At 42.9% G+C, this 288358-nt stretch overlaps 1 protein-coding gene across 3 annotated transcripts; it reads left to right on the top strand.

Annotated features, from left to right (window-relative positions):
• Window positions 1-66616: 66616 nt before the first annotated feature.
• Window positions 66617-283604, top strand: runx1 (RUNX family transcription factor 1). 3 transcript variants are annotated; one of them, XM_041211254.1, is made up of 8 exons: window positions 66617-66798; window positions 66979-67080; window positions 234337-234581; window positions 235249-235405; window positions 236722-236826; window positions 255989-256210; window positions 274773-274934; window positions 280802-283604. In XM_041211254.1, exons 2-8 carry the CDS (start codon window positions 67023-67025, stop codon window positions 281308-281310), a joined length of 1458 nt encoding a protein of 485 aa, XP_041067188.1. In that variant the 5' UTR covers window positions 66617-66798; window positions 66979-67022; the 3' UTR covers window positions 281311-283604. The 3 variants fall into 3 exon arrangements, with proteins under 3 accessions (XP_041067188.1, XP_041067189.1, XP_041067190.1); XM_041211255.1 differs by having other exon boundaries at window positions 66618-66798; window positions 256019-256210; XM_041211256.1 differs by lacking the exon at window positions 255989-256210 and having other exon boundaries at window positions 66618-66798.
• Window positions 283605-288358: the final 4754 nt, after the last annotated feature.

The following is a 288358-nucleotide window of genomic DNA, read 5'->3' as shown; positions in this document are numbered from 1 at the left end:
AACCACCTCCAATGCAACTACATCCTTCCTCAAGTAAGGGGACCAAAGCTGTGCACAGTACTCCAGGTGCGGTCTCACCAATTCCTTGTCCAGTTGCAACAACACTTCCCTATTTTTATACTCTATTCCTTTAGCAATAAATGCCAAAATTCCATTTGCCTTCCCTATTACCTTCTGTACCTGCATACTAGCTTTCAGCGATTCATGCAGGAGGACACCCAGATCCCTCTGCACTGAAGCATTCTGAAGTTTCTCTCCATTTAAATAATAAGTCGCTTTTTTATTCTTCCAACCAAAATGGATAACCTCACACTTATCCAATTTAAACTACATCTGCCAAATGTTGGCCCATTCACCTAACCTGTCCATAGCCTTTTGTAAATTTCTTATTTCTTCATTGTAACTTACTTTCCCACCTATTTTGGTGTCAACTGCAAATTTAGCTATAGTAACTTCTATCCCTGAATCCAAGTCATTAATATAGATTGTAAATAGCTGGGGCCCAAGGACCGAGCCCTGTGGCACCCCATAAGAAATTAGAGAGTTCTCATGAACAACACAAAAATGCCAGAAACTGTCTATAAAACAGCTCCAAACCACTCACAGCTGAACTCCTAGCCACTCACCTTTGCATCTGCCTGTGGGCCTTTTATCCCGACCTGGATGTAGAAACCATGAAAAACGTGAAGGCCGCCTAGCCGAGCAGCCCGTCTGCCAAGCGTAACTGCACACGGGCCACTTGAAACCGCAGTCAATTGCCCTCTAAATGATCTCAATTGCACCTGTAATTGTTAGCGGGCGTGCTTCCAACTTCCACATGCGCCCACTGACCGAAATATCGCAACGCCCTCCTACTGTCATTGCTCCCCATTTCATAAATGATCGGGGCCACCGCACACCCACTCATCGAGCACAAAATTCTGGCCAGACTCTCTAGCACATGACAGCTTATATCACAGGCATCAAACCCTGTCCAAACAATGTTTACAGGTAAGAAAACGCTATGCCAGTTTTTACACTCTGTTTGATAAACCTGATTGAACTTTCACTCTGGCAGCAGTGTCAGTGTATAATGATTATTTTACAAATAACAGTTACTGCGTTTTATAGCAGAAATTGTCACTCGTTCCATGTCTGTTCAGAAAGCTTCGGCTCTGCCAGAAAATTTCTCCCCCTCCCTCCATTCTATTCCAACCGGAACTTTTACCCTAGGTGCAGTTTTCACCTGCATGGGCAGGATTTGAGTTTGGCGATCGCCCGCGATTGGTGGGTCCGGGAGCAGCTGTGGAACGGACTGCCAACTGCGATCGGCTCCCGACGATTTCACGCTGGCTGGCTAATTAACAGGCAGCCAACGTGAAAGACTCGGCGTTGCCAGGGTGGGGGCAGAAGGAGGGCAAGCGCTGAAGTCAGCGCCGGCGTGGAGGGAGCGAAGAAGAAAAGCTCCCTGAAGGCAGAGAGCAGCCTCAGGGAGCTGCAGAATTCAAAAGTAACGAATAAAGATTTTAAAATGCTGAAAAAAATGTTCATGCATCAGAATCAGTCACCTGAACAAGTGGGCGATGAAGATTCTGCCCAGTTTTTTTCAATTAATATCGGAAACCTCATCCCGCCCTTTGATGAGGTTTCCTCAGAAAGGCGATTGCCGCCTGTCCGATTCGCCCACCCACCAACCGTAATGTTGGACGGGCAACGAAAAATCTCCGGCAATTACAGTGTTAATGACCTTAATGGGCTTTTTAATTGTCAGTGGGCACGCTGCCAACTCTCGCGCGCATTGCCGACCGAAATATCACGTGGGTGCGCGATGATGTCGGGACACTTGCCCGAAGCCATCGTGGACTATTTCACGTTTGAGCGGTTCGGGCACGCACCCACCCACTCAGTGAAAAATTCTGCCCCGTATGTCAGAACACCAAGGTCCCACCCTGGTAGGCAAGTGTGTCTAAGCAAGAGGCCAACTGAAAAGGGTAACAATGGTGGCACTGGACAAGCGGTCACTGCCAGGACTAAACTTGTTTCCAGTGCAATCTTCCCTAGTTTTGAAATATTATTTTCCCCAGTTTTGGCAAGCAGGATTATCCAAAGCAATTTATACTACCTGCGAATTATGACTTTAAATTCCCCAATTTTCTATCTTTCCTCTGCTGGAGGCACCAAACTACCTCAGGGGAATAGTTCCAGAGCTTCTGACCATTCTTCAGCACCTCACTCAATTAAGTTATTCATTATAACTCAGTTCAGAGGTGTGCATTCAACTTTGGGGGGGCATTCCAGCTGGTACAATCCTAGTCGTTACCGAATGTCCCCTTACCTTTCCAATGAGTGCCACTGATAGGAGCAGGAACAGGTAGAATCAGGTTATTGGACACCAATTGCAGATTGAGTTTGAAACCTTCAAGTTGCGTGTGATTCAGCACCATGTTGCTGTTACCAAATGAGCCTATATAGGACAGTTCCTCTACACAACATTTAAAAATGTTGTTCTTTTAGAAAATATTGCCTTTAATAGGTTTGTAAAAAGGAAAATATGCAGTCATTTGATTACAGTTGCAAAGTACCACATCAAACATGTCTCCACTAAAAAATTAAGTTGACATTGAGGCAGTGATTTTGTGATATTCCACTGATGAGCTTGTGCATCTAGCATGATGGAGCGGCCCACTGAACCTTGCAATAGAAGCCCCCAGCCTCTGTTCTGAACAGGCCAGAGACACAGCAACAGCTTCTCCAGAAACATTGGCTTATAACACACTTGGCTAGAGATCAGAAAATCCCATATGCAGTCAGCTCTTAAAGGGACAGGGTTCATCATACAAAGGGAAAGTTATGGTGATGACAGAAAAGCTTACTATTTGTTCACAGTATCACTGCTGACAAAATGTAAGCCAACACTCCAATGCGGTACTAAGTATCTCACACTTATATGGCCCTTGATTTGGTCTCCCCTACATTTTCTGCATATCTACCATAAATATTTAAATAAGAACTCTATCAGGGCACCCTTCAACCTTTCCTTTTCTAGATCAAATCGACATAATCTATTCAATCTGTCCTGATGGGTATAACCTGTTTGTTATGCTATCATTTGAGTAAATCTTTTTGACTCTCTCTCCAATGCTTCTATATCCTTTATATAACATGAAGAGCAGAATTGTGCTTTAAAGTTTAGTTATCCGATAAACAGCCATGAAGCCTTCATTGTTATAGTGTTATCCTGTATTAATTTGGAGACGATGGAGTGGCTGGACAGCTCTTAGAAGAGCGATGCTGTGCTAGAACATAAGAAATAGTTGCAGGACTAGCCGTATGCTGCCTGGAGCTTACTCTGTCATTTAATGGCTAATCTTCTACATTAACTCTCCAACCAATGAGAAACAAACTCTCAGCATCTACCTTATCAGAATCCTCCAAAAATTATATGTTTCAATGAGATCCCTCCTTGTCCTTCTAAACTGCAGAGAATGTTGCACTCCAGAGTCCATTGTACTCAATCTCTTCTCACAGGGAAAGCCTCATATCTTCCTCATCTGCAGATGATGATCCCACTAAGGAACTTTCTAAAACAAAAACAGAATTACCTGGAAAAACTCAGCAGGTCTGGCAGCATCGGCGGAGAAGAAAAGAGTTGACGTTTTGAGTCCTCATGACCCCTCAACAGAACTAGGTGAATCCAAGGAGAGGGGTGAAATAAGAACCTAGGCCTGGACACCTCAGCATCTGCTGCCACCTTCACCCTTTAGCAGGGAGTGTGCACTGCCAGGGGTGCCATCTTTTAGGTGAGATATTAAATTTAGCCCTATGCACCCTCTTAAGTAGACATAAAAGGTCCCACAGGCCTATTTTGCCAAAGAGTAGGGAGTTCTCCACAAATGTCCTGGAAGAAATTTATCCCTCAAGCAAGGTTACTAAAAACCATTATCTGACCATAGTCACGTTGATGTTTGTGGGAGCTTGCTGTGCACAAATTCCACAGCACAATGCAAAAGTACTTCATTGGCTAAAAGGTTCTTTGAGACGTCCTGAAGTTGTGATAAATACAATTCCTTCTTTCTACTTTCTTGCTCCTTTTGATGTTGAAAAGGTCGAATTCCTGCTGCACAAAAGGAAAGGCATTAACAAACCCTGTTAGGTGCTAAGCATCACATGCAGTCTAAGCGGAGATGTGAATTGAATGAAGCAATCTCTTTGACCAGATCAACACAGTCATCCAGGTTCCTTGGCAGTGAAATTTGTCCCTGATACTCGTACAAGACAGGCGATAGTGAATCAGCAGCTTGAAAAGCAAATCAGATGGAGGGGTGGGAGGGGGGTGTTAAAAGGGGCTGCTGATTTGCTATCGCCCCTTTTACACTATCATCCATGACACTCTTTCATTGTGCCTAAGCTGTATGACAAACTCTGCTAAAGGGTGAAGGTGGCAGCAGATGCTGAGGCGCTCAGGCCAAGGTTAGGAGGTTCCTTAGTGGGATCATCATCCGTAGGTGAGGAGGATACAAGGGTTTCCCTGTGAGAAGAGATTGAGTACAATGGACTCTGGAGTGCAACATTCTCTGCAGTTTAGAAGGACAAAGAGGGATCTCATTGAAACATATAATTTTTGGAGGATTTTGATAAGTTAGATGCTGAGAGTTTGTTTCTCATTGGTTGGAGAGTTAATGTAGAAGATTAGCCATTAACTGACAGAGTAAGCTCCAGGCAGCATACGGCTAGTCCTGCAACTATTTCTTATGTCCTAGCACAGCATCGCTCTTCTAAAAGCTGTCCAGCCACTCCATCGTCTCCAAATTAATACAGGATAACACTATAACAATGAAGGCATCATAGCTGTTAATCGGATAACTAAACTTTAAAGCACAATTCTGTTCTTCATGTTATATAAAGGATATAGAAGCATTGGAGAGAGAGTCAAAAAGATTTACTCAAATAATAGCATAACAATGAGGTATACCCATCAGCGAAGATTGGATAGATTAAGTCTATTTGCTCTACAAAAAAGGTTGAAGGGTGCCTTGATAGAGGTTTTAAAGATTACAAAAAATATTTAGGGTAGATGTGAAGAAAATGTAGGGGAGACCAAAATAAGTATGAGCTAGCCATGAATAAAGGAGAACCAGAGAGCGATTAACAAGTGGATGGTGCTATCACAAAGAATAGCATCAATGTATTTAAAAGAAAAATAAATAAACACACGAGGGAGAAAGGAGCAGAAGGTTATGCTGATAGCATTGGAAGGAGAGGGATGGGAGGAGGCTTATGTGAAATGTAAACAGCGGCATTGAACCCAATACCCTGATTCTGTGCTGGAAATACTACACAGTTCAACATTAAAAAAAGTCTAAAAGCAGATGCAGTCCATGCTGCCAAACAAATTTTATTCAACAGCCAACATCTCATTATGTTAGCCTTAAAGGGAAGCTTGATGCAGCATCCAGGTTGAGCTGAAACAAAACAAAATGAAGACTTCAGCTGCACTTTGATGCCACCTGAAGATTCTGACTAGGACTTGGTGTCCTAATTCCTTGTGGGAAGTTTCGGCAATGCTGCCATCTAGTTGTTGGTCAGTCCACGCAGGTGATGGTGAGGTGGCAACAATCATTTAACAAAGCATCGGCAAACGTTTCTTTTCCATGACATTCTGTTGCCTGCTGCAGGAATATCCAGAACAGACAGACAGATCACTGTGTGAGTGAGCTGAGCCTCACATGGATGAACTGGCACTGAGTCAGTGTGTTAGACACTGAGTCAACATGCTGAGTCAGCACGGACATCTGTCTGCTCAGCCTGGCCATGCGAGACTGGATGGCACCATGGATCTGCTCCAACCCATCCTCAATGGTCTCACGCACCTGTTGCAGGCTGTTTGGAAGAGATCTCTCAGCACTCACTATGTTGCAGTTTAAGTAACTCCAGGGGCACAACGTGGGTGCTGTCATCATTCTGATTCTAAACCTTAAGGATCTGCCAGCAATGAAACTCCGGCAGCTAAACCTTCAGTTATAACTCCTCGCACCTGACGTGAATGAGGCGTTCAGAGGCGGGGTTTAAACTATCGGCAATATGACACTCACTGGAGTCACACCACGCACTACACCATTTAGACCGGCACATTTTATGCAAGGGCCTCACTGATAATCAAAAGTCAGGTTGACGACGGAATTCAAACCCTGCTAAAGCCTTGACTGGCAACAGCGCATTAATGGGTGGTGCCGCCGAAACCAGCCACCGAGGATCGGCAGGGCGAGGAGAAGGCCAAGAAGGTAAAATGATCTTACAGTCATAGAAAGTGTATGGCACAGAAAGAGGTCACTGGGCCCGTTATGTCTACACCAGCCCGAGAAACGAGCCTTCCAGCCAAGTCCCATCGCAGTATTTAGCCCATAGCCCTGCAGGTTATGGCACTTGAGGTTATATTTTTTAAATGTTTCTTTGGGGGTGACGAGGTGCAGGAACCCTCCATTGGACCCCATACATCAAATTTGAGGGGGATAAGTCATGTGATGAAATCTCCAGGAATACATTTAATCACAGTTGGCAAATTTTGAGTACATCAAAAAATATATTTTTTTTGTCATTTCCTTTGAATGTTTCTCTTTACCAAATATAAAAATATTGAACATGGGGAAAAACAGATGGCTGTTTGGTGGATAATCAAGCATCATCCAATTGGATAATGAGTCTTTTTGCTTTCCAATAGGAAGGCAGTGTGCTCCAAGGATGGATGTGTCGCCCAACTAATGGCTGGGGGGGAGGGGGCCACAAGTCATGTGAGAGGCAACCCTACTCCCACCTGCCAGCCGGATTCAGGAAGAAATTGGGCCTGATGTGTTTAATTGAGGCCTGAGAGTTAAAATGGCTCAGGTCTCACGTTCCTCTTTGTTCCTGTCCCAGCAAATAAAAGACTCAGGGACAAATGGGCAGGTGTTACCCGTCATGTGGTGAGATTTCTTTTCCCCTCTGGAAAGCTTTAGAAGTGGGTTTCACATAAATGCACTTTTTTTTTCTGAATTGGAGAGCTGCCCAAGATCAAAATAAATGTAAAACACACTTGATTTTCAGTGTTCTCTTCATTGTGTAAAAGAGCCAAACGCAATTTGATCATGGTGCATTTTGTTTTTGATTCCAAGCTAAAATGCATGCTTAAGCCCCAGAGAAAATCATGATAGGCTGACCTAGTGCAATTTTCCAGCCTGTGCTTGGATGTGAATTTTTCCCTGTTGCTCCTGAACTGGAGCGTCATTACTGCTGACAGCCATAGCAAAGGTCCTACACTTCTACAGGGCTTGAGCAGTCAGAGAGATCAGTGGTGTATCTAAACAGAGGAGTTGGGGCAGGATATCTACGCTGCGATCAAAGATAATTCTCCTCCAAAAAAGTGGAAGATTGTTCACGATTTGGACATCTGATCCCACATCATACCAGTCCTAAAGTGAACAAGGTAATGGGATTCGAGAATAAAATAATACCCTAAATTTTAAAATTCTTGTCCTCATGTTCCAATCTCTCCATGGCTTTGCCTCTACCCATCTCTATCCTTCTTGAGCCCTGCAACCCTCCAGAACTCTACGCTCCTCCAAATGGCCTCTTGTGCTTCCCCCACTTCCTTCATCCCACCATTGCTGCCCAAACCTTCAGCCATCTCAGTCAAAGCTCTGTAACTCCCTCCCCAGACTTCTTTGCCCACCCCCCGCACCCCCATCACCACCCCACCCCCCCCAACACCTCCCCCCACCTCCCATTTCTCTGCTCCTTTTAGATGCTAATTAAAACTTACCTCTTCGGCCAACTCTTTGGTCATGTGTTCTGAGGTCTACTTCTTTGGCTCAGCTTTTTTTTCCATCTGATTATGCGCCTGTGAAGCACCTTGGTACATTTTACCATGTCAAAGGTGCTATATAAATGCAAGTTATCATTGTTGCAATGCTTGTACCTCCTCATGATGCCAATACAATGTTTGTGGGGGAGTTTAAACAGGGCCGGAATGGAAAAATCAGCATTCTGCAGTGAACCAGAAAAGTAAGGTATTTGAATTCTATTTGTGTTGTCTCTGCGCTTGTTTGGGGAAAGTGTTGTCTTCAATGTTGTTACTGTTCTTAGAATTCCCAATTTTACAGCTCACAGGTACATTTACAACAGCAAAGTGCAATTATTATTGTACGTGTTGTCACTGTAAACCAATCATGATGAAAGGTTAAACATCATGTGATCCATGTAAAATCACTGATCTGCATCCCTGGTTTCATAATGCTTTTACTGCTGTGCAATAAAACGCAGCAAAACGATAAATGTAAAGTTCCCATAGTGAACTCAGCAGCAACTGTCTCCTATACACCAATAAATGCTCAGAGTTTTGATCCCTATGTTTGCTCAGTGTGGTGGAGTCTTTATTGCCTGTACAATTGGGCATTCCCCAATTTATTATTTCACTATTCCAAAAACAAAGCTTAGAAGAATTCTGTAAGATTTAAAGAAACGCGGGGGAGAATTTTAACAAAGCGACATAGGGTGTCCTCAGACCGGGAAAAGCGCCACATAAACATAAATCATTCTTTCTTTCTTACATTACAAGCAACGGCACTTTTCTGACTGTAAAGTGCTTTGGGACATCCTGAGCTCTTGAAAGGCACTGGCCTGAGTTTTAGCCTCGGGGTTGCGCCCATGGTTTGGCGCAGACGGAAGTGAACGTAAAACCAGCACCCGTCCAAGATGGTGCTACAAACGTGATTTTACGCCAATTAACAGGCAGCCAGCCAGTGTGAAACGCGCGCTGAGAACAGCTCAGAACCGCCATTGGGGTGGGAAGAGGGCAGGCGCCAACGTAAGCGCGGGAGCTCTGTGAGCGCTTCCACTGAGCTCCCTGAAGGCAGACAGCTGCCTCAGGCAGCTGCAGGCCGACAAAAAATAAAATAAAACACAAAAATGGTGACAAAAATGTCCATGCATGCAGCACAGTCAAGCACCTGACAGCATACCTCATTAAAAAAAACACAGTCCCCAGATATTTCTTTTTATCTCCGATGAGATTTGAGCAAAAATGTAAAGCCTGCCTGGCCAATTGGCTCGTCCGCCAACCGTAAGGTTGAACGTGGCACTAAAACCCGCCGACAATTGCGCCCTTGGGCTTCCTTGCCTGTTTCATTGTCGCCGTAGCGCTTCTGAATTCCGCGCGTGCCTGCCGAGCGAAACATCGCGCGAGTGCCCGATGGTGTCGGGACGCTCGCCCGGCGTCATCCTGTGCGATCTTATGCCCATTTGGGTCTGGCGCGCACCCGACCTTGGCACGCAGAATCCTGGCCACTGGGCAGAATCGTCCCAGATTAGCACTGAGTGCGGTGGTGGGCGTGAGAAAAGGCATTTCACCCGCCGGCCGCAATGGCAGGTTTTCACGCCGTAACGTGATGTCCCTGGCGCGTCCCGCCTCATTAATAATGCATTCAGGGGAAACACTCCGGGTCGCTGGAGGGCAGGCTTGGATTTGCCAAACACGTCATGACTCCAGTGCTTCCTCACTCCAGGCGCCATATTTAAAGTGCACCAGCGCTCGTGCCTACTTCATATCTACAGACCATGACCGCTCCAGGCGACAGGTGGTCCTGAAAACAAAGAAGATGGCAGCCCCGAAATTTAGTGACGCCTCTCTGGGGCGCCCACTGGGCACAACGAAAGCCTGCCATGATGTCCTCTAACCCCGCTCTGGCTGCAGGAGGTCAACCAGAGTCACCCATCTGGCCTGGGAGGCATTGGCAGCAGCGGTCAGTGCCACTGGAGCACACAGCAGGTAAGCCAGTGCAGGAAGAGGATGAATCCTCTCACCCGCTCCGCAGGGTAAGTCAGCCACCTCAACACTCCCAAACCCATCACACATCTACAGGGATCTCACAACTCAAGGGACAACAACGCTAACTCTCTCACTCACCCTCACATCTCCATCAGGCTCATATCCTCTGGAGCTCACGCCCTCATCCTGTCCATGGCTCCGCTCACCAAACAAACATTCCAGGCAGTGCCATGTGTCCTGCTCACACTCCCTCCATCTGTTTTCAAGCAGGAATAGCTGGCTCACAACAGCGGGTGGAGGTCCTAGACCAGGGGTGGAGTGGCCCACATTAGGCCCCTCACACACTTTGAGGATTGTGTCATCATGCTGACTGGTGAAGACGTGAACTACGCCTGTGGTGACGGTGAGATCACTGGTGAGCATCCACGTGAGGATCCTGCACCACATCAGAGCTCTCTCAATACAAATGTGAATGCTCTCTGGCCTGCTTATGATTCTGTTGCCATGCACTCTTTACCTTTACTTTGGTTCACAGGGAGCTCTGCCAAGCGACCAACGCTCTCAGCCAGCCAGTCCCTCAGCTCCATCCACATCCTCACCTCCAGCCAAGGGGACACCTTCTGCAATGAAGAGCTGGAAATAAGCAGCCTGGAAGACCTGTCACAGCGCTTACCCACACCCTCCACCAGTGCAGAGGCACACACCTCGGTAGGACTTAGATCTAGAGCAGGCTCACGTTCACAATCTGGTGGTCACCACACGGACACATGTCCGCAGCAGGAGGAGGCAGGTTCAGCCGAGCTCCCTGGCACTCGGAGGACTGCTGAGGAAGAGGCAGCTGTGAGGTCCAAGTCAGATGACAAACCTCTGGATTTGTCCTTCCAACTTAACATGGTGAATCAACAGAAGGTGGGGGAACATCACACAGAGCTGTTGGAAGACCTCAACAGAGAGGCACACGAGCCAGAGGAGTGCATCTGCCTGCTCGCTGATGAAGTGGTGCCCACATGTGCATTTATGGAGGTCTCCATGGGGAGGATGGCTGACACCATGGAGACCCTGGTCCAACAGAATGCGGAGATGTGTGCAGACCTGCACTCCATCGCGGTAGCCATTGGTGAGTTCCAGCAGTAGCAGCGCAAGAGGGAAACGGGCACTGCGATGTCCCTCCAGGTTCGCCTTGCCCTCAAGGAGTCAGGCCGGGGCCCTCAGGCACCTAAAGGGAGCAGCACCTGGACACCCCTGGGTCATCCACTCAGGGGTCTCAGAAGCTATCATGCCCTCCAAGTCCCCTTTGCCTGTAACTCCTTCAACCTCATCCTCTGTCACAGCAGACGGAGCTGTTGACCCACAGGAGGACAGCCAAAGCAAGCCAGGGCCCCCAAGGCCTCAGCTCTCCAAAGGATGCACAATGAAGTTATCAGAGGCAACAGGGCCAACCATTGCACAGGCTGTCTCCACCCCTGCTACAGATGTCAGGGCAGCATCTAGAAGAAGTGATAGGCCTAGAAAAATTAAGAAATCCTGATCACAAATGATTGCGTAGATGAGCACATCTTGTCATTTTATAATCTGAAAATATATTCACTTTCACTGAATAATGTGTAATGTTGACAGTCTTTACTAGTCTTCCCACTGCACCCCCCGAAACTAGCAGTTCCGCTGCGCGCAGCCAGACCACGCTGATTCTGGAGAGAGAAGTGTGTGTGTGCTTGTGGAAGAGCCTTTTGGAGCCTTGTGCAGGCACTGTCCCATGCACTCTGAGCTGACCTGCATCTCCACCCACCATGACGCACTCCCATGTAGCACCTATGCCCGTCCAACACAAGGCTCCGCTCACTTTCAATTTTGACAACCATGGTTGTGATCTATTATTTCATAAGCTCCCCCGTCCTTTCCCCTCCCCACGTCATCCATGTCCTTTTCCCCACCACTGTTGGCAACCCTGGCATCACCTCCCACCTCCCCTCTGTCACCCACCAACACGAACACTTGTTGTTCCATGACGTCCAGGTGAATTTGCACGGTCCTTACCTTCCTGAGAATTCCACCCCCATCCACACTGAGGTCCCCGGCCTCCACCTTCCCACCTCCAGGGTCCGTGTCTGCCTCCAACAAACACCCTCGCTGTCCCTTCTGTAGCTAGCAAAGCACCCCCACCCTCCCACCCTACCGGCTCCCTCTGAACCCTCTCACAATCACCATTCTCTCCTACCACACCCACCCTCAGTTTGCTCCCCAGGAGGCAGTCATGGACTCCACAGACCCCTCCCTTGCACAATCACCTGGACATTCTCCTCCTTACTCCCTCCTCCCCCCCGACCCCCAACAAAATCCCCCTGACACCTTTGCTTCCCCTCCTGCCCATCCTCACCCCACCCCACCTGATCCCGGTACACCTTCCTCTCCCAGTCACAGCTGGACCTTCCTCTCCCCCATCTCCAGCTTCACAGGTCACGTGTATCAGCTGATGGCCAAGACCGTGATGTTCTGAAGCAGGCCTGAAGCATCAACAGAGACCTCCCACCTTCCAAGAGCTGCTTTGCGGTGGAGCCATCCATCCAGGATTCACCCAGCATGCAAGGCATGTGTTCCTCCAGGATCTGGTAGCTGTAGGGCTCCAGCGTCATCTTCTCCTTAGATGTCCGCAACCTGAGCAAGGCCCGAATGGTAAGTCCTGACTTCTGCACGTCACACTTGTCCAGATGTGCTCTGGGCTGGCGTGTTTTCCAGCTAGCGTAACGGTAAATCTGGCATGGTGGGTACAATTCCGGTTGGGCCTTTCTTTACATCCCATTATCGGGATGCAAATCGGGTTCATGCCGGCCTTCAGCGGGATTCGCATTCCACCATGGCGGACACCATCGGATGATCCCGAAGTGATGTCACAGATCAGCCAGCGTGAAACTGATTTCTGCCCCTCACGGCAAATTCCCCCACCGCCCCCCACACTGGCCGGCATGACACCCGCCGCCAATGGGACTGGATAATTCTGCCAACTATATAAATATAAGCTGTTTCTGTATTTCTAAAGGTAAGCCTTCCTTTTTCCCTTTCTCAACATGTCTACATTGAGTGTTAGCTGTGCCTCAGCTGGTAGCACCCTTACCTCTGGGTCCGAGTCCCACTCCAGGGCTTGAGCACAAAAAGCAAGGCTGACACTCCAATGCAGTAGGAGAGCTGCAGCGCCAGAGGTACTGTCTTCTGGATGAGACGTTAAACTGAGGCCCTGCTTGGATGGATGTACAAGCTAGGTCCCATGGCACTGTATGGAAGACAAGTAGGGGAGTTACCTTGGCTGATATTTATCCCTCGATCAGCATCACAAAAAGGGACTATCTAGTCAATTCGTATTGCTATTTGTGGGAATTTGCTGTGTGCATAGTGGCTGCTTTGTTCCTACAATTCTACAGCAACGACATTTCAAAAAGTATCCCATTGGCTGTAAAGTGCTGGCGATTGTGAAAAGCACTATATAAATGCAAGTCTTGGTTTCAAAAACAAAAAGCCAATTGCAAAGTTTTCTGCCTATAGCTGTCAACTCTTTCAAGTCAGGTGAACAGTGCCCCTTGTTATTAGCAAAAGGCAAGGTACGGAGTACACAACACTAAGGGCAATGTGAATGCAGTCGCTGCTGCATCACTAAGCACATTCCAGCTGATCAACTGCTGCTACATGGCAGTGGCGCAGAGAAAAAAGAAAAGGCATGCAATTATATGCCACCTCGGTAAGTCTCAAAGCACTTTACAGCCAATGAAGTACTTTTGAACTACGGTTGCGGTCGTGATGTCGGCAAAATGTGGCAGTCAGTTTCCTCACATAAGCTGCAACCAGGCATGTTGTAGGGATTTATTTTGCATGTAATCCAAGGTACATTTGAACTGGGGATGATTTATGCTGACAGTGGGTGCCCAATATGGGAAAATGTTTCATTTAGTACTCAACTTGTAGTACAAAACAAAAGGAAAGGATAAAAAACTACTACTCAGACATTCCATATCCTTGCCAGATTTGTGAGTTCAGGAATGTCTCCTTTTAGCTGATCTCTGCTTCGGTTGCTGATGCTGTGCATCATACACCCCAGACTGGAAAAGAGCAGCAATAGATTTCTTGGCTTTCAGTGAACGGCAATGTTGCATAATGGTGGCGCATCAATATTGTATGGTCAAAGGTTACATTCTCAGCTTGTCAAGCTAGTGGAAACAATTGTTAAAGTTGTGTTCTGGTTTCTCCTTTTAATGCACCATTGGCACTAAGTAACCACGCAGGAATACGGGCAACACTGTTCCTATAGAACACTAGTAAGTACTCACGCACATTTTGCTGCCAGCAAAGGTTTTACTTGCGCCAAACAAAATGGTCTCTACTCCTCAGACTCTATGCTGTTCAACCAGTAGAGTCAGCAATTTGATAATAGTCGCCACTACCTAGGAAATCTTTAACTATAACCATTCTACGCAAAGATTTTGCATGCATCCCGATGCAAACAAAATTGTTAGGTGGTAACACACCACAAATGTCTGCAACTAGGGCCATTTATGCTTGTCATATATCCACAATTGCAAATGATGCTGAACAGGTTCCCAGTTAAAATGATCTGTGAGGAATCTGAATATAAAGATCATCGTCCTGAAATGTTTCCGGCCTTTTTTCCTCTCTCTACATTTGCTGCCTGACCTGCTGAGTGTTTGCTGTATTCTCTGTTCCTAACTGAAATTCCCAGCATTCACAGTATTTTGCTTTTGCTTCGGTGTTTGAGTGACCCTACATCGCTAGGTCCATTCTAAGGTTTGGTTTCGATGATACTGCCTCATCCTTATCCCTTCTGAAACTCCTTAAAAAAAAGAAAAAATGGCTTATTTAAAAATGCTAGATCAGTGTACCCACACTCCAGACCTTTCCAGGTCTGCCTCAGTGTTGCCATTGGGTCTAGGGTGGCAACTGATGTGATAGCGAGTCATTTTACTTAGATGTGAACGTAGATTCTGTAGAATGAAAAGGGCATCCTGTGGCTGGTAGGTCAGTGGTAAGGGGTCGCTAATTTAAAATTTTCCAAAGAGACTGAGACAAGAGGTTCGAGAAATTTCTTCACACAGTGGGTTGTTGGAGCAAGTGTGTGAAATGCCCATCGGCTGATCAACATCTCAGAGAGATTGGGTTGTTATTTGTCTTGGGGTGATACAAAACCTTGAACCTAATAGAACTGAATATCAGCTGGGATAAGTAATGGGATAGGATAGTGTCTGCTTTCTATCTCCCTGCCCCCTCAACTCACACAGACACCAGGCTGAATTTCAGCAGCATAAAAGACAAGTTAAGACCAATTTTAACTCAGGACCAGAATCAGGGGTGCATGAGGCTCATAGTTGGTGATGAACCATCAAACTACAGGATTCTGCAGCCTGGGTGAATTTAACTCCCAGACCTCATTTAAATCCTCTCCTCACAGATTCTCACTTGAAACCAAAGGAAATGAGGTCAAGCTCAGTGACGGGTGGGACCATGAAATCACATGGCTGCCTGTTATCATTGGGGGAAACGGTTCTCTGGAAGGTAAGTCAGCCAGGAGGGAACCTCAAACTGACCGCAGCTGGGGAAGGTGTTGGGTTAGTTGGGGAAGGGCCCAGGGCAGAGGAGTCCCAAACTTCCCCTGTTGCACAGGAAGGAGCACTCCTGCATTATCCCTGTGTTCGCTGGCCTACCCTGGCTCCCAGCCCAACACCTCAGTTTAAAATTTTCATCCTTACTTTCAAAACCTTCCATGGCCTAACTCCTCCCTACTTCTGTAATCTCCTCTAGGCCCATAACTATCTGAGGTGCCTGTGCTCCTTGAATTCGGGCCTCTTGAGCATCTTTGATTTTAATCACTCTGTCATTGGTCATCGTGCCTTCAGCTGTCTAGGCCCTAAGCTCAGGAATTCCCTCACTAAACATCTCCAGATCTCCATTTCTCTTTCCTCTTTAAAGACATTGATTAAAAACCTACCTTTTGAACAAGCTTTTGATCATCTATCATGAAGTCTCCTTCTATAACTCAGGTGTCCAAAATGTCTTTTTTTTTATTAATAAAGCTCTTGTGAAGGGGTTGGGACTATTTTCTGCGTTAAAGGTCTATACAAATGCAAGTTGTTGTTGCTGAGACACAATGGAAGATTTCAAAAATATAACACTCATTTTTAGGCCCGTATTTTACCATCAGCTTACACTGACAGTTTGGAAACTGAATCTCGCACCTCTGTGTTAAAATTATGTTGGATTCTGGTTTATGTCATTCTGATATAAGGGTCTTTCGCATACAGGGTTAATGTGGGACTGAGTACACCCGCAAAATGATGTAAGAAGGCACATGAGTCAGACCTCGGGTCAGTGTGGTGCTGATCAGAGACATGTGAAGACTTAGGCACGGAGATTGCTCCCTGCCTGTACCCTTTACTGTATATATGTAAACATTTACAAGTAGTTAATAAAAGCTTGCTGTTAGCCGATTGAAGACTACAAAGATTTCTTTAAGAGGCACCATTCTGTAACCAAAACCCTCCCAACAGTCATCAGATCCTGACATCTCAGTCCAGTTCCTGCCTGCCCACAGTAGGGATCCTGCTTGCTCCTAAATTAAAATGGGAGGGCTTGGGAATGCATACCTGAAAGCAGCAGCTTCCACCCAGACAGCGCTTTAATCCCAGGTTCCCCCTGCCCCAACCCCCTTACCCCTTCCATTCCCCCACTCCCTGCGCCTACAATTCATACTGGGTTGGCTGGATTAAAATAGGGTTCCTTGATATTCGTGTGATCCTACAACACAACTCAGTTCTACAGCTTGGCTCCAATGATCCTGCCGCACCCTTATTATCCCTTCTGGAATTACTTAACACGAAAATTGTTTATTTCAAACACATGCATTTCCACAGGGAGTGATTGAGGCGGAGACCATTGCATCGTTTAAGTGAAAATTGAATAAATATTTGAAGCAGAACGAAGGTAAGGGTAGTGGGATTAGATTTAGGTTGCTCTAGCAAAGAGAAGCACAGGCATAATTTACTCAGTGACCTCTTTCTGTGTTGTGGACATCTACTTTTCCACACACCTAATGCACAGCTGCTTGCAAGTATACAAACCAGGCCAAAAAGTATGTTTTTAAAAAGTTGTTTATATATACTTTAACCTCACTTCTGTGTCTTATGATAGAGGACTACAACTAATTAAGTGCTATTTAAGTATTGGATGTGGCTCAGTTAGTAACACACTTACTACACTTGGAAGGTTGGGGGTTCAAGACTCCCCCTGGAGACTAGAGCACAAAATAAAGGCTGACATTCCAGTGCTGTACTTAGCACTGCATTATTTCAGGTGCTATATCTCAAGTGATGACCACTGCCCTCTCAGGTGGGATGTAAAAGATCCCATGGCACTATTCAAAGAGCAGTGGAGGTCTCCTCAAGTCCTGGCCAATACTTATCCTCAAACAAAATCATTAAAATAGATTAGCTGGATGTTATCACATTTCCGTTGGTGGGACCTGTCTGTGCACAAATTGGAAGCTAAATTTCGTACATTGCAACAATAACTAGCCATCAAAAGTACCTCACTAGCCGTAAAGTGCTTTGGGATGTCCTGAGGTTGTGAAAGGCATTATGTCAATCCAAGGCTTTTCATTTTAAGGCCTTGTGGTGATCCCTTTTTCAGTAGCAAGGGAAGCATCAGCACTCAAATAAAAGCAAAATACTGCAGATGCTGGAAATCTGGAAATAAAAACAGAAAATGTTGGAAATACAGATACGATACCCAAAATCAGGCTGTCCAAAAACCAGAAATTTTTATTGTAGAGAACTTTACTGTTTGAGTCACTACACACTAGCTTGGTTTGCTTGAATAAGTTTGGCCAAACTTGAACAGGAGCAGCCATGCTTTCAGGCTGGTAACTGACATGAGGTCATACCTTAGCTTATCTTGAGGGTATCTTCAAGCATAATGTCCACAGAGGAAACAATAAATCAATTTGAGTAACCAGACATTTTTGAAATGGTGTGCTGGTCAGGCACTGTCCAGGTTGGACATCCAAAATCCGGGAAAATGAAATTCCGGCCCCGCGTATGCGGATTATGGACACCATACCTGTACTCAGTAGGGCAGGCAGCACCTGTGGAGAGAAACAAAGTTAATGCTTCAGGTTGATGCTGACCCTTCATCCAAACTCAAACCATGATTTAAGACTGAAAGATGACCCTAGCTGATTCACCTGAATCAATAATCAGACTTATCATCAATCTCTGACCAGCTGCTGAAATGTCTACCCATATCCTGTTGAACTCCTGCAGCCAGATTCGTCGCTCAAGTGATTATATTCACGAAAACGTGATGTGCGTCGCTATGGCAGCATGCCTTTCCTCTTTACTTGACGTGTTTATAAACGCAGGAAAGTGTGACAGCCCTGGTGTGACAAAAGCTACAGGTGCATAATGTTAAGCTGACTTTTGTAGAAATTATAACTTAGAAATCACTGCTAATCATATCATCTGAACAATGATTCGCATGCTATCAATTTTAAGGTTCTCATCCTTGTTTTCAAATCCCTCCATGACTTCCCTCTCTCGATCACACCTGTATCAGCACATATGCTGCCGAATGTTTTATCCATGCCTCTGCTACCTATAAACTTGACAATTCCATCACTCTCTTAATAATGGTATTTTATTCAAGAAACATGCTTGCATCCCAAAGTGTTAGGAACTAGAGATAGTTTAAGTAAGTTATTTGTATTTGTGGGTGTTAGGAATGAGTTTTAGGCTTACATTTAAGTTTAATTTGTGTTTCTGTATTAGTGTGTTTGGAAAGGGGGAACTTGAGTTATAGTTTCACTTTAAAAGATGCCTGCATTCCAGTGAGGTTTTATGACTCTTGAAGGAAACACAAGGCAGAAAAACTCTGAGCCGTTGCCTAGCAACAGGAGGTCCACACAGAGACAGGGAGAAACAAGAAGCAGTTTGAGTTCAGTTGGTGATTATGCTTTAAGGTGGGGGAAGCAGTTTAAGTCTATCTAGCTGGACATACTAGCAGATTGCTGAAGAAAGAAAGTCTAAAAATCTTAGGTGAGTTGCTCTAAAGTTAAAGTAATAGTGAATGTCGAGTGAGTTCTGGACCTCAAGGGAGATACCAAGTTGTCAGCAGTCTACCGGGAGAGGGAACTGCAGGGAGCAGGTCTGAAAGGAAAAGGGGAAAAGTCCCAAGAAGCTGCAGCCCAACCAGTTGTGGCCACCAAAAGGGTAATCTCTTAACAGGAGGCAACTGGTCCAAATTGTGGGCCAATAAACTGGCAAGACAAATGAAGGCCTGCAACTCACTGGACATATGCTGATGAGACTCAGTCAGTCCAATTTTGGCTAAGCCTTAGCCTGTCTCCTGGTATCACATGTTTGCCGACCATTTCAAGCTGGAAAACGGCCCATACACCCAAATAAAGTTGTCAAATTCCTCAACAATCCAGGCAGCCAACTATTGGGATCTTTCAATTCTTTATTCCTCAAAATTGTCCAGAGGTATGTTGTCATATACCACCAATGGAACAAGAATGATGTTACCAGGTCACTATATTCTCAAGTCTGATTCAATCGACTGGGAACTAAAGAGTGGCTGTTTTAATGCAGACCTGCTCAGTATCTAGTTCTGTCAGCCAGATTCCTTTGAGATGACATATCCTGCAATCTCTTCCCTCCTCTCACCTATGAGTGGAGTTCCATCAATTAAACAGAAAGGTTGGAACAACATTATCAGCCCATGGTGTCATTCTCTCCCCTATATAAGTTATTATTCATCTAGCTTTGGGTTGGATTGGTTGCTTGTTGAGGCATCCAACCAGAAATTTTGAAACTATGAACCTGAGGGGGTGGCATAGGAGAGAGTTTGATCATGAATGAGTGTGTGGATTTGGAAACAGATAGGGGTGTAGCAGTAATTTGTCTAATGGCATTTCCCCAAACCTCACGGTCTTCCATTTTCTTCTTCAGTTGCTTGTAGCAGTCTGTCATTTTCAATTTCAAATTGCCCAATAGCACTATTCTCTTTCTCCCTCTTGGTCTACATTCCTCTAATCTTTCTTCAGTCACCTCCTTCAGCAAGTTCTCATGCCTTAGAATATGGCCAATCACAACTTGTTGCCTTTTTTGATGATAGGCACATCCTCCAGCCATCCTTGAGATCATCTTCATTGCTCTTGTGTGCTCTCCAGCTGACCCCCTCCACCCTTCCCCACAGCCACATTTCACAACTTTCTGGTCTTTGGATCTCGACTTTTCTCAAGGTCTACATTTCGGCCACATACAGCAAGACACTCCAAATCACCGTCTGGATAATTCTGCTCTTAGGATCTCTACTCATTCCTATGGTGAGCAACTCTGTTTAGAGAATGCATTCTTCGCCATTGCTATTCTAGCCCCGGTTTCTTTATGGGTTGGAGGGGTTTTAACGCCATGAAATTGACAGTGCATTGAGGAGCCAGCTCCAAGTTGTCAATTTCTCAGTTTCAGTCCAGTGTGTCAGCCTGCTGATGAACATTATCCTCAGGAAAGGGGCTGGGGTTGGTGGTGGCTGGCAGTTAACTTAAGTTAATTGCTCAGTTAGAATAATATTGGCACTGATTTTAAGTTTAACATGTGACCCATGAGCTGCCTGGCCTTCCTGAAACTCACCTGTGAAGTCAAGGTGAGGAAACAGCAACAACTGAGGGAGGAGCCAATCAATCTCAGGAAATGTGACACTATGTACTCAATAGTCACAGCTGTTTTCTGTTGGAGGAGTTTTCTATTCTGAAGTCTAAGTTCGGTGGCGGTGGCGGAACTTGAAGTGATTTCCGCTAGAGGGTGGGACAGCTGAACAGGAGCCAATCTCCCTGGAGACTCTCCTCCACACCATTCAGAAGAGGCAGGAGGTGCTGTTTCCCTAGATGGCAGAAGGGGGCCCTCCGCTCTGGCCATGGTGGCCTGGTTGGAGGTCGCAGCTGAGGTTAGTGTCCATGGGGCCCAGTGCAGGGACGCCCAGCAGTACAGCAAGGGGATGAATGATCTGCTGCACTCTGCCAGGGTCAGTGACACCATCTACTCACTGCAAACTGACATTCATAAGGGTCTCAGGCAGTGTAAGTGTGCGAGTGCACAGGGATGTCAAACAGGAGTTTGGGTTGCAGCAGCAGATGGGACATCAGCACTGAATCTGTGCCAGCCACTTCATGCTCTTGATCTCATATCAGTTTCAGGACATTCTGCTTCTTAATCACTTACTGGGATGGGCTCAGCAGTAGCCATAGGCCTGCATGCTCCTGAACTGATCATGCAATCATCATGCATGGAATGACACTCCTGCCTTTTTGCAGGAGAAGAATGCCTGTACTCCTAGACCGGAGGCGGCATTTTGGACATTTGAGTCCTCACCTGAGATAACTGGATGTGTAGTCACTCCCTCCTGTCAATCATGGCTCATGTGACATACCGAGGTTAATCTGTGGGGCAGGGCTTTTCAGGTGAGAGATCTGGTCAAGAATGCAAGTACGAAAAAGTCTCTGTAATAAAGTTTAACAACTTCTTGACGAAACCTGCTCCATTGAGTCATCACATTTGGCGACGGGGGTAAAATTAACTCCGACTCTGTAGCTCGCCCTGTTACCGTGAGTAAATTGAATTTTTAAAAAAGCTGTTTGGAAGAATTGACCCATATGATGCTCATGGTGAAGGTTGGAGTCAGTATGTAGAGCGCCTTGGATTTTACTTTGTAGCAAATGAAATAACCACCGAAGAAAAGCAGAAAGCGATCCTCTTAAGTGTATGCGACAGTAAAACATTCGTAACCTGACTGCCCCTAGCACACCCAATTCCAAGTCATATAGCGAATTAGTGGGCCTAGTGAAAACATGCTTCCAGCCAAAGCCATCCATGATAATGCAGCCCTTTAAATTCAATTCAAGAGTCCTGGCCGCAGGAGAGTCCATCGCAACCGATATAGCGAACCTCAAGCAGTTGACAGAATACTGCGACTTCAGAAACGTTTTAAACAATATGCTGCAGGACTGATTGGAGTGGCATGTGGAGTCAAGGATGACACCATTCAGCACCAATTGCTTGCTCAGGCCGATATCAGTTTTAAACGCGCCCTAGAAATCTCCCTCACCCTTGAAAGTGCTGCGAAAGACTAGCAGGCTTTGCAACACAAAGGTAATGGCTCCGTACTTTACATTGGGTGGGAACCTGCCGCTGAGCCAGACCTGCAGAATTAAAGTGTGATTCAACGGCCACTGTGATAAACATTAAGAAGCCTAACAGAAGCGCTTCATCATTGATTTCGAAACAGAATTGTTATCGATGTGGAGGTGACCATGGGGAAGATACCTATAAATTCAAAGAGGCAGAATATCATCACTGTCATAAGAGGGGTCACGTGGTTAGGCGATACCGGACAAAGTTGAAGCAGTCTGCAAAACAACAAACAAACGTGATAGAAGCAGCGGGTACAGCAAATGCTGAAGCTGCTGCTCCTGATGTTTACTCCTTATCTAATGTCATTGCGAAGTGAATGAGAAGCCACTGACAATGGATACAGGTGCCTCAACTACAGTGGGAGAGCGCACTTTCAGGTATTTCAATGAAGGAAGAGAGCCAATAAACTTGGAGCGGACAACCACCAAATTAGGAACTTACACTGGAGAATCTGTTCAAGTAAAGGGCATCGCCACTGTCGCAGTCTCTTACAAGCGACAGGCAGCCCAACTGCCTGTGATAATAGAGAAAGGAGAGGGGCCCAGTCTTTTAGGTCAGCATTGGCTACAGGAGATCAAATTCGACTGGTCTAGGATATTTCACCTAAAAACAGATGGAATCACAGAACTTCTAAGGAAATAGAGCATGATTTTTCAGGATGAATTAGGGAAGTTAGAAGGTATGCACACCAAGATACATGTTGATCCTCAGGCAACACCATGTTTCTTTAAGGCCAGACCTGTGCCTTATACATTGAAAGAAAAGGTGGATGCCTGTGCAGGTTAGAAAAGCTGGGCATCATCTAAACTGTCCAATTTTGGAGTGGGCCACACCCATAGTTCCAGTGGTTAAGCCTGACCACACCATACGCATCTGTGGAGACTATAAATTGGCTGTAAATAAGGCAGCAAAGCTAGATAAGTACCCCATTCCAAGGATAGACAGTTTATATGCCAAGCTGGCTGGAGGCAAATGCTACATGAAATTGGATATGAGCGACGCTACCAACAATTAGAACAGGATAGCACGTCAAGAGAATACTTGACTATTAACACAAGGGTCTCTAACAGTACACTCATCTACCCTTTGGAGTCTCATCAGCATGCGCTAATTTGCAGACAACAATGAAGAATCTTTTGTAAGGACTTGCACAAGTCGTAGTATATTTGGATGATGTTCTCATCACTGTGTCAACCGAGACTGAACACTTGGCCAACCTGGAGGAGGTGCTAAGAAGGTTCATGGAAGCCGACATATGGTTAAAGAAGGAAAAATGCACATTTCAAGCGCCAGAAGTCACTAATCGTGGTCACAGGGTGAACACCATGGGTTTGCATCCAGTAAAAGATAAATTTCAGGCAATAAAAGATACATCATCACCATCCAATGCAACTGAACTCAAGTCCTTCCTGGGTACGATCAACTACTATAGCCATTTCTTAGCCAACCTGTCAATTGTATTGGCTCCATTACACTCGCTGGTAAAAGAGAACCACTATTGGTCATGGGGCTTACAACAGGAAGAAGCCTTTGCGAAAGCAAAGAAATTGCAGCATGTGTCATGTTTATTGGTACATTACGACAGATCGAAAGAGCTGGTATTAACATGTGATGTCTCTCCTTACGGTGTAGGAACCTTGTTATCACATAAAATGGAACATGGATCAGAAAGGTCCATTGGCTAGGTCTCAAGAGCCCTTTCCAAGGTAAGAAGAACTGTTCTGTTAGGAAAGGGATTATCAGTAGTATTCGGTGTAAAATAGTTTCACCAGTACCTACAAGGGCAACATTTTACTATTGCTTCTGACCATAAACCATTAACGAGGTTATTCATCCAGGATAAGACTAATAGCATCAGCAAGAATACAATGTTGGGCTGTGATATTATCTGTGTATGGCTATACTTTTATGTACCGCCCTGGCCTACACATCGCAAATGCAGATGCACTCAGTTGTCTCTCATTACCAGATAGTATTGTAAGTACTCCCATTCCAAAAGAGTTATTATTATTGAATATCTTAGATTCTTCACCTGTGTGTGCAAACCAAATTAGAAATTGGATGAACAGAGATCCAATATTGCTGTAAGTCAAAGGCTTTGTTTTGCTAGATGGCCAAACTGCTCGTATCTGAAGAATTGAGACCATTCCATGTCAGAAACACGGAATTAAGCAGTCAAGTTGGAATTGTGTGATGGGGTTCAAGAGTTTTGTCCCATCACAAGGCAGAGAGCAACTCTTGACAGAACTTCACAGGCATATCAAAGATGAAAATGCTTGCTCAAAGCTATGTCTGTGGGCAGGCATTGACAGTGACTTTGAAAGCATGATTAAGCACTGTCCCCACTGTCAGCCACAATAGAAGTTGCCTGTTTCAGCTCCACTGCATCCATGGGAGTGGCCTGGTTGACCCTGGACTCAACTACATATCGATTATGTAGGACCATTTTTAGGTAACATGTTTTTGTTAATTGTAGATGCATATTCAAAATGGCTGGATGTGTACGAAGTGACATCGCCAACGTTGAACGCAACTATCGAGAAGCTACGTCACTGTTTCAGCATTCATGGCTTTCCTGAGATTGCCATTTCTGCTAATGGTACAGCCCTTACCAGCACCAAGTTTCAGGAATTTATGGATCTGAATGGAATCAGACATAATAAAACAGCCCCTTGGCATCCCTCATCGAATGATCTAGCTGAAAGGGCAGTATAAACTTTAAGTCTGGTGTAAAAAAACTATCAGAAAGCAGGAATCTTGACTTTCCCAGTTTCTCTTCAGTTATTGTACAACACCACATTCGACCAGGGGATCACGCTTGCTGTTTGCAAATTTAGAGGGGAAGGTGCAGAACCAGAGTAATCAGAAATTTAAACATGACACACACAGTAAAGCTTGTACATTCAGTGTAGGTAACACAGTTTACATGAGAAATTACAGCATTGGACACTGCTGGGGTTTGGGAGTCATTGGGCGGAATCATCCCAGATGTGCACTAAGTTCAGTAGCAAGCAGGTAAAACGCTGGCCTCAATGATGGGTTTTCACGCCGCATCATCCCAAACGTGCCCCATTAGTTAGGCATTCCCAGGAAACACGCCATTTCGATGGCGGGCAGGCTCTCATTTGCCTGTCACACCATCACCTCACCACTTCATCAAGCCAAGGGCCATACTTAAAGTCCAGCCGCGCGCACACCTCTCAGTGCTTCCAGACCACGACTACCATAAGGAGGATGTCCACGAGAGACAAAAAGACTGCAGCCCCCAGGTTTAGTGACACTTCACTAGAATGCCTTTTGGACACCATGGAGGCCTGCTGTGATGTCCTCTACCCCCGCTCTGGCCACAGGACAGGCAGCGGCATGACCAACCAGGCTTCGGAAGAGATGGCAGGGGTGGTCAGTGCCAATGCTGCACAGAAGAGATTGGCCATCCAATGCAGAAAGAGGATGGATGATCTCACCCATGCAGCCAGGGTTTAGCAACCATCTCATTACTCTAAACTCACACATTGAAGCCCATCACACATTCACTGGCATCTCACTCACTGCCAGCTCAAGGGACATCACCACCCATTCTCACTCATGTGTTCATCTGGCGTCATCTCCTCTGGAGACTCCCTCCTCAGACCTCACCATCTTGAGGTCACTGCACAGATCAACATGTGCCCCACACACACCCTGGGATACCCTTCTTCCCCAATACAGGCCTCATCCTGCAGCCCTCGCCTGAGGCCACATCTCCCCCTTTACCAAGCAAGCCCTAGCCCTGCAGCCATTGAAAAGCCACCCACACATGGCTGGTCTGGTAGGTAGATACCTGCCCGTGAGCCCCCCTAAAAGTGATGTGGTGTTGTCTGTGAAGCCTGGCGCTGATGGCTGCAAGTGTTGCCCGAAGCAAGGTAGGCAGACAAGCCTCGAAGTGCAGCCCACCAAGTGCACGTTACTTATGTGCTGCTGTGAAACATATCGGCATGTTTTCCAACCAACGTGGACGGATGATCCAGCAGGGGGTAAGATTCCACCGGGTAGGCCTAATAGTGTTTTGCTGATGTGTTACAATGAGGTTCCCAATGTCAGATGGTGGAGAACACAGCCTGTCATTGGCGGGCTGAATGGACAATTGCGAACTGGTTTCACGCCATTGGGAAACCAATCATGCCATATTATCCACTCACACCCCCGAACACACCCAGGAACGGAAAACCCCAGCCATTGTTTCATAGATTGGCTTATTGTCTTTCCAAGTACAAACGGGGTATATAGTCGTCCATAAGTACGTGGCTCACATCTGTACCAGAGCGACATTCCAACAATTAACTGATCAACCATTATGATTAGCGTTGAACCGTTAACTTCTGAGGTGTGCGATCGACCTAGAGCAGACATTCCAGAATTTTCAGAAGAGTTTCCGAGTCCTGAGCTGCCCAGTTCCGATGATGTGTCTCAAAGTGCAACTCCAGATGCTGCCGATCCTGTTCAGGAACCTCCAGTGGTAGAGCTACACTGCTCTAGCCGTACAAGAAGAGCACCTCAGAGGCTTGATTTATAATCTGCTGAAATTGTCTTTGTTTGTTGGATATTTAAACGTTTTTCTGTAAAGAGTAATTGTAAAAAATTAAAGGGGGAGGAAACATGGTGACTGAATGTATAGCCACTCCCTCCTGTCAATCACAGGTCATGTGATGTAATGTAAGGGTTTCGGCCAGTGAGCCCTCGGGGGGAGGCTGTGCCAATGAGAGCTCTGGTCGAGCTTGCAAGCACTGAAAATGTCTCCATAATAAAGTTTAACTGTTTCTGGATGAAACCAGTCTGCTCCATAGAGTAGGATCATCCTCCACCATTTCCGCCAACTCCAGCATGATGCCACCACCAAACACATCTTCCCTTCACCCCCCTTATCGGCATTCCGTAGGGATCGCTCCCTCTGGGACACCCTGGTCCACTCCTCCATCACCCCCTACTCATCAACCCCCTCCTATGGCACCACCCCATGCCCACGCAAAAAATGCAATACCTGCCCCTTCACTTCCTCTCTCCTCACCGTCCAAGGACCCAAACACTCCTTTCAAGTGAAGCAGCATTTCACTTGCATTTCCCCCAACTTAGTCTACTGCATCCGTTGCTCCCAATGTGGTCTCCTCTACATTGGAGAGACCAGACGTAAACTGGGCGACCGCTTTGCAGAACACCTGCGGTCTGTCCGCAAGAATGACCCAAACCTCCCTGTCGCTTGCCATTTCAACACTCCACCCTGCTCTCTTGCCCACATGTCTGTCCTTGGCTTGCTGCATTGTTCCAGTGAAGCCCAACGCAAACTGGAGGAACAACACCTCATCTTCCGACTAGGGACTTTACAGCCTTCTGGACTGAATATTGAATTCAACAACTTTAGGTCGTAAGCTCCCTCCCCTATCCCCACCCCCTTTCTGTATCCCCCTTCCCCTTTTTTTTTCCAATAAATTATAAAGATTTTCCTTTTCCCACCTATTTCCATTATATAAAAAAAAACCCACTAGAGCTATACCTTGAGTGCCCTACCATCCATTCTTAATTAACACATTCGTTTAGATAATATCACCAACTTTAATTTTAACACCTATGTGTTCTATTGTGCTATTGTCGTTGACATCTTTTGATGATCTGCTTCTATCACTGCTTGTTTGTCCCTACAACCACACCCCCCCACCCCCCCCTTCACCTCTTTGTCTCTCTATCTCTCCGCCCCCCCACACACACACCTTAAACCAGCTTATATTTCAACTCTTTCTTGGACTCGAACTCAAGTTCTGTCGAAGGGTCATGAGGACTCGAAACATCAACTCTTTTCTTCTCCGCCGATGCTGCCAGACCTGCTGAGTTTTTCCAGGTAATTCTGTTTTTGTTTTGGATTTCCAGCATCCGCAGTTTTTTTGTTTTTATTTTTGCTCCATAGAGTCATCACATCACCCCTTTCGAGGAGCAAGCTGCCCAGATATCTGGGGAGGAGCAGGACCGTGCCTGTGCTGAGGGTGAGATAGGACTCCCCCAGGAAGCCAGTGAGAATGCTTCCAATCTGCAGTTCTCAGCTGCGCACACTGAGCGAGAGATTTATTTAATTAAGGAGCCTGCTTAGTCAATCACCAAATCTTTCTTTTCTCTATTCCAGGTACCAGTAAAGAAAGGGGGCTGGGGTGGGTGGGTCACCAACCCAGACCAGCCACAGCCCCAGCCAAAACCCCACCTCTGAGGAGGGTTCCTCAGAATCCTCAGAGGATGCACCATCACAGAGTTCACCCACATGCAGATACACACACCTCGGTACCTCGGAGTGGAGTAAGATCAGGGTCACAATCTGGTGAACATATCACTGACACAGGATTTGAGTGGTGCGTGTGCAGTTGCCTGAAGCCTTTGTCGGATCTCACGTGGAAACTTGCATGGCCTGTTCATCTCCTTACCAAGGGTGGGAGTGGACCTTGCATAAAGGGTTTGCAACCAAAGTTCCTCAGGCATCATTGAAGGATCGGCGTTTTAGTGCTCGAGGAGAGAGACTAGAATGGGCCTGTGCGCTGGACCATGCCAAGGATTGTGAGGCAATCCAGGTGAAGCATCAGCAGGTCTAACAAGGCTCTGCAGGGTCCACGCAGGAAAGAGGTTTACCTTGGCTGGAGTGCCCATAATGACAGATCACAGTCTCACATTAATGCTGAGGCCATCTAGCTCATAGGAGTCTCCGCAAATCTCAGCAAAACATAGTGCAGGGGAGGTACTCTCAGTGTTTGGACTCCAAAGTTACACAGAAACATTCTCAGCAGGATAAAGGTATCAAGGGATATGGGTTTACTTTGGGTGGGTGGCAATGGTGGGGGGTGTGGGGGGTGGGAGGAGGGCAGGAACACGATCTTCCCTCATCAATCTGCATGGAAGAGCGATCTCGAGGGGCCAAACGGTACTCTCATGCTGCTGCTCCCTGTGAACCCATCTATCTGGTTCTGCCTGAAGGAGCTCTCTGCCAGTTCAGCCCCCGCCAACCTTTGGGTGCAGGTGTGAGGGTGACATGGGTACCTCCCTGCCAAGGTTAGATTTGATATTGCTTCCAAGTTGCCTTGCACACGGACTTTGGGAGAGCATGGGAAATAACCCAATCCTACCTACAAGTGCCCGAGGACACAGGAGAACGGAGCAGCTTTGCAGGTTCTAATGCGCAGATTTAGCCACAGGACTCTGCAGTTTCGCATCGTTTGGCCCACACGAAGGATTAAACCACCAGCAGGGCAGAAGGCAACTAGTGCAATTTAATTCAGCTATCATTAATCAGGACACATTAGAGCAAAGTATAGCGCCTGTAACCAAAAAGGAGCTGGGGCCTTTCAGCCGGCGGAAGGTAGAAAACTAAAAAGTTAAAGGAATGTGCTGGCAGCTTACTGGAATCTGGAATGCTTGGAATCTGGTGGTTAACAGACTGGCACGGGCCTGTCTGCTGCTATGGCCTCTTTATGTGGCCCCTATCGACAGCCTGGCCCTTGTCCGCTCCATCCCCTTCACCATGCTCATCATTGGGGGAGACATCTCAGCCCTTCATGTCTCCCTCAGGCAAGAAATCCCTCCTTTGTAACGTGAGGTTGTGCAGGGCGCTGCAGACAGTGATGACCTGGGGTACTCTCTGTGGTGAGTATTGTACAGTCATGCCTGAGCAGTCCAAACATCTGAGCCTCACCTTTAGTAGGCCTATTGTTTGCTCAGTCATGGAACTTGTGAAGGCCTGTGTGATATTGTACCTATCCTCAGCAGCACTCTGCGAACAACTGGTGTCATCTGCCGGGTTTTCTGGGGATATCCCTTGTACCCAAGGAACCAGCCCTGCAAACACTGAGGTCCTTCAAAAACCTGTGGCACGTGGGAATGGTTTGAATGTAGGCATCATGAGGGCTCCCTGAGAACCAAGCACAAACAAGAGGAATTTGCCTTCTGTGATCACATATGAGCTGCATCTTCAAAGAGTGGAAAGCTTTTCTTGATGAATGCGACTAGCTGTTGCCAGGGAGCTCTCATGGCCACATGTCTGCAGTCAATAGCACCCAGCATTTGTGGGGAAACCTGAGATTGCTGCAAATCCCAACGCTCTTGCATTCCTCTCCTCTCTGATGCCCTTGAACCTCCGCCATTACCCTGGACTCTTTTACAACCCAGCTCCCCGTGCCTGCCCTCCCCTCCGAGCTGACACCTGTTACCGTATCCATGCCCACCCTGACCCTTATCCTTCCCATTAGCTGAGCCACCTGTGTAGTCTGCCTCCGTGACCCTTCCATGAAATCTTAACCCACCAGGTTATCCCCCTGGCCAGCCACCTTGCCACACTCCACTCGCCTGTCTGACTGTGACTCTGACTCCCTCCTCTGCCTAGTGCCTTCAGTTCAACCCCTAGGACCCCACCACCAAAGGACCGACCCCACCTTCTAGCACCAACTCTCTCCAACCACCTTTGCCCACAAACTCCTCTCCTCAGCCAGCCACAGAACCCCCAGATCCAACAAGAAAAGGCCTTCCCTCCATCCAACGTCACTGCACCCTCGCATTCCATCGCTGCCTCCCCTCTTTTGCCGGACACTCCCTCCTCTTGCTCCGACAGTCTCCCCACCCCTCCCTGGACACTCCCCACCTTCCCTGGACAGTCTCCCCTACTTCCTGGACACTGCCCCCCCTTCCCCAGACAGACTGCCCCTTCCACCCTTTGCCTGCCACCCATTTCTAGCCTTCACACAGCTTTTGCTACCAGCACTTGATATGAGTCAAGTTTTGAACAGTCCCCAGGAAGGTGAAAGCAGAGTCTACTGACCTCCAAGTCATGGAGGTTGTGAAGCTCGCCAGGTGCACGCCACTTATATACAGTGATAAAGATGAACATATTAATTTCTGACTGGTGGGAACTTAATTTGAAGGGGATCTTATTGCAGCGAGGTGGCCTTTTAATGAACATGCACGCTCATACATGCAAAAGGCTTTCCCAACATTGTTTATTGGGAAGTTTGACCCGCCTTTCAAGTCCTAAGAACAGAATTCCAACAGTGAATCCCAATGTCAGGAAGCTGATTTTTGGCATCACGCCAAATTAAGTTCCGTCACCCGCCAAACTTCTCACTGCTGGCGGGACCGGGAGAATCTGCTCAGTGAATGGGAGAGGGTTCGTTCACAGTCCTTTTGCTGAGAGGTTACTTTTGAGGTTTCATTTACACTTTGGAGGTTTGCTCTATCAGAGCAGGATCTTTGCCACTTCCGCTGCCTGAGATTAGATCTTAGGTGAGACCAAGGTGACTAGCAGCAGCCTCCTGGTCACAAGACTGCAAAGGACTGAAAGTAGTAGTGGAGAGCTGCAGCTTGGAGGAGGCCTTGCTTGCAAGACAGTGTCAACAGGCAGAGGATAAGCTTCCTCAAGATGCCTGAACACCAGTGTCTCAGGAGGCTCAGGGTGTCACATCAGATGGTGTCAGACATTTTCAGCTTGTTGGAACAAGGCCTACTGCCAATTGGACCTGGTGACCACACGTTAGGCGTGGTCCTCATCGTCACGACCACCCTCAACCTTTCTGCCTCTGGGTCCTTCCAGGGCTCTGCTGGTGCCATTTGCAGGATCTCACGGTTGGCGACCTATAAACGCATAAGACAGGTGACTGATAGCTTGTTTCACAGGGTGATTTATCATGTCAGCTTTTCCTATGAATGAGTGGGCACTTGGGTTTGTATCTCTGGCTGGCTTCCCATAGGTGCAGATGTCACCAACTGCCTACATGGGCTGAATCTTACCTATGTCGGGCGAGAATGGAGCCGATCGCCGAGCGCGATTGGCTGCATGCCGCTTTTTACGTGGGTGGGCCAATTAAGGCTCGCCCAGCATAATATGTGTTCCGTAATGCTCAGCGCTACCTGTGCGGGCAGGTGGAGGAGGGAGAGTCGGGGCCTGCGCTCTTTTGTGCATGCGCGTGAAAGAGCACAGCAATCTCCCTGCGGCACGGAGCTGCCTCAGGGACATTAATTACATAATGAAACTTTTTTATAAATAAAGTGAAAAATTATTTAGACCTGTCCCCTTACGTGACATTGTCCCATGAGCTGGGACATGTTTGTCAATTTAGCAAACTTTATTTATTTGTTTTTTGAAACCTTCAGGAAACCTCATCCCGCCCATGGTTGAGGTTTCCTGAAAAATGCAAAGGCCGCTTGGGTTCTTCGCCTGCCCGCCAACCTTAAGGTTGAACAGCAGTGTTGTCAACGACTTTAATTGCTTTCTTAATGGCTTTAATAGGCCATTGACAGTTCAGCAGGTGTTCAGCCGCCTCCGGTACGTGCTTGCCGAACGCAATATCAAAATGACATTGGGACACACGCCTGACGTTATCACATGTCATTTTATGCGTCGGCATGTCAGGCACGCCCCCACACACTGGCAGTAATATTCTGTCCCACTCTATCCTGCACTCTATCAGACACCACCCCAGCCACCATCACTACTCCCAGTTAATATTGAGGACTGAAAGCCTGAATTCAATGTTTTATGCATCTGAGTCTTTTTTTTATTCTTTCATGGGGTGTGGGCATCATTGGCATAGCCAGCATTTGTTGCCCATCCCTAATTGCCCTTGAATTGAATGGCTTGCCAGGCTGTTTCAGAGGGCAGTTAAGAATCAATCACATTGGTGTGGGTCTGGGGTCACATGTAAGAACAGCAGACTTCCTTCTCTAAAGGGCATTGAAGCAGATGGATTTTTAATCGATGGCTTTCATGGTCACCATTACTGAGACTAGCTTTCAATTACAGATTTATTAACTCAATTTAAATTCCCCAGAGATAAAAACAAAAAAACTGCAGATGCTGGAAATCCAAAACAAAAACAGAATTACCTGGAAAAACTCAGCAGGTCTGGCAGCATCGGCGGAGAAGAAAAGAGTTGACGTTTCGAGTCCTCATGACCCTTCGACAGAACTTGAGTTCGAGTCCAAGAAAGAGTTGAAATATAAGCTGGTTTAAGGTATGTGGGGGGGCGGAGAGAGAGAGAGAGAGAAGTTGGGATCCGACTAGGCACTTTACAGCCTTCCGGACTGAATATTGAATTCAACAACTTTAGGTCTTGAGCTCCCTCCTCCATCCCCACCCCCTTTCTGTTTCCCCCTTCCTTTTTTTTCCAATAAATTATATAGATTTTTCTTTTCCCACCTAGTTCCATTATTTTTAAAGCTTTTATGCTCCCTCCACCCCCACTAGAGCTATACCTTGAGTGCCCTACCATCCATTCTTAATTAGCACATTCGTTTAGATAATATCACCAACTTTAACACCTATGTGTTCTTTTGTTCTATTGTTGTTGACATCTTCTGATGATCTGCTTCTATCACTGCTTGTTTGTCCCTACAACCACACACCCCCCCCAACTTCTCTCTCTCTCTATCTCCGCCCCCCACCCCCCGACCTTAAACCAGCTTATATTTCAACTCTTTCTTGGACTCGAACTCAAGTTCTGTCGAAGGGTCATGAGGACTCGAAACGACAACTCTTTTCTTCTCCGCCGATGCTGCCAGACCTGCTGAGTTTTTCCAGGTAATTCTGTTTTTGTTTTAAATTCCCCAGGCTGCTGTGGTGGGATTGGAACCTATGTCCCTAGAGCATTAGCCTGGGCCTCTAGGTTATTGGTTTAGTGATATTACCACTACACCACCATCTCCCAAATGACAGAGGGACATTGCTGGAGGGTTTCCTGATTCTGCATTTCCAGCCAACAATGTTCCCTCCATTTATAGTGAATGGACAGGGAATCATGAGCTGACAAGCACATACAATTGGAAAACTCAGTTCCTTCGTTCCGACTGTTATTGAGGTGTCAAAGAATTTTCACGATCAGAAAAGCTTAAAATCAGAGCCAAAGCGATGTTCTCACCCCCTACCTGAACCCTGGTCTGTCCCTTTCACGGTTTGAGAATTGGCTAAAGGTGCAACAATGATATCTTCCATGATTGATACTCAAGCCTTAAAAAGTAGCTCAAAATCATTGCTGAATTGAGTTTTGCAGATTCAGAATGGCCTCTGCCTGCATTTCAAAAGTAATTCATTCAGCAAGGGATGATTTGAAGATTAATTCTTGATCACATTGAGTCAAAAAACGGCTACTGGAGGGTTTTTCCCATTTGCCGCTGTAACTTTGCCAGATAATCGGTGATAACCTGGGATACAAATGTAAACTTGGTTTACACCAAACATGCACTGAAGATTTGATAGCTGATTGAGAATCTTCTTGCCAACGTTATTTAATGATCACAAGAATGTTATACCCTACAAGGTGTTAATTTGCTGATAAGTGGAACTTGTGTTTACCTGGTCTGTCCCTTTAAGTGCATAAAGCATAATTGCTGTAAATAGACATGTTGCTGTTGCTGAAGGACATTTGACTCTAAATTAGTGGCTGCTTGTAAATCCACGGCTCCTCATAGTACTCCTGCATGCTGAATGACATTTGGAGCAATTGTTATGTGAGCAAAGACACCACAACAGCAGGAGCATTCCAAGCCATTTGATGCCTCACACAAAGAATTAATCATGAGCTGGACGAGTATAGGGCCAAAATATTGAAGAATATATCAGAAAAACTCTCTCGCCTTCTTCAGAAGGGCTGAGCAAATCTGACAAATCAGCACTCCCTCAGCACCATGCTGAAGTATCAAGCCTAGAGTCAGTCCTCAAATCCAGCTGTGGGGCTTGAACCCATAACCTTTCAATTCAAAAGTAAAAGTGCAACTAAATGAACCAAGCTATCACATCTTGCAATTAGTCTCTCATTCTTTTATTTATTCATTCAAATGCTGTGAGTACTGTTGACAGGGCCAGCATTTATTACCCATCGCTAATTGCTCTTAAGAAGGTGGTGGTGAGCCATCTTCTTGAACTGCTGCAGGCTATGTGGTAACAGCTTTTCATAGCGGTTTTGACTGAATGACAACTAGGCCATTTCTGGGGGCAGTTAAGAATTAACCACATTGCTGTGGATCTGGAGCCACAAGCTGGGTAAGGACATTAGATCTCATCCCCCAAACAATATTAGCGAACTAGGCTTTTTTTAACGACAATCTATTTGTTTCGTTGACATAATTAGCAATACCAGCTTTTTGTTCCAGTTTAATTTAATTAACTGAATTTAAATCCCCCAGCTGTTATGGTGGGATTTGAACTCACACCTACCAGATTATTAGTCCAGGTCTACTGCTAGACCAATACGATACCTGGACCCACCATTTAGTGAACTCAAACTTTTAGGAGCCACATTTTTAACTGCCTCATGCATTTCTCATCATTGTTACATTATTATTTTTGTTGTGAGTGTGGCATCCTTTTCCCTTTCTCCCCACTCCTCCTTCCCATTTCCTCGATCTCAGGATGCGTATTCAGGTTGGAGCATTCAGACCTAGATGCTGGAGTTTGATGCATACAAGTTACTTTAAGGGTAACATTTTTTGAATACTCACTTCCCTTTGAACCCTCTCTACTTATTGCCAAAGGAAACCTGTAGCTCACAGTGACATGGTGTTTTTTTTTTCTTTGCGGCTTTAGTAGTAATATTGTGAAACAGGCAGAAACAGGAAAATAGTATGGCCGGTTTGTCAGAGAGCAGCAGGCATCTGAAGAAAGATAGTCTTGGCTGGATACAACTTTAGATATGATGTTTTCCCCAATCAAATTAGAATGGTTCAATTAATCTAGATTGGGATTATTTTTCAGTTTTGCTATTGATTAATCTAATTTGATCAATTTTTATTGCTTCATAGGATATGGGCGTCACTGGCAAGGCCAGCATTTGTTGCTCATCTCGAATTGCCCTTCTTCATGTTGATCCACCTTCTTGAGCCACTGCAGAGCATTTTTTTTTTGAAAATGGGAAGGTTCCCAAGCAACAAGGCAACACATTTTATGGGCGTTGCCATTGACTGTGCCACAGGCTGATCCCCCCCACGATTCCTCACGACAGGTTGTCAGTCTCGGGCAAAGCGTCAGAAAGAAAAATCCAAGTGGAGTCTGAGTGCTTTGCCTCTGAAAAAGAGGGCGAAAAGAAAGTGGAAGTTACCCTGGGATGGTGCCAGAGATGAGGGGCTTCAGTTATGTGGAGAGACTGGAGGAGCTGGGATTGAGTTTAAATGGAGACGATTAAAGGGCGGTTTAATAGCAGTTTTCAAAACCATGAGGGATCTCGATAGAGTAATAGTGAGGAACTGTTGCCACCGGCAGGATGGATGGTAGCCAGAAAAAACATTGAAGGTGACAAACAACAGAATCAGAAGAGTGAGGAGGAGGTTATTTTTCTAAGCAAGGGGTTGTTATGATTTGGAATGAACACTGCCAGAATAGGTGGTGGAAGCAGATTCAATAGTAATTTTCAAACGGGAATTGCATAAATACTTGAAGAGAAAAGGATTGGCAGGGCTACAGGGTAGGAGACTGGAACTGATGGGTGGCTCCTTTAAAGAGCCAATACGGGCACAATGAGCCAAATGGCCTCCTTCTGTGTTGTATGATTCTAGAACCATTCTTGAACAGCCAGATAGAGGCCAACATTTTGCAGGCCTTTGTGCAAACATTAAACCAAAGCCCTTCTGAAGACGGTCAGAGAGTTTTCCTGATATCTTATGCAGCATTTGCCCTTAACATCGCCCTCGAAAGACTGCCAATAAAAGCACACGACTTGGCATCTGAATTGGGGAAGAGCATGCAGCATGTGCATGAAGGAGAGGCGCAAGAATCGTAAAAATTAATTTAAAAAAGGAAGATAACCAGACAATAATGAGAAGCTTCTGAGAAGCAGATGGGTCGTGAAGCAAATGTAAACAGCATGAAACGCCTTCCTGCAGACTCACCAATCAAAGTGCAACATCTATGAACGGGCTATTGGCAAATAATGTTATGACAATCTGCAAAGATCTATCAGAGGGCCGCCAGTAGATTAAAACATGCAGCAACTGTATAACATTACTATGGCTCTGAATCGCAGGCCACCCTTTGCAATGAGATCGCAGCCTCAAGGGTGGTCTTATACCCTTGGCTTTGTGCTGAGGGATAAACAACATATGACGAACCTGTAAGTCAGGGCCCTGCTCAGAGTCGCTCCCAAAAACTGAACTTAAGTAGTGGAAACTGGTGGGAGTGGATGGGCAGTGTGTGGAATTCTGAGATGAAAGTTCACAATGGTTCTGATTACCTACAGTGTGTCTGACACATTGTGTTCCTACATGAAAGGGGCAGGGGTGGTGGGAGTTTGAAGGGTTTTTGGAGCCTTATGTTAACAGTTTGTTGCTCGTGGGTTGCACAGCCATTGCTGTCATATGCCTCTGAAAGCTATCTGTTCCCGTGAAACTTGATCCCTCTGTTTTCCTGTCTGTTCATTTTATGTTTGTGGCTGAAATTAATCCAAAAAAACTACGAGGCTTTGCTGCAGCTGCTGGGCTCATTTTTTTTTTTATATGAAGTTGTGCAATGCAAGATAAATGAAGGGAAACGACTAAGCAAAATTTTCTGCTCATCCATCCCCCACTACCCAACCTTTTCCCTTTCCTTCGCTGGGTTACATCATCAGATTCGGCCATCAATCTCAGGAGCAATTCAGCAAACCACCCAGGGGGACAATGGGTAAAAATGATCCCTGTGGCAAGTCCCCTACAGTTAGCTTTGGGTGTTAATGCTAGCATAATTTTGAATATATCTGTTTACATATATGCATGTATTTTATTTTTATTTAACCTGCTAGATGTCGTGCCTACTTTCCCACTGCACTTAGGCAGCAAGCTGCAGGCAGCAACACACTGGGATTCCTGGCACGTCTTCATGTTGTGACACACACATGTCTTCTTTGTGGCATGAGAATGCAGTAATTTGCGGGTTTCCTTCCTTCACTATTTCCACTTGAAGGCTTTTGCATGTTATTTTCTGATGGAAAGATTTATTTGCTCTGAGGTGAGGGGAAACAGCACAAAAGCCTTTCTGCTGTGATATACTGTCGCAGCTCGACTCCAGCTCGGATGGCAGTTAACGTTAGCGGAAGGATGGCTTCGCTCACGACTCCCCAAGATAGGGAGAGTCTAATGTACATCCCCGCGCAAAGTAGTGAATGCAAAAGGGAGAATGTTGTGGGTTAATCACCCCCCTCCCTCACCCCATTTTGAAACCACCAGTTAAAAAGAAAAGTCTTGCATTTTGTTGGATAATACTCTTGTGATGTACCTCGGGACATTTTCAAAAGGTTAAAGGCACCAAATAAATATAACTTTTGGCGGCCCATAATAACAGGCCGTGAGCTACCATTTTATTCAGTTATCCTGATTCTGATGGGTGTAAATCAGCAAAGCTTTTATTCTGGTTTTGCTAATGCAGCCACAAAAGATCCATTCCAACAATTGCAGGAGGGTTAGGAAAAGCTAATAGTCAATGGGCAGAATTTTCTGCCTCTCGGGCGGGCTGTGCAGGAGAGGGCACGAGTGGGCACTGACCCGATCCGGTCCGCGCTGCCAATTAAGGCCCACCCAGTGTGAAACACGGCTCCCAAAGAGAATGGGAGTGAGAGGGCGGCGGCGGGACTGCTATGACTGTCAGGTCCAATGGCGACCTGGCGGCCTGTTTAAAAGTGCTCCCGCAGAATCGCATGACCAGCAGAATGGCTCCCCAGAGCACTGCTGGTGAGCAGGCCAGGCAGGAGGGTAGGGCAGGGGGCCACTCTGCCCCTCGTTTCTCAGCCTTGCTGCCCTCCTCGATGGCGGGAGGTCCTCGTTCCAAGGGACGGGAGGAGGAAGCCCCTCCAGATTACCAAACATTCCTGGGAGGAGGTGGCAGAGGTGGTGAGCTCCCACGACATGGTGCGGCGCACCTGGATCCAGTGCCTCAAATGCTTTAATGATCTTTTGCGCTCGGGAAGGGTGAGTACCATGTTGCCATTGGTCAGTGAACCCAGCAGGTAGGCTTTCCCCCTTGGCCACCAACCCCCCCAACTCTGAGTGCAGCTACTGCATTGAATCATTGATGATGTGTGTCCTTCGCTGGGTGAGCCAGCTGATATTGCCCATGCTGAGGTCACCCTGAGAGGGTAGTGAAGAGATGGGTTCTGCCTCCGCAGCATGTGGTACATTGACACCCACAGTTCTGTTTTGGGGGCAACCTGGAGGAGCTGCACCTAGGCGCAGTGCTGGAACTCTAGGACATGTCAAAGTCAGGGTGATGACATGTTGGGAAGAGAGCTTCAAGGTGGCGTGGCATCGATCCAGCTGCTGCCCTTTGCATTCCACATGTTTGCGTAGGCCTGGCATCTTTGTGTAAGTGTTCAGCAGCTGCAGGGTGAGAAGGTACTGGAGCCCTGCAATGTCCCACTCTGGTTGGGATGGGCCATCTGCGAAGTGAATCCAAGTACAAGTAGCACTAGTCAATGCTCTTCTCTCCTTTTCAGGAGAAGAATGCACATAATGCAGCCGGCAGGTGAGGGTTGGCGGAGGGCTGACCCAGCTGGCCATCATTCCCAGGTTTGAGCAGGAGGCACTCAATCTGGAGAGGCGCCATGTGCCCAGGTCCACCAGTGTCGGTGAGGCTGGGGTGCCATGGCCAGGTATGTTTGACCAGCACTGAGGTCACCATTGTTCTCCCAACAGCCATGGCAGCGCTGAATGATCAGTGATTGAAGTTTGCAACATGGCTTGACCGTTGCTTATGGAAGGATGAGCGCATAATGATCCGGGGGACAGGGATACACATTGACACTGTCTCTAGGTTAACTGATCTAATGTCCTTGTTCTTCCTTTCAGCATCAGTGGAGCAGGGCGGGTGGGGGGGGCAAGGCACAGGGGCCCCCTCTCACACCTGAGGGGCCTGAAGTCTCACCTGTGTCACACCATCTCTGCCAGGCAGGCACCAGCGCAGATACTGGCACCTCGATGGGAATTAGACCATCAGCTAGTGTCCTGGGGCACAGCAGCGAGGGCACTTCACAGTCACTGGAGGAGCTGGTGGAGACAGAGAGTGCCCGTGGCGCCAGCAGTCGGAGGACTGCAGGGGACCAGGCACATGCTCAGTCAGTGCCTGATGATATGTCTCTGGAGTCATCCATGAGGCAGCAAATGCTAGACATCCAGCAGGGTGTGTGGGAGCATCTGGCGGAGATACATGAGGTTATGCTTGGCTTGGTCTCCAGTGGTGGAGGAATCCATATGGACTATCACCAATGCAATGAGCCTTATGGCCGAGCGCCATGCATCCTCCATGGAAAGAGTGGCGACTCTCGTGGAGAGGCTCCTCCAGGAGACCAGTCAGGGCTTCCTGGGGATGTGCCCGGACCAGCAAGCCCTCACATTGGCATTGACCTCAGCTGGTCAGTGCCAGTGTGGGAGATGGTTTGAGCACCAAGTTTCCCAGCTCAGTGCCCATCCACCTAGAGTGAGCAGGGAGGTCCGAAGCGACTTCACATCGGTGCAGCAGCGGCCTGTCATCTCTGTGGGCTCCTCTCAGTGCTCTCCGGATGAGGGCAGCAGCTCCTCTGCCCCTCTGCCAGTGACTGTTGCATCCGGTGAGGCTGCAGCGACTGGGGAGATGCCAGCTATGGAACTGGCTGCTCCCTCCCAGGCGGGGCCAGCACTGGCTCCACGGGCCAGAGGACGGCCGCCAAGATCATTGAGGCCAACAGGACAGCAGAGTCAGCAGGCTGGCTCAGATGCCACTCCCAGCGAGGGGTCAGCACCTAGAAGTACCCGAAAGTGTAAATTTAAGGCACATTAGGCACACCACGGGTTTCTCACTGGTGCTTTTGTGTTGCCTTGAAATGAGGTCATGATTAGCTTGTGTGTCCTTTAACACCTTTGTCATTTTGTTTACTTAAGATCATTTTGTTATATCATTAAATTTATATATGTGACTATGGCTGAGGGCGAGTCTTTTCCTCTGCAGGTGGATGGTTACCCATGATGCTATGAGTGGGTTGTGTCACATTGAGCTTTATTGACTTGGCCCGTAGTTAATGTCCCTATCCAGGCAGATTTAGCACTCAGGTATTGAGTATGGGGCCTGCAGCACAGGCTTTTTTTGGAGGTCCATCTGTGGTATTCTAGCTGAAGGTTCTTTGGATTAAAGTCTCCCGGGTGTTCCTGCCTCCCTGGAGGATGCCTGGGTCAGCCTCTACCCCCTCAGCATTTCCATGTGTGTGCTCATCCTCGGACTCACTGCTGGACTCATCATGTGCAGCCGCAGCCATTGCATCTACATCTTCGTCTTCCACAGCATCATCCCTTTCCAGCGCAAGATTGTGGAGGGCACAGCGTGCAACCACTATCAGCGACACACGATCTGGGGGGTACTGGAGTGCACCCCCTTAATGGTCCAGGCATCGAAAGCACATCTTGAGAAGACCGATGTCTCTCTCCACCACAGCCCTTGTGGAGGCGGGGCTCCTACTGTGCCGCTGTTCAGCTTCTGTTCTTGGATGACGGAGAGGCATCATGAGCCACCTTCTGAGGGGATAGCCTTTGTCACCCAGCAGCCAGCCATCCAGCCGGACCAGAGCACTGAAGAGCCCCGGAACCTGGGATTGTCTGAGGATGTAGGCGTCGTGGGAGCTGCCTGGGTACCTTGCACAGACTTGTAGAATCTGCATCCTGTGATCACACATTATCTGCACGTTCATGGAATGGAAGCCCTTCCTGTTGTCGAAGGCACCGGGCTCACCTGCTGGTGCCTTGATGGCCACAGGTGTGCAGCCTATTGCACCCTGGACAAGGGGGAAGCCAGCAATGGCCATGAAGCCTCTGGCTCACTATGTCTGACTTGCCTGGTCGCAGCGGAATAGAGCATCTGTCACCTGCTTGACACAAGTGTGGACAGCTGATTGGGAGACACCACAAAGATCACCCACCGAGCCCTGGAAAGAGCCGGAGGCATAGAAGTTGAGGACAGCTGTGGGCTTCAGAGCCACTGGCATGGGGTGTCCACCCACATAGTTAGCAGAGATCTCAAGGCCAGTCATCTGACAGAGAGAATTGACTGTCTTCCTTGAGAGACAGAGCCTCCTTTGGCACTGCACCTCAGACATATTGAGGTAGCTGCTTCGCTGTCTGTATACCCTGGCAGCAGGATAGTGGCACCTTCTGCAGCCCCTTCTGCCTTGGACTTCCTGTTGGTCCTGCACCCCTTGTGCCTTCACCTCTCTTCCCAAAGGTGGCTCCCCTGGAGGCTGAATGTGCACTCCTGGCCTCCTCCCCCTTCTAGCCCTCCCTTCCTCTTCAGCGGAGGTGCCTCCAGTGGAGAGCACAACTCCCATTCCCAGGCTAAGGGAAGGCTCCCTAAAACCTGCAGGCCCCAAAAAGGACCTTCACTGCAGAGTGCTGACCTGACAGTTGTGAGTCCAGACCAAGCAGCTGGTATGAGTTTTGAAGTATTTCTGCTCATACAGGCAAGCATCAGTAACTTTCAAAAATAAAAATCTGACTGAGCACATTCACGACCCCATTGACCCCTCTTATCCCGCCCGTTGATGAGGTTTATACAAATGTGTCCTACCCGACTGCCCGCTGCGACCATGCGCCGACCTGAAGATTGCACGGACCCCGACAAATTGGCATCAATTTGTGCCTCAAGGGCCTTAAGTGGCCCATTAATTAATGGCAGGTGCGCATCAGAGAACATCGCGCTCCCGCCCACCAAAATATCGTGATGGCACACGGTGACATCAGGATGCTTGCCCAACGTCACCGCACGGTATTTTACACACAGCTTGCGGGGCCTGACCCCACACGCCAACAGGAAAATTCTGGCCTATGTGTCATTATCTTTCTCAAATGTTGATCTAACGTCTCAGCTAAGAATGCCACAATTGCCCTTTTCACTGTTAACTCTGACCAATATTTGTGAGGCAACTGCAAAAAAGAGGTTAACTTCACCCCCTGTCTTTTTGTTTGGCACAATTCTCATTGACCTCTCCCCATATGCCAAGTCTGGTATTGTTGTCAAAAGGCTGCAGGAAATGCCAATTTAGTGTGAATCAACATGATGTACCATGTGTTTTTAAGGTAAGCACTGGCAGCCTTAAGCTCCACCACCACCCACCATCTCCCCCTACCCCATTTCCTTCACAATCAGGTCTTTGAATGTAGAAGATTCTTCATCAGTGATTAGGGTAAAGCAGCATATCATTCCCATGCACCAGATCACAATGAGTGATAGACAGAGGATAGCTAACCCTCTGGTTAAGGCTAAAGTATTGTTGGATAGTACGGGAATTGTTGCTTTATGTGCCTGCATGCCACTTTAATGCAAAGGTGCTCAGCAGAGCAAGGGTTAATGTGGGACTGGAGACTAGTACTGCCCATGGTATGGCGCATAGAGTCACATGGTAATAGACTAGGAGAACAGTTTCAAAAGAACATTCTGAACCAGCCTGCACAGAGGTAACAGTACCATGCCTGATCATACCTTGGATCTGTAAATAGTTAAGGGTTAACAATAAATGGTTCATGTTTAAGTAATCAAATCTCAAGATCCCATCGTTGAGATACCTCCGTGCACTGTATTACAACAGGAATGGCAGGATCTGAAATAGCAAAGAAAAAATGTAAAACAAAATTGGAAAAGAATCTGCTCGAGATAAAGGTTTTTTTTAAAAAGTTTGGAATATGGGCCTGAATTTCAGCCAGGAGTCTTCTGTGCAGGGGCGCTGCTGCTGTGAGATTGGGATACCTGGTAGAATGGGCTTTCCTGCAAGCCCTACGGAATTTAATTGGTTTAAAGTTTCCACGCACAGCAGCCTGATTGACAGGCTGGAGGCCTCTCGAGCAGGAAGCCTGCTTCAGAGGGCCGAAACCTATGAGAGCAGATGGGTTCATTGGGGCTGTGAGAGGGATCACTGGGAGGGAGCCCAGATTGTTGGGGGTGGGTGGGTGGAATCATTCTGGGCTGCAGGGTTAGTGGTTTCACAGCCATGGGGGTGGGTGCCCCATGGAAGTCCAGTGAGTCCTAACCATGGAAAGAGGGTCTGATGGTGGTCTTGGGGTGAGTCGCAAATGTGGGGAAGGGGTCTGATCGGAGTCAGGGGAGGGAACAGACAGATCAGGGTTGGAGATGGGGTCGTTTACTGAGTAGCTTGTCAGGCCTGGAAGAAACAGTCCTGTTCCTCCTAGCCCACAATCAGTACTGCAATGGGACTTAGCACACGCAGTGTCAGCCCTTCTTGACTCCTTTAAGCTGCGGAGTTCACCAAGGCCTGGGAATCATGGCTGCCTTTGGCTGAAAATAGAATAACTGCTAAAATGAAGGCAGACAGCTGCATTATAATATGTAAATCTCCAGCCCATTTCCTGTGAGCTGATTGGTTGCTTGTGCATCATCCCACCCCTGTTAAAACCGGACATGGGCAATTTGAGGTGGATTCCATTCCTGTTTGCATTTTAGCTTTTCACGTGACCCCAACTCACACATGTTTGAGAGTTCAGGTTCAGCCCATAATGCCTTTCCTGTGGTCAAAACATCATTCCACAGCTAATGAAGCAGGTAGCTGAGCCAGTAAAAGGTGGACATTTTCTTGTGTTTTTAGCAGGCTTGGTGTGTAGGAGCAGCACAGAAAAATTGAAGCGCAGGAATTCACGTGGAAGCTTCCAGATTCCTGTTCCGGGGGGAGGGGGGGAGGTGGGGGCAGCTTATTTAACTGGAAATGGGCACTTGGGGGGGCAGGACAAGGGGGCCAGTGCTCTAGACAGGACGAGACGCCCTTCCTGCATGAGCTTGAGGGCCAGCATAGACCACTCTGTAGAGGGGTTTCCCCTTCACCCCACTGCCCCCACCCCAACCCCCCACAGTGGTGACCTGGCTACAGAAGCCATTTTCTAATTGAAGATTTTTCAAAAGTTGGAGAAAGGGCACCTCCATACTGAAGAACTCACTCTCTTACTTACCTTTCATCGAAGGCTGCTATTCCTCTCAAGCTGGGAAGCCTCTAGTTCCAGTGCCACCACCATCCCCTGACCCCGCGCACCCCCACCCTCATCAAATTTGAAAGACTAACCACCACCCTTAATTGAACAGAGAATCTGTCTCCGCGAAAAACCCAATAGTGATTAATTCCCCCTGGGGGCACATTCAGGGCCCAAAAACAATCCCGACTTCTGTGTCCCGCCCCAGAGGGGAAATCTAGCCCAGTGTGTCTGTCATTAGAAGCTCCTCAGCTTCTTCATCATTCAGTATTCAGCCCTCTCTGACCTGTTCAGGAAAGAAAATCGGGTCCACTGATGGGTTCTGGATGGGCAGATGACCCTCAATAAGAGTGTCCCACTACAGCAACTGAGGCACACTACAAGGAGATATAAATTGGAGTTTGGCGATTGGAAACTTGAGAGCGTGCTTTCACTGGCTGGACAAATCAGGACAGGATCTGCTCTAGGCAGATTCAGAATAATGATAGCCTTCTGTGTCCTTCATAGCTTTGCCATTCAGGAAGGGTGGTGCCTTGCCAAGGCTGAAGAGGAGGCCCTGGTCCTAATGGACCCAAAATTGCATGGAGCAAATCATCAGGATGACACACATTGACATTCTGGCTGCTACAAGGGTTGCCTTCCTCTCCCTCCCAGAACTATGATAGGGTCCCTCTTGTCCTCACTTATCACCCCATCAGCCTCCGTGTTCAAAGGGTCATCCTCCGCCATTTCCGCCAACTCAAGCATGATGCTACCACCAAACACATCTTCCCTTCCCCCACCCTGGTGGCTTTCTGCAGGGATCATTCCCTCTGGGACACCCTGGTCCACTCCTCCATCAATCCCTACACCACAACCCCCTCCCACGGTACCTTCCCATGCAACCACAGAAGCTGCAACACCTGCCCCTTTACTTCCCCCCTCCTCACTGTCCAAGGACCCAAACACTCCTTTCAAGTGAAGCAACACTTCAGTTGCACTTCCCTCAATTTAGTCTACTGCATTCGCTGCTCCCAATGCAATTTCCTCTACATTGGAGAGACCAAACGCAGACTGGGTGACCGCTTTGCAGAACATCTTTGGTCTGTCCACAAGCATGACCCAAACCTCCCTGTCGCTTGCCATTTCAACACACCACCCTGCTCTTATGCCCACATGTCCGTCCTTGGCCTACTGTAATGTTCCAGTGAAGCTCAACTCAAACTGGAGGAACAGCACCTCATCTTCCGACTAGGCACTTTACAGCCTCCCGGACTTAATATTGAGTTCAACAATTTCAGATCATGAACTCTCTCCTCCATCCCCACCCCCTTTCTGATCCCCCTTTTTCCAGTAATTTATAATTTTTTTACAAATATATTTTTCTTTTCCCTCCTATTTTTAAATTTATTTCGATCTATTGTTTCATCTCCACCTTTTAGCCCATTTCGATCCCTTCCCCCGACCTCACCCCCAATAGGGCCATCTGCCACTAGCCTGTCCTGCTTGCCACCCTTAATGTCCCCATCAGCACATCCTTCAGATAATATCGCCACCGTCAACACCCCTTTGTCCTTTTGTCTATAACACCTCTGGCAGTCTCTTCCTGGCCTCCACCTATCACTGGCCCCCTATCGAGCTCCTCCTGTCCCACCCCCCTCTACCAGCTTATAGTTCATCTCATTTCTATATTTTTTAGTTCTGATGAAGGATCATACGGACTCGAAACATCAACTGTGTCCCTCTCCGCAGATGCTGTCAGACCTGCTGAGTTTTTCCGAGAATTTTTGTTTTTGTTCTAGGTTTCCAGCATCCGCAGTATTTTGCTTTCATCAAAGTATAGATCCTTTGAGAAGTCTGTTCATCCATCTTACCTTCTCATCCACTTGAAAGTGAAGAGGTGTCCTCAGTCTATCACCCAGCCTATCACATGGCAACACTTCAGAGATCTTTTCCCTGACATGACTTTGCCAATAATCATGATCCTATTAAAGGAGGTAGACCTTAATTTTGTGCAATAGTATACAGCAGGTAATAGTGAGTCAGCAGCTCAATTTACATCCCATCTGACTTTTATTTCCATTGAAGTCAACAGATATAAAAATTGGAAGAGATGTACAATGTGGTGCCAACTTGCTATCAGTCATTTTACACTATCAGACTAAACTGAAATCTATCCTAATAAATCAGCACCAGATGAGTGAACACTTTTCCTTTGTGGCTGTAATCTCCATGAATAAAAAGGTGCCCAAGCTTGAAGGCATTAGATCTCAGGAGTGTATGTTTCCTGCCTTCAGTCTTATTGAGGAGGGTTTGGAGGGCTGAACAAGCAGAGTTGTGCATTCTTCACTGGCTTGGTGCCATCTTTTACGTCCACCTGAGCCGCAGGCAAGAACTCGGCTTAACATATTCAAAAGGCAGCACCTCCAGCAATGCATCACTGCCCAAGATGTCACTGAAGTGTCAGCCTAGACAATGTGCTCCTGGAGCAGGACCTAGAATGCACAGGCTGAGTCAAAAGTAATAGTGCTACCACTGAGCACAGGCTGGCACTTACTCACACTTAGATACCAAGCCTGTCTGTCCAGAAACTCTAATTATGCTTTTTGTGCGTGTATTTTTTTTAGCACAGTGTGGTTTTAAAATATTCTTATTGGGAGCAGTGCACAATTGGAGTGAAGGTTTGTCTTTTTCACATTTCATCTTCTGAAACCATAAGTGTGGGTTTAGAGTTGAAGCCTGTACTCAAGCCTTTCGGAACACTTATGAAACCCAGCGTGACCCCTCACCCCTGACCTTGTGAACCTTCCCCACCCTAGCCCCAAAACACACAAGATAAATCAAGAGTTAGTGGTTAGGTGACACGAGGACAAGGCTTTAAAAGCATGTGGATTGCAAAGGGAAGGAGGTAAGGAGATCCAGAGTTTCCTCATGTTGGGAAAGATTGTTAGAGCTGGAAGTGATTTTAACACGGGGATATGCTTTAACTGTACATTGCAAGATAAAAATGTCTTTCTGTTAAAAGGGTGAATGATGGAACTGTACTCATTAGCACTGATTTACAGAAGGGGATTTTCTCTGTATTAAATCCACATGCTTACAGAAAAACCTCAGATATTACAGCTTTGTACAGTCAGCCTGTGGGGACGCTTAATCCTTAATTACATCATTTGGTCAACCCCACTAATAGCCATAATTAGGAAGTAAACACAGACTTTTTAACCACAAATACTTTCTAAAGTTTTAAACAGGTTTACCAAGCTCTTCTCTCAATATCCTCTGGTGAATAGTAATTCATTATTTTCACAGCAATGCCAGATACACTTTTTCTTCTTTGATATATTTGCAACACAGATTGTGCTTTATATTGTTTATATATTGAAATGTCAATCTTTTTTACATACCTCATTTTAAACCCAACTACACAATCCTTTACTGTGATGAAGAACCTCTCATTGTTTTCAGTGTCTAACAAACTTGAACATTGGAGAGGGTTGATAAGGGTAGTGCAGATGATATTCTGCATATTGACTTTCAAAAGGCTTTTAATAAGATGTCACATAGACTTGTTAGGAAAATTGAAGTGCATGGGATTAAAAGGCAGTGGCAACATGGAAACAAAATTAGCTTAAAGACAGAATGCAGAGTAGTGGTGAATGGCTGTCTGTTGAAAGTGAAGGGAAGTATAGAGTGATGTTCCTCAGGTGTCAGTGTTAGGACCACTGCTCTTTTAAAATTACTTTGATGGCTTGAACTTACGTATAGGGTGGCACAATTTCAAAGATTGCAGATGGCATAAAGATTGGAAATGTAGTAAGCAATGGGGAGGATGGTAACAGTCTTCAGGAGAATGTGGACAGACTGGTGAAATGGGCAGATGTATGGAAGATTATATTTAATGCAGAGAAATGTGAAGGATGATTTTGGAAGGAAAATGAGGAGAGGCAATTTAAGTAAAATCGAGTAATTTTGAAAGCGGGGTTAATAGAGAAAGATCCGGGGTACACATATGCAACCATTTGAACATGGCAAGGCGTGTTAATAAAGATGTGAAAGTAGCATGGAGGTCCCTTGGCTTAATAAATAGAGGCCTAGAGTGCAAAAGCAAGGAGGTTATAGTGAATCTTTATGAATCACTGGATAGGCCCAGCTAGAGTATTTTATCTATTCTATGAATTCTGGGCACTTACCTTACCAGAATTATATCAGGGATGAGTGATTTTAGTTGTGTGGAGAGAGTTAAGAAGCTGAGATTCTTCTCCTTAGAACAGAGAAGGTCAAGGGGAAATTTAATAGGGGAGTTCAAAATTATGAGGGATTTTGATAAATAGGAAGAATCTGTCCTCATCGGCAAGCAATTCAGTATGCAGGGCCTTGGAGGTGGGTCAGGGGAGTGGGACCAGTTGGATAGCTTTTTCAAAGAGCCAGCACAGACATGAAGGACAAAATGGCTTCATCCCGTGTGATATGATTCTATGATTCATGGCCGTTGTTCTCTGTTCATCCTGCACCACATGAGGACGGGAAGAGAACCCGCTTTCATGACTCATAAGAAATGAAGTAGAGCCAGAATCTCTTCCAAAACTTTGATATCCTTCCTACAGTGAGGTGCTGAGAATTGGACACAACATTCTAGCTGAGGGCTAACCAATGATTCATAAAGGTTCACCATAACTTGCTTTTGTACTCTGTGCCTCTATTTATGAAACCAAGGATCAAATATTACCTCCATTCCTAATACATGACCTTTGCTCCTGACCTTCTCCAATGACCTGACAGACCCTAAGCTCACAGAAGTTTTTGAACTTTCTTTCTTCACAGGTGCTTCTATTTCACAGTATGTATCCTTAGTTCCCACCTGTCATTTCTGTTTCTTTTTGTTCTGCATTGCCCAGGCTGGCACCTTTTAGCCAAGGGCATGGTCTGATATGCCAATGTTTGCTTTGTGATCCAACCCTAAGGATATCCCCTGGAACTTGTTTCTGTACGATTTCCTCCTCTTTATCTCCAATTTCACTTCCCCTCACCCATGCTGAGCAACACGGCCATCCCACATGGAACCTCTCTACGTGAGCCATCTCAGATAAAATACTAAGCATAGCTTAATAGTCCATCGCACTACACCATGAAAGGGACTGTACATACAAGCCTGTAACACATGGATCTTAGAGATATTTACACTGCTCAAACCTGAGGTAGCTGAGCTGGTATCTGCATTTTGCTTAGTTCTTCAAGTGTGAAAGGCCCAAACTCTATAGCAGTACACATTTCACTGAACTATGATGTTCTCACAAATTAATTCAGTACTGAAACACCCCTCATGGCAGGTTCCAGTTATCAAGGAAGGCCAAAAAAAATTGCTGTGGCTGGCTATCAAACAATTAATTAGACTTACCCTTGTCCGTTTAACGTTGATAATATTTTGCCCTGCAAATTGCTGAAAGTGTAAGATGGAAAAAGCACTTCACTCCCTGCAGGGCATGTGTGAATTGGATGATGGGGCAAGCAGCTGTGAATTGCCTTAACCAATCAGATTGAAGCATGTTGAATTTAACAACACAGTGATTGAGAAGAAAGTGTAAGTTAGAGTGGGAAATTCAATGTCAAATAAGGTACAAAAGATAAATAGGAAGGGGAAGAAAGATTAATTCATGAAAGAGTAAGAAAAAAATCAGAAAGAATGTGATTGTTACCTTTTTTTATATCATTATACTCTCCAACAACAATTAAAACCTGAAAGAATGAAACTCCATACTTACAATAATCAGTTTTAGTGCCAGAGAGGACAACTGGCAATAATTAAAATTTATTATTTTGTTAAAAAAGGTACTTGGATTGAAAGGATTTGACTTAACTCTCTGTGGTGAATTAATTCCCATCTACTATATGCAAGCACAAGAATTTCATGCGACTCAAAGCATTTGAAAGCGGAGACATGCGGTAAGATATTGTTTTTGTGAAGCTAGTGATGGAGTGAAACTTCTGTCAGCAACATTTCTATTTCCATGTTGAATCAAACATTTGCCCTTGTCTGAAGTTGCTGTAACACTTGTTCTTAAATAATGGTGGGTGCTATTAGCCTCAGGTATTTTGACAGCAAGTTTTGGGCCATAGTGTTTTAAGAGGTATTGCAAATGTTTTAAAATGTATAATTTTATTTAAAGGCCAACAATATTCAATCAAATTGCTACACGCCCTAAATAATATAAAATAAGACACATTTACTGCTGTCTCTCACAACATCATAGATTTAGTTCACTGTCTCTGTGTCTATTTCTTCAAATCTTTCCATGCTAATTTTACTTCCCTGTTGGACTTCTATGTTCTTCCCTCTCAAATAATTATACAACTTTCTTTTAAATTATGTTAATTGTCTCTAGCCCTCAGGATCTATGGGCCTTCCTGGTATATTTCCAGAGGAAGGCTGCCAAGGGTGTGGCAGCAGGCCCATAAATTAGGCTGGGACCTGCATATATGAGTTCAGAGTAGAGACTTTGTCCACTCCAAACAAGGTGCCAAGAAAGTACAGCACCACAGAACCCCAGAAAAACTGAGGTTGGTGCAATCAAAGATAAAGCCCTCTGGTGGTTGAAGTCATGCCTGGTGCAAAGAAAGTTGGTTATCATTGTTAATGGCCAATCACTACAGCCCCTGAACAGTACTACAAGAGCTCCTCAAGGAAAGGGCCTCAGCTGAATGTCCTTCAGCAGCTTCATCAATGGCCTTGCTTCCATCATGAAGTCAGGAATACGGCTGTTTGCGGAAAATTCCACAGTGTTCCATCCATTCACAATTCCATCGTCAATCCTAAAAAAAAAGGCATAGCTTTTGTTGGAGCAGCTTGTTAGGCCACATATCCACATCCAGAAATGTGAATAGAACAGACCTGGAGCCTGCCCTGTTCAAGAGAGACCAGTTTCCCAGAGTGGTTCTAAAACATGTGCTAGGCCCCTCATTAACATATGCACAAGGCCCAATGATTGTTATAGTCAACCTACCCAGATGCCTGAAGATTAGCCCAATTCACTATCAAGCCAAACGTCCATCACATGTCTTTCAAGGGGCACAGGACATTGGCCACCAAAATTGTCCCTCCATGAAACTATGTAAATGTTTGCAACTTCATCTTTACCATGAAGAGTGATAGGTCTCACAAATATGCTTGTGGTCTTAAAGGAGGCACATGCCTTCCATTCGGAGTAATTAAGCTCATGTTCTAAGAGTTGATTGAATCTTCATATTTTAGAAGATGCTGGGAAGCGAGTTGAAGGATCAGTTACATAAAGTGGAACATCATCAGCCCACAGACTTATTCTGTTTTTGGAGACCTCTAATGACATAAAAGCTCATTATGATAATTGCTGAAGCTAACTCAATAGCCAGCACAAAGGGGAGGTAGGATAAGGCATTCTTATTTGGTTGGGTGAGTGCAGGAGGGCTGGAATCATGGTGATGTAGAATTAGAATATTGGATCTTAATCCACTTCTGGAACCAGACAGCAAAGCCAAGTCTTCTGATTAATACTAGAAAGGATTTCCACCATAGGTCAAATGAATTACCCATTCCCAGGGTAAGTATCAGGGCTGACGCTATCTCTGTATCTCCTCCCCAACATTCTTAAGTGTCCTGGGATGCACACTATTGACTAGTTCAGTGCCTTTACTTTCTGAATACTTGTCTGTCTCCAGAAGCATTTTTCTTTCACATCTTTCTCAGATGGTCCAACATTCTATTTTCATCCATCCGTAGCAAAAGCTGAGGTGATGTACTTATGGTCCTTTTACTTCTTATATGCCTAAATACCCTTGCTGTTTCCTTTTTTTTTGATGACCTGTCTTCTTTCACACTCCCTCCTAACTTTATAAATCCTCTTTACTGCACCTTTTGCATTTCTCACAGTTTTCTTCTATACCGTTGCTCTGGATTTATCATAAACCTCTTTATTAAACCTCATGTTTGACCGCTGATATTTATTTCTTTATGCTGTTGTTCCACTATGAACTTGAGGCATCAGTTACTGGCATAAGTACACCACCAGGTTCAAAGTCTAAGATGGCCAAAGTGAGAAGAGGCACATCAAAGGGCTTGTTAACTAGACCCATTAAAAGCGGTGACTCAACATCGGCTCCCAGCTCTGATGGAATCTGAGGAGTCAACAGGCTGTGGGTCATCAGCTGTTGAACTAGAGAAAGAAGTGTGGATCAGACTGGTGGAAATAGTTTGAAACCCTTTTCACAATTTAAAGAATTAAAAATGGAACATGAGATATTTCTCTCTAGCATATTTTTGTATCCTTTCTCCCGTTTGTCCCCCCGCTATGGCATTTAATCCTTCTCTGCAGGGTCCCGCTGTGAGAGCAATGCTCAGCAAGTTGGAGTTGGCCATTGTTGCCAACCAGTGCCTTCCTTCTTTGGTTGGCTGCCTGATATAGTACAGCTGGCACGCCAGGAGACAGAGTGACAGCTGCGTGAGAGCACTTTGAAGCTATTGATTTTAAATCAGACACCCAGTATAATAACAGCAGCAGCCTTCCTTTGTTCCTGCTCCTCATGCATTAAAATGCTGGTATACATAAAATGTCTGCCGTCAGGAGTACAGTACTTTCAAGCATCCTAACTTGGGATGAAAGCCAAACCACAGGCTGTTCAAGGTGCAATCCCAGTCAATAAACTATTTTTTAAATTGTTGTAACCATTTACTTTCCTTTTTTTCACAATGAAGTCTTACCATTAGTTGTCTGTTCAATAAAAATAAATAATTTAGTATACATTTTGATTAACACTTTTTTCCCTTCCTCACCTAGTGTGTTGATTTTTTATAAACAATTTCTCTTACATAATATCTCCCACAAACGGATCGGGAATGTTGATATTTGTCTGAATTCCTTTCGTATTTGGGGAATTCGACAGGTTCTGAACAAGTTTTGTTGCTACAAGCAGACTGGTCCAGGCACAGGTTGAGAGTGTGAGGGAGGTGACAAAGCATGGAATTAGTAAAATTTATAGTAACATGCAGAGTAGATCATTAACAAATTTAAGAAGACCTTTCATTGCTGCCCCCGTGGTTCAACTCCAGACTTTGCCGAGAATGCATTTCACAGAACCTTATCGCATACCTAGCATATCACAGGCACTTGACAAAACCAATCAATTGTTCGTGAAGTGCAGTCACTATCCATGAAGGAAAGGCAGCCACCAGCTTCTACAAACAGAAAGTGAAATAAATGACTAGTTATTCTGTTTCTGGTAGTTGTCAGTGATGCAGGAAGTTGTCCAGCATACCAGGAGAACTCCCTACTCTAAGCCAAAGCTATGAAAAGACAGGTTTGATCCCTGATCTGTGCTGAGTAACCAGTCTCCATCATGGTGGCTACAATAAGCCACAGTAACTCTAGCTTAGGAAAGCTAGGGGAGGAAAAATATCAGCAAATGGCTTGTCTTTGTCCAGTGACCCTCACTGCAAAGTATGTTTTTTCAATTCTTTCATGAGATGGGGCCAACATTTATTGTCCATCCCTAACCGTCCCTGAGAAGATGGTAGTGAGCTGCCTTCTTGAACCACTGGAATCCATGTGGTGTAGGTACACCAACAGTGCTGTTAGGGAGGGAGTTCCAGGATTTTGATCCAGTGACAGTGAAGGAACGGTGATATAGTTCCAAGTCAGGATGGTGAGTGGTTTGGAACTGAACTTCCAGGTGGTGGTGTTCCTATGTATCTGCTGCCCTTGTCCTTCTAGTTAGTAGAGGTTGCAGGTTTGGAAGGTGCTGTTGAAGGACTCTTGGTGAGTTGCAGTGTTTCTTATAGATGGTACACACTGCTGCTGCTGTGCATCAGTGGTGGAGGGAGTGAATGTTGAAGGTAGTAGATGGGGTGGCAAGTAAGTGGGCTGCTTTGTCATGGATGATGTCGAGCTTCTTGAGTGTTGCTGGAGCTGCACTCATCCAGGCAAGTGGAGAAGATTGTGTGCATGTGAGGACCACATAGATTAGGATGCTTCCTAAACCATCACATCCTCCCAACACTTGCACTCTAGGTTTTAACACGAAGAATGGGTGAGATACTGAAGGACAGTCAACAATTGTGAAAGTTACCCTGGCAAAGAAATAAGGGCCTTTGGGAGAGGATGGAATTGGAGGATTTAAAAAAAAAAGACTTTCAACTAAAGAAAGAACCTCTTTGTGTGGGGAAAAATGTACAATAAAGGGAAATCTTAATTCGATCAGTACTGGTAAGTTGCCAATGATAGAATGTCTAGCCCTTCCACATCAGCAGCACAAAGTAAGAATGCACAATTCTCTCCAGTGTGCTTTAGTCCTCCTTGGGATATGTTTATGTCATTCCAGTGAATCTTGCTGCACCTCGCTGTTTTTCCACCCACACAAGAAACTAATGTTAACAGGTGGTAAAACAGCTCGGCTCAACATGTCTGGCACCAGTGGTTATGCTTGTGGCCTACTGACTCATGGCTTAATTATGAAGCCGACACAATGGTTTCAAAGTTAGTCTGTAAACCTAGAAGCATAAAAAAAAACAGTTAAAGGAGCGGGATCTCAAGCCCAAGGTCCGTATGTTGGAAATCACTGTGAGAAAGGGAAGAAATAGAAAACTTTAATGAAAAGCATTCTGACAGTCACTCACTATCGGACACCTGAAGGAAGAGCCATGGGAAGAATATTAACTGGTAGTCATGAGGAAAATAACTGATATATAACCTCTCCTATTGTAAGCGTCAGCAATGATGTAAAGAGAAAACATGACACATAACAGGATTTTAACAAGGTACTTTTTCCCCTTTGTTACAGTTATTAGAAACCACAATCAGTTACACAGCAACACTTGACACAGTAGAGGTAACTGGAGTTTGGGAATTGCAGCCACACAATCCACTTATTTCTTTGCTGTTCTGATGCAGGTTCGACATCCAAGTTTTAACCCAACTTCACCTCAGTGTATGTGTGCTCAGCAATTTTGATTTTTGTTTGTGATTTGCTCGCTTTGTTTTTCTTTTCAGGAGTGCTTTACGCCAGGTGAAGAGCACCACCCACAGGAAACGTTATTCAGGAAACTACAGGCCCACGGTGTCGGATATTTCCACCCATAAATGGATTGCAAATCAAGCTCCTCAGACAGAAGGTTCACTGCCAAGAAACTTCGGATTGGAGATTCATCCCTTTTAGCTCAACTTAGCTCTCTTCTTTTTGTTGAAAATGCCTCCAGAAAGCATGCTTGAAATAATTGCTTCTCTTAACAACTCATGCCAACCCACACATGACCTTAGCGCACTGCTCTTGCTCAGCGTCTTTTTCCCAGGAGCTCAGAAATGATGGGGCTCTTTGATTTCTTCAGTCATCCCTCCACCTTACAATTTGTCAGTGTTTAAAACCTAGCCTTGACATTGATTTACTCTGGGATACTAGCATACGAACGCTAACAGCTTTCTCTGAAATGCCTATTTTAATGGGGATATTAGCTCATTTATTTTAAATGGGTAAGCACCACTGATGACAGAGCATAGAAATTGTGTTAGCATTCATCTACTTTAATTTAATATTCTTCTGTGCTTTCAACTTTTCAATCTTGCTAGTGTCCTGCACTATGGGCCTTGGACTGTAGTGTATTGAAAAGTGCATTGTACATTTTATTGACAAGAGGCTATCATATATACATATACTAGTAGAAAGAGTCTGGAAGAAAATAAAGGAATCCATTATTTTAGCAACACATGCAGTTCTGATTCCAAATGCTTCTTATTAAAAATCTTACTGTTTCTTTCCAATAACTTAACATGGCCCTTCACCTAGGTTTCTTAAACAAATGGGATAGGGAGGGTAGAAATTGGGACAGGAAGGGGAGTCTTGGGTGTATAGGTTAGCTCCCTTTATACCTGCAGGGACATCAGGGCATGTCTGAGACATTTCCAGGGTTAAACGAAGAATTGCCTCCATTCTTAGTCCAAGCAGATTCGATTATCTGCTCTAGCAGTTCTGAGCTCAAAGCTCGAAAATGTCTCTCAACTACAGTAGCCAATCCCAGAGGAGACCAATAAATTTAGAGAGTATACCCTGTTTAGTATTTCTTAATTACCTAACTTACTTAATTTGTTGCAATAGGGATCTCTGACTCCCACACACCATCTTTTCATCAAAGTGGCAGGGTGCTGCTCTGGTTTCTACCAGCACTTGGAGTAGCAGTAGCACCTCTACGGAGGTAAGTCAATATTTGTCCCTGAGATTTGGGGTGAGATCAACAACTGCTCCATCAGAAAGGCAAGCGTCCCATCCCCACTGCCCTTTCGGCTCAGGAGTCAGGACCCTCAACTTCGGCCCCCAGTGATTGGAGCTGATTAATTTGGGAGTACTTGTGCCATAGTCTTTTTTCACTCTAAGACATTCTGAAATGTTGAAAGGATAGAACATAGTAAAAAGGAGCACTCATTCCCAGGGCTTGAATATTAAATTATCAATCCAGTGCTTTGAATTAAGATGAAATCTACCAGCTGCATTCTATCCCAACCAACAAGTTGCATGGCTTTTTGATGCCCAGCATTTTGCCCAATCATTCCCAGCCAACTGGAACCTTCCCTGTCTTCATTCAATAACCTTTCATTGGCAGAATACCTTGACCAGAAATTTTCCTGGGCGGCGATATAAGGAATAAAAATTCCACTGCGCAGGCTGCTAGCCCACACCCAGAGTACACATTGGGCATTTGCCCGCTCCAAGTCAATGATTTCTGCAGCGATTGATATAATGGGCATAAAATCACAGGCTGGAATGTGCAATTTGTCAAAATACACCAGGAGCTGGTGCAGCTGAATACTGACCCCTAAATTGACAAAAATATCACTTTCCCCTTTTTTTAAACAAAGTGGTGTACATAACTATTACAATCCAGACTTTAGAAACAGAAAATACTGAACCTTCCTAAAATGTAGCGTCCACTTGCTGTTAATGTGCATGAACAGAGCTACCACCACAGAGCTATAACTGACAAGTGGTGATCTTTGCAGTAATATTACTCCCGTGGTAGCAGAGAATTAACACCTAAAGGTTGAATTCTACATGCAGTTATCTCCCACAACAGAGTCTAACGCCTGCTTTGGGGAAATATTCCTTGGACTCTTTCACATTTTGCACATTTCACATTTTCACATTTCCACATTCACTCCAGTGCAATAAATAAGGCAGATCAAAGAGGAGAAAGGAGAATTTGGACACTTGAACCCTGTTCTCAATTGTTCTCCACCTCACAATATTCCTAATGTGCCCAAATCATTTACAGATAGCGGCATCAGCCTTCAAGTACAGACACAACTATAATTCTATAGCTCTGTTGTTTAAGTGCCTTACCTCATTGCTTTTATAAATTCTAGACGCCTTCAAGGAGTAGCACAGCTCCGCCAAGTTCCAGCTGCCAGAGGCACAAACGCTTGTGAAGAGTTGAGCGGCCCAGACAAGTTTGGTCATTTGGCAGCAAGAGGTCATGCAAGACTTTGGTTAGGTGGGGGGAGGGTGAGAGTGGTGAGGGAGGATGGGGCCGGTGAGGAGGGTGGGGTTATAGTGAGGGGGATATGGGCTGGGGGATAGGGTGGGGGGCAGCGGGGGTGCAGGTAAGAGTGTTGAAACCTGCCCTCCTGTCTCTCGAATGGTTTATCCTGTGTAAGGGAAGATGGTGGTGTAGTGGTCTCTGGACTAGTAATCCAGAAGCCTCGGCTAGTGCTCTGGGATGTTGCGTTCAAATCCCACCACAGCAGCTGGTGGAATTTAAATTCAATTAATAAACCTGGAATTAAAAGCTAGTCTCAGTAATGGCAACCATGAAAACTATAATCAATTGTTCACTAATATCCTTCAGGGAAGGAAATCTGTCATCCTTACCTGGTCTGGCCTACATGTGACTCCAGTCCCACAGCAAAGTGTTTGACTCTTCCTGTCCTCTGAAATGGCCTAGCAAGTCACTCAGTTGAAGGGCAATTAGGGATGGGCAACAAATGTTGGCCTGGGCAACGACACCCACATCCCATGAAAGAATTTTAAAAAAACATGTCAGTGGCTCACGCGCCAACTCCCAAGACAGGGGAGCAGTCTTGAAATCTGTTTACTTTTGCCTCAGTAACTTCCCTGTCACTGACAGAAGTGGCAGCCCACGCCATGGACATCTTCCAGTTCTCCAGAAAAACCCTCTGCCCAGCCCAATTGCCAACCCAAACTTCACCCTTCCAACACATTGCAGGTGAAGAGTCCACTGGGAAGGAACAACTTTTTATCATTTTAAATAAGGCTCATCAATAGTTGAAACAAAAAAGTTGACATTCCTCACAAATTAGACGCATATGGACAAAGCATTAATATTTTTCAATTGGAGTTTGATTCTATTTTATTATTCCAATATAGAAAATTTCTGAAAAAGACATAAGAAGGCTTTTTAGCTGCAACAGAACCTACTATTATATTAAGATTTGCATTTTAAAATACGTTTCACATGTATATGTGGTTACTTGAGAATTTCTTGTAGCTGTTTGATTTTCTGCCTACGCTGCTCGAGTTCAATCCAATATGAGCAGCTTGTGATGCTTCACAGAAATTATACTCTTCTTTACACGCCAACACTTTCCATGCGCTTTGCAGAGGAATGCCTTGATCTACTGCTGTAACTCTGCTTAACACCAGTAACCTTTTGTAGCATCATAGGGTGGATTCATCCCAGACTTGCACAAAGTGCGGTAGCGGGTGGGAAAAAAGTCGTTTTGTCCGCCGGCCGCAGTGGTGCATTTTCATGCCGTATGGTCCCATTCCCGCCTCATTAATTACACAGCTCACAGGAAACACATCGTCCCACTGGCGGGCAGCCTCTGATTCACCGGTCATGCCGCTACCTCGCACTCCCTCGCACAGGGCGCCACATTTATACAGCAGCTGTGCGCGCACTTCTCAATGCTCGCAGCCCGTGAGGGCACCGATGAAGACATGGCCCCAAAAAGCCAAGGAGAGTGCAGCCCCTGATTCAGTGGCGCATCCCTGGGACGCCTTCTGGACACCATGGAGGCCCACCGCGATGTCCTCTACCCCTGCCCTGGCCGCAGGAAGGCCAGCAATCTCATTGCTCCAGCTTGGGACGCAGTGGCAGAGGTGGTCAGTGCCGATGCTGCACACAAGAGGTCGGCCATCCAGTGCAGTTAGAGGGTGAATGATCTCACCCGTGCTGCCAGGGTAAGGCAACCATCTCATCACTCTCAACTCACACACTCACAAGCCCATCACACGTTCACTGGCACCTTACTCACTGCCAGCTCAAGGTACATCTCCACTCACTCTCTCACACACACCCTCACATCTCCATCTGGTCTCATCTCCTTTGGAGGCTGCCTCCTCAGCCCTCACCATCTTGAGGCTGCATGTGCCCCCGCTCACACACCCTGGGATACCCTCCATCCCCAGTACAGCCCTCACCTTGTAGCTTCTCCCCATGCCTGAGGCCACTTCTCCCCCTTCCCCAAGCAAACCCTAACCCTGCAGCTGTTGAAAAGCCACTGCCGCCTTAGGTCTGGTCAGGTAGTTACAGATCTAGAGATCACGCCGGTGTGCCCGAATGATCCAGCTTGGGGGATGATTCAGGTGAGCAGGGCTTATAATGAGATGCTTAAAATATTGAAATTAGGTTCCTGACATGCAGCGGTGGGAAACGAGCCCGCCATTGACGGGTGATGCGGCCGATCACAAACTGCTTTCACAACACCGTGAAATCGATTTTTGGCCTTCCTGCCAAATTGTGCCCCCTCCCCCACCCCCACCCACAGCCATGATGCCCACCACCTATGGGGCTGGGAAGTTGTGGCCTTAGAGTCATTTATAACTGAGGAGGAGGCCATCGAGTCATTTACGGCTCAAAAGGAGGCCAATCAGCCCATCGAGCCTATGCCCGCTCCCCATGAAGCAATCCAGTCAGTTCCACTCCCCTGCTCAATCCCTGAAGGTTTGAGAACTTTGGTTGCTTTTTTGCCCCATGTCAGACAGAATACACCGGAAGAATTGCACTCTCCATTTTAACTACCTATAATTGAATGCCAGCAGGCTGGTTAGAAAATGGTCATCCTTGTTGGCGATCCTTCCTTAGCCTCACCACACCCCACCTTCGCAAGCCTTACGCACTCACACACAAAGTTCACTCTTCTGCTGCCAGATAGTTCCTCAGGCTGAATCTTGTCAGTCCCAAGAAGGGGGACCTGAGGCGGGGCAAGGAGGAAATTTTGACATGAGGGCGTCGGGTCAGTGGTCCAACACATTCCCACCTCTAGGTGACCTTGCTGGAGCCAGGTCATCAAAGACAGTGGTTACTCACTCAGCAGCAGTGGGTAACCAGTTTAAATGGAATGATTGGGGATGGTGCTGGAATCTTCCCAGTGGTGGACAGGCCCCCTACACTGAGGCTAAATCCTGCCAGGGGGTGGCTTGCTGACAGCTAGCTAGCGGGGCCCACGAGGCCTCTTTGAGTTCCATCCCCCACCCGCTGTCTCCCCCCCAATCCCCAGAGGCACAGGAATCTGTGGGCTGCCACTGCAGTCATTTGCCAACCTATGTATGGGCTTCCCTCCACAGTGATAACCTGGCAACTATGGCCACATTTTAAATTAAAACATTAGAAACCTCTTCAGAGGGTGCTTCAAGGTAGAGGGGCCTTTGTGGCACCTGTCCTGCAGCGGCAGTGCCCACCGCTGCTGTGTGGGCTGCCATCTTTCCAAGACTGCGGGCCTTCTGATTGGGTCTACAGCCTCAGAAACCATTCCTAATTGGATGGCGGATGTGAAGGCAGCCAATTAGGAGGCCGCCTCTTAGAAGGTTGCACTGGTGGCATGCTGCTTGCAAGCACAGGATCTTGCCCCCTCTTATATCTCGTTCCCTCCATTCCACTCATTATAACCCTTCTTTCAGTCACTGTAGTCCTGGTTTTAACAGGAGCAGACAGAGCGAGCATCAAGCTCAACAACTATTTTAACTCTCAATTTGGTAAGTTCATGCATCATTCAGTTTGGCGCTAAGCCTGGTTTGAATCCTGGCCTGTGGTGTGCTAGCTGATCACCACCCTGGTTGCAGTGGGGTGCTCCGCTTGTGTTCAGGTCGGGAATTAGCCAGTGCAAGAGGTCAAGTGAGACCACAATCAGGTCCAGCTGTTGAACGGTCTGCTGGCATGCACTGTCAAAGTAAATGCACTGTCAAGGTAAAGGCACTGTCAAGGTAAATGCACACGTACCAAGCAATCGCTTGGGCACAGGACTTGCAAAGGCAAAGCTACCTACAAGAAGCATATTCCAGCTTATATCCACACTCCGTCAGGGCACAGGAGAAAAAACACAAGGGATTTAAATCATTTACGCTGGGGAGAATTTTTAGGTTGGGGGGCAGGCATGCACCAACCCGATCGGATGCAAAATCGTGCGGGATGACATTGGACGAGCGTCCTGCGCAATATTTCGGTCGGCAGGCACATGAAAAAGTCAGAAGCATGCCCGCTGACAGTTAAGAGGCCAATTAAGGTATTAAATTTGCACTTGTCTTTAATTTTACATTGCCTGTCTAAACTTACGGCTGGCAGACAGGCGAATGGGCCAAGCGGCCTTTGCATTTTCTTCAAACCTCATCAACGGGCGGGATGAGGGTTTCGTGATGAAATAAAATATAAATAAATTTCTGTGCACGGCATTTTCAGTTACTAAATTTTCAGGTGATTTGTAACGGTGCATAGGCACTTTTTTTTTCAGCTTCTGAGACCTTTATTTTGGATTTTTCAGGTCTTCAGCTCCCCAAGACAGCTCTCTGCTTTCTGGGAGCTTTCATCCAGTGCTGGCCTGCGCTCGCACTGACGTTAGTGCCTGCCCTCTTCCTGCCACCACCCCAGCAGCACTGAGCATCTCAGCACGCATGTCACGCGTTAATTGGCCAGCCAGCATGAAATCGCGGTCGGGGGCCAAACGTGGTTGGTGGTCCGTTCCCCAGCCGATCCCGAGCTCGCCAATCATGCCCACCCACCGACCTAAAAATTCTGTCCACTGTTCTTGTCTCTTAAAAAATCAGCGCAAGAACGTGTTCACACTTTCATCACATTCTCCTTGAACGTACATTTGACATTCCACTTTCCACCAACTTTCACAATAAAGCATTTACTACTAATACTAATCTGAATTTGAGTCTAAGGCCAAAATCCGTGTTTCTTCAGTGATTCAGCTTTTAAAGGGTAATACAGACGCCTAACACATGGCTTTAACCATCCCAATTCAAAACCAAAACCTCCCCAGAATTGTCCCTACTAACTGCACCAGCCTGCATGGACACTGGGAATACAATCAGCTTCATTGGATATGAGTGCCTGGCATATAATGAATTCAATGATGTAATTAGTGCTGTTAAATAAATGGAAAGTAAAAGCTCAGAATCATTTTTGGTTTAAGTCTACCACACTGACTCCTTCTAAATGAACAAGGTACTTCTTAATTCTTTAGCCCAGATTATACGTCTTACTGTGTTTAGAACTCCAGCTATATAATTATCTTCAACATGAACGGTATAACTGCTAAAATTCCTACAATCAACTAAAATGCAATATAATTTGAAACTGTGTTCAGTTCGGAAAGGGCACAACTTGCAGTTATAATTATATTGACATTTCGAAGTTTTATTCTGAGGTCCTGGTGATAGGAATAATAGTGTGTCGCTAACTGGTTAATCCTATAACAGTAACTGACTCTACTTCATACTTTCATGGCTTTTCACCCCTCCTGCTGGTGCTAACTTTTGCTTTAGTATCACTTCACAGGCATTAGTAACCATTTATGTAAAGCCTTTCATTTCTTTTAGGACAGCTCAAAGTATTTTACAATTGATGAAGCACTTTTTTAGGTTGTAGCCTCTGTTGTCATTTAAAGAAACATGGCGACAAATTTCCACGTGGCAAGGTCACGCAAACAACAAACGACCAGGTTTTGTTTTCATTAACAATGATGTTTGAGGGATAAATGCTGGCCAGTCATCAGAAAAATTCCCCTACTGTTCCTCAAATCATGCCATGAGATCTTTAATGCCCAACTGAGCGGACAAATGGGGCCTCGGTTTAACGTCTCATCTGAAAGACTGAGAGTCAACTTGGATTTTGTGCTAAAATCTCTGCAGTGGGGCTTGAACATAAAAGCTCATCGGCTCAGAGGTGGCAGTGCTGTCAGGCACCCAGGCACAGTGAGCCAAATGTGACAAGCATCTTGCCCAGGTGACCCTTCTTCACCTGTCAGAAAGCGCCAGTGGACTCTGACACCATGGCGGGCGCCACAGTTAAGCCCAGCCCTCTCCTCCCCAGAGGTCATCATCACTGCACCTCCCAGCAATGGCTGGGATCAACACTGATGATTTTCCCTTCCTGGCCTAGAGACACTGACATCAATTGGAGGACACTAACTCCTGCCTCAGCTGAGAAACATCAACTGAGCATTGATTAGGCAAAAAAACCTGGGACCACCTTATCTTTATGATGTAATAGCACACTACAGAATATCTGTGACCCACTGTGACCTACACTTGTACCAGGATATTTTTTTAAAATACTGAGGGATGAAAGGACCAAAGTGATGCGAAAAGTCCCATAAGATCGATTGTTAATGACTGATGTGTAATTCCGAAAGCTCCTCCAGTGCACACCGCCTGTCCCTGACTTCCTCACATTGCTTCCGCATGCATTTTTAACATCCCGGCACATCGATTGATGTCGAAGAGCCAGCAGACCTCCGAAGTAGCATCCTCTTGTGGAAAGGAGCCATGTGGTGGGCTGGGAACAATTAACAGCGATATTCTGTTAGGATGGTGGGGGGGTGGGGGGTTGGGGAGTGCAGGGGTAATGGGCGGAATCTTATTCTTTGACCAGCTCAGCCTTGCCAATGGCTATGCTTAACATCACTCAAGAAGAAAAGAGAGAGAAACGCTCCTCTTTCTTTCCGCCCTCTTTGCTTTCATTTCTTCTAATATAACATCAAATGATTCTGAATACTGTGGCACCAATTGCATGGAAATGAGCACCAGGCTCTGCAAAGCATAATAGTCTGGAAATACAAGGAAGGATTCATAGTATACATCTCGCACACATGGTGATCTTATTTACGGAAATGCATCCAAACAATCACACTAACGGACTATAAGTTCTTTGTTGAAAGATGCAGCTTGTCCCCAGAGGTTGAAGATTTAATTATTTTATTTTTTTTTATTGGTAGGTTATATATATATGCATAGGGACACAAAAAAAAAGTTAGCAGCAGATGGATCGGTTAAATAGTGGTGTGGTTAACTGCAAAGGAAATTCAAAACTTTGTTCACAGAATACTTGCAGTGAGCCAGCTGCTGTACAACTAGGCGCACTCCAACCTAACAATTAGGAGTCCCAATCATTTGCATTGTCCGATTGAAAAAAAGCAACGTAAGCCAGTAATAAGCAGACGACACATAGAATAATGTGCCATTTACCAACGGAGAATAAACTCATTGACTTGCCTTTCAAATCTGTGGACTGCAATTAGAATATAAAGGCACTAATGTATTTCTTTTTATGAATTACTGCCTGGAATAGGACACTGTGAAAAGTGCTGCGACAGTTACTGGTGATATCCTACCCAAGGTGAGTCTCTAAACTCTCTCCAACTTGCAGAATCCCTTTAGTTAACCGAGTATTTTTTGATATACAGGTATTCCCTTCTGAAATCACTTATAATGTATTTAAGTACATTACACAAGCTGATATACAAGGGCTTCTGGTTAAAGGTTCTGAAGTTTATTAACTTTTTTTTTGCAAATTTGCTTTCATCCTCTCTGGGAAGTGCTGAGTCCACCAGTGATGAGCCAGCAGCTCTCCATTATGTTGCTTCAGTGTCCATTCTTCAGGTGGGAGCCTAGGTGATAAATGTTGGCAGAAAATTCAGCTGTGGAGGAGGGGCATCAGAGATGGCCCTGATCTCCTCACCTAATGCCTACCTTGCATACGTTTTGAGCACGGTTTGGAGATGATTTGGGGGGTGGGGAGGGGGCGCGTGATGGGGGCATTATGGTGGGATCATCATCTAGGGTTCTCACTTCAATTTTGTAAAAGTTTAAGTTTAAATAGCTTTCAGAACTCGAATTCACATATTTCAACAACATGAAAAATATCAGTGTTTTTTTTAATATTGAGGGAAAAATGTATTGCAAAGGCTTGTTAAGTAATTACCAAACTTTACTGCCTGTAAATCAAAAGTGTATACATTGGTCTGAGCACAATTAAAACAATCATGATGACAGCTTATAAATTTCTCTCTGTGTGTGAAAAATCTTTTTTTACATCTGTAACAAAGAAGTAATAATGGAACTATTTATTTATCAAACCATTTATTTTTTCAGGAATACTAAAAATGAAAGCTGCAGTGAAATTTTAATGATAGGTTAAAAGAGCTCCACTGCCCTTAAAGCAACACAGGCTCTGTTGTACAGAATCATATCGTTCTATTTGCATAATAAGCAAAAAGGGACTGTGAGTCAGTTTTGCAAACTCTAGCCTCTGCTATTTCCTGACTGAGCCAAGGGGAGGGCAGGTGGGGCGGGAAGGGCATGCTACAATGAGAAAAAAAAGGCGACATCACTTGGGGCACATGATCAGCGACAGCCAATTAGGTTGAATTATCAAAGGGGAACAGTTAAATTTGTAATTTAGGTTGTGTGAAACTCTTTGGGCCTCATAAACAACCACAGAACCACAAGTTGGGTGCAGACCAGTCACACAACAGTGGGTCCGGGATATTGGTCAGCACACAGCAACTCATTCTGATTTAAACCACAGAGTGCCAAGCATTTCGTACAGTGGTAAGCATCATCTAACCACAACCAATCCACTATTTTTACATTTCAGACCTCAAAAAAGTACCTTATCGTGTTGTTTGCAGCGCTGCAGAAGCTGTGTGATAAGGTAAAAGGAAATTGCCAAAGATGAACGGTACAGTGGAGAGTGCGACTCTTAAATTCTCTTGGTTTTCCTTTGAAAAGGTGGGAGACCTGTGCAACCAGTTAGGACGGCTCCACGGGACACCATGGCTTCGAACAGCATATTCGAGTCATTTCCTTCATATCAACAGTGCTTCATGAGAGGTAAGTGCCACTGTTTAAAGTGATTCACTCTAGTGCATGTTGAGAAACAGTCCTCCGGAGCTAAATGCAAGAGAGATGCTGTTATTTTGTGGCTGCATGATGAGTACTTACTGAGTTCATAGCTGATGTAGAAAAAGTGTCTCATTTTAGTTGTCAATTATCTCCAGTTTAATAAACGCTTTGCTGAAGAAACAAAATCGCCACAGACAACTGTAACTCATCTTTCTTGTGCAACTTTTCACACAATATGGTGTGAGGCTTTTCTGATGATTTCGGTGAGGAGAATTTGCACTCTTTAGGGTTGACTGAAGAAACACTGGAGTCTTTAGTTTAAGTCGTTTTGAAAACACTGAATTAGTCATCCACGACAGTGAGGAAACAGAAGGACGAGATACACGTTTAGAAGCTTATGTCACTTTGAGTCACTAACAGTTGTCAGAATCAGGCTGCTTTTCAGTTTTTTAAAAAAAGAAAATGCTTATCATTAAGTAAAAGAAACTGAGAAATGCATGAGCAACACCCTGAAGCAAACATAGATAACTCTCTTTCTAAACTGTTGCTCAATTTCACTTAGCATGTCACTGCTTTCAGTGCAACTTGCACCTAAATGGAGAAATTTGTACCATCGACTCATGGTGGTTGGATGATTTATGCATTCCTGCATCATCATTCAGCTCCGTCGAATGGCCACAGTCCCAGTGCAAACTTGCTAACAGCTCCCTTGGCTCACTGAACAACTGTTTCCTCAGTGCTGTTAACAGCCAGAGGAAACAATATTCACCAAATAACGAGAAGGACCTTCCTGGATTCAGTTTGCTTTTTTTTCATGTTTTGTTTCCAACCGTGGCTACAGGAAAACTTATTGAGGAAATTTTTGTGAGGTAGATAAGGTAATAAAGAGCGATGTATAAATAATCCCACTGCACACTCCTGCAGAATGCAGGCAGCTGAAGTTAGGGTTGCTGAACAGTGCAGAAGTTAAGGGCGTTTGTCAAGCCGCCATTTTTAGCCCATCACACTAGGGCTAAGAAAAAACAAAAGAAAGAGCATGAAACAGGTAGACCACCATTAATTGGTCTGGCCAATTGATGGCTAAACCGAGAAAAAGGAGCAATTACCATATGCAAACCGCGTTGGCATTCAATAGAACTTGAATAGGCATTAGGAGGGGAGCCATTTTAAAAATGCATGCAATAAAGCCATAAAGTTGGGAAGGAAATTGACATATTTAATCCAATTGTACTTGTGATAACTTTGTTTTGTTGTTTTGGTTTGGCTTCCTCTTTTTCCTTGCTTGTGCATTGAATCCTGGTCAGCCTCAAGATATGAGACTGAAACAGAATATCTGCTAGACGCATGCAAGTTAGATAAATAATCATGTCTGCGGGCAAATTGTTTCTGTTGCACTTTTCTCCCAGCTATTTGCACAAACTGGTCGTTACAAACGTCCCAGGCGCCGCTCTCTCCGTCTATTGCACAAACACTGCCGAAATTTATTGCCCTCGCTCTGCTAACAAACCCCAAATCATCAGCTGGGGGGAAATAACAAGCGGTTCTCGTCCCATATATTTCACTTTATCAGTCCTTGCAGTTCTCTCAGAAGGAAATCCATAATTCTTGTAGCACGATACCGTGTTAAAAATGAGAAGGGGAAAAAAAAACAATTGTTCTATTCTAAGAAAACACTGGAAGAAAGCTGACGCATGAATTGAGTGTGGTACACCACAAAGGATATGGGTCTTTTCTATCATACCACACCAGGCTCTCCCTTATGCTCTCCGACAAGGAAACTGCTGAAGTCGCACCTTGCAATGAAACATTGCGCCCCAAGAGGACGGATGTTTTCAGTTTACAGTGAGCTTAAACATTAGTCCTCATTGGTGAATGTAAGCACAGCCTAATTGTTCTGGTAATATATCACTCAGTGGTACATTGTGTTCCAGCAAATGTTCCATTGTGCATTGGTAATGTTTTCATTTTGTGTGGACAAACTCACTGTTTAACTACCAAAGGTTGGGGGTGGGGTGGGGGGCACGGTTGGTATAAAAGGAAAGAAAGACTTGCATTCATATAGCATCGTCCCTCACCCCAGGACATCCCAAAGTGCTTCACAACCAATGATGAACTTTGAAGTGTAGTCTCTGCAGCAGCCAATTTGTGAACAGCAAGCTCCCACAAACAGCAATGTGATCCTGGTTTGGAAGATGCACATTGGCCAGGGAGAAGGTCCCTGCTCTTCTCTGAAATAGTGCCATGGGATCTTTTACATCTATCCAAGAGGGCAGATGGAACCTTGGTTTAACACCCGAGCTTCAATGTTCCTGATCCTCCTGGTCAAAAATTCACCAATGTTTCTAAAAAGGTTCATACCAATTATATCAAGGCCAGTCCTTGTTCTGATCCGGTTCCCCCACTTGGTTGACTTACATCCTGAACTTTGTTAAATGATGCTGACATTGCATCCATTATATTTCATTACAGGACTAGGCACTATGTAAGCGAGAGTATTTTGTAGATACTTAACAAACAGTGAGGCATTTCCGAATGTGAATCACTACAGTCTGTAGTATTAGCAAAGGCATGAAGGGATAGGCTCAAGGAAGCTTGGAAATCGCCTGGTTTGACGTCCAATATACTAACTGACAACCAAAGGACCACCCAATTTCACAGCACACACTTCACTTCTAATTAGTAAATATAGTCACCTTGCTCTCGTTTGGTGAATTAATACAAATATTCCCCTAAAGGTCTGGGAACAAATAAAGTACTAAATCCTAAACCATCCATATTCAGGAAATTGAAAATCAAAATTATAGAATAACATTTTCTAGATCTTGTTCCATATTTCTCATGATTGGCAAACTTGCCATTATCATCTGTATAATATTTACTTAAAAAACATAAAATGAGCTAATTTAATAAACTGTTATCCTCTACGAAATATGTCTTGCACACATACCTTGAGACAACTATGCAATAAAGGACCCTTATGTCAACAGAATGTTTAACAGAAATGTCTTAAAGTCAGAAAGAACTTGCATTTACATAGCACCTTTCACAGCCTCACGCTATGCCAAAATCCTTTGCAGTCAATTAAGTGCTTTTGAAGTATACTCACTGTTGAAAACACTGTAGCCAATCTGTGTACAACAAGGTAATGAACATGAGGTAAATCAACAGATTATGTAGCTTTAGGTGTTAGTTGAGGGGTAAATGTTGAGCAGGACACAGGACAAAATTCCCTTACAAATACAACACCTATAACCTATGTTGAGTGGAACTTCTATCCATCTGTGAGAAGTGTACATTTCCTTCTAAACCATTTAAGTAAAAAAATTATATCATGGTCCTGAAAAATGATGACTCTTGTGAAGAACTTACAACATAAATATCATCTGCGAAGTGGTAAGCATTTGGCTTGTTTACATATAAACCTATATTGATATTTAATTGAGTGAATGTGTTCATTTAGTTAGATTCTATTCCCTAAGCTGGTATAAATACTGCTCAAACTAACCTTTGCTTCCGTAAATATTAACCCACACCCTCCTGAGTAAACAAGCTGGCTCATTTCTTAGTGTCAGATGGGGTAAAGTGGCAGCTCTGCATGTTGGCATGCAGCATAATCACCAATGCTTCAAGCTCCATGATGTTGCATATACTACGAGGACCCCTCAATTCTGATCTGTACTTAAGAACAGTAACGTTTTCAGAAGTAGCCGAGTCTATTTTTGTGCTTGCAATCTTAATATCAATTCATTCAGATTGGGCTGCTTCAAATTGTCTTGTTGCGAAACCACACCTGCTGTAAAATCTCACGTTTGAATGTGTTGGTAACCAGCACAGTGTTGGCGTTATTCTTTAGCAGAACATTTAGAGAATGGGATCTCATTCATACAGTATTCTGAAGCCTATAGGTGCAACCTTCTCAGAGTCACCTCCTTTAACTCCACAAGGCCACACCATCCTTAGACAGGATCACTTACTTGTCAGCCCACATGACATTTGACTCTAGTTTTCTATCATGGGCATGCACGTGGGGCAGGCACTAATGCGATGGCATCATGTATTACTGATATCACTGTGTGAGAGCTTTAAACTTGAGAAGGCTGTGCAGAAGGACTGTGGTTGCAAATTCCAGATGTTGATGTAAACTGGTTTATATTAGTTTTCTAATTCCAAGTTGAATATAAAAGCGAGGATTCTTAACCAACTAGAAGCACAGTTGGGATCTGTTCTGCATTTAAGAAACTGTGCATAATTTGTTAACCCTCTCCCACCATATGGTTTTCCAATAGTAATATCCTAATTCCCAGAAGTGCAAACTCGAATTATTGTCAGCATGTGGAGGCTGATAACCTAAGGGGAGTTTCAGGCAGCTTGAGTTAAGTCAAAATGACTTCTTATTTTTTTAAAGAGTTATCTATGAGCGGGGGATGACTCGTGCCAAAGCAGGCAGCTGTGTCTCCAATTTGTGCATTTGTTCTCCTGTAGCCAAATGGATGCTTTGCCCAGGTGCAATGTGGTTCAGCGGTTAGCACTCTGAGTTAAAAGGCTGCGGGTTCAAGTCTCACACCGGAGACTTGAGCAGAAAACCAGGGCTCCAGTGCATTACTGAGGGAGTGCTGCATTGTCCACTGCACTAACCCCAGGTAAGGTCTGCTCTCTCAAGTGGGTGTTAAATGTTCCATATCATTATCTCAAAGGAAAAGCCAGGGGCTTTTCCTGGAGTCCAGACCATTTTTATCTCTTCACTAAAACCAGACTGTCATTGTCACATTGCTGTTTGTGGAAACGTGCTGGGTGCAAATTGCTGCTGCATTTCTTACAACAGTGATTACATTTCAATTGTAAATTGCTTTGGGACATCCTGAGATTGTGAAAGATCCTATATAAATGCAGGTTTTTCTTTATTTGTTTCCAACACTGCTGCAGTTTCCTGCACACTTGGGTCCCTCTAGTGTGTTTCCATGGCATCCACTCAGTGTCTTGCTTGTCAAATGTAAGTTATCTACTGATTTTCACCCATCATCGGCAACCCCTTTACCGAAACATGTCCAAAATGTGGAACAGATCTTGGATAAAGAAACAAAAATGCAAACGAAAAGACATTTAAGGAAAACAAAAAAGAAAATAGATAGAAATGAAGCCAAGGGAAAGTTAAAGTTGTGACGTTAATTGTTTACAAACTATCCAATCAGAAGCTGAATGAGATGATTTAATGACCACTTTCAGCTGTCATGAGAGGGAGAGGGTGAATTAGGGTATCATAGTTCATTGTGCAAAACCATCTCTTCGATTTTGAAGTATGTGGCTGATTGGGTTCAAACCTCAAGCAAGCATTTAAATTATAGGTTTTAATGTTGGTGCAGTTTTTTTCTCTCTCTCTCAACCAGCATAAAACACCAAAACCCCAAAAATGAATCCCAAGTATCCACCCACTGAAATTGCCTTTTCCCTTTTCTAGTTACTGGCCAATTCAGCCCCAATCAGTGCCTCCTTTGTCACAGGGTCATGAAGTTTTACAGCATGGAAAGAGACCCTTCGGCCCATCATGCCCACACCGGTCATCAAGCCCTTATCTACTCTAATGCCATTTTCCAGCACTTGGCTCGTAGCCTTGTATGCTATGGCATTTCAAGTGTTCATCTCAATATTTCTTAAATGTTGTGAGTGTTCCTGCCTCTGCCACCCTTTCAGACAGTGAGTTCCAGATACTCCCCACCCTCTGGGTGAAAAAAGCTTTCCTCAAATCCCACTAAACCTTAAATCTATGCCCCCTGGTTATTGATCCCTCCACTAAGGGGAAAAGTTTCTTCCTATCTACCCTATGTATGCCCCTAATAATTTTGTACACCTCAAACAGGTACCCCCTCAAGCCCTCTTTGCCTTAAGGAAAACAACCCCTGCCTATCTAGTCTCTCTTCATAGCTGAAACGCTCCAGCCCAGGCAACATCCTGGTGAATCTCCTCTGCACACTCTCCAGTGCAATCAGATCCTTCCTATAGTGTGACAACCAGAACTGCACACAGTACTCCAGATGTGGCCCAATTAATGCTTTATACAGCTCCATCATAACCACCCTGTTCTTGTATGCAATGCCTTGACAAATAAAGGCAAGTATTCCATATGCCTTCTTAACTGCCTTATCTACCTGCCCTGCTGCCTTCAAGGATCTATGGACATGCACACCGAGGTCCCTCTGATCCTCTGTACTTCCTAGCGTCCTACCATTCATCATGTGCTTCCTTGCTTTGTTAGTCCTCCCTAAGTGCATCACCTCACACTTTTCAGAATTAAATTCCATTAGCCACTATTCTGTCCACCTGATGAGCCCATCTATATCATTCTGTAGTCTAAGACTTTCCTCCTCGCTATTTACCACACCACTAATTTTTGTGTCATCTGCAAGCTTACTGATCGTACCTCCTACATTCATGTCTAGATCATTAATGTCCACTACAAACAGCAGGGGAACCAGCACTGAACCCTGCATTACACCGCTGGACACAGGCTTCCAGTCACAAAAACAACCTTTGACCATTACCCACTGCCTCCTGCCACTAAGTCAATTTTGCCAAATTGCCCTGGATGAATGTATTCAACAATAAACCTTCAGTGAACATTTGGGAGCTCAGGTCACTTCCGTGGCCTAAATTCCCCCTAGCGGGTCCCTATTTCCAGTGGGTAGCTGCAAATAAACCTCTTCCCAACAGAGATCCTGGCTGTCACTTCAACGTTAAGCTTCTGTCAGATCAGGGCACGTTAGGAGAACCTTTTGGTGACATATAAGGTGGAATAGGTTAATCCTGAGCACTATTATAAGGGGTTGTAGGTACAAACTAGTAAAAAGGCTGATTCAGTACTGATATCAGGAAGCGCTTCTTCACAGCGTGAGAGCACATCTGTAATTGGTTTCTGGGTATGGCAAAACTTTGAAGTCATTCACAATAGGATACATTGATGGGGATTCATAGGTTTCTGCAAAAGAAGGAACTAGATGGGCTTAATGGCCTTTAACTTTTCTTATATGGAAGCTTAAGGTATGGGATTTCTGCCTCTCTGTAAACTCTTATGAGACAGTATTTTAACCTGTAAAGCAGATCCATGCTACCCACAATGCTGCAAATATGACCGTCTCCATTACAGTTGTACCAAATACAACAAGACAACCAAACTCAATTGTGCCCTGCTCCCCATGTATTAGTCTAAATGGAATGTGGCAGTTTAAATCAGGGAGAATTTGAGAATTTGAGAATACTAAAACTCTAACTGCTCCTGATAGGGTGACTCACACGGTCATTACAATGTACTGACAAGGTGTATGGTACAGAAAGAAGGATTTGCATTTATACAGGATTTTATTAGTCTCAGGAGTTTCTCAAAATACTGATGTAACTGTTGTTATGTAGATAACTACAGCAGTCATTTCAGGTGCAACAGAAATCCACAACCAGTCATGAGGTGAATTAACCAGTTAATCTAATTTGATGAAGTTAGCGAAAATGGGATTCTTGGTCAAAACACTCGTAGAACTCTTTGGTGGCTCTTCAATTTTTCTGAGGATATTTAAAGTTCATCTGAATTACCAGAATAAGCAGACAGGATCTCACTCATCTGGAAGACAGCAGCTCTGATAATACAGCATTTTTTAGGATTACACTGGAATACAATCCTAGAAAATTTGAAGAACAAACGGGGCTTGAGTCCACAATCTTCTGAGTCAGTGAAAGTGTTACCAATTGAACCAAGCTAATATGGTCAATTATACTGTATTACACGGTATTATATGATAGCACAGAAACAGGCCATTCAGCCCAACAGCTCCATCCTGGTGTTTATGCTCCTGACAAACCTTCTCCCCCCATCTGTATCTAACTCCATCTACATATTCTAACTCCCCCTTAAATATGCTTGTTGCCTCAACCTCGAGTGAACGTATCTGACATTTTAGGCTGGAATAACCTCATGGCAATGGCTCATTGTTCCTCCTCTTTCTACAAAAAGCTGAGAATGGGGATTCCAGCAGGGGGGTCCACACTCAAAAGAACAGGAAGCTCTCAAAACTAGTCACCAAGATCCTGCCGAAAACTTTACCTTCACATTCACAAATGCATGTTTGCCCTTTGAATGCTTGGGTATGCAAATAAAAAACTTTAGATCGTGGACACTGATGTTATGTGACGGCGATGACTAACAAGTGTAATCATGTCATAAGTTATGCAATATTATGTTGATGGCTAAGTGACATAATTTCATGATGATTTGAATATCATTATTAAGCTCCTGTCTAATTTGGGAAGGGGCATCCACTCTCCACTCCAAGACTTCTGATAGACAACTGTGTATAAAATAGGCAAAGATCTTTTGAGCTGACTTGGTACTTTAATGCTCCATCTCATCCCTTTAAACCCCTTTTCCAACCTAACAGGAGTCTAAGGTTGGCTCTAGTCAGTGCCAAGTCAGCTGATATCTAAAGGTCTCTTTCAACTTCATTTTGAGCTGGTTCAAAACTACTCCTGAATAGTTTTCCCAGTGCACATTTTTCCTTCTTCTGTTCAGTATCTTACCCCTGTCCAAATTAAATTTCGTATGCCATTTTTCACTGATGTATGGACTTTGTCAAGCTCCTTGTTTGCCTCTTCAGATTCAACCGTTCCTCCAAGGTGTGAATTTGAGAGGTTTGCATTGAGCTTTTGAATCCAAGTCCATAATATTGCTGCTAATGCTGTTGAATGTAGCCCACGAGGTGAACACTGCAGAGTGCACAATGTAACATAAACTCCAGTGCCCATAACGGGCAACCAATCCACAATGCCAGTTTTATACCCAGGTGGCAAGTTAAAACTCTATTTAGTACTTTGGTGTCAGCTGAGGCTCAGTGAGTAGCACTCTCCAGAAGGCTGTGAGTTCAAGACCCACTCCAGGAACTTGAGCACAAAGTAACACTTTAATGCCATACTAAGGGAATGCTATACTGTTGGAGGTCTTTTGGTTGCGATGCCAAATGAAAGATTTGTCTGCCCTCTCAGGTTGAGGGTAATGATCCCATGGCACTATTGGAAGAAGAGCAAGGAGTTCTCCATGGTGACAGCCAATGTTCATCCCTCCACCAACATCACCAAAACAGATAATCTGGCCATTTGTTTCACTGTTGCTCAAGGGAACTTCCTGCACACAACTTTGGCTGCTCATCCCAACAGTGACTGCACTTCACTGGCTAGAAAGTGCTTTGGGGTGTCCTGAGGTCATGAAATGCAAATGCAAGCGTCCATAAATGTAAGTCTTTCTTTTATTTCAATCTGGGTGATCCTTCATCAGAACATCTGGTCGAGGGTTTACATCTACATAAAAACAGAAAATGCTGGCTGTCACAGCAGACTTTATTGACTGGCTAGTTAATGTTTCTGGTGCTCAGCTTTCTTCTTTGTCTGTTGGCTCCACAGATGCCACTCGACAAGCTGTGCGTTTCCAGTCTTTTCTGTTCTTACCTGAGATTAAAAAGCATCAAGTCCTATAATATCCACTGAATCTGATTGAGAAAATGTAGATTATTTTTACCTTTTCAGTGGCTAAGTAATTGTCTAGGATTAGCAGGTGGCCAAACAAGTCTAGCTATTACGGCCAGTGCCTAAATCATTAGAATGATATTCCTCATTGTGCTGTTTTACTGATGGCACCAGTACATTGAAAATGAAAATAAATGTATGTGTTAAATTAACAGATAGAGGAATGTTACACAAATGCATTAAGCATTTGGCTACTAACTGTTATTTTCAAACTTTAACTTAATTTCTTGTGGCCTAAACTATTACGAGGCATTTATCCTAAGTAGTACAATTAGTCCATTTTAAAAACCATCGAGCCTACCTCAATCATTTGATTAGAAAGATATTAACTATTTAACACAAAGGGCATTCTTCATGGTTTTTGTAAACTGTACATGTGTTTGTACTGCTCCTAAACAGTTTTATAAAAATCTTCCCTTTTAATACTAATGGCCTATGATAGCCTGTGAATAAAAAATTCCTTTGTCCATTGTGGGGATTCAGGTTTCATGCAGCTTGCTGGTATCACATAACAGACCATCGTGGATCCATTTCCTGGGTGTGTGTCAATTCCAGCATTGTGCCCCATGTGTATCCTATTTATTGCAGCTGCTCAGATCCAGCATCAGCCACTATTATTGTAGTTGTAAGTGTAAAAAAACATTTTTTTTAATTCATTCATGGGATGTGGAGGTCGCTGGCTATGCCTGCATTTATTGCCCATCCCTAATTGCCCTTGAGAAGGTGATGGTGAGCTGCCTTCTTGAACCGCTGCAGTCTGTGTGGTGTAGGTACACCCACAGTGTTGTAAGGAAGGGAGCTCCATGTGGTGTAGGCACACCTACAGTACTGTTAGAGGGGGAGTTCCAGGATTTTGACCCAGCAACAGAAGAAACGGCAATATATTTCCAAGTCAGGATGGTGAGTGACTTGGAGGGGGACTTATATATGGTGGTTTTCCCATCTATCTGCTGCCCTTGTCCATCTAGATGGTAGTGGTTGTGGGCTTGGAAGGTGTTGTCTAAGGAGCCTTGGTGAGTTCTTGCACTGCATCTTGTAGATGATGCACACTGCTGCCACTGTGCGTCAGTGGTGCAGGGAGTGAATGTTTGTGGATGGGGTGCCATTCAGGCAGGCTGCTTTCTCCTGGATGGTGTCAAGCTTCATGAGTGTTGTTGGAGTTGCACTCATCCATCACACACCTGACTTGTGCCTTGTAGATTGTGGACAGGCTCTGGGGAGTCAGGAGGTGAGTTACACAGTGCAGGATTCCTAGCCTCTGACCTGCTCTTGTAGCCACAGTATTTATATGGCTAGTCCAGATTAGTGGTCAATAGTGACGCCCAGGAAATTGTTATTGGGTGATCAGTGATGGTAATGCCATTGAATGTCAAGGGGTGATGGTTAGATTCTCTCTTGTTGGAGATTGTCATGGTCTGGCATTTGTGTGGTGTGAATGTTACCAGCCACTTGTCAGCCCAAGCTTGGATATTGTCCAGGTCTTGCTCCATTTGGAGTTATTGCTTCAGTACCTGAGGAGTCGTGAATGGTGCTGAACTTTGTGCAATCATCAGTGAACATCCCCATTTCTGGCCTTTTGATGGAAGGAAGGTCATTGATGAAGCAGCTAAAGATGGTTGGGCCATGACACTTCCCTGAGAAACTACTGCAGTGATGTCCTGGAGCTAAGATGACTGACCTCCAAAAACTACAACCATCTTCCTTTGTGCTAGGTATGACTCCAACCAGTCGAGAGTTTTCCCCCTGATTCCCATTGATATCAGTTTTGCTAGGGCTCCTTGATGCTACATCGGTGAAATGCGGCCTTGATGTCAAGGGCAGTCATTCTCACCTCACTTCTGGAGCTCAGCTCTTTTGCCCATGTTTGAACCAAGGCTGTAAAGAGGTCAGGAGCTGATTGGCCCCGGTGGAACCCAAACTGAGTGTCAGTGAGCAGGTTATTGCTAAGCAATATTGCCGCCTGATGGCACTGTTGGTGACCCCTTCATCACTTTACTGATGATCAAGAGTAGACTGATGGGGCAGTAATTGATCAGGTTGGATTTGTCCTGCTTTTTGTGTACAGGACATACCTGGGCAATTTTCCACATTGCCGTGTAGATGCCAGTGTTGTAGCTGTACTGGAACAGCTTGGCTAGGGGCATGGCAAATTCTGGAGCACAAGTCTTCAGTGTTATTTGCCTGAATAATATCAGGGCCCATAGCCTTTGCATTGTATCCAATGCCTTCAGCTATTTCTTGATATCATATGGAGTGAATCGAATTGGCTGAAGACTGGTATCTGTGATGCTCGGGACTTCAGGAGGAGACCAAGGTGGATCATCCACTCGGCATCTCAGGCTGAAGATTGTTGCAAATGTTTCAGCCTTTTATGTTGCACTAATGTGCTGAGCTCCCGCATTATTGAGGATGGGAATAACTGTGGAACCTCCTCCTCCAGTGAGTTGTTTAATTGTCCACAAAGATTCATGACTAGATTTGACAGGACTGCAGAGTGGAGATCTGATCTGTTGGTTGTGGAATCACTTAGCTCTGACTAGTGCTTGCTGCTTATGCTGTTTGGCACACAAGTAGTCCTTCGTTGTAGCTTCACCAGGTTGGTACTTCATTTTTAGCTATGCCTGATGCTGCTCCTGGCATGCCTTCCTGCACTCTTCATTGAACCAGGGTTGATCGCCTGGCTTGGTGCTAAAGGTAGAGTGGGGGATATGCTGGGCCACGCAGTCACAGATTGTGGTTGAGTACAATTATACTACTGCTACTGATGTCCCACAGCGCCTCATGGATGCCCAGTCTTGAGTGGCTAGACCTGCTCAAAATCTACCTCATTTAGCACAGTGGTAGGAGCACGCAACATGCTTGAGAGTATTCTCAATGTGAAGGCGAGACTTCATCTCCACAAGAACTGTGCGGTGCTCACTTCTACTGATACTGTCATGGACAGATGCATCTGCAGCAGACAAGTTGGTGAGGATGAGGTCAAGTATGTTTTCCCTTCTTGTTGATTCCCTCACCACCTGCTGCAGACCCAATCTAGCAGCTATGTCCTTTAGGACTCAGCCAGCTCAGTCAACAGTGATGCTAGCAAGCCACCCAGAGTACATTCTGCATCCTTGCCACCCTCAGTGCTTCCTCCAAGTGGTGTTCAATATGGAAGAGCACTGATTCATCAGCTGAGGAGGGATGCTACAGGAGGTTTCGTTGCCAATGTTTGACCTGATGCCATGAGACGTCATGGGGTCTGGAGTCGATGTTGAGGACTCCCAAAGCAATTCCCTCTTGACTGTATAGCACTGTATCATCACTTCTGCTGGGTCTATCCCACCGGTGGGATGGGAAATACCCAGTGATGGTGATGTTTGTGCCTGGGACATTAACTGAAAGGTATGATTCCGTGAGTATGACTATGTCAGGCCATTGCTTGACTAGCCTGTTAGCCAGCTCTCCCAATTTTCGTACTAGCCCCCAGATGTTAGTAAGGAGGACTTTGCAGGGTCAACAGAGCTGAGTTTGCCATTGTTGCTTCTGGTGCCTAGGTTGATGTCAGGTGGTCCATCCAGTGTCATTTCTCATTGACTTGTTTTTAGCAGTTTGATACAACTGAGTGGCTTGCTAGGCCATTTCAGAGGGCAGTTAAGTGTCAACCTTGCTGTGGGTCAGACTAGTCATGTAGGCCAGACCAGGTAAGGATAGGAAGTTTCCTTCCCTAAAGGACATTAGTGACATGGATTTTTCCCACAATCGACAATGGTTTCATGGCTTTTAATTCCATATTTTTAATGAATTAAAATTCCACCATCTACCGTGGTGGGAGTCAAACCTGTGTCCCCAGGGCATTTCACTGGATCTCTGGATTATTCCTTATGATGCCCAGTAAGGAGGCATTATCTTAACAGAAACAAAATTCCTTTTGTTGCTCTTTACTGGTGTAATTATATTTTTAAAATCCCCATATATTTAGTTAATAGGAGTCCGTTAATCCATTTCCCCTCTCCCATTACATCCCCCTTCTTTGGAGGGCACTGAGTGGGATGAAGTTCATGGGCATCAGTCCCCTCTGGTACTTCAGGCAGGTAGCCATTCTTAACATTCGAGGGGGGTGGTGGGGGTGGTAGTGGGGAGGGTGATGATGGAAGTTGGGCACATCCTATTCCAGGACAAAGTGGCATCCTATTCAGAGAGGCTCTATTGCAGAGCACTAATATATAGGACATGAAAGTAAATGGGGAAAAAAAACTGAAGCGCTGTTTTAAAATTTGCCTTTTCTCTCACTTAGGTGGTACTTTTGCAACAGCTGTGACTCAGTTGCTAGCACTCTCACCTCTAGATCAGAAGGTTGTGGGTTCAAGTCCCACTCCAGGAATGAAAGTTAATGCTGTTCCCCCACCACTCCCATGGGTTTGGAGGCGGGGGGAGCATTTAATCGGGTGGGAGGATGCAGGTTGGGGTTCTCGCATTCTCCCACTTCTGCCCACTTAAGCCCAGGGTGGGAGGGTTCATTGACAGCCTTCCCTCCTGGACTCCAATTGAGGCCCTTACGTGGGCAATTAATGCCCACTTAAGGGCCTCAACCTGCTGCCACTGGTATTAACTCAGCAGCAGGCAGGGGAGTCACCACTTGGGGAACTCGTTATGCTTCTGAGCTTCTGGAGGGGATCCCTCATTCAAGTGCACTCAATGGTCCCCCTCGGATGAGAGCCACCCCCTCTTCCCACAAACTGTACTCTGCGAACCCCATCCCGCCCTCACTCACCTGTGGTTCCTTGGTGATCCTGGACCTCTGGTGGGAGCTACCACTGCTCCTGGTGGCGCTGACAGGCAACAGACAGCTGCCAGCCAACCAGAGGCCTTAATTCCGGGGAAGGCCTTAAGTGCCTGATGGGCGTTTAATTCGGGTGGGCTTTCCCCAACGGAGGTGGCGTGGGCTTCCTGCCAGTTCTGCGGCTGGCAGCCAAGACCCCCCTTGCAAACTCTAAATTGCACCCCAGGATTTCAAAAGAAATCACTAGAACTAGACTCACGTTCCAGTGCATTACCAAGGAAGCACTGCACTTTTGGACGGAGGGCATTATGATAGGATATTGTGATTTGAAAGGGGGTGGGGAAGGCCAGGGTAAGGGAGGCCTAAACATTCCTTATGGAATGGAGGAGCACTGCTGCTCCTCTCGGCTGCACAAGGAAAGCTAAAAAAATTTTTGAGACTTGCGTCTTTGGCTGCAACTCATCCATCCTCTAGCATCACCTGAAATCTGCACAAAGCTCAAATCATTGGTCAAAATAGAAATCAGGCCTCAACGATATCATTGCAGTTCAATCTGTAAATTAAAAGAGAGGCCCTGGCAGACTCTAGCAGCTGTCTGTCCTTCCTGCCTGCTCAGAAGGCCAGATTAAGACTGCTGGAAGGGAGCAGGGCATTGACAAATCAGTCTCCGTGTTGATGTTATCTGCCCACAGGCCCAGTTTGCAATGAGTGGGCAGGTTGAAAATCACCCTTACAACACTAGTTGATATCATAACATTAGATTATGGACTGTAATCCTAACCTGAAGAGTCACAGTAAATAAACATAGACACATTTGTTAACAATGCTAAGTGAACTATGGGGAGTGACGAATTGTGGTTTATCAAAACAGAAACCACCTAATGAGATAAGGACCAAACAGGAATCACCCTTAGGGCTTGTGGGCTATGCACCTTCAGGTCATGCACTTGCAGTTAATTTTTCAGCAAAACCTTAATTTGCTCACACAGAGATGCACAGTGTTCAAAATAAACTGGACACCCATATGATTTTGCAATAACTCAGCACATTCCATAAACAATGAACTGGAAAAAATTGTGAATGATCTTGGCGTTAAGATTGATGAAGTAATAGTGGAGCCAAAAACAATAAAACTTAATCGGCTACAAACTGTCTTGTATTCTTAAGAATTGATGTATCTACTTAATCTTTATAGGGGTTGCTTTGCATACAAGAGGATTCAACTGGATTGAAATATCGAACTGTGTGCCTATTCATAAGGGTTTAACAACATTAATAACTTGCATTCACATAACATCTTGAACATAGAAAAACACCCCAAGGCAAATCACAGAGACATAAAAAGGGACACTGAGCCAAAGGAGGTGTTAGTAGGAGGGGTGACCAAGGGATTGGTCAAGTTGTTTTTTAAGAAGGGTTCTGAAGGAGGATGGGTAGAACGACAGAGGAGTTTAGGGAGGGATTTCTAGAGACTAGGTGGATGAAGACACAGTTGGCAATGGTGGATGTAAGGCAGGCGGGATGCACAAGAGGCCAGAGGAATGGAGACTTTGGAGGGATGTTGCAGGGGGAAGGGGGTGGAGCAGGTAGGCTCTCTAAGACTGGAGGAGGTTAGGGAGGAGCAAGGCCATGAAAGTATTTTAATCTTAAAAGGCCCCAATAATATAATAAGAATTTCAATTGATTAGTGCTTTTTAATAAGATAATTCCTACGGTTAGTGGAAACACCAATATTTTTGGTTCCTGCAGAACCATATTTTTCTTTACCACTGACACATTAGATTCCTGTTCTGACAAAAATCCACCAACCTGAAACTGTCACTCTGGTTTTCTCTCTCCACAGATGCTGCCAGATCTGCTGAGTATTTCTAGCATTTTCTGTTTGTGTGTGATATGTAACTAGCCTTTAGGTTATTGTTGAGGATTTACTCCTTGCTAATTGGTACTTGTTATTCTACTGTAAATAACCTGTACAGAGAACAGAAAATACTTTCATGGCCTTGCTCCTCCCTAACCTCCTCCAGTCTTAGAGAGCCTACCTGCTCCACCCCCTTCCCCCTGCAACATCCCTCCAAAGTCTCCATTCCTCTGGCCTCTTGTGCATCCCGCCTGCCTTACATCCACCATTTACTTGCTCATTGAAGGGCACGGGTCATTTATTATTGTTATGTAAACACATTTCTGTGATTATAATGATCACAATAAGTTTAAGATATATGAAAGTTTGTACCTGGAATAGCATTTTCTTTTGCCGCTCATAATTTTTCAACTAAGTTTCAGACACTTTTAGGAAGTATGTTTAAAATAGTCCATGGATGATGGCAACAAACCCAGGTTAATGTGCAGCAAGCTTTTGTGAAATGGAAAAGTTGATGGACATGATATGGGCTCAGTATTTTTGGTACAAGGACTGGCGGTTAGTGGGCCTGCAAGGACAAAAGAAAACACAAACTTATGTCAAACTGTTACAAAATTTCCAGCCCTACCAATTACCTGAAGAAGAGACACACAGCGTTATTGTTTTCCCTTACACACCATTTGGAATTTGCTGACCAGTTAGAGAAGTAGGGCACTGATGTTTTGAGCACGAGCCATTGTTGAGTTGTGCTTAGTGGTCGAAAGCAAGGAGTGGGTCATCAAAGCTTAATCAATAACTGTGCAGGCTAGGAAGACTCTAGGCTTGATTCCCCCTGCATCACCACCGCCCCCCCACCACCACCCCCCCAACCCACCCCTGTTCTGAGTTAACTGACCTCAGCCAAGGGGACAGCAGACAGTTGCCCTCAGCACACTGCACCAAAGCATCCACGTGGTATGATTTTATCGTTTTCCAATGACCTTGACTGGAACATCTGGATAGGGTGAGGGCAGCATTGGGTCCAGCTGTGATGCCCACCATTATGGAATGGGCTACCAACCTGCATTAACTTGGCTCACACTCCAAATATGCTCCTTTGGGTGGGGTGGAAGAGTGAATCGCCATCTTCAGGAGAGGACATTCAAAACTTCACAAGCCTTCTAGAATTGGGGGGGGGTGCAGAGTGTTGTCTTCAGCATGTGGCTGAGTGGATTGATTTTTACTCCACTAATTTCAATGGAATGAAAATGGTGCAGGTTCTGTAATGGATGTTCAATCCGCTCTACCAGATCATCACCCAGCGGTAAAGAAACCTAAACCCTGATTTTATTTATTTTACTGATCAATTTTAAATTCATATTGAATCACATTTTAAACCTCACAAAGTTAATTAAATTCTAAACCGGAGCTGAAACTCACCATGCAAACATCAAATAAACACCATACCACATAGTTCAAACAATCTAAATCATGCTTACATTAAATGTACTGAGAGTATATATCAACAGTACCAAGAAGGCAAGCTTAATTGCTGTAAAATTCTAGGTTTCAATTGTGGCAAAAATGAAAAGCCATCGCATTACTAATTCCATCACAATTCTTACCAGCTACAGCTAATCGACAGTGTTTGTGTCAATGAAATTATGTTGCACTGCTAAAGAAATAGTAAATGACCATGGCAATTGCTTTTTTTGGCAGTTATTTCACAATTATGAACCAAAAAAAAACAAACCTGGACTTCATAATAAAGGTGATTGTTAACAAATGGGGATTACAATGTCTTGCTGAGTGTAAAATGAGATTAGGAGAGGCGAGGGTGCAGTAGTCAGTAATGTGAAGCAACAGTGCATTTGCTGTTCACATAGTTCAAACGTTCCTCTGACAGACTGCACATCCAGTCTTGATCAACGTAATTATCCTCAAAATTGTCCAAACTAATTCATTACCTCAGCCATTAGCCACTGAAGCTCAGCTTCAATCAGCTGCAGCCAGTTATTTTGTTGAATGTTTGTAAAAATGAAAACAATAAGGAACAGAAAATGCTGAAAACGCAAAACAGTGTCAGTCAGCGCCCATGAAGAGAAAAAGAAGGATTTACATTTGCCCTTATGACATCCCAAAGCACTTTACAACCAATGAAGCATTTTTGAAGTATGGCCACTGTTGTAATGTGGAAACACGACAGCCAGTTTGAACATAGCAAGATCCCAGGCACAGCACTGAGATAATTACCAGATATGCTATTTTAGTAATGATGGTTGAGGGCTAAATATTGGCCATGGCACCAGGAAGAACTCTCCTAGTTGTCCTCAAATAGCACCATGACATCCGCGACAGGCTAGACAGAGTTTTGGTTTAAGATCTCAGCTAAGAAACAGCACCGGTGACAGTGCAGCACTCCCTGAGCATCACATTGGAACATCAGCCTATATTTTGTGCTCAAGACTCTTGAGTGAAGTTGGGGTGGAATTTTCCCACGCAAGGGGAGGTGGGTTCAGGTGTGTGCCTAAAAGTGACATCACGCCAGGATCCCCTTTCGTTCTTTTACCAATCACTTTAAATCTGTGTCCTCTTGTTCTTAACACTAATGTGAATGGGAACAATTTCTCTCTATCCACTCTGTCTCAACATCTTATGATGGCGAACACTTCAATCAAATCTCCTCTCAAACTTTTCCTCCTTTAGGAGGACAACTCCAGGTTCTCCAATCTACCAAGATAACTAAAGTCATTCATCCCTGAATATAAGCCTTTGCTGCACCTCCTCCAAAGTCTTCACATCCTTCCTAACGTACAGTGTCCAGAATTGGACACAGTACTGCCGATGAGTCAAATCAGTGATTTAGAAACGTTCATTATATCTTCCTTGCTTTTGTAGTCTATGCCTCTATTTATAAAGAAAGACTTGCATTTATATAGTGTTTTTCACAATGACCAGACATCTCAAAGCACTTTACATCCATCAAAACACTTTTGAAGTGTAGTCTCTGTTGTAATGCTGGAAATGCGGTGGTCAAATTGTGCACAGCCTAATCCCACAAATAGAAATGTGATAATGATCAGATAATCTGTTTTTGTGATGTCGATTGAGGGATAAATATTGGGCAGGACACCGGGGACAACCCCCCTGCTCTTCTTTGAATTAGTATTTTTTTATTCGTTCACGAGATTTGGGCTTCGCTGGCTGGGCCAGCATTTATTGCCCATCCCTAACTGCCCTTGAGAAAGCAGTGGTGAGCTGCCTTCTTGAACCGCTGCAGTCCATGTGGTGTAGGTACATCCACAGTGCTGTTGGGAGGAAGTTCCAGGACTTTGACCCAGCAACAGTGAAGGAACAGCAATATATTTCCAAGTCAGGGCAGTGAGTGGCTTGGAGGGGAAGTTCCAGGTGTTGGTGTTCCTTTGTGTCTGGTCCCTTTGTCCTTCTAGATGGTAGTTGTCATGGGCTTGGAAGGTGTGGTCGAAGGAGCCTTGGTCAGTTCCTGCAGTGCATCTTGTAGATGGTACACACTGTTGCTACTGTGCATCGGTGGTGGAGGGAGTGAATGTTTGTGGAAGGGGTACCAATCAAGGGGGCTGCTTTGACCTGGATGGTGTCAAGCTCCTTGAGTGTTGTCGGAGCTGCACTCATCCAGGCAAGTGGAGAGTATTCCATTATACTCCTGACTTGTGCCTTAAAGATGGTGGACAGGCTTTGGGGAGTCAGGAGGTGAGTTACTCACCACAGGATTCCTAGCCTCTGACCTGCACTTGTAGCCACGGTATTTATATGGCTAGTCCAGTTCAGTTTCTGGTCAATGGTAACCCCCAAGATGTTGACAATGGTAGATTAAGTGATGGTAATGCCATTGAACATCAAGGGGCAATAGATGGTTATATTCTATCTTGTTGGAGATGAAGATTGCCTGGCATCTATGTAACGTGAATATTACTTGTCACTTGTCTGCCCAAGCCTGGATATTGTCCAGGTCCTGTTGCTTGGACTGCTTCAGTATCTGAGGAGTTGTGAATGTTGCTTGACTAGTCTGTCAGACAGCTGTCCCAATTTTGGCACTAGCCCTAGCTGTTAGTAAGGAGGACTTTGCAGGGTCAACAGGGCTGAATTTGCCATTGCCATTTCCAGTGCCTAGGTCGATGTCAGGTGGTCCATCTGGTTTCATTCCTTTTAGATTTTGTAGCACTTTGATAGAGGGCATTTAAGAGTCAACCACATTGCAATGGTCTGGAGTCACATGTAGGACAGACCAGATAAGGACGGCAGGTTTACTTCCCAAAAGGACATTTGTGAACCAGATGGGTTTTTAATGAGAAAAAAAATTGCTCGTAGTCATCATTAGACTTTCAATTCTTGTTTTTTATTGGATTCAGGTTTCACTATTCACCAAGGCAAGATTTGAATCCAGGTACCCCAGGGCATTCTGCTGGATTACTAGACCAGTGACAATTCTGCTAGGTCACCACCTCCCTGCTTATGCTATGGTATCTTTTACATTCACGTAAGCAGACAGGCAGGACCTCAGTTTAATATCTCTTTGGAAAGACAGCACCTCTGACAGCGCAGCGCTCCATCAGTATCACACTGGATTGATAACCTTGATTTTTGTGCTCAAGCCCTGGAGTAGGACTTGAATTAAGATGCTTGCGATCCAGAAACAAGAGTGCTACCAACTGAACCACAGCTGACACATAAAAGCCTCAGATCCTGTATGCCATTTTAACCATTTTCACAACCTGCCCTGCCACCTTCAATAATGTGTACACATCTACCCCCAGGCCTCTCTGTTCCTGCACCCCCTTTAAAATTGCACCCATTAGTTAATATTGCCTCTCCTCATTCTTCCTATGAAAATAAATCACTTCTCACTTCTCTGCATTAAATTCCTTCTGCCACATGTCTACCCACTCGCAACAGCCTGTCTATTTCCTCTTGAATTATATCATTATTCTCCTTATAAATTACGAGGACAGGTTGCATAGATTGGACTTGTCTACCCCAAGTTTAGAAGATTCAGATATGATCTTATTGACCTGTTTAATATGTTTAAAGGTTTTGATAGGGCTGATGGTGCAAAACTTTTTTTCCCTGTGGTGGGGGAGTCCAGACTAAGGGAACATAACCTTAAAATTAGAGCTATACTATTTAGGGATGATGTCAGGAAAAACTTCTTCACGCATAGGGTAATAAAATTCTCACACCAAAAAAGCTGTTGAGGTTGTGTCAATTGAAAATTTCAAAACTAAGATTAATTTTTGTTAGGTAAGAATATTCAGGTTTAAGGAACAAAAGTGGATAGTTGGAATTGAGATACAGATCAGACATGATCTAATTGATTGTCAGGACAAGTCTGAGGGGCTGAATGGCCTATTCTTGTTTCTATGTTACACTTGGTGTAGAGAAACACTCAAAAATGAATCCAAATGAATGTGTCCCCTGCCTTTGGGAATCAAAATGAAGCCAGATGCAAATGCAAATGCGATGGTTACCAATGGCATTTGATGTTCCTGGGAATTTAGATGATTCTACATTTAGGCTATCTCTTGTTTGGATTGCAGGAGATTAAAGTCCCTGCTCCTGCTCCTACATTTACATTGCTAGGAATGTAGGCCTGAGGTTCTGCTGTTGAGATGAGCGAATAAAAACAGAAGATGCAGGCTAGACAACATCTGTGGAGAGAGACAGTTTATGTTTCAGGTCGCTGACCTTTCATCAGATCTGGAAAAGTTAGAGAGGTAACAGGTTTTAAGTAAATGCAGAGGAAGGGGAGGGGAGGATAGAACAAAAAGAAATGTCTGTGATAGATTGGAAGGCTGCAGAGTTTAAATGCTAAAGGGATATTACCGCAATGCAAAAGGAGACAAGTCAAGAAACAAACGATGGTCTAGAGGAGGTGTAAATGGCAACAGCAGAATCATTGATATTGGCAAATTGGATCCAAATATTGGCTCAATAACAGAAAGCTATGGTGGACTGGAAGGTTGATTCCAATGTGATACCAGAGGGCTCAGAAATAAGTTCCCTTGATTTTCACAGTTTATATAAATGATTTAGGCTGAAATGCAGAGTGTATGAAGTTTGCAGATCATACAATAATTAGCCAAATGGCTGATAATTTGGAGGAAAGCTGTAGACTGCAGCAAGATATCAATGGACTGGTCAGGTGGGTATAAAAGTGGCAAATGGAATTCAGCCTGGAGAAGTGTGAGCTAAAGCATCTGGAGAGAGCAAGCAAAGCAAAGGAATACACAATGAATGGTAGGATATTGAGAAGTCTAGAGACAGAGGGACTATGGAGTGCATATGCACAGATCCCTGAAAGTAACAAAGCAGGTAGATAAGGTCATTAAGAAGGTTTATGGGATACTTTTCTTTATTGGCTGAGATTATAAAACATAAGCGTGGGCCAATTATGCTAGAACTACATAAACAGCAGTTAAGTCACAGCTAGGGTACTGTGCACAGTTCTGGTCACCTTTCTTCTGGAAGGATATGAGTGCACTAGAGAGGTTACAGATTTTAAGAACATGCATATGAACATACAATTTAGGAGCAGGAGCTGGCCACTCAGCCCCTCGAGCCTGCTCCGCCATTCAATAAGATCATGACTGATCTCATAGTAGCCTCCCACCTACACCCGATAATCTTTCCACCCCTTACTTATCAAGAATCTATCTAGCTCTGCCTTAAAAATATTCAAAGTCTCTGCTTCCATTGCCTTTTGAGGAAGGGAGTTCCAAAGATTCACAACCTTCTGAGAAAATGTTTTTTATCATCTCTTGTCTCAAATGAATCACACTTTTTTTTAAAACAGTGACCCCTAGTTCCAGGTTCTCCCACAAACATCCTCTCCATATATAGCCTGTCAAGACCACTCAGGATCTTAAAGAATTCGATCAAGTCACCTCTGACTCTTCTAAACTCCAATGGATACAAGCCTAGCCTGTCCAACCTTTCCTCATAAGACAACATGCCCATTCCTGGTATTAGCCTAGTAAACATTCTCTGTACCGTACAGAGTCTCCAAATATGGTTTCATCAGTGCCCTGTTCAACTGAAGCATACTTTTATATTCAATTCCCCTCACGATGAACAATGACATTCTATTAGTTTTCCTAATTGCTTGCTGTATCTGCAAACTAACCTTTTGCAATTCATGCACAAGAACACCCAGATCCCTCTTCATCTCAGAGTTCTGCAATCTCTCACCATTTAGATAATATGCTTCTTTTTTATTCTTCCTGTCAAAATGAACAATTGCACATTTACCCACATTATACTCCATTTGCCAGATCTTTGCCTGCTCACTTAACCTTTTTTTGTCCTTTTGTAGCCTCCTTATTTCCTTTTCACAGACTTACTTTCCTACCTATCTTTGTGTCATCAGCAAATTTTGCAACTGGAGGCTTGGTCCCTTCATCAAAGTCATTTATATAAATTGTAAAAAGTTGAGACCCCAGCACCGATCCCTGTGGCACACCACTTGTTACATCCTGCCAACCAGAAAATAACCCATTTATGCCGACTGTCTGTTTCCTGTTAGATAGCCAACCTTCTATCCATGCCAATATGTTACTCCCTACACCATGAACTTTCATTTTTCACAATAACCTTTGATGTGGCACCTTATCAAATTCCTTCTGGAAATCTAAATACAGTACATCCACCGCCTTTATCCACAGCACGTGTGATTCCGTCAAAGGACTCCAATAAACTGGGTTAAACATGATTTCCCTTTCACAAAACTATGTTGACTCTGCCTGATTGCCTTGAACTTTTTCTAAGTGCCCTGCCATAACACTTTTAATAATAGCTTCTAATACTTTTCCATTCACAGATGTTAAGATGACTGGCCTGTAGTTTGCTGCTTTCTTCCTCCCTTTTTGAATAAAAGAGTTACATTCGCTATTTTCCAATCTCATGGAACCTTCCCTGAATCTAGAGAATATTGGAAAATTAAAACCAATGCATCAACTATCTCACTAGCCACTTCTTTTAAGACCCTAGGATGAAGTCCATCAGGAGGATATTTACAAGGATGTTGCCAGGACCGGAACATTTTAGCCATGAAGAAAGATTGGGTAGGCTGGAGTTGTTTTCTTTGGCACTGGGGAGATTAAAAGGAGCTTTAATAGAGGTGTATAAATTATGAGGAACCTACTTCTCTTAGCAGTGGGGTCAGTATCCAGGGGGTGTAGATTTAAAGTGATTGGTAGAAGGATTAGAGGGGAATTGAGGAGAATCTTTTTCACCCAGATGATGATGGAGGTCTGGAACTCACTGCCTGAAAGAAAGGAAGGTCGAGGCAGAAACCCTCAACATATTTAAAGCACACTTGGCTATGCCCTTGAAGTGCCATAACTGATAGGGCTGGAACGTTATTTTCTGGCCAGCACAGACACAACGGGCTGAATGGTGCAATCAGTCTTGAGTCCAGAGGGCTGTAAATTGTCTCATCTAAAGATGAAGTGCTGTTCAACATTGAGTTCTACAATTTGAGATCATATCCTTTGTCCCCATTTTTTCAGAAAGCACCTGTTGGTAATAACCCTGCTAATTCCATTCTCACCTCATCTCGAGCCAACTTTTGTTTCTTTGCCTGTTCCACCAGCACCCCCTTTTGCCTGGCACCATCATCCCTTTTGTCATTTAATCTCTCCCGTCTTTGACCCCATCCTTTCCCTTTTGTTCTTTCCCTTCTTCAATGCCCCTGTACTATACTGACTTAAAACCTGTTACAAATTGAACTTTATCCAGTTCTGACGAAAGGTCATTGATCTGAAACGTTAACTCCATCACTCTCTCCACAGATGCTGCATGTCTTGCTAAGTATAGATGGAATTTTCTGGTTTTATTTCAGATTTGCAGCATCCTTTGTGCTGAGATGAGGGAGTTGGTTTCAGCTATGTAAATACAGGAAGCTAATGCCGACGTCAGTCCTCCACCATTCAAACTCACAGAAGCACCTTTTGTGCTGTGTGGCAAATGGACACACCCACATGGCTGGTGATAGTTAACCCTTTGTTGGAAATTATGCCTGGGATGTGACCACACAAGAGACAGCTTGGGTCCAGTGAACGAGGATTGCCAACAGCATAGTTACATTGGACAAAGGACTTGAGGTTTGAAGCTTGTCTCATTAGGAAAATATGATTATGGTAAGTGCTTCTGTAGTAGGGAGATTGATATATCTATGCCAACTCCACATTTCTAAGTTGCAGATCTTCGATTCTACCATAAGTTATAATGGAACCAGTTTAGCAATGAAAACAGAGGGAGATGAACGTACCGTATTTTCCCCCTAAAATGACCTATTTTTTTCCACCTCTTCCAGGGTTTGGGTGAAGCGAGGATGCATATATTATGATACATAGGGTATCATACACAGGGCATCATAATTATGGAGACAGGCTGTGAGTCTTTTTCCATCTGTCATGTTCATCTATCGTGTTCATATAAGTCAGCGCACAGACAACAAGCTCCTGCAATGATAAATCTAAAAATATTAAAGGTAAAAGTGACCTAAATGTGAATTCGCCTGCCTCTGACTGTGACCTCAAACACACATACACATTTATTTTGATGCTACTTTTTCGAATGCTAACGGGCATATTTAAAACTAACAGACCCATCCTAAATAAACAACTTACCTCACCCAATGTAAAATTTGTTCTACCTTTATATATCTTCAACTTTCCTTTCACAGAACAATGGGATTAGAACTTAGGGCAGTTAACTCATTTGAGAGTAGCAGCTCTAATTTACATGGCGATTGCCCCCAAAACCAAATTATTAGCCTTTAGACAGCTTTTATTTTTATTCATTCATGGGGTGTGGGCTTCACTGGCTAGGCCAGCATTTTAATTGCCCATCACTAATTGCCCTTGAGAAGGTGGTGGTGAGCTGCCTTCTTGAACCGCTGCAGTCCATATGGTGTAGGTACACCCATAGTGCTGTTAGGGAGGGAGTTCCAGGATGTTGACTCAGCAACAGTGAAGGAACGGTGATATATTTCCAAGTAGGATGGAAAGTGGCTTGGAGGGGAACTTCCCTGAGGTGGTGTTCCCATGTGTCTGCTACCCTCGTCCTTCTAGGCGGTGGAGGTTGCAAGTTTAGAAGGTGCTGTCTAAGGAGCCTCGGTGAGTTTCTGCAGTGCATCTTGTAGATGGTACAAACTGCTGCTACTGTGCGCCAGTGGTGGAGGGAGTGAATGTTCGTGGATGTGGTGCCAATCAAGGGGGCTGCTTTGTCCTGGATGGTGTCAAGCTTCATGAGTGTTGTTGCAGCTGCTTTGGGGAGTCAGAAGGTGGGTTACTCGCTGCAGAATTCCCAGCCTTTGACCTGCTCTCGTAGCTACAGTATTTATATGGCTGGTCCAATTCAGTTTCTGGTCAATGATGACCACCAGGATGTTGATTACATTATGATATTAAGGATTAGAATAACAAGTGGCATTGGCACTCATTGTCTGACATCTTTTAGTAAGGAAAATGTGTGTACTAGTATTCATGAAGCTAAAAATCAACTGAGCAATTATGAAGTCATCATAGCATTCAGATGCACACACATTAGTTTACTAGCAGAGAACATAATTATATAATCAAAGTGATGCAATGAATGTCAGTTGATATCTTTCACCTTTCTACCAGAATTTCCTGTTTGCACCCTAATGAGACTGGCAGATGTTTAGACATCCACAGCTAGATTGAACCACACCAGATGGAGCTCAATGCTAACTAAGCAAAGTGCCAGATGCGCACCTGATCCAAATTCTGTGCCTTCTAGAAATTGAGAAGGAAGAAGCACCAAACATCAGTGAATTCACTTTCTTCATAAGTTCAGAAATGCAACCATATTTTCCCAAGGAAACTGGATTGTTCTAGAGCTAATGTTAGCGACAGTGCTCCATTACTTACTTTTGCTGCAGCCTTCCCATCTAGTGTTTTCTTATCAACGATACATCATGGAAATATGAGGCCTTTTACAAACAGTGGGAATCAAGGGCCTGGGAGGCTTACAATTACACAAGAAGCAAAATCACGGGTATCATTTCTGAACCGAAAATAAAGAATACATCCAGCTGCATGCTGGCTGGGAGCAAATGTTTTGAAAAATCACCTGCTCATCATAGCCGTGATTGTGCTTCGAAGCATTTGCCAGTGATCACCACAAAAAGCTTACAGTGAGACATGGGAAATGGCGCCGTGTGTGTACGGAGGAAGAACTTGTCAATATTATTCAACGCCTTCTTTTTATGAAATGGAAATTGAGCAGAAAATGGTTTGAATTTTGGTCAAGTCCAGATCTTCCAAATAATCCTGAAATGGCCAAATTTGCAATAGCCTGGTTTTGCAGCTTTTTTTGGCATTCATCCTTCATGGCCAGGTTTTAGAGCCAGTATACAATTTCCTAAAGCAAGAGCCATAAGTGGCACATCCCTAAATTGGACCTATTAAAGCTCCAGCAAACTTTTGATAAACATTGGCATGAAACTAGTTCTAAAGCTAGTGAAGGCTAGTGGCAGTACTCCATTATTTACCATTGCTGGGGCACTTCCATCTCGTGTTTATCAGCTTCTCAATGTTTGAAGTTATGGGCCTGATTATTTTTTTAAATGGTAGACTTTGAGTTGTAGTGGTTAGTTTTAATACCATGACATTGAGAGATACAAGAAAGACTTATCTCATCTCTGCTTCACAAATATATTCATCTGTTCTGTGTTAAAAGGCCCCAATGAACATTGCTGCCTATTCCTTATACTAATCCTTAATGGAATGAAACTGACCTATGTATTGCTTGTGTGCTGAACAAAGGTGCTGCTGAGACATGTGGAGGTTTAAACATGTACCTATTAGTGTCAAACTGAAAACTGGAATCATCAGGAATTCATGAATGTCATAGGTTTAATTCAATTCTTACATTTTATGCCAGTACAGCTGAAGGTTTTGATATTTCATGCCACAGAGTTTGATTCTCAAGGCTTAGCCATCCAAATGGAATGCAATTTCCCTTCTTTAATTACATTTTCTCTCATTTTTATTTCATGCACTTCTGATCCTTTCAGGAATTCTATTTATCTATTAAGTACCATCTACCATCATTGCCCCTCCCCACACCCCAGCCTAGAAAGTGGGCATGTAGCTGCCCTCAGATGTCTGCCAATGCAACCTAGCAACATTGGGAAAAGGAATAAGCCACTCAGCCCTTAGGCCTAATCCACCATTCAATTAGATCATGGCCAATATTAACCTCAACCCTGTTTTCTAACTTTGCACTATATTTCTTGATACCTTTAACCAACAAAGATCTATCTTGATCTTGAAATCTCCAGTTGCCAGAGCACCCACGCTCACTTGGGAGAAAGAGTTCCAAGTTTCTGGTACTCAGGTGCGGAAAAGTGCTCCCTAAAGCACTATAAATAGGAAGAAGGCAACCCCTCCCATTTTAGCTCATCCTTTCAGAAAACTATACAGCACTAATTGTTACTTAAATAATGTAAAACATGAAACACATCCTGCTGTGTGTGGCCAGGGTTTCAGTACTCAACACAAAGGTGTGCTCTAAGTGTTGGTTATTCTTTGCATGTCATCAGTCCCAAATTTGTTTTTCACCAGTTTAATCCTGTTGTATTTTTCTTATAACAATATCTATTTAAATAATGTTCTAGAACAAAACATGCCCGTTCAATCCGCAAGCATGACCCTGAGCTACCTGTATCTTCTTGTTTTAATTCTTGACATGTTCTGCTTTGTATTTCCAGTAGTTTCTCTTGATATGTTTGATTCTATGTAGTTTATTATCTTTCATGTGAAGTACCTTGAAAAATTTCTTTACATCGATGGATCTATGTAAATGGTGGCTCTAAATGATCAACTCTTACCTCCTTTCAAAGCTGAAGAGCCCAAATTCCTACAGTCTTTCATCATAAGTCCAACCTTCTGACTGATGTAAACATCAATCTCATAGTAAATCTCTGCAGAGTTTTCAGGGCTTGAGAACCTCAATGTGTCTCAGCAGCCAGAACTCGAGATATACAGTAGTGACTCACCCCTTCTGATTTATTTTCCCATTCCCTGTCAAGGAGCCTGGTCTTTGCTCTATGCTTCCCTGCTGACCACTTTAATAAAATGTGGAATGTGGGGAACAGAGGCATGAGTCAGGTGCAGTGTTGCATATTGTACACCAAACCGTCACTTCATAAGCCATTGTGTGCATACCTTTTATGGATATTGAAATAAGAATGCCTAGGTGTACTTTTTGAATAGTTTTTCAAAGCACAGCATTAATACCGCACCTTATCTTATCACTGAAGTAAATCTAAGTGCTTAACCCAGTGATTTACTTCGAATTGTCTTCATGTAACTAAATGCTTTCAAAAATATAAAAACATCATAAAAGCATTTACAGCTTTATTGCACCCAGCGCATAGGGGAGAATCTTTCCTACCCTTTTGGCAAACATCTATAATTAAAATTAAATACAAGCATTATTTAATTATAATCTTTGTTGACTGAAATTAGCTCAATTGCCTCCAAAATCACTCTGAACATGCAGGACAGATCATATCTTTTGTGATGTGCAGTGTGTGTTACAAAGCATGAGTTACAAAGCATTAGCATTCTAGCAAAGGATCTGGATCAAAGGACCCAGTTAACTTTCCATGTCACTGAATATTTACTTCTGATGTTTTTGCTTTGTGTTGGTGCTGTTCAGTAATTGATCTTGAGTACTTTGATTGTTCAGTGTGTAGCTTTTACAGCACGGCACTCACACTTTTCACTCATCAACCGCAGATTAATGGTCCAATTCCTACTTTAGCAAATGCTAATCCCTTAATTGTTCATGCAGCAGGTCAGTTTAACACCTCATTATTCATTAACCACTGCAGCCTGGCCACTGTAAAAATATAAAACTTCTAAGGGTCTTAACTGGTTCTAAATAGTTTTATTATCTTCATCCAGCATATAATACAGTAACATCTGGCACATGCGCAAGAGGGAGTCACTATAATATTTATGGAAAATTGATGACAAGAAGGAAATAACTACTCTAGGCAAAGGAAAATATTGTAAAGGGCAGCTTATAAGTGAATTACAGTCTGGAAAATTAGTTAGGAGCCCTTGAGAACTACTGGTAACATTTGGAATTTTAAATATCTTTCCATTCATGATATGAAGAAAGGAAGGAAAACTGGAATTACATTTATATAGCATCTTTCATGTCCCCAGCGTATGCCAAAGTGCTTTACAACAAATGAAGTACTTAATTTTCAAGTAGAGTAATGTTGTAAGGTAGGAAACAAGGCAGTCAATTTGTGCACACAACAGGCTCAATAGATCAATGAACGACATGGTCAGATAATTTATTTTTGATGCTGTTGGTTCAGGGATAATGTTAGCTAGGACACCAGGAGGATTCCTCTGGTCTTCTTCGAAATGCCTCATCCAAGGGCAACGTTGCTCAGCTGCTGAAGACACATTCTCATTTGTACTGTTTCTTTTTCACCAACCGCTCCCAACCACCCCCAACACTGCACCATCCGTCACTTGCTTTTCTGTTTTGCTTTCACAGCGCGCTGACCCTTGTTCAGCTAGTAACACATTCTGATATCTTACCTTTATACCACTATCAGCAACCCCTTTAGTCTTTAACACCACCGTTAACATTCCCTTTGTCCTGTATTCATAACGTCTTTGTCAAATTTCTCCTGAGCTCCCACCTATCCCTGACCTTCTATTTTGCTCCACATGCTCCACGTCCTCTTGAACAGCATAAAGTTAATCACTTTCTACTTCTCTTTAGCTCTGAAGAAGTCATACACATTTGAAACATTAGCTCTCTTTCTCCACAGATGCTGCCAGACCTGCTGAGTTTTTCCAGCATTTTCTGGTATTATTGGGCTGTTTCCATGGTAACTAAATGCCAAACATTTTTAACACAAAAGAAAAATCTATTTTAAAGGAAAATTACAACAGAGGATGTTTGAAATTCAAATTAGGTATGTAGCATCTGAAAAGAGAAATGTTAGGTTGATATTTTAATATAGGCACTTTGAGGCATTCAGCATCTTTTTGCATTTCTACATTTGGCTTCCCAGGCAGAGACCACATCGTAAACGATGACTGGGTGACCACTTTGCAAAACACGTCCGTTCAGTCCGCAAGCTTGACCCTGAGCTTCCTGTTGCTTGTCATTTTAACTCTCCACCTTGCTCCCATTCCAACCTTTCTGTCCATGGTCTTCTCCAGTGTCCCAGTGAAGCTCAGTGCAAACTCAAGGAACAGCAACTCATCTTTCGTCTCGGCACTCAACAGCCCTCTGGACTCAATATTGAGTTTGACAACTTAAGATCATAATCCCTACCTCCTTCTTGGCCCTTGTGTTTTATTGGTGGTTTTTTTTTTCTGACTTGTTTCTTTCTTTATCCCTTCATGTTGCATTCAGATGGCTGCTATGTAGCTATTCACCCCTCATCTGGACAGAACATTTATTTCTTTACTATACGCATTACCACTCTCTTTGGCCTTTGCATCATGAACTCTTTTGTTAGTTAATCTCTCCTGCCTGCTATCCTATCACAGAGCTCTCCTTTCGTTTTTTCTGCCCCCACCCCACTTTCCACAGGCTTAAAATCTCTAATATTTCTATCTTTCTTCAGTTCTCATGAAAGGTTACTGAGCTAAAACATTAATTCTGTTTCTCTCCACAGATGCTGCCTGACCTGCTGAGTATTTCCACCATGTATTGTTTTTTTCTTTCTCACATTAACTGTTGGGTGGGTGCTCAGAACACACAGCCTGGCAATACTGGCATCTCAACATTGGACACTTGATTGGAAAATCTACTTCATAGTTCAGTCTACGTTCAGAGGTTAGGTCTAGTGGTACTTTTATTCTAGCCACCTATAGACTAGGTCCTCTTCTGTCGTGTCCCAAAAAGACGCTTGAATTTTCTTCTACAGTTCCTATGTTTCGTCCTACTCAAATTAAGATGCCAAAATGTTGCAAAGTAAAATAAACAAACCAGTACAAACTTCCTCTGTGCTCCATAAATAAGCATGTTTGTATTCAGAAATACCCAATAGAGAAGACCCAAAGACGCCTACTTAGTGCAGCACTTTCAGCAACCCTTCTGTTCTAGGTAAAGAAACCTTGGAACAGATGGAAAACAGTAGCTGCCCTCTCTCTCTCTCTCCTACAGAGCAGCTCTACAAATCAGTTCTGTTCCATCAGGGTCTTGTCACATGCAGCAACTCTCTCCAGCAATCAAATAGGATACATCATGCTGCCCCCTTTCCAAGGCTCAAACCCCATCTGTCTCACAGAGTCCATTTCTATGTATCAGTTTCTTTCTCCAAGGTTGTATTCACCTGCACCAAATCCTATGCCAGTCCCATGATCTGCTTTCTCCTCAAGAGAAGGTGTCTCTTCTCCACCAGAATCCAATTTGATGCAAACATATGAAAGAGGACAGGAAAATCTGGTCCATCAAGCCTGTCTTGCCCCAACATGGTGCTACACCATCCATTCCACTCTGAGTTGACACCCGTCATCCCTGGTACCATTTTAGTAAATCTCCTCGGTATCTTCTCCAAGGCCTTGGTGTCCTTTCGAAAGCGTGGTGCCTAAAATTGACAACAAAATCCAGGCTGAGCTCTAACCAGTAGTTTATGAAGGTTTAGCATGGCTTCCATCCTTTCGTACCCTATGGGTGGAATTTTATGGTCCCATCGCAGTAAGGCCGGGACATAAAATGCGACCAGTCATTCAAGAGTCCATTGACTTTGGCAGGATTGGAAAATCCCGCTGATGGGAGGGGCCATAAAATTCCACCCTATGCTTCTATTTATACAACCAAGGATCCTGTATACTCTTTTCCCTAACAGCCTTCACAACTTGTCTTTCCCTCTGCAAAAAAATTGTGTCAGTTAACAAATTATGTGCAATGTTATGACATGGTGGATGATGTGTGCCAGCAGATCAAATCCTGCAATTTATATTTATAACAAGATGATTTTGCACTGAATTCAGAAGTAATGTGTCGGCTAACACCTTTAGAGATTTTAAAAACTAAATTGAAACATTTATTAACAAGAAAAAGATTTCAACCACATACATAAGATTACAGTTACTTTGTTATAGTAACAAATACCAAAATTCCTAATTAACCTAACTCCCAACTACACACCCCCTTTAGGGCAACAGTCCAAAACAGATTTTAAAATAAAATAGCAAGTTAGCAAGTTTACCACAGCATCCACTCAACAATGGAATTCCAAAGGCTTTCCTCCACCTTTGGTTACTGGACTCAGCAGATGTCCACTAAAGTGGCTGGAGGCTTTCCCCAAAGCTGTTTTACATGGTCCTTTTAGATCTTAGATATCCCCACAACATAGCCTTATATTCTTTTTATATATGTTTCGCTCTCTTTAATCTGTAAATTCCATTGTTCTATAAGTCTTTGGAAATTTATTTTTCCCATAATATAAAAATCTTTAATGTTTTCAATTTGGTCATTACCTTTGGGAAAAATAAACACACTGCTTGGCCTTGCTTGTCTTGTTACTTGTAAACATCCTATCACCCCTTTGAAACCCAAACAACCACTTCACATGTCTAAAAATGCAAATTTCTTTCATACCCTATATGCTGAGCCCTCATCAATGTTAACTCATTAGCATTTCAAATGTCTTTTACCCCTAACTTCTTCTGATAATTTCAAGCTTGCAGTCTATGTAACGCTAAGTCAATTAAATCACACAGACAGAATCATACACACCCACATCCATAAACCTACTTTACAATAAACCACAATAACATCATAAAAAAAATGTTAGTTTCATGACAGCAGAAATATTTTTGTAAGAGTTAGCTATCTTGTTGGAGGCAAGGGAAAGAAAATGCATTAAAATGGGCAGGTCAATGTCAAAACAATTTTCAGGCTGTTCTTTAGTAACTCATTAAATTAAGCTTAGTATAATTGCACCTGCAATAAACTATTCAACACATACATACACAATAAAAAAAAATTCTAAGAAAACCAGAGACCTCAGCTTTTGAACTGAAAATTACAAGGCAGCTGGGAGTCCAAAATCGTCTGGATAGGTTTTAGTTTGGGAAAAGTGATCTAAGGTCACCTCATAAGCAGCTAACAACAAGCACGGAGGCAGATGGGGATGTTCTTTGACAGAGCTGAATGCACCCACTATGAACAAAACCGCAGTAGTGGAAAGGCTGATGCAGTGACAAATTGAGAAAGATTTATGTACACCTGCTGAATGGGGTTTCAGTCATATAAAGAATACCGGGAGTGTAGATTACATTCCATTTATATCATCGCACACTGCAACAGATCCACACAGACTCCAGCATACACAAAGGATTCCATTACAGTTAGGTTACATTTGCATGATGAATGTTAAAAGGAAAATCTACTGCCAAATATTATTTATATATATATATATATTATACATATATTTATCTATCATTTCTAAATATATCTTCCTTTATGTTTATGATGCATGCACATTATTAGGCATGTTTTAAATATTTTGCCTTGGATTTATGGCAGTTGATACATTTTCCATCTCATTTTCCGATGTTTTAACATGGCATCATACTACAGATGGTGCCCACATGGATGTCTATGGCTTGCCACCTACAGGGAAACATTAAAGTAATAGGTAGATATAGGCTGGTTTCTCGGCTGTCCCATTTTAAGCAACAATTCCTGACATTAAACAGCACCTCTAAAAAAGGTAGCAGCAATAGTTGCTCAAAAAGATTCCCAAACAACACCATCAGCCCACATGCTAAGTCTGCAGAAAGCCTCAATCCTACTATAAGAGCATGCCAAATTCCACCCTCTCAACACATTGCAGGTTGAGAGGAATGGGGATAGGATCAGCAGAATTAGGGATTCACACCTGCCTTAGCACAGGCGAAAGCAAGAAACAGAATCTATATGTAGAAAGAAGGGATAAATGGAAATGTTTAAATAGCAGTTTTCACTCCTCAATAAAATTTCAAAAAGCTTCACAGGTAATGAATTACTTCTGAAATGCAGTCACTGTTTTTCCAATTTAGGCAAGTATGGCAACTGATCCCCAAAACAGCATATAATAAGAACAGCAAAACAGCGAATAATCTGTGTTTCTACCAATGGTGGTTGAAGGAATAACATTATTCAGGGCACCTTACTTGGCTCTCTATCATGGCTATCAGAAACATTCCGAACTTCTTTAGATACAAAGATTTACTTTGAAGTGCATTGTTGCATTGGCGAGCCACCAGCTATCTTCCTCATAGCAAAATCCCACAAGCAACGTGATGACTGACCAACAAATGGGCCAGGATTTCCCGGTTGGTGTGCGGGGGCCAGGACCCGCACGTCATCGCGTAAAATGACGCGGGATGACTTCGGGCGCAACCTTAAGGTTGGCGGGCAGGCCGGGAGCCCTGGCAGGCTTCAGATAAAGCATGAAGCCTCATCACGGGCGGGATGAGGTTTCATGTAGGTTTTTAAAAATTTAATAAAAGTGTAACTAAAAGTGATGGACATGTCCCAACTCATGTGACAGTGTCACATGAAGGGACATGTCAGGGAAATTTTATTTCTCTATTTTTAACATTTTTGAATTTGGAGCCGATCTCCCTGAGGCAGCCTCAGGGAGATCAGTGCGCTCATTCGTGCGCATGCGCCAAAGAGTACACTCCCGGCTGAGGGAATCCCACCCCCCCCCCCACCCCCCCACCGCCCGCACAGGGAGCGCATAACACTTCCTGGCGGGTGTCACACTGGATGGGCCTTAATTGGTCTGCCCATGTAAAATGGCGGCACACCCCCAATCGGGGGCGTTGATCGGAGTCGCGCTTGCACGCACCTGTGCACCCTAATGGGGGGAAAATACTGCCCATTGTGCTTTTGGTTAAAGGAGTAGTAATGGCCAGGTCACTGGACGACTTCGGTGCTCCTGAAGTGGCATCAAGGGATCTTTAATATCCAACTCAGCCACAGGAATAGGCAGAGCAGCCTTACCTTGATATTGTTACAGCCAGGTGAGAAGGGGTCCCCTCTATTCAACCTCCATGGTTGGTCACAACAAAGGTTTAAGTTTCATTTTCATGAGGATTTTTTTTTATATTCATTCATGGGTTGTGAGCGTTGCTGGCTAGGCCAGCATTTTTTACCCATCCCTAATTGCCCTCATTCAGAGGGCAACGTCAACCACATTGCTGTGGGTCTGAAGTCACATGTAGGCCAGGCCAGATAAGGACGGCAGATTTTCTTCCATAAAGAACATTAGTGAACCTGATGGAATTTTATGACAATCAGCAATGGTTTCATGGTCATCATCAAACTTTTTATTTCAGGTGTTTATTGATTCAAATTTCACCATCAGCTGTGGCGGGATTTGAACCCGAGTCTGCAGAGCGTTATTCTCGGTCTCTGGAATACTAGTCCAGTGACATGAGGATGTACCTTTTCCAAATCAGAATGTATTTAACTATTTAAGCTGTGAGCAATAAGAAGCCAATCGAGCAAGGTTTTCTTGGGTCAAAGCAAGAGCAAATTTATCAACCCTAAACCCCCCGAAAATAATAAAAAGGTAACTTAAAGCATTCAGCCCTCATGCAGTCATTGTGAAACATACACACACGCACACGCACGCACACACACACATACACACACACACACACACATCAGAATAAGGGGAGTTAAAGTCCAATTAAAAAGATAAAAGAATATACAGTTAAGTGTCTTTTTATTGATTGCCCTTGAGGCATAGATTTTAAATGCCACAGCTGATTTGGGTTAGCTGGTTTCTAGGATGCGGTCGGAAGGTGTTGCAATTATTACAAGATCTTGGTTCACTAGTAGGTTTCTGGTAAAGTTGGCTTCTCGAACCAGGCAAGCACATATTCCAAAAAGAGAGATGGAGAGAGAGCAGCCATCAGCCTATTTGAAGACGTTCTTGACACTGCCTGTGTCACTTGCAATCTCTCTCTAATGGCTGGGCAGCCTTGCCTTGAAATACTTCACCCCTTGTGTATTTCCAAGAGGTTTTGGGTGCCTCTGTCTGTGGCAGCTATTGTCTCAATATCCATTACTTTGCATTTGTATTGTCTCTTCCTTAGACAGTTACGAGTTTCGTTGGTTGTCTGAATTATAGATAATGTCTCTCTCTTCACACTCCCCTGAAAGTGATTCGTTTGTTTCTCACCTTCATCTTGGTCTTGCATTTTTAAGCTGCTTGCTCTATGTCAGTTCAAATTGCAAAATTTCCAGTCAGTTGAAAGTTGGAAAATCACATTTTCAAAATAAAGGGGCATAGTCTTGTGACAATATTTCATCCAGGTTTTAGTGAATCTATCAATGAAGTACTTGATCACTAAAGGACTGAAAGACTAGTGAATTGCTAACTATACCAAAAAATAGCATACTTTTAAAAGTCTGGCTTATCACATGAGTCAAACCATCCATGGTTCAGTGATAGTGCTCTCCCTCTGAGACAAAAGATTATGGGTTCAAGTCCCACTCCAGATTTAAGCAAACGATCTAGGGTAATCTTCTAGTGTAAGGAAGGGTTCCAAAGTGGAGATAATGAGCCCAGGCTGCTCACTCACGTGGATATAAAAAATCTCACAACACTATATAAAGCAGAGCAGATGAATTTTCCTTGTAGTCCTGGCCAATATTCATCCCTCAGCCAACATCACTAAAACAGATTATCTAGTTACCATCACATTGCTGTTTGAAAATTGACAGCCATGTTTCCTACAGCCCTTTAATAGTACTTACCTGGACATTAAGTGCTTTGGGGCATCCTGAAGTCGTAAAAAAAAGGCTAGATAAATGCAAGTCTTTCTTTCATTAAAACAGCTGTTCTGCACTCATCCTAACATTAATTACACTGATATAATTTTAACAGAAGCACATTAATAATGTATCAGATTACAGCTACTTGGTTAATGGGCTGTGTTAGCAGAGGAACAATAATAGCAGGCAGGCAAAGCTTTTTTCTGTTCCTTAATGTATTTTGGCCCTCTTTAATCACACTTGTTTGACTTTTACTTGCTCATATAGTCCTCTTGCACTTTATTTATGATGTATTAGAACAGATGTAATTCTATCTGGTCCAAATACAGTCTACCTTAAGGAACATCATGGACATGGGGGCTACCAATTAAGTAGGTAGGCAGAAATGACTGGTGGTATATGTTTTGCGACTTTTCTCAGTTACCACAAAATGAACAAAGGAACAATTGAAGTTTGAAAGTTTGATTTCAGCTGCAGGAACAATGGGTAAAGGTTCCTCCAAATAATCTAAAATCAGTACCTATTATTTTCAAAATGATTTCCAAAAGAGAGATAAAACTAATTATTGCTTGATTAATGTTTTGATTTAATCTATTGATCAATGCAAATTGATTGGATAGATCTTGAACGGAGGAGAGGGATTACAACAGGTTTCCAAATGCATTAACAATATTTGAATGTGTAATAGTGTGAATCAAACAAGTTGCATCCAAATCTTTGTGGAGATTGTTCCAGTTACCTGTTGCAATAAGGTTAGCATTAGGGACTATTTTTATCTGTGACACCAATGTATTTTAAGCATTGAGGTTTTCAATCACAACATAAATATACAAGTTAGAGATTTGTGAAAATGTTTTTCAGTGGTTAGCTGCCATCTCATGTATTGCAATAATTGGAACTCTCATCAGAAAAGGAAAAGAAATACTTGTATTTACATAGCACCTTTCACGACCTCAAGACACTGCAAAGTGCTTTACAGCCAAGATGTACTTTTGAAGTGCCTTCACTGTTGTAATTTAGAAAATGTGAGAGCTCACATACAGGCAGCAAGCTCCCACAAACAGACTGTGGTAGTTGCATTATTTCTCTTAACATGAGCAACAGGTTACTTCTGCTGTGGGAATTGTGTCTCCTTTCACAGACCCTCATCCATCCATGTTTCTGCTTGGATTACCTGTTGGTAATGCTAGTTAACAGAAACTGACGGATTAAACATTCACCAAAATAGAGACAAATCTATTTATTTTGTTGACTTTGACTGAATTTCATACGAGTCATTTTGAATGTGTGGGAGTGGGGGAGCATCAGTAGGTTATAGTTTTTGAAATATTGAAAAAAGGATTGAAGGCTCAAACAAGTTGAGACAACATATTAAAAAATGCTAACCACATCTGAGTCAGGATGGTCTGTACTCAAGGAATTTATTGTTAAAAAATGTTTTTCCCAATTTGTTATCCTGAAGGCACTGAATCATGCTGGAATGTGATTGAAAGGGCACCAAACTTCCCTCTGAACTTCATGCAAGTGGCTGTTCTTCACAAGAGAATTTACATAGTTGGTGCCATTGGGCTGTACAGCTGAGTGGGATCCAGTTCCCATCCACTGCCCACCCTTGTGTGTCTTCCAGCAGTGGCTACTGGTTAGCAGTCCAAATCAGTGGTAGGAACCCAGGTTGTTTGTCCACCCTCCACAGCCCACCCCACCCACCCCCCCAACCAACCTGTACAATTCCAGTTGATTTTAGTCCTCAGCCAACCCTCATTGCCTTTGAGAAAGTGATGGTGAGCTACCTCCTTGGACTGCTGCTGTCTGTATGGTGTCCATACAGCAACCTGCTGGCTTGGTTCCTGGAATAGTGACTAGTAGTTTATTTTAAAAAAAACATAATTTTCACTGTTACCTGCTCAGGCACAGGCTGCAGGAAGTCACTTCAGTGAAACAAAACCGCAAGTCAATAAAGGAAAAGCTGACTAGCCCCATGACCATAGGTTGCCAGACGATCATATTGTCCAATGAAATTGTCAATGAAACTACATGTAAGGTAAGTGAAAATGACTCACGGTTGGAAAAAATATATAGAGATGACAATATGTGGACACCAGTCAAAATATGCTGGACTTATAGGAACTAGAGAGGTTGTGTTTCTTCCAGACCAGCTGCTAGTCCTGTGGTTACTCAAATATCAGAGAACGCTCCTATTTCCAGGCTTCACACTTTTAACTGACAGCAACTGATTCCACCTGTCAGTATTTATCCAATTTAGTAGAAATAATGTATGCAGAGATGGAGAGTATTGTCAGTTGTGGATTGCTGCCCTGAAGTTAGAGTGAAGAAAGGAGGCCATTCAGCCCATCATATCTGCGCCAGCTCTCCGAACATACAATTCACTTAGTACCATTAGACTGCTTTCTCCCTTTAATGCACATTCTTCCTTTTTAGATAACTGTCTAATTCCCTTTGGAATGCCTCATTTGAACCTGCCGCCACCACTCTCAGGGAGTGCATTCCAGACCTTAACCATTCACTGCATAAAAAAAGCTTTTGCTTCCTTTACCGAATACTTTAAATCTGGCACAGATGTCTCATTCTCGATTCTTTCATGAGTGGGAACAGTTTCTTCCTATCTACTCTGTCCAGACCCCTCATGATTTTGAATACCTTTATCAAATCTCCTCTCAGCCTTCTTTTCTCCAAGGAAAACAGCCCTTAATGAGCCTATTGTTAACTTCTTGGATGTAAAGAAGTAAGAGACTGACACTCCTATTATCTAAGTATTTAGAAGTTAGTGACTAGGGGATAGAGGAGGCCAAGGATAAGCACATGTACATTTGAATCAGGATGGTGTCTTATGTCCATGTCTTTACAATGAGTTTCATGGACCTTGAAGTACATCAAAAATAGATGTCTCCTCAAATGGTTTGTTGGCTTTACTTACTTGCAAAGGTCTTCAAAGAAGAACGATGTGTGAATCCTGCCTACACCTGTGCAATTTTAATGCTTGACTTAGGAAATTAGAAGTAATTTAATGAATTAGGAAGACTTTCAACTATATCTTTCCCAATTAATAAATTTCAATTAGTTACGAGGCACTGGGAACTTTTGAAACAGGCCAACACTCAAAGTAAAGAGTAACCATTAATTCAATGAATCTTCAGAGTAAAAGGAAAGAGCAGGGGCTGTATCTAAATGGATAGTTCTTTCAGAAAGTCAGAACAGGCATGATATCTCCTTCTGTGCTATACAATTGTGTGGTTATACCTTTGTTGTACCTACTTTTCAGCTCACTGTCAATGGAAAGGATGGGGTATATAATGGATAGCTGATCCATCACCACATTTCACTCTCATTGTCATAACACAAGAATGTGAGGATTTAAATAGAGAAGGAGTCCAAATAAAATTCCTTTGAATTGCACTGGGGAACAATAAGGGAAATTGATTACTTTATAAAATTTGTTCTCAGGGTCATTGCCAAGACAGAAATTATTACCCACCTTTGATTGCACTGAGGGCAGTAAGAGTCAGTGATCTGGGGACCAAACCAGATAGGAGTGCAAGGTTCCCCTCCCTCAAGGAGACATATTTGTTTCTTTTGTATCTGCATGCACACTTTTTCCCTTTTTGGGGAATAATGGGAACGTGTTAGAAGAATTTGCAGGTTGAACCACATCACGAGCATTCCTTCCATGGCCAACAGGTCCTGGAGTGATACTTTAACCCAAAGCTTCAGGCTTAGAGGTTGCAGTGCTATCTCCGAGCCACAAGACCCCCTCAACTCCAGTGCAAAAATGAACCAGTTGGAATTTTATGACAATCTGGCAGCTTTGTAGGCACTTTTCCTGGTGCTAAACCACATATTGCCAGACTCTTCAATTCAGTTCACATAGTGCCATGGCAGGATCTGAACTTATGACCTCGCGGTCATTTATGTCGATACTAAAACTTCATACTCGCTTATTGGGGATATACTATAGTCCATAACCACCAGGATGCTGTACCCTATTACTGGAGCTTTATTATAGACTATAACCTTTAGGCTACACTACCAGGAGTATATTATAGACCATAACCAGCAAGTTACCATGCCCACATTATGAAGAGTACAATATAGACTGCTGAAGAGTGGAGAGGAAATCAAGGAATGTATTAATAGAATTAATAGAATACTAAAGGAGGTCATTCAGCCCATCATATCTGTCAGTTCTTTTGAAGCAATAGAATTAATATTAGGAAAAATAGGGAATTATAATCAAATTATAATTGATATTAACCATCCAAAATATACTGGATAGGAATAATATTTATGATGAGAAAGGGGAGGTTTTTTTTATATGTATGCAGGACAATACTTTCTCTATCAATAATCTGCTACTCCTATAAGAATGGGAGCAGCTGGTTATGGGTAATGAATCAAATCAAGTAGGCAGCTAAAAGGTAAGTGAAAGTTAGGGAAACAAGAACTACAATATTATTAGGTTCTGTGTAAAAATGGAAAAAGAAAGCATAAAGGATAAAGAGAATAAGAAATAGGAGCAGAAGTAGACCAGATGGCCTGTCGAGCCTGCACCGCCATTTGAAACAATCATGGCTGATTTTCAGCTTCAATTCCACTTTTCCACTCACTCCCCATATCCCTTGATTCCCTGAGAGGCCAGAAATCTATTTCAGCTTTAAATATATACTTGACAAGACAAAAAGTAGAGCATAATAAGATTAAAGTGAATGAAGAAACTGGAAAATGGAACCATTGATGGTTCTATTTCAATGAGAAATATCTAAACAAGAGAGAGAAAGGGTGCAAATCAAGCCTATTCCGCTAAGAAATAAAACGGAATGTATTAAGGCTAAAGTTCTTTGAATTATTAAGGAATCTACATCAAATATGAAACTTTTAAAAAAGCATTAAAGGAAAGATAAATATAAACAACTTCTGGAAGAAATACAACAAAATTTTGAGTATGGGGAAGATCCATAAGGGAAGGTTAGAAAGATTAAGAGGGAGTGGGAGAGAAATTAGAGCAAATGTGTAAAGAGTAATAACATGGCTTCCTATAAGCACATCAGCACTAAGAGCATTGTCAATGTATGGGGAGGGTTACCAGGAGATGGAGAATGGAGGGTGAGGGAATGGCAGAGTAAATGAGTATTTGTTTCCATCTTCATAGGGGAGGTGGTGGCATAGTGGCATTGTCACTGGACTAGTATTCCAGAGACCCAGGGTAATGTTCTCAGGTCCCTGAGTTCAAATCCCACCACAACAGATGGTGAAATTAGAATTCAATGAAAAAAGAAAATCTGGAGTTAAAAGTCTGATGATGACCATGAAACTATTGCTGATTGTTGGTTCACTAATGCTTCTTAAGGAAGGAAGGAAATCTGCGGTCCTTAACTACTCTGGCCTACATGTGACTCCAAACCCACAGCCATGTGGTTGACTTGCTCCCTGAACAATGGCAATTAGGGCTGGCCTAGCCAGCGATGCCCACATCCACATCCCATGAACAAATAAAAGAAAAACAGTGGATGTTGGGGGTTACAAAGCTAGCTGACTTAAAGAATACATAAATTTTGCCGTGACAGAAACAGCGCTGATGTTAAAAGGATGCAGGGGATGTGATGGACAGGATTTTCATCCTTGAGGTGGGTAACGAGAACCGGGAAAATTCCCGGCTCAGCAAGTGCCTGTAAAGATGGGATCTTCATTGCCGGGGGCAGGTGCAAGCTGGAATCGGGCCTGCTGACCCAGGGAGAAGTTTGGAGGCAGCCACAGAGGCTGTCAGGTGCTGAGGCAGCCTGTTTAAAAGGCCAACCTTGGGCCGTGGGACATTGTAGCAGTTAAAATAAAAACATGATGGCAACCAGCCCTCACACCTCACAACCCCCCACCTCTAAACACTCCTCATGCCCCATTCATGCCACCCCATGCCCCCACCCAACTGCCATGTCCCCTCATGCCCCCATGCCAAGCTATGCCAGTTGACCTCCTATACACTGTCCAGAACCCATGAACCTTCTCAGGTATAATTGTATGCATAAATAAAAAGTTTTAAACATGTAATTCATTCATAACTTTCTCCTTTGCTGAAAAGAAGTCATTCCACAGCCAGCTAATAGAAATGCCAATTATTCAGACTCTTAGTATTAATAACAAAAATCACAGCCCTTGAAACCACTTAACACCGTGTAAACAACCATTGTGAAATTGACAGCAGAGATCAGAGAGCCAGAGATATCAAATAAACAATGGGCAGAATTTTGCCCTCATCAGGCGGGTGTGGCTGGCGGGTCCAGGAGAGGCTGCGAAAGCGAGTGCCACCCGCCAATTAAGGCCTGCCCAGTGTGAAACACGTGCTGCAGCGCTCAGCGCTGCCTGTGTGTGGGGGGAGGTGGAGGGCAAGTGCATGCCCATGAGTGCGCACAGGAAAAGCTCCCTGAGGCACTGAGCTGACTCAGGGAGATGAAGATTTTTGAAAATAAAGAAAGAAAGATTTTAAAAATGTTAGTAACAAGTCTCCTCATGTGACATGAGCAGGAACATGTTAGAAAATTAGTTTGAAAATCATTTAATTTTTTTTTAATGACTGATTGAAACCTCGTCCCACCCGTGGATGAGGTTTCACCAAAATCCAAAGGCTGCTTGGCCTTTTTGCTTGCCCGCCAACCGTAAAGTTGGACAGGCCGCAAAGATGTTCATTTAATTATATCTTTAATGGCCTTCATAGGTGTGTTCATTGTTGGCGGGCGAGCTGCCAACGCCCACGCAAGCACACTAACTGAAATAGCACGTGAGTGCATGATGATGTTGGGACATTCGCCCGATGTCATCGCTCGTCATTTTGAGTTTGTTCACTTCGGGCACGCGCCTGCCTGACGAGCGCAATAATCGGCCCAATATTTTCTCTGGGGCAGAGCTGTTTCAACAAGCCCAATGGATGTCTGGACATCTATTAGAGTACTGGAACACCTGCACCCCAGAGGAGACATTTATTGGGAATGAGGGGCCATAATGGATGGACATAACTTGGCATAGGGGGCATCAGGAGGACCTTTTGAGCATACCTTTTAAAAGGTCCCCTCATTTAGACAAAGGTTTACTACTCCTCCGAGGGGTTGTGAATCACCATTCTTTAAAAACCTGACCCAATTCCATGAAAGTTGCAGAGGTGTGAGAGATCTCCTCGGTCAGATCGTGAGTGCCGGATGCGGGCTTTTGACAGGAACCAGCCCACACCTTTTAAAGACATTTCTGAAAAAGTCAGGCAGCCTGGGAATGGAGTCAGGGATTCTAGAATTGGGGCCTGTCCGCCATTTTTGAAGGACTCCCGAGTAATCCCAACTCAGTAAAAATCCAGCCTGATTCCTTGTTTACCTGATTTACGTTATCAGCTCCAAATTGAAGTAACTTATGCTGGCAATTCACAGGCCCAGATATATAACTAACTGACGAGTCCACCATTTTAACATTGGACAACATTTTTCTCTGTCGTGGGGGGGGGGGGGGGGGGTGGGGGGGGGTGTTTGTGGGGGGTGGGGGTAGTACAGGGAGTGCGGGAGCGGGCACAGGTGGGCAGCCCCTGGTTATCCATTTGACATGGATGGGCCAATTAAGGCCCGCCCAACATGACGTCCGTCAGGAAGCGCTATGTACTCCCTGTGCAGGCGGGGGAGGGGATTCCCTCAGCCGGGACTGCACTGTTTCACACATGCACGCGGAAGAGCACACGGATCTCCCCGGCAAAGTGCTGCCTCAGGGTGATCGGCTCACATTTTAAACTTTAAGTAAAGCTGAGAAAAAATTTCCCTGCCACATCCCCTCATGTGACACTGTTACATGAGTTGGGACATGTCCATAACTTTTGTTTGAAAATATTGTGAGATTTTTGATTCCTCATGAAACCTCATCCCGCCCGTGGTTTCATTTACAGAAGCCCGCCAGGGCTCCCGGCCTGACCGCCCACCTTAAAGTTGGATGGCCAGGCTCATTAATGACTTCAACTACTTTGTTAATGGCCTTAATAGGCTGTTGACAGGTCGGCGGACGCGCAGCCGACTCAGCTGCACACCCGCCGATCTGAGAAGGTAAATGGCACGAGGTGACATCTGGACGCACGCCCGACGTCACCCTGCGTCGTTTTACACATCGGTGAGCAGGCCGGAAGATACAACCCAATGAAAACATGTCCATATGTGAATGATGACGTTAATTATCTCAGTAATTTAAAAACCATATGAAATTATGAAAATGCGCACACCTTCAGTTGAATGAACTTCATCTTCCACACGTATCAATCCTCACTCTATTAAGTGTGGTGAGCTTGTCATCTGTATATTCATTCCAATGTATTAGTTACTCGTAAGTGTTGAGTCGAATCAGGGCTGGCAACCGCAATTCATCAGGGATCTAGTAAACCTTCATTGGACACTTTTAACTAAACATTGTGCGCTTTGCAGCTGGATGAAATATATTTTTGTCAGGTTTTTTTCTCAGATACGTCTATAAGGTAAATTTGTGCCCAGTGCTTTTACCCTAGAATTTCAAAATTGACAATGATTGTGGATAGTTTCTAAATTCAATTGTTTGAATTTTAATAGGTTACAATATTGTGACTGAAAGTTCCCTTTAGTTACAGTCACACTGCAGGTGATCTGTCCATGGCTGATGTAGTTACATGATCAAACCACTGCTTCTGTCCTCTCTGTGCTCCTCTTCACATTGACTGTAAGGGATAGCATTGATTGTTCTTGTGCTCCAGCTTTTATACCTTCATACCTTCATGCTGGAATGTTCCTTTCAAGTGAGTTGGGTCATTATTCTAATACTCATCTCCCATCCACTTCGAAACACCACCCACTTCCTCCTCTGATGGTATATTTATGGTGTCCAGACCCCCTACAGTTCTCAATCCTGTCTGTCTCCATGGGTGCACACCGGTGTTGACCACAACAACTTTGCTTACCAGCAGTTTCATTCTGCAGGCAAACACACACTTGATCATCAGGTGAGTTGATCTCTTGTCCCCACAGAATACATACTGTGCTGATCATCATCTTCGCCTCTGACACCAGGCCTCCTTGCAAGGCCTGCTGGACCATTTCAATCAGATCATGTCTGCTTTTGTTGATGGGGTAGCACTTGCAAGCCTTGGGCAACCTGATTTGATTGCAGCTGTATCTCAATGTGTGAAAATTTCGATGCTCGAGGATTAAAGAAAAAACATAGCGGCCTTGATTGTCCATTTTAAATTCATTAATGCTGACAGAAAAGTCTGCAGTTACATTATTGCAACCTCTATTTTGATTTTGTTAATTTCCGCAATATCTGATCATTGGTTTGTGAAGAGAGAAAAATACAACCTGTACTGTTTAACAATCTTTTCATCATAGCCTTAATACTTCTAATGCTCTTTCACATTTCTATCACTCCACTCAAAGGACATCTCATCCACCATCACTGGTCTCTTTCCATCCAGAGCTCCTGCTGTACCTGATTCCACTTTGATAATTCTCAACATTGCTTTGCAATAGAACATATTTTCAGAAGTTATATAATATACTGCTTTTCCAGATTTATCTTTGGGACATTAGAAGCTCATAGAAGTTTGGAACACTTCCAATTGCCTGACTTTTGTTGACAGGACCATACCTCATTTTGGCTTACTACTGTTTATCAAGACATGCATAGCTGCGTTCATAAACTGGATAGTTTTATAATCCAAAGATCTGTTGTCATTCGTATTGTTGGTAACTGTGACAAAATGTGACATATACTGCTATCAAATAATTGTCTTAAAGTGACAACACTTTCGTGAAAGGGATTTCCAGCATCATGTCAGGCCTTTAAGTTTCTAGGGGTGAAATTTGTCTTACGTGGTAAATGCTAAATGGGAGACAGTATGTTGGCAGCCCGTTCCACAACCCTCCAGATTTCCTACACCATTGCAAGCAATGGAAAAGCAAACTGGGCACAATGCAACATTGTCTGGCGTGCGCTTTCACCCATTTAGAGCTACAACCCAAGACGTTTGTAACCCCATCCCACGTGATGCCCAGGGTTGTTCAGAATGAATTTATACAAATGTTTGAATAGCCTAGAATAAACTAGATTATTTACAGTAGTGACAATGTTTCTCCAATATTAGTCACAAAAACTCAACGGGCGCTAAATTGGCCAAGTGATAGTCCAGCTGCTTGTGGAACTCTACACTATTTTAATTCCACTGAAATCTAGTGTTTCTTTTTAAACAGGATATACAATCTGTTTGGCCAGTTTGCCACTCAAGCAGTGAAGGTGACATCATGTAAAAAGATAATGTTGATTGTCAATGCTTTAGTGGAATATTAGAACCTTAGGGACGGTGGGCTGGAAAGGAGAGCTAAAGCATTTTTTTCAATGTGTGCAGAACTTCGTCCAAATCACATCGGCTATTTCATGAGCTGGAAGTGTTTCAGTGTGACCCAATGTTAGTCAATAGATGGCCTTGTTCCAAGTTTCACTGATGCCTTAGTGGGTAGATGGTAAGGATCTGAACCATTAAGATCAGGAAAGATATTACTGAGCTACTCAAGCCCATGATTAATGGGGCGTATTCATGGTGGATTTTACTCCATTTTACTCCTGCCAGACCTTACACTCCACTGAAGGGGCAGCTTAAAATCGATGCCTAGATCTTAGCTGGGCCTTTGGTGAAGGCTTTGTAGTGTCTGTTACTCAAGGGTAGAGAAGGCAAAACAAGTACCAAATTTCTTCCTTGTGGTAATTATACTATGATCCCTGCTGGGACCAACATGTCTGTGATTTACCAATGGCAACATCAGGTTTGGCTTTGATGTCTTTCATTTAGAATAGGCTATGACACTGGTAGTATAGGATCATAAGATCATAAGACCATAGGACATAGGAGCAGAAATTAGGCCATTCGGCCCATTGAGTCTGCTCCATCATTCAATCATGGCTGATATGTTTCTCAACCTCATTCTCCCGTCTTCTCCCCGTAACCTTTGATCCCCTTACCAATCAAGAACTTATCTATCTCGGTCTTAAATACACCCAATGACCTGGCCTCCACAGCCTTCTCTGGCAATGAATTCCATAGATTCACCACTCTCTGGCTAAAGAAGTTTCTCCTCATCTCTGTTCTAAAAGGTCTTCCCTTTACTCTGAGGCTGTGTCCTTGGGTCCTAGTCACTCCTACTAATGGAAACATCTTCCCCACGTCCACTCCATCCAGGCCTTTCAGTATTCTGGAAGTTTCAATCAGATCCCCCCTCATCCTTTTAAACTCCATCATGTATAGACACAGAGTCCTCAAACATTCCTCATATGTTAAGCCTTTCATTCCTGGGATCGTTCTCGTGAACCTCCTCTGGACCCTCTCCAGGGCCAGAACATCCTTCCTGAGGTACGGGGCCCAAAATTGCTCTCAATATTCTAAATATGGTCTGACCAGAGCCTTATAAAGCCTCAGCAGCACATCCCTGCTTTTATATTCTAGTCCTCTCAAAATAAATGCCAACATTGCATTTGCCTTCCTAACTACTGACTCAACCTGCAAGTTAACCTTAAGAGAATCCTGGACTAGGACTCCCAAGTCCCTTTGCACTCCAGATTTCTGAATTCTCTCCCCATTTAGAAAATAGTCTATGCCTCTATTCTTCCTACCAAAGTGCATGACCTCACACTTCCCCACATTGTATTCCATCTGCCACTTCTTTGCCCATTCTCCTAACCTGTCCAAATCCTTCTGCAGCCTCCCCGCCTCCTCAATACTACCTGTCCCTCCACCTATCTTTGTATCATCTGCAAACTTAGCCAGAATGCCCTCAGTTCCTTCATCTAGATCATTAATGTATAAAGTGAAAAGTTATGGACCCCTGTGGAACTCCACTAGTCACCGGCCGCCATCCTGAGAAGGACCCCCTTATCCCCACTCTGTCTCCTGCCAGACAGCCAATCTTCTATCCATGCTAGTACCTTGCCTCTAACACCATGGGCTCTTATCTTACTGAGCAGCCTCCTGTGTGGCACCTTATCAAAGGCCTTCTGGAAGTCCAGCTAGATAACATCCATTGGCTCTCCTTTGTCTAACCTACTCATTACCTCCTCAAAGAATTCTAACAGACCACACTTTAATAGCCACTTGAATGGAATGCTGTAAAATCACTGCTTTCAGGACAGGAAGAACTTGAGGGCGGTGGTGGTGGGGGTTGGTGGAGATATTCTATTTTAGTTGAAGGTGCTGTTTGTGATATTAATGATTGAACACATAACACACTTCTGTTACATTCCTTTTATCTCTAGACAGGATAGTCACATAGAAACAGTCATACACTAACATTGCAAATAGCAGTTTGTAGGCTGTAGCTTCTAATGGTCTGATTCTAGTGGAAAGTGGAAAAAGGCATTCCTCACTACATAGTGCAAAGTAACCTTCTACACTGCTCTGTCCTGTTGAGCTTCATTCCCGTGATAGGCAATGTAGACATTTTGGACCTTGTACCTGTTTAACCCAGCAATTAGCTTCAATGATATAGAAACAGAGAATGCTGGAAAAACTCAGCAGGCCTGACAGCATCTGTGGAGAGAGAAACAGTTAACGTTTTGAGTCCGTATGACTCTTCTCCAGAGCTAAGGAGAAGCAGAAATGTGATGGATTTTATACTGTTTAAGAGGGGTGGAGCATGTAAAGCAGGATAGCAGGTCAGTGATAGGTGGGGGCTAAGGAGAGATTGACAAAGATGTCATGGAGACAACACACCTTTAGTCTGTCTGCAAGCATGACCCAGACCTTCCTGTCGCTTGCCATTTCAACACACCACCCTGCTCTCATGCCCACATGTCCGTCCTTGGTCTGCTGCAATGTTCCAGTGAAGCCCAACACAAACTGGAGGAACAGCGCCTCATCTTCTGCTTAGGCACTTTACACCCTTCCGGACTTACAACTGAGTTCAACAACTTCAGACCATGAACTCGCTCCTCCATTTTCACCCCCTTTTTTAATGCCTTTAATAAAATTTATTTTTTATTTACTTATTTTTATTTTTATTCATTTACTCACTATTTTATCCCCCTTTTTTATCCCTTTTCCATCCTTTTACCCCAACCACCCCTGCCCCCCCAAAAGGGCCATCTGTCACTTGTTTAATGTTGTTCTTTCACAGAGTGCTGACCCTTGTTCGGCTATTCACACATTCTGCTTTCTTACCTTTATGTCACTGTCAGCATCTTGTATAGTCTTCACCACTACCATTAACACTTCCTTTGTCTTGTGTCCATGGCGTCTTTTTCAATATCTTCTGAGCCCCCATCTATCGCTGACCTTCGATTCTGCTTTACCTGCTCCACCACCAACCCCCCCCCACCCGCACCCCCCACCCCCCCCCCCCCCCCCGCCCTTAGCCAGTATAAATTCCATCACATCTACTTCTCTTCAGCTCTGAAGAAGAGTCATATGGACTCGAAACATTAACTCTGAGTTTTTCCAGCATTCTCTGTTTTTGTTAACTCTGTTTCTCTCTCCACAGATGCTGTCAGATCTGCTGCGTTTCTCCAGCATTTTCTGTTTTTATTTCAGATTCCCAGCATCCGCGCTATTTTGCTTTTAAATTAGTTTCAATGGTTCTGATTTGCACATCCAACCAAATAGTCACAACCAAACATACATCTGCTTGACCAACTATGAGAAATCTATAACCGTAATGTCATCTTGACTCAGTGCTGGCATTCTCAACTTTGGGTCATGAGTTTGTGATTTTGAGCACATAACCTTGGCTCACTTTTCAGTGTGGTGCTAAGGGAGGATTTTCAGAGGTGTGGTCTTTTTTAATGGGTTATTAAGCAAATGGTCATAAAGAATCCCATGGCATTTTTTCCGAAGAAAAGCAGGGAGTTTGCACAGTGACCTGGTCAATATTTATCCTTCAACCAAAACCACCGAAACCAGACTAAATGGAGATTCCTCTCGCTGCTGTCAGTGGAGTCTTGCTGGATGGTAACTGGCTGCTGCATTGTTTACAAAACAGTGACTGCACTTCAAAAGTAGTTCATTGGCTGCAAAGTGCTTGGCATCCTAAAATTGGGAACAGTGCTATGTAAATGTAAGGTTTTCCTTTGAAAGGTGGAGAAGGCTCTTCATTGCCAGGTTAAGTGATTATATTAGTCCAGCAGACTAAAGGTTCTTCATAGCAACGAGCAGGTTAGTTTGTGAACAGCCACCTAGTTAAAAGATTGGGCTCAGAGCAGAGCACTACATTCAAAGGCACCAGAGGGTAATGAACGGGCCCTACAGTGTTGTAGCCTAACCTCCGTCTGTCACTTCTTTCATTGCAGCTCCCAGAAACTGGGATTTGTTGCCTGATATTGAACCCTAGTCCTGAAAAAAAAACAACTTTGCAGTTCTTGAGAGCCAGCTTTTACCTTTCTTTTAAGTCAAAATACATAGGAGAAATGTCTCTTTTATGTCTCTAATAATCCACAGAAAAGCACTTTTAGCTTCAAAAATTATATTCTAAAAGCAAAAAAAACGCTTGAAATAATTAGCAGGTCAGGCAGTATCTGACCTGACCTCTCATCAGAAATGGTTCTCTCGCCACAGATGCCGCCAGAACTACTGAGCATTTCCTGCATTTTTTTGTTTTTAATTCAAGATTTCCACGCTATTCTGGTTGTGTCTTTGGCAATATGTTCATCAGCCGTGCTAGCCAAACATGATGTGCCATCAGTAATTATCTTTAAACATTCTCAGGCATCTAGTGAAGCACTTACGCAGTATAAATGTCAAACTGTCTCCCAACTGCCGGGTGCCAGAGTGTGCAACTCTTGTAGAAATGGCTCAGTGACAATTAAGAAAAGCCTGATTTACTGACAAGGCCCTACATGTACTGATAGCCTCAGCTCTGAAGAGACATGAATGGATTTTTGGCAAGGGAGAACAGCTCACATCTATGATAAGGCAGGGCCAGGCATGGCTGTCTGCCACTCAAAGAATGAACTTCATCTCAACTGCAAGGAGAACCCAGCAAAAGTGTAACCTGCATTAAGACAGGTTACAGAGATTACCATAAAGTGGCAGCACAGGATACATATGGACACGAAGGCCAATATCAATTGCAAAAGATAACTGCAAAGATGCTTTGCTGACTCAGCAATGTTGGTGAGGACATAAGAGAGTAAGGTCTGAGAAGTGAAAAGAGTAGGGTTAAACAAATTGCATTATGCACGACACGCTGTGGAAGAGAATATATTGTAGAATGAACTGCCACGTGACAAATTAGCATAATGGGGATTTCTGATTGCTAACACTCACCTGAAAAATAGGTGGCTGGCAGTTGGAAAGCCAGGGGAGGGCACCTTGGCTATGCTTGGCTGCTGCCAGTGAGGGATGGAGGGGTGTGGGGGTTTGGTGGGCAGCTGCTTGTATCTGAGCCCTGCTCATGTTCTGAGACCCTGACCGCAATTTTTATGTGCAAACTATGCATGCTTCACACTTTAGCACAGGGCCCTTGAACGGCTTAACCAGCAGCCCCTAAACAAATCCAATTACCGACACCCCATACACTGACGAGATCAATCAAAGATTCCATAAGGCAGGCCCAATGTAATCCTTGCAGCTTGCCCATTGGCTATGCAGCCACCAACTAGTTCTACATCTAAAGGAACATTGTACATTGAACATGGACAATCAAAATAGCCAAGTTCAGATGGGCAAATTTAAGAGCTAATACAGTAAACACTTTAAACAGTAAACACAGTAAAATGTCAAAAAAAAACCTGAAAAAATATCTTACAGTCTGTCATTCTTTCATAGCGCCAAAAAGCAAGGGCCAATTGTTCAGGAGGCAATAAAAAGCGATTCATGACATATCCCCCAGGGATAGCTGAGGGGTTCCTGTAACGTAAAAGACAATGGTTGCAATAACCTACACAGCTTCTGGCTCTTGCATGATAAATGGGTGGCTGCCTCTATAGGCTTTCTTCAATCAGTGGCACATCACAATCAGAACATCCCCAGTACACCTGAATTTCCTCGTGCATTGTTTCTCCACCAAATTCTGACAACAGGCCGACCTCAAAGAAAAACACTGATTATGATTCTTCCAACTCCTATCACCTGCACTCCCAAACTGTCTCCTACTCTTGCTCCACGCTGATATGCTAAAAGTGACTACCAAACCCATGCTCTTGGGCAGAAAGCACCCCTGTAATGTTCAGTCCTTTCATAAATCTTTCCCTTTATTATGCTCATTTACTCTGGAAGCTCTGATCTGGAGTAAATGACTAAACGTTCGACTCAGGTTTGAAGCTGTGGAATGGTGTACAACTCCATCATTAATGGCTTTTAGCATGGCCTCTTCTGCTGAATCTATTCTACAACACAGAAAGAGGCCATTTGGCCCATAGTGCCTGTGCCAGCTCTTTGAACGAGGTGTCCAATTACCTTCATTCTTTGCTCATTCCTACTCTTTGCTGAAATTAATTAACAGAGGAATGTTACATCTTATATTGTAAAGGAGTGAAGAAAACAGGATAGATTTAATATGTGAAGATTAGTCAGCTCTGCAATATTTTCTGATCAGAAATAAGTTATTTGAGACAATAGGATAAATTTTCAATGCAAGGATTTAAATGATGTCGAACAACTTTTATTTATTAGCATTTTCCCACAGCAAGCCTTCTTTAAAAAACTCTGTCTAAACATAAGATTTAAACAAAAGACAAGATTGACCTGAAATATTCGATCTTCTCTAATAGCTTGATTGGTAAAGGTCATGTACAAATGATCAATAAAGATCAGAATGTCCCAGGTTCAATTTTTGACTGCCTGAAATTAGCTGATCTAAAGGACACCACAACTGGTCTCAGTGTCTCTTGAATAAGGGAGATAAGAATGGGCTAGAGTTTCCAGTCCTGACCACCGTCCCTGACTCTCCTGCTGGAAGCTCATGTGCTTGCATGTTGGGTGAAGGCAGACTGTGTCCTCCATAGTCTCAATAAGCCATCAGTGCCACATTTGAGAATGGCCACTTCAATGACCAGGCCTGAGCCTGTAAGCCTCTAGCCCAATTAGAATCAATGCCTTCAGAAGAAGCTAAGAAAAGAGAGAGAAAATCAGTCACAAAACATACTAATTTCTGACTGAAAAAGTGGAGTATGTACGCTGTGCAAGAAGAGCAACTTCAGTTGCCCTTGCGACCAGTTTAAACATGAGTTGCTTTTACAGTTAATGCAACAATGTATAATAATGTGCTCATCTACTAAATATGACAAGTGTCAAATATTATTGTTTGGGTTGTTTAGCCTAGCATTTGAAGTAGGAACTGTGAACTGTTATTCTCTCTCACTCCCTCCCTTTCTCTCTCACTCTCAGTACTTCCAGTCATTAAGGGAAAATACACAAAATCCCACTATTGGAGAAGCATGGATTGACCACGTGTGTGTAGTGTGCAAAAGCAAGTAAAGGGATTTAATGTTCTTTCATCTGTCAGTACCAGAATGTAAGTCCCAGAGACTTACTGGATTTATGGTAATTCACATAGATGCCAAATACTGATACCAGGAATGTAGGCCCCACTCTCCACCCACAGACCAACATACCACATTTAAAAATTGTTGGCATGCATGTATGACAGATGCTGGAAATGGCCGCAAGCCATGCACTTGGTTGTCTTATTTTGTAAAGGGTTAAGAAAACTATAAGGCCAAGTACTGTGTCACATGGGTTAAAGTAAGCTTCCTTCTCTGAGTGGAGCGCATGCACATATTGAATGGAGCTTTATATCAGTTCAAGTGTGTCACAGCAGTGGAAGTCAAAGTGACCGTCTGGAATTTTCTCATATTTAACAGTTGTTTGCTTCAATCATACATGCTTCCTGTCTGATAGCTGGGCTAGGCTGACATCAGTGGTGGAATTAACATCCTGTGATTTGACACAACCTGGGATATATTTCAAAGTTTTTCAAGGTGATGTCCCAGACAGCTTAATTAGGCACTGTAATTATATATGACCTGGCTGACTATGCACTGGAATCAGTTTCTGCAGTTCTTTTAGCAGTGAATGAATGTCCTGAGGCAGGTCAGGCAGATTAAAGGATGCACCTCATCTCCTGGATTGCATTAGCTACAGGCCCAAATTTTCGTCCCCAGATCGGGTGCACGGAGTCGGGAGATTTCCCGGATCTGTGAACCCGACCTCTAAAAATGCCCGGGTCAGGTTTTCAGTCAGGGTGGGCGGGCTGAAGTAGGAGTCGGCGCAACACCAGAATGAGTGAGGAGGCTGCTGGGTATGGGGGCAGGCTGGACGGAAAACTTACTGCTGTGCACCGGCACTGTGTTTAAATAAATAAAAGAAAGGATTAAAACAAAAAGCAGCCATCCAGCCTGCACCTGTCACCCGCTTCACAGCCCCATACACTCCCCTTGCCCCAGTCAGCCCAACCCATGCCATACAACCACCTTCCATGGCCCCTCATACCTCCATGCCCCTCCATCTACCCCATAGCTCCTCATACCCCAATGCTAACCCTTGCTTCCCCCACACCACCCTTTGCCCCTTCCCTCTCCATGCCAACTTATCTAGTATCCCTGGGCACTTCTTTGACAGCTTTGACAGTACCTTGACAGCTTTGACAGTTCCTTGACAGCTTTGACAGTACCTTGACAGCTGGACAGTTCCTTGACAGGTTTGACAGTACCTTGACAGCTGGACAGTTCCTTGACAGCTTTGACTGTACCTTGACAGCTGAACAGTTCCTTGACACTTGGACAGTTCTTTGAAATTTTGACAGATCCAATGAGAAGTGCATAATCATGTTTAATTTTAGCAACCCCAAAGGGTTACCTCTTCCAAATTGTGCTTTACCTCTCCTAAAGGTGTTCTGGGACCCTATCCATAGGGGCACCTTACCTTTCCAAAGGCCATTCAAACAAATCACCAAGTTCAGACCGCCTCTTGCCTGTTCTAATCTGCACACTCTGGGTTTCACATTCCTGGTCTTCCAAAATATCACTTCAGGGGTGGCAGCTGGTGATTTAAATGGCCAGTAGTCTCCGCAAATCACACATGCATGAACCCCAACCCAGCTTCAATCCCACCCCCGCAAAGATGGGAAATTCCAGGTTGAGGGGCAGAACTTAGAATTTTTGGTCATTTCCGGAAAGCCTCTCCATCAAGGCGAATATCTGGACCACAAAGTCCAGCCATTCAGCTACCTAGATCCTTGTTCGTGTGTAGTAGTAGACTGGAAATTAGATTGTGCATAAGCATAACTTCACCCAACACTGAAATCAATGTACCACTGTTAGTGTAACTGGCTGTAGAGTCTAGACTTGTGCCCGTAAATTGATTGACAGATGTTCTTTGTATATCATTACATTTTGATGTCATGACAAGTACCTGATATGCCACATAGGAGCTGACACAATACAAGTGTCAATTAGCCCTTCATTTACCATGGGATCTGATTGACAGCAGCATTGGGCACTATTTTCCAAGTCGACACCAGGGTAAAACTGGCACCGAGTTAGCAGCAGAAAAAAATTCATCAGCCAAGATTCTGAATCCATTGGAGTGTTACTTTGTAGGTGTGTTGCAAAAGGATCCAACAATGACCAATAACAGGAGTGACCAGCAGTCATAATGATGCAAAATCAAAGTACTGTGGATGCTGGAGATCTGAAATAAAAACAGAAAAAACTTAGCAGGTCAACTGTCATGTTACTTTGTGAGTCTGCGAAATATTCCATTCAAGATATCTTGTTATATCGAAGATTGGAAATATAGAGACAAGACAAGAAGTAGTAACATCGAGCTTAGTTTTTAAAAGTCTATATTATAAAAGGGAAACTGAGGAGGTTAGAAAATCCCTGAGAAAAATGGGTTAGCGTAAGAATGGAGAAATGATCAATGCAGTGAAGATGTGGGGACAAGTGATGGTCATAGTCATGTAATGTATAGTTAACTGATGTATGTTTTCACTGATTATTTCCTCTCACTTCATCACCCCTCTTATTGCAAAGACACTAGGCAGAATTGTCCCAGATTTGCACTAAGTGTGGTAGTGGGCAGGAAAAACATTTCTCCCGCCAGCCACAGTGGCGGCTTTGCACACCAGATCATCCCAAACCTGCCACTTTAATTATGTATTCCCAGGATACACGCCGTTTCGCTTGCCATGCTGTCACCTCGCCACTACATCACCCCAGGCACCATATTTAAAGTACAGCCGTGCTCAGTGCTTCCAGCCCAGGACTGCAGCAAAGCAAACATAGCCCCAAAAGGCAAAAAGACTGCAGCCCTCAAGAGCCTTTTGGATGCTATGGAGGCCCGCTGTGATGTTCTCTACGCCCGTTCTGGCCACAGGAGGGGCAGCAACATTACCACTCAGGCTTGGTGGGCGATGTCAGTGGTGATTATTGCCAATGCTGCACAGAAGAGATTGGCCATCAAATGCAGAAAAAGGATGGATGATCTCATCCGTGCCGCCAGGGTAAGGCAGCCATCTCATCACTCTAAACTCACACACTCAAGCCCATCACACATTCACTGGCATCTCACTCACTGCCAGCCCTAGGGGCATCGCCACTCACTCTGTCTCACACACAACCTCACATGTCCATCTGGCCTCATCTCCGTTGGAGACAGCCTCTTCAGCCTTCACCATCTTGAGGTCACTTGCACAAATCAACATGTGCCCCCACACACGCCCTGGGATACCCTGCTTCCCCAGTACATCTCTTGTCCTGCAGCCTCTTCCCTTGCCTGAGGCCACCTCTCCCCTTTCCCCAAGCAAGACCTGGCCCTGCAGCCATTAAAAAGCCACCCACATATGGCTAATCTGGTAGGTAGAGACCTGCCCATGAGCCCCGCTGAAAGAGATGTGGGGCTGACTGTGAAGCCTGGCGCTGATGACTGTGAGTGCTGACCGAAACAAAGTAGGCAAACAAACCTTAATGTGCCGAGTGAAGTGCAGCCCACTAAATATATCCTGTTGTGAAACACTTCAGTGTGGCTTCCTGTCAACGTGGGCAGACAATCTAGCCAGCAAGGGGGATGAGCATGGCGAGCTAGCCTTGTAATGATATGCTGATGTATTACAATGAGGTTCCCAATGTCCGATGGCATAGAACACGGCCCACCATCGATGGGCTGAGTGGATGATCGCAAACTGGTTTGTTGAAGCCATGAAACCAATTTTTGGCCTTCTCTCCATATTGTCCAGTCACACCACCAAACTCGCCCTACGCCAGTGGGCACAGAAAATCCCAGCCGTTATCTCTGTCTTGGGTATGGTTTTATGGGCACCAGACATCCTGCAGTACCTCACCCAAATCGTTCTACATGTGCAAGTTTGAGAGTGAGTGTGGCTCATGCAGTTGTTTCTGTAACTAATTTCCATCACACGCCGAGTGCAGTATTCTGCTTGTCACACTCAGGTGCAATAATGATCAAATAGCCTTACAGTTCTAATCCCAGAATGTGAAAGAATTTCCATTTGATCAGGTGATTTGATATTGGGTAATTAGTCTTATGTCTCTAACTTCTCTGAATAACATATTATTAACATTAGCACTAACTAACATTAGAATTCATTTAAAGAGCAAGATTGGTATTTTGGCCTTGGGAGATAGTGTAGAATAAGTGGGTATTGATTCAGTTGGCCATTACCTATCTCTTCTGATATTCATTCCCATGAAAGTCAATGGTCCAAAGTCAGAATTACAACCCTCCCCCACAATGCTCCTACTCACATTTTGGAATCCTGTATGAAACCTCAGTTTTGTTCTCACTATTGGTTTTCCCCTTTCCTTTCCTGTTCTGAGAACATGACCATTATTGATGTGTGTACCTAGACAATGAGTGTTGTCAGGCTACTGAGTCGCAGGGACACCACCGCCGAGCATAACCTTTTGCTCACTGAAGGACCACAAACACAAACGCATTTTCAGCAGAGGTTGCTGGATAGCAGTCAGACAAAGCTCCCTGATAAATTTTCCTCTCCCTAATCTGGAGTTGCAGAGGTCAATTGTAGCATCCTTACTCCCACCACACTTATTGAGACCAGCGCAGTCCAGGGATTTGATCTGGGACCTTCCTAGCCTCTGTGGCTCAGCTAGTCAATGGATAAAGTCACTGAACCATTCGGTGAAGTGGGGACGTCTAATTCTGACTTTAATTAACGTGTGACACGCTGCTCAAGGTTCAATAAAAGCACCGTGACATGTTTGTTGAAAGGAGAGGAAGAGTGATAATGGCTGAATATGATTCATGTAAATCAGGACAGTCTACTTCTCTGTCCTCTGATTTATATTATGTAACAAAAAGTCAATGGGCTGTCTTTAAGGGAAAACCTCCTGTCTATTAACATATGTAAAAGCAGTTTGGAAAGATTTGTTGTATAGTTGAGATATTTTATTATGACAGAATGGTAATGTGAAAATTCTACAGATTCTGGCTAATCAAGCCAGACAATATTCAGGCAGAGTGTCCAAACTATTGATCCTTAACTTCCTGAAGTAGCTTTTTGGCACAGGATAGTGATTATTAACAGTTCCCAGTTTACACACGTTGTACTTTTGAATTAAAAGCAAAATACTACGGATGCTGTAAATCTGAAATCTTGTACTTTTGAGTGTAGCTTTTCCTTCAACGCTTGGAGCAAAGACAGCAATATATCATACACAGCACCTGAAAGAATGCCCTGTATTTTGGGGATACTCAGCTTTATGAACTACCGATTGGGACCAATGGTCTTCTGGTAATTAATAATCCAGAAGTATACTTTCCCACTTAATAATTTATTGTGCCACTAAGTGTACCTTGGACATTGGCACAATGGGTTTTTGCCAGCAACAATTCTACTTTCCTACAGTTTAGTTTACTCCCTGGCAGTTACCAGTGGATTAAAATGTTCTAACAGCCATCTGGCAATGCTTAGCCCACAAACTGAGCCACCAACAGCAATAAAGAGAAAGCGGGACATCTGCCCCCAATGGTAAGTTTAGTCTGTTTTCCAACTATTAAATTAAGAAGCTGATTTTAACGGTCCCTAGCCCAGAACTTTTTGAACATCCATCTGCACTTTTACTCTGCTGAAAAATCCATCATGTTTAAGAGCAGACGTTTTAAATTTGGACAAGATATAAAAATAATGCAGGAGTGAATATAGTTCCCTCATTTCTTCATCAATTGCTCATCTTCCCCCTTCCCACCCCTTCCAACAGGTGGTCGGTAGTAGACAGCCTTAATATCTATCAACTAAATTCATTCAGAAATCATGTCACATACATTGGATCAAGAGGAAAATCCAGGCTTTTATCAGCCTTAATGCATTAAAAGTGTTTGGAAATAAATGAATTAAGAAAGGCAAATTCTAGTGTAAAATGAAACTGCTTTAGCTATTGCCATTGTGTAGTTAGGGTGCAGACAATCAATCAGCTGCTCATTACACATAGCCAATTGATGTTTATTTTCTGTTAATATTCCAAGATTCTCAACAAAATTCTTCACACTTCACCCTCCTTTCAAAATTCCTGCAGGACTAAAAGATGGAATTACTACTTCTATATAAGTTAATAGACACAAAGCTTTCCTTTAAATTTCTACCTTATCTGTTCCCTCACTTTTGGTACCTTTTAATGATGACTGAGTTGCTTTTGTTTGTGGTCTGAAGCTACAATTGGTTTTATCTTTAAATGCATACTGGCTTTTTATTGGGAATGACACTCACTGCACTACTGACAAAGTTATTGTTTGTCCTCACTGATAGCTCAGTGAACATGATTTCTCAGTGTGATAGCAGCTACTCATGCTGGGGCAGGGGAGGGGGGCATACCTCCATCTGGTGTTCCTATAATGTGCATGTTGAATCCCTACAGGTACAGCCCTTTGACAGTGCATGGTGAAGGCACTGTGCGTTTTCTAATTGCCTGGGCAGACTCACTGTGGTTTGTGGGATGGAGATTTGTCTTCCACTTTGAATACTTGGAATTCACTGAAGCAAGTCCAAAACTGACGATCTATGAATCCTGAATGGTCTTCTGTGGTAATCTTCCTCGAGATCAGTTTAGCGCTTGCAGTTTGGTTGAAGTCCTTGTCATTACAGTTGGTGACAGACAGGCTTATAGTTAATAATTCTGTCTTGTAACATTATCAAGCTCTTGGGGACAGTAGGTTTAGCTGCAGAATCCCTCCTCCTTGGGAGATGAGTAACAAAAGTGTGATAAAATGCCATCCCCTGTATTTTCAGTTGGTGGACAAATGTCTCTTTCCATTGCAAATGATTGGCTTTCTTTCTTCTTATTTGATTACTTCTTCTTAAATGGTTACAGAAATTTGCATGTGTGACATATTTCGAAAGCATCAGAAAACTCTGCAAACAGATTTCCCCTGGCATTGCAAAAACTGAGTCAGAGGATACACTGTTTTATAACAGCAGGAGTGTTAAGCCACTCAACGCACAGTGTATTATCAGGAAGACTGACGCCATTAGTCAAACTCCATTTGTAATCCATGTTATCCTCAGATTTTCACTAGTATTTTGATGGTGAACTCTATCAGGGTCAGGGAACTGTCACCTTACTTAAATATTGCCTACGCCATTATCGGTGTGTCTGCCAAATGAGAGGGGGTGAGGGGTGAGGGAACCACAAAATACAGTGGAGTGTAGTAGTAACTGGGTTCTACCAGGGTAAAAAAAACACTTACAAACTTTTACAGTCATCAGGGATTAGTCCTCTGCCTGGACACACAGATGGGTCCCACTCGCAACCCCTGCAACCAAGGTTATGCCATCAACAAAGGCCCCATATAAATTGGTGGAAAAGGTCAGGAATTGGCAGATCCAGGGCCTGTTCTAATTCCCAGCTATCCTGATACAGTTTCTCTGGAGTTACGGCAGGGCCACTCTGGAAAGGCCATGGATTTTCAGTCTCCTGCTGCATAGCCACAATAAAGAGGAGGTCATGGCCAGTGGGGGGAGGGGGAGGTGGTGTTCTGGAGAATGGTCTTTGGATTTGACAGCAGCCGGATGGGACAGCTGGAGTTTGGTACCAGTAGGTTGAAACCACTGAGATTCGGCAGCACGGGAGATGAGATAGATTCTGTGTTTTGCCAGCATTGAGAAGATGGAGCATGGGGTTTGGCAGAAGTGGGCATTGGAATGCAGGCGGTTATTTTCCACTCAGTCTAAATTTGTCACTCTGGTACTTACCCCTGTCTTGTATACTGTGTGAAAAGAAAACTATTTAAGATAATTAATACAATGAATCTTAATTCTCTATCCTGATAGTGTTTTTGACAGATGATTATTTATACTCAGACAGTTTATATTGCACAAAAACAATCTCTTTGGAGGTGGTGTCAATGTTTGAAAACAGAAACTTGTTGGGGAGTTTCTGAAATTAACCCTATTACTTCAGATATCAAATGAACTCATAACAGCCACAAATTGTCACAAGGATTAAGATTGCCTTGTGCATTGGCATGTTTGCTACACTTTGAACAAAGCTGCTTAATAATGTACAGCTTTTCCAACCCAAATATGTTAAAATCTGTTTCAGTTTTATACTCAAATTCATTCTTTAATTCATTCTCAAAACTACACCGCTCTTTACCACTTTCATATGACATTTTATAGGTTTTTAAAATTCTAACTCAGCTAAACACAACTTCTTGACTCAGTGTGCCTTTTCTCCTGTTCTTTTCAACCTCAGTTTTGCCCTCATCATGGACTTTGATCTGTCATCGAAGTTTCACTGCCTTAACTTGCAATGAACTCTACTGTTTTCCTTTATTTGTCATATGTGAGGCAGATGTATAGATCGGCAGATCTATTGTTTCCAATAAGTATGTAAAAAAATGAGACCAGACGAGCCTCTGTTCCAGCAATTTAAATGGCTAGTACTTCAACTTTATGCAGTCAGATGAAGAGACACCCTTAATTCCAGTGTGTGTGTGTGTGTGTGTGTGTGAGCGTGTAGGTATGGGGGTGTGGAATGGGAGAGGGTGCAAAATATTAACTAGCTATCAACACAGGCAGTTGGTATCCTACAGCAAAGTGTGTAACAAAGTAAGTCTAGCTTAAAGCCCAGTATATGACCATCTGTGGCCTCCTCACTTTCATATAATTTAGGAATAAGAAAACACCGGAGTGCAAAACTGGCAGAAGGTATTTCCTCAGCAGCGAGAGTGCTAAGAGTTTCACAGTTAATCATACAGATCACCTGCAGAATGAGATTTTGTATCAAAAGCAGTGATAGACATAAGCACAGTGTTTTGTCTGAGATCTGACCACAGTTGTCCTGAGCATCAGCAACAAGGAAGTAACAGCAAGAGCAGCTGCTGGAATGCAAATCATTGCAGAAATAATTCACGGGGCTGTCAATAATAAGTCTGAAAGCAGCCGCTCTCCATAAAGTATACATCTCCAACCTGAACTTCACCTTAGACAGCCAGTTGGTTCAAGTTAATGCCAGAGCAAAGAATTCATTCTTTATAGGGTAGCATGTACTTTATGCGCTTGTAATTCAAGGCAAATGTAATTCTTTTATAGATTGCAATATATATTACATTTATGATAGATCCCAACATGTTTCAAATAATCCACTTCAAATAATCCTTTAACATTTCTGGCAATAGCAACATTTCTTTTAGAAGAAAAGCACATCAGAGCTAAGTCTTTCTTGGTTTTGAATTGACTTGGTGAAGTATGGGTTGACACATTCACGGCTATGTTGAATTTTAAGGTGTGTCAAAATTAACGTTTTTAGAATTTTTTTCCAGGTATTAACTGATAAGCATCTAAACATTCCAAAAGCTAGATAAATACCTCCACAAACTCACATGGGCTTTGTTTCCTGTGTTCTATTTTTAACCACATCTTTTAGCATGTAGTGTGAATTCTTACTTGTGCTATTTTCACATTGATGCAAACTTAATTATTTTAAATGGTTTATCGACTGTGTTAACCTAACATGCACAGGGATTTGATAGGAGTGCATTAGTCGCTGTGCTAGAAATAGCCCACACAGTAAGTTCAACCTGAAAGTGCTAAAAGAAAAATCACATTCTACTCTACCTTTCCTGCTTACCCTGTCAACAGCTCTGACTTGGAGGTGAAGGGTGAGCACCCCACAGAAGGCTGGGAGGAAAGGAAACTGCTTTGATTTCCTTTGTTTGTCCATGTTCCTGATAGGAAGAGTCGGGGAATCCCCTGAGCCCCTGCTCCTCTACTCTCCATAAGAAATTGAAATCTCCTTCAGCGTCTCACCACAGCTGCCTACAAGAACAATCATACTTCTCTTTTTCTATACTTAATATTTCTTATTTGCCAGTTCCAAACAGTAAGATATTTGACTCTACTTGGTTTATTGAGCTTGTACATTTGACATTATTGTTAATAAGAATATGAATTCTATATATAATGCTTGATTGCCCATGCCATTATTCATAATCAAAAAATAAAAATATAATTTAATACATTAAACAATATTAATACAATATTAAATATTAATCTGTGTAACAATATTGTTACACTTCAAAAGTAACTCACTGGCTGAAAAAGTCTTGTAAAATCCTGGAGACATAAAAGGCACTTTTTAAATTCTTTCATGGGATGCGGGTGTCACTTGCCAGGCCAGCATTTATTGTCCATCCCTAATTTCACCTGATAAGTTGGTGGTGTGCCACCTTCTTGAACCACTGTAGTCCATGTTGTAGGAACAACCACAGTGCTTTAGGGAGTGAGTTCCAGGATTTTAACCTAGTGACAGTGAAGGAATGGCAAAAATAGTTCAAAGTCAGGACGGTGTGTGGCTTGGAGAGAAAATTGCAGGTGGTGGTGTTCTCATGCATCTGCTGCCCTTGTCCTTCTAGGTGGTAGAGGTCGTGAGTTTGGAAGGTGCTGTCAAAGAAGCCTTTGTGAACTGGTGCAGTGCATCTTGTAGATGGTACACACTGCTGTCATTGTGTGTCAGTGATGGAGGGAATATGTAAGGTGGTGGATTTGGTGCCAATCAAGAGGGCTGCTTTGTCCTGGATGATGTCGAGCTTCTTGAGTATTGTTGCAGCTGCACTCATCCAAGCAAGTGGAGAATATTCCATCACACTCCTGACTTGCACCTTGTTGATGGTGGACAAGCTTTGGGGATTCAGAAGGTGAGTTACCCACCACAGAATTCCCAGCCTCTAACCTGGTCTTGTAGCTACAGTATTTATCTGGCTGGTCCAGCTCAGTTTCTGGTCAATGGTCACCCCAAGGATGTTGAAAATGGGGGATTCAGCGATGGTAATGTCATTGAATGTCAAGGGAGATGGTTGGATTCTCTCTTGTCTGGCACCCATGTGGCGTGAATGTTACTTGCCACTTGTCAGCCCAAGCCTGAATGTTGTTCAACTCTTGTTGCATTTGGACATGGGCTGCTTCAGTATTTGAGGAGTCGCGAATGGTGCTGAACGTTGTGCAACCATCAGCTAACATCCCCATTTCTGACCTTATGTTGGAAGGAAGGTCATTGATGAAGCAGCTAAAAATAGTGGAGCTTAGGACATTACCCTGAGGAACTCCTGCAGTGATGTCTTGATACTGAGATGGTGACCTCCAAAAACCACAACCATCTTCCTTTGTGCTAGGTATGAGTCCAACAAGCAAAACGTTTTCCCCCAATTCCCATTAACTCCAGTTTTGCTCGGGCTCCTTGATGCCACCCTCAGTCAAATGCTGCCTTGATGTCAAGGGCAGTCACTCTCACCTCGCTTCTGGAGTTCAACTCTTTTGTCCATGTTTGGACTAAAGCTGTAATGAGGTCAGGACCTGAGTTTCCCTGGCGGAACCCAAACTGAGCATCAGTGAGCAAGCTATTGCTGAGTGAGTGCTGCTTGATAACTGTCATTGACACTTTCCATCATTTTGCTGATGGTCAAGAGTGGACTGATGCTGTGGTAATTGGCCATGTTGGATTTGTCCTGCTTTTTGTGTACATGATATACCTGGGCAATTTTCCACATAGCCGATAGGTTTGCAGCTGTACTGAAACAGCTTGGCTAAGGGTATGGCTAGTTATGGAGCACAAGTCTTCAGTATTATTGCTGGAATATTGTCAGGGCCCATAGCCTTTTCAGTATCCAGTGCCTTCAACCATTTCTTGATATCACGTGGAGGGAATCGAATTGGCTGAAGGCTGGCACCTGTGATGCTGATGACCTCTTTTTAGCAAGAGTATTAAAAAAATCTGCTATGTAATCTCCTAATCATTTGCATTTATTTGCTTGGCAAAGATCAGCCTAGAAAGTGTCATTAATGCAAAATGTGTAACAAACTTGAACTTGATTGGCTCAAATATTACACCTTTAAAATAGACATCATTCACAAGTGGACAGATAGAAAACTATCAATGAAGTAGTAACTTCTTAAAAACATAACACTTTTTAAAAGTAAAAACAAAAGCAATCGTATTTGGGTATGACTTTGATACCCTGGCCTCTCCCCTTGGGTCAGGAGAATCTATTAGCAGCTGCCAGTTGACAAATTTCCCTCAGCAACAGCAATGAGCCTCACATTGACTTTAGAATGGACCTAGTTATAACAATTAGACTACAAATCCTTAAATAAACAAGTTAAGAAAAACAGAGTTCAACCTTGGCAGTAGAATTGTGTGTTATGTGGTATAAGGCACCTGTTAGAAAGCAGATCCTTGGCTTACCATGAGCAATGCTGTGGGAGATCTGCTCCATTATTTTTAAAGTATCTTTTCTTTCTTTTAATATTGGGCTTGAAATCCTCAGTTTACTTTTGAACTCAATGTAATTATCCTTTCTACTTCATACTGTGCATGTTTTTAAATGTCACCTTTACTCTAAAACAGCAGTAATTAAATCCTTTTTTTCATATATCTTAAGTTCTGTTCTTTATTGAAAGAAGGGAAAAAGGGAGTGAGCAAAGGGACTGTGAAGTCTAGGCCTGGAACGGGGCAGTAGTCAAGATTGATGAGGGATATTGAGAGGTCTGTAATGAATATTGGGCAAGCATCTGAAGGAAAAGAAGAAGGAACAAGGATTTTGTTAGGGATGAGAACAATGGCACTAGGGCTTATACGTTAAGGAAGAATAGACTAAGTGGGGCCTATAAATTAGGAGCCTCATAACAGAAGAAAAGCAGGATGGGATGAAACGTCCCACAGTGGGGAGCATTCAAATGAGGCTTATATGAATGGGATGAATATACAAAATGGGATGAATGATAAGGGACTTTTATCTTGTTCACAATGTTGTTAGGGTAGAAATGCTATTTTTAAGCACTTATAGTGTAAAAAGTGAGGAATTATTATGGGTAGCAACATTTTAAGGAATTGGGTAGTTTTTTTATTGAAATGGGAGTGTGAGAAACGAAAAGGTTCTGCACAATATAATTGATGGTTAATAAAATAACATAATAGAAAACAATTCATTAGAAACAAGACTTAACCAAAGAGATACTTAACCAATAAAACAACAGATAGATGACCAATGAAAATTGGAAACATTCAAAGATGATTCTACAACACGGTATAGTCTTAAATTTTGAAGAGGAAGAATACAAATGTAGATTATCTAGGGTTACAGCACTGAAACAGGACATTTGGCCCAAACAGGCCATGCTGGTAATTATGATCCATTCAAGCCTCCTCCCATCTTTAATCATCTGAGTCTACCATCATAACCCTTTATTTCCTTCTCCCTCAAATGTTTGTCTAGCTTCTCTTCAAATGCACCTACACTACTCACTTCAGTACTCTCTGTGGGAGAGAGTTCCACATTCTTACCACTCTGTGGGTGAAAAAGTTTCTTCTGAATTCCCCAAGGGATTTCTTATATTGATGGCCTCTAGTTATGCTCTTCCCCACAAGAGGAAATATTCTCTCTGCATCCACTCTATCAAAGCCTTTCATAATTTTAAAGACCTCTATTCAGTTACCCCCTCAGCCTTCTTTTTTCAAGAAAGCGGTTCACAAATTGCCATGTTAGAACTTCAGCTCTCATCTCCAGATCATTTCACTCTCCATAACCACTGTCCTCCTGTACCCAATTTAGTTTGACTTACACACATAGATCGGAATATTACGCTTGGCGTGCGGGCACGCACTCGACATGCCCGAGCATAAAATGACGCGCCATGATGTTGGTGAGTGTCTCAACATCATCGCGAAGTCTTGCGATATTTCATTCGGCGGGCATGCACCAGAGTCGTCTGCGCGCCTACTGACAATTAAGAGGCCTATTAAGGCCATTAAGAAGCTAATTAAATTCAAATTAACGCTGCCCATCCAACCTAACAATTGGTAGACAGGCAAAAAGGGGGGAAAATGGTTAAAAGGCAACATTAATGGCTCTTTACTTAAATGCAAATAGTATTCGGAGCAAAATAAATGAGTTAACGGCACAAATAGAGGTTATTGGGTATGATCTTATAGCCATTACGGAGGCCTGGCTACAAGGAGATCAAAGTCGGGAACTAAATATTCAGGAGTATGTGACTTTTCGAAAGGACAGGCAGGAAGGAAAGGGTGGTGGGGTAGCTTTGTTAATACGAGATGGAATAAATACGATAGCAAGAAATGATCTTGGATCAGAAGATGTAGAATCCATATAGGTGGAGGTAAGAAATAACAAGGGGAAGAAGACACTGGTGGGAGGCATCTATGGGCCTCCTAACAGTAGCTATATTGTAGGACAGAGAATAAATCAGGAGATAATGATGGCACATAAAAAAGATAGTTCATTAATCATGTGTGACTTTAATCTTCATGTAGATTGGGAAAATCAAATTGGCAGAGGTAGCCATGAGCAAGAATTCATAAGTATATTCGGGACAGTTTCCTAGAACAATCCAACTAGGGATCAGGCTGTTTTGGATCTGGTAATGTGTAATAGAAACATAGAAAATAGGAGCAGGAGTAGGCCATTCAGCCCTTCGAGCCTGCTCCACCATTCATTATGATCATGGCTGATCATCCAACTCAATAGCCTGCTCCTGCTTTCTCCCCATATCCTTTGATCCATTTCACCCCAAGAGCTATATCTAACTCTTTCTTGAAAACATACAATGTTTTGGCATCAACTGCTTTCTGTGGTAGTGAATTCCACAGGCTCACCACTCTATGGGTGAAGGAATTTCTTCTCATCTCAGTCCTAAATGGTCTACCCCATATCCTCAGACTGTGACCACTGGTTCTGGACTCCCCCACCATCAGGAACATCCCTCCTGCATCTACCCGTCTAGTCCTGTTAGAATTTTATAGGTTTCTATGAGATCCCCCCTCATTCTTCTGAAGTCCAGCGACTATAATCCTAACCAACTCAATCTCACCTCATGTGTCAGTCCCGCCATCCCAGGAATCAGTCAGGTAAACCTTCGCTGCACTCCCTCTATAGCAAGAATATCCTTCCTCAGATAAGGAGACCAAAACTGCACATAATATTCCAAGTGTGGACTCACCAAGCCCCTGTATAATTGAACAAGACATCCCTGCTCCAGTACTCGAATCCTCTCGCTATTAAGGCCAGCATACCATTTGCCTTCTTTACTGCCTGCTGCACCTGCATGCTTACCTTCAATGACTGGTGTATGAGGACACCCAGGTCTTATTGCACATTCCCCTCTCTCAATTTATAGTGGTTCAGATAATAACCTGCCTTCCTGTTTTTGCTACCAAAGTGGATAACCTCACATTTATCGACATTATATTGCATCTGCCATGCATTTGCCGACTCACTTAGCTTGTCCAAATCACACTGAAGCATCCCTGCATCCTCCTCACAGCTCAGCTGCTCAGCCATTTCTTTGTTCCCCATTAGCAATTCCCCTGTTTCTGACTGTAAGGGACTTACATTTGTCTTCATCAACCTTTTTCTCTTCACATGCCTATAGAAACTTTTACAGTCAGTTTTTATGTTCCCTGCAATCTTACTTTCATACTCTATTTTCCCCTTCTTAATCAATCCCTTGGTCCTCCTTTGCTGAATTCTGAAGTGCTCCCAATCCTCAGGTCTGTTGTTTTTTCTGGCCAATTTGCATGCCTCTTCCTTGGATCTAATACTGTCTCTAATTTCCTTTCTGAGCCATGGTTTGGTCACCTTTCCTATTTTACTTTTGCGCCAGACAGGAATAAACAATTGTTGCAGTTCAACCATGCGCCCTTTGAACATTTGCCATTGCCTATTCACCATCATCCCTTTAAGTAACGTTTCCCAATCCATCATAGCCAACTTGCATCTCTTACCAACATAGTTTCCTTTATTAAGATTCAGGATTCTAGTTTCAGAATCAACTACATCACTCTCCATCTTGATGAAGAATTCTATCATATTATGGACACTAACCCCCAAGGGGCCTCACACAACTAGATTGCCAATTATTCCTTTCTCATTAGACAATACTCATTCTAGGATGGCCTGTTCTCTAGTTGGTTCCTCAACGTATTGGTCCAGAAAACCATCCCGTATACGCTCCAGGAATTCCTCCTCTACAGTATTGTTACTAATTTGATTTGCCCAATCTATATGCAGATTAAAGTCACCCTTAATTACAGATGTTCCTTTATTGATTTAATTTCCTGTTTACTGCCATTCCCACCAATATTTTTTGCCCCTTAGTGTATCTCAGCTCTGCCCATAAAGATTCCACATAGTCGGAACTAATATCTTTCCTCACTATTACATCAATTTCCTCTTTAACCAGCAATGCAACTCCACTGCCTTTTCCTTTTTGTCTGTCCTTCCTAAATACTGAATACCCCTGGATGCTCAGTTCCCATCCCTGGTCACCCTGCAGCCATGTCTCTGTAATCCTGACTATATCATACCTGTTTACATCTATTTGCGCGGTTAATTCATCCACTTTATTGCGAATGCTCCTCATGTTAAGGCTTGTCTTTTTAACATTACTTGTCCCGTTCCCACTATTTTCCACTGAGGTCCTGTTTGTTTCTTGCCCTTGATTTCTCTGCCTATCACTTCTTATTCCCCTTTCGGTCTTTTGTTCTTGTCCTTGATTCCGCTTCCTCGGACTCCTTGCATAGGTTCCCATCCCCCTGCCATTTTACTTTAAACCCTCCTCAAACACTCTAGCAAATATTCCCCCGTAGACATCAGTCCCGGTCCTGCCCAGATGTAACCCGTCCAGGTTGTACTGGTCCCACCTCCCCCAGAACTGGTCCCAATGCCCCAAGAATCTGAAACCCTCCACCTCACACCATCTCTTCAGCCATGTATTCATCCGATATATCCTGCTATTTCTACTCTGACTAGCGCATGGCACTGTTAGTAATTCTGAGATCACTACCTTTGAGGTCCTACTTTTCAATTTACTTCCTAATTCCTTATTTTCTGCTTTTAGGACCACATCCCTTTTTTTACCTATGTCGTTTGTACCAATGTGTACCACGACCACTGGCTGTTCGTCTTCCCCCTTCAGAATGTCCTGTAGCCACTCTGAGACATCTTTGACCCTGGCACCAGAGAGGCAACATACCATCCTGGAGTTTGTGGCCACAGACACGCCTATCTATTCCCCTTACAGTTGAATCCCCTGTAACTATTGCATTCCCACACTTTTTAATCCTACCCTGTGCAGCAGAGCCAACCGTGGTGCAACAAATTTGGCTGTTGCTGCTTTCCCCTGAGAGGCCGTTATCCCCAACAGTATCCAAAGCAGTATATCTGTTTTGCAGGGGAATAGGCACAGGAGATTCCTGCACTGCCTGCCTAGTCCTCCTGCTTTGCCTAGTGGTTACCCATTCCCTTCCTGCCTGTGGACTCATAGCCTGCGGTGTGACCGCCTCTCTATATCTGCTATCCACGATAGTCTCTGCCTTGCGGACGTTCCACATTCTCCCCAGCCACTGCTCCAGGTCCAAAACCCTGGCTTCCAGGAGCTACAGGTGGAGACACTTCCTGTGCACATGCTGGCCCCGGGCACCGGAAACGTTCTCGGCTCCCCACATAGAGCAGGAGGAGCACACCACAGCTTTGAGCTCTCCTGCCATGACGTGCTCCTTAAAATTAAATTAAACCTTTTGGAAGATACTTAATATTAAATATTATCAATTACTCTAGGGCCCTTCTTCCCTGCTCCTCGTTGTTACAGAATATAGCCCTTACAAACAATGAACCACAAAATAAGGCCTTAAAACCTATAAGCGATAAAAGTAGTAAATACTTACCTGACTGTGCTCACAGTATTCAAAGGATCATCTCATTCCCTCCTCACCGAACTCCCTCAATCACCACTGCTCTCCCAGCGCCATTTCAACTCCCGACTCCTCTCACGCTTCTCTTCAACTGTCGACTCCTCCTGAGGCAGGTTTAATAAACGACCTTAGAGTAAAAGATCCTCTAGGAAACAGTGACCATAACATGGTGGAATTTAGCATTCAGTTTAAGGGTGAGAAACTTGTGTCGGAAACAACTGTGCTAAACTTAAATAAGGGTATTTACAAAGGAATGAGGGCAGAGTTGGCTGGAATAGACTGAGAAAGAAGTTTAGCAGAAAAAACGGTTGATGAACAATGGCAGGTATTTAAGAAAATAGTTCATAGCTCACAACAAAGATATATCCCAGTGAGAACAAAAGCTTCCAGGAAGGGAATAAAGCAACCATGGTTAACCAAAGAAGTTAAGGATAGTAAAAATTGAAAGAAAAAACATACAATGTGGCAAAGATTAATGGTAAGCCAGAGGATTTGGAGAGTTTTAAAAACCAACAAAAGATGACCAAAAAAAGTAATAAATAGGGAGAAAATAAATACAATAACTATCACTAGAGAAAAGGTACTATGGAAACAAACGGGGCTAAAGGCCGATAAGTCCCCTGGACCTGATGGGTTGCATCCTAGGATATTAAAGGCTGCAGAGATAGTGGATGCACTGGTAGTAATCTTCCAAGATTCCTTAGGTTCTGGAAAAGTCCCAGAGGATTTGAAAACTGCCAATGTGACACCCTTATTCAAAAAGGGAGGGAGACAAAAAACAGGTAACTATAGGCCAGTTAGCTTAACATCTGCCCTTGGGAAAATATTACAATCTATTATAAAGGATGTAATAGCAGAGCATTTAGAAATACATAACATTATCAAGCAGAGTCAGCATCACTTCATGAAGGGGAAATCATGCCTGACAAATTTTTTAGAATTGTTTGAGGAGGGAACAACCATGATAGACAGAGGGGAACCAATAGATGTAATATATTTTGATTTCAAAAACGTGTTCAATAAGGTACCACACATAAGGCTACTTAATAAAATAAGAGCCCATGGTGCTGGGGGGTAGTATATTAGCATGGATAATGGATTGGCTAATGAATAGAAGACAGAGAGTTGGGATGAGGAGCACATTTGCAGGATGGCAACCTGTAACGAGTGAAGTGCCACAGAGATCAGTGCTGGGGCCTCAGTTATTTACAATATATATTAATGACTTAGATGAAGGAAGTGAATATACTATCACCAAGTTTGCAGATGACACAGAAATAGGTGGTAAGGCAAGTGGTGAGGATGACACAAAGATTCTACAGAGGGATATAGACAGGTTGTGAGTGGGCAAAAACTTGGCAGACGGAATATAATGTAGGAAAATGTGAGGTTACGCACTTTGGCAGAAAGAATATAGGAGTTGAATATTATTATATGGAGAAAGACTGCAGAAGGCTGCAGCACAGAGGGATTTGGGGGTCCTCGTGCATGAATCATAAAAAGCTAGCATACAAGTTCAGCAGGTAACAGGGAAGGCATATGGAATGTTGGCCTTTATTTCATAGGGAATGGAGTATAAAAATAGGGAAGTCTTGCTAAAACTATACAAGGCACTAGTTAGGCCACACCTAGAATACTGTGAACAGTTTTGGTCCCCTTATCTAAGGAAAGATATATTGGCTTTGGAGGCAGTCCAGAGAATGTTCACTAGGTTGATTCCAATTATGGAGGGATTTTTTTATGAGGAGAGGTTGAGTAGGTTGGGCCTGTACTCATTGGAGTTTAGAAGAATGAGAGGCGACTGTATTGAAACATATAAGATTCTCAGGGGGCTTGACAGGGTAGATGCTGATAAGTTGTTTCCCCTTGTGGGAGAGGCTAAGACCAGAGGGCATAATCTCAGGGTAAAGGGTCGCCCATTTAAAACAGAGATGAGGAGGAATTTTTTCACTCAGAGGGTATTGAATCTGTGGAATTCTTTACTGCAGAGGGCTGTAGAGGTTGGGTCGTTAAGTATACTCAAGGCTGAGATAGACAGATTTTTAATCAGTAAGGGAATCAAGGGGTTTAGGGAAAAGGCAGGAAAGTGGAATTGAGGATTATCAGACCAGCCATGATCTCATTGAATAGCGGAGCAGACTCGATGGGCCGGATTGCCTGCTTCGGCCCCAGGGTCTTATGGTGAACTTCACCAACTGGCGTGGATCCGAATAACAATCACATTAGCAAGCTCAGGAGAAAGTTGGATAAATATCTGAAGAAGAGGTTGATAGAGAGATGTGAAAAGTTTTCTGGGGTATGATATTTCCTGAACATTAGCACTGACCAGATACATCATTCTAATATTTTCTAATCCTGCACACTGCTATCTTTCTAAGGAAATTAACATGAAAGACGCTCATGACATTCACAAATAGCGCAGATTGTCTTGATAGATTGCTGGAGGTAACTGACAGAGGCCAGATTGCTATGAAATAATGCTTGACAAAAAATAAAATTTTGCATTGAAACCATAATCACCTCATCTCACTGGAATTGTGCCCCATTGATTAAAATTCTAAATTTAGACAATGTTGATATTTATTATTATTCTCATGGTGTAAATGTGCTTCAGCCAGCCCATCCAATTCGGTACTTTGTTACTCACTGATCGACAGATTTGGACCGTTTTAAAATACTCGATGCATCTCCGCTGCTCACCTCACAAACACAATATTTCATTGTAGGATTTTATTAAAGGAAAAGCCAAAGGGAAGGGATAGAGTATCTTTTCAGCTGGGGGACCATATGAAGGGCAAAATAAAGATGCTTTTATCCCCACACAGACTAAAGTAGCATTTTTGCAGCAAAATATAAATAAATTCAGCTCCAGATAAACATACACCTGATCCAAGTGGAGAATTCCAAAAGACCAAATCACTTCCTTTTCACTCCCATTATATCAACACACATCAGGGATGTGGTGGCCCAGCGACAACATCCACCCACACACTGTTGCCCTTTGCAAAGCTGTATGGGTAGTTTCCGTAGGCAGATCAACTGGAAATTGGTTCACGTCCCGAGAAACCTCACCATACTCTCAATCTGACGGATAAACAGTGCCCCTGTCATCCGACCGAGCACAAAAGTAGCTTCTATACCGTCGCTACAGGCTGTAAACACGATTACAATTATTCCCAATTTATAAAGTCCAAATGTAGGCAAAAACTCTGTTTTTAATGATTCCTATTTAGTGTTTTGCCATCCAAAATAGCAAGGGAAAGAGAAAGCAATATAAGGATTCTTTGGCCAGGAAAGAAAGATTATCAAAGGAGATTAAGTGAAGTGGCATGAGGCTCATGTGGAGCATAAACTCCTGAATAGACCTATCGGGCTGAATGATCTTCATCCTGCAAAATTCTCGTGGTTCTACATGATGTTATGTAATTCTGCGCATCAAGGGATAAGGCACATTTGCAGGTACACACTATTGGTAAAATGTCACATATTGAGGGCAAAGATGTTAGGACGGATCATTTTGCTATTCATGGTACAAGTTGGGGACAATGCCGACATCTGGTAGGACTGAAGCTTGGGGAGGGGGAGATGGAAAAATAATCCCAGTTATCTCGGAGTCATCTAAAAAGTGGAATTGAGGGATGGAAGCAAGAAACGGAAAAACGGGGAGAGGAAGCAAGGAATGAAAAGGGAGTGGTTCTCCTAACATGGTTGCATTGCAGCTCAAAAAGGGATTATCAGATCTCACGGATCAAAGAAGATTTACATTTGTGATATCGTTACCATATTTTTATTGAGAAAAATCTGCAACTGACCACTAGGTAATTCAACATTCTGTGTAAATGAATTCTAAAGTATAATAATGTTCTAGTTTCAATCTGGTTGTGACAAAATCTATTTAAATGATTCAATATAGAAATAGTGCAAATTAATCTATCTATAAGTAGTCTATAAAAGTCATTAAAGAAAGACTTGCATTTATAGAACATTTCATTACATCTCAGAGCGTTTCACGTGCAGTTAATTACATTGAAATGTTTTGTGTAAGATCTCACAATCAGCAATGAGATGAATAATCATGTGATCTAATTTAAGTGCTTTGGGTTGAGGGATGAATGTTGGCCAGGACATCCAAACCGAACTCAAGCATAAGCTATCGTAATGTTTGTCATTATTGAAAAGGGGGGAGTCAATGTTGAAAAGGGTAGCACAGGAAAGGAAATTTGATAAAGAAGTAGTAATTAGTTGATGTGACATCAAGCCTGTATATCAAAAACCTATTGTCATGCCCATTAAAGGCATGGCATATTCATAACTTTTAAAAATATGAACTTTATTCAATGTGGAATATTTGAATTGCTCTAAGATGGCCACTGAAGGTTAAATCACCTGGTCGACGTATTACAAGAACTAATCCAAGAACTGACTCACTCTCTCACATGGATAAAAGGTGTATTCCAGCCAAAAATGTGTTAATCACACATATCCTGAAAAACTATTGAAGTTATTCCTGAATTGAATGGGTTTGTTTGAAAAAAAATAAAGGAATTATTTTATCCCATCAAGGTGGATGTCTTAAAACAATGGGACAGTAATCCAGAAAAAATAAAGCAGGTTGGCCCATCAATCTAAGAACACTACCATATTTGATAAAGAAATCACAAATGTGAGGAGTCACAAGGTGGAGCAGCCATGTTTGCCCCTTTGAGCTTTAAGTAAGAAATGCTGTCTGTAGAGAAAGAGAGACACAGAAAAGGTAGTACCTTTCGTGCCTGAGAAAGATTTGAAGGCTGTAACATCGTAAGATCTCCAAACCTGTTCCATTTTGGCCCCACCAGGCAGTAAACCGAGCCCCTAGTAAGTATACTACAAGAAACTGACTTTGTGACCTACAGAAAATCCATTAATTTGAGAAAATCCTGCAAACACCTTCGACATGTGACTTTGACTATTGAATTCACCTAAACGGTACTTCAGGTGTAAAGAAGACCTTCCATTAGGCCTGCAATGCACCTCTTCCAAAACAAGATAACCACATGAATTATGAACTTTTTTTTTTTATAACTTGTAAAAAGCACACTGTTCTCTCCGACTGTACTTTCCTTAAGTGTGTTTGTGTGTGTGTGACTGTGTGCGTGGGTGCCATAGAGTTCAATTTCTGGGTGAATGCTTTAATAAACAATCATCTTTCTTTGTTTAAACCCAAAAAAAAGTCTGCTGCACACACTCAGGTGTTAAAATACACACACACACACCTTTTCAAAATTTCACTGATTAGACAGTTGAGAAGAGGACAAAGATTTCAGCAGTTCTCTCTCACCCTGTTCATAACACTATAGACTGCAGGAGGGAGGTGAGATTGAGGGGGCTATGGAACTCTACCACAGAGTATGATGTTTTAGGAAAGAACGAAGTTAAAATCATAGAATTTGACCGCACTGAAGGATGCTATTCATCCCATCGTGTCTGTTTGTCCCATTGTATTGGGAGCTACAGAGGAACAAGAAAAGAAAATGATTAGTAAAGATCAACATATTAGGAAAGAGAAAGGAAAGTCCAGTCACAGTAGTTAGCTCACTCGGACTATAACCCAGGGCCTTTAATTACACCGTGTGAATAATAACATATACACGCTCAATCTGCTTGGATGGAAATCCACTATTTTAACAGAAGCGTTAGCTCATTTTGTTCAATAGGTCAACTGATGTATTAAAACTGTGCATTAGCGAATTTCATATGAACACATCAAATGCTTGTACGTGAATAATCACACAGCATCATTTCAAAATCCATGCACTCTGAATATCTGAGGCACAGGCACATATGTTTGTATGGCAATGCTGTAGAATATTGACACACTAAAACATACACATGTACTGCAGTGATCCTGTTGTTTAGCATTTAACTACATCTTGAGCCTGTCACCTTAAGCTTTCTGCCTCACTAGTGTAAGTTTGCGCCATTTCTTGGTACAGATACTAGGCTAAATGGAAGTGAACTGCTCCATTTCTGAAGCCATGAAATAAAACTAATTGTTGTATCTCATTCAGACCCAGTTGATCAGAAGCCCCTGCTGCACCCTTAAGAGGTAGAATTATTGTGGCCCAATTCCTTTATTTCCCCTCCTTCCCTCCCCACTTAAAGTGGAAGAGGATGGATGGAGGGTGTAGTGCTACCCTTGTGCTATCTATATGTAACACAAGTGAGGTACGTGGATTCTGCTTGCTTGAATTTCTGGTGGAGTTTATTTACAGCTAAATCAGTAAAGCAGGAGTGCAGGATGAGTTTCTTGTAAGAAACAGTAAACTTTATTTACAGACTCCAGATGAGGCTACATGCTTGTTTCAAGACCAAGGCGCAAAAGCTCCATCCCACTAAGATTTCCTGTGCTTAGGGCTGATTTGTCTTTATAATCACATGATCCCCATAACAGTAGGAAATGGTTTAACTTACAATTACTACATTCCTGACCCTATTCATTTTGTTTTATCCTATTATGTACAAAAACATCTTAACCCATATATACAATGATATACAGTTCATGCTGTCATAAATTTAGTCTTTGAGGAGGTTTGCAGATTCGGGTAGAGCGATACAACTCTACAACTGAAGGTTCTTCTGTTGGATCGACTTGAACAGGAACTGCAGCTTCAGGGATATCCCTAGACAATGGTAGTTCAGAATTATTTACTTCAACAGAGCCATCAGGTATGTCTAATCTTTGTCAGTCTGGCACCTCAGGGGTCAAAGTTTCGACTTCGATTTCAGGTGGATTAACTGGTTGTTGGAGTGTGTCTCAACTTCTGAGATGATCCATGTGTTTTCTACCAATCCTGTTTTCCACTTCCACTTGATCAGATAAAGATCCTGTTTCAGAGACGATTGTACCAGGAGCCCATCTCGGCCCAATTGCAAAATTTTGTACAAAAACTGTCTCTCCCACAGTAAACCAGTAAACTCTCGACCTTTTCTGTGAACCTCATGATTCACTTTCTGACTACCCTAGTTTCTCTCCACCTTCCCCTCAAAATTAGGGAATACTAGACTCAATCTTCTATTAAGTTGGCGCTTCATTAACAATTCTGAAAGTGTTAAACCAGTGGTTGCGTGAGGAGTTGTGCAATAGCTGAACAGGAATCTTGAAATTTGTGTTTCTAACATTCCCTCTGTTAGATTCTTCATGCCTGTTATAAAGGTTTGTACTGCTGTTTCCACTAACTCATTGGATGAGGGATGATGCAGGACTATTCTGATGTGTTTAATCCCATTTAGGTTCAGGAATCTTTGGAATTGAGTGCTAGTGGAAGCAGTACCATTGTCTGACACAATACTTCAGGTAAACCATGAACACTGGTGCAGTTTTTCAACGGTTGCAAATGAAGTAGATGATCTCACTTCAAACATGTCCATCCGTCTGGAATATGTATCGATTAGCACAAGATGCATGTATTTAGAAATGGACCTACATAGTCTATACGTAGTCTAAGCCAGGGTTGACCAGGCCACTCCCACGGATGTAGTGGAGCTGAAACGGGCAACTTCTGCTGTTGCTAACACTGGAGACAGTGTTTCACCAGTTTTTCTATATCACTGTCTATACCTGGCCACCAGATATAACTATGTGTGAGCATCTTCATTTTCGAAATACCAAGATGGGCTCTATGAAGTTCTGCTAATAATGGCTCTCTTCCTTGCACAGGGACAATAAGTATTGCTCCCTATAATAAGATACAACAACTCAGTTTGGATCTACGTACAAAGAATGGTTTTAATTCTTCAGGGGCTTGTGCATTTCACCATCCTTATAATATTTGCTCACAGACTCTTGCTAAAATTGGATTCTAGTTTGTCCAATTCTTTATCTGACTTGTGCAGACTGGTGAGGAGTCCAGGAAATTCAATGCAAGTACCACCTCTTGAGGTACTGGTGTTTGTGTAATACTATCTGGCGAAAGGAGACGACTGAGGGCATTTGTATTTGTTATTTGGACATCCGGACAGTGCATAAAAGTACTCACATGCCGACAAAATTAAAGACCACCTTTGAATTCTAGCAGAGGCTATCGATGGGATTGCCTTATCTTCACTAAACAATCCTAACAGTGGTTTATGATCTGACACTATGGTCAAGTGTCAACCGTCCAAATATTGATAGAGCTTTTTTACTCCAAATACAATAGATAAGCCCCTTTTTTAATTTGAAAGTAACCCTTCTCAGCTGGGGATAGGGTCCTGGATACATATCCTAGTGGCTTTTCCGATTCTATTTCTGTTTTTTCTTTTTGTATTTGCCACAGGGTTTTGTCTCATCATTCATTCTGATTTCACAGTCGGCCAAATCTCTCTCTGGTGAAATCTTGGTTTAGTTTGGGGGTTGAATTATCCATTTGCCTCTTGGAAAGTTCCATGACTTTTCTTTTGTATCAATCAACTGAACCTTCAGTTCTTCAGTCTCTTTTTTGTATATTTTGGCTTCCTCTTGGAGCACCAAACACTGTTGGGTTTTATCTTCCAAAAGTTTCTTCAGTTGGTTCAGAGCGGCACTGTATTCATTTGGCTTCTTTCCATGATTTACCTGTGAAACCAGCTCTAACCTGAGAGGTCCTTGAATCCTGTGAATGTCCTTTGGTTCTTCTATCTCATTCCAAAAGACACCATCATACTCCCTTGTCAACTCAGGATTTCTTCTTGTCCTGACCTGAAAAATTTCCAACCAATTTAGTTTAATTTATTTCAACCAATCAGGGCCCAGAAGGCTAGGTCCTTTTCCTGTTACAACACTTATTGGCAACTGAGCTGTCTGTTGCCTGTATGATACAGGTACAGAGGTGATGCCTTTCACCTGTATTGCTTATCCTGTATATGTTTTTAACTGAGCAGCAGGTTTCTCCAAACTCAAAGGCTGGGTACCTTCTCTGAGATATTTAAAGATGTGTTCTCCCACCACTGTCGTCAATGTTCCTGTGTCAACCACCATGAGCAGAGGTTTGCAGTTGGTGAAAGTTTTAGCATCAGTTGAATAAATTAAAGCAAGACAGGCATGAATAAGATTCAGATGATGTAAAACATAACTGCACAATCTAGCTGTGCTAAACAATAACTCATGACAAGAAATCGGAACCGGAGAAGTGGTTCGTCAAACCTGCTCCACCATGCAATACAATCATGGGTGATCTTTAGCTTCATCTCCATTTTTTCACCCGTTCCCCATATCCCTTGATTCCCTGAGAGACCAGAAATCTATCTATTCTCAGCCTTAAATATATTCAAGATGAAGCATCCACAACCCTTTGGGGGTAGAGAATTCCAAAGATTCCCAACTCTTTGAATGAAGTAATTTCTCTCTCCTCAGTTCTAAATGATGGGCCCCTTATCCTGAGCCCCTGTGATTTGGATTCCCCGACCTGGGGAAACAATGGGTGGAATTTTCCTGCCCACAGCCGCGATCTTCTGGTCCTGCCACAAGGCAATGAACTTCTGGCTGGGGCACCGCCTCACATGTAGCAGGTGAGGTATCTACTTTTCCAAGCCCCTTCAGCATCTTGAATGTTTCAATGAGATCATCTCTCATTCTTCTAAACTCCAGAGAGCTCTCAGCTTCTCATGCTTCCTCCAAGTGATGTTCAACATGTAGGAACACTGATTCATCAGCTGAGGGAGGGCGATACTTGGTTTCCTTGCCCATGTTTGACCTGATGCCATGAGACTTCAAGGGGTCAAGAGTCAATCACAGAATCACACAGTGCAGAAGAGGCCCTTTGGCCCATCGAGGCTGCACTGACATATGAGAAACACCTGACCTACCTAATCCCATTTACCAGCACTTGGTCCATAGCCTTGAATGTTATGACATTCCAAGTGCTCAAGGATCTCAGGGCAACTCCCTGTGAAACCAGCTCTGACCTGAGGGGTCCTTGAATCCTGTGAATGTCCTTTGGTTCTTATTTCTCATTCCAAAAGACACCATCATATTCCCTTGTCAACTCAGGATTTCTTCTTGTCCTGACCTGAAAAATTTCCAACCAATTTAGTTTAATTTCTTTCAACCAATCACGGCCTAGAAGGCTAGGTCCTTTTCCTGTTACAACCCTTAATGGCAACTGAGCTGTCTGTTGCCTGTATGATACAGGTACAGAGGTGATGCCTTTCACCTGTGTTGCTTCTCCTGTATATGTTTTGAACTGAGTAGCGGGTTTCTCCAAACCCAATGGCTGGGTACCTTCTCTGAGATATTTAAAGATGTGTTCTCCCACCACTGTCGTCAGTGTTCCCGTGTCAACCTCCATGAGCAGAGGTTTTGCATTTACTCGAAGTGTAATAGTGAGTGGTTCGGTTTTCTTGGCCTTCAGGTTGTGTAGCGGATAAAAGCCAACCTCAGTAACCTTTGGCACCTCTACATTGTGTACTTCATTTAACTTGACCTGGGGCAGAATTTTCCAATGGTGCGTGGAGAGAAGCCTCCCGCTGCTCGTGATCAGCTTCACACTGCGATTTCACGCTGGCAGGCCAACTGGGCCCTGCCCAGTGTGAAACATGAGCGCTGTCGGGGTGGCAGTGGGGACACGGAGATGCCTCAGGGAGATGAAGAGATATAACAAAAAAAAATAAAGAAAATAAAAATGTAATAAAACATGTCCCCTCATGGGACTCTGTCATATGAGCAGAGGCTTTTATTAATGAAAAAATAAAGTTTTTATTTTATTTTTATTTGCTTTTGGAAACCTCATCCCACTCGTGGATGGGGTTTCCAAAAATATGCAAAGACAGCTAGGCCGGTTGGACAGGCAGCAGAAACCTTAACTTAGTTCATTATTTAATGGCCTTAACAGGCCTTGTAATTGTTGGCGGGCACTCTGCCGGCTCCAGCACGTGACTGCCAACCGAGCTATCGCACGACTGCGCGTTGACGTCAGGACAGTCAGCCAAGGTCAACGCACGTCATTTCGCACTCGAGTGGGTCGGGCACTCGCCTGCCCACGGAGTGAAAATTTCTGAAGGGCTGCCTTGATCTAGTCCTGCACCATTTAACAACATGGCCTTTTTTGAGGCAGGAGTAGCATCCTGTCCCTTTAAGTCTACAGACCTCAGGTGCATGATTTCTCGCACAACGGTAATACTTTTAACTTCTGGGTTACTGGTGAGCTGCTTCCAGCATTTCTTTTTATTTTTCTAGCAGTAGGGACCGTGTCCCGCTACATGGTAGCCTCCCTGATCTTCGTGCCACACCCAGCAGCAGTTTCCTGCCCTAGCTACAAAACGGCGCCATGTTTGCACACTCGACAAAGCCTGTGAGTCCCTCTCAGCACTTTCCACTGCCAGCACTATCTTCATGGTGTGCTTTAGGTCTATCTCAACTTCTGCAAGCAAACAGTGCTGAATGGCGTCGTCGTTTATGCCACAAACCAAACGATCTCGCAACATGTCGTTGAAAGTATCACCGAAGTCACAGTGCTCCACTAACTGTTTTAGCTTCATGATGTACATTGCGATCGACTCACCAGGGGCCCTTCCTCGAGAATTAAACTTGAATCTTTGCATGATCACTGAGGGTTTAGGCTGAAAGTTTTCTTTCACGAGGTCCAGTATCTCGGTGAAGGATCTGCGGTTTGGCACATTTGGGGCTGCCAAGCTACAGATTAGGTTATAGGTTGTGCTCCTTCAGACACTTAGGAGAATTGCCTTCTGTTTCTCCTCTGCCGTTATTTCATTCGCCACAAAGTAGAAACCTATTCGCTCAATGTATTGACTCCAGTCCTCGACATACGAGTCGTACGGGTCAATTCTGCCAAAGCAGGGCATTGCTGGTGAAGATACTTCTTTTCTTTTTTCCCTTAAAATATTGGAATACTCACAGTCGCCAGGCGAGTTGCTGCGTCGGAACTATTTATCTCCACCGCAAATTGTAATAAACTTGGACTGCAGGACTGGCTCCTTGTAAGAAACAGTAAACTTTATTTACAGACTCCAAATGAGGCTACATGCTTGTTCCAAGGCTGAAAAGCTCCGCCCCTAAAATTCCTTGCACTTAGGGCTTGATTCATCTATACAGTCACATGATAACCATAACAGTAAGAAATGGTTTAATTCACAATTACTACACTGTAGAGCAATTTCTAGACATGTCCTGTTGTCGAGGCTGCGGCAGTGCACAGAGAGGCTCATCATAGAGGTCTACAGCACAGAAAAAGGCCCTTTGGCCTATCGAGTCTGTGCCGGTCAAACAAGTACCTAACTATTCTAATCCCATTTTCCAGCACTTAGGCCTAGAGCCTTGTATGCCATGGCATCGCAAGTGCAAATGCAAATACTTCTTAAAAGGGTTTTTGCCTCTACAACCCTTTCAGGTAGTGAGTTCCAGATTCCCACCACCCTCTGGGTAAAAAAATTCTTCCTCACATCCCCTCTAAACCTCCTGCCCCTCATCTTAAATCTATGTCACTGGCTGTTGATCCCTCCACCAAAAGCAAAAGTTCCTTCCTGTCTACCCTACCTAAGCCCCTCATAATTTTATACACCTCAATCATGTCGCCCCTCAATCTCCTCTGCTCCAGGGAAAATAACCCCAGACTGTGACCCCTGGTCACATGATCCAGGTATCTGGCTCATCTGCATGTTAATCTTCTTAAAGGGGCATTACTCTTAAAGCGTTATTACAACATCCCCTTTTTTCCTAAGATAAATCTTGCATGTTATTGCTTTAAAGGTCATTACCTGGATGTCATCATGTGACCAGGAGCCATGGTGTCTCTCTCTCTCTGCATGTTGAGCTTCTTAAAGGGACATCACTCTTAAAGTGATATTACAACAAAGGGTGGGAGACTGTGCATGTCCTACCCAGAGTTTAAAATTTATATTGGGATTTTATAGAATTCGCCCATTTGACTTCGTTTGTTGCAGAGACATTCAGAAAGACATCTTTCGGCATGTGTAGGCTGCAGTATCTCAGCATAACATTACAAAACAGCATTTAATAAAACATCAACAAACAAACTAAGAACACATAGACATGTCAGCCAAAGCAATGTTGCTGTTCCATTTTTTAATTCAATAAAAAATAATAAAAGAAAGCATTCTGCTCTTGCAATTGGTGATCCTCAAAAGTGTTTGTCCATTCCGCTTTAGCCCAATTTGTTTCCATTGATCAGCGCAAAATGGATTCCTGTTGGAAGTGCCTTACCTAGAGCCATTTGTGTACTGATTTTTAGCCACCATCTTCTGTAAACTCAGCTGTCCCACAGCTGAGGTAGCCAACTGAGGGTAAAAGAAATAAATATTTGTATTTGTATAGCACCTTTCATGACCTCGGGACTTCTCAAAGAGCTTTGCAGCCAATGAAATACCTTTTGAAGTGGGATCACTGTTGGAATCATAAACTCACAGCACAGAAGGAGGCCACTTGGCCCTTTGTGCTTGTGCTGACACTCTGCAGGAGCAACTCAGCTAGTCCCACTCGCTCTTCCTTTTCCTGTATCTCTGCAATTTTTTTCTCTTTACATGCTTTTTCCTTCCCCTTTGAAAGCCCTGAATGTAGCTGCCTCCACCTAACTCTCAGGTGGTGCATTCCAGATCCTAACCACTTGCTGTGTAACAGCCAATTTGAACCCAGCAAGCTCCCACAAACAGCTATGAGATATCAGAGTGAATTATCTATTTTATTGATGTTGGTTGAGGGATAACTATTGACCAGAACACTGGGGAGAATTCCCCAGCTCCATCTTCTCAATACCTTTAGCTCCATAGGGTCTTGTTTCTAGTGGTAGGAGTGATCCATTCTTTTCTAACTCTTGCAAGCTGACGTAGGGTTCACAGGCTGTACCCACTTTGAGGCACTGAGTGAAACATTAAGCTGGTTTCGAGATGTTTCTGCGAGATCTGATGAGACCCTGTATTGTGTAAATTCTTTCCGTCTTTTGGAGTGATCCCATGTATAGAAAAAATGTCCCAAACCCAATGCAATGTAAGATCAGCTTAAGTGTATGTGTTGGGCAGTGGCAGACAGATCTAACAGCAGACTGTAACACAATTTAGTAATGTATCTGATTTTTGTTTCCAACGTCCCTCACCAATGACAGCCCTGTGTTTCCAGGGAGGGAGAGAACTCAAAAAAATTGATCAACACTTGCACCACAATGGCATTGCATGCAAGAGACAGGATGACATCATTGTGAGGTGATGATGCTTTTTTTTACATGAATGGCATTATCGCAATGCAAGAAATGTCATTGTGTCATGCATTAATGCACGGTGTTCAGAAGCTGGCTTCACACCTTCTCAAGGCAATGCAACCTCATTCACTCCTTCTTGCCGAGCAGTTTAAAATTATAAATTAAAAAACAGCAGCCAGAATTGCAAATAATAAACCAAATTACACAATCACTTCTGACTTCAAACCCCCAACTCTATCAATATTGACTGTGTCATATTTCTATTCTGGAAGGCACAGAAAGTTTTAAAATTGTACCTTTGGTAAAAGGAAGATAGAAAGAGAAGCTTGCATTTATCTAGCATCTTACATAACAGAAAATTGTCCCAAAGCACTTTACAGCCAGAGGAGTACTTTTGGACATTATTCACTATTTTAATGTAGGAAACACAGCCAATTTACGTATGTCAAACTACCAGCATCCTTAGGGTTACCATTGACCAGAAACAGAACTGGACTAGCCATATAAATACTGTAGCTGCAAGAGCAGATCAGAGGCTAGGAATCCTGCAGCGAGTAACTCATCTCCTGACTCCCTAGAGCCTGTCCACCATCTACAAGGCACAAGCCTGGATGAGTGCAGCTCCCTCAACACTCAAGAAGTTTGACACCACTCAGGACAAAACAGCCTGCTTGATTGGCACCCCATCTACAAACATTCACTCCATCCACCACCAACGCACAGTAGCATCAGTGTGTACCATCTACAAGATGCACTGCAGGAATTCACCAAGCATCCCTAAACAGCACCTTCCAAACTCACAGCCACTATCATCTAGAAGGACAAGGGCAGCAGATAGTTGGGAACACCACCACCTGCAAGTTACCCTCCAAGCCACTCACCATCCTGACTTGGAAATATATTATCATTTCTGCACTGTCACTGGGTCAAAATCCTGGAACTCCCTTCCTAACAGCACTGTGGACTGCATGTGGACCACATGGACTGCAGCGGTTCAAGAAGGCAGCTCACCACCACCTTCTCAAGGGGAATTAGGGATGGGCAATAAATGCTGGCCCAGCCAGTGAAGTCTACATCCCGTGAATGAATAAAACAAAACTCCCTGCTCTTCATCGAAATAGTACCACAGCATCTTTTACATCTACCTGAGAGGACAGATGGAGCCTCAGTTGACATCTCATCCAAAAAACAGAACCACCAGCAATGCAGCACTCCCTTGGTACTACACTGCAGCGTCAGCCTGGATTAATAATTCAAGCATATGAAGTGGGATTTGAGTTAACAACCTTCTGACACATAGATGAAAATGCTAGCAAGTCACCCATAGCTGACATCTTGACTGTATATCAATGGGGAAGCTGGAGCATGGTATCATGGGAAGAATCTAGCAAAGTCGGAAGATGGGAGATGGAAGCTCTGCCGATCTTAACAGCAGAGCCTCATTTAAATAATCTGGTGCAAGCTCTGGCCCAAAAGCTACCAAATTGGCAACCTGGTTGTCAGGCAGGAACACAACCAAGTGACAGGAGGCTGCAATCCTTACCAATCAGTAGAGGCTGAAGTCTCTGGGCAGCGATTAGGGCTGGGAGAAGTGGTGGAGGAGTGAGGGCATCTGGGCAGTGATCCATGCCAATGGAACAGGGAGACCATTGGGACCATGATCGGGGCTGGGGGGTGCTGGAGATTTCTCTGTGGCCTCAAGGAGGAGACTCTTGCTCCCCCTGATCTATTGGGATTGCTAAAAGGAAGAGACCTTCAGCACTGAGGGCCAGTGGGAACCTCCCACCCAGGCAGGAATGCCACAGTGCAGGCTTGTCCCTCACACATCGATAAGTATGACTGGCAGTACCACTGATTTCATCAGGCCCAAAGTTCCATCTAAGCTGTGCAGCCACCCAGCAACCTGAAAGTTCCCACACAGGCCACAAAAAAGTTGACTCCTTTCAGTTATCACACATTAAAACTTAAAGGGAACGTGCACTTGAACAAGTCACCAGCACACTCCAAAAAAATATTAACCAGTACGGTGATCAGGCCGTGACTTTTGAAGGCTTCCAGCCTGCCTTTTGCAGAAGCCACATCAATGACCAGCAAGGACATGGTCCCCTTTTGTGCCATTTTTTTTCTTTATTTTCCGTGTTTCTGGCCTGATTTGTGTTTGTAAATTTTAAACAGGCAGGTGTGGGGTTGTTGGGATCTTGTTGCTCAATCCTGATATTTGCCCACCCCCAAATTCCATGCCCAACCATCTCTGGGCTGTTGTGGGCAGGGTTGTTGGGGCGGGGGTGGGGGGGGGGGGGGTGCGGGGTTGCGTGGAGGGTTAAAATCAAGGGCCTTGTATCAGTATCGGTATCATATCTGCAGGCCCCATTTTGCGTGTATTCAAAATGGACGTTAGAGACTTGATGGCGCTATTTGTAGAAAAGCAGGGATGTTTCCCAATGTTCTGGCCAACATTCTTCCCTTAATCAAAGCCACCAAAAAGTGGTCATGCACGACTTTGCCATTCAGGAGATCTTGTTGTACGCAAAATGGCTGTTGTATTCTGCTGCGCAACAGTGATGCACTTCAAAGTAAACTGTGTGATATGGTGTCCTTTGGGGAATTTCTGTGAAATATGATAGGGTGTGATATAAATAAAAGTCTATTTTTGTAGCTTTGAAGTTAAATGATCTGAAAATTGAGAAAAAAAAATTGTTTGCAAGCATACTCAATGTTTCAGGGTTTTTTTTTTAAACAAAAACGGCGTGCTTTACCAGAATACTTTGGCACATATCTTGCTCTGTAGTCGTGTTGGGCTTCTTTCCTAATTTTTTTCTTATGTTTTTTTTTTGCTGAAAATGTTTACGAAGCACAATAAAATCCTGGGATGATCTCCACGGAACCAGTTTCATCACAAATCATGCTACTGCAGCAGATACAGCAAAGTAACTTAAAGGCACAATTTCTTGGCAGGCAGGAGGGTCAATGAGAAGCATCATATGGTCTCCTGGCTGCAGTACAAAGTGGCTCTTGTCGTTTGATCTACTGTCTTAAGCTGAAATGTAAAATCTGATAATTGGGTCAAGCAGGGGGGAAAAGAAATGCTCTAATAAAGCTCCATTCATTTCCTTTTCCTTTTTCTCTCCTTTTAATGTTCGTTCGCTCAGTTGGGCCCTGTCAGCTAAGAGTCAGCTGCAAGCAATGAGGGTGAGGACAGGAGATGGGTTTCCGTTAACTTGAGTCTCCTTTTTTTTAAAAAAAAATCTTCCAGTCTCTCCTGTTGCTAATAACGCCCTTTATCTTATTGCCAAAACAATAATTCATTACATACATCAGTGCGACGATTCTTTTCTGCCGGTCTTTATATTTTTTTTTTAAATGTACGCTTGTAAATTAAGTCTGCTTTTATATTGGCGTCACTGAAGTGTTTTGCACAAATGTTCTGCAGGAAGTGAGTGGCAAACCTGCCTGCTTCGAAAGCCAGTCCAAAATGATTTGACTAGGGGAGCGAGTTCAAAGAGCTGAACCGCCTTCTGCTGTCACTAATGTTCACATTTATGGTTTTGAGGGATCTTTCCTGAAAGGCAGCCTAAATGAGATTGGTCAGCTTAACATTGGGTTCCCCACAGGCTGCCTTTGCCCATCTGGTGGGGGATGGGGTTGGGGGGTGGGGGGGGGTGGGGCGCGGGGTGAGAGGACCTGTGTGTGTGTGTGTGTGGGGGAGGCGGGTATGTGGGGCTGGTGCAAACACCCTGCTGATGCCGAGAAGCTCAGCCTTGCAGGGGACAAAGCTCAGCAGCTCCATCCTTCAGTACGCACGCATATAGACACGAATAGATTATTTCTGTAACAAATATCATGTGTGAGTGTGGGCTAGAGCATGTGTGGTCGCACACATGTTTGTGCCTGTTTAAAGAAGAGAGATGACAGATTCAATGAGGAAGATGTTCATGGATAATGAATGCAATTAAGGCAAAGACAATGAATTAAGTCAATAGATTGCACATCATCATGCACTCTTCTCCAGTCATGAGGGGGAAGATGGACTATGGTGTGAACCTATGTCAATGTTGCACTATCATTGGGCAACAAGCGATCCAATGGAGCAGATATCAGTTTTGTCCCAACCAAGCTGATACTAGAAGGTGTTCAATTTACCCCCCTTTTATATGGAAAGACTGTCGGAATTGCTGATTGTTCTGGCCAGAATAATTAAAGACAATAGCATGTTCTCTCTATTTCGAAAGTACTTATAACATGGTCCAAAGCTGCCTGCAACCCACCTCCAGTGGCTCTTGGCACATTTGTTGTTTCTCAGTCTCCATTCATAGATGTGGGATATTATTGTCAGCGATTCAGTGCTTCTATCTCCCTCTCTTGCTTTCCAGTGAGACAGAAAATCAAGCAATGCTATTAGGAGTCAGGGTCATCCCAATATCCAGAGAGCAGATGAAAGGACTCAGTTAAAACCTTGGGATCTGTAGTTTGAATGATACTCTTTCTGTCTTCCTGTGGGAAAGTGCCTAGCCTCCACTGGGCAACTATCCAGGGTAGCATGTGTCAAATCAGAAGCTCACCATGTGAGGAACTGCGGAACTGCATCATAGCATTTCACAGTTTAGAATCTTGGAGCATTCCTGAGAATGCCCCTTAAGCAAGACACTGTTTGAATTATGATCTTCGATAAAAAGCTTTAGGAAAACATTCAAAATGCTCTAAATATTCTGTCCACTGAGAGGAGGGTTTAATTTCCACCTGACACAAATTACATAGGTAGCTTCGATGATAAACGTGGATGCAGGTATTAGTACCAATGAATGATGCACACTGAGTTAAGGATTTTAAAATATTCTAGGTATATTTACATCTAATTCAACAAGAGCTGCAGGTATGGACTGAAAACTGACTTTGTGTATTTTTTTGCTCTTTCCTCTTCTGAAGGCATGTCTGTAGGGTGCTGACAGCCCTCCATCCCTCACTCAGGCTTTCACTCTTCATTGTGAGCTCACAAAGTGAGGGGGAATCTTTTGCGGCTTCCCGTCTGGCAGAAGTAGCATGTTGGCACCCAAAAATGATGTGATAATGACTGACCAGCTGTTTCTCAGTGACTAACTGGCTATTCCTATCTTGCTCAGGGCCCATTACTGGATGGCCCGAGCACCTGTTGGACTCAGGTGATGAGCCCTTTAAATATGCAAATCAAGGTGCTCTGTCACATATAGGACCCTCATCCAATAACAACAACAACTTCTACTTATATAGCAACTTTAATGTTCTTTAGAGAAAGAAATCTGTTGTCCTTACCTGGTGTGGCCTACAATGTGATTCCCAAAGCAATGTGGTTGACTCTTAAAAGCCCTCTGAACAAGGACAATTAGGGATGGGCAATAAATGCTGGCCTTGACAGTGATGCCCACATCCCATGAATGAATAAATTAAAAAAAATACGCCCCAATGTGCTTCCAGAAGCATTATAAAGCAAAATTTGACATCGAGCCAAATAAGACTTGCTCAAAGAGAAAGATTTTAAGGAGTGTCTTAAAAAGGAAAAAGAAAGATAGAGAGGCAGAGAGGTGTAGGGAGGGAATTCCAGCACTTAGGGCCTAGGTAACTGAAGACATAGCCACCAATGGTGGAGCAATTGAAAACAGAGTGCTCAAGAGGCTAGAATTAGATGAGCGCAATTATTTCGGAAGCTGTCGCGCTGGAGGAGGTTACAGATATAGGGAGGGATGAGACCATGGGGATTTTGAAAACAAGGTTGAGAATTTTAAAATCAAGGGGCTGCTTAACCAAAGCCAATGTAGTCAGTGATTATAGGGCGCTGGCTGAACAGGACTTGGAGTGAATGAAGACATGGGCTGCAAAGTTTTGGATGACCTCAAGTTTGTGGAGATTGGACATGAGTGCACTGGAATAGTCACATCTAGAGGAAACCAGGGCAGTAATGAGCATTTCAGCAGCAGATGAGCCGCGGCAGGGCAGAGTCGGGCAATGTTGCAGAGGTAGAAATAGGAGGTCTCATTGATTGTGCAGATATGTGGTCAGTAGCTCATCTCAGGGTCAAATCTGACATCAAGGTTGCAAACAGTCTGGTTCAGCCTCAAACAGTTGCCAGGAAGAGGGATGGAGTCAGTAGCTTGGGAACAGAATTTGTTGTGGGGACCAATGGCTTTGGTCTTCCCAATATTTAATGGAGGAAATTTCTGCTCATCCAGTACCAGATTCTGGACAAGCCACCTGATAACTTAAAGGCAGTGGAGGAGTCTGGAGAACTGGCAGCGAGGTTGATCTTGGTCTCATCAGCATACATGCGGACATAAAGGCTGCGTTTTCAGTTGATGTTCTTGCTGTTTGGAGTATACTCCTCCTAAGAGTGGACAACATCCCAACCCCCGAATTCCCTCACCCCTCCCCAGGCCTATCCACCTCCAGGCCAACCAATCAAGCCCAGCCCTTAGAACCAACTAGGCCTCCCATCAATCCCATCAAGATTATTGGGCAGCTGATGCATTCTGCCAGCCAGCTGCCCTAAGACTGGATCTCAGCAAGCATAGTCAAATGAGAAGGGCAATGAGCAGCTGTCTTCTGTTCTCACCCAGCATCTTCCCTTTGTTTAAGGGCACGAAGACCAGTTACAGTGGCCCAGATTTTTGCCACGACGGGGAGCTTCTCCAACATGGTGAAAATGGCAGATGAGCCCCGAAATCCTGCGTCTCACCCCCAAACTCGGCACTTCCTATTTTCGCGGGGGCAGGACTGGAGAGCAGGAGTTGGGCCGGGGTCCACACATGCGCAGTTTACAGAGGCGGCTGGGCATTTAGCTCATAAGCTGGCTCTACTGAAGTGGATTTTGGGAGGCCAGGAGTGTGAAACACGGAGTGTGCCAATTGGGCCAGGTAAGAGCTGGTCTGATAGATTCATTTGGATAGTCAGGAGAGGTAAGGTACCCCTTTGGATATGTTCCCCGGACACCTTTGGGAGAGGTAAGGCACCCTTTGGGATTGTTACAAGTAAACCTGATTGTGTGTAAAAAAGGCATAAACTCATTGGAACTGTCAATGCTGTCAAAGAACTGTCAATCTGTCAAGGAACTGTCAAAACTGTCAAAGCCATCAAAGAACTGTCGAAGGATACTAAGTGAGCTGGCATTGGGGGTAAGGGCAAAGAGTGGTAGGTAGGAGGCGTGGGTTGGCATGAGTTGGCACTAAATTGGCATAGGGGCTTAGGGCTTATGATGGGCCAGAGGGGCTAGGTAGAGGGGCATGGGTTGTCATAGGGGACATGAGGGAACATGGGGTGTTGGGGTAGCATGAGGAGGCACAGGTTGGCATGGATTGGGCATGGGGAATGTGTGGGGAGTGACTGGGGGGGTAAGGATGAAAGCAAGAGGGCTGTTTTTTGTTTTAATCTTTCTTTTATTTAATTTAACAAAGTGCCAAAGCACAGAGGCAGGCCTTCCACCCAGCCCAGCTTCACACTCGGCAGCCTCTACACTCATTCTGGGGATGGCAGGCCTGACTTCTACTCCAGTCTGCTGCTCACTGCTCCCCCGGAATGAAAATTGGAACAGTGGAACCGCCATCTTTAAAGGGCAGGTTCCCAGAGCCGGGACTTCTCCAGTCTCTGTGCACCCGACCAGGGAGCAAAAACCTGGGCCAGTACGTCTGGTTGTTGCCTTGGCTAACACAAAGACCTCTGCAAACAAGGAACTTGTTCCTGATTTTGCATTTTCAGTTGGAGGCTGCACTCACCCGGAGTATTAGGGCTACGCCATTTCAGCGCTATCTCAAATCCTAACTGCCTGTCAATGTGAATTCCTTGCTGGGAGTCTGAGAATAACTTTGTTTCTGACGGTTAATCTTGGCCAAAGAATACTCCTGTTCATAGTTTGATGGTGTTATTTGCAGTCCTTAAGTTGCAATATAGGTAGGTAGAGGTTTTTACATCACCATTCTCACTGATGATGTGCAGAATGTTCAAAGTTAACTAGTCACAACAGGAGTGGACCATAATTTTTTTAAAAAGTAGCTAAAACAATTCTCAGGAAAGATGAGGTACAAACATGCGATTTTTAACTCCCTCAACCCAGCAGTAAAAGGGGAAGTTAAAGCCGAGATGATAGGTTTACCGCTTTGTTTCCATTTCACTGCTGTTTCAATTCAGACCATCCTCTTGAGATACTTAGGGCCCCAGTGCATTTTTGAGGAGAGCCTTCAATAATACCTGGCAGTAAAGAGAAAGGGGCCTCAACAAAGTGAGCTCACTTTTATTTTTCTGAGGGCAGGAGGCAGATTGTTTCTGCAGGCTCCAATAGAATAATGCAAGCCTTTGCCACTATGGGCCCCTTCCCACTCCCAGATTGTGGCCTTCCCCACACCCCACCCCTGCCCCCGACCTCCATCTTTCAGCAGTCCTACTGCACCATCACCACCAACCACCCACTCCCTCTTCCCCACCCAACTTTACGAAATTAATTAGCTGCTGGTCTCCCGTTCAGCTGGGCCACTAGCTGGAACTGTAGGTGATGCGTGCTTCACCCAGGGCCGTCCCAAGATAAGAATCCTTGAAAAGCCAACACTTGACCCCACCACCCTTGCAAACTGCAGGAGCTGGTGATACCTCAATGCCTTCTGGGTCAGAAACAAGGGTAATCTCACACTTTAATAAGTACACCATTCTCCAAAGAGACTGCATCTCCCACCAGAGAGATCTGGTACACGATTGCCAACAAGCCACCTGATAGTTTGAATTGCCCCTGCCAGTGTCTTGTGAAATATAACCACCTAAGTATATTGATTAAGGAGCAAGTAAGGGCTAAATCCACTGTCTGAACAGTGAGAGTAAAGAGCGCAGGGAAAATATAATAATGCAGCAAACCTGTGTCTACATAGTTAACCTATGATTGAAAAGGAGATAACTAAATCAAATCAAGAAATTACACAGAGGAAGAGAAATGAAAAAGAAAATAAAAATTGTAATTAGGCAACATAATTAGAATGCTTAGATCTCAAATTAATAAATCAGTTTCCAGACTAAACTAGGCAAAACATGTGTTCTTTATATAAAGGTTACAGCAAATATGGAAGTAAGTAAATGGATATACAGTTACCGTGCTGGTATTAAGTGGCTTATCAAGTCTTTTTGAACTATTTCTATATATAGCTTCGAAGCAACTCTGTTGTGCTTTTCATTTTGCAGCCGTAGGGAAACCAATTAACCAGCTTCATTCTCAAGTAGAGCCCTTGTATTTTTCTCTTCAAATCTGAAAAGGGTTCTTTGGAAGTTACAGTTCTCAGGGAGCGAACCAGGAGGAAGCTAGACGTATCATCAACATAAAGGAGAGAAAATCAAGGGATGTGTCGCTTTGTAACCTTCTCATAGAGACCCTAATGCTTCATCCAGGGTGACAGTGACAGGAACTTGGGCCAGAATTTTTACCTCGTCAGGTGGGCTCGATGGGGGTGGGCGAGAGCGCTTGGGAAGCCGACCACTGCCTGGGATAGGGGCCGGACCGCGATTTCATGCTGGCGGGCCAATTAAGGCTCACACAGTGTGAAACACGCGCTGCAGCGCTCAGCACTGCCTGTGTGCTGGGGCGGTGGGGTGGGGAAGGAGGACGAGCAAGGAACTTCGCACATGCGCACAAACACATGCAGGAAAAGCTCCCTGACGCACAGAGTTACCTCAGGGAGATGAAGAGACTTGAAAATTAAAAATAAAGATTTTCAAAATGTTATAAAACTATCCCTGCATGTGACTGTCACATGAGCAGGGACATGTTATTAATGAAATGTTTAAATTTTTATTTTATTTTTATTTGCTGTTGGAAACCTCAATCTGTCCTTGGTTGAGGTTTCCTAAAAAACGCAAAGGCCACTTGGCCTTTTCACCTGCCCGCCAACCGTAAGATTGGATGGGCAATGCCAAATTTAATTCAATTATAACTTTAATGGCCTTAATAGGCCTTTTAATATCGTGCAAGTGCGCAATAATATCCAGACGCTCACCCGACGTCATCACGCGTTGTTATACACTCGTTCAGGGTCGGGCACACTCCCACCCACCCAATGAGGTGAAAATTCTGGCCTTGGAAACAGGCCTATCCTTTTAACTTGGCCATGAGGGGACAATGAACTCTAATATTGATTAAATACGTTGAATAAATCATATATTCATTTTTTAAAAATAGTTTATGAGATGATGGGTGTTGCGTGCAAGGCCAGCATTTATTGACTGTCCCTAATTGCTTGTAAGAAGGTGGTGATGAGCAGCTATCTTGAACCACTGCAGTCCATGTGGTGTAGTTACACCAACAATGTTGTTAGGTAGAGAGTTCCAGGATTTTGACTCAGCAATGTTGAAGGAAGAGTGATACATTTCCAAACTATGTTGGTGTGTTACTAGGAAGAAAATTTGCAAGTCATGGTGTTCCCAAGTGCCTACTATTTGAAGAGGTAAAGATCATGGGTTTGGAAGGTGTTGTCATATGAGCCTTGGCAATTTGCTGCAGAGCATCTTGTAAATGGTACAAACTGCAGCCATGTTGCCCTGGTGGTAAAGGGAGTGAATGTTTAGGGTGGTGGACGTGGGCCCAATCAAGCAGGCTTCATTATTCTGGAGGCTTGGTGAGTTTCTGCAGTGCATCTTGTAGATGGTACACACTGCTGCCACTGTGTGTCAATGGTGGAGGGAGTGAATGTTTGTGGATGGGGTGCCAATCAAGTGGGCTGCTTTGTCCTGGGCGGTGTCGAGCTTCTTGATTGTTGTTGGAGCTGCACTCATTCAGGCAAGTGGGAAGTATTCCATCATACTCCTGATTTGTGCCTTGTAGATGGCGGACAGACTTTGGGGAGTCAGGCAGTGAGTTACTCAAACTGAAGTTTCAAAAGGAACTGAACACTGTGACATCATGAGCAAACATTTCTATTTCTTACCTTACGATGGAGAGAAGGTAAATGATGAAGCAGCTGAAGATATTTGGGCCTAGGACACTGCCCTGAGGTGCTCTTGCAGTGATGTCCTGGGACTGAGATGATTGGCCTCCAACAACAACAACCATTTTCTTTTGTGTTAGGTACGACTCCAACAGAGGAATTTTTCCCCTATTTCTATTAACTTTAATTTCAGCAGGGTTCCTTGATGCCACACTCCATCAAATGCTGCCAAGATGTAAAGGGCCTTCACTCTCATCTCCCTTCTGGAATTGAACTGTTTTGTCCATATTTGGACCAAAGGTGTATGTAACGAGATCCAGAATCGAATGGTCCTGGCAGAACCAAACTGAACATGGTTAGGCAGGTTTGGTGAGTAAGTGCTGCTTCTTAGCACTGTCAATGACCCCTTCCACCACTTTACTGATGATTGAGAGTGAGCTGATGCAGTAGTAATTCGCCAGATTGGAGTTGCCTTGCTTTTTTGTGAATAGGACCGTACCTAGGCAATTTTCCGTATTGCCAGATAGATAGCAGTGTTGTAGCTGTACGGGATCAACTTGTTTAGAGGCATGGCAAGTTCTGGAGCACACGTGTTCAGTATTACAGTCAAGATGTTGTCTGGGCCCATAGCCTTTCCTGTATCCAGTCTGTTCAGCTATTCCTTGATATCACATGGGGTGAACTGAATTGTCTGAAAACCAGCCTCTTTGATGTTGGGGGTCTCAGGAAAAGGCTAAGTTGGATCATCCACTTGGCCCTTCTTGCTGAATGTTGTCGCAAACCTTGCAGCCTGGTCTTCTGCACTGATGTGTTGCACACCTGCATCATTGATGATGGAAATGTTCATGGACTGTTCTCTTCCTGTTAGTTGTTTAATTAGCCATCACCATTCAGGACTGGATATGGCAGAGTTAGCAGAGTTTTAATTTGATCTGTTGTTTGTGGGATCACTTAAATTTGTCTCTTACATACTACTTCCGCTGTTTAGAATGCATGTTGTTCTGCGTTCTAACTTCACTAGGTTGTCACCTCATTTTTAAGTATGCCTGGTGCTGCTTCTGAAATACTCTACTGCACTCCTCATTGAACCTAAGTTGATCTTTGGAATTGATGATAATGGTAGGGTGAGGGGAATGCTGGGCTATGAGGTTATGGATTTTAGTTGAATTCTGCTGTTGCTGATGGCCCACAGCCCACCATTGATGCCCAGTTGAGGTTATAATCATTTCAGCCATGATCTTATTGTATGGCGGAGCAGGCTCGAGGGGCCAAGTGGTCTACTCCTGCGACTAATTTGTATGTTCATATGTTCGTATGTTTTTGAGCTTCTAGATGTGTTCTGAATCTATCCCATTTGGCACGGTGGTAGTCTACACAACATGATGGAGCACATCTTTGGTGTGAAGGACTTTGTCTCCACAAGGATTGTGCAATGATCATTCCTACCAACACTGTCATGGACAGATACATCTGCGATAGGCAGATTGGTAAGGAGGAGGTCAACTTATGTTTTTGCCTTGTGTTGGTTCTCTCAACAATTGGCACAAGCCCAGTTTTGAAGCAATTTCCTTCAGGATTCAGCCAGAAGTGGTACTGAGCCACTCTTACTGATGAGCCTTGAAGTCCACCACCCAGAGTACATTCTGTGCTCTCATCACCATCAGTGCTTATTCCAAATGAGGTTGAACACGGAGGTGTACTGATTCATCAGTTGAGGGAGGTAGGTGGTAAGAATCAGCAGGATGTTTCCTTACCCAAGTTTGATCTGATGTCATGAGACTTCACAGTGAATCCCTCCTGACTATATAGCACTGTGCTGCCACCTCTGGTGGGTCAGGAGGTACCAAGGGACTATGATTGAGCAGTCGAGAACACTGGCCATAAAGTATGAAGAGCTCTGAAGAAGAGTCATACAGACTCAAAACGTTAACTCTGTTTTTCTCTCCACAGATGCTGTTAGACCTGTTGAGTTTTTCCAGCATTTTCTGTTTCTGTTTCAGATTTCCAACATCCGCAGTATTTCGCTTTTATTCTGTTCTTTCCCTTTATCCTTGCTTTTTTTTTCTCCTTCAAGCATTTATCCAATTTTCCATTGAGGGCTAATATTGAATCTGCTTCCACCACCCTAGCAGGCAGTGTATCCCAAATCCCAACCACTCGCTGCATAAAAAACTTTTTCCACATGTCGCTTCCTGTTCTTTTGTCAAACACCTTAAATCGGTACCCTCTGGTTATTGACCATTCAGCTATTGAAACCAGTTTCTCTTTATTTACTCTGTCTAAACCTTTCATGATTTTAAACCCCTCTATCAAATCTCCTCTTAAACTTCACTGGCCTAAGTAGAGCAACCCCAGGTTCTCCAATCTATCCATCTAATTGTGATCCCTCAATTTGGAACCATTCTAGAAATATTTTCTATAACTTCACCAAAGCTTTCACATCCTTTCTAAATTGTGAAGCCCATAATTGGACACAATGCTCCTGCAAGTGCCAAACTTAGTGCTTTATAGAGGTTTAGCACAACTTAGAATCATAGAATGCTTGCTGCACAGAAGGAGGCCATTAGGTCTTTTGTGCTCATGCCAGCTCTGCAAGAGCAACTCAGCTAGCCCTTTCCTTGCATCCCTGCAAATTTTTATTCTTCAGATAATTATCCAATTCCCTTTCAAAAGCCACATTGAGCCTGCCTCCACGACCTTCTCGGATGGTCCTAACCATTTTCTGCGGAAAGAAAATTCCTCATATCACCTTTAGTTCTTCCCAGCATTTGTACTCTATGCCTCTATCCATAAAGCCCATTAACTTCTTTGTTTACCTATCTTGCTACCTTCACAGATTTGTGTGTAACCATTCTCAAGTCCCTCTTTTCTTTCACCCCCTTTAAAAGTGGACCATTTAGTATGTATTGTCCCTCCTCATTTTCCCTACCATAATCTATCACCTCATACTTTTCTGCATTGATTGCATCTGCCATGTGCAGGCCCATTCCACCAGCAACCAGCCATGCCCAAGTGAAGTCTATGACTGCTTTCCTGACTTCCTCACTGTTTACTATGCTTTCAAGTTTCACGTGGTCTCTAAATTTCAAAGTTGTGCCCTGTGCCCCCAAGTCCAAATCATTAATGTATACCAAAAGCAGCTGTGGTCCTCATACTGAACCTTGATGAACTCCCCTGTATATCTCCCACCCGTCTGAAAAACAGCTATTCACACCTCTCTAGCTTAGATCCCTTAGCCATTTTGTATCCTGCTTCTATTCTCCGATGGGCTTCAATTTTGCAGACAAGCCCAATGCCTGGTCCTTTAGCAAACTTCTTTTGAAGGTCCATTGGTACAATATCAACTGCATTGGTCTTATCCATCCTCTCATAAAAAAAATAATCGATTTAATCAAATACAGCTTGCCCTGAAAAATACATGCTATCTCTCCTTTAGTAGTTCATGCTTGTCAAGGTGGCTGTTAATTTCCTCCCAGGTTATTGCTTCTAGAGTTTCTCCATCACCAACAGTTAAATCACTAGCCTATAATTTCCAGATTTATCCGTACCCCATTTTTCGAGTAAGGTGTACGATTTGCAACTCTCCAATCCTTTGGCACCATCTCCATAGTTCTTGCATTTCTCAGTAATTTGGAAATCTCCTTTCCACTGTTTGATGGTCTATAAAATGTGCAAAGTAAAATAATAACTCCTCCATGGTTACTTGACTCCAACAAATAGATTCTGTCTTTGAACCTTGAAGGACACTCTTTCTTTGTAACACTGCAATATTTTCCTAGACCAAAACAACTCGTTCTCCTCCTTTTCTTCATTCCCTATCTTTCCTAAATATCTTGTATCCAGGAAGTATCCAACCTAATATCAACAATGACCCTCTTCCATCAACCACCCTTTGCCTTTACACCTCCATGCCAACTTACATAGTATCGACCAAGAGGAATGCTGAGATTAAATAAAATAAAGTTTGAAATATCTATTATAGATTTCACTATATAAAAAACCCATTCCCATTTACAAAACCCATTCAATACATTTATATTCCCCCAAGTACTTAATCCTTTATAAAAACAAACATTTGTATTCATAACCCCAAATCAAAGATAGCTAATGCTTTAATAACCTCTTTGAAACACTGTGATGATAGGTTGTAGAAAATGGTCAACTATTAATAATGCTATGATTATAGAGAAAACAGTCAAGTATTAATAATGCTATGATTATAGGGTTAACAAACAGCTATTGAAACTGCTATAGCAGGTTTTTACTACTCACAGACACAGGGAGGCAGTTTCTTTTTCAATTTTTAAATGGCTGCCTATTGAAATAACTTGACAGTTTGACAACTGTACAGACCATATCCATCGTTTGTGAGCATTTATGTCCACTCTAAAAATTTGAATCACACATTGCCAAAATGGGTTTGTTTTAATTCAGCACTAGGTTCAAATTGCCCTGCTGAGTACAGCTTCCCCACATGTGGGAGTCACTTCCTGCCCCCAGTTCCCCTGCCCACCCCCGCCCAGCAAAAATAGAATTTGTCGGAAATGAAGGTGGGACTTCTGGATCTGGGGCCCATCCACCAATTTTGGATAAAACTATGGAGTCTGCACAATGCCACAAAAATCCAGGCCTAACTGGCTCTCCCACTGTGCACCTTCTTTACCATTTTTTAATTGTACATCTTGGTGCCCAGCCTCCTGTCGAATTAGTTTAAATCCTTTCTCATAGCACTAGTTAACCTGTCTACAATGATACTCACCCCAGCTCTGTTTAGGTGAAACCCATCTACTTTCAACATGTTTCTCCTGCCTAAAGCCCCTGGAATCTGAAGCCATCCCTCCTGAACCATGTCTCTACTCGTGCATCAACCTGTCATACTCTCCCATTTCTATTCTCAGTAGTGTGTGGCACTTGGAGTACCAGAAATTACTAACTTTGGGAATTTGATTTTTAACTTCAACCCTGGTTTCTTAAACTCTAACTGCAGGACCTCAGCCGCTTTCCTTGCTACATCATTGGACCATGACTTCTGGCTCATCCTTCCATCACCTCCACAGAATGTTTTACACCTTCACCATGATGACATCCCCTACCTTCGCATCAGGAAAGTGACGTAGCATATTGCTCTCACTATTTACCTGTCCCCTGTCTATCGAGTCCCCAAATCAAATTGGTAGAATTACCCTATGAAGTTTGCATGGTTCTACTGTTGTTGATGGACAGTACATGTTGAAGATGAGACTTTAAGGTCAAAAAAGTGCAGTTCTTGAGCTGCTAAAGGAATATGACAAAATTGATTCAGGAAAGTAGCTACAAATGGTGAAGGATCCAAGTACCAATTTCAAAATTAGAAAGTTAGAAAGAGGAAGGAAAGTCAAACAGATCTTTTCACTCAAAGAATAATCAACTTATGGAATACTGTAATTGTCAGGAAAGCTGATGAAAATGTCCAATAAAAACTCGCTCAATGGCAGTTAGATACGTTTCTGAGAGAGAGAGAAAGAGAGAGAGAGATTGATGTGTGTGGTGAGAAGGCGAGTAGACGGGTAGGCTGGAGTGAGATCAATCAAAAGAAAGAGTTTAGAGAGTTTAGCTTGCATTTACATAACATCTTTCATGACATCAGGACCTCCCAAATTGCTTCCCAGCCAATCTGTTGCTTTTGAAGTTTACTCTGGCATTTTTGTAGGCAAATGCAGCACCCAATTTACACGTAGCAAAGTCCCACTTGAAATAAATTACCAAATAAACGGGTGCTTCCGTGCTTTCAGAAGAAAGCCTTACGTTTAGCGTGAAAAGGTACACATGATCAGTGTTGTCTCATGAATGTTAAAGAGCAGTAAGAGAGTTAAAGTAAAAAATAAATCCCTTTGAGATCTGGAGAACTAAGATCCCTTTCCAGCCGTAATTAGTCAGAAGAAAAGAATGGGCTTTCAAATGGTGAGCGAAAAGCAAAACCAGATGAAAAGAGAGTTCAAGAGGAAGATGTGAGTAATATCAACATGTGTTTATTTTTAGATTTCTATTTTTTCCCCTAATGTTTTGAAAAAAAATAACAGTGACTTTAATGTAACCATCAAACAGACTGAGAATTCTGCACGCACACACTGAGTACACGACCTCATACATGCACTGCAATTATAAATCATTGTGTTCTTTCTGAACAATACAAATAGTGTCAGCTGTGGCTCAGTTGGTAGCATTCTCACCTCTAAATCAAAAGAGTTACGTCCCAAGGGCTTGAGCACAAAAATCTAAGCTGATACTCCAGTGCAGAACTTGGGGAAAGCTGCACTATCAAAGGTGCTGTCTTTCAAACAAAACATTAAACCAAGGCCCCATCTGCCCTCTCACGTCGTTGTAAAGGATCCCATAACACTATTTTGAAAGACGAGCTATTCCCCGCTGTCCTGGGCAATATTCATCCCTCAATCAACACCACAAAAACAAATTATTTGGTCATTATACATTGCTGTTTGTCGGAGCTTGCTGTGTGAAAATTGGCTTGACATCCTATATTACACTAGTGCATACACTTCAAAAGTAATTCATTAACTGTGAAGTGCTTTGGGACATCCGGTGGTCATGAGAGATACCATATAAATGCAAGTTTTTCCTTTTTCCTGTTTGCTTCATTTATTTCTTCCTGTTTTCTTCTGTCCTCCCTGAAGGCAATGACTTATATTGGTGTGACTCCCCAGATATCATTAGCTCCCTGGTATTTTATGTGACTATTCTTCATGAGCTCAGACAGTAACTGTCATCAGGCTGTCCACATTCACCCAACTTTCAACAAGCACTTTCCAACAGGAGTCCTGGGTAGCAACAATTTCTCACCAGCTTTAAGGTAGCTGGAGGCTCTTGCTGCAAGCCGAATGATGCTGTTGGAGTGGTGACATGACGAAATAGTTGGACGACTCTGATAGGATGCAGTAGAGTAGCCAGTGGAGGTCAAGTAACATTTCTTAACATTCAAAGGATCAAGAAGAAACCCTTGGGCCTCTCCTGCTTTGGCCCTCCATCTCCCTTCACATAGTTTTTGGGAAACACCCCCTCCACAAACCGCATCCCCCATCCCTGACTCCAAACCCCCAGTGCTTACCTGATGTGAGGGCCCCGTTTGTTTAGGACTCCAGTGGCTGCTGGCTACCTCGTCAGTTCCCACTCTTGTCCATTCACCCTGACATAATCCCTGCCAGCTTCAAACAGGGGAACCAATCTCAATCAATTTTTCAAAGGAAAAATACTTTGCGTTCAAATGCGACTGTCCATTTAAAGTCAGCCAGGTCTCACTTTCCTCATCCCTGCTAGTTGCACTGCCTCCTTCAGGCCTCCCTGTCCCCTTTAAAGAAAGGAAGAAGGACTTGCACTTGATTAAGCACCTTTCATGACCTCAGGATGGCCCAAAATTCTTTACAGCCAATAAAGTATTTTTGAAATATAGTCCTTGTTGTAAGAAACCCAGCAGTCAATTAGAGCCATCAAGAACATATGTCCATTCTGTCAGCAATAATGAATAGATAATTAACAAGATAGCACTGCATTTGTGCCCAATAAAATTACACCTGTTCTAATGCATCAAAATGAAGTGTGAAAGGATTATCCAAGTGAGTAAAACTCAAACAAATGTAATTAAACAGGCCCAAAATACATTAAGCAGAAAGTAGCTTGTATTTCTCTGCTATTGTCACAGCCCATTCACCAAAGCAGCTGCAATTTGATATATTATTAATGTGTTTCCTTTTAAGTTATACAAGTGTAATTAATATTGGGGAAAGCTCTATTAAAGAAAAAAGTACACATTGCACATCCTCAGGATGTTTCAAAGTGCTTTACAGCTAATTAAATAGTTTTGAAGTGTATTCCCTGTTGTAATGTAGGAAATGCAGCAGCCAATTTGCACCCAATAAGGTCCCACAATATGACAATGACTAGATAATCTGTCCTAAGTGACATTGGTTGAGGGATTAACATTGGCCAGGACACCAAGGAGAACTCACCTGCTCTTCTTGGATGTCCACCTGAGAGGGCATCAATTTAATGCCTCACCTAAAAGATGGTACCTCCAACATTGAAGCACTCCCTCAGTTTGGCATTGGAGCCTTGGGCTAGGGTTTGTGCTCCCGTCAGCTGTGGCTCATTTGGTAATGTTTTTGCCTATACAGCAAACAGTTTTAGGTTCAAGTCCCATTCCAGAACCTGAGCACAAAAATCAAGTTAACACTCCAGAGCTGTACTGATGGAGTGCTGTACTATTGGAGGTGCCGATTTTTGGATGAGATGTTACATCAAGAGTCCATCTTCCCTCTCAGGTGGATGCAAACAATCATACAGCATTATTCCAAAGAGCAGTGGAATTACCCTGGTGTCCTAGCCAGTATTTATCCCTCAATCAGTATCACAAAAAAAAGATTATCTAGTCATGATCATATTACTATTTTTGGGACCTTGCTTTGTGTAAAATGGCTGCTACCTACAGTACAGCAATTACTACACTATAAAAGTACTTTATTGCTGGAAAGTATTTTGGGACATCCTGTGAACACCAGAAATGGTCAGGTAGTGGAAGGATGCATTATGAGTGGAATCATATTAATTAGTACCTTCAGAAGCGAAGAGGGAAAATTAATATTTGGAAAGCACTTCAAATTTGATATAACAACTGAAACATATTTTGACTCTAGATCTTTGTGGAAAGCACTAACCCCCATTTTCACAAGTGTATTTTCAACGGTGCTAGAGAATTGTTTGTTAGAATGGAGTCTTCAGGAAGACTCTGAAAACATTTAAGTTACTTACATTATTGCGCTAAGAATATATTTAATGGAGCTTTAAATTCACGCAGTACGTCCAAATGGAATTAAAATATGGCAGACAATCTGATCCTATCAGTTATCCAACCAAATTAGTTTGACCATCCAAATGTCAGATCATGATTGGACAGTGAGTGCTGAGACTATTCAGCCCCAAGTTGGGCATTACAGTCACACTTGGTACTGTTCTGACCTGATATCGACACAACTATTTTTTTTGTTTGTTTCATACAGTAAGGAGAGGAAATCTTGACTGATTTTCCACCCCTATCCCGCTACCCACCAACCACAGCCCAAGGAGGCACTGTAATCATCCTACTACCGACTAAGGTAAAATCAACTCATTCTGTAATCAAACGGAACACAAACTGTATGGGTCAGCACCCATGCGCATGCATGCATTGAACAATAAGTGATGTTAACGTGTACTGTGATCATTTACAAAAATTTCTAGATAAGCACAGGTTATGAATTAAGAAATGTTAGATCCAGGCCCTGTTTGCCCTGTCAGGTGGATGTGAAAGATCTCATGGCTCTATTTTGTTGAAGAGCAGGAGAGTTTGCCCAGATCGCTAAGCCAATATTTACTGCTCAACCAGCATCACTAAAACAAATGAACTAGCCATTGTGAAGATTTACTTCTTTTCACTGTATTGTATTGCTATTCATGGGAGCTTGCTGTGCACAAATTGGCTGCCGCATTTCCTACATTCCAACTATAATTGCATTTCTAAAGTACAACTTTGGCCATAGAAGAGCTTTGGGGCATCCTATGGTCATGAAAGGTGTTATATAAATGCAAATTCATATTTTCTTTCTTTCTCTCTGTTTCTTTCTATCCCTCTCCCTTTCTTTCTTTCTTTATGTGCTCAGTTCTGGAATGGGACTTGAACCTAAAACTATATGCCGTTTATGTATGAATATTCCAAATGAGCCACAGCTGACTAGAGCACAAGCCCTAGCCCAAGACTCCAATGCCATACTGAGAGTGCTGCACTGTCGGAGGTGTCGTCTTTCAGGTGAGACATTAAACTGAGGCCAGGTTTGCCCTCTCAGGTGGACATCAAAGAAGGGCAGGTGAGTTCTCCCTGGTGTCCTGGCCAATGTTAATCCCTCAACCAATGTCACTTAGAACAGATTACCTGGTCATTGTCATAGTGTGGGATCTTATTGTGTGCAAATTGGCTGTTGTATTTCCTACATTATAGCAGTGAATACACTTCAAAACTATTTAACACTTTGAAACATTCTAAGGATGTGAAATGTGTATTTTTAGAAAGATTTAGGAAGCAATATAGTTCAATATTATCAGAAACATTTGTCAGCCCTTGAGCACACAGATTATATTGATCTCCTGGTGGATTACGAACCAACCTGACAAGTCAAATATGCACACGCATGCTAGTATAAATGATGACTTTCATTCACATTCTTATGTGGCATCATGTCCGAGCGGAGAATAAGAAATGCAATCTCCGGTCTATCATGCTGGGTGGATCAGAGAGGAGGTGGCCCAGTTGCAGCTGCTCATGATCTCACAAATCTGTATTGAGACTTTCATGTAACATTTAAGTTGTTATGAGCACAAATGTGATCCTAAAGTTCCAGTACAACAACAGCATAAGATATCGTGCACATTTCAAAACCACCCTCCCAATCATGTTATTGGCAAACATCAAAAAAATACAGTTAAAACAGTAGAAAAAGAAAAAAAAAATCAAAAGTATATTAAAGTTAAACACATTTCTTTGAAACAGTAAATAAATTTTAAACAGGTAATTAATGGGGATATTCACTGCTTAAAGAGTTTCCGGCTTTCATTTTGTCCCTCATATACTCCAATCCTTCCTGTTTTCGATTTCTTTCCTCTTGGGTGGCCTCCTATGATATCAGAATCAGTTTTTATCTCACTGTCTCCAGCTGTTTCATTGGGATTCATCAGGGATGTATGCTAACTTTCATCCTTTTGTTCACAGCTGTACTATAATCTTTAGATAAATATCTTGTTTCAAACTCTTTTGGAGAGTAAAGGAGCAGGTATAGTTTGAAATGATCAGATACCTCCACTGGACTAGTGCTTTAACATTGGAACCAAAGAGAGTGGACAGGAGACGTTAGGGGAGATTTTCCTCATCTGGAATCGGTGCAGTGGACTGCCTGGGCTCAGCGAATATCGGAATATTAGGCAAGCTAGAACAACTACTTGTTGGAACATGGTTAATTTTCTTCCATTGATCAGAGTAGAGGAAAATGAGGTGAGTTCTTTAACGGACATGCGCTCCAACATATCCAGCTTTTGGATAGCTACTGTTCCCAAACAATCCAATGAATCCAGACACAGGTCCAGAAAAAATTGTCCATTGTAGGTGGGATTTTTCTTTTATTCATTTGCAGATCATGGACATCACCTATCCCCAATTGCTGTTGAGAAGGTGACCAGATAACCTGTTTTTTGTGATGTTCATTGAAGGATAAATATTGACCAGGACACTGGGAATAACTCCCCTGCTCTGCTTCAAAATTGTAGCATGGGAAAGAGCAGACAGATCCTTGGATTATCATCTCACCTAAAAGACAGTACCTCTGATGGCGCCACACTCCCTTGGTACTGCATTGGATGCTTAGCATTGATGTTTGTGCTCAAGTCCTAGAGTGGGGCTTGAACCCACACTATCTGAACCCTGACAAGAGCTCTGCTGACTAAGATTGCTGTGGGTATGGAGTCACATTTAGGCCAGACAAGGCAAGGACAGCAGTTTTTGTTCCCTAATGGTCATTAGTGAGCCAATCGTTTTTTTATGGAAATCTGGTTGCTACATGGTCAACATTAAAGATACTTAGCTTTTAATTCCAGATTTATTGGATTAACAGAATTAAATTTCTCAACTGCCATAATGGGATTTGACACATGTCTCCAGAGCATTAGTCTAGGTGTCTATATTACCAGCCCAGAAACATAATTGGGTTGATCAGTAAAAATGTGAATATTTTGGAAATTTGCTTGATTATCATTGGGTTCAAGAGGTACATGCACAAGATTTCCCCTCAGCTACTTACAGATGTAAACAATGGAGAAAATTCTACATGTTCCTTCCTCAAAAACTGTTAAGCTTACTAAGTACTTCATATGGAGGCAGGTTTTCTGACTTTGAACCACTCATTTTATAAGGTAGAGTACTGAGTCAAGACCAGTTATAAACACCAGAGAAGTTGTATCTATTGATTCATATCAAGACTTATGTGATGTGCTGCAACTTATCAATGATCAGTATAGAGATACATCAGATCATGGAAAAAGAACTTGCACTTAAAATAACGGAAAGGTAAACAGATTAATGTCCATAAAATTAAGAATATGGACTGTTATGTCCATTGTTTCCTGCATAGTGGTGCTTAAGATACATATATATCTGAACATTACTAAAACTATTAAGCAGGTCAGAAATATCTGTATGCATTCTACAAAATTAATGGGATAAAGTCAATAAGCACAGCAGTTTAATAATCTGCAATAACACAGCATTTGTGAAGCAGTACAGTATAGGGGGTCATGAATTATTGTCAATTATAGATCAGGTTTTCTTGAAGTCGTTTATTGATTTTATTTTTCCTAGCATTTTCCATTCATTGGACTCGACATTGTCAAAAGTACTTATGCAACTTTTACAATACATTGAAAAAAGATAAATATCCATAGAGCCTCAACAAAAAAACAAGGATGCCCTAATACTGCAAATTCTATGATGCCTAGTGATTAATATAATTGTATAAATTTTGAAAGATTATAAATGAAGACATTAAGTACATAGCAAATATCATTGGAATTTCCTACTTTATTATGTCAGATTGATGGACCATCATACAATTCTTCAGGATATCAATTAAGCATTGAATTTAAAAGCACACACTACCAAATAACACATTTATAATTTTCACATTTAATAGTTTCAGAGTTCATCACAAGGGAACTGCATCAGTGGTGCCAAGCTACCAAACAGGAAGTCCACTTGGCGTAGGAGTATGAATTGTGAATGCAAAACAAACTTTGCTGGGTCTTCAGTCATTTGAGACAATGGATAAGACAGTAACAGGGTTAAAATGGCAGTTGTCGATTTACCACTCCATTCTTGCATTGTTGCCATTTCTCCCTTGGAATTAATTTTTCAAGAATAATGTCAGATGCTGCTTCACTGCCCTTCTCCCTCCCATAGTTGCAAACCCATGCCAGGCTTTCCTTTATCCTGGCTGCGGCCAGTCTCCGGGCCGCCCAGTAGTGCTGGCAAGTGCATAAATATATATGTTAAGCGGCCTTACCCTCCAAATAGGCTGGACCTCCCCCGGCACTGTCGGCTGGGTGACCAGTACACTCTGCCGGCCAGTCACATGATCATTTAAATCTACCCCAGTGTACTTTTGAGTCAAATATTGGCTGCTGATTTGGGAAACAAACAGTAAAGTAAATACTTATGTGTAAATTGAAAGCTTGAAATGTGCACATTCAGCATGCAAAACGTACATCTCTAGGTCAAGTGACATAAAGTGAATTAACAAGCATCCAAATTCAACTATTAGATGTTCTTGGCAAATGGGAACAAAATCTTACATAATATCTTGATGTCCAGACATCTGTGGACACCAACTCTGCCATCCCCAACAACTCCCCCCCCCCGACCCCCTACCTGCATCACCACCACTGCCACCCCTCCCCCAGGTCAGGCAATCATTGATATCAGTTGATCTAGTGAGAACTTCCCATTTTCCACTTTATAAATCACCATTCATAAAACTTCATAAAATTTCATAAAAGTTAAGCCTTGTTCAATGAGATGTAATTGGGTTTTTATGGTAATCTGAGTAATAACTACTACTGAACAACTGATCTGACCCTGAAAATATAGTGGAATGTTGATCAATTTTTTCCATTATGATTAATTACTGGATTTTTCAAACTATATTTCTTTTAAAAAAATCTTCATAATCTTTCAGCTTCTACCTTAACCCCAGGTGTAAGTCTCAACCTTTATTTCACTGCATAAAACTTTTAAAAATGGATTGATTATTAATGCTTTTCATTTCTGCTTGGCTGTCCGTGAGAATGCTGAGAGGTTGGGAAATGTTGATGTCTAAAGGGACCTGGGTGTTCTTGTTCATCAGTCACAAAAAGCTAGCAGGCAGATACAGCAAGCAATTAAGAAGGCATGTGGTACTTTGGCCTTCATCACATTGGGATTTGAATACGGGAGTAAAGATGTCTTGCTGCAGTTGTACAGAACCTTGGTGAGACTGCAACTGGAGTATTGTGTACAGTTTTGGTCTCCTGATCTAAGAAAGAATATACTTGCCATAGATGAATGGAGGTTCACCAAACTAATCCCTGAGATGGCAGGATTTCCTTATGAGGAGAGATTGAGGAAACTGGGCCTGCATTCTCTAAAGTTTTGAAGAATGAGAGGTGATCTTACTGAAACTTAATTTTTTTTTAACAGGGCATGACATTGTAGATGTAGATAGGTTCTTTCTCCTGGCTGGTGAGTCTAGAACCAGGGGACACAGTCTCAGAATAAGGGGCAGGCAATTTAAGACTGAGATGAGGAGTAATTTCTTCACTCAAAAGGTGGTGAATCTTTGGAATTCTCTACTCCAGAGGGCTGTGGAAGTTCAATCATTGAACACATTCAAGACAGAAATTGATAGATTTCTGGATACTAGTGACATCAATGGATATGGGGATAGTGGGGGAAAATAGCATTGAGGTAGATGATCAGCCATGATCTGTTTGAATGGCAGAGCAGGCTCAATGGGCCCATTGGCCTACTCCTGCTCCTGTATCCTATGTTTAATGTAATTGGTTGCTTAGACAGCTTGATGCCATCACTACAGCTCAGTGCTGAGTATCGTTATTAAGCAACACTACCATCAATTAAATGTTGAGATCGGTAAAGTTCTTGCCACAGAGATGCCACAGAGATTCTTCAAGGTCAGCAGTGATCTCTGTCGTTTCATTTCTGACCACAAATTATAGACCAATAATGTAGGTGACAAAATTGATGGGAAAAACTGTAGAAGTTGAAGAAAAGCTATACTACTCAAATCTGAAAGTGGCATGTTGGTAAAAGACTATTTTGCATCAGGATAAATTATATCTTTAAATCCAATCTTGCATTGAAATTTGAAGAGTCTTAAAGAACATTTTGAACATTATCTACACTACAATTCTCTGTTATCCTCAATGCCAAACTTCCAGTTTCCGCAGCCATATTGAATATGATTGTAACTGGCAGTGAAACAAAGACCTAATTGTCTTCGTAGCCACAGCTTACAGTAAAGCTGACAGGATCTGATCTCAGTAGTTCTAATGCAATTACATGATTTTAAAAAAAGTCACTGCAGTCGGTTTTAAACTGCTGTAGGGTTAAGCAATCTAGCTGTCAACAATCCTCTTGGTAGGCCTGGCATACTAGTCAACCCTCGATCACATCTCTACCTAGCCATTAGTGCACTCCCAGCATCGGGAAATATGTCCAGTGAAGGACTTGGGAATCTTTTGGGATTTGCCTAATATGTGAATGACCTTTTCATCTGCAATTTGTTGAAATGTTTGAGCATGTTTTTCACAGTTCAATATGCACCAAGTCATGGAATTATGCATCAGGCCTCATATAATGTTACTCTAAAGTTTCCAAATCATTGTTTTTTTCACTTTAAGATCTTAATCAGAATGTCAAGTGAATGTAGTTCAGAATTCACAGCTCTGTTTGCCAGTTTAGAGCAATGTCAAACAGACTTTTAGCAATGAATTTGGAAAAAGAGCTAAATCCTAAACTAATTTCTGTGTAAAATAGTGAATAACATATTACAGAGCAGCAGACAAAACAAACAACAAGTAACATGTGGAGTCATGAATGGATTTTCTGACTTGCTAATGACATTTTATTGAGCTGATAAAGTGCCCCCAAGACAGAGGGAAAAAGTGATTACCTCCTTGTGGGAAAACTTGGTGGATTTTGTTCAATGTGCACCTACTGAGCAAATTGTCTTTTTTTGCATTTCATTTTAATTGATGCTACTTTTTTTATAGATGAGACCTCAATTCAATAAGAATTGCTGTTTAAAATTTAAATAAAACTTTGTGCAGCAGTGAAATCAACAGAAAGGCTATATATGCATGTATATTTGTGGATGTGTGTATACATTATGCACTGTCCTGTAATAATCTGGGCATTTTTGCCCATAATCTATTAAATCTGTAAGTTTCCTTTAGTCTAGATGCTTAACTATAGCATGGTTCTGAAATATGAAATATGAGTAACTCATCACTTCACTTAACACTTGATTTAGTCTAGATGCTTAACTATAGCATGGTTCGGAAATATGAAATATGAGTAACTCATCACTTCACTTAATACTTGAGTTTTAATCTGTAATAATACACCTTGCATTAGAGGAGACATTTCATAATTTGGGTTTATAATACCTTTTAAGCTTCTAATTAGGAGGCGATCTCATGAAAACATTTTATCATAATCATGCTTGTTACAACAACTCATTAATTCATTGTTTGAAAAATAAACTAATTGCACTAAATTGCGGCATGTCCTGGGCCTTTAATTTCCTCTAACGCATTAATTGAGAATTAATTTTGACTGCATTTTGGTTAGCACACTGGGTGGTTTGCAGAACTACTTTGAAAAGTCAGTTGGAACACACCTTGGTAATGCTGCTAAGCCACCTAATAAGCTGCTAAGCATTTATTTAATGAGCTAAAAGCTGCAAGCATTGCCTTGTTCTCCTGTGTTGTCCTGCTGTGTAGTGTGTATGCCTCTAGTGATTTTGTTTTTGTTCAGGTCCGTTTAGGTATAAGTGTAAAAAATCCAATGTAGCCAGAAGTTTCAGCATTAACTCAGGCCTATAATTACAGCAATCCTGTTTTGAAAATTGAAACCTGTGTAGAAATAATTATTTTGAGAGGCTGCCATTTTTGATACACCAACAGCAAAACATATAAGTGCATTCACTCATGGAAGAGATCAATAAATTTTCAGGGCTGTGAGGATGAAATGATATATAAAGTGCAAGAACAGGAATTTCATATTAAGAGCAGCTGCAGGATTAGCTGTTGTCTGAAAACATCTCCCCAGATGGTCTGCCAATGATGTTGCTTCTTATGTCACATTGCAGGATGAGAAAGCATGAAAAAGAAAACTTGCATTTTTAACAACAGGAAATATCCCAACGCACTTTATAGACAGTAAAGAGAAAAAAACTGTACATAGATTTTGATTCCAGGTTGGTTTTTGGTAGATGAGCTCGAAACTTACCTGCTGTTCCGTGGATGATTTAAATCCCATTTGACCATTTGCCACACCTCCCAGTGGAAAATCTGAAGCTGCCCGCACACTTGCTCCTCCTGGCCCCACAAGGAAAATAATAACAACAGAAATGGTCAAATCTTTGTGATTTTGGGCCTCTCCTGGTCCTGATTCTCTTCCTTGCCGGGTTAACCTTTTCAGGCTGCCTAGTAAAATTCGCAGTCGGGTCAAAATGATGTTATCGGGGCCGATCTGTCTTACATTAGGAAGGATGTTGCTGGCACTGTGTAGGCTTCATATGTCAGCTGTTGGTTGGTAGCACTCTTGCCTCTAAGTCATCAGTTTCTAAGGTCAAGTCCCATACCAAGGCTTACATACAAAAGTCAACATCAACACTCCACTGCTGCACTAAAGGAGTACTGCACTGATGAAGGAGATGTGAAACTGAGGCAAAAATACAAAGGGGTACTTGAAATTTACAGTAGGTTTGACAGCATCTGCGGAGAGAGAAAGAGAGTTATGTTTCAAGTCCAATTTGACTCTTCTTAGAACTGAAAGACAGTAGGAATGTGACAGGTTTTATGCCATCAAAAGGGGAAGGGGGAAACAAAATGGAAGGCCTGGGATAGGGTGGAGGGTGGGAGAGATTAAATGACAAAGATGTAATGGAACAAAAGGCAAAGGAGTGGTAATGGTTGTAGTAAAGAGACAAAGCATTTGTCTGGAGTGACTGTGAATGGCAGAATAATCAACAGGTCTGTCCAAAGGGAAAAACAAGATTCGAACCAGCACATGGTAAAAAAACAGATTCAAAATGGGGGATAGAGTTCAAGATCTGAAATTGTTGAACTCGATGTTGTGCCCAGGAGGCAGTGAAGTGCCTAATTGGAAGATGAGGTGCTGTTCCTCCAGCATGCATTGAGTTTCACTATGAAAGGGAGACCTCCATCTGTCTTCTTGGGTGGATATAAAGATCCTACAGTACTATCTCGAAGAATAGCAGTGGAGTTATCGCTGGGCAACATTTATCTCTCAATCAATATCACAAGAATAAATTATTTGGTCATTGTCACATGACTGTTTGTGGGAGCTTGCTGTGTTTCCTACTTTACAACAGTGACTACACTGTGAAAGGATTTCATTAGCTGAAAAGTGCTTTGAGATGTCCAGTAGTCACAAAAGGCACTATATAAATGCAAGTCTGTCTTTCTTTTTCTTTTACCTGCTCAGTTGAACAGGTTAAAGCCTGAGAAAGACATCACCCAGTGGCTCCAGGGTGGACAAGTGACTCAGGTGACTTTAACTGCTTTCCTATCCAGCTTCTGGGAAAATATGTGGGGCAATACAGGTAAAATTGCCTCAATGGAAAAGTCATTAAGCCATGATAGGAAATTTAGAAAAGGTGATTAAGAAATTGATCAAAATGATGGAATTTGAGAATATTTCTAAGAATGAAGACTGAAATAGAGAGGCAGAGAATTCAGGGAGGATTTTCCAGAGCTGATGGCTCTGTTACCAATGGCAAGAAAGACTTGAGAAGAGGAAAGTGGAGTTGATGTAAAAGATAAGCCATGATCTTATTGAATGGCAGAGCATGCTTGAGGGGAAGTGTTGCCTGCTCCTATTTCTTATGTTCTTAAATTCCATAAATATTGCCAACTCATGAAAGAGATATTCTGCGTATATAGAAATTCAATCTTTGGACTCGGTTAGGCAACTGTGCAATTATTGACCAGTTGGTGACAGAATTAGGTGGGACACCAGGAAATTTCCATAATGGTTGCCCCAGTTGGCTACGTAATTTTAGCAGAAACCCCGGATACACATGTAAACGAAATTTCTGCTAATCTTCAGCTGGAATTACTAAATCCTGTGTGTCCATTATTCCCATTTTCATTCAACTACATTTCTTCCATGTCCCTAAACATTTAAAATCCCAAATGTTGTCTTCAAATTCTCACGTGACATTGTCCACCTTTGCTGTGCAAGTTCCTTCAGTCTCATATCTCCTCACAAACCTTTTATTCCACGACTCTGGCCTTTTGATTGCCTTTATGTCCAAAATTTTCTCAATCTCAGTCTTGAATAGAATCATTAGGCAGAATTTTGCCCTTGGCGGACGGGCTGGGCAGGGGTGGGGGCAGGTGAGGGCAGTCGGGAAGCCGACCACCGCCTGCGATCAGGCCCTGCGATTTCACGCTGGCAGGCCAATTAAGATCCACCCAGGGTAAAACATGAGCAGCAGCACTGCCGCTGCTGGTGGGGGTGAGGCACAGAGCTGCCTCGGGGAGATGAAGCGTTGTTAGAAAAAGAAAGTAACAAAAATAAGAATATAATAAAACATGTCCCCTTGTGTGACTCTGTCACATGAGCAGGGACATGTTATTAATTCAATCTAAAAAATTTTATTTTATTTTTACGTGCTTTTGGAAACCTCATCCCGCCCGTGGATAAGGTTTCCAAAAAAAATGCAAAGGCCAAAAAATGTAACTTAGTTGATTACTTAATGGCCTTAACAGGCCTTTTATTGTTGCTGGTGCGCGCCCGCTGACTGAACTATCATGCGACTTGCGTGTGGACGTGGGCACGCCCGGCCGATGTCAACGCACATCATTTCATGCTCGCCGCTGAGTGAAAATTATTGCACATTGACTAAGTCTCCACAGCCATCAGGGACAGAGCCTTCCACCCAAATTTTGCAATTCATTTCCCCTTTTCACTTTTCACAAATTATCCACCTTGTCCCATAATGTAGCAAAATCTTACCACATGCATGCTAGCCACAGGTAATTAGGTGACAGAAAACGAAAAATAAGTACTGTAGCTCTATTGGTAACTTTGTACAAATAGCCCCCAGAAATGTTTCTAAACAGTTGACTTTGAGTTGAATTGCTAATGCAGAATTTGGGTTAATTCAGTAATCCCTTGGCCTTAGCTTTAGAGGAGCCGGTGGTATAGTGATATTGTCCCTAGACCAGAGATCCAGGGTAATACTCCAAGGACCTGGGTTGCCACCATGGTGACATTTAAATTCAATAAAAACCTGGAATTAAAAGTCTGTCTGCTGATTGTCAGGAGTAAAAAACATCTAGCTCACAAATGCCCTTTAGGGAAGGAAATCTGCCATCCTTACCTGTGACTCCAGCAGCCTCTACAGATGTGACTCCTGACCCACAGCAATGTGGTTGACTTGTAAATGCCCTCTGCCCTTCTTTGCTTACAATTAGGGATGGGCAATAAATGCCGGCCTAGCCAGTGATGCCCACTTCCACTTCCCATGATCGAATAAGAAAAAAGCAACAGCTTCACTCGGTGCAAATCCAGACTACAAGGTCGTAAATGTATCTCCAACCTGCAACCCTTCAAGTGTGATTTCAGTGATGGGATCACTGAATATACTTTTTAGATGATATGCTGCACAGCAGAGGTGGACAATGCCATGTGAGAATATTCTCTGGTATACTCTTTAACTGAAAGACATTGTGCCCCACAACGCATTGCCCCTAAAAACAATTCCATTTCTTAGCCTGGAACTGAAAGTCGTATTGGGGCAGGTTTTGGTTTTGAGTAGCATAAAACAGGTGTCAGCAAGTCTGCCGCCTGTTTGACATCTCTCTCGGCTCATATTTCAATTGTGGAAATAAAATTCAGGAGAAATACATAACAGGCTGCTTCTGTGCTATTATCCATTTTCTATCATCATACAAGGTCAAGATTTACCCCATCGAATTAGGCATTGATTTTTTTCTTAACTAGAAGATTTGAGGACAGTTTTCAAGCTCATTAAGGTATACTTGCTCCTTTTTCCTGATCTTGGTAAACAAGGAAATCGATGTTCTCCCGGAACAGAAGTCAGGAAAATTGGCCCCATAGTCTTAACTGGCACAGGTTTTTCTTAAGCTCTCATATTTGATCAGAGCAGCGAGTAGGCATTCCTACAATTGATCAAACTGACCATTGGTTAAGCAGGAGAAAAGAGGAGGAAATTCAGCTGGTCACTATCGCATGGTCTCTGCTGAAGAGCCTGCATGTTGGGTGAGTATAGGATAAGCCTCAATTGTGATACTGCCTCTCCCCACCTCCCCACCTCCAACTCACTCCGTTACAAACAAAGAGCTTGTTAAGACTAATTGTTTAGCCCCACAGATAGAGAATAGCTTCTTGGACAAAGTACTTTCCCCAGTGAAAATGGAACCATGCCCCAAGAAAGTCAGTACCTTCAGGAATGAAAATTAGAAGGGAAATGTTTCTCCATTACGATATTCAATATTATTTATTGCTTAAAAATAAGGATTTTGAGAAATATTTATTTAAAAATATGCTCGCAAATGTACAAAGTTAATGGTATATTCAGAATGCAGATTTTAACACAGTATCTATTGATAATGAATGTGTTAGGTTTCTAAGGAAGTTGTCATGAAGTCACAACAATGGTAAACAGATGCCTCCAGTGCAGCATATTGAGATGTATTCTGAGTCGTAACTGTCTAATGGGCTGTGACACAATGTATTTGCCAACAGAGAGTCTTGTACATTTTGGCTTTGTTGTGACGGTGTGCTGGGGAGGAACCTGCAGACCCATCACTCTGGAAAGAGAAACACTGGGGTATGAGTGCACGAATGCCTCTGATGTCTCAATCTTTTAAAGATGAAGCGGATAAATGCATGGGATGCTTACAAGCTTTTCTTTTTATGCGGATAAGAATACTTGATTAGAATGGATCATTGACAATCTCTTTATCCCACTCAATATTCCCTTTTCCTACAAGCTTTGAAATTCCAGACTTGGTGCCACATAACCTTTATTCTCGATTGATCTTGTTTTCTCTCCAACTTCTATCAGTCTGCACTATGAGACTTCAGCGGCTTTTCTTAATCTAAAAAAAAAACTGTGTGCAAATATTATTTATAACTGAGAAGAAGATGAAAGGTCATTATGGCCTCATGGTCAATGGCTCTCCAATCCTGCCAGTAGCAGAAATAACACACAGGCCAATTCTTATTTGATTTTTAAGGCCTATGAGATAAAGGTGTATTTTAAAGAACTGAAGAATATGATGCAGTGGACCTGATAATTCATGAATAATGAAATCATTAGTGAGTTACACTCAGCAGCGCCTCTCTTACTGCATTCAGAAACTAAATTTCAAAAAACCTATTTACCCTGTTTTAATAACTTGGCTCATGTACCTTCACAGCCTTCTTTCTTTAAATTCTTAAGTCCTGGAATTATCACTCTTCTCTAAAATGTTCTCCACTATTATTCTGAAAACAAATGCCAAAGGCTATACAAGGTATTGTATATATGAATCATTGCAACATCATCATAACCCGCTGACTTATAAACAAATGTTTTGGTAGGTAGGTGACTACTTTGGTGAAGGCTACTTCAAAATATCTGGTTTGTGCATGGCTGATGAATGCGTATGAATCTATTTTCTTTTTCAATTATTTTAATTTGCTCATTATGTTTTTTGTTATCTTAATTACTTTTTGATTAAAACTAGCTGTAAGGGGAAGGAAGTAACTGTTGTCTCCTGATGAGCCACAACTCTGAGTTGCTATCTTATAATGAGACACTATTATATTTTGGAAATTCTTCCGAATGGGTTTTTAATGCAGTTTCTCTTTCAAGATGGTGCACCTGATGTATCCTGATAGGGGTTGGATTATTGAGTGGCTACAATTTTTGCTTCTTGTGTCACTTAACATCACCTCACATTTATCCACCTTGAAATCCCACTCCCAAACCCAAGTCCATATGCTTAATTGAAACACTATTAATGTCATCAGCCAGCTTAAATAATGCAAATAATAGTAGATCCAGAACAGAACATCCATACACACAAATCACCCCTCCTGAACTATTTACAGTTACCTTCTATTTCTGTTTTCAGACCAGATAGCTCATTAACAATTAGTTTCACAATCCCCTCTTAGGCAGTCCCTCAGGATCGAGAATGACTTGCTCTCACTCCGGTTCGATGGATTCTAAAATGGCTGATAAGTCCAATGCGCCATCTGCAGCCTCTGCCACTTGCACAGCAGGTGGTGCTTGGAGAGCCAGCTAGATGAGTTGCTTGGAGGTTTGTGCACTTTCTCCGATGCCTTGACTTTGCCTCTGTATATTCCTGATGAAGTCTCTCAATGTGTTCGGTGCCTTTCTGAATGAACCTTCTCCGTTTTGGATGGCCACAAACCAGAGTCTCCCATGAGTCAGCGCGGATGTTTGAACCTGTCAGAGATGCTTTGAGGACATCCCTAAATTGTATCCTCTGTCCTCTGGGAATGTCCTGTTGCGACCAAGTTCCAAGTGGAGCAATTGCGTTGGGAGCCTGGTGACAGGCGTATGAACAACATGTCCTGCCCAGCGGAGCTGGTATTGAGCAATTAGCATCTCGATGCTGGGCGTGTTGGCTTGGGAGAGGATACTGATGTGGCCTTTCTTGCCACTGGATTTGCAGGATCTCTCTCTCCCTGCCTCCCTTCCACCCTTCCTTCCTCCTTTTCCTCATATGTTGTTTTCAAACCTCTTCTATAACCAAAAGCAAATTATATCCCTTGAGTAATTCCTGACAGAATCCCACCTTATTCATGAGGCATGCTCACTGATTTTAAGACTATACAAATTATTGTTAATGTCCCACTCAGCTTTACATGAATATTGATATGCAACTAGAAAATACTTCACATTTTCCCTCACTAAGACTTATTAGTGAGGAGCAGGGCATCCTCCTTGAAGAACAATGGTGCCCATGAATAGATAGAGCAGATATATATTAGCAAGTCAAAATTATTCAATTAACAAAGCTTGGCTGTTCAGTCAGCTTACTCACCATATATCATGATTGCAAAAAGGAATGTATAACTTAACTGCCAATACAACCACCATGAGCATGTCAAAGCTTGCAAAACAAACATAAATTCAGAATTAATCTTCCCAGAGTAGCAATGTTAATATTACTTTAATAAAAGGTTAACCAGAGACTTCTTAATATCTATCAACTTTACAATTCTAAAGAAGCATTACATTTTTTAAATTCAGTATTAAATCAAGAATATTCATCTCTGGAGCTAACACAAGTAAAATAGACATGTGGAATTGGTCATTTCACAGAATAAAAATAGAAAATACCTTCAATGCAGTAGATCCATCAGCATTAAAAATAAGTGAAAAAACATTAATGTTCCAGTTCAAAACCCTAGGGCCACTAATTTGGACCCATGGTGGCACTCTCAACTCTGAGTCAGGAGCTTTTAAGTTCGAACCCCACTCCAGAGACAATTGAGCACATACCGAGGCTGACACTTCAAAGCATTAGTGAGGGAGTGATGCACTGTTAGAGGTGCTGGTTGCTGTTTTATAGATACTCTCTTGGGTAGATGTGAAGATTCCATGGTACTATTTGGAGAAGAGCAGCAGAGATATCCTGGTGCCTGACTCAACTAAAATCATTAAGACAAATTATTTTTTCATTTATCTCATTATAGTTTGTGGCATTTTGCTGTGTACAAAATCACTGTCATGTGACTGGAATTTAGTAGTATTCCTTAGATTGTGAAATGCTTTGGGCATTACGATAGGTGCCACGTAGATGTAAGCCCTTTCTTTAATTATTTTGCCAAGGAACTGGGCTGCATTAGTTCAATAACAATATCGAAGAGTCAACAAACAAGGAAGGATGGAGATGATTTCACATTCTGTGGATCTCTATTGTTCTGGACTATTTGAGCCCCATGGCTATCCTCTATAAATTAAGATTTTGCATTAGAATTTTTAGCCAAATGACCTCTGTGGAGCAAAAACTTCAGATTTCTTGGAATTCTTATTAGCAATTATTAACAAACTCCCAAACAATTTACACAATAAGATAAGCAGTTAAATCTCAGTGAATTATTGGACAACATTTTATTGGCCCTAATTTTGCTTTGAGAAAATAGGGGAGCTAACAGCACTTATCGTGGAGTAAATCATACTGCTCCTTATTCCAGAGCCTGCATATGTGCAATTAAATGTGGAAATCTGGAAGTTGTCCAATTTGCCTTGCTGCTCCATAGGTTGTGCTATAAATGTATCTCGCCAATTGGCTTGGCATTGGAATCCATACAAGAGCATGAACTGGGCTACTAGCTACCCACTAAACAAGGCAGGAAAAGTTATGACTACTGCATTTAGCATTAAGTGATTTATTTATGGTGTAGTAAGTTTAAATCACTGTCAAATAACCTCTCAGGCAGCGAAATTAAAGTTTACAAGTGTGGAGTCTCATTCTTCATAATTTAGTTTTTGTTTGAGATTTCAAAAAGTTATTTTTTAAAATTTTTCTTTCTGTCTCTTTTACCTCCTCTCTTAATGCCATTTTCTCTCCATCTCTTTATTTTGCTGCATGTACACAATTTAAAGCTGCTTCCTGATTTATACTTTCTGGTTTATACTCTGAGTATCAGATTTTCAAAGGGCTGCAGGGTTGGGACCTGGGGCAGGATTTTGCCGTCGGCGAGCAGGGGGCGGGGCCTGCTCGCCGACACGTAAAATGATGCGGGATGATGTTGGGCGAAACCCCCGAAGTCACCCCGCCCCATTTAAATTTTCAGGAAGGTGGGGGCACAGCAAAATCAGCTGTAGTCCTGTCAGTGGCCAATTGAGGCCATTGACAGGATCATTTAAATAATTAAAGGACCTACCCGTCCAACCTTAAGGTCGGTGGACAGGCCAGGAGCTGCAGCGGCAAATAGAGAAAACATGAAACCTCATCCAGCGGCGGGATGAGGTTTCATGCAGGGTTCTAAAAAGCTTAATAAAAGTTTTAGTGTAATTTATGAACATGTCCCATACATGAGGGGGACATGTTAGGGATTTTTTTTTGTCTATTTTTAATATTTTTAAAAGTGGAAGCGATCTCCCTGAGGCAGCACTTAGCCTCAGGGAGATGTGCGCTCTATTGTGTGCATGAGCGAAAGAGCACTTTGACAGTTGGGGAATCCCCCCACCCACTCAGGGAGCGCATAGCGCTTCCCACCGGACGTCACGCTGGGCGGGCCTTAATTGGCCCGCCCACATAAAATGGCGGCGGGGCCGGCTTCTCTGGCAGGGATCGGCTCCCCACCCGCTGGAGATTGGGTCGGGCCCACCAGCCCGACAGGCAGAAAATTCTGCCCCTGGTGCGGGCAGAAATTAAACCTTGCTGTCTCAGAGGTGGCCTTGAATCCCACCACTTCGAGATGATTTTGAATTTTCAAAGGGCCAGCAGGAGTGAGTGGGAAATGCAGTTGCCACCAATTAATGGCCCTTTAAGCTCATGAAGCCCGTTAAGGGCCACGTCAGTTCAAGATTGGAATTTTTTTAAATGTCTTTCCAGCAAGCCCAAACATACTTGTGCACATTTGTGCAAACCTGTCATCTTCACTGTGCAGCCCTCATAAATTGCTTTGCACTAGTTTTAAATTTTTTTCAGTGGGTCCAGTGAGTACTGCTCCCACCCCTCCTTGTCCATGGCCACTCTCCACCACACTCCGCCTCAAGCAGCTCTCTATAAAGGGTGCCTTACTGGACTAAATGCCCACTGACAGTAAGTTGTTGCTCAATAGCTTGCAAAATAATCTGTGTGCAGCTGTCAGCAGGATGAATGATGAGCACCATTCCTTTGCCACAGACCACAAAATGTCAACTAATTGTACTTGAGCTGGGGAGGTCCCCAAGTGTTGTCTTTGTTTTTGGTAATTCCAGTTGAGTGGTAATGGGATATTGAGCCTTGAGTCTATGGTACTGGTTTCAGTGCAGAAGTTGAAATAGTTTCCCCAATTCAGGGGCTGAGGTACTGATGTTAATTCAGAAACTAAGGGCAGAATTTTCTGCCTGTCAGGCGGGCTGGTCAGGAGCGGGCGTGAAGCCAATCGCCACCCGCGATCGGCTACGCACTGCCATTTTACATGGGCGGGCCAATTAAGGCCCGCCCAGCATGATGCATGGCTGGCATGCGTGCGAAAGAGCGCAGCAATCTTCCTGAGGCACAGAGCTGCATTAGGGAGATTAAGTTCATATTGGAATTTTTAAATAAAGAAAGATAGTAATTATTCAGACATGTCCCCTCATGTGACAATATCACACGAGCTAGGACATGTTTATGAATTGGGAAAAAAATACTTATTTAATGAAACCTTCAGGAAACCTCATCCCGCCCGTGGATGAGGTTTCCTGAGAAACACGGAGACCGTTTGGGCTCTTCGCCTGCCCGCCAACCTTAAGGTTGGACGCGCAGACCTGTTAATTATCTAAATTTCTTTCCTAATTGCTTTTAAAGGCCTTTGACAGTTCGGCAAATACGCAGCCGCCTCCGGCGTGCGCCTGCCAAACAAAAGATCTAAATGATGCGCAGTGACACTGGGATGCTCGCCCGACATCACCACGTGTCATTTTATGCGTCAGCATACTGGGCCCACCCCCGCACGCCATCGTCAAAATTCTGGCCTAAGAGAATGATTTCAGTGAAGAATCTGAAGTACTAATATTAATACAGACATTGAGATCCTTTCTCAGTACAGAGACTGCGCTACTACATTCAGTGCAGAGTCTTATTGCTGATCTCATTGCACAGATTTGGTGCAACTGTCAAAGCAAAAATTAAAGTCCTAACCTTGAGGCTGATATTACAATATTTGTCTCTTCCCAGAAAAGTTGCTGGTCTGAATATAGGGATTAAGGAACTAGCCTTAATGCTGTAACTGGGAGGGTTAATCTCAATGCAGACATTGAAGTGCTGGTGTCAGTACAAAGATTGATCTATAGTGATGCTTATCAATCTTTAAAGAATAGCATTCTTTAGACTAGCCTTAGTTACTTGAAAATATGCCACACATAAATAGCATTTTTATTTACATATGTCGCCTTGGTGAGCCACCCTAAATATTTTATGTAAATTTATGCAAAAATATTCAATGGAAAGTGCACTTATATATTTTGCCGGCTGCTCTCTAAAATCATCTAGCCACTGTTTAACGTAAGCAGAGCCTTTTAGTTTCTTTGCTAAGTATTGTTACAGCATTTTGCATAAATGTGGTATCACTGTGTATAAGTGCAATTATTATATTCTAACATGATCTATGTTAACCTCAAAAGATTAGCTACCACAGGTCCTTTGTCAAACTGCTGTAGTACCTGAGTAAGTGACAAAAAGCACATATTTTTGAGAGAAATACAAACAGGTTAGAAAATAGAAGTTTATAAAATAATGGATATGGAGCAGAAAGCTAGGTTAATGTTTCAGATAAGCCATTGTTCGAGGTGCCACCTTTTGGAAGTGACATAGAAACATACAAACATATGAAATAGGAGCAGAGTAGGCATTCAGCCCCTTGGGCCTGCTCCGTCCTTCATTGAGATCATGGCTGATCTGTTTGTGTTTCAAGTTCCACATTCCCATCTACCCCAAATCCTTTGATTCCCTTGCTTAACGAGGGAATCTACCTACCCCTGCCTTAAAAATATTCAATGACCCCACTTCCACTGCCTTCTGGGGCAGCAAGTTCCAAAGTCACTCAACCCTGTGAGAGAAAAGAAATTTTCCTTATCTCTGTCCAAAAAGGGCGACCCCCTAATTTTAAAACAGTGCCCCCTAGTTCTGGACTCATCCACAAGAGGAAACATCCTTTCCACATCCTTTTCAAGGACATTCAGGATCACAAGTCATCCCTCACTCTTCTAAACTCCAGTGGAAACAAATCCAGCCTGTCCAGCCCATCCTCATAAGGCAACTTGCTCATTCCAAGTCAATCTAATAAACCTCCTCTGAACTGCCTCCAACACATTTACTTCCTTCCTTAATTAAGGAGGCCAAAGCTGCACACAGCATTCGAGATGCAATCTCCCCGCTGCCCTGCATAACTGAAACATAACATCCTTACTTTTATGTTCAATTCCTCTCATAATAAAGGATAGCATTCCATTAGCCTTCTTGATTACATTCTGTACCTGCATACTAACTTTTTGTGACTCATGCACAAAAACACCTAGATCTCTCTGCACCTCAGAATTCAGCAGTCATTCTCCATTTAAGTAGTACTCTGCTTTTTTATTCTTCCTATCAAAGTGAACAACTTCACATTTCCCTACTTCATATCCATCTGCCAGGTTTTTGCCCACCCACAACCTATCCATACCCATCTCAAACCCTTTACATCTTCTTCACAACATATTTTCCTACCTAGCTTTGTGTCATCTGCAAATTTAGCTACCATGCCTTTGCTCCCCTCATCTAATTCATTGATGTAAATTGTAAAAAGTTGAGGCCCCAGCACAGACCCCTGCAGGACTCCACACGTCATATCCTGTCAATCAGAAAAAGACCCACTTATGCATACTCTCTGTTTTCTGCCAGCCAGCCAATCTTATATCTAGGCTAATAAGTCACCCCTTACACCACATGCTATTCTTTTCTGCAATAACTTTTGATGTGGCACCTTATCAAGTACTTTCTGGAAATCCAAGTACAGCACATATGCAGGCTCCACTCTATCCACAGCATATGCTACTCCTTCAAAGAACTCCAATAGATTGGTTAAACATGATTTTCCTTTCATAAAACCACACTGACTCTTCACGATTGCCTTGAGTTTTTCTAAGTGTCCAGCTATAACCTCCTCCTTAATGATCAATTCTAACACCTTCCCACAACAGACATTAAGCTAACTATTTCCTATTTTCTCCCTCCCCGTCTTTTGGACAAAGGGGTTATATTTGCTACTTTCCTGAATCTAGGGAATTTTGGAAAATTTACACCAACGCATCTATTACCTCATTAGCCACCTCATTTAAGACCCTGCGATGAAGTCCATCTGGACCCGGAGACTTGTCAGCCCACAGCTCAGTTTGCTCAGTACTGCTTCCCTAGTGATTGTAATTTCACCAAGTTCCCCTCTCCCCTCCACCTCCCAATTTACAGCTATTACTGGAAAGTTTCTTGTATCCTCTTTAGTTAAGACAGAAGCAAAACAATTGTTCATTTCATCCGCCATTTCCTCATTATCTACTATTAACTCCCCATTGTCACTCTCTACAGGATCCACACACACTTTACTTACTCTTTTCTTGTTTAATTCCCTGTAGAAATGCTTGCTATACATTTTTGCTTTTCTAGTTAGCTTCCTCTCATACTCTGAAGAAGGGTCATATGGACTCAAAACATCAACTCTGTTTCTCTCTCCACAGATATTGTCAGATCTGCTGAGTTTTCCCAGCATTTTCTGTTTTTGTCTCTAATTTCTTTCCCCTGATTAAGTTTATAGTCATTCTCTGCCATTCTTTATATTCTGACCAATCATCTGATCTGCCACTCATCTTTGCACAGCTATATGCTTCTTCCTTATGTTTGATGCTTTCCTTAACTTCTTCAGTTAATCATAGATGGTGGGTCCTTCCTTTAGAATTTTTCTTTATATTAGGAATATACTTATAAATGAGTATTCTGAAATATCACCTTAAATGTCTCCCACTGCCTTTCTATTGATCTATCACCGAGCCTAGTATCCCAGTTCACTTCAGCTAGCTCAGCTTTCACGCCCACATAGTTGCCCTTATTTAAGTTCAAAATACTAGTCTTAGACCCACTCTTCTCTCTTTCAAACTGAATATAAAATTCTTTCGTACTGTGGGCGCTGCTACCTAGGGGTCCTTTACTCTGAGGTCATTAATTAATCCTGTCACTTTACACAATACCAAGTCCAATATAACCTGTTCTCTGGTTGGTTCCAGATGTGCTGCTCCAAGAAACCATCTCAAAAGCATTCCATGAACTCCTCATCCAGGCTACTACTGCCAATCTGAGTTTTCCAGTTTTATGTAGATTATAGTCACCCATGATTATTGTCATCCCTTCATCACAAGCACCCTATATTTCTTCTTTTTTACTTTGTCCTGCATTGTAGTTACTATTAGGGGGCCTGCAGACCACTCCTACTGGTGACTTATTTCCCCTACTATCCTTCATCTCCACCCTAACCGATTCTACATCCTGATCTCCTGAACCAAGGTCATCTCTAACTATCGCACCAATGCCATCCTTGATTAACAGTGCTACCCCTCCACCTTTACCTAGCTTCCTATTCTTCTTGAATGTCATATACCCCTCAATATTCAGGACCCAATCCTCGTCATCCTGCAGCTAGGTCTCCATAATGGCTGATCATATTTATTTGCCTCAATGTGCGCTATCAATTCATTTACTTTGTTATGAATGCTATGAATATTCAGAAACAGAGCTTTTAGTTTAGTCTTTTTGTTACCTTTGTAACATCTAGACTTTGTGCATTCTTAAGTTTTTTTCTCTCTGTCCCTTCCTGCCATTCTCTAATTCTCATTTCCCATACTATTATTATCCTCCCTTATCTTGTTTCTAGTCTTTGATATACCAGATCTTTCAACATTTGATCCCTTGCCCCGCTATTTAGTTTAAAACCCTCTCTACTTCCCTAGTTTTGCGATTCACAGGAACACTGGTCCCAGCTTGGTTCAGATGCAGACCATGCCAATGGTACAGCCCCCACTTTCCCCAACACTGGTGCCAATGCCCCACAACTATTCTCTGAAAATCCCATACCAGCCTTTGAGGCACGTATTCATTTCTCTAATTTTATGTACCCTATACCAATTTGCATGGGACTCAGGTGATAATCCAGAGATTATAACTTTTGAGGCTCTGCTTTTCGACTTAGCACCTAGCTCCTCATAATCCCAATGCAGAACCTCTTTCCTAGTTCTACTTATGTCATTGGTACCTACATGGGCCACAACAACATTAAACCGAGGTCCCTTCTGCTCTCTCGGGTGGATGGCATTGATGCTATGACACTATTCGAAGAAGAGCAGGGAGTTGTCCCCAGTTTCTTGGCCAATATTTATCCCAATCAACATCATTAAAATTGATTACCTGGCCCTTATCACATTGCTGTATGTGGGAGCTTGCTGTGCACTACTTGACTGCTGCTTTTCCCTACTTTACAATAGTGACTACACTTCAAAAGTAATTCATTGATTTTAAAATGCTTTGGGAAGCATTGGCTCATGAAAGGTGCTGTAAATATGCAAATATTTCTTCCTTATTTCTCTAGTGTTCATGTGAACTTGATGGAGACAGTACACTCTGCAATGCTGGCTATAAACAGTAAATATCAAGAGTACTGAGATGATGCTCAGTCATCTAAAATTCCTTAAATTACTTGGTTGTTATTTCTGTTTATATGTTAATATCGATACATATTCATATATACAGCAACCTAAATTTATATCGTTCCTTTAAAGAAATTAAACACCCCACGCCACTTCACAGCGTAAGCAAATGTGACACTGAGACATGCAAGGTGGTATTAAGAGCAATGGCCAAAAGCTCGGTCAAAAAAGTAGTTTTTCAGATGCATCCAAAAGGGGCAATGAATAGGTAGAAAGGTGGAGAGGTTTAGGGGGCAAATTCCAGAGTTTAGGGCCTAGACAACTAAAGGAATGCCCACCTTTAATTGGTGGAGCAATTAAAATCAGCAGGATCAAAAGGCTAGAAGTAGATGAATTCAGAGATCTTGGAGGTTTGTGGGTCTGGAGGAGATTACAGAGATAGGAAGGGGTGAGGCCCTGAAGAGATTTGAAATTAGCAACAAGAATATTAAAATCAAGGTATTAGAGTGGGATGCATGTAGGACAGTGAACACAGGGCTGGTGTGTGAATGAGACATGGTGTGAGTAAGGACACCAGCAGCAGTGTTTTGGATGATCCTACGTTTACAGAGAGTAATGTGAGAGACCAGCCAGGAGTGTATTGGAATAGTTAAGTCTAGAGGTAATAAAGACATGGATGAGGATTTCAGTAGCATCTTGGGATCAAATGTGACACCAAAGTTGCAAATTGCCTGGTCCTGCTTGAGCCAGTTGCCAGGGAGAGAGACGGAGTCAGCGGCTTCGGAAAGGAGTTTGTGGTGAAGACTGAAGACAATTGCTCCTATCTTCCCAATACTTAATTGGAGGAAATTTCTTCTCATGCACTACTGGATGTCAGATAAGCAGTGATAATTTAGAGACAGTGGCGGAATCGAGAGAGGTGATGGTGAAGTCGAGCTGGGTATCATCAGTGTACATGTGAAAACTAAAACTCGTGTTTTTGGATGATGTTGCCAAGGTACAGCATGTGGATGAGAAATCAAAGAGAGCCAAGATAAATCCTTGGGCGACACCAGAAGGCTGTAATTTGCGAGAATGATGGGATCAAATGTTGGTGTTTTGAGGGCTAGAGTGACGAAGGCAGATTGAAAGGAGAGAGGGACAATACCTGAAGAGAGAGAACCATAAACAATATCAGCTAACATTTGAACCAGGAAGGGAAGTTGGGTGGTCAGCAGTTTAGTGGGAATAGGGTTGAGGGAACTGCAGGTGGCTCTCATGGACTAGATGATGGCATGATGGGAGATAGGAGATTAAACTAAAGAATGATATGGTTATAAATATATAGACATTAATAATATATATATATGCTTAGTGTTTTTCTTTCAATTGACAGACCTAAAATGTCTCTCTTCAAATGCTTCATTTACATCAAATTTTCATCACTCCCCAAACACACATGTATTGGTGCCCTCTCAGAACCATACCAAGTCACACACTTACAAACATAGATTGGGATGGAATATTCCCCTCCTCTATTACAACAAATGCTTCTTTTAACGAATGATGAAAATACATGAAAGTGTCTAGAATAAAGGTTAGGTTATATTTTCAAATTTTGCAAAGAAATAGCTGACTAGTTGTCAATATAATTGAAGGTGGGTCATGGTTTTCCTGCGTTCAATTTTGTGAAACCCAAATTCGACCACCATACACAAATGGTAATGTTCTCTTTACACTTCTGAATCATCTCAGTTGTTAACTTTATTGTATTGTTTAGCCTTCCAAATCAGAAAACACTCCTCACAACATTTAAGAAGTATTTAGATGAGCACTTGAAACGCCATTGCATGCAGGGCTATGGGCCAAGTGCTGAAAAATGGGATTAGAATAGATAGGTATTTGATGGCCGGCACAGACATGGTGGGCCGAAGGGCCTGTTTCTGCACTGTATAACTCTTTGACGATTTGTTCATCTGGACACCGGATTAATGGATGGCAGGCTTGAAAAGTTAAAGGGTAGAAATTTATTTGATTCTGTGATGTATAAACAGTGCCTGAACCAAGAGGCCGGAGGTTGCCAGAAACTGGTCTTCAAGACTCGTTTATATATTTAAATTGAGCTTCAGACACTAGGCGCATCTCCACAAGGATCTTGCCCCACAAGAAAAGCCCTGTTTGGGTTGTCTCACCTGCAGTGGCCCTGAGGGAAATGCCAGTTTGGGGCTTTCAAGCTGTGTGCAATTCTCAGAATAGTGCAAAAACTGAAGGAAACGCCTCCCTTGCCACTTTCTATCATCCAGCTTCACCTGTTTACTCATATCTAATTGTTTTCCCAAAGTAACTCCGGAGGAAAGTAAACCCCACTGACCGTTAACTTAAACCTCCAGTTACCACCTTCTCAAGGACAATTAGGGATGGCCAAGCCAGCAATGCCCACATCCTGTGAAAGAATAATTTTTAAAAATTGTTCTGATACTACTTGCATTACAGTGCAATAACACTGGAGGGGAGGATAATGTAAATGGGGCACCATTATAAATGATGTAAAGTCCATGATACCAATGTAAGGTATACAGTCACCACTTGTCTGAACCATGCTGTTTCTGAGCATGCTGCCTGGAAAATCTTAACATTTAAACAGGACACCGAAACAGTTTTTAAGGAGTTAATTTTTTTCCCATTTACTCTTGAGCCTTTTAGCACAAGGCAATAGTTATAAAGATTTTCATTGTTAAGAAAGCAAAGATGGAAGCTGCAAGATAATCCACCTCCAGCCCCACACCTTTCCCTCTCTCTGAACCTCTGCAGTTTTGGAATTTGTCAATTACAGCTAACCTATATCCAGTGACCTGCACCTCTCACACTGTTCATGATGGTATCCAAGATTTCCAGAGTTATATAATAAGGGATTTAATGAAAAATATACCAGAGGTATTCAATGGTGGCTCCTACTTTTCACAGTTTGCTTACACAGAAACATTGGGCGAAATTGTCCCAGTTTTTCACCAAGTGCAGGAAAAAAGTCATTTTACCCGCCAACCGCAGTGGTGGGTTTTAGTGCTGTACCGTCCCATTCCCGCCTTGTTAATTATGCAGCCATAGGAAACACGTTGGCAGGCGGCCTCCGATTTGCCTGCCGTGCTGTTACCTTGCAGCTTCCTCAAGCAGGGTGCCATATTGAAACTGCAGCTGCATGAGCACTTCTCAATGCTTGCAGCCCAGCACTGCCCCAGAAAGACACAGCCCCAAAAGCCAAGAAGAGTGCAGCCTCCCCCAGCACACCTTCTGGATGCCATGCAGGCCCACCACAATATCTTCTACACCCACTCTGGCCGCAGGAAAGCCATCAGACCACATCAGCTTGGGTGGTGGTGGCAGGGGTGGTCAGTGTCAACGCTGCACACAAGAAGTCAGCCATCCGGTGCAGAAAATGGATGAATGATCTCATTTGTGCCGCCAGGCTAAGGCAACCATCCTATCATTCTAAACTCACACATTCACTGGCATCTCACTCACTGCCAGCTCAAGGGACATCACCACTCACTCTCTCTCACTCACCCTCACATCTCCATCTGGCCTCAACTCCTCTGGAGACTGCCTTCTCAGCCCCCACCCTCTTGAGGCCACTTACACAGATCAACTTGTGCACCCTGGAATACCCCCCTTCCCCAGTACACCCCTCACCCTGCAGCTTCTTCCCTTGCCTGAGGCCAAACAGGGCTAGAAAATTCTTGCCATTATTTTTAAATCGATGTGAACATCAAAGGGACCCAGCACAGGTACCACTGAGGTTAAAAGAGCAAGACAAAGGGTGATATAAATCTTGACATAGTGATTAGGTAATGCTAATTTAAAGTTTTAACAATCTTTAGGGTGTAGAAAGAAAGTAAGCCTGAGTGACTTAAGGAAGCTATGTTAGAATATTGGTGATATCCCTAATGCTTAAAGCAGTGCAGGGTATCATTCAGCCAGTCAGAAACACAGTAAATCCTCTACTTTGTAGATCAATCCCGTTTCAGTAAATCTAGTATCTTGTGCAAGTATAGTGTTTTGGGTCAAAGATATTGTGCACAGGAAAGGACTCACCTTGAGCCACTGATCGTTAGCACCCCCTATTGGTCCAGTTCAAAACTACTGCTTATATTCCATTAAGTATGGTACAGTAATTACCATACTCAGTCTAAAAACATTTGCTGACAGCCTGGCTCTAAATACTAAAAGTCTAGCTTCCAAAACCACAGTTAGCACTTTGGCAATATTCTCAAAATGCATAAAACGTGAACTATAAACATTTTATTGCTTTCATATTTTGCCTTTCAGTTGTGGATAAGTTTACTGTTAATCAAACAATAGGTCATTGAGCTGAGTATTATTCTGCCAATATCATTCTCATCTAAGCCATTTATACTTGAGTTGTTTAAAACTGATCTCACACTTTGAAAAATGATTATTTAAATGTTCAGTGAGAAGGGACTGAGTCAGTCGGTCAGATAGTTTTTAAAACCATAATCCATTCGAAGCCTGTCCCTCCAGTTTATTCCTTATATTCTTCATGCTATCCTGAATGAACAGAAGGTGAGAACAGTCCAACCTATAGATGTCTCCACACAATCACAGGCCATTTCACTGCGATACCGTGAATGATTTACACTTTGGGAAATTGGTGTTAAAGGTGTAGTGAGGGTCGAAAAATGGGGCCAGTAGCCTCACTGGCTCATTAAGCACAGCCTTACCACAGGGTAGTCAAAAGTGTCTATCTGTAATAGGCTTCTTTCCCATGCAAAGCATGATCCTACTGATATAGTTCGGACCCTGATTTTAATTTTGAGTGAAAATTGTTTTGGTGAAGCCATAAGTGGCAGGGAATGATCCCCGTGAGTCCATCAAAATATTGTGGCCTGCCTCGCCTTGGTGTCACCTCCCACCTCTTCAGAGGATCTATCCAAGGCATATGAAAGTGAAAAGGAAAATAGGACACAATGTAAAATGGGCCACCAAGCCACTACCACCCAGCCTGTTCCTTCTACCAAAGTTAAATTTTATCCCAATAATGTGTTCACTAAACCCAATTCTGTGCTCCAGGCAGCTCACCTCCCAGTGCCCATTCCATTATCATTGCTGTCTTTCTACATTCCATTTGTTATCAATGTGTCAGTTGGGCATGATTTAATCCCCACTCCGGGATCTGGGCACTTAATCCAGGCTTCCATTCAGTGCTGACGGACTGCTGTATAGTCAGAGCTGCTGCCTCTGGGTGAGAATTGAGGCCTCATTGCCTGCTTGGTTGATGTTAAAGATCACAAAGAGGAGCAAGGAGATGCCTTGGCCCTCATCCTTCTCTCAACCGCAAATAACACTTGAGGGCCAAATAATTCTTGAATATTTCCCTCAAATTAATTCAAAAATGGCTCTTCCAGACACAGACACTTATTGGTGAAGGGCTGTCATTAAAATAGCAGGCAGAGAATTCCATTTGGATGCATTGAGCAATAAAAGCCAATATTACACAGCATGATTATACCTCAATAATGTTGGTTTGCTTTTAATTACAAATTTTAAATATTCCCAGGTTTCAAACAGAAGTCTTATGACGAAAAGAAGCCAATGCTAGTGAAGAGAGTGCTGGCCATGGGACATAGGAATTGCTAGACATAAAAGATCAAGATCCATCTAGCTCACCATTTACCATACTGCTAGTCGCATGATACAGATGGTAACGGAGTTGTTGGCTAATTGTAGTAATAAATCTCTATCCATTAGTCTACAAAGGCCCAACAAGAGGTGAGGAAACACCCAGTAATGGAGAGGTTTGCAAACCATAAGTCCAAAGTCATCTGTTTGTTCCCAAGCTTCTTTGAGCTGAGAAGGTAATGGAGAGGTTGAATCAAGGTGTTTCAAAGCCTGATGGGTTTTAACAGAGTAGATGGGAAGCAAGTGTTTTCACTGGCGGGTAGGTCAATAATCATAGGCCACAAATTTAAGATTATTTGCCAAAGAACTAGCTGGAGCTGTGGAGGATTACTTTACGCAATGTGTTGTGATGATCTGAAATTCACTGCCTGAAAGTTCCAAGGGGGAATTGGATATATATTTGAAAAAATTGCAGAGCTATGGGGGAAGAGTAGAGGGATGGGACTAATTGGATAGCACCTTGAAAGAGGCACAATGGGATGAATCACCTCCTTCTGCCTTATAAGATTGAGGGCACAAATTTCATCACCATGACACTGCCCACAGCCGCTGCTTCTGTGTGACATGATACACGATCTTGAGAAAGGCGCCCTCATTGGCATCCTTTGCATAAGGCAGAACACACTATCATCCTCAATGTTCTCAGCAATGTTGGATGTTAAGGGCCTCATGATGCTGAGAGCCATTTCCTCTGTAGGGCTCAAGAGGTGCAGGCATGGTTTTCTCCCACTAGGTCTGCTCTGCTCGCTTCTGTTGTGTGCCACCTTGTCCAGCAAAAGAGTGGGCAGAATGTTAGTGAGTGTGTAACACTGTGTTTGGATAATGTGCTTGCCATAGCTAAATAATTGGAGGCATGTGGAGGCAGCAAGAGGTAGATGTGAGACTGGCAGCATTGGTAGCAGGTGAGGGTGAGATAGAGTATCTATGTTAGGCATGAGTCCTGAGTGCCAGGGAATGCTGCTGGATAAGTGATGATCTTGTGGCACGTTGAGCATCATGAGAGGTTGGTGGTATGGTGGGTAGGAGATGTCATGTGCAGATACATTTGTTGATTTTGACCACCCATGTGGGGTCATTAGACTTCTTGTGGCATTGCTGCAAGGTCCTGGGGTCCAGAAGCCTGGTCACCTGCACCCAATTCCTTCTGAGGATTGTCCTGGAGGGCCTTCTGACCGCAACCCCCCCCCAACCCCCCACCACCCCCGCCAAACCATGATATCTCTCCTGCCCCCACCACCACTAAGGCCTTCAGCACCACAACAGCTCTCCGACCTGGTGTTTCATTTTACTTGTTTATAATTGCAGTGATAGTATTCAGCAGCAGCTTCCTGCCATTCAGGCGGCTTCCCTTTAAGAAGGACAGACTGCCTTTAAGAAAGCTGGCTGTAGCATATGTTATCAGCGCAACTCTAGTTAAAGAACTTGCAGAACGCAGAGGCAGCCAGCAGATGGGAGCCACTTGGACCCACATCACTGCTGCCTACTTCCATCGGAACCAGCTTAGGTAGGTTACAAATCGAAACGGCCCACACCCGATTAAATACTATCAAATTCTTGGCCTTTTAAGTTTCTATAAACTTACCAGATATCATGTCTCAAATTAATGCAGAGAAAATATAATGCACAGAAGTCCATTTTCCCTAGTCTGAGAGCGACACAGAACAGGCAGTATAACTTAGGTTGGCTAGCCCCACATCACTCTGTACACGTACCAATTTGAGATCAGTGCCTAGAATATGATCACTTTACTTACTGGAATTATGGTGCTATACAAAAAAGGGGTGGCTGAGGGTGAGTGTGGGAAAACAGTTTGAATTAGCAGAGAATTAGCTGGCAGCTATTCTTTAATTCGGCGTAAAGCCTCATAATGAAGGAGTTGCTTGTTCTGTAATATTCTTTTAATTGTACAGTTGAAACTTTGACAGGAAATAGAGACAGATGAAAGACCTAAAGAAATTACTGTGTGTGACAGTCAATGAAGTCATTGGAAATGCAAGTTTCTAGAAAGGATGGAGTATTGTGGCAGGAACAGGCCCATAATTGATGAGCTGTGCATCAGCAGCACTAGGCTTCCTGAACACCACAGCTGATTTTATGAAATTAATTCTCGGGACGTGGATGTCATTAGCATTTATCGCCCATCCCTAGTTTCCCAGAGAAAATGGTGGCGGGCCCTCTCCTAGAGCTGCTGGTACCTCAGCCACTTCAGAGGACAAATAAGAGTCAACCAGGTTGGGATGGGACTAAAGTCACATACAGACAGGAGCAGGTAAGGAGGGCTTCCTTCTACGGGACATAGAACCATAGAACTATAGAACACTACAGCACAGAAAACAGGCCATTCGGCCCTTCTAGTCTGTGCCGAAATATTATTCTGCTAGTCCCATTGACCTGCACCTAGTCCATAACCCTCCAGACCTCTCCCATCCATGTATCTATCTAATTTATTCTTAAAACTTAAGAGTGAGCCCACATTTACCACATTAGTGAATGAGTTGGGATTTTACAACAATCTCACAGTTTACCTAAAACTGGATTTTAATTTCCTGATTTTTATAAACTGGATTCAAATTCTCAAACTGCCATGGTGGGGTTGAATTTACATTCTCTGGATTGATAATCCAGTAACTATTTTTTGCAAATGTGCCAAATGGTGATTTTCTGTGCCATCCTGCGCACTGGGAGTTAGATTTCTTACATTGGCACAAGACTGGAAAGGGAAGTAGAACAGATAGTAGTCAGCTTGGTTGAGTTTCCCTGACAAAGAAGAAAATGAATTGCAAAATGGTAATTGATACCATTTTCCGGCATCATTTTTATATCTTAATTGCTTGAATGATGATACATTGTTTATGCTGACTCGCATACAGCATATTGATAAATCAACAACAATTTATATTTATATAGCACCTTTCACATAATAAAACATCCCACAGCACTTTATAAGGGCGTTATAAAACAGAATATGACATTGAGTCACATAAGGCGTCAAAAGCTTGGCCACGATTTAATAAATAAGGAGGAAATCTGGCTAGTAAAGTCACACGCTGCTGGATGCCAGTGGAGAGGCATTGGAAGAGAATCAACCAGGTCAATGGCTGCAAAGAGGTTGAGAAGGGTGAGAGGGAATAGTCTACCTTTGTCTCAGACACACAGGAAGTCATTCATGACTTTGATAAAAAACCAGTTTTGGTACTGTGGTGGGGCAAAAACCTGATTGAGTGGGATTCAAACACAGATTTCCAGGAAAGATGCGCACAGATTTGGGGGGCAACAACATGGTCAAGGACCTGGACTTGGGTGAGGAAAGGGTGGCTAAAGATGGGGTGGTAGTTTGTAAATACGGATGGACCAAGGGGTAGTTTTCTTGAGGACAGGGGCGGGGAGGTCATGATGGAAGATTTGAAGGATAACAGCTCAGCTATCATGGGAACCAGAGAAATTCGTTGGTGAGCAGTTTAATGGGAACAAGGTCGAGCGAGCAGGAGGTAGGTCTCATGGACAAGAGGGGAGGGTGTGAGGGGAGGTGGAAAGAAATTGGAGAAAGATACAAGTTCAGGGTTAGGGCAGTGGGAAGCTGAGGTGTTCCTTCTCTAGGTTTCAAAACACACAAACATTACCTGTGCAAGAAAATATATCTTACAAATTTCAAATGTTGTTAGCAAATGGAATTGGAGAAATAATTGCAAGGCATTTGGGGTGAGGTATCATGTGAGGGGAGATGTGATAAATTAAAGAGAGAGGAGAAGGCAAGAGAGCAAGGTAGCAATCAGGGAAATGGTAATCAGAGTGTGGCAGGAAGGGACAGAATGTACAAATTTAAGGGTGCATCAGCAGATAAGGCAAGAGGTTGTGAAAATAATAAAAAGACAGGATTGAAGGCACTCTACCTGAAGGCACACAGCATTTGCACAAGGTAGATAAATTGACGGCACAAATACAAGTAAACAGATGTGACCTAATTGTCATTACGGAGATGTGGCCGCGGGGTGAGCAAGACTGGGAACTGAATGTTCAACAATTCAGAAGGATAGATGAAAAGGAAAAGGAGGTGGGGTAGTGCTGTTAATAAAGAATGGGTTCAGGAGATCAAGTTGTAGAATAATTTTGGGTGCAACTAAGAAACAGCAAGGGGCAGAAAACATTGGTTGGGGTTGCTTATAGGTCACCAAATAGTGAATAGTGGTAATATAAATCAGGAAATGAGAGGTGCATGTAACTAGGGTGATACAGGAATCATGGGGAGCTTCAATTTACATATAGACTGGATAAACCAAATTAACCCTGATGCAGTGAAGAGCCAATTCCTGGAATGTATACAAGATGGATTTCTAGAACAATATGTTGAGGAACCAACTAGAGAATGGGCTATTCTCGATCTAGTATTGTGCAATGAGAAAGGGTTAATTAATAACCTTGTTGATGAAGAGTGACCATAATATAATAGAATTTTACATGAAGTTTGAAGGTGATGTAGTCCAATCCAATGCGAGGGTCTTTAATCTGAAAAAAGGAAACTATGAAGGTATGAGGGGCAAGCAGGCTGTGGTAAATTGGGAAACAACAGGCGGAATTGTCCCAGATTTGCACTAAGTGCAGTAATGGGCAGGAAAAGAACGTTTTACCTGCCAGCCACAATGGCGGCTTTTCACGCCATATCATCACAATCCTGCCTCGTTAATCATGCATTCCTGGGAAACATGCCGTTTTGATGGCGACTGGGCTCTCACTCGCCCGCCATGTCATCACCTCATCGCTTCCTTATGCTGGGCGCCATATTTAAATTTCAGCTGTGTGCACACCTCTCAGTGCTTCCAGCCCATCACTGCTGTACAGAAGACATGGCCCTGAAAGGCAAGAAGACTGCAGCCCCCAATTCAGTGATGTGTCCCTGGAACTCTTATGGACATCATGGAGACCTGCCGTGATGTCCTCTACCCCCGCTCTGGGCAAAAGCCAGCAAGCAAGGTCACCAGTCCGGCTTGGGGGGTGGTGACAGCGGTGGTCAGTGCCAGCACCTTACAAAACAGGACAGCCACCCAGTGCCACAAGAGGATGAATTATCTCTTCCATTCTGCCAGGGTAAGTCACTCTTCTCACACTCTCAACATACACACTCACAATCCCATCACACATCCACAGGGATCGCAATTGCTGCCAGTTCAAGGGACATCACCGTTCACTCTCTCACCCACACCTTCATTGTCCTCATCCCATCCATGGCACCTTATCATCTGGCCTCACAGGTATCCTGCTTATATTCTCTCCATCTCTAATCATGAATGACAAGCTGGCACACAACAAGAGGGAGAGGTTGCAGACTAGTGGAGGAAGACCAACATCAAGGTTCTAACACACTTTGAAAACAGAGTCATGCAGCTGGCCAGCGATGATCGGGACCGTTTCTGTGCTGACAGTGAGGTCGGCAGTGCTCTTTCAAGTGAGCATACAGCAGTGCAACATCCATCAGAGAGCCATGCTGTGAGCGATGTGCCCTGTTTCATAGGCCACTTCCATGCATTACTTAGCTCTCCTTGCTTTCGCAAGAACATCTGCCAAACAGCTGACACAGTCCACAACCCAGGGCCTTGACTCACGTCTGAAGACACAGCACTCACCCACATCCTCCACCATTGCAGAGACACACACCTCGGTGGAACCACATTCTAGAGTAGCCTTGGGGTCACACTCTGGTGAGCACGTCGCACTGTCTGATTTATGGCAGGCAGCAGCAGGGGCTTCCCAAGTTTCCAGCACTCTGAGGATGGCTGGAGGCCAGAAATCTGCTCAGTCTGAGTCTGATGAGGAGCCTCTAGACTTGGTCATACCCCAGCTGCTGGAGCTGCAAATGCAAGCTCGGGAACATCAGATAGGGACGTCTGCTGCACTCCTCAGATTGCAAGGCATGATAGAGGAGTCTATGCATGCTGAGATGAAAATGCTAGCATGCCAACACACCAAGGTGGACACTGGTAGGATAGCAGCCGCCATGGAGACCTTGATCCAGGGCATCAGTACTGTGCTGCTGCATGGGCTGAACTCCATCGTTAATGCCATTGTTGGCCTTCAACAATGTCAACCCAAGAGGGGTGCTGGGCAGCTCAATCTCAATCCAGCTTCCCCTTCTCCTCAAAGAGTCAACCAGAAGTCCTTGTGCACCCATAGGGAGGAGGATCAGCAGGGTAACGCCGGGAGCTTCAGGCCTATCCAAATCCCTGTGACCCCAGCAGCTCCAATTCCACAGGCCAAGGAGGGTGTCACTGCCACACAGCGGAACCCCAAAAGCAGGCCAGAGCCCTCCAGAGGACCCCTCATCAAGGACATCACGGACAGGGTGTAGCAGTCAGCAGCCTCCATCTCCATTGTGGATGTCAGGGGAGCACCAAGGTGTAGCGGCAGGGTTAGGAAGATTAAGACGATGTAGTTGCACAGCCTGGACATGTGTGTTAATCACTTGGACATAATGTTCACTATTGTGTATAAACTCACAAGAATGTTTCCCTGCCTATGGCTCCTTGTGCTGATGAGCAGTGTTCGTTTCACTCAAGTGTGAAACCTTGGTTCCTACACGAGATGAAGGCAGGTGTCTCAGTCCAGGGCCTCTTCCTTGTGCTTTGTGCAGCCTTCAGGCCGAAGTGATGGTCTGGCTTCACACTCGCTGGGCACATTACTGATGCCTGCACCTCGGTGGTGCTGGTCATTGCTGCCAGAATGTGGTGGGCAGGTGTCACAGAGTTCCATCATTCTCTCCGTGTGCTCTCAGCACCTTTAAGGTGGGGCTGACCCCCATCTCTTCAGCATTTGTGACTGATGATGCTGTGCTCCTGAAGGGGTCAGGTGCTGAAGGCTGACAAAGGATTAGGTGCATTTAAAGTTTCACGGCTGCATCTCCATGATGTGACCCTGATCACAGAGCGCAAGTGAGCTGCCCTCAGCCAGACCGGAGTCAGACATTCCCAGAGGCTTTGTGAAAATCTATGGCTTGTCCTCACTGGATGTCATCACCATTGTTCATGAATCTAGCAGGTATGAGGGCCACCTGAGCATACCTGCCTCGTCTGGCCACCTTGAGGGCCTCATTGCTGGCATCCTCGCTTTTGAGGTCCTCCTCACCCTCATCCCCATCGATGTCCTCCTCAACAGAGGAGATGTCCAGCTCCTCCATCTCTCCCACTGCCAGCTCCTCTCCCTGTTGCAGCGCCAGGTTATGAAGGATGCAGCAGGCGATGACGATGCATGACACCCTCTGTGGACTGTATTGCAGGGCCTCCACCAGACCAGCCCAGGCACTGGGACCTCATTTTCAACATCTCAATGGTTTGCTTCACCAAGGAGCGAGTTGCAGCATGAGCCTTGTTACACCTTCTCTTTGCTGCAGCCTGAAGCCACTGCACGGGTGTCATCAGCCACAGCCTCTGTGGGTAGCCTTGTCCCCAAGGCGCCATCCCTGCAGCCTCTGTGGAACCTAGAAGACTAAGGGAGCTGAGACCTCTGCTGAGAATGTAGGAGTCAAAGACACTCCTTGGAAACCATGTATAGACCTGCAGGATGCATTTGTGGTGGTCGCACACCAGCTGAACATTTAGTGAATGGAAACCTTGTGGTTGATGTAGTTGACCATTTGTTGCCACGGAGATCTGAGCGCCCTGTGAGTGCAGTCGATGGCACCCTGCACCTGTGGGAAACCTGAGATCCGGACAAATCCCAGCGCTCTTGCATCCTGGCTTTCCTGGGCCCGAGCGAAAAGCATAAAATTGTGTGCCTGTGCAAAGATGGCATCCGTGACCTCATGGATGCATTTGTGAGTGGAGGCTTGTGATATCCCACAGAGGTCTCCTGTGGAGCCCTAAGAGGAACCATTGGTGTAAAGATTCAGCGCAGCTGTCACTTTCACAGCCACTGGCAGTGGATGCCCTCCATGACTCCGTGGTGCCAAATCCTGCAGCAGGTGGCAGAACCAAGCAGTTCCCTAGACATGCACAGTCTTCGGTGACACTGGTTCTCAGTTATCTGCAGGATTGAAAGGCAGCGTCTGTAGACCCTGGGTCTAGCTAGATGCTGAACAGCAACAGCTCACTGTAACTCTTCAGCAACGTGTGCAGGAGCCCCAGCCACCAATTCTTCCTGAGGATGCTGCTCCTCCCTCTGTCTAACCAGGCACTTCCTTCATTCTCTTCCCCTTTGTCTCCGCTCTCTGTAAGCCACGAGGCAAACAGCCACGTCACCAGGCTCCATGCTCCTGCAGGATGAAAGAGAGAGACGTGTGGGTTAGCTTGGGTGTTCTAAGAACCTCTCTTGGTTAAGTTTGAAGGCTCCTTGACACATCCCAGACAATGCTGGCCACCACTAAGGTGGCCAGAGTTTAGTGTGCAGCATGGCTGCCCGAAACCCCACCCACCACCGCTCTACTCCACCTCACCAACTGCCCTCAGTTTCTCCCATTGGACTGCATGGTGTGCTCTAAGCTCAGTTGCAGGCATTCTCCTAACCCACACTACAAGGCTACGCTGTTAGCTTGAACTATGGGGGACACTGGTCCAAACTGGGATGATGACATTACAAGGGGCTGGGAGCACCTCCACCAGTGACTGCTCCATGTCCAGCTTTAGCAAGGAGATTGTACAATGCGCCCAGTTGTCCTATTGTTCTGCAGTCCACTAAAACCCTCATTAGTTTGCAGTCTGTGCCCGAGGAGTGAAGAGCTCTGGAGCACTTGGTAGCACATTCATGACTCTGCATTGCTTGAGTGGGCAGATAAGCCAGAGGCCTGGCTCCAAGCATGACAATCTGAACTGTCTCAGCTTCAGGGGAATGGTCACTTTATACAAGGTTTCCTGCGTGGCCGCTTCCCTCCCCCCACCCCGACCCCGCACGTGCTTGCGCTCTGCAATCTACAGGAGTGCAGCCCTCGCCCCACCCCCAAATCACCTCAACCACATTGCAGCCCCTGTCCTGGCACCGCACTGTGAGCCAGCCGGGAAAAAGCGACTTGCCTGTGCCCTTCAACAGGTGACACTCACAACATTACTGTGCCTTCACCTCCAAGTTCCCCTCAAAGTGCAACTCGTCAGCTGCACGCCTTATAAATGCTGTTGTGAAACGCGTCGGTGTGATTGCATGCCAACGTGCTCGGGTGACCAGCGTGGAAGGATGATTCCGGTGAGCTGGGCTTATAATGATATGCAGGTGTATTATAATGAAGTTCCTGATGTCCAGCGGCCCTCTATTGATGGGTGGAGCGGACGATTGCAAACTGGTTTCACGACAGCGTGAAACCGATTTTTGGTCTGACTGCCATATTGTCCGCTCACGCCTCCATGATGCCCACCGCCAACAGGCACGGACGATTCCGTCTTACATTTAAAGATATGATAGAAGACAAGCAATACCTAGTACTTAAGGAATTAATACACGGCTTACAACAAATTTACATCCCTTTAAGGCACAGAAACCCAGCAGGATATGTGATCCAACCATGGCTAATGAGAAAAGTTTAAGATTGTTTTAGATCGAAGGAAGAGACTTAGAAAGTTGCTCTCATATTTGTAGTAAGCCTGAGGATTGGGAGCATTTCTGAATTCAACAAAAGTGGACCAAGAAACTGATAAAGAAAGAGAAAATAGGATATGAAAGTAAATTAGCGAGAAACATAAAAACGGGCTGCAAATGCTTCTACAAGCATGTAAAAAGGAAAAGACTAGCAAAGATAAGTGTGGGCCCCTTGCAGGCAGAGACAGGGGAATTTATAATGGGCAATAAGGAAAAGGCAGAGAAATCAAATACTTTGTGTCTGTCATCACAGAGGAAGACCGGAGAACCAAGCAACTAGCAAGCTTGAGGATCTGAAAGAAATTAGTATTAGTACAAAAGTAGCACTGGAGAAATTAATGGGACTGAAAGTTCATAAATCTCCTGGATCTGATGATCTACATCCCCGAATGTTGAAAGAGGTGGCTGTAGAGCTAATGGACACATTGGTTATCATCTTCCAAAATTCCATAGAATCTGGAAAGGTTCCTGTAGAATGGAAGGTAAAAAAAATGGAACACCTCTATTGAGGAAAGGAACAAGAGAGAGAACAAGGAACAATGGACCTGTTAGCCTGACATCAGTAGTAGGAAAATGCTAGGATCTATTATAATTGATGTGATAACTGGGCATTTAGAAAATAATGGTAGGATTGCGCAGAATAATTTATGAAAGGGAAATCGTGTTTGACAAACCTTATGGAGTTTCTGAGAATGTAACTAGCAGAATATATAAGGGAGAACCAGTGGATGTGGGTTTGGATTTTCAGAAGGCTTTTGATAAGGTCCCACACAAGAGATTAGTAAGCAAAATTAGAGAACACGGGATTAGGGGTAATACAATGGCATGGATTGAAGATTGGTCAATGGACAGAAAACAGAGTAGGAATAAATAGGTCATTATCAGGCTGGCAGGCTGTGACTAGTAGGGTACCGCAAGGATCAGTGCTTGGGCCCTAACTATTTTCAGTCTATATCAATGATTTGAATGTGGGGACCAAAAGTAATATTTTCAAGTTTGCTGATGATAAAACTTGGTGGGAATGTGAGTTGTGAGGAGGATGCAAAGAGGCTTCAAGGGGATTTAGACAGGCTACGTGAGTGGGCAAGAACATGGCAGATGGAATGTAATGTGGAAAAATGTGAAGTTATCCGCTTAGGTAGGAAAAACAGAAATACACAATACTTCTTAAATGACGAGAGATTGGGAAGTGTTGATTTCCAAAGGGACCTGGCCATCCTTGTTCATAAGCCACTGAAAGGTAAAATGCAGGTGCAGCTAGCAATTAGGATTCAAATGGCATGTTGGCCTTTATTGCAAGAGGATTTGAGTACAAGAGTAAGGATGCCTTGCTGCAATTGTATCGAGCCTTGGTGAGGCTGCACCTGGGGTATTGTGTACAATTTTGGTCTCCTTACCAAAGGAAGGATATACTTGCCATAGGGGGAGTGCAATGAAGGTTCACCAGACTGATTCCTGGGATAGTCGGATTGTCCCATGAGGTGAGATTGAGGAGACTTGGCCTGTATTCTCTAGAATATAGAAGAATGAGAGATGATCTCACTGAAGTGTACAAAGTTCTTACAGGGCTCAACATGGTAGATTCAGGAAGGATGTTTCCCTTTCAGGGACGATCTAGAAACAGGGGACACAACCTCAGAATAAGAGGTAGGACATTTAAGACTGAGATGAGGAAGAAATTCTTCACTCAGAGAGTGGTGAATCTTCAGAATTCTTTACCCCAGAGGGTTGTGGGTGCTCAGTCTTTGAGTATGTACAAGACAGAGAACAATAGATTTCTAGATTTTGAAGATATCAAGGGATATGGGGATGGTGCAGGAGAATGCCTTCCAGGGAGTACAGGGTGGCATAGTGGTATTGTCACTAGACTGGTAATCTGGAAACCCAAGGGTAATCCTCTGGGACCCTGGATTTGAATCCCACCATAGCAGATGGTGGAATTCAAATCCAATAAAACTTTGGAATTAAAAGTCTAAAACCATTGCTGTTCACTAATGTCCATCAGGGAAGGAAATCTGCTGTCCTCACCTGGCCTATATAAAATATGAACTTTCAGTCCCATTAATTTCTCCATGTGACCCATGGTTGGACCCACACATTACATGTGATTCCAGACCCCACAGCATTGTGATCGACCCTTAAAATGCCCTTTGAACAAGGGCAGTTGGGGATGGGCAATAAATGCTGGCTGAGCCAGCGATGAATGAATTTTTTAAAAATGGCATTGAGGAAGAAGATCAGCCATGGTCTAATTGAATGGCAAGGCAAGCTCAAAGAGCCGAATGGCCTATTCCTGCTCCTATTTCCTATGTCCCTTTTCTTCATTTATAATATGGTCCCAGTGCAGAACTGCCGTAAATGCCCACCTACGCTGGGATCTCAGTTAAGAATGCAGAGGATCAACAAGCAAGTACCAATGCACTGTGGCTTCTTAAACTGTCCCAAATTCATAAGTCAAAACATTCACCTAAAATGATACAAAACCATCTGCCTGAAAACAAAAGCCCACGCTATTTTATCTTTCACAATCTACTTTTCACCTCTCAAGTGTTATTCCTCCGTAGTGAGAGATTAGAAAACACAAGAAGATAAAATCCTTTCAAGAGTGAGATGGCTCAAATTTCCAGCACTATTGCTGCGAGCAACTGCTTTGCAACTTCAGCTGTTGTGTCAGAAAATCAATCAATTACTTCAGCAAAATCGTGATACTTTCTCTAGCTATACCAGCTTGTAAATTATTAACCACAGGTTTCCACCACCCCCCCCCCCCCACCCAACCCCGCCAGTGATGCTCTATTCTTAACCCAAACACTTTTCAGTGTGTGAATTGACAAATGCAAATCCAGATGTCAGCCTTTTCAAACTAATTAAACGGTTTTAATCATCAAAAAAAAATTAATGGAAAATAGGGAGTAGGGATTTCTAGACTTTAGTCCACTGAATTTCTTTCTCGTGAATAGATCTTTAGCACTATGAATTACAGACTTAGATAAGATGACTGTGTGTAGCCTATATTTTAAACCATAGTGGAATGGGGCACCTTTTCCACATGACAGAACTTCCACCCTCCACCAAGATGCAATGCCAACCTTAGCCAATTGGCCAGCCTTTAGATCATTTGCAAGTTTCTAGCCTCTACTCAGGTGTCAATCTGGAATACGACCTGAGAGAGGCCCTGGAGAGACCTCCACAGTCAAGAATGAGCAGATATCCATTGCATCCAGTATTGCACTGGTGAAAATGTATTTCCCTTATTGGCATATTGCTACAGTAAAAAAAACAAAGAGTTTGCATTTTTATAATGCCTTTCGCGACTTCAGATTCCCAAAGCGCTTTACAGCTAATGAAGTACTTTTGAAGTGCAGTCACTGCTGTACTCTAGGAAACATGGTAGCTAATTTGCACACAGCAATGTGATATATGATTAGATAATCCATTTTTTTAGTGATGTTGTTTCAGGGATTGGCCTGCACACCAGGGACACCTCCAAGGCTCTTCTGCAAACTGAAATGTCTGCCAAAAATGGTCAGATATAGTGAACATCTCTTGTCACTTACAGCAAGTAATCTCGGGGAGCTGGTGCACATTAAGTGGGAAATCCAAACTTTGCACTTGAAGAGGGATTTTTGAGAACAACTTCTGTGCATTGTTGTGGCGAGATTTTTAAAGGTTCTGCAAAATGACAGCAATTACTTTTTCACATCAACCAACCGTGTTTTACAAATCAAATTACAAATACAGCAGAATCTGGCTTGTCATTGCCTCCTTTTCCATCTTCTCCATTATCTCTGGGGATAAGTGGGCATACCAGGAGGCCAGCATTTTATTCTCATTTCTTAGCACACTGTTCATACCAAGAAGACAATCGGGTTTGCTACCTGTAGTTTTTCCTGTGCTCCTAACAGCTATTCCAGAGCTGGGCTTACCACAAATCAAGATGATGGTTGTTCACGCATCACCAACCATAGCACCTCTACAAATCCCCTCAGGAAACTGCTGTCTCAGCAGAATTGCCAGGTTTTAAAATCAGCACAGAATCTGCCTGTCTTAATAAACTCCTCATGTAATTTTCATTCATGGGATGTGGGTGCCACTGTCCAGGCCAGCATTTATTACCCATTTCTAGTTGCCCCTGGTACAGAGGGCATTTTAAAGTCAACCATATTGCTGTGGGCCTGGAGTCACATGTAGGCCAGACCAGGTGAGGACAACAGATTTCATTCCCTAAAGGACGTTAGTGAACCAGATGGATTTTTACAACAATCGACAATGGTCATCATTAGACTTTTTCATTCCAATTTTTTATCGAATTCAAATTCCACCATTTGCCATGGTGGGATTTGAACCCCAGTCCCCAGAGCATTTCCCTGGGTCTCTGGATTACTAATCCAGCAACAATACCATTACACCATCTTCCCCCCACCCCACCCCCCTGCAAATAATTGTTTACAATTTAAAAATTGATTTTATCCAATTTTCCTTGCTTTTCCATATTTTGAAAAAAACTGAACAGGCTCCAGGTTGCAGGGCACAATGGCCTGCTCCTGTTCCAGTGTAACTAGAGTAAATGAAACTTAGGTTTCAGAAAAGACCACTCAACATATCAAACTCAATCCATCAGCCAGGCCTGCGTCTGCCATTTTTGGCTGTTTCCCATAGTCAGTAAGTTGCATAAGAATACTTCCAGCACTTGCAAGAAGAAAAAGAGGCTTACATTTATACAGCACCATATCACGTCAATGAAGGAAGTTCACCCAATGAACCATTTTCAAACTACAGCAAGTGCTGTTGTGGAGGCAAATGTGGTAGCTATTGTGTGCCAGTGAAGTCCCTCAAAAAATAATGAGGTTAATTTGGTCTGTTTTCTTTTGGTCAAATGCACACCAGAATATTTTACTGCAAATAGGACTATAGAACAATTCATTGTGCAGCAAAAGGGAAGATTTCTCTTGTGGTTTGTGAAACAAATTCATAAGTGTGTCCTTTATAAACAAGTCCCTGATTTGGTCACAAAGATTACAAGTTAAATGCAAATTGTATAAATTAAAGGATAATCTCAATGGATAATTTATCAGAATTGTACATTTTTTTCTGTCTTTTTTGTTGGTTAAACATAGGTGTTAATGCTGGGTAACAGAACTCTCCCTATTTCAGACACCCAGTGCTAGCATCAAGCAAAATCAGCTGTACCAATTGGAAATGGGTAAACTAATACAATTCTGTCCTAAAAAAAAGCCCCAACTTCAAAAACATACCTCCTCCTGCACCAGTGTATTTCCTGTTCCTCACGTCACCACATTCTCTAGCATCTACAATTAACAATGACAATTATATGCAAATTAGGGGCTTTTTTTGCTGCAGGTGCATGTTTATTAGGAACTGGATTGAATTTGTTCAGTCATTTTACATTGGACCTTTAAAGAAAGTGTGTAGGACGCTTACAGTCAGAAAGCAATAGAGACTGCATCCCATTAGTCTGCAGCAGAATGGGGGCTCATGTCCCATTGGTGAAAGGCCAGTATCTAAGCCACTGAACTATTCAGTTTCCTTACCCCATTGCTCTTACTCCTAATCTCATCCAATGCAAAAAACTACTGAAGTTCTCAAAGATTGAATCATCATCAATTTTCTTGTTTGCATAATCCATGATCAAATCCCCTGCCCCCTACACTGCAGTACCTTATTGTAACTCACTAATGCCATGTGGGTTATCAGCCTTTGTTCCCCAAGACCGAGCAGTGACATCATTTTTTTGGAAAAGAAACATGTCCAGTACACTTGGTGCATATATCAACATTGGGAATTTAAGGAAGTATAGGACTTTGAATAATATCCATCTAATCACTCGCTAAAAAAATTACATCTCAATCACAGAAATATGGAAAGATCAGAATCCTCAAATAATGTTATTAGCTTCAAAAGCAAGCAGGAAGGCAATATTGTCTCCAAAAGCTGTACTTTTCTTCCAGCCACAATGAAATAAAGTTTTCTCAACTTTCTATGCTAAACTAATGCCTGGGCAACCATCAAATCATCCATTCCAATCAACAGAAGATCCCAACTTCATGTCAGTGCAATATATTGTTAAGTGATATGTCAGAAAATCAATTAATTACTTCTAAGTAGCAGTTAAGAGTATCCACACAATACTGCCATTTGAATTATTAAACAGAACAAAGGCTGAGTTTTTCAATGTGAAATTCTGCCTCAAAATAAAGTGCAGAAAGATCCATGTGCCCTCCAGCCTCATCGGAATTATTGGACAGGCTGAAATACTGGCAGGAACAGTGTGTATGCTGAGGAGTGAGGGTGATGGGGGTGGGGGTGGGGGCAGGGTGGCTGTTGTTAGTGGGTGTCAAACTACTACAATGATAACCTTATCCTACTTTTCAGTGCTGACTATGTGTAGAGATCATGTCTGGCAGAAGCCTTTTATCTCATTTCAACACAACCAAAGACAGCTCAAGCTGACCACTCTGCTTCTCTAGCCATCAGGAAACACCTTGTTTATAAGTTGCTGAAACATTGCACCGACATTCAGAGGCAGAACTTTCACAATAACGCACATTACCAAATAATATTGCCTCAACCACCAGATTAAAAGGAAAGGTTTGCAAAACAGGGCGTTAAAGAGTGCAAACTGCTGTCATTTATTGTATTGTAACAGTAAGAGCTTCAGGCTGGCCAAGACCTTGGTCCGCGTAGCCAACTAGTCCACTAGTATTCCCTTGATGCATGTCTAATAACCCTATTTATATGTGACTGGTTTCTTTATAAATTAACTTTTGACGTACCATTAACTTGCCCATTAACATTGGGTAAAAAGCTGGTACATGAATTAATGAACGTGATGTTATGTGTTTATGAAGGGATTTATCACCCACATGAAGAGCATATTTTAGCTCTTGTGGTTATTTTTTTTAAGTTACCTCTTGTTTTTATTTTCCTCTCTTCCCACAATGTTTTCCGCTTTTTTCCTGAACTGGCAGGATTTTTATGGAGTCCCACAGGTTCTAACAGCCTCTAGTAACTCACCAGAGTGGCCAGTTCTCATTTGGAAGCCCACACAGTAAATTTCAAGTAAGCTTTCCACAGTATTGAACCATGTTGAATTGTGTGCTCATGTGCTTATTCCAACAGTAGGCACTAGATATCAAGCATGAGTGGAAAGCCTGATGAACTTTGTTCCTCCTAGCTCCTCCATTAAAGTATGTGGCCAGGTGACAATAATCAAATGAACTAGGCACACCAGTTTTCTCCAAATCACTGAATGCCAACGCACAGACACCTACATGTGATACCCTGTCTCATGTACATACCTGTTGGACCACAGTGGAACTCTGAGGTTCAAAAAAACTAGGGTGCAACTACTACAGGCAAGTGGACCTCTCCTGCCATTGTTCAATAGGCCTGACTTATGCCAGCCACCATAACAACCAAAGATTAGTGAAGAGCTAAAACAATATATACTTCAGAGACTCGAGAACGATTATGATAATTCACAAAGCACAGCCAAAACCCAATAGAGACCAACTCAACCGACCAGTGCCATGGTATGCCCTCTAATATTATTGCCACGCTCTGTGATCTATACCACTCTGTAAATGCCACTCTTTATCATACTATACAATTTTCACTGTACACCTATGCTATACACAGTACCCTGAACACCGTATACAACTACAATTAAAAAGCTGATTGATGAAGTGTTCATCCATTCTAAATTGCTTTCCCTTATAATGCCTTGCTGCAAAGTAACTTTGCTCTTGCTGTAATAACCATGCACTATAGCTTAAAACATTCTGTATCTTGTATGAATGATGTTCTAACTTCTGTATCCAGGCCACATGAAACTGGCAAACAACTACTTATATTGATTAATATTTAACTAAATGAAATATTGACACAAGAATTGGACAAATTCCTAATTCAACAGAAAATAGGAAAAAAGATTTTGCCAGCAAAAAAACAAAGATTTTTGTTCATATGCATACAGTTACCTAAAATGAGTGGGTGAGCTGGATGGGCTGAGTGGCCTTTTCTCATTCCCGCTTCTAATTTTCTATTCTTACTTATGAATAAATTGCTAACTGAATAGCAGACTTAAATAAATAGCACATTCAGCAATGTGAAGCAAACCAGCGGAAAAGAGAAGCCCATCAACAAAGGAAAGCCTTGCTGAAATAGCATTGCAGTTTATACCCCTCAACCTCATTCCCTCCCTAACAGCACTAAGGGTGTACCTACACCCCGTGGACTGCAACAGGGCAAGAAGGCTGCCCACCACGACCTTCTGAAGGGCAATTAGGGTTGGGCAATAAATGCTGGCCTATAGCCAATGACACCCACACCCCATGAAAGAATAAAAAATCTTCATGCTGTATCGTCTTCACTGAACATTTTTCCAGAAATTGCTTCTTCAGAATTGGTGAACATGGGCTGCCTACTCTTGAGGCTGCCAAATCAGTAAAACAAGAGTGGCAGCAAGGAAACCAGCAGAGACCTGAAGAGGCAAGGACACAGGAGGCCTGAAATGGGACATCATACCAGAGTGTCACACAGCAACATTGGCTATGTTTCAACAGAGGAACAGATATTTACTTTTCTATGCCACCTATTAGGGTGAGAATTAGAACCTAACACTAAGTGCTTGATTCTACAGCCCCTGCTGAGCGTGTTCTCAGCAGGGGGCACATTAAATATGTTGGACGGCAGGCCCTCCATCATCCTGCCCAACCCCAAGCTGACACATTTAATATGCTGGGTGTGTGGGTGCTGAAATCGGCAGCCTGTCCCCCATATTTAAGTAAATTATTAAAAGTCAATTAGGCCTGTTAGCAAGCATATTGACCAGGATAGTATGCTGCCCATGCCATAATATGGTTAGAGAGGGAAGGTGGGCAGGAATGGGCAGGCTGTTTTTTTTGTGGTCTAGGTGAAAAAAAAATGGGAAGGAAGGTGGGGGGTTCACCTCATTTGGGGGTGCCCCAGATGTCAACCCCCTTCCATCCACGCCGCCTGTCCTCCAAAACCCAGCCCCCTAACCCTGCTCCCCCCCGGGTTCTCAAATCCTTCCCCGCTCTAAAATCCCAGGGCTATTCCTTTCTGCAGCAGCCATCACTCTCCTTCGCGCAACTTCTTGCAACCCTGGCAGTGCCCACCACTGAGCTCTGGCTCTGCCAAGACTGCTGGAGCTGCTGACCAATCAGGTTGGCTGGTCACTCCTGAGGGTGGGACTTCCTCCCACTGAGGAGTAGAAGGAGCCACTCAGTTTGTTTAGCCTTCCCCAGAATGTTTTGGCTGTGGGGGTGGGCTTCTTTCTGGTAGATCGGCTACCAGCCAACTTTCCATTCAGGGAGGGGAGGGGGGGTGCATGAGCAGTCCACCCCCCCCCCAAAAAAAAACACAGCCTCAGGATACACACCCCACTGTCCTTGACAGTGAAAGCCGTCATGGCCCTAAACCTTTATCCCTGTGGCTTCTTCTGGTGTCATCAAAACATCAGTCGGTTTTCTCTGCAGTCTGCAAGGTCACTGAGAAAATGTTTACAAAGTGACAACAGTTCATTAACTTCCTCACAGAGGCTGACAAGCAGGAAATAAAAGCACTGGTATTTTCCCACATTGTTGGACTAATGCAGCTGCAAAGAATCATGGGCTGGTTCCCAGGCTGTCCTCTTCCCTCCTTCCCTAGTTCCTGCCCCTGGAGCTCTCTCACCTGCTATCTAAACCAGGCCAGTATCTGAACTAGTGTATGTAGGTATAAGGTTGAGTGACACTTCCTTTTCTATAATACCCTCCTCTTCTTCTGCCCCCTTGGGGCTGTGTGCTGCTCCTGCACATGAAATGGAACAGGGTTGGCATTGAATAGCATGGGATAAGCAGAGGCAGATGAGTGGCTTCTGATAAGAAGGAGTATTTGTCATTGCTAGTGTGTGATGGAGAGATTAAGTGAGAAAGAAATCGGGGAAACATGGATGAAAAACTTATCCTTCACTTTCATCAGATGTCACAGTCCTGATACGTTCCCTGCCCATGAAGTTAATCACTTGTTTAAGTGAGGACAGCACATGGATGAGCGATGTTCCACCATCACTACGCACCCACCCCCCCACCCCCCCATCTCCCCTGAGGGTGGGCTCCACCCTGACTTGCGTGCAAGCTTGCCCTCTGTTAAAGGAGGGATTGTGCCACTGTTAGACCAGTGAGGAGTTTTGACACTGTGCCTATCAGGGTAGAATGGTGCTATTGGTGTGGGAAAGAAGATAGAGGTATGAAGTAGGGAATGATATTACAGCGAGGAGAATAGCAGAAGCCAGGTTCTGCAATAGGAACAGAATAAGGTAGAGTGAAGTGTGCTGCAGTGATTGAAGCAAATGACAGATAATTGGGGAAGGGAAGCATTGTGAATGTTGAGGCGACAGGGAGTGCAAGCATAAACATAGAGGTATTAGAAATTGGAGAGTTTGGAGACTTAGCTTAGATAGCCTTGTGAGGTTATTGAGCTTTTTTTTTGGCATGTCCTGTGTCCAAGCTTCTGACCACTCACCCAATCTGTGACATCTGCACAGTCATGTTGGAAGCTTGCTTTGATAACTTCCTGCCACCTGATAGAAAGAAGATCTCCTTCCACTTGCCAACCCCCTCTACCAATAACTCTAATGCAGCAGCAGACAAATGGGGGACCAAATGCCAGCCATGATCACCAATCTTCAGCCAGTTGCCTGTAGGTTGCTTTTAAATGGTGCCAGCAATCCACAATGTTGATGCTCGCCCTTCCCCTGCCCCCATCACCATGGAATTAGTTGCAACCAGTGTGAATGGACATCCACTCCAACCATCTGCTTATTCTGTGTCCGAAAACAGTCCTAATCCAATTTGCACCCCTGCAACTCCAAGGGAAATCAAATGAGTTATCCAGATCTTCGAATCACTGGACAAGCCAAGCTCAGATGCCCCCAAGAACAGGAGAAGGCATTAGGAAGGGGGTTAATCTTTTTTTTTGCTTGTCGTCATTTTCTTTCTCTATTTCTCTTTCTTGCCTTTTTTGCAATAATCAAATGTGGAATTCCACCTGTTACGCCAGTGGAAATGAATTAACTCAGAACAGACCAGTGGCTGATGTCATTACGAATGAGCACATATTATTCTACAAATGGATCATATATTCCTATTATCAGCTCACAGAGTCTCACAATAGTTGCAACAGTCATAAAATAACCTTAATGATTTCACTGGTTATTTTTGGATGTCTAAACTATGAAAGCCATGTACTGATAGTGCAATTATTTCATGAAACTCTCTTCCAGATTTTATTTTTGGGGGGAAGCAGAACAAGCCTGTCATGAATCAACGATTGTTCTTCCTTCATCCCAACTTTTCCTGCTTCACTCTACTTGTTCTCTGAGCTTTTTCCTCTTGTTCTTCCTAAATTACAAATGTGCTGTCCTTGATGTGCTTCCTTCTTCCTGACTTTGTTGAAATTGAATTGTTTCCCTGCATTACAAGAGAGGCTCCTTTTCAAAAGTACTTCATTGGCTGTAAGCTGCTTTGGGAAGCCCTGCTGTTGTGAAAGATACTAGCTAAATGCAAGTTCTTCTTCATTTCAAGACTCATCGCACTGTTCGTTCCTTCAAAAGTGTCATTGGTAAAGACTTTGGCCCTTCAAAATTGGCAATAATTAATTATTTCAACTGCCGATTCCTAATATCACTGACTCCATTTTATTAATCTATACCCTGCTGGCAACTATAAAATGGTTGAATGCTTAGCGTTTGTAGGACATTCCTCTGTTTGCTGTTTTGACAGAGGCATTAACCCATTTATTTTAAATAGGCTAACACCCCTGTTGAAGCAGTGGATAGGGAAATACCAGAACTCCTCTAATTCCACTAATTTAGATCTTTCTCAGGCCTAGTGGTCCATGAGACGGACAAAGCATATGCTTACATCTGTTCCCATGGCTAGTGTTTTTTTTTTTCTTGCTTAGAACAGGCCACCAGCCTCTAACCAGAAGCTGTAGCTTGAGGGGCTTCACTCCACATCAAGCATGGCTGATGAGGAAACACTCCCACTGTTACCGCCTGCCATTGGCCATAGCCATATTGGAAGGATTTACAGGTTGATAATCATCCTGTTTGGCCATGTTATGAATGCACCTTCCATGGCCATCAAGTCCTGGAGTGGGACTGAAACCTGGAGCTTCTGACTCAGAGATAGGAACACTACCCATTGCATCTCATTCCACTAACAGTAGTTTCTAATATTGCTAAAGCAGGCTTTAAAATGAATAGGGATAAACATTTCGCTGCACTTACAGGAAAGTGTTTTCCCTGTTTTACCTGTTTCAACACAACACAGTCAGAATTATTTTTGAAAGATATTTTTTAAGTAAGAACAAAATTTGATGTTCTACTTGCAGCTCAACTTTAACTAACATGATGGGAAAAGTGAACATCATTTTAATGCCTAAATGAAATTACTAGGTTTTAGATGCCTCAGGCAAAAATGAATCAAACTCTCTGGTGAATTTGGTAAGTGAAAAACTTATTAAGCATGAGTGCATGTCATTTCCCAATTTGCCAGTATTTAATAATCCCTGGGGTAGTTAAAACTCTTTGTAAAAGCAAGCACCTTACTCCAGCATTGGGCATTCGAAGCTGTTGCCTCAAGGTCATTGATACCTCTGCTCTCGGTGTTTCTCACAATGAACAGCGGGCAGTTTGGTTTGCCCTCTCACCTGTCCTGGGCTATGTACTTGATGCGAGAAGGCAGAGCTCCAACCAACATCTTCGGTAGAGCGAAAATTCATTTATTTTTCTCTCATCAGAGCGGTTGTTAAATTTCTAACTATGCACATTGACTTTGTCTAGTATAAACAACAGATCTGTTGAAAAAAATGACAATGTGTGGACTAGCGGTTTAATAATTTATACTTATTCTTCTGACTGAACGAATTTCTAAGTTTACATAATTAGCATGTGATTTTATTGGGGGCAGCAAGCGTTTCAGGACAGCTCTGCTTAAAAAGAAGACAGCATTTTCATTGCAATTTAGGTTGTTTTGCAACATTGCTGTACTTGTACTGAGTAAATAAGTGTGCAGCATTGTCACGGGATGGCACGCTGCGCTCTGCTATCTTTATTGTACCTCTCGCACTACTTCAGGGTTTTTTTTTTCTAAAGCATATTCCGGACACTCGAGTGCATCGATTAAGTGTTATGGTTTAAAACTAAAACCTAAAACTATCTATATTCTCCCGTTGGCTAAATCGCAGTCAGAGACGAGTTTCTTGAAATGCATTGTAATCGGCCTAAGTGGGAAGGACGGTTTATGAGATTAACCTGTGGTTTTAACTGTGGCTGTGATGGTACATTCGCGGTGCCTATCGTGGTTAATAGGCCCCTCCGCCTCAGTTCACCTCCCAACATCTTTAGTTCAATCAGATGTGACTGTGGTGTAACACAAATGCAGTTCTTCAACAGCTGAGGAGCTCAGTACAGATGTCGAGGTGCTTTAATATAAGGCATAATAATGGCAAGGTGTTCTGCTTACCATGATATATTGCAGCAGACCCGAATATAATATAGGAATAGTCATTGGTACCGCTTGCTAATTCACTCGCACTTTTTGTACGAATGGGCAATGCAACGAGGAAAAATGCTGTGTAATAAAATACAGCGAAGAGTGGAGCATGCCCTATTCATGTGCAAGATAAGATTTGTAACTCAAGTTCACGCCGGAAGAAACTGTGGAAGCAACTTCCTCGCAATAGTATTAAATATTTGTTTTTTGGGTTGCAGGAGTAACCCAGAGTGTGCAATCGCGGCCACAAGCCCCAGCTTTGGCAAGACCACTGATTATTTATTTCTGTGAGGTTAAGGAACTATTTGAACAGTCGAGCTCTCAATGGTGCTACACAGAAACTCTCTCAGTGGTTGACAAAGTGCATTAAAGGGAAACCCGCACGGATGAAAGAATTTAAACGGCGCTATTTGAAGCTGCTACCAGCTTCTGAATTTGCTTCTGTAAATCGACGTGTCGTGTCCTTTCTGTTAATCGTCACTAAGTCAGTATGTGGAAGTGAATTCAGATTACATAGGGTGGCTGTACGGTTACGAAAAAAAACACAACTAAAATGCAAATGCATTCATTGTAAAGGCAGCTACAAAAGAGGTACTGTTTTAAGCAGTCCCACACGCACACGCACACACACACGGTTCAGAGTGGGTGGTAACAAGTGGAAAGAATTCAGGTATGTAACCAGAAATTGGTACAATATTAAATAGCCTAGGAAGTCCAAACACGGAAACCGTGGGTCCTAACTATAGTTAGTAACCGCAGAATAACACTGCATAGTCTTTTAGCACGAAGCCTGTTTCAAGAACCTGAGACGAGGAGTGTCTCCGAAGAAAGGACGTGTTTGTCATGGTTTGAAAACAAATTTTCCACTATTTTCGGGTTATGACTCTAGAAAACGCATTAATACCGCCAGGAATCAAATTGCAGCTCTTTGAGTTGAGAAACGGCCAACTGATGTTTTTAATGGAATGGATTAGCTCCAGTTGAACCATCCTCACTTTGCCAATCCCTCAATAATCGAGTAAGATAGTTTCTCAGCATAAACAATAAAGCTGTGTCTTGAATTTTAAGATTGTTCACCACTGAGACGTCACCTGGGAAGCAGCATAATTGACCAGGAATCAGCCGCATCCCCTGTGGATGGACTCCCACCTCTGGACCCTAAATGACTGCAATCAAATCATTCCACCAGGAGACAAATTACCTTTCTTAATATCTTCCCGGACAAGCTGTAGCTGTTACCTGTGCCGTCATTCTTTTTTTTTAACCGAAACAGTTTAATATATTTAATGATTTCGGTTACATCAGTGCGGCAAGAAAAACCAAGTACCATGGTCAGCGAAAGGGTGTGTGCGAGAGAATAACGGGATGCAAAGAATCGATTACCATTATAAACTAACACATTCTAATAATCGTTGTGTTATATGAGCCATCTTCAAAACTTTTTTTCATGACTGTTCTCCTCTGCCAATATAATTCTCAAGAGTCGCTTTTTTTGTTAACTAATGACGAATACTGAGATTTTTCCCAACCATTGCCTGCTGATGTGGGAGGAGAGAAAGGAACCGCGTTCAGTGTTGTATTGGAAGTGGCGTCCTGCACGCGGGTATATACTGAATCCTCCATTTAGATCGGGTGACGTGAATATCAGTCAACGGCTGGAGGAGCTGCACTATCGAGTTTACTCAACGGATCTCATAATGTAAACATTTGAACCATGTCACCTGCCGTCCTGATGATTCAAAATGGATATGTAAACTCAGGGATGTCACTTTTTAAAAAAACAATTAAAAATGGAGTTATCTGCCAGTGGGTGAATGATGAGCCGGTTATATACTTTGCATCTTGGTTAGCGAGCCCCAGAGAAGGGTGCTGAGAATGACATTAGAATTAGAGTGCAGAATGGTAGCGTATTGCTAAGGTTTAGCAGAATTATAACAAACAGGATTATGAGGACACTGATATATAGATATCAAAAAGTTAGACATAACTCATAATTGTATAACCCTGGTGCTTAAAGATGAGATGGTCATTGTAAAGGGTATGTGGGAAACAATGGGTGACCTATCAAAGCAAGTGAGTTGCAAATTAAACCGACCTGGAAGAGAGGTGGACGGTTATGTTAAGAAATAGACCCATCTATTTACTGTTTCTCTATTGTAAAATACCAAATTTGTCATGTTGGAAAAGCAGATGATAACTTTGTAGGTGAAATAGGGTTCCAGATTGAATGGCTACTTGAGCGCAGAGTGACAAAACTGTTGGAATCAGTAATAATCAATAGGTTGGGTAGCTGTAGTTGTTACCAATGAGGTTATTTGCAATGTATCTGGCAAATCATTTTAAACGCTTCTAACAAAACGAATCCTCTCCTGTTGCGCATCATACAATATACATGCTCAGAAGATCGCCGTGCGAGTATTACTAAACAAGTATTACGAATTTTTAGTTTGCAAAGGAATTGTATTCAATCGCTTTTTATTGAAAAACCATGGGCGATCCTTCTACATTTAACAGAGCGTAAATAAATATATCTAAAGCTCCCCCACTTGGTGTGCTGTGCCCATACGTTCAGCGAGAGGAAAATTACACGTTATGTACCTTCCACCGATCTCTGATTTGGAGTAGTCAGCATTTAAAATAAAGTTGCATTTAAAATGATCAGACCCGCCGATCTGCTTAGAAAAATGCAGCTGGGACAACTTGCAAATGAGAGAATCCACAACTGCATTTTCAGAATTACTGGATTTTTTTCTTTGTTTGTTTGAGCTTTTCAATCATGTTGGGTAACCTACATGGTTAGTTCCTCTGTAAAAGGTTAAACTATTGCAGGCAATGGGATCATTGAAGGATGCTCAACATCTATTAAGCGAGGTTGGCTAGTCGAGCAGTTTTGCCACACTCCCTACACACGAAGGGACAAAATAATCAGATATGTATAGATGCCGTGTGCTTCATGGTGAAATATTTAATGATTCCCCAGACGAAACGGCCCCCCTCATTAAAAACAATAAGGCTTGGTGACCATATTTACATATCGGATGCTTAAAGACGTGTGATACGTTCAAATCAGGTCAAATAAACAATTCTTAATCTCTATTTTGTGCTATTTCCCATTCTTTTCAGTCAACATAATGGTAACTAACTGAAATAATTTCTAGTAACGTTCTAGGTATGCTTTAATATTTTATCTACAAACAGTATTAATCTGAATGAGTGCGAAGTTACTGCGGACTAGCATCTTTCAATCCTTCATCAACTCAGTGATGTCAATTCAATCATAATATTAACAAGGTAACATGATATCCTAGGTTATCTAACCAATTCTACCTCGATTCGCAATTCCTTTCATAAAAACGCCGGTCCAAATACGAAAATATCAAATCTTTTATTGTGTGCTTTACTGATCCTTTTCCACCCTGTGGATATTATTAAACCCAGACATCCCGGTGATAAAAGGTAACACTAATTCGTGTGAAAAGCTTTGTGACGGGACATAACCCTGGGTTTTTGATTCAGGTATAATCACCAAAGCCGCGTAAGTCACTTGGATGTTGTCAATAAATGGTTAAACCTTCAGGAATACTTCAGGCGAGAGGGGATGTGAGTTTAGACAACCATCTGTGATGTGGGATGTTGACAGCCTCTCGCTTTCGGGAGTGTAATAGGTGAATCTGTAAGACTCTTAGCTGAAAAATCGTCCTTTCTGCTAAATGTGACCCTCGCTGTTTCTCATTACACCATTTAGGCTTCCGTCCTTTGCTAATCCTATCTCTAGACTGCTACTGCTTCGGTTAATCCAATCCCTAGCTTCGCACAAGGTTGCTGTTATGTGTTAACACCGACACTAACCCTAACCGAGCTTGCTGTTCTGACAGACCTGTTGTGTCTCAGACTGAATTTGCAGTAAGCCCGTGCTGTTTCCACTCATTCTAAACCTATCCGAAACTGTTCTGTTTTGTTATTTCTTACCTGAAAGGTAAAACCGCTATTTAAACTGCAGCTGTGCCCAATACCCACTTCGTTTTAACACTGGGCTGAAAGGGTATGTATCTGAGAGCATGTAATCCTATACTTGGCAGTTCAGTATTGATACTTTGCATAACTGGGTGTCTTTAATCCGCCTGATCCTGGGTTTTCAAACCAGTCATTTAATTTGGAAGTCCATTTTCAATTATGAATAAAGTATGATTAAGAACCTGAGGTTAGCATCAGGTGTATGAGAAGTTATTGTTCAAGTTTGCCTCGACGAAAGATTGAATCAAATTCACAATAGAGGTAATACAACATTCTTAGAGCATTACTATTCGCCAAAATATCGCATTTTAATTAAAAAAACATTGAAGATATTGTTAAAAGAGGACGCGCTTTCCAATTAAACTGTAAATGTCACTCACTGCCGAAACTTTAAAATGAAAATGGCATTTGAATCCTTACATAGAACAGTTTTAGATTATGTGAAAGAATGAAGCAAAGGAGTACAGGAGGATATGGACAGTCACAATTTAAAATCATTCAATTGAATAAAGGCTGGCTATGGTATTTCAAAAAAATCTATTACAATTTTGTCAGTAGACATTTATCCTGCCGCCCTGTGCATTTCGCCAAATAATAATTCAATCTTATGAACATAATTTAATTCATGCGAATCTCCAAAGTTAAATAAAATCAATAATTCTAATTGTCTTGTTATTTTTGGACGTTCAGCAATGTAGTCCTCAAAGAGTTATATTCTGTGAAATCGACTGGAAAATCTTTTCTTAAAAAAGGCTGTCGCTGCATTTTTCTTAATAATCATATCTTTATTGAGACTCTTCCTGTTTAGTTGCAGAAACTAAAATGTACTGCCAAGACACGCAGACATCGCGCAGGGGGTGGCTCACTCACATGATATGTATGACACATGGAATAAAAAATACAGTGTACAATCTGTCAGGAGATAAAGTCGCCCACGATGTGGATGGGGTTAATGCACATTTTGTTTTTCTTTTCAAGAAGGTATTGCTTGCCCTGCAAAAAAAATAGTTCAGCAGCCAAAACCAGAACTCCAGCTCGGAGAGAATTGTCAGGCCCCAGTGCAGCTCAAAGAGCTCCGCTTCAAGGTCCATTGCTGCCCCCTGGAGCTCATCAGTCGGTTCTGCTGCTCCTGCACAGAAGCTTTTCTATGACAGTGCGCCTGACTGAGGAAAACTGGATATTGCGTAGTTCTTTTTTTTTCAATCGGGTTCATTTTTTAAATCCTCCTCCACGTCAGGAAACGAGTGAAATTGCAGCCCATTGCCGCCCCCCCCCCCCCCCCCCCATGAATCGGTTGTCATGAGAGTCTCACGCTGCCTTAACCTTCCACGCTTGCTACATTTGTCGCTGTTCGTGGTGCAGACAGTAGCTGGATTCCTGCGGTTTCCAAAGGGTCACAAAGCACTGACTATGTGGGATTGAAATCATACCTGTTTGATTGTCAATCAGCGCCCAGACCATTCATATCACAATCAGGAATAAACAGCGGCCAGGAAGTGGCTGCAACCTTAATAGGAAATCGCTGGGAGAAAATACAGAGCTCTGTGCTTTGGAGAGTGACATCCCTCAAATATTGGAAACTTTATATTTTTTAAAAGAACAACGTGCGAGAATCGATTCTTTTTGATCTTTAAATCATATCTGATCTAATTTAGGGCGTGTGTATTGAAGCCATGCACGGCTGGCGAAATGTATTTCTATATATGCAGGGCATGGTAAAGTTGCATTCATTCGGCGTAGATTTGTTTTATAAAATTTTTTACAGCTTTTAAAAAGTAAGATGATGATTATCCTAGATATAAATTTATGCAAACGAATGTCTGGAGACAAGAGACTAGCCCACAAGTCCGCCTTCTTGTCAACTCTAAATTTGCATATCCTGTGTTTGACAGTCAATATTGAAGAGTTAAAGTTAAAAACCAGAAATCCCAAAAAGCATAATGTTTAGGAACAAAAAGAGCTAAAATAACTGATATAAACTCCTAATCGAATTAATGTGTAAATATTTAGCTGTCAGTGTATAAACAGCAGTCAGGGAATAGGAGGTCGCCAATTGGGACTGAATAAACTAAACATTTTCCTGCTTTTGTTTTTGCGGATGGACCAAGGATAATTAAAACATATTTTGCAAAAAATAAATGAAAGGAATTAAGGATTTCTCACTGTAGGATTCTTCTTTTTATTTTTGGTCAGTCAATAATGGATTATTGGAAATTGGATTAATGGAAATTATATTAAATATATTTGCTGGTTGAAAGTAATGTATTTTTGTTTAAAAAGTCAGGTTGTGTGAGAAGTTAAAGGCATTTGAAACGACAAATTGAAGAGAGGGACCGGGAGGTTAAGTGCTGCTGGTGGAGTGGGGAGGGGGAGGGGGTGGGTGGGGAGTGCGGAGGAATCCCATTGACGGAGATGGCGCTCGCCCCCGTGCGCTCTCTCGAGCGAGCTTTGGTTCGGGGCTCGCGCGCGTAACCCCACCACCACTTCCCCCCCACCCCCCCCGGCGCGCGCGCGCGCCCTACCCCCGCCCCCACTCCCACTCCCTCCCCTCAATTCGCCACTCAGAAGGCCAGAGGCGCGTTCACTTTCCGGCCGCCTCTGATTGGCCCGCACCCCCCTCCCTTCTTCCTGCCCGGGCCCGGATTCTAGAACGCGGAGCTGATTGGTTTGGAGCGGGCGAGATGCAAATGAGTGGGTTGTTGCGGCCAGAGAGACTGGCCGGGGCTTTGGTGTGGAGAAATTCCGAGACATTCACCTTAAATCAGAAGGAGAATGAGTGTGGGAGGCTCATTCATAAAGCGCTGGTGTGCTCCTGCTTGTGCCTGGGAGTGTTCTAGTGTGTACACCATATAAATACTTTTATTTTTAACCAAAAAAAAAGAGACGTTCAAAGAGGTGGAATGCCGATGCAGAGGAGGGAAGTTATATATGAAGTGGAAAAAAAAACTTAATTTCTTCTGCAGCCTGAGAGGTCTTGTCAAAAAAGAAGTTTCTCCAGCTTTTGAAAACAAAACTTTCAAGATTTTTCTTGTTAGTTATTTGGCACAGAGTCATCTTCAGGGCGGGTGTCTCTTGTGTGAAGTTCATGTTGAACTAAAGTCTGTCTGTGTGTGTGTGTGTGAGAGTGCGCTCTGAATTTCGGTCAGGAGATTATATATGTGGTGTTTGTGTGTCTCAAACCACAGAAGAGCCGCAAGCCTTAACCGAGCTGCAAAACCACGCTGCACCCAAAATAAAGATCTCGAAAGCGAAAGCTCCGATAAGCAAAACCGTGCCTGAAACCCGTAGAAGAGCAGAACATTCTCGTGGATTTTTAAATTCTGTCTGAACGGACCGAACTGCCTGGTGTATTTTTTTTTAAAAAAACCGATCGCTGGATAAAACTACCGTGCAGCTTGTTTCTATATTTTTTTAAGGAAAAGAACTCAAGAACCGTCTTATTCGGTCTTCGGCCGGGGCCGGTTTCAGATAACATCTAATGTCCAAACTGTAGGATCATGCAAAGCAGGAGGCTGTCAGAAATGTGCTATGAAACTGAAAAGTGAAAGGGGGCCAGCAGCAGAGAGCCTACAGGTGGACAGTTGATTATTGTAACCAGTGACTGATCAAAAGCCCCAGCGCCTGGCACTTGTGCGGGGCTGTTTTATTACTGAACCTGGTCAGAAGTGAATCTACCCAGAGACTTGGTACTTGATACGTGGTGACCTGCACCATCGGCTTGCAGGTGGATTAAGGCAGGCAGAAAAAAAAAGATCCAAGACTAAGTTTGTGTTGCCGCCCGCTGTTCTTTTTTCTCTCTCTCTCATTATTATTTTTTTTGAGATTGTTAAGTTTTGTTGTGATGCGTATCCCTGTAGATACCAACACCAGCCGCCGGTTCACGCCGCCTTCCACCACGCTGAGCACGGGGAAGATGAGCGACTCTCTCCCGCTGGCACCGCAGGAGAGCGCCCTGAGCAAACTCCGAGCCGCCGATCGCAGCATGGTCGACGTTTTAGCCGATCATCCCGGAGAGCTGGTCCGGACGGACAGTCCAAACTTCCTCTGCTCCGTCCTCCCTACTCACTGGAGGTGCAACAAAACCCTCCCCATCGCATTTAAGGTAAATGTGCCCGTGATGCCTCGGCAGCTTCTCCAGTCTGTGTCCTTTAATGTCTGCGGTGATGAAGTGTGCCTTTAACTGTTGCATCTGAATCTTCAATAGGCCCTACAGCCCAAGTTGAAGTGCGCCTATTTTTCATAGCTGCTATATGTTTTATAATTAAATGTACATATTTTATATTTATTTGTATTTATCATTTCAAGTATATATTTTTATATTATATTTGGTGCAGATTATTGGGGAGAAATAAGTCAAATATTTAAACTGTATTCCAGTCACTGCTGCCCTGGCTGATTTTAAGGATAAGTTGTCGTTGAGTCATATACATTCAGACTAGAATTTTATATTTGACTTCGGTGCCTCAAGAGTTCTCGCAGAGTGAATTCTCCAAGCTCTCTCCCACGAGAACCAGTAGTTTTCTCGGGAAGCGATATACAGCAGAGGCTATCATCGTATAAGTCAATGGTTTAAATAGTGTTACAAACAATGGTGTTGTGTGAAAGTTAATGCAGTGGGCGGGGGATATCGATTTCTGTATAAAAGTCGGGAATGGGGGATATATTGGACAGAACATAAAGGGATCTTTTGACTGGGAAGTTGAGGTTTCGTGCTGGGTGCTGCTCCATATTCCTGCCTGGTCTCAGTTGTCTTCCTCTCCCGGGTACAGGTGGTCGCCCTGGGGGATGTCCCTGACGGGACCCTGGTCACGGTCCTGGCCGGGAACGACGAGAACTACTCGGCCGAGCTGCGCAACGCCACGGCGGTCATGAAAAACCAGGTGGCCCGCTTCAACGACCTGCGATTCGTCGGACGGAGTGGCCGAGGTACTGGCAAGCTACAGCAACTCGCCCTGGGCTGAGCGTCCCCTGCCCTCTGCCGTTACAGTTCACCCTCCGCTCCTTGATCCTTCTCTATTTAACCCCACGCCCCCCACCCCACCCCCCCCCCCCCTCACACCCACCCCCACCCCTTCACATTAATTGTCCACATCGCAAGTATCGAGTTTCCAAGTGGCAAAGCGATCCCGGCTGATAAGTGCATTCAAAAATATTCTCCCAAGTTTAGATTACATCAGATCTCGTTGATTCGCTGTATAATATCTGGGGGTGTTAACTCTCTGCTGAGGATCCTGGTGATTGATGTTGTACTTTTATTTGTTTGGGTGAAGAGGGGGCGCTCAGAACAACACAGCGATGTCTAGGAAAACATTGTCTGCCAGGTGGTTTCAGCAGAGCCTCTTGCCTTTTTGGCTCCGCCTCTCTCTCCTCTCCCTTGCCCGCGTGAGGACGACTCACTCACTCACTCACTCAGTCCCGGACTTGCCCTGGGCACAACGTACAAACTCAACGCGGCTCCTCCCAAGTACCTGTGGCATCGTTATAGATCACACTATTCTTGCAAGATCAAGCCACGGCGTTAACCACTGAGCTTTAACTCCCTGCACATGAGTTTGAAACACTGAAATAGCCCAGATATTCAGCACTGCATTTTTGCTACAGTTTTTTTTTAATGACATCAAAACTTTTTTTTTAATACACCATACAACAAAATCAGAAAATGCTGGAAAAACTCAGCAGGTCTGAGCATCTGCGGAGAGAATGTTGAGTTACACGGACTTGAAACGTTAACTGTTTCTCTCTCCACAGATGCTGCCAGAACTGCTGAGCTTTTCCAACATTTTCTGTTTTTATTTCATATTTCCCACATCCGCAGGATTTTGCTTTTACCGCCTTATAGCTTTAGTTAAAGTACAGTTTTCCATAAGATTCAAGTTACCTTAAACACATTAGCATCCCGTGTGGAGAGGCTCTCTCAATTCTAGGCAGCCTGTAACGCCCTTGGACTGTGAATTAGAATTCCATTTATCTAATATCGCCGGAAATGTACTCGAATTTGGGTTCTGCCTGGTCTGGAAAGGAAGAGCAGAAAATGCAACAATCAGTCTAAACTCCGAAATGATTCAGATATGAGATGGGATTGTTTGATATTAAACAGTGACCGCGTGGAAAACGTTGTTTCCTTTCCAGCTATCACATTTTTGAATGAGCTGTTAACATTGCAACACAATCTGTTTCCATGCTTTCTGATCACCCAGTTGTCTCCAGAGCTGGCTCATTTATTGTTGTGTTCCCCGTTGCAGGGAAAAGCTTTACGTTGACCATCACAGTGTTTACAAACCCGCCTCAGGTAGCCACTTACCACAGAGCCATCAAGATCACAGTGGACGGACCTAGGGAACCTAGGAGTGAGTACCCCAGTTGTCTATTCTATTTTTTTTCACAAACGGACAGGGAAGTGGTCATTCTATCCTGCACCACATTGCCATCTTTAATATTATGAGTTGTATAATCTCATTGGTTGAGCGCCTTATTTTCTACATTTTCAAATGTAGCAGTCTCACTCTCGCTGCAATTGTGACTACACGGGAAAAGCAACCGCTGACTCGAAGCAGCTGCTGAACTTCGGGAGCAGGTGATCCTGTCTGCGTGTTTTTTTTTGTAGACAGATAAACCGAATATTTTGTTCGGCGAAAACCGCTTCTTGATTCGCGCTCCGAAGATTTCCAGTGTTCAGATCGAGCGCGTTTAGTAGTGGGAGCACAAAATAAAACCCAGGCGTTGTCCAGATAACGCTCAAGTGAAATAGTGCTGCTGTCAACAAATGGTCAATAATCCCATTGGTACTGAGATAATTTTCCCATCAAGAAATTTAAAAGCCTTTTGCTGCCCAGAGATCTGCAGCATACTGAACATTGGTGGTGATTTGCGAGATTGAGTTGAATACATTGACGTAACAGGTTTTTGCTCATGAATTACTGAGAAGAAATAGCATCATTGTATACACCATAGTTCTAACAATAAACAACTTTATAGGTCTTTGAGACATAAAAAGTCTACGCACACAGACACACACGCACATAAACAAATAAAACACCAAAAACATGCTTTCGATCGAAATAATCAAATATCGATGGGGCATTATTTGTGGATATTTAGTTACTTTAAGGAAAAATATCAGACTAGGTTCCTTAATGTGCTTTTGGTTACTGGAAGGTTTTGCAGTATTTTATAAATTGTTACATTCAGAAGTTGTTACTTGACTATTTTGAGTGCACTAGCGCGGCAGAATCCAGTAATAAATAATAAGGAAAGGGGACTGGTTAATAACAAACATCCTAACGTAAGGCACGACCTAAACACCTCTAGCTCATTTGGCTCACTTCTGCAGTTATTTGCAAAATGTACTGTATAGGTTAATCACCAAGAATGAATAATATTGCCAATTGTTAAACATTACCAGGATGTTGTAACAGAAACCTTTATTTCATATAAATTAATAACAATTACAGGCAGCCATATTTTACAAATATACCCGTCATGGCTGTTTTATTAGATAAATAAAAAGTTGATATATTCTGATTAATTTGCACATAATTCTTATTATCATCACAAAATGATGCTTCTAGCTATTAAACATAATATGCTGTTGTGAGTCAATAGTAATATACAAAAGCCATACGTCAGAAATAGTTATTTTCTTTTCCCAAAGCTATCTGATAAAGAGTTAAGATCTATCTGAAACATTCCAAAGCTTCCTTGGAGTAGTTGCTACACTACAAAGTGAATACAAAACCTGACTGACTCTGAGATGGTCGTACAGATTCAGTAAATACTTGAATGAGTTTAAGTGTAGACTAGCAATTAAATCAATCACATCCTTTTCTAACTTAACCATTAAATACTGATTGGAATTACTTATGGCTTAGTGTTAATTTTTTTAAATGACAGATATAAAACTGCAACTTTTACTGTCGTTAGTTGCAAGTATTTTACAAAAATGTTGCATTCAAAATTTGTCACAAATGATCAGTTTGAGGGCATTAATAATAAAGTGGTAAAATAGTAAGGGAAGTACAGTTATGAGGGACAGTCACAGCCATCAATATGGTTTCATTGTTTTGAGTTGATTTGATATGATAAGCCTATTTAATATTATTTAATATTAATTTTCATATGTGTCTTCATACATTCTGCTTTTGAAATAGATATGTGTAATTTTACACTTGATTGTTTTGGCCACTGCAAATATTTGGTATTTGAAAATCATCTGCTCTCTTTTGATTTTAAAAACTAATCTTTGACCACACTTATTGTACTTAACAAAACAAATTGATATACAACTCTACTCATGCTAATTTTTTGGTTAGAAAGTGCCATACTATTATTTCCCAGTCGATCTTCATTTCCCCTGCACCTTAACACACCGTTCCTCTTCTGATACTCTCTTTACCACCCGTTATATTTAATCCTGGATATCTGGATCATTTGAGTGTATTTGTGTTAGATAGCGGTGTTGCTGATTTCACAAGCAAAAGAATGAACTAAAAATTATTATACTTGCCTCTGGGAGCATGACAATTAAAATTGAAACTGATTCATTATCATAATCAGTTATCAAAGCTCTTTATTATTAAAATGTTTTAGCTAAATTTCTGGTTACACTTCTTCAAGGTATTTGTTTTGTAAATTAATAATAATTTATTCTCTGTACTTAAAATACTCATCTGAATTGCAATTAGAGGTTCTGATATACAAAATATAAATTTGTCTTTTATCTGAAAATAACTTATTTAAGAAAATAAAGCACTCCAATATAACTGCCTTTAAAGCTTTTGTATCTACAGGGAATTATAATAAATTATAAAGCAGCGGAGGGAGGGTTGGTAGAATTAGTCTTTATATTTGTGAATAGCAGAAGATTATCTTTTCACCCATTCATCTAAACCACAAAATTACCTTTGATCTTGTGTTTGGTGAACATCAGAGAAACCAACAGATTTCAGATAAAGATTCAGCTCACCTCCCAGCCAAACCACAGAACTGAGTCAAAGTAATCTCTACAAACTGCATGGGGTTGTGGCAGATTCCCCAACACAGTTTGTATACTTGATCGGCTAAGAGAGCATTTATTAAATACGGAAAGGAAAATTTGATTGCCCATATTATAATCCATGGTTTGTGCCTTTCTCTTTGAAAATGTTATCCTTTGCTAGATATTTTTAAGCTAGAGTGTAAATATTTTTATATATATTTATAATTATATCCTGTAGGAAGATACAGAATCCTTATGCATTTTCAACAATTTCACTCACTGGATAATTGTTTTATTTCTAAAATAGTTTCAAAACGAAGAAAACAGAACATAAGCAGTAATTAGGACAAGTGACTTAGGGCAAGTATCATCCAGAACTGCTCAAAAACTGGCATTCTTTTTACTTCTGGGTATATTTTATGTAAAAATGGATTATTTGGGCAACAATTTTAAGTATACAGGTAGGCATAGAAATTTGCAGAATGTCCTATCATGTCAAATCACTTGGGCTAACAGCAGAATGTGTTGCGATTACTTGGAGGTTTTGTGATGCCTTGCAGGATTTTACAGGGCAATTTCAGAATAGTGTAATAAAGAATAATATTTGGAATCAGACAGCTGCAGCATCAAGTGTATCATAATGTGAAACTAGATCTTTTAGCAAATATTATTATTACTAAAACTCAGTAGGAGAAAACTAATCAAAATTGCTATTCAAATATTCTAAAACATTATGGGATTTTTTTTTTAAGCACAAAAGTAGCATCTTGCGTTTTTGAATCTTTTCCCTCAGATTGCCCCTGTCCATCACAGAAGCCCATTTAGAACACAAGATGCATATTAACTCTGTTCCCATGAATATGGAGTGTTATATTAAACTTGCCAGGCTGGAATACATGAAAATCACTGAAATAACCATTCAGTTTAAAGGCAATTGAATAACTTTTTTTTTATTTTGGTGTTTAAATCGCAGCTTTGGCAAAATTCAACATTAATATTAACACTTACAACTACTTGAAATGATCACATTTAGCACTTGATTCCGACCATTTTATTATGTTTTAAGCAGTCTATATTTACAATCACAAGTACAAATTTGAATTGATTTATGTATTAGGTCAGTGTTTGACCTTTTACACAGGACAAAATCTGCAAAATTGTTAATTTATGGGACTCATGAACTCAAGCGCTGTGAATTATTTAATGTCTATTTGAAATTTTTAATAATTTCCCAACTCTAGAGATACTGTACTCAGGTAGTTGTTAATCGAAAAAAAGATGATGTACACAAAATTCTTTATATTTATTTTATTTTCTTCCTTATTCTCCCCTGGAGATATTAACTGCCGATTGGAGCATGTTTCCATGGGTGCCATTTAGCCTCAGGCAGCTCACCCAGGTGATAACTTTTCACATCCAATGTGCAGCATGTTACTGCTCAAATATGAAGCAGTATGAAGTGCTAAAGACTTGTAAGCTCGTGACCAGTACACCTCTTGCAGATACTCATGCAGTATTCCTAATTCCATAGGAGAGGCAGGGTAGTGGACCCTTTCTCACCAGGGACAATGAAAATCTTGAAGGGTGAAGCTCCTCATTCAATCCAGTGCATTTTGAAGGTTCCACATTAAGAGCAATTTCTGGTGGCCTGGGATATAGCGGGGGTCTATGTACCCAGCTGTGAAATCATGCATGTCCCATGGCAATCTGAGGAAAGGGATGACAAAAAAAAATTTAAAAATTAATATGAAAAATGGATCAGAAATCAAATATAAAAATAATCTTACAGAACTGGATTTGTTGTGATAATTCCATTTTTACAATTGAAAATTATTGATTTTACACTCTGGTAATTAGTAACTGTATTACATATTACTATTATTTGCAAAGATGCTATTACCCGTGAACACAGCAAAACCTGGGGCAGAATTTACGACAGTCGGATTTTACGTTCCCGCTGTCGTCAGTGGGATTTATAACAGCTCACCGCATTTTACAGCCCTGTCCCCACTGAAACGGGGCCATAAAATTCTGCCCCTGAAGTCAGCAAGGATCAGGGGGAGCTTCCAATGTTTGTGGTTGTTGGAGACCAATCATCTCAGCCCTAGGATATTATTGCAGGAATTCCCCAAGGCGGCATCCTGGGTCCAACTCTCCTTGGCAATAATTATGCTGTTAAATGCCAAGTCCCCCTCCATCCTCACCCAGGGTGTTACCATTGATCAGAAACTCAGCTGGTTCAGCCACGTAAATTCTTGGCAGTTAGAGCAGGTCAGAAGCTGGATGTTCTGTGGAGAGTGGTTCACCTTTCGACTCCTCAATGTCTCGCATCCATCTATAGCACACAAGTTAGGAATGTGATGAAATGCTTCAAAATTCCCTGGATGTGTGCAATTGCGACAACACTGAAGTGGAAAAAGCAATCCCCTCAATCTGCAACTTCATCCACAGGCCTAAACATCCATTCCTTCTCTCGAGTGTCATGGCCTCTTTGGCAGTAACGAGCAAATTCTTGACCTCCAGCATCTTGGAGAACTAGGGGCAACAAATTTTTTTGGGATACCATCATGTCCAAGCTTACCCTTCACCTACCAGCCTAATTTGGAAATATATTGTTTTTGTTGGATTAAAATCCTGGAAGTGCCTCTCTAACATTATTGTGGGAGTACCTTTACCAAACAGGCTGCAGTGGCCCAAGGAGAATGCCCACTGCAGACTTTTTGGGGGACAAAGGGATCGGCAATGAAAGCTGGCTTTGCCAGCTCCATCCGTATCCCAAAGAATAAATTAGAAATAAAAGCAAAATATATTATGTGATCAATTAAAAATGTTTTCATGGAGGTAGAAGACTGGCCATATCAGATTGGCCACTTATCACACCAGCTCCCACCATTCTATCACCCCTCACTCCCCCACCAGCCACTCCCTCAGCCTAAGGGTGGAATTTTATGCCAGCGGGATTTTACAGTCCTGCCAATGAATGGCTTGATGCATTTTATGGCCCCCACCCCCATCACCATGGGGCTGTAAAATTTCACCCTAAGTTTCCTTTCCATTGAAGTTGAAGCATCTCTGGAATTAAGAAAATGGAAAAAAATGTGAATTATCATTGGCTTACATTGAAATTCGGTGTGCATTAAGATTATTTTCAAATCCAATATTTGTAGCTAACCAATACAATACAATTTTAATACCATTTTTGTTATCGTTGTTTTGTATTTAGTTCGTTTTGAGCAGTTTTCTGAATTGTGTGGCTAGTGTTATGCTGCAGACCCATATCTACTGACAAATTAATTTAAGCTGTCCGAAATTATTATCTAACAGATCAGCACCATACATTGGTATTTACAAGCATAATTACTAGAAAATTGGAGTTATTTAATATGAACATTCATTTGTTCAAAACAATATTTTCTTAATAATGAGCTGTTTAATAAAATAATATTACCTCACAAATTTTTCGGCAAGTTATTGTGTAAATTGTTGGGACAATATCTTGAAAAAATGTTTCTCATCACCGTGAAACCAATGCTTTAAAATTAATTATATTATTATGATCACAACCAAGTAGCACTGGAAGCATCACACAGTCTACCATCCACTTAGACTAGGATGTTGGGGAGGACGGATATTTTTATCGAGAATCTTTCACGACTATCAAGGGTTCTGAATACAAAATAAGCTTCCAGAGGGAGACAGGTCACCTTCCTAATCCATTTCCCCACGTCACTCCACGTCATTCCTTCACTTATTGGCTCATCTTTAGCATGAAACATTTCTAACTTTTCCGTACAAAATAACTGCCAGTTGAACCACCTGGACAGGTTACAATCTGGCCACATAGTTCACTACAAATGTATCACAGAGCAGGATGGTTTAACTCCCTCCAGGCTAAGTGATCAACATTGATTATGTTATGGTCCTTCTTGTATTGCTGGGCTAAGTTTGTAATTTTGTATAAAAACATAATTGCAAACTACAATATGTCATCATTAAAAGGTACCCTGACCAAAGTAAGCAGTTTCACTAACTCTTAAAACAATTCGCTACACACCATACTTATCCTGTCCCTGTAGTGTACAGCTTATATCTTTATAACATTGATAATAAAGCCACACCTCTTGAACATTATTGCTAAGCTTTCATAACCCCAAATGTTTATTCTTCATCTGACATTTTTTCAGCAATTCTTTTAGAAATGACAAATAACTCAGAAACAAATTGGATTTGGATTTAAGATCCATTCTGTGATTGTAACCACAATGAAACCAGTATATTAGAGTCCGGTCCAGTAACTTTGCCTGGAAAGCTGCACATGATGTGTATATCATCTAAAGTCAACTTTAGTTAAATGTCTAAACATATTTATAGTGTCAGGAGTATTTTATTCATTCTGTACCAGCTGTCAGACACAACACTGCCAAAAAAGCATCAATGAATTAGATAATTTTAGACAGCTTGTTTCAGTTCATTCTGCATGAACAATACTATTGGTCATCACAAGTAAAAGAAAATGCCTTTTCCTTTTAAATAAGGTTTGATTAATTCTGATTACATTTAACTAAAACTACTAAAGATGTCTTACCTCAACATTTATTGATTTGAAAATCCTGGAAGAATTTTCACACAGTATCAGTGATTGCCTGATTTACTTTCACAGATGGATAACAGAGGCCTAGAAACTACCATTTGTGATATTGGTACAAAGATACTTTGTATGACATTTCTCTGTCTGTTACAAAACCATTAAAATAAAACAGGTTTCTGTTGAAATAGTGGACAAGGGAATAGCATGCATTAAACACAATGGAAATAGTATATAGCCTAGAACTTCCTGTTGCTGACATTGGCTAATGAAACATTCTTTTGCCACCCTGGTGGAGGCAGTCATCCATTTCAAATAACAGGTAAATGCTTCTTTAAAATAGTGTCCTACACACATTACTCCTGGCGTTTCAGCTTGACTGTTAGTCTGAAAATATCAGCAATGGTAATTCATAGGTTAGCAGGTGTGGAGTAGAATTGCAAATATGTATGCTGACATCGCAAGCTGCAATTTCTAGAGACAAGGGGCTGTTATAGTATTTTTGTTGTTTGTTAACATCGTTCAATGCGCAATGGTCCGAGAAAACATGAAAAATGGCTTGTAACAATTAACCCCAAGGACAGAATATTGTATTACTTCTTGGTTGTTTGGCATTAACACATAGAACAATCTTTATGAAAGATAAGTTTATATTTAGGACTTGTGTCTTGTGTATTTATACACACATAAATCTCTCAAGAGTAAGCATGGTACTCAAAGTTAAGAGCTCATTATTGGTTAGTTTGCCTCTTTTATAGTGTTCTCTGGCTTCACCACCCTTGTGTGATGGAAGAGGGGAAGAAGAATTCTGATAATATTCTAATATTTTTGTGTTGTTTGTACGTATGTGTGTGTGTGTGTATGTGTGTATGTATGTATGTATGTGGCCAAAAGTGTTGCTGTCTGTGTGTGTGGTGTGGAGTGGCTGTATGTGTAGACAGGTATGTGGCTGTGTGTGCATGTAGTGTGTGGAGAGATTTGACTGTGTGTGGTGTGTGGGTATTTATGAAAGCAAAATGCATAAACAAACAGATGACAAGTAATGTTTGGTTCTCACAAACTTAAAAAAAAACTTGTTCAGTTCTCACAAGGTTAATGTTGAGATTTATACAGCAATGCAGCTTCATTTGGATCTAGCTGCAAAGCTAACTGGAGTCAATCCAAGCAATATGATACATTCTTACTAAATTGATGAGCATCATTAACCTTTAGTAATTTAAACATATTTTCTTCCCTATCTTCTAAAAGATCACAACTACAATGATGGCAAACGTTTTCTCTCAAAAACCATCCTCTTTATTTTGGCCATATCTACACAAATGGTTGAACTGTGATTTTGGATGACGCAATTTCATTATGTGCACATCTTGTGTAACATAAGTATGTTTGTATTTAATCTAGTTGTTGTGCTCAAAAGACCTGTTAACATTACTGTCCAAGACAGTAAACCATATTATCGATACTTTGGAATTGCCTGAACATCTGCTTTTGGCTTATTCTGCAGTTATATCACAGGTTTGAGATTGGGCAGTACTGAGTTATACTGCCAACTCTGCACTGCCTTCCAGTCAGAGGAAAGCAGAGTTCTTTGCCTGCAAATGTCAATGGGTACACACAGAAAACTGCTAACCAGCTAACAGCACTGTTGAAAATGTTAACGTTGTAGAAGTGCTAACTGGACAGTTGTTCCTGTTTAGCATTGACAATGTAAAGGTGGAACTGCCTGGAAACTTCTTAAACTTTAGTTTTATTCTTGAACAGCTGGCCTTGCACCAGTTGCAGCCATGCTACAGCTGGTGTGAAGCCCATGTTGTGTGAGACTGCTTCCTGGAGGTGGTCATAGAACTGAAGTTAAATCCTGAACTGACATAAGCTTAGCTACAGTGAGTTATGCTGCTCAATGACATAGAGTCAACGTCACTTTGCAGCAATGAAGAACATTCAGCAAAACTCGGCTGCCCATATCCTAACTTGCACCAAGTCTTTTTCACCCATCATCCCTGTGATCACTGACCCACATTGGCTTCTGATCCAGCAACGCATCAGTTTTAAATTTTCATCCTGTTTCCAATCCCTTCACGACCTCTGTAATTTTCTCCGGCCCAAGATATCTCCATTTCTCAAATCCTATGTCTCTTGCGCATTCCCAATTTTAAACGTTCCACCAGTGATGTCCGTACCCTCAGCTGCCTGTGCCTGGAGTCTGGAATTCCATCCCTGAACCTCTCTGTCTCTCTACCTCTCCCTTCTCTTTGAAGACACTCCTTAAAGCCTACCTTCTTGACATGTCCTAAATCTTCTTATGTAGCCCAGTGTCATGTCTTGTGCGAAAATGTTTCTGTGAAGTACCTTGGGATATTTGATGATAAAAGTGTGGTATAAATGTACGTTGTAGTTGTTGATTTTGTAATCATGTTGTGGATGTCAAAACTAACTAAAAATCACTTAGGTAATGGTCAAACATTGAAACTGTGTGCCAGAAGTTTCAGATTTCAGGCGATTCTTAATCTTTTCAGCAAATCATTCACAGTTTGCTGTTGCAAGTATAAAATCTCAAGCTCTTGGATTTCTTTACGCTACTTGTTTCAGAAATTTTCACCAATTGTTCTTTTTCCTCCCTGTTTTTCTCCAAGGCCAGGATTTTCCGCTCGGTGTGCGGGCACGCGCCCAACATGCCCAAGTGTGAAATAGCGCGCAGTGACGTCGGGCAAGCATCCCAATGTCATCGCGCACTCGCACAATATTTTGGTCGGTGGGCAAGCGTGAGAGTCGGCAGCGCACCCGCTGACAATTAGAAGACCTGTTAGGGTCGTTAAGCAGCTAAAGAAGTAGAATTTTTCGCTGTCTGTCCAACCTTAAGGTTGGCAGGCAGGCAAATAGGCCGGGCAGCCTTTGCATTTTTTGCAAAACCTCATCCACAGGCAGGATGAGGTTTCCAGCAATGAATAAAAAAAAATTACATTTTTTAAAACTTATTTTTAACATGCCCCTCTTCATATGACTGAGTCACGTGTGAGAACATGTCTATATTAATTGTAAATTCTTCCTTTATCATTTAAAAAATCTTCAGCTCCCTAAGGAAGCTCTGTGCACAGACTTCAGCGCTCATGCTCCTGCTGCCCCCATCCCGGCAGTGCTGAGGTTCTTAGCACGCACTTCACGCTGGCTGACCAGTCAGTGAGAAAGCCCGGCCACTCCTGGGCCTGCTGCTGTGTCTGCCTGATGAGGGGAAAATCCTGCCCCTGAAGATAGCAAATCAATATAGGTTACAGTTCTATAGGGCGAACAACCCTCAGTAACTCACCGAATTGGTCGTCCCTCTTGTGAGTATCGGCAAGCTATTTGGCCACGGGCTCAAACCTGGTACTATCTTCGCCTAACGTGTACAAACACTTCTAGAAGGGGATCACTGGACAGCAATCAGGAGCAGAAACAATGAATGATTTTTTTCTTCCTTCCACATGCAACTGTCCTGATACTTAATCTGGGCTATACTGAGGGAGTGCTGTATTGTCTGAGAAACAGGTTTCAAATGAGATATTAAACCAGGGACTCGTCTGCCTGCTCAATAGACCCAAAAAGATCCTGTAGCATTATTTGAAGAAGATTGAGAAGTTCTGTTGCTGAATTGGTCATTGTTCCCACCTGAACCAATAGCAGCAAAAAACATATTAACTGGTCAAACCTTTATTTTCTGCTTATTATCCAGATGAATTTAATGGGTTAAATGAGCTGCAGGAGAAGCAGGAACCTGCCAAATGATATAAAAGACCATCGCAGTGACAATATGGGGGGCTTTAGAAAAACACTAAGATCATGAAAAATACAGGAAAGGTTCCAGCTCTGTGATGAAAACAGGATATGGTGAAATTGCATGGTAGGTCTTAAAGGGAGAAAAGAACAAGCTAATGCTTCAGTCACAGAATCCCTTTCTGGAATTAAGCTCAGACATTGATTTCACCACACCCAATGTATCAACTTAATTTCACTCCACCCTGGATACCAATGGACACACTCCATATCCACTTTACCAGGCCCTACTTTTCAGCTCAGACGTGTGGCCCAGAGCTTCCTATGTCTCTCAATTTGACTGCTCTTCCCAATCCCATTCTGACTTCTCCAATTTGGCCAACCGAGCTCAGTGCAAGCTTCAGGAATTATATTTATCCTTATTCTTGACACTTTGCAAATATCTCACCCTGTAAGAAATCTGAAAATATCGAAAACTGTTGCCCTGTTTTATTGTAAATGCTCTCTGATGGCCTCTTGTAGGTTAGTTTGACTTAAACACAAATCTTAAAAGTAGAGTTGAATTTGCAATGTACAACATCAGCAACATATTGGTTAAAAGTTTGTGTTATTTTAAGAGCTTTAAAGGCCTTTGTTGAAATAATGAACAGAGGAATTTAACACATAATATTAGATGTAGGCTCATTAAAGCAAACTACCATTTATAATCATTTCTGCAACAATGTGAATAACCTGACATGATGCCACCTTCTTAGCAATCACACCATTTTAGAGGCTACATCACAGGCAACCTGTGGATAAGCAAGCTACTATTTAAGGGGTAATTTTCTGCTCTTTGCTCCTAGCATTGAGTAGTGCGAATTGAGCGCACTTATCAGAGTATTGGGACAGAGGATCGCATCTCTGTTATGCAGTCCATTCAATGTTCTGTTAATTGCAATGGGTGAAAAATTCAGTGGACTATGTAATTAGTCTGCTATATTCTGTGCTCAATGTTCAGGTACAAGCTCCTCATGTGCACTGCTCCCCACTATGCGGGTATAAGTGGGTAATTTGCCCCCTTGTACCCAAAATTATTTAAATTCATTTCTTTTCAACAGATACCAATTTTATTTTTTCAATTAGTACTCAAAAAAAGCTGAAAGAACAAATTAATGCAAGACAAGTCTGAAATATTTTAGCTAAGGAAACTGAGCTACTTGCTAGTGTTCAAGGAAATGCTGAATCTAGTCCCAAACTCCAGCAAACCTCTGCTGTGAAGTTCCAGTTTGTCTCAGATTGTGCAATACCAGTGCAGCCATTTCCTGTTGCCATATGTGTGTGCAGAATCTTTTATAAGTCACTACATTTATATCACATGTGACTGGTAAGTGACTTGTTTGCGTAGTGTTGAGACTTGCATGCATAAGCACTCAAATCCAGTGATGGATATCAGCCAAAGTAAAGATTGTAGCACATCGGGGAGAAAATATTCTGAGTATTTCTGTGAAAAGCCACTAATTCCATAACAGCCATTGGAAAAGTAGAAGGCCTGTAACTATTATTTTATATACAGGATGTTAATTCTGAAAATGAACTGCATTCTTATCCATCTACCATGTAGTTCTTAATGAATACACTGTTACTCTCTTTCACATGGAGTTTTATGAATCACTCACATGTGCTATTTTTTGCCCCCTCACTGTAATGTGAGGAAAGAATAACTTCACCCAATTTGAATCGTTTCTGAACTAATTTGAAACAGGTTCAGGCTCAAAGCCAGACTAAAAATTAGTCTGAACCTTATATGCTTGATTGCACAAGCTGTAATAAAACCATGTCAATTTTGATGGTGGAATTTGAATTTTGCTTTCCCTGGAAATGTGCTTTTCCTAGAGAGAAAGGCCCATGAAAATGAGTGACAGAGATAAGAAGTTGGATGAACATCAGCCCACTGTGAGACTTACTACTTCCGCATCTCTCTCTCCCTTATACCCACAAGCATTTTTCTTTTTCATTTTACTATTTATTCTCTTCATACGTTCTTTATCTCTTTAATACTATCCCTTTATCTTTCACCTTTTCTTGAATTTCCCTCATATCTCTTTCATTCCCTTCACACGTTTTTCTGTTTCTTTATTTCTTGTGGTCTCACCTTCCTTATCGTTCTCATGCTCTGTTGTGCTGGCGTTCCATGGCCTTACCCCATTCTTTACATTTTCTCACTGTTTATCTATCTTTATTTGCTTGCTATTTCTCTCTTTTTCCATCATTGCTGTTTTGTTTGATTACCTGCTCTGCTTTTTCATTATCCACACCCAATCCCCGCTCCATCAACATTCACTTTGGACTCCACCCTTCAGTCTCCGAGCATTGTGTAAGTCACCAACACGGTTCATCTTGGTGCCAACACTACACACAGCTTTGGAACTGCGTCAGATAAGAGTGAGAGAGGCATATTGCTATTGAAATGGTCATTTTTGCCAACAGCAATAATGTAAGATTTGAGATCAACTGCCTGCATAACATGCAAGCAATTGGTTGAAAACTGTGTTAGAGAGATTACACCAGCTTGGGCCTCACTTTGGGTAAAAAAAGTTGCACAGATCGTTTACTGTAGTTAGCATAAGGCGAGGGAAAGACCTGTAGAGCCTTATTGGGTAAATTTATCACATTGAACTGAGATTTGCTGGAGGGTGGAACTGTGCTCTTGGACTCAATGATCTCCAAAATATGAAACCATTCTTTGAAAATGTTAATTCAGTCAGCAATTCAAACATCTATTCATTTGTAAATGGTTGGAGAGTGAGAGACAACTCACCGTAAAATTTTATTTACAAACAAAAAAAATCCTAGAATGATTGAGAAAACGGTTAAAAAAACATTACTTTTTAGAACCTGAGGTTTATTTAGGCTAATGGAGAAAACTAAGGTGATTTTTTTTCCTCCTAAAAGGAGCAAGGTAGCATAGTGGTTATGTTACTGGCCTAGTAACCCTGTGGAGTGGACTAATGATCTGAGAGGTATGAGTTCAGATCCCACCAAAACAGCTGGGTAATTTAAACTCGGTTAATTAAATAAATTGTGAATAAAAAGCTAGTGTCATTTGTGGTAACCATGAAGCTACAAGGTTGTCATAAAAACTCATCTGGTTCACTAATGTCCTTTAGGGAAAGAAATCTGCCATCCTTACCTGACCTGGCCTACATGTGGCTCCAGACTCAGTACATGGCTGAGGTTTTCTTCTGAAATGGCCTAAGAAGCCACTTGGATGTTGAGGGATGGTCTTGGCAATGGCGCACACATTCCACGAAGGAGTAAATCTTTTTTAAAAATCAGACTGGTGCGAGAGAACATTCTTAGGGATGATCACACACCACTTGTGTTTAGTGCACTCAGGGGTCAGTTTAGAACTGATTAAACTGTCAGTTCATCACGTGGGCTTAAAAACCAATTCCTGCAATGTACAAGTAACAGCATCATTGAACCTTTTGATGCTGGTGATGCAAATGAAGTACTTTGGCTTTCGTTCTACTGTTAACCCATCAGCAATGTACCATCCAAGTTATTCTATTGAGTGTGCAGGTGATTTGTTTAATGCACCACCCTTTAAAATTTCTGGGGTGGTAAATAAAAGGGACCTGCGTGGAAACCTTCAGGTTGTTGTGTGGCTGCATAGCTTAGCCAGCACGTTGCCCATCAGATGTACGCATTGCTATAATAGGCAACATTGATTCACCTCAGTTTCTCTCAGTTCAGATTGAACTGGTTTCTCAAAGTTTGTATTCAACCTGCAAGAAAAGCATGTCTGTTCAGGATTGTGAGTTGCTGGACTGAGACACAACTTTTGATGACTCATTGCGCTTGAGACGACAGGTCTTGCTCTCAATTGCCTTCAGCAAACAGCATCTCTGTGATTGAGCAATGTCGGAAATCTGTTAAGAACTTCCAGTTTTAGTTTCTACAATCATGTATACCCACCTACACCAATAACTTTTATGTTCTAAGGCGCCACACTTTCTGCAGAATGAGCTCTGCACCTTAGCTTCTCCATGGCCATTTTCATCTGCTGTTGACAAAAGGGACTTGTCAATGGCCTGTGAATGATGCCTGTCATCCACAAAGTGCATATCTAGCGACAAAGTGATGAAACATGCCCCTGATTTCCGATTATGTGATTCTGGCGCCCGGCTCAGCACACTACAAGATAAAAAAAACCTTGACCCAGATTTGGCAGGGAGCGATGAAGGATGAGCATTCGATGTTCATTGCATTGACAGGTGCTCACAGTCTTTTGATCATAAACTTACTGTATTTAGAGGTCTTCCTCGGTGCGCCGCCCTCTACAGGTAATCTGCACCGTATGTGAGCAGGGCAAGCAACAGCGTGACACTTCATCCAATCAGATTTAAGAATGCTGACTGAGACGTGTGGAGCTTACAAAATTAGTCCCTGTCGGAACAAGGGGACCATTCAAATAATTGGTGGACTTTGCCAAGGCTCTTTCCCGTAGCTGCGGCATCAACATTCCACCTCCAAGCTTCCCAGCCAATCAGGGAGAGTAGGCAGTATGAAGCATCTATTCTGTCAAAGGAGAGTTTCTAATTGCAGGGTCCATGGCCTGGATTACAAGGACTCACCAGGGTGAGGCTGCAGCAACCACAAGGATGGAGATGAGACCTGGCAAGGTTTCCCCCTCACCCCACCTCCCCATCCCTGATCTCTCACTCTTACCTGGAGTCCTGCTGTGGGGCTTGAGTGGCTCCAATGAAGTGAGCTCTCCCAGAGTGGGGAGAAGAGGGAAAGCAGTGACCAAGGAAGTCAGCAACAAATGTGTGGTCCCTTCAATCTGGAGACAGTGCACCAAGACAATCCAGGACCTTCCCTCCCCGCCCCCTGTAAAATCCACCCCTTTAAACCAATGTAAAGTCATGTACAGAAAGCAAAATTAAAAGAGGGAAAAAAGACAAAATGAAAAGAAAGAGATAAAAGAGACAGAAAGAAAACTCCAACAATAATTAAATTCTAAAGGAATGAAATTCTACATGTGTAAAATTAAATTTTCAGAGCTAGGGAGGTTGTTTGGCATGAATTAAGGCTTATCACATTTAATTCTCTCATGGGAGATGAAGGCATAGTGGTAATGCCACTGGGCTAGTTATCTAGAGGCCAGGCTAATGCTCTGGTGACAAGGGTTCAAATCCCACATGGTAGCTGATGGAATTTAAAGTCAAATAATAATCTGGAATTGAAAAGCCAGTCTCAGTAATGGTAACCATGCAAACATTATCAACTGTTGTAAAAACCCATCTGGTTCACTAATATACTTTTAGGGAAGGAAATCTGCCATCCTTACCTGGTCTGGCCTACATGTGACTCCAGGTGCTTGCAATGTGGTTGACTCTTAACTGCCCTTTGGAATGATGTGGCAAGCCACGCCGTCCAAGGGCAATTAGGGATGGGCAACCCTTGTCTTGCCAGTGAATCCCACATCCCATGAAGAATAAATAAACAACTGAATTCATCAATCGTAACTTTTTCTGGCATGTTTGTGGGTAACTAGTAGGTAAGTACCACAACCTCGTGCCATTAATGAGGTACTGGTGTAGTGCAGCTTATGGACAAACAGGACAAATTAAACAGCAACTTCCAGATTTTCACATTTTACAGCACATTGTTGGAAACCAGAAGGTGCTTTCTGATTTGTCTCATAATAAGTGAATCCTGATAGCCTTACCATTACACCTACAACAAAAATCTTGGTTGTTATTTTTTCTTTTCATATTTGTCATCACCTTTTATAATAAAGATGTAGAGTAAACAATGCTGGATAGTACAGGGCACATAGGAAAGAAAAATGAGTGAATACAGCTGCCATTTTATCAGAAGTTACCTGACCATTAACAAATTGAGCGATAGGCCTTTAAAAATTTTGACTAAGATATATGCCCAGTGGATTCTACCAACAAGAGTCTCACTGAGCCTTCCAGACCAGGAAGATCGCAAGTCGGATCCATGGCTTGTACTGAATTAACTGATGTAAGCCAAGACAGTGATAGGATCACTAACCTCAGCGACCTTGAGAAAAGAAAAATAAATTAAGTAGTTTTCCTCCTTCACACACAGTTAAATCCTACAGAAAATGTGTGGAAGCCTACTGATAACTGGATGTATCAGCTGTAAGGCCCTCTTTGGTCAAATAGTCTGCCAATACTCAATGTCAAGAAGAAAGCTTACTTAAATAAGGAACTGAGGGGCTGCCATAATCATTGGAAGATATCTAGCTGTGGATATTATTAGCTCATGCCTTTGGGAGAAGAAAGGAGAAAAATAATGAAGAAGGAAGAAAGCATTGAATTAGCAAGCAGAGAAAGAGGTGCGATTATAAAACCAGGCAACAGTATGTATTTATCATAAGGCCAAAGGACCATAAGACGTAGGAGCAGAAGTAGGCCATTCATCCCATCGAGTCTGCTCCGCCATTCAATTAGATCATGGTGATCTGATAATCCTCAACTTCACCTTCCTGCCTTGTCCCCATAACCTTTGATTTCCTTACTGATTAAAGATCTGTCTATCTCAGCCTTGAATATACTTGATGATGAAGCAATGAAGTAATACATTGTTTCCATAGCATTTCTGTTATGAACCTCCTAAGGGATTAACATAGTAAACCAAAAAATGCAATGCAATGTTTTATAGGGAAAGAAGTATTGCATCACCCAATGTACAGCATATTATTCTGCTGCTAATGTGAGCCAGAGTTTAATTTCCATTAGGTAGAGATTGAATGAGTTGATTGAAAGGGTAGTTGCTTTTCAGGCTGGTGTTAAGAATCCTGACCTTGTCTTAGACTATCTAAGAGGCTGCAGATACTGTGGCTGTGCTAGTTTCTGTTCCTAAAAAGTGTTTCTGCACAATCCAGTTGAATGCCTTTGCTCTTCTCTATACTTCATTTTAAAGTGTAACAGTGATATTTGGGTTAGACAGCATGTGGTGTCTGGAATGTGGTGAACAGGAAGTGTATGTTTGAAGTTGTGGGCTAGATTCTCCTCTTAACTTTCACCGGCCTTCCTAATGTAAGTTGGCAGTTGAGGCAGAGACGTCTTTCAAAGCCACTCTGCTATCACTCCACTTACCCTATCACTTCAGGGATGTCCTGCTTTGTGGAGGAGCCTATTGGAATGCCAGGCAAGTGACAGAATGCCATACCAGTCATCAGCTAATTTTTTTTCCCATGTATTGCACCATAGCAATGCTGGGCATGAGGGATGCCCATTTGGCGTCTAACGTTCCTATAGGTGGCAGAGAGGCTCAAAAAGGCCTTTGCAATTCATCAGTTTGTTTCCAAATTGCACCAAGCGACCCCTGCTGGAGCAGATCTGCCACGACTAATTTCTTACACCTCCTCCCCACCTTCTGCTGGGCAGCTCATCTCACAAACGTGAGTGGCCCAGTACACAGAAAAACAGACCAGCAGATATCATTTACCACTGAGAGTGCACCCGGATTCAGCAGCAGCAGAAAATCTAACGATTCTAATATTGATATGGGAAGATGAGGATATCTGACAAGCATATACTTGTCTCTTGATTGGGAACCAAATATTTAGTCACTCTGTCCTGAATCTGGATCCTCCTCGGATTTTGATTTGGGTCAGGCCGGGCTAAATACTTGAACAGAGGTTGATTTTTTTCACTCGTTGCTGTTTTGGGGGTCGTCCAAAAGAACACCTGAATTCTGGCACCTGTGTAAACTGGGTCATGAAACAATGATTTCCCCTTTTTCATCTCATGACACTATCCTGTCTCCTTGACTTTAAGCAACAACAAAAGGAAAATGGGTTGGGGGGTGGGGCGGGTCAGGGTGGGTGGGGGGTTGGGTGGGTTGGTTACAGCAAAGATTGTTTGTGATCTAATTTTTACCACACATTCTGATATGAAAATTAGGTTTAATGTTTTCTTTTAAGTTTTGAAAGGGCCATGGCAGGGATTTAGTGCGATGTTTGCCAACTCAGGCAAAAAAAAAGTCATACAAAAAAAAGAGACAGATTCACAGGAGGTGTTAAAAAGAACATCCATTCTTGTGGGTATTGAGAGAATAAAAGAAAGCAACAGAGTGAAAAGAAAACTGGAACTAATTTCTCAGCAAAATTCTTTGTTTTGAAGTTCTAATCCTGCAGCACAAATGATCGAGACGTTATTTTCCTTTTCCTTTAAAGTAAGACCGAATGTTTTCCTGTGTCCTGCAGGACATAGACAGAAGTTGGAAGAGCAGAGTAAAAATGCCAGCCTGGCCTTCTCAGAACGGCTCAGTGAATTAGAGCAACTTCGTCGCTCGGCCATGAGGCTCAGCCCTCATCACCCCACTACCGCTCCCAACCCGCGGCCCTCACTGAATCCCACAGCCGCCTTTAACCCTCAGGCACAGAGCCAAATTCAAGGTAGGTACTCGACAGCTACACAGAATGAGGCACGAGAAGACTAGATTCTCTAATGATTTTTTTTTGAGTACTATGTTGAACCTCCTTTTTTTTTAAGTAGCCTTTTCAATCTGTTATAATACCTGCAGCTTTGGCGATTTATCTAGTCTGTTGTATCTCATGAAAGGTGATGGGTAGAAATGACTGTCGGTGATTTTATCGTACATGTATTCCTACCTAATTTCCCCCTCTCCTATTTTAAGGGTTGGTGGAGAGAGGAATTTGATAGGAATGTGTTAAATATTACTACAAAAACATTGTGACATATAATTTCTATCCTCGAGTCTCAATTACTCCTTTCTGTCATGGCATTTCAATGTAACCTGTGACAAGAGGTTTGCACAGTGCTATTGCTTTTTGTCATGGGGTGCAATGAATGAATTGTGACATTTGCATCAAGTGGGCAAAACAAATTTTGCACCAACATGTAATTTTCCCTCTTAGATGGACAACTCATAAAAATCTTCATGATCATTCAGCTTACAAATTAGACAGTAGAAACCTCAGTAGACAATAAGCACCTAATATGCTCTTTCCAAATTCCTCTACATTATTTTAATGGAGGAATTAAACCATTCCAATACTAAAGAGATAAATTTATCATAACCATTCTGACAGCATTATCACCACCAGTCATTTCTACCCATAGATTTTTATTTTCTGGCATATTTTAGAATGATCAAGTTGAGAAATGATAGTTCTTCCAGTACCAGCATCAGAGTCTCTTAGATATAATATAACTCAGGTGGATACAGAGTAAAGCTCCCTCTCCTTGTCCTAACAATATACATCAGCTCTGACCTCTGAAGAGCATTCCTTACTAGATCAATTGGCCCAGTTATTCAGTTAGCACTGAAGGAACGATGCTTACCGTTCACCTCACTGTCAGATGCCAAAAAAGTTTTAGGGTGCAGACTTTCCTGTCATTGAGCAATTGTTTCAACACAACATCATCTCCTGGGGATCTGTGCTAGAAGCAGCAAGGTTCTTCAATCAGTCAGACTGAAGAACCCCTCACTGTGACACACAGGTAGACCAGATTTTAACTCGCTCAAAACCCATTCACTTACTCAGAATTAAAATTAGACAATGTCTAAGCCAGAAAATACAAGGTAGGAAATAAAACTTAAATTGAAATAATGTGGAGAAAGTAAAATGAAGATTGGGAAATATAGATGGATGTTAAGGGAATGTGATAAAAGAGACAAACTGAAAAAGCTTTTTAAAAAATTATAAAATCAAGAATTTGTAGATCTGCAACATTGACCTTTTTCTGAGGGAGTGAGACTCCACACTTCTGAAAGGAATTTTTCAGGGCCAAAGAGGTTGTTTATAAGTAATTATTACTTATTAAGCCATTCAAAACACGCTTAGTCCTAAATGAGTCCGAACTTTGTCAGCTGTCTAAAGTGCAGAACTAATGGTTAAGTAGTGGTTAAGTTCATGCCATTGCTGCAAATGCAGAGACCACAAATTACTGTCATGTTTACCCTGTAGTAACAGCAAGTGTTAATTCCTTCACTATTACTACAGTTAAGTCAGGACCATTTTCCGTTCCCTACCCTTGCCATCTTCCAAATAAGAGCGATGATTATAGAGGCATCTTTGTAGCAGTCTCGAGGTGGAAGCATATGTCCACCAGAAGCTGGATTGAAACTGCTCAGCAAAATGTCACAGTGCATTTGACAGTATACAAATACATATTCGGGAAAATTATTTGCAGCAGCCTCTGCTTTGCTGCCATTACTCCAACAAAAGTGCAGCGGGTTTGTGTAAACAAAGTTTCTGATACACTCCCTGTAAAGTAACGTCAGTGGAGCAGAGGCAGATCTGAGGAATTTCTCAACCATAGTTTATGGTTAGCCGACGGGGACCTGAATTAATTTCATGAAATGACACATGGCTCAGAGTTCTAAGACTCAGACTCAGGTTTTAATAACATTTAAACACACTCCCTTGAATGCCATTATATATTCACACTAATGCATTGATATTAGTTGCTGTGGTACAAGTGTAACTAGCTGTTAGTCTATTGGTGTAACTCCAAATCAATGCAAATTCACATTTGCACCTTGAGCAACTCCTAAGTACAGAGTGTGCAGCACAAAATAGCTATTTCTTTATGTAAATTCAGTACAAACATATGTAGCAATAAGTTTAAAAACTACAAAAAAGTTAACAAAAATACAGGTTAATGTAATGTAGCTGCTTTCAAATCTCAGAAGAAAATGTTCAATCCTAGCTGTTGCAAATTGAATGTTTGAATTGGCTCCAGATTTCATACTTGACTGAATCTAGACCCCTTGAGACAGACTTGCACTGTGCCCACTGTCAATTAGAGATGAAACCACTGCCATTTTCAAATAACAATATAGTTGCAGCTTCTTCATTCCTTCCATCTTATCAATGGTATGATTGAACAGTAGGAACATGATTGCACATGTCCTTGTAGTAAGGAGCTGAGAATCAGCTGGCAGTTTGATGGATCCTGTTCCAAAACCTGTATGTACTATACTTCTCGCCTCTGCCCTGATCAAATCTGTAGCGGGCAGGCTCATGAACGGCTTTCCTGTCCTGCCACCAATCGAGGCCCTTTAAATGGGGATTAATGCCCAATTAAGGGCCTCATCCCAATAGGTAGGGGAACTCATCATGCTTGCAGGCTTCAGGGGGTCCCTCGTTCAACGGCCCTCAAAGTCTAATCGAGGGACCCAGCATCAGAAAGTGCGGGGCCCACCATGAACCACTCCCCTGCCCATGCTGCTGACCTCCCTTCCCCAGGTGTCCCACAACACCCACCCCCTCCTGTCATCAATTACCTGTGGCCTGTTTCCCTCAGCGATCCTGGATCTCAGGTGGTTGTATTACCAGCACCGCCCACCGCCTCCCTGATGGCACTGTCGAGCAATGAAGAGCTGTTGGCACCTGATTGGCCTGGAGCTCTGCTAGGCAGCACTTCTGCCCTGGGGGGTCCTTGATCCTGGGGAAGGCCCACTGCTGCCCAGTTAAGTGCCTCTCCAGCTGGCGAATGAGTCTCCTGCTGCCTATATATAATTCCACCCATGGTGGTATGGATGTTCATAGTTCTGTAATTTGTATTCAATACTAACATTTGTTCTCCAACTGAAAACTATTTATTATCATTACAAAACCAAACCATTGCTTTTATTATTCTAATGAAGCAATGTGAAGTAACTGTTGGACTAAGCTTACTTACAAAGCAATATCTATTTGATTGATACATGCTCAGACAAGTGAACCCTGCACAGAAATGCCAGCCCTCTCTTGCTGCTATTCATTCAAGCAAAGGCACCTGTTCATTCAATAACTCAACCAAACAAGTTGTTACCTGGTTGTGGCACCAACTGTCCACCACATCACACAGGCTGGCAGATGAAAGGTCGCTTTGTCTCAAACTCACAGTCAAACACTTTCTTTTTATGATACTTATGCTATTTAATTTGATACCTTGTTTTGATGGATTAAGTTGGGCATTTTTCTAGGAAGCTTTGTGCAACGTCGCAGAGGCTAGCTTCAATATTGCTTTTAATTACCCCCATTTCCATTCAAGTGAGCCCATGACCAGGAAACTCAATTGCAGTTCTTTTTGCCTGAATCTGACTGCTATCTCAGTTCCAAAAGTGTTAATGTTTTCTGGAATTATAGGCCTTCAGTCATTTTTGTATCTTTTAGGCCCTGATTTTATTGTAGGGAGGGACCAATCCATCTGAGAAGCCTAGGGAGGAGCAGGTTCGCATGTCAAGGCCTGGGGTGGGTCCCCTACTCCGGCTTGACTGCCCTATGCGGTCTCTGACCAGTGCAGGGAGAGGACAGTTAAAATTGAAGCCTTGGCTTTGCTTCCATTGCTAATGTGGTGGCAGTTTGTTACAGTTCACTCAGGGAGTCTGAGTTGCTGTGGCAACATGGACTACAGTGGTTCAAGAAGGCAGCTCACCACCGCTTTCTCAAGGGCAATTAGGGATGGGCAATAAATGCTGGCCTAGCCAGCGATGCCCACATCCCATGAATGAATTTTTAAAAATCATGCACTTGTATATGCCTGTTGTGGTCTGGACATATGGACAGTCAAGGTAGAGGCTCCAATGTTCTATCCATTTCACGGATGACCAGGAATCTCCCTAACTCTTATCACCAGCCACTGGCCTAAATCTGAAGGATTTATAGTTTGATACTCAACCTGCTTGCCCTGTTATGAATCTTCAGCAACTGAATAGAAGGTAATATGGATTAAAGCTCTTATATTTTTTCCTAAATAGCATCTCGTGTGACTCCTTCCATTGCGCACCACCCCCCCACTCACTCCCCACACCCCATCGCCTCCAGTCCCACACCATCAGGCAGGGAGGACTCAGCAATCCTGCCCTGACTGTCCAAAACCAGTCATCAAAGGAGACGGCTGAGGTCATTGAGCTAAAAAGATCATATTGAGATCGTATTGAGAAGGCAAATCTGGAAGACTACTTCAGTTTAAATTGAAAGGAGAAAAATACGCACAAGTTCCAACCAGTGAAAGGTGCACTCAGAATGGATGCCTGGAAGAAGCACTTGGAAAGAATGTCAGCTTGGTTAGTCGAGGCAAAAATCTTGATGTTTTTTAAGAGGTGGTTGGATCTGGAATAGAGAAGGCTGGAATGGGTCTTAATAGAGGCCTCTGTATTCATGAACAGTTTTGATGGATAAGTAGGAAAAAAATATTTCTTCTTATTCAGACGTCAGTAAGGAGCAGGTACCAATTTATAACAGTCACCAAGAGAATGAGGAGAGAGGTTTGGAGAAAATTCTTCAGACAGAGATTTGTTGGAGCGTTGAATGCTTTGTCACAGGAAGAGGTTAAGGCATTAAGGGAAGAGTAAATAAACATTTGGACCAGAGAAAGATTCAGGTTGTTGAGGAGTAAACTAGGAGAGTGGGGTTAATTTTAGATTGTTCTAGCTCTTTGCTAGTTTCAGCGCTGACACAAACACATTGGGCTATTTGGTGTAAAGCTCTGTGATTCTATGGATGCTGTGCTAGGGGTCAGAAGGGTAGGTTTCTTTCAAGATACATGAACTAAAATGAACCATATGGACTTTTTCATCCACATTTTACATGGGCATGGCAGCACAGTACTGCTGGCACCCATCAAATCATAAAACGGTAAGAGTCTGCACTTTTAGGAGAAGAAAGAACATTTGAAAATAACATTTGTTAAAAGTTTTGACAAGATAACATTCATACCATTTTTGTGTTACTTATTCAGTCTCAATATGTTTTGAGTTTTAAAGAATATTTTAAAAATGTCTTAATAAAAAGATTCAGATTTTATCTGTAGGGATTTTTTTCTATTTAAACGGAAAAGCAATTTTGAAACCAAGTTTTTCACTGTACTGACTTCAAATTGGATAATTTAAATCAGATGTAAAAAGACTAAAGGAAACAGACATGTTGTATTTTATGAATGGGCATTCAAGAGCAAGCCAACCTAAAGCAAGCTAATTTTACCAGTTCTGCAAATATATTTATGGGTGAAAAATAATTACAGTGTGATATTGTAACACATCATAAGTTCAGAGTTACTGGAAATTCAGTATAACAAACGACATTTTGTCTTTCAATAGGTCTTTGTAGCAATGTGCAGTATTGCACTGTATATGATTACTGCAATGCTGTATATATTACTTCTTTGGTAGGGTTGGACATTTAGTGTATCTGAAAGTGTTTGGGCTTCAGAAATACTTTTTTTCTCAATTCTTTTCTCTCCTCTATTGCACCAAGGAGCTGACCTTGTTGGGGTGTGGTTCTGCTGGTCCGGTAGTCCTTTGATACCATTCCCAAGTGTTCATTCCTCAAGTATCAGCGAGTGTCAGCAGGGTATTTTATCATGGAGGACAATGTAGCCTGTCCACATGCACACTTCCCAGTAGAGGTTTGGACTGCGATCAGAGATTGCTGATTTTCCCACATCCCAACATTGGAGTGTTGAGGCTAAGTTGTAGCAGCCAACAACTGCTCTGATTGAGTTCAGCTAACTCAGCACTGTACCAGGAATTGGAACTGGGATCCTATGGTCTATATGGCACAGCAACACACCACACCGGTTATCCACTGAATCATAAACAGAGCTTGGACATATGTTTTTAATCTCTGTGTTGTATGTACTAACACATCAAGCTATGCAGCCATGACTCAGTGATAGCACTGAGCCAAAAGTTTGTAGGTTCAATTCCTGTTCCAGAAACCTGAGCACAGAATCCAGGGTGGCGCTTCAGTGAGGGGGTGCTACACAGTTGGGGTTGCCACCTTTCAAATAAGACATTAAAGCTGAGGGTACCACATCTTCTTTCTCAGTTGAAGAAGAGCAGGAGAGCTGTCCCCGCTGTCCTGGTCAATATTTATCCCTCGACCAACACCTAGTAACTAGTCATTGTCTCATTGCTGTTTGAGGGAGCTTGTTGTGCACAAACTGGCTGCTGTGTTTCCTACATTTGAAAAGTGGCTACACTTTGAAAGTATTTCATTGGCTGGAAAGCAGTTTGGTCAAATCTCAAGGTCATGAAAGTGTTTGAATAACTGAAGATCTACCTGAAGATCTCCATTCCCAATATGAACTGTCCCCAATCCCTGCAAATAGTGCATCCACAGTGGTTCATTTTCACTTGCAAAGTTTACCTCTCAATATGTTTCGCAATGGCAAATTGTGCTGTGTAGCTTTTAACCATAGATTCAAACTAAAACAAAAAACAGACCCCTGATGTTACTCCTGCAATTCCAGTGCACAGTTACTTGATATGTTTGCTGTAATTCCTCTCTACTACTTCACCAGAGCTATTAAACAAATTATTTAAAATGGGTTAACACCTCCACTAAAATGTCAGTGGGAGGAATTTCTGACAAACAAGTTTGACCAGTGCATGACAGTAACCCAGGCTGTGCTTTCAGGGCTGTAATCATCATAGTTTATTTTTCAGATTCTACAAAGACCATTTTTCAGCTAATACCGTTTATTTACTTTAGCTTACAATCTAAATTTTACAGAAAGGTTGGGTGCCAAAGAGAGAAAAACAAGATGAGATAAAATCCCGTAGATGCTCGATGTACAGTGAGAAAAACAGAAACCGTACCAATTTAATTTTTAAAAGTAATGTTTTATGTCAGAAGTTTAGAAAAGCCTTGTGATTTGCAGTCTCTTAGTTCATTCAGTGTAATTTACTACTCGGGTTTGGATGGGGTTCATTCAACTGAGCTGGAGGGAAGAAGCCAAGCAGGCATGATCTGAATTTTACAGACTGTCTACAGGTAGTTAGTTGCCCAAGAGGCTGCCTGTTTGCTGGTACCATCTCTGCCTGATTTATGTGTGTGTGTTAAGCCTTAAATTGTTGAGTCTCTGACTGGCTGCAGCAAAAGCACCAAATGGTTGGTGCTTGTCTCAGCTCAGAGATTTGGCTGAGATCTGTGTCTTGGCATCGAATCAACTCCAACCTAACACCTGCCCGAGACAATGAGTGTCTTGTTAGTTGCCTGTGTCATAGGGGTCATATTTGTACCATTTAGAAAAGGGAAAAGGGGGATAAAAAAAATTACAAAGTGACTGGCACAATATCGTAAGGTAAATCCATTAACATTGCGCAATATCTGAAATACAAAACAAACAGGCTGAATTAAAGTTAACGAGAAAAAAAACAAAGCTCCAATTATGAATAAAACTGTCAACTCCCCTTTTGTGAATCTAATCGAGATGGATTTGAAAACAATTATAAAAATATATACTGTCAATCCAAGCATTTTATCATCAAATTGTCACTTTGGACACTATGTTGAGTGGAAGATGATAGCAGTTGAGGTAGAGATAACTCCCTGGCTTTCTTCACAGAAAGAATGAACATGGGGCAAACCAAGGACTTTTTATTGTTTGCTCTGGGGCGTCATCACATGCATGAACTTCATGTCATTTTTACATTGAGAGAGTGCTGCTGATGGCAGGTGTGTGGGACTCCTATTATCAAGAATACACTTTAAAGGGCCCAATTTCTGCCATGCAAACAGTGTCAGAGATACACATTTTAGTGGGCCCTGTAGGTTACTGATGAATTCTGTACTTCCTTTGCTGAATAAGTGCAGCTGCAGGAATAAACATGCAGAACCTATTCCAAGTCTACATGCTTCAGCATTTAAAAAGTGTCATGATGGGATGATTGTAAAGCCTGCTCTGTCCTGGGCTCAAATAGCACGAGGGAGCTGTAGGGAGGGATAGTGCAGTTCACGTTAATTGACTTGGGGGTTACTTGTTTGATAACATTGGGGCAGATAGATTTCTCAGAGGAGGGAGGTTGCTGTGCGCTGACTGATCTTCTTCCTTTTCCCAATTTTCACATTCTCTTGTACTTGAACTTGCAAGAGGACAAATGACTGCAACAGCCTTTTAACATTTGATGCTATCTTAGATGTGTTCATGAATCAGGGCTAGGATCTGGAGCCTTCTGGTGCAGGACATCATGGCTCTTCCAAATTTATGAATGCATAGTCACCGAAATGGTGAACGTGTGTAATGTCAGGGTTCCTGGCGCTCAATGAGCCTGTAACATGAGGATAGCAGATCAGAAAGTAAATCTGAGACAGCAATGCTCTGAGCAGGCAGCTTTCCTTTTGAGCACATCTTCTAGCACCCAATCTGTATCTGAAAAGTTCTGTCAGACTACTTTTAATTGCTATCGCTCCCACGATTTTCTTCCACCCATCTTCTGTAACAGCTTGTTTTTTTCTCCCCTCGCTTCCTGTTTTGCAGATGTTCACTCCTTGCTATGATACCGTTTCACAATCACCAGGCACCCTCCAGTGCTAGATCCAAATACAGATTACTAGGTTATAAAGCTTGACAATAAACATTAGCAAATCCACTGCCAAAGACGGTGCCCAGCCAACATCTGCACATGTAGACTTCCAGCGGGGCACACAGGGGGGGTCTCTGGATAATGATCAGGAGCTGGCTCTCCTGTCCCCCCTTTAACCCAGTCATGGCACTGAAGCTAGTTGGAAAGATTAAATTGTACCATGTCATTTCTACAGAGCATCTCAGAGACGTTGAATCACAAGCAATGGGTTATTTTTGAAGCACAATCGTTGTTGTTATGTAAGCAATCACAGTTGCCAGTTGTGTAATTTTATTTTGGTGTGGTTGGTTCCGGGGGTGGGGAATGTTGGTGAAGACACCAAGGAAATTTTCCTGCTCTTCTTTCAATTGGAACGCTGGATCATTTGAAGTCCACCTGAAGAGGGAGACGGGCACCTTGGCCCATCCAACACTGCCTCAGCCATTTTATGTGATATGCTCAAGCCCTGAAGTGAGGTTTGAACCAAAACCCTACTGACTCAAAGGTGAGACCACTACCAAGTGAACCAATGTGGCGCTAAGTGCACTCCTCCCACTCTCATTGCTGAGATCAGCTTTGCAAGGATCAAACCTGCAGACCCATGCTGGTCTCTATGGCTTAGCTGATCACTGGGGTAAACTGAATCATGGGGAAAGCCTCATTTTCTTGCATTATAACTGGAATCTTTTCGCAAGACTTTTATCATGCACAGTGCTAAGGTAAGATTTTCTGCGTTTTTTCCCCCCAAGTAGTTGTGCAAAAGAGGTGGAGAATAATTGTGAAAAAACTTGTGAACAAGGAGCCTTGTGCCATGTGTTCACCCTTTAGACAACACTCAGCAAATTTCAGTACTTGCATGTGTTCCGAAATTTTCCACAAAATTGAGAGCGCTATTGCACATGTACCAGTCCAGAGATATGAAATTTAGTGGAAACCACAAAGGCACTGTTATGTACACATGTGAGTGAAGTTAAGCAGTTTAATTCACCTTACTTGCATTGACTTGCCAGCATTGACATCCATCATAATTGTAACAGGAGCACCCTTATCCCCTATCTCTCGATTATAAGTAGAGGCGTTTACTGCACCTCCCTGATAAGCTGTTTTTCAGTTGGAAGTAGTGAGTAATAATGAGCTAGCCAATCCATCGGTTATGTGCCTACAAAGCTGGTAGGGGGGGAATATGTAAAGCTGCTCCAGTGCCATGCAATTGCTCCGGTTAACAAAACATTTCTTGAGGAGAGGCTTCAGGTGTTTGATCGAAGCACTGAAAGCCAAGATTCACTATAGTTCCCCGGACATAGAGGTGGTGGCAAAGACAGGAGAGCTAAAGCAGCAATTCACACTGCCAAAGACTGCGACACTGTGAAAAGGGATCAGTTTAAAAAAAAACACATGCTTTCCTTCAAAGAAAATGATCAATTAGGAATGAAGATCAGGTGGATTTTTTAAAAAATATTTTTCATGGGACTGAAGCCTCACTGGCAATGCAATAGTATTTGTTGCCCTTCCTGCATTGCCCTTGAACTGAGTGGTTTCCTAGACCACCTCAGAGGGCATTTAGACAACACATTTCTGTGGGTCTGGAGTCACATGTAGGCCAGACCAGGTAAGGGTGGCAGATTTCCTTTGCTAAAAGGACGTTAGTGAACCAGATGGATGTTTTTGTAGAACAACTGATGATAGTTTTATGGTCACCATTTCTGAGATTAGCTTTCAATTCCAGATTTTCTGAACTGAATTTTAATTCCATCAGATGCTGTGGTGGAGTTTGAATCCACGTCCCCTGAAAATTATCCTGGGCTTCTGGATTACTAGTCCAGTAACATTAACACTACACTACCATTTCTGATGGGTATTATTGCAATTCTCAGTCAAGATCAGCAGTGAATGATATATTGACGACGGCACTGCCAACCCAACTTCTAGGTATATAAGAATCTGGGTATGTTGACTCACCTACCAATTTATTCTCCTTTCCTGAGGGGAATTGCTTCACAACTACTCAACACCCCATCATGAGGCAACTGTTGAGTGGGAAGTCATTATGTGAGGAATTCTGAACATGTACCTAACTATTTTCATCCACAGATCATGTTCATTATATACCAACATTAGGCATGCACAGATCAGCCACCATCTATTTGAATGGTGGAACAGATTCAAAGAGCTGAACAGCCTTCTGCTATTTCTATGTCACAAACTGTGCCACTCAAATGTAGAGTGAGTGAGGTTGGTGGGATGGTTCAATGCCAATGTTTCAATGTTTGTTTAACAAATCTTTCTCTCAGATGTGGGTGTGTAGCTTTATGTGTGTGTGTGTGTGTGTGTGTGTGTGTGTGTGTGTGTGTGTGTGTGTGTGTGTGTGTGTGTGTGTGTGTGTGTGTGTGTAACATGTCCCACAGCATAATTTCAACTTATATGTTAATTAGTAAAGCTGTCTTCTACATACACAATATGGACTTAGTCTGATATTTATAGAGTGTTGGACTCCTAGCAAAGCTTTAAATCTAATTCTTGGTCACTGTTATGACTAACTTAAGAACAAATTGGCTTTAATTTAGCTCCTCATGTGTCCTCAGAATGTCCCAATGGCTTTTCAGCTTAAATTACCTCTGAAAAACAGCCACTGTTGTAACGTAGACAAATGCAGCAGCCAACTTTCACACAATAAGGTCCCATAAACAACAATGAGATCCATTTGTTTATCCATTCATTGGTATCATCTTCCCAGAAGGTTGACCGCCATGAATCTCCATCTCTGTCTGTCCTGTGCTACCCTTACACATTCCTCATAAGCCAACTACATCCAACCCATTATATCCGTTATCAATTTTCAATTAGATAAATGAACAGATAATCTGTTTTGGTGATGTCGGTTGAGAGACAAATATTTGACCAAGGCACTGGGAGAACTCCCATGCTTTTTTTTGAATAGTGGCATGGGATCTTTTACATCCAACTGAGCAGATAGACAAAGTCTTTATTGGATGTCTCTTCTCAAAGATGGGAGAGACTACTGCAGTGAAGTGATCTATCTATTGAGGAAACTTCAGCATAGGCTCTGATGTATAAAGAAAATATGTGCACATACAGCTATGGTGTTGGCACCATCAATCTCTAACTATGGCGTTTATAAATGTCTTGAATCCTTTTCCTAATTCTAGCCAACATTCTTTCTTACCCCAGAAATAGATAGTTGGTCATTCATTACAGCTACTTGTGGACTGTTGTGCACAAAATGGCTGCTAACAGTCACTGTATCTGAAAGTAATTTATTGTACATGAAGCACTTTGAGATGTTTTTGTGGGATGTGATGAGACAGTATATAAATGCAACAATTTACTTTACCCTGACGACAAGCCTTCCAGGTAATTCGCAAAAGGGTTTTCCCAAGAATTGGAGACACAAATAATGGTTATTCTTTCGTTATTATCAATGAGTCAGTCATAATCTTGTCTGTGCCTGAGGTGGTGATTTAGTGTTTTCTCCGTTGTTACCAAATAATCCTTCAGAATTACAACACTCTCATTAAAATGGTGGATGCCGTTTAATGTGTGTCAAAAGAATTTTGACCACAAATGATGATAAAATATTTTTCATATTTGTTGAAGATTGCATCCTTGAAAATTGATGGTGCTGTGAAGCCATTACCCACACAGTGTCTGCAACCCACACAGTCTCGCTTCAAAAGAAAATGTGTTCATTTAGACTTTTAAAAATTCAATATTTATCTAATACGTGTACAAGTTCAGTTTCTCACTCGACCCCAGCGCTGGGTGGAAGTGGCAGGGTTTCCTGACTGGCGTCACTCTCATGCCTGGGGCCTGCCTGGCACAGCCTAGAGCCAGTGGTAAGGGTAGAAAACTGAGGTAGAGCTGCAGACCACTCAGGCTTCCCTGTTGGCCCAGGCCTCACGGTGGGGACTTTAGGACTTTCTGGTTGTCAGTCATTCCGGGTACAAAGGTCCCAATAATACAATTATAGGAATGAACATTAGCGGACAGGTGAAGACTCTGTGGTCCTCCCAGCTGACCCACTCAAGTGTGATGATCACAATTTATACACTCCCTGCCTACCTGAAAACATGGGCACAATTTCACATTCCCCCGTCATTGGGTTTGCAGGCAAATGGGTTGGGGGGTTGGGGGAGGGGGGGGGGGGGTTTGGAGGAGGGGGCTGGGGGGCGGGGTGGGGGGTTGCTCCCGTAGAATTCCTCAGATGACCTGCCCACTGGCCGCCCGCCCACCCTGACCTCCCTGCAATTTTATGCTGGGATAGGCGGGGTCTAGGCTGGCACGCCTGCCCTTGCCCCAAATGTGGCCCTTAAGTCGCCAAATGATGGCCACCGAAGGGGTATTTCCTGCCCCATCTCAATTTACATGCTGGCAGGAGGAGTTCGGGAGAAGGCGGGGGGGTAAGCCTGAAAAGTGACCCTGTTTGGGCCTCAGGCGAGAAGGAGGGCGCCTCCATCAATGGCCTCCTTTCAACATCAGGTGCACACACCCTCCCCACCTCCCCGACAAGGTCTCCCCGCAAACCCCCCCTCCCCCCCACCGCCCCAACCCAACCCCACCCTCCCCTGGGCCTCTCTGCCAACATCCCTGCCCCCACATCTGCTCAACCGCTCCACTACTACCCTGAGACCACCCCACACTCACCTGGATCCTGGACTCTGGGACTAGCAGCCCAAGTCCTGTCCACTGCAGCTTCTGGGGGTGATTCTGGGACGAGAGAGCTGGCGGCCAATTTTCCCCCTGGCCTGAGGGGTAGAAGTCACATCTCCAGGTAACTAATGCTTCTTGGAGCATTAAATGCCTGCGGCCAGCCAGTATTGCCAGCGGTGCGATCTCCACCCACTCTTCAGGTGGCAGGCCGGGAAACCCCGGCAGCCTGAAAATTCCGGCCCACCTCCTGGGAGAGACGATGAACTAGCTGAAAACCCAGGCCAGTTGGGTGGGGGTGGGGGAGGGGGAATGGGGGGGTGGGGGTGGGGGGGTGCGGTGAGGGAAAGGGGGTGGTGTAGGGTATCTGAGAAATTCCTCTCCAACCAATCTAGGCAACCAAAACTAATCCAGGAGATCATTGTGGCCCTGTCCTATGTAGCGAGTTGGCATCCATCACACAGGACAGCAAAACCATCTCCTGACCTCTAACCTAGGTCTAACATTGTGAACCCCCCCCCAGGTCCTCCCTAGCCTGTTAAGTTGGAATGAATTTTGTGGTCAGCAGCACAACTGACCTGAAGCAAACTGTCCACAAAGATCTAGCGATCTCTGTGGTGTGGATCTCCTCGTTCCTGGTGATGGTTTCTGCTGAGGAGATCGCCCTGCATTCAGCAGGAGTGATGGCATCAAGCAGGATAAGTAGCCAATCGCATTGAAGTATTCTCACAGACAGCAAGCCAGGAAGTAAAAGCCACTGAACCCCTTTACTTTTAATTTTTAATTTTATGGATAGTAAAATAAATGATTGGGGCATATACATGAGACTAAGGGGGAAGCTGAGTATCATAAACAAACTTTAAAATAACACTACTTTTAAAACATGTGCACTTTCTTGTCATAATGGAAATAATTGTCATTCCAGAAGTATAAAATTTCTTTACAGAGACTGTGCGCCTGTTTAGCAGTAATTATGAACATAGCACGCCATTAAAATCCCAGTTACACCTCATTCGATAAGGTGAAACTATTTCAAGGGTTTTTACATAGCATAAGAGTGGAAATTCTGATCAATTCAATGATTTTTCATTGATTCCAGTCCAGAAGACCTTTTTTAATTCATTCATGGAATGTGGGCGTCACTGACTGGGCCAGCATTTATTTCCCATCCCTACTTGCCTTGAGAAGGTGGTGGTGAGCTGCCTTCTTGAACCGTTGCAGTCCATGTGGTGTAGGTACACCCACAGTGCTGTTAGGGAAGGAGTTCCAGGATTTTGACCCAGCGGCAGTGAAGGAACGGTGATATATTTCCAAGTCAGGATGGTGAGTGGCTTGGAGGGGAACTTCCAGGTGGTGGTGTTCCCATGTGTCTGCTGCCCTTGTCCTTCTAGATGGTAGTGGTTGTGGGTTTGGAAGGTGCTGTCTAAAGAGCATTGGTGAGTTCCTGCAGTGCATCTTGTAGATGGTACACACGCTGCTGCCATTGTGTGTCGGTGGTGGAGGGAGTGAATGTTTGTGGATGTGGCACCAATCAAGGGGGCTGCTTTGTCCTGGATGGTGTCAAGCTTCTTGCATGTTGTGGGAGCTGCACTCATCCAGGCAAGTGGAGAGTATTCCATCACACTCCTGAGAATAGCGCATCCTCAGGAAAAGCGTAGAATCACTGACAGCAACTTCTGGATATCCATGTTTAGCTGCACATGTGCCGACTCCAGAAGCTGCAGTCAGTTTCAGAGGAGTTATGAATTTTAACGCTGACTTGTTTTGCCCGTGTTACTGCCACAACATCTGGGGCCAAACTTTCTGGGTTTGGAAAGTAATTTCCAGCCTGTCGCACAATGCCGGAGACACTACAGTTGGTGGAGGTCTGAAGCGGGCCACAGTGCCATGTTGCTCGCGAGACCCTGCCATGGAGTGACAGCGGGAAGGCGGGTGGGAGGCTGGAGACGCTTTTTGCATCCTAACTGCAAGTGCAGGCCAAGCTGGGCTCCTGCACAATCTAGGGCTGTGCAAAAAGACTGGCAATTTAGGCTTCCATCACCTTTCTCCTGCTCTCATCACCGGCAGCACTGGATACTTCCTGTGATATAGGTCAGGAGAGTCAGCACTACCTGCTTTCCAGCGGAATAACTGACAGACCATACAGGCCTGATGTAAACTGATAAAATATCCCATGTGACTCGTGTACACCTTTGGCGAGATGCTTGTGAATTGAGGCCTAGGTACAAAACCTTGTACTTCTTTTGGTAATCAAAAACTCTGATTAATATATTTTGGTGTACACCCCGTACATTTGGTACAAGATTAGCTCAGCATACCAGCGTATTTAAACAGATGTTGATAAGAGGCAATATCAGGAGGGATTATAGATCGATAGATATTCTCACACTGCTCAAGAGAATATTTGAACAGATGCTGATAAGAGGCAATATCAGGAGGGATTATAGATCGATAGATATTCTCACACTGCTCAAGAGAATATTTGAACAGATGCTGATAAGAGGCAATATCAGGAGGGATTATAGATCGATAGATATTCTCACACTGCTCATGAGAATATGTTTTTGCGGTCTGTTGAAACATTCTTGGTGCCAGAATCTAGGTGTGGCACTTTACTGGATTACAAGCATTATTTTTTTTTTTGCCCAGAGCAAATTTATATCCATTTTGGCAACAAGTGTTGACTTTAAAATTTTCAGTATTCTTTGCTTGGATGAGTATGTAGCATGACAGTTCAATTTGTACCGCAAGTGTGAATTGTAGTGAGGGTCAATCAGAACGTGCATTTAGGTGTGAACAATTGACACTGAGAGTGCAGTTCACACTCACTGTAAGAGGTCGCCCTCCCCAATCCTGGCCACCTCTATTCTCCCTCCCGATTGTTCCCCTCCCACTCTCACCCCTCTCCTAATCTCCTTTGAGAACTTAACCGGGGCCATATGCTGGCAGACCAGCACTTTATTCCCTGATGAGCGCTTGGAGGATGCCCCATTTGGTGCCTGCAGCTCACTGTTTTGATGATAATGAGGGCCTGAGGCTTAATATTAGAGTGTCTTGCGCCTATCCAGTTATGCACAGGAATCATGCCCTGTGCCCCAACCCCAGCCCCACCCCCACCCCACCCCGCTCCCTGTTTTTGGGCACAAACAAATTTTTCCCTCCATCTCCAGGACAAGAACTTGCAAGATTCCACAGCTATCATTAAATTGGATTTTTTTGCAATTGTATTGATTTTTGTTCTTCCCTGTCCTTGGCCTTTATGTCAAAAGGAATGGAATATAAAAATAGGGAAGTCTTGCTAAAACTATACAAGGCATGAGTTAGATCACACCTAGAATACTGTGAACAGTTTTGGGCCCCTTATCTAAGGAAAGATATACTGGCATTGGAGGCAGTCCAGAGAAGGTTCACTAGGTTGATCCGGGTATGGAGGGATTTTCTTATGAGGAGAGGTTGAGTAGGTTGGGCCTGTACCTCATTGGAATTTAGAAGAATGAGAGGCAACGTTATTGAAACATATAAGATTCTCAGGAGGTTTAACAGGGTAGATGCTGAGAGGTTGTTTCCCCTTGTGGGACAGTCTAGGACCAGAGGGCATAATCTCAGAGTAAGGGGGTGCCCATTTAAAACAGAGATGAGGAGGAATTTCTTCTCTGAGGGCAGTCAATGTGTAGAATTCTTTACTGCAGAAGGCTGTAGAGGCTGGGTTGTTAAGTATGTTCAAGGCTGAGATAGACAGATTTTTAAACAGTAAGGGAATCAAGGGGTATGGGGAAAAGGCAGGAAAGTGGAGTTGAGGATTATCAGATCAGCCATGATCTCATTGAATGGCAGAGCAGACTTGATGGGCCGAATGGCCTACTTCTGTTCCTACGCCTTATGGTTTTATGGTCTGATTTCATTAAAAGCATAAAGAATATGTCAAATAGGTAATGTGTGTGCACAATAACATCCGATCATCAAAAGGACCATTTCATCTGAGGTGATACAAAGTGTAGTGCAATGGGGGTGCCCCTCATGCCAATTCATTACTAAAATAAGCGGATAGGTTGCACAGTGAGACCTAGGGAACTGTCCTTTCAGCTCTGACTTTGAATCCACAAGAGACTGACAGAGTGACAGCTCTGACAATGTTACTCAGATAAACAGACTTACATAAAAAGAAAACATCAGTCCTTTGGGCTTAGGACAGGATGGGATAGATTTTTAACATAACAGCCTCATGTAAACCTTGTCAAAGTTTCAGAGAGAGTAAGTCCCAGGGAGTGAAGGGGGTAGTTGTGTAAGAATGAGCTGGAGGTGACTGCACCCCTTTCTCAAGTTGTCCGCACACCCATTAGTTCCTTAACACCACAGCCAGCAAGATGGATAGTTGCCATTACTGCAGGTGCTAGAGCAAATCATATGTTTGTTGCAACACATGAGATTCTGTAACAGGACATTTACTTGCACTGGCACTTGTGGCGCTTGTGTGTAAACTGGAAAATTGGCGATGTGTTCGTCCACTTATGAAGCAAATTGCGCATTTCTAATTTCCACGAATAACTTTCCAATAACACCACATCACCTCTCCATCTCTTTGTTAAGTACAGAGTGCCTTTGGTTGTTTTCGGCTGGGTTATTTTAACAGTCAGCTGTGCTGCTGAGAATGTGCTAGATAGATCTAATCAGTACACTATGGAATTTGTGAGGCTTTTGCAGTAGAATTGATGTAGTTTATCTCATGCAGGTACTCGTTAGTGGTGAATAAACTGCAGTGAAATGCACTGACCAGAAAACCATGTTTAATAAAAGACGTACCTTACATAACTTCTAAGAATAACAAAGGCAGTAAACCTTTTCTCAGGTCAAATTTCAGACAGGGAAACTTCAGTGGTTGCTATGGTGTAGTTAAAGTAGTGTCCTTTGTTTTTCTACAAGGTTTCTGCTGAGATTTCAGTTGTAAAACAAACCAACACTTTCTCCTTCCACCTCCCTCCATCTCTTCACAGATACCAGGCACGTACAGCCTTCTCCGCCATGGACCTACGACCAATCATACCCCTACCTTGGGCAGATCTCTACGCCCTCTGTTCATCCTGCAACACCCATCTCTCCCGGGCGAGCAAGTGGGATGCCAACAATCACAGCGGAAATTTCCAGCAGACTTTCAGGTGAGCAGCAAATCCTTGGAGATGAAACCAGCTCTGTTGGGAAAGAAAGAATGAAACTGCAAATGTACTGGGCAAGACTGCCCCCATGAGCTTACTTCAGGTAATGCAGGTTGCACAATAAATGGGAGTGATGGTTGGCTAATGTAAACCAAATTATCTAATTATAGTTACTTCTAAAAACACAAATACCCACGCTTAGTACCCTAATGAGCTCTGATCATCATGACATATTTCAATATATACCTAGTATGGTATTTATGCTGCAGGTCTATTAAAGCAAATTAGTACCTTAATGATAAATTTAAAAGGCCTTGGAGTAGTCCTTAATTTTGAAACATTCTTTGATAAATCAGTAATTAAAGGTGATGAAATTCATTTTAATGAGGAACAGGAGAAGTCCCTGTTTTTTTCTCACTTGTTGACAATCTATGAACAAAATAATAAGACCACACAGATTTGAGCTGTGTGACTTCTGAGAATGTTATATCTTGAGCAGGATACTAATGTTGGAGCAAAACTAGCAGAGATATTTCATGCGTGACTAGACCAGCAGCCGCAAAGAGCTGTCATCATTTGGATCCTTCTAGACTTCGTTAAGAAAGAAGATCAAACAGGATTGTTACATGAAGAGTGTTCTATGGATATGCCAGTGAGGTGCAGGGCAGATGCTTCAAAAATATGTTTGAAAGCAGGTTGACTCTGTGAGGTAGATTTGTGCACTGGAGGTTATGTGGACTGACAGAGAGGAAAGGAAAAGATTGCTGTCCTTAATGTATTGTATGTTCAGCCTTTAATGGAGCTATTCTGGGCAAAATGAATTTAAAAATAATAAGCAGTTTTAGGTACCAGGGCCTTGTAGGATGTGGGTTTGTTTCCATAGTTTCAATTAGATACCAGTCTCGGGCATGGAAATCAAAATGAAGGAAGAGCCAAAAATTTGCATTTGTGTAGCTCTTTTTAATGTAGGAAAAAACCCCCGTAGGGACCTAACCAGACAAAAATGGACACCAAATCAAAGAAACAGGTACTAGAATGTGTGATCAAAAGCTTGGCCAAAGTGAATGGCTTTAAGGAGGGCTTAAAGGAATTGGAGAGGTGGAGGGATTTAGGGAAGGAATTCCAGAATGTGCAACCTAGATGACTGAAGGAATTGCAGCAAATGCTGAAGCACTAAGGCCAGGGTCAGCGGGGCAGAGGGCTCTGGAGGGGCTGCTCACAGGTCTGAAGGAAATTGCAGAGGTAAAAAGGGGCAAAGCAATGAGGGGACTTAAACATGAGGTTGAGTATTTTAAATTGGAGACTTTGAGGAACTGGGAGCTAATGTAAGTTAGTGAGGGCCTGAATGATGGGTGAGCATTAACTGTTGCAGGATAGGGTACAAGCAGAACAATGAAGTTTACAGTGTGTGAAGTTTACAGAGGATAGAAGGGCAGCCAAAAAGAGTATGGGAATAGTGACGTGGGTGGTTACAAAGGCACAGATGAGAGTTTCAGCTCCAGATGGGCTGAGGCAGGGTCATTGGAAGTACAAAGTAGGAAGCAGATAGGGTACATGGAGTTGGAAGTTCAGCCAGAGGTCAAATTGGATGTCATGGCTGTGAAAAGTTTGTTTCAAACTGAGATAGGGAGGAGAATGAAATTGGTGGCTAGGATACGGGTTTTGTAATGGGGGACTTCAAAAACCACGGCCTTGGTTTTCCCAGTGCTTAACTGGAGGAACTAAGGACCAAATATCTACCAAGTAGTCTAACAGCAGAGACAGTGGAGGGGCCGAGAAAGGTGGCGGAGATGCAGAGCTGGTTGTTGCCCATATACAAGTGGAAGCTGCCCCTATGTCTTTAAATGTTGTTGCATGTTGGGCAGCATGTAGATGAGGAAGAGGAGGGGAGAGGGTTCAAGCCCTTGAGGGAACTCCAATTCGGTAATGCCGCAGGGCAAGGAAGAGAAACCATTGCAGGAGAAACTCTGGCTGTGATTGGATAGGTAAGGGCCAGTTCGAGGGTGGGTAGTACACCGAGCTGGACAACATGGGAGTTGGAGAAGAATGGTGTGGTTGACCATTTCAGAGGCTGCAGAGAGGCTGAGGGGATGAGGGGGAAAACTACACCATGGTTACAGGCACATATGGTATCAACATCACAAGCCTCCTAGAATGTGGTGGCTGACTCCAAAGAGAGTGACTTAATGGGCTACCTAGCGCTGTGTTCAGACCCTGTCTACAGGCTGCTTTCAAAAAACTCACCAGATAAACAGGAGCAACTTGCGGTGACTCATTCTCCCATGTTTCTTCCTGTTTTATTCCAAACAGCTTATTACTGCTTGATGGTGGTGGAGGTGGTGGGCAGAGGGGTACATCCTTTTTACAAATGTGAACAATCTCAACAATTTATCAAGACTTGATAGTAAGAAAATTTCCCAAACTAATAGGAAGCTAACAGCGTTAGAGGAATGGCACTCCTACCGATGAGAGGAGGCGACAGGTTCATTCTGTGAAATGTGAGACACGAAAAACAAGAATAGGGTCTTTCCCAAGGGAAAAAAGTCTCGATAGCTGAGACTTTATGCAGTCCAAGAACAGATGCTTATATTTAATATAATCTTCACTTCTATTTCCAATTATCATTAAAAAATTAAACTAAGATAAAACCTACATACATTAAAGCCCACAACTGTCTGCCAGACATTGTTGAGGAAGTCATAGTTTGGCTCATTTCACCGTGTCTGTTTTAACAGTCTGGTTGCTTTCACAAAGCTGCCACACCTTGTCTGACAGACAGCTTCAGGACTTGTCACCTGTGGAAAAAAAAGTTTTCATCTTGCTGCCAAACCGTAGTTACAGTGGATCACGTTGATCTGAGTCATACTGAAGACTCTGTCCAACTGGCTGCTTAAAAACAGCCTCTATTTCCTTAAGGCATTCAATCCTTTGAGTGCAGGTAAAACAGTGCAAGTCGTGTAGGTATGCGCAAAATGATTTCAGTCACCTTGAGAGAATTCTTCATGGAAAGCTGCAGACCTCATTGAAGATCCACCTTGAATGAGCTCAGTCTACACCAGAGCTATAAACGAGTGCTGGTAGCCAATGCTAACAAGCAAATGTGTGCTATCCAGAAACTGTAGTGGGATGCAGAATAACAAACCTTAAGTGCCAACAACATGTATTTTATTATCATTTGCTGGTTGCCAACCCTTTGTTTTTATTCGAAATTTAGCATCAGACTCTCACAGGCACAGACACGGACCTATCACCTGACTGCTGAGTTTCATGGTGCAATAAATTATTTCAAGATCGCACTCCCAAAACATTGCAGTTTAGTCACTTTGTACTTCAGTGGATTGTATAAAAAGAACTACATTGAATGTGTGCCTGATTTAACTCTTTGCTGCCTAGAATAGCATTCCTGAAACAAAACTTTACTATACCTAGACTGCAATTGTGAATTGAGCGTAGTTTGCATTAGAAAGTATCTTGAGGCCTATAATTCTCCTACACACCTTAATGACTACTGGATATGGTATAATATGGTTATTATAGTGGACAAGCAACCCATAATCATTTCATTTCTAATCCCACAACAAATTCCATAAATTACCAGAAAAAACATGGCCATGAAAAATGCCAGATTGTTATAAAATTCCAAGGGTTTCACTAACCCTTACCTGCTCTGTAGAACATGATACTACATGCAACTTGGAACAGCCAATAAATGCCATGCTGCCCACATCCCTAGTGTTTAATAGGTGAACATCCATTTACTAAATCAGAGAAGCAGAAGACATTCAATGAATCACAACTGTTTTATTGTTAAACTATAGTACAGTACAAACACCAGCTTCCAATCTTCCCTTCTAGATCTTCTCCCTATCCAGAAACAAACCCACCTACTAGGGAAAAACCCAGCTCTTAAGCACAGGCTTCAATGGGCATCACCTACTGTCAATTTACTCTGAAGCTTATCCTGGTTCACTCTTAAAGGGACCTGCATTTCTAACATTGTCACTTAGAATCATTAAAAATAATCGCAGCCTCAAGCTGAAGGAGTTAACATGGAATTCCACAATACTCACGGGCAGAGCTAAGAGTTTGTCACTTAGGCAGGGAACTATGTATGAGGAGCACTGGAGAAGACTTGCATTTATGTAGCACTTTTCACAACCACCGGATGTCTCCATGTGCTTTACAGCCAGTTAAGTACTTTTGAACGTAATGTAGGAAACAGAGCAGCCAAGTTGCATGCCACAAACTCCCACAAAATGACCAGGTAATCTGTTTTTGTGATGTTGACTGAGGGATAAATATTGACCAGGAAACCAGAGATAACACCCATCCTCTTCTTTGAAATAATACCATGGACTCTTTTACATCCACCCGATCTCATCCAGAGGATGGCACCTTCGACAATGCAGCGCTGACTCAAGTAATGCAATGAAGTGTCCGCCTTGAATTTTTTTTTCCACTCAAGCCCTGGAGTAGGACTCCAACCTGGAATCATGTGGCTCAAGAGGCAAGAGTGCTGCCAACAGCCACCGCAGACACTGAAGGAGGACTCCTTCAATCACTATCTTTAATCAGGCTGTGCAATAGCAGTAAGAATGCATTAAATCTTTGAATTAAATTACCTTGTCCACTAATTTTAACAAAACCCATTACATTAAGATAACAGACTGGGGACTTTTCTTTCCAAAGGAGAGTTAAGCAACCTGAACATTTGTGATGCAAGTTCTTTGTTGTACCACAGTTGATTCTGAGTGAACAAACTGAACAGCTGACCTTTCTGCTTTATACTGTGATAACAGGTTGGATTTGTTTAAGAGAAACAAACAGCCCTATTAGAATCTTGCAGGCATTTTTTTTCAACCTGTCCTCGTTTCTTGGCATTTCTGGGATGAATGCAGTTTGTTTTTGTCTATTTTGTTTAATGTCTTCTGCTGTAATTAGCCAGTGTTTTTTTTCAGTTCCAAATTCTTACAAAACTGAAATCTCAGAGCCATTAAGGACAATTCATCTCAGTCACAGGTAGCTGATGGTGTAGGTTATATGTCACTCAGTCCAAAATAAAATACAATATAGGAGCCCATTGAATGTTGTTCCTGAGTTTGAACTGTGCAGTTGCGGGTGGGGGATATCTGATTAACCATACAATTTAAATTCTGTCCTTGTGGATATTATTCCACTGTCACTGATACATTCTCCACATTCAGATTGTTCCTATGCATGGTTTGGCTCTCTTACATTCACAAATAATTCACTCTCCTCACCCCCTGGCCCCACCCCCAACCCAAGGGGGCTGTAAAATGTTCATATTTGATGGTGTGTAGTAGGTTTGTTCAAGGGGAGAAAATCTCCTCTCTGGTATTTCAACGTTTCAACTCTGCTCTTCTTTTGAAAAAATCCTCAGTAATTTTCTTTGGTCTCCTGGCACCAAATGTTATCTGGTACCATGTACATGGATGGATTGCCTACCCATGGGTAATTCAAAAAAAGGGCCAAGGCTTGAACATTTCCTTTTGTTTGCAGAGAACCGAGTATGAATGTATGTCACTTCTAGCAAGCGTAAATGAGCTTGACTGATTATCTTCAATAGTCAAGTCACAATAATCAGTCGAGCTCATGCTCGGGAGCTTGGGGAGGCTATAGTTTCCCATTGTTTTCTCCATGGCAATGCTTCGGCCAATCAGAGTCAACTTGCCAACCAATCAGCACCCTTTTCTCCTGTAGTATAAATTGTTGTGATCTTTCCTTTGTCCTGATGAGTCCCAGACGAAAAGCTTCTGCAGCATTTCTCTCTTTTCAGAAATATTCAAGTTCTGTACTACCAAACAACTGATTATCAGCAGTTAACTAACTGGCTCTATGTTTCCTTGCAGGTGCCTCTGATCTAACAGCATTTGGTGACCCAAGAATGGGCATTGACCGCCAATTCTCAGCCCTTCCTTCTCTCTCTGATGGTCGCTTTGCAGATCCTCGAATGCACTACCCAGGACCTTTTGCCTACACACCCACTCCCGTCACCACTGGCATAGGAATTGGCATGTCTGCCATGACAACTGCAGCACGCTACCACACGTACCTGCCTCCCCCTTACCCAGGCTCTGCCCAAGGTCAAACTGGACCCTTCCAAACCAGCTCTTCTCCTTACCATCTATACTATGGCACTTCAGCTGGGTCCTACCAGTTTTCTATGATGACGGGGGGAGACCGGTCGCCACCCCGGATTCTACCACCCTGCACTAATGCATCAACAGGATCCAGCCTCCTCAACCCAAATCTCCCCAATCAAAGCGATGTCGTGGACGCAGACGGGAGCCATAGCAACTCCCCAACAAATATGAGCACCACAGGAAGGCTGGAGGAAGCGGTGTGGCGGCCATATTGACTATGAAAGCATCTTTAACTCAATCAGAAAGCCTAGAAATCCCTTCATCAATGGCAAAGCAAGTGCAAGATTCCCATTAGACTTGGAAACATTGGGGGCACTGCGAAAGCCTTGATCGGGATCATTGAGTGTGAAAGGAAAATATTGTGCTCATTTGGTTATCCTTTGCCAAATTTGTATAGTCAAACAAAGTTTTTGTCGTCCTTGAAGGGTCATTGGCATTGTTTTGCATCTAGTGGCACAAAATCTTTTTGTCTCGCACCTTACCTTGTATGAAGCAAAACAGTTTTTTTTTGCCTGATTTGTATTTTCCATCTTGCTATTGGCACTGAGAAAATAAATTAATGTTGTTGCCTACAGATCGAAAGGAAATCCCCAGCTTACCTTTTTCTTTGACATCGGTTTCCTTTCTCTTAATGTTACAGCTCCAGTTTTCCATCGAATTGACTACTGTGCAGCCAGTAATGCAAGCAGGGCAGATATTTTTCTTTTTAATTGAATTGCCTTTTTGAAAAAAAAATAGCCAAAAAGACAATGAACACTTTTGTTAACAGAATGGGGTAGTTTTCAATTACAGCAAATATATGCAGCAAAGCTTGACCTTATTTTGTGCTTCATATCAACACCCGTGTTAGCTACTTAACTTTTCTACTGGCACATTACATCCAGGCAGACAGTGATTGCTTGAAGAGCACCAGGAACATTAGCATTTAAAATGTATTTTTATATGCTTTCCAATTGGCTTTTTCCAAAAAAAATTAAAAGATGGCTGCCTCCCATTGGGGTGGGGAGTGGTGGGGTGGTGGGGGCACTGTGGAAAGATAAGACAAGCACCAGGCTTCACCGTCCTTAACAAAGTATTGGTTTTTGGAGAGGGCAGAGGGTGTTTGATGCAGGGCGAGGTGCACAAATTCCTTTCCATCCTTGAGACAAACTGATGTACTCCTGTATTGTAGAATACAACAAAAATTGCTTGCCAATATTACCTCTTTTCTGAAAGCGGCTATTCCGTGCCAGTTCGTAGAGAACAAGTTATCACAGTGACATCTATAGAGGACTTGAGAGCCATACACTTGGCAGACTCGTTTACCAGTTTGGGTGAAGTTAACAGTACAGACTTGTAAAGTGCATTGATGCAAAATGAAGAGGCATTGACATCTTCTAGCTCTCATTTCAGTTGGTTTCTTCCTTCTTCCAGAGCCGGATAGTGTGTCCCCCAAGGAGACACCTCAAGCTTTGGTTGTTTGAGAGTTAGTGGCTGTTAATGGTGCTAGTAGAAAGTAGCCTTTCCAGATGTTTGCCAATTGGCACTCACACCCCAGTGGACCTGTTAAGCTTTGCAAACATATATTTGAAAGAAGCGAGATGGTCAGTCAACACTGCAATATCAAATGGCTCCAGACATGTCAGACACCAGAGGAAGACAGGCACAGGGGCAGTAGATCTCAGATCCATCTGCATTCTGCTCTGGTTACTGGACCCAACTGCCAACAAGTCATGGCTTAATAGTAATTGGTTGAATGTTATTTAATTTACATTGTGAGTGTATTACTTCATTTGCTGGTCAACACAAAAGATCATGGGAAAGCAGGACTTTAAATCAGTGTTTCAAAGACTGGAACATGATTAAAATGAGGAAGGTCTCGGGCTGCAGGCGGCAAAACAGCTGGGATTTGTTATTTAAAGCTTTGGTTTCCAAGAGTTCCTTATTGATTCTTTAAAACAATATATAAGGTGCACTTATGTCTATTTGCTACCTTACAATATTAAGATATGCCAACTGTCTTAAATGTGTATGCAGTGTGTTGACGAAAAGACTGGATAATTTACATAATTCGGATGAGCAAAAAAAGGTTATCAGCTCATTCTTGTATCTATATTTGTAAATAAGCAAGAGTTTGTTTTCTCAAAAAGAAATCTTCCAGCTATCATTGCTAGTAATTGTACAGACACCACTGCGCTTCAGACTTTTCTTTCAAAAGATGTTTTTTTCAAACAACTTCTCAATTGCATTCGCAAAAATCCTGTAGTTTTTGTTGTCGTTTTTCAAACCTAGATGTTGTAGGTGTAAAGTTACACGCATTAAGAAAGCACTTCCTGTTCTCTGCAACCCAGCTATCAGATACCTTTTCTCCAGCACAGCAGGTAACTTCCGCGGTGAATGGTATCCAGAGCGGCTGGACTGCTGCAGGTTTTCTGATGAACATATTGACATTCATACTCTTTGTACCAAAGTTTGTTGAACAATTTCATAGTTATATTGTGGCTGGCTAATAAATTAGTTTGTTGGACAAGTATTGACTTGCATCGTTTATTATCTTTCCCTTCCCGTCTCACCCCTCTCTCCTTCTCACCTCCCCCTGCTCGCTCTTCCCCTCCCTCCTTTTCCCCTCCCTCCTTCCCATCCCTCCTCCCCTGTCTCTGACCCCCCCTCCAAACTTTCACCCCCCTCCTCTCTTGAAGCTGTCTGCTCATGTTGGAATAGTCTTCCTGTCTGATACCTTGACTATGAAAGTAACATAGCTTAGCTCAATCCCCTTCTTGCCCAATGCCCATACATGCACATTTTACTGTTACATAGCACTGATTAGGAGAAGGGACTGTGGCTGATTTTACTCTCCCTAACCTGGAAACTCTGAAACTATGTGGAATGTCGTTGAAGCCAATTCAACAATACCTCACTCAAATCCGACAAATAGTGGTGATAGGGCCCATCTGGGAAGCCTACTAGAAGTTACACAGACAGTGGCCATATGTATACCTGGTAACTTATTGCTAACTACTATATTTCTCAATTAAACTTGCCAATGATTTTGCTGCAGTTTGGCACTGGCTGAATGGCACTACCCATTAGCATCAACACTGTAAGCTCTCATTAGGACAAAATAATTCAAAGATGTGATTTACAGTATGCATTTACAATATTACATGTGTCCTGCATAAATATTGCAGGTAATGGTTTAAATGTATCTATTCTGCAAAGAAAAAATCTGCCTCGTTTTTCCGGCTGGTGCAAATTTCAAACACACTTAATTCACAGCACAGCTCTTACAAAACTCCTTTCAAACCCAGGTCTCTTTATTCCATCACCAGTCATTCTCTGAACTCACACAAAGATCGTACGTTCTCATCGTGAGCCTTGCCATGACAGAGAATTACTATTACACATGGCCTAGAGTGCACTTAGTTTTGAAGTCCTTTTTCAAAGCCTCTTCAAACTCGAGTGACGGTTATCAACTAACTGAATTGCAGACTCATGGTTTTTATTATAATGTAATTATCCATTCAGACATGCTAACTCTCACAAATTGATCAAAAGGAATGCAATTTCTCAGTCAAATTCGTCCTCAGTCTCAATCCTGGGGAAAGGTGCTGAAAACTCGGGCCTTTTAACAGTCCCTTGTACGTATGAACCTCGTGTGGGATTGTGCATGCAACCCTGATCAGCCAGGCTCCCGCATTCCCCTAGACTCTTAAAAGCTGGCTGCAAAGGAAACAGTGGAGTGCTTGCCGAACCGCATTGCTCCGACAAGCCCAGAGCCCGAGTGAAGCTGCCTCTCACAAGAGGTTTCCATCTTGTTCTGTTACCCGTTGTGCCTTTGCCTGAAACACTTACTGAAGTTCCCAGTGATGACAGGCAGATTCAGGTGCAGTCTGAGAAATGGCTTAGTGCATTGGCATTGACTCTCACTCTGAGAGTTGGGTCAATGTATATGGGCACCGAATTGCACTTTGGGAGATCAGTCAGTACCAGCGTATAAGTCCATCCTGTTTTTGGAGGGATTTTTCAAGACTTTTCAAGTGTCGACTTATATGCTGACATCCATGAGATGTCCTCTGGTTCTAGACTCCCAAGCCAGGAGAAACATCCTCGCAGCAGCTCCTTACCAACCCTTTCAAGAATTTTAAAATTTTCAATTAGATCACATCTCATTCTTCTAAATTCCAGAGAATATAGGTTCAGTCTACTTAACCTCTCCTCACAGGACAGTCTCCTCATCCCAGAAATTATTCTAGCGAGCCTTTATTGCACTGCCTATAAGGCTAATACATCCTTCCTTAGATAAGGAGATCAAAACTCTCCATGGTTATCTGGCTACTTGATATATTTTTCGAGCGTGAGGCACACATGTACTATAATATTTCTAATACTAGACACTAAAACACAATCTTAACCTGTATGTGTATTATATATGTGTGTGTAATATATACTATTTAATTGAAATGGAAACATTTGTAGGAAAGAGCACTTCCAAAGAGCTGGCACAGGCACGGTGCACTGAATGGCCTTATTCAGTGCTATCCGATTCTATGACCCACTGATATGGTCAGTAGGAAAGTAAAACATTTAATTAGATGGTAGCTGAAAGGTAGGGCTCTCACAGAACTAATCGCTCCCTCCATTTGGTTATTAGTAATCAGATTATCCCCTCAAATCCCAACATGAACACCAAATAAATGGCAACTCTCTACCTGTCTCCATTTTGATCCCTTTGGTTGCAGCCTCACAAATGAGGGAGTCATTTCCCATCCGTACAGCAGGAACAGTTACAGCAGTATTTAGCAAATGGACGACACTGACGTTCATTTTGTGCCTCACATACATCTCTTGGTGTTGTGCAAGGAAGCAGGTTATATTAAGCACAATATGGTTCAAAGCAGGCAGAAAAAAAAACAGGTATTTGCAGACAAGTAGGAGTAATAAAAAGATCAAGGACAAGAGGACACATTTAAAGTGATAGGCAAAAGAAGCAAAAGCGCTATAAGAAAAAACTTTTTCATACCGTGAGTGATTAGGGTCTGGAATGCACTGCCTGAGAGTGTAGTAGAGGCAGGCTCAATTGAAGCATTCAAAAGGGAATTAGACTGTTATCTGAAAAGGAATAATGCGCAGGGTTATGGGGAGAAAACTAAGTGAATTGCTCACTTGGAGACTTGCTGTAACAATTCTGTGATTCTGTGAAGTCAAATTTGAAGCACTTCAGGGTTATGATTCAATTCAATAATGTATATTCTGATTATTGATGTGTAGAACTACTTTTTTTTATTAGTTTACAATGTGTAGTTCCCTTTCATGATTCTCCAATCCAATTTTTTTGGCAAAATTTGTGTTGCATCATCTTCCAGATACAATGCGCTCCCATTTAAAGGGTTGCTGCATCTGTGAAAAAAGGTTTGCAAAAGATTTTTCTACACAAAACATTTTGCACTATTTTCATCACCTTATCAGAACCAAGTGGCACTATAGTACATTTCAACAAAATTTATTGATGTCTCACATGCAAACTAAATTTTATTTGTCAAAAAAAACTCATGAGGATATTGGCTGGGGTTTTCCAGTCCCGCCAGCAGTGGGCACCATCACAGGTGGGACGGGAAAATCTGGAGAGTGTCCAACAGTCAATTAACTGGAAAACCCCACCCATTATTTCACATGGCTTTAAAATTCGACAGTCTGTAGGTGACAGCCTCCTCATCCTTCAGCTACCATGCCCTAAGCGGGTGTTGGCAGCCATGGACTTCCATTGGACTGGTCCATGATTATGCTTGGCAAAGCGCTGTAATGGTTTGCCTTTGGCAGTATGGCTGACCAGGAGCCTCTCACGATCTTACTGACTACCATCAGGCATATTGGAAGGATTTGCAGGCTGATAATCACCCTCTTTGGCCACATTGTGAACACATCTTCCATGGCCACCAAGTCCTGAAAGGGGACTTGAGTTTGCAGATTCTAGTCTAGAGGTAGGGATGCTACCTCTGCACTACAAGACCACCCGTAGATGACAGCAATGTCCCAAGATGCAGCACATGACTGCACAAAATAAAGGAGAAGGAAAGACCACTAGTTGATTGAACAGTTCAATCCTGACATTGCATAACCCTGGTATACCATCACCCCCCATTCCCTTCTCCCACTTCCCCCACCCCAACCAATCCCAAACACACAGCCTAAAAATCCACCCGAAGAAACAAAAAACAAACAATGGAGCCATTTTTAACCCACCTCATCTGGATGGAATGAGATGGAGGGCTTAAAATCAATTGGTTTGGTTTGCTGCCCCATGTTGTAATTTCAGTGGTCATCACTTTAACCGGTTACCTCATTATTTTGGTTAAGGTGGTTAAGCAGGTACCACATGAATGAATGCAAGTCAGAATTTTGTGCATATCTTTTTCTCCATTGGATATGGGCAGCATCATTGGCTGGGCCAGTATTTATTGCCCATCCTTAATTGCCCTTGAGAGCTTGCTCAGCCATTTCAGAGTCATTGCTGTGGGTCAGACCGGGTAAGGACAGCAGATTTCCCTCCCTAAAAAGCATTAGCAAACCAGATGGGTTTTTACAACAATCATAATTAAATATTTAATTCCAGATTTTTTATTAAATTCAAATTTCATCACATGCAGTGGGACTTGAACCTAACTCCCCCGAGCATTACCCTAATTATGCTAGAGTACTAGGCTAGTGACAGTACCAATAAACTACTACCATTACACCAGTGCAGCTTCAACCCCGGCTAGACATCAACCAACTCATTGAGTAAAACATCGCAAATCAACTTCAGGCACTGACTGACTTCCTGGGGCCACTATTTAAAGAGGCACTTAATTGCAAGCACTCAAGTCATTGTATACTATTGTGTTTTGTAGATTTCCAAAAGATTTCAGGGCTAGGGATATGCTTGTTTCCATCTGTTTCTCCCTTTTCCACCAATTAAATTTAAGCTCTCACATACTTGCCTAAGTAGCAATGCTTCTGGATGCTAGATTAGTAAGTAAACAATTTTCACAGTGGTGTCTCCTTGAAACCCTTTCATAATGAGGCATAAATGAAAGTATTCCTGGAGTTTGTTCATGGATCATTGAGGGCACCAAACAGTCCTAAATGGAAGCTATTCTACATCACCCCTGTTGGGAACTAACTTGCAAGGAGCCTAAGCATTACTTAATTATAGTTCATGAATAATTGATATAACCAAGCTGTCCAAAAACAGTTCAAAATATTTTTTATTTAGAATGCTTCTTCTGAATGGTAAAAAAAATTTGC

Source organism: Carcharodon carcharias, chromosome 18, assembly GCF_017639515.1.
Source record: "Carcharodon carcharias isolate sCarCar2 chromosome 18, sCarCar2.pri, whole genome shotgun sequence".
Taxonomy (NCBI): Eukaryota; Metazoa; Chordata; class Chondrichthyes; order Lamniformes; family Lamnidae; genus Carcharodon; species Carcharodon carcharias.
The sequence above is the reverse complement of the archived record's forward strand: the minus strand, read 5'-3'. Positions and strand labels throughout refer to the sequence as shown.

Excerpts from the sequence above, each read along its gene's own strand:
- runx1 (XM_041211254.1), top strand. The coding sequence starts at position 67,023 with ATGGCTTCGAACAGCATATTCGAGTCATTTCCTTCATATCAACAGTGC. Across the intron at positions 235,406-236,721 it reads CGTCGGACGGAGTGGCCGAG|GGAAAAGCTTTACGTTGACC; the intron begins GTACTGGCAAGC and ends TCCCCGTTGCAG. Across the intron at positions 256,211-274,772 it reads GGCACAGAGCCAAATTCAAG|ATACCAGGCACGTACAGCCT; the intron begins GTAGGTACTCGA and ends ATCTCTTCACAG.